At 44.2% G+C, this 238,376-nt stretch overlaps 2 protein-coding genes across 3 annotated transcripts; one reads left to right on the top strand and one right to left on the bottom strand.

Annotated features, from left to right (window-relative positions):
* Nucleotides 1-9,167: 9,167 nt before the first annotated feature.
* Nucleotides 9,168-23,739, top strand: ATP4B (ATPase H+/K+ transporting subunit beta). Its single transcript, XM_040336264.1, has 8 exons — nucleotides 9,168-9,342; nucleotides 10,220-10,348; nucleotides 12,490-12,603; nucleotides 18,770-18,975; nucleotides 19,579-19,635; nucleotides 20,877-20,966; nucleotides 21,050-21,237; nucleotides 23,544-23,739. Exons 1-7 carry the CDS (start codon nucleotides 9,231-9,233, stop codon nucleotides 21,209-21,211), a joined length of 870 nt encoding a protein of 289 aa, XP_040192198.1. The 5' UTR covers nucleotides 9,168-9,230; the 3' UTR covers nucleotides 21,212-21,237; nucleotides 23,544-23,739.
* Nucleotides 23,740-44,654: 20,915 nt separating this feature from the next.
* TFDP1 (transcription factor Dp-1) lies at nucleotides 44,655-199,960 on the bottom strand. 2 transcript variants are annotated; one of them, XM_040336262.1, is made up of 12 exons: nucleotides 199,387-199,960; nucleotides 195,823-195,901; nucleotides 156,492-156,558; nucleotides 127,862-127,956; nucleotides 88,765-88,886; nucleotides 84,927-85,092; nucleotides 82,875-83,021; nucleotides 76,192-76,260; nucleotides 73,286-73,437; nucleotides 65,988-66,154; nucleotides 51,771-51,852; nucleotides 44,655-45,763 (listed from the first exon to the last, which is right to left on the bottom strand). In XM_040336262.1, the coding sequence occupies exons 2-12, from the start codon at nucleotides 195,832-195,834 to the stop codon at nucleotides 45,619-45,621; spliced, it is 1,224 nt and encodes a 407-aa protein (XP_040192196.1). In that variant the 5' UTR covers nucleotides 195,835-195,901; nucleotides 199,387-199,960; the 3' UTR covers nucleotides 44,655-45,618. The 2 variants fall into 2 exon arrangements, with proteins under 2 accessions (XP_040192196.1, XP_040192197.1); XM_040336263.1 differs by lacking the exon at nucleotides 199,387-199,960 and adding an exon at nucleotides 196,267-196,842.
* Between the last annotated feature and the right edge of the window lie 38,416 nt (nucleotides 199,961-238,376).

Here is a 238,376-nt window from a genome sequence, read left to right as displayed (position 1 = left end):
GCAAAAAAGTAATTTTTCTTCATAAATTTGGCCAAAAATGTATACTGCTACATATCTTTGGTAAAAAAAAAATGGTGTATATTATTTAGTCTGGGTGAAAGTTATGGGGTCTACAAGCTATGGTGCCAATTACTGAAAATTTATCAGTTTGATCACACCTGATGTACCGACAGCCTCATTTCTTGAAACCCTAACAAGCCAGTAAAGTACAAATACCCCCCAAATGACCAATTTCTGGAAAGTAGACAGGTGGCACTGGTGGGCAGAGGCGGCACTGATGTGGCACTGCAGTGGCACAGGTGTAACTAATGGGCAAAGGTGGCACTGGCAGCACAGGCGGCACTGGTGGGCACAGGCGGCGCAGGTGGAACTGATGGGCAAAGGTGCCACTGGTGTGGCTCTGGTGGGCACAGGCGGCACTGGTAGGCACAGGCGGCACTGATGTGGCACAGATGAGCACTGATGGGCATAGGCAGCACTGATGGGCACAGGCAGCACTGATTTGGCACTGGTGTGCACTAGTGGGGCACAGATGTGGCAGAGATGTGGCACTATTGGGCACTGCTGGGCACTATTGGGCACTGCTGGGTACTGCTGGGCACTATTGGGGACTGCTGGGTACTGCTGGGCACTTACAGTTTGTCTCTAATTGCTCTCCTCTCACGCTGGATTGGTGTAAGGGGAGGAGAGCGATGAACTGAATGTGACCCGTTTGCTTTGTTTACATTTGTGATCGCACCGTCATTGTACGGCGCGATCACGTGGTAAAGAGCCGCGTTCATTGGCCCTTTACCGCGATCCTTGTAGCTTTGGGTCCCAATGTGGTGCCTATATTTAAAAAGGGAACAAAGTATTTAACAAGTAACTATAGACCTGTTAGTTTAACTTCTATAGTTGGGAAGATACTGGAGAGATTAATAAAAGACCACATAGACATAAAAATAGTTTAATCAACAGACAGCATGGATTTATGAAAGACAGAAGTTGTCAGACAAACCTGATTTCTTTTTATGAAGAGGTAAGTAAAACCTCGGACAAAGGGGTGGCGGTGGACATAGTATACTTGGATTTTGCAAAAGCGTTCGATACAGTTCCCCACACACGGCTCATGTGTAAGGTAAAGTCTACAGGATTGGAAATATCAGTGTGTAAATGGATAGAAAACTGGCTAAGACATAATTCAGAGTGTAGTGGTTAATGATTCTTACTCTGAATGGTCTAAGGTTATCAGTGGTGTACCCCAAGGTTCAGTGTTGAGGCCCTTACTTTTTAATATTTTTATAAATGATATTGGGTCTGGGATCAAAAATAGAATTTTTGCACTTACCGTAAAAACCTTTTCACTGAAGTTCATTAACGGACACAGCACTTAAATCTTGGCCTTAGGGTTATATCGCCACCTTCAAGAGAGGACTAGGCAGAACATGTTAAAAACAGTGAAACTGCACAGGGGGCTATAACCCCTCACACTGCAATCAGCAGCTCAGTTCATCAAAAAGCAGTACAAACAGAAAAAGGAGGGGTGGATGCTATGTCCGTCAATGAACTTCAGAGAAAAGGATTTTAAGCTGAGTATAAAAATCCTATTTTCTCTTTCGTTCATTGACGGACACAGCACTTAAATCTTGACTTTAGGGACATCCCCAAGCAGTGTCAAAAAATGATGGGTGGGAACAGCAAACAAAAAAACTCCACCCATAACAACCAGAGCTCCTCGGAGGAGTTACAACCCTAAACAGCCACCTGCAAAACCTTACGGCGAAGGAAGCATCCGCAGATACACTCACATCAACCTTGTAAAATTTTGAGAAAGTGTGAACGGACGATTAGGTCGCTGCCTTACACACCTGGGAAACGGATGCTTGATGTCGGAAAGCCCAGGAGGCACCAATTGCCCTGGTCGAATGTGCCGTGACAGGAAAGGGAGGCACCCGCCCTTTCAAGGCATAGGCCTGGATCACGATCTGTCTAATTCACCGAGAAATGGTGGCCGACAGGACCAGTTACTGCGAAACTGAGCCGTAGCAGACAGATAGAACCGCAGAGCCCAGACCATGTCCAAATAATGCAAAGCAACCTCTTTGGGATGCGACGGCTGAGGACACAAGGATGGAAGCATTCAGATGAAACGCCAAAACAACCTTAGGAAGAAATGAAGGCTGCGGGCGTAGCACCGCCTTATCCCTGTGGAGGATCAGGTAGGGAGACTTGCAAGACAAGGCCGCCCATTATGGACCACAGGCCAGTTACACAAAAGGTCCACCCTCCTAGCTGCCACTGACCGAGGGGCCCCCCGCAGGATTCACCACCCCAGAGCAGGTACTGCACTGCGCTGTGCTGTCCGCCTTCCCTCATGAGGTGTTCTGTTCAATTCGCGCCATTCCAGAAAGATAGCCAGCGCTAGAGGCAAAAACCAAGCTGAGACTCCAAGAAAATGGCAGCCGGCCACCTCAGTAAGAAAAAACATCTGAGGGCTCTGAAAGGATGGCCGCCGGACTTCCTGTCAAAGGCTACAGGAAGATGGCTGCCGAACTTCCTGACTAAAACCACAGGAAAATGGCCGTTGAATCTTCCTGACTGAAAAAAGAAACACAGGGAAATGGCACCACCACGCTGACCCTCTGCGCGGTGGCCCCCACAATGTGCACATTAGAACACCCCACAACTAAAATTAGGCAACAGCGGACCCCCAACACCCAGTGCAGCCTCCCCGTCGGACACGGACCCCTTCGGCCAGACGCGCAGTGGCCCAAGTATGGGGAGGAGGGGAAGGACAGGGAGAGAAGAGGAGAATGAGAGACCCCCAATTCGACCTCCAAGGGAATTCCTGGCTGCTCCATCCTGCAGAGACAGATGGAACCATACTTACCCCTCCTGTGGGGACTGCTGGACGCTTTCCAGACAGACCCATCACCCAAGCGGTACGGGGTGGCTGTCGGCCGCGGCACACTGTGACATGGACAGCAGTAGCCCGGTCATATGTTTTTCCCCCGGAGCATATAACTCACTGGCCACCCCTGGATCAGACGGTATGTCATGGCCGACCCAGCGTGTAGCTAGGGCCTGCTCACGCTCGATGGCTGGGCTGGGGAGACTACCAGGATCTATATTATCCAGCCTGTCACCTAGCCCGGCTGTTGATAGTGGATCACAGGAATCAAAAATCCAGAAAAAATGAAAAAAAAACTCCAGGACCAATGGCCCCCACTGGGAGCCAGGTCCTTCTCCTATACTAGGCAGAAAAAAACAGAGCTGCTGAATGCAGTGTGAGGGGTTATAGCCAGTAGGACCGCCCACTGCTGTTTTTAACATGTTCTGTGTAGTGCTCTCCTGAAGGTGGCAAAATAACCCTAAGGTCAAGATATAAGTGCTGTGTCTGTCAATGAACGAAAGAGAAAGTAACATTTCTGTCTTTGCAGATGACACCAAGCTATGCAGTGGAATAAGGTCCTTACAGGGTGTCTCCAATTTACAAGCCAACCTCAATGCTCTGTCTAATTGGGCGACTATGTGGCAGATTAGGATTAATGTTGATAAATGTAAAGTTATGCACTTGGAGGCTACGAATATGCATGCATCATACATACTAGGGGGAGTACAACTGGGGGACCTGTAGTAGAGAAGGATCTGGAGGTTTTGATAGATCATAAGCTCAATAATGGCATACAATGCCAAGCTGCAGTTTTCCAAAGCGAGCAAAGTCTTTTCTTGTATTAAGAGAGGTATAGACTTCAGAGAGAGAGAGAGAGATACCATTTTGCCCCTGTTCAAAATTAGTAAGACCTCATCTGGAATAAGCAGTTCAGTTTTGGGCAACAGTTCTCAAAAAGGATATCGGGGAACTTGAGAAAGTGCAGAGAAGGGCAACCAAACTGATAAGAGGCATGGAGGAGCTTAGCTATGAGGAAAGATTAGAGGAACTGAATCTATTCACCCTTGAGAAGAGGAAATTAAGGGGGGATATGATAAACATGTTCAAATATATAAGGGGTACATATAGTGGACTTGGTGTTGAGTTATTCACTTTACAGTCAACACAAAGGACAAGGGGGCACTCTTTACATCTAGAGGAAAAGAGATTTCATCTCCAAATACAGAAAGGTTTCTTCACAGTTATGCCTCGTGCACACGACCGGTTATCCCATCGGAAAAACTGCGATCAGAGCTTTTGGCGTTTTCCTAGCGGGAAAACGTTTGTCTGTATGTTTTTCCGACGGGAAAAAAACGTGAATGCTCAGAATCAAGTATGAGACAAGAGCGCTCGTTCTGGTAACACTAGCGTTCACCCTGGACATAGCACATTTGTTATGCTGTAACGGGCTGAAAAGCGTGAATCGTCTCTCACCAAATTTTTACTAACACGAGGATCAGCAAAAGCAGCCCAAAGCGTGGCGCCGTTGGAATTGAACTTCCCCTTTATAGTGCCGTCGTACTTGTTGTACGTCACCGCGCTTTGGACGGGCGAAATGTGGTCTGACTGTGTGTACGCAAGATAAGCTTGGCCGGAATTCCGTTGGGAAAACCATCGTTTTTTTATCCGACGGGAAAACCGGTCATGTGTACGTGGCATAGGAGCTGTGAAAATGTGGAATAGAGGTGGTTCTGGCCAGCTCAGTAGATTGCTTTAAGAAAGGCCTGGAAACTTCCCTAAATGTACATAATATAACTGGGTACTAACATTTATAGGTAAAGTTGATTCAGGGAAAATCCGATTGCCTCTCGGGGGATCAGGAAGGAATTTTTTCCCCTGCTGTAGCAAATTGGATCATGCTTTGCTGGTTTTTTTTTTGCCTTCCTCCGGATCAACTGTGGGTATAGAATTGGGTATATGAGATTGTATGATTTTTTTTTTTGGTTGAACTGGATGACTTGTGTCTTTTTTCAACCTGACTAACTATGTAACGTAGGGTCAAATGTAATTTTGTTTTTCATTTTTTGCTCTCTATAATATGTAATTTATCTGTTAATGTATGTATATTATGTATCTGTTAATGTTTAACATTGTGCTTGTGCACAGGAAATGTGGTCAGAACCGAGTGTTAAATCTTTTTCACATATTGCTTGTTTCATATCAATCAACTGCATAGTTAGTGCAAAAAATGTACAGTGGCAGAAATCTCAATGACAAATAGCACAAGGACTGAACTGCAACATGTGCCATTGTAATATCTGTACATAGATATTGTAACTTGTAACTTTCAATGGCAGGTGATTTTCAACATTACTACCAGAAGGTCATAGTCCCTTAATAAATATTTTTTTTTTTTTTCCTCTACAGTCATAATTATATTTCCACTTTAAAGGATAGCAAAATCTCATTGACAGCTAAATAAATGTGATAAGATATGCTATGACCCCAAGCAGCTTCATGTAGGCAATGACACCGCTGATCCTTTAAATCCAAGATTACAGTTCTTGACCTCTATCAGATCAAACCCAGGATATGTGAATAACTGGAAATCCCAGGTTGCAGAACAACTCCATTACAAACTACTTAAAGCCAATTAATCTATAGTGTAAACAATACAAACAAGTGTACAGTCTGAAAGGATGAAGTACTAATAATAGAGTAAGCAGTTTGATTATACTGAATCACTTAACTGACAGTGATTTAGTTAAGCCTGTAAGCAGAATCTTTGCAAGTTCTTTCTGTAAGCCAACATTATAGGTATCATGTATAGGTAACATATAATGCTTGTTTTGTTATGTAGTCATTCCAGAAAAACAAACCTTGGCTGATGCAGTACCAACACTCCCCTTCTTTCTAATAATAATAATAAGTGTATTTATTTTAGTTGATTATTCAGCTCTCATTCCCAAGAACAGGAAGACTTTCATGTTTCCTCTTTAGATGTATTGTTTCTGAAAGTGTATGTAAAGCCAAACTTTTTTTCTGTGTTATTGTTTTGGAATGGTCAAGACCAGTGGCGGCTGGTGCTCAATATTTGGGGGGGGGGGGCAGCAAACAAACCTGCCTCCCCTCCCCACAGGAGATGGAGGTCGGCGATAAGTGCCCACCCCAGCGGGTGATGGACAGCGGCAATCAGTGGCCTTACCTTAGAAGGCTTCTCTTCACTCCTCTCGGCTGTAACATGCATTTCTTCTCCTCCCAGCCAAACAGGAAGTGCATCCTGAAACCCGATTGGCCGGAAGTTCTAAGACTCCCTGGCCAATCGGGTCTCTCAGGACCCGCTTCCTGATTGGCTGGGAGGAGAAGCAGGAAGACAATAGCAACTATTGTCACACAACTGGGTGGGCTCAGGCTGCAGTGATCTTTTTTTGAAGCCAATTAGAGCCCTAAGCTTAAGGCTCTAATCATCTGTAAAAAAAAAACATTGAAATCTATGCATCCAGTGCTCTGCATATAGATTAGAGGCCGGGAGCATGGATTAAGGGGGCAGCACCCCCAATGGACAGACCGCCACTGGACAAGACCTCTTAGGCCCCGTACACACGGTCGGACCAAACCGATGAGAATGAACCGAAGTTCAGTTTCATCGGACCAAACCGACCGTGTGTATAGGCTATCGGTCTGTTTTTATTCGGTCCAAAATTTTAAAACATGCTTCAAAACCGAACCGATGGACCGCTGCCCCATCGGACCAAACCGATGGTTAGTACAGAAAAGCATTGGTTCAAAACCCGCGCATGCTCAGAATCAAGTCGACGCATGCTTGGAAGCATTGAACTTCGTTTTATTCAGCACGTCGTGTGTTTGACGTCACCGCGTTCTGACCCGATCGGATTTTGGACTGACGGTGTGTACACATATCAGGCCGTACGGCCACTTCAGAGGTGAACCGATGGTCCACCATATCTGGAAGTACCGAGTATTGTTACTAGCTGTGACAGAGGTGGAGATGGTGAGGTGAGTAAAGGGGGCTTACGAGAAGACACAGTCAGTCTGTCCTGCACCTGACATTATCTACACCCCCATCTTCAATAATCTGCCCCCATCTTCAATAAACCGCCTCTATACCCCCTACATCTTCTATAGTCCCCATAACACACTCCTCTGGCCCAATACACACCGCTCCTCCTGTCAGTCTGTTTCTCTCAGGTTGGATCTCCTGCACGGCCATCTCTTCCCACCCCCTCTGATATATTTGAATATAAACATCCGCCTCATGCGATACGTCATCCAATCTCCATAAGTGGCGCGGCTGAAGGCAGGGTTTTTTTGTTGTTAAACATATAACTCTATTGAGATAATTGTGGCAGAGCAGTGTGACAGGACTCAGATTTTCTGTGATGTGTTGCTGGTCTTGTCCGCTAAGTTAGACTCCCCCAGTGAATAAGCAGAGCTGGCCTTCCCCCCTCACCCATGTGTGGCACCCGGGGCGGAGTTATCACCAGGAAACTGTCTTAGAGAGTATTTACTACACTTTGAATAGATTTGTTTTCATTTCTTGATGTATTTGCAGGACAGTACATGAAGAGAAATCTACATAATGAGACACAGATGGAAAACAAAATGACAGGGTTTTTTACTATTCTCTGCTGTTTTTGGCTTTAGATACAGTTAAATAAATGATTTTAAATGATCACTGTGTAAAACAATACATTAAATTCAAAGTAGAAATTTATAAGTGAGTACCTTCCCTCTGTTCTAAGCTACGTAAGAGCTCGGGGGGGAGAAGCAGCAGAACACTGAAAGGATGTGCAGGGGGAACGTGGCAGGACAAGTCTGATCATTAGAGGAGAGCAGGCTGAGTTCCCAGCACAGCTAGAAAACTGACCACGTTGTGCTATTCTGCTTAGTGCGGTCAGGTTTTACTGGGAAAGCAGAGGGACTGGCAGGAACACCAGGTCTTTCACACAAAGAAAGCAATACAAAGACAACAGGATACTTTCTCATACAAGTACATGGTACACCAGACACATCAGAAATATGAAATGTTTACTTTAAAGAAGGGTTGCTCGTGTGCTTTTGTTCTCTTCTATCTTGGCAATTGTCTTATGCTGTGTACACACGATAGTTTTTTCCGATGAAAAAAGTCTGATGGACTTTTTTCATCGGAAAAACAAATTGTGTGTGGGCCCCATCGGACTTTTTTCCATCGGTGTAAAAAAAATAGAACATGTTTTAAATTTTTCCGATGAAAAAAAAAAACAATAGGAAATTCCGATCGTCCGTGTGGAACTCCATTGGAGAAAAATCGACGCATGCTCAGAAGCATTGAACTTCATTTTTCTCGGCTCGTAGTAGTGTTTTACATCACCACGTTTTGGATGGTCGGAATTTAGTCTGATAGTGTGTAGGCAAGACTGATGAAAGTCAGCCTTATCGGAATTCTGACGAAAATTTCCATCGGATTTTTTTCCATCAGAAATCCGATCGTGTGTATGCGGCATTAGACTTGCCATATCCAGGCTTTCTAGGATCTGTATTATATTCTGAACTGGTGACTAGAAAATGGGTATTATGCATTATAGTTCTGTATATAACACTGGCCATCATAGAATGCCACAAAAATATTAAAATACTAACAGGCACTGGAATCTATAAAATATGAATGGATATGTTTTTTTTTAGTTTGGATTTATAATTTAAAAATGTAAAGAAATTGGCATATTCATTTGTGTATCAATTAGCATAATACACTAGTCACCAAGTGTATTAAATGAAAATCATTAGAACCTAAACATAATTCATCCCTACTGTGGTAAACCACAGAGACTGCTTTTAAGGACTACATTTATGTATCATTATTTCTCTTTGTTTTCCTACACTGATTGAGTCCTATTGTGTGATTGTTTCAAAGAAAAAAAATACAAAACTTGTTACAAATGTTACATTTTGCTTTCTTCAATATAAACTAGCCCTGTGCCTGCTTTTAGCTGGCCAGGGTTAACAAAAGAAAACGTGACTAGAGGTCTCTGCTTTGCTACATAAATTCATATGCACTTATCTTGGTAAATAAACCAATCAAGGTGAACTTTCATGCTGCTCAACAAGTGCAGAATGTGCGTAATGCTACTTCGTGAAGAATGTAGAAGAAAATGGAAGGGCATGTGATAACCACAAACTCTTTGCTACCTGATATCAACAGCCTTATGGAATAGTATGATAACAATGCTAATGCTGGAAGAGTAGCTGAATCTGATTTGACAGCAGAACCAATGACATCTAAAGAACCTTTACAAACTTCTATAAAAGAGAGTGATAGTTTAGCGAGGTGCTGCTTTTTCGCATACTGTATAGAAGGGTTCAATCTTGATCTTCAAAAATGGCCACTTTTAATGAAAAGAAGACATGCAGCCAACGGATGGAAAATTTTAGCCGCTTTCTATGGAATCCTGACACATCAGAATTTATGGGAAGAACGGGAATCAAATGGGGTATATTACTTTTCAGGTTTCTAACTAGCTAATTTTAGCAGAAATATTATTATTATTATTTTTAATTCTTTATCAGTTTTTGGTATACAAAAAATAACACAAAGCGACAAAAACAACAGGCTATTTTTATTCTTATTTTATATTATATGAGCAGATCAGTGTGCTTTGAATGTCTGGGCAATAGAAAATTTTAACATATTTTCCATTCTTTTTATCATCTACATCTCTATTAGGTGGGATAGTGACATACATGTCCTATATAGTATCCTGACCATCATGACTAAAGTAGACAAAAGTTTTTTTTAGGCTAGCATGTGGAAGGATTATTTGGCTGTCTGCATTCTTCTATGGATATATTCTTTAATTTCCTTTCACAACAGGATGTGTCAGGAAATCTCCCAATTGGGTGGAATTCCCATATTAGACAGCCAAACATTTCTCTACACTAAAAGATTCCAATGGCCTCTTGCTCTTATGACAACTCTGTCATTTATCCATTACTTTTTTTTTTTTTTTTTACAGTGATTACCTTCCATTCCACACTCCATTAGAAACCAAGGCAAAACATTTTGTCTTTACATACATTATAAGTTATTGACTTAAGAAATAAATACCTGTTACTGAAGTCTGAGTTTTGTGATTTACATTCACTGAATGGTTCAATGCATCTGTCATTCAGGTAGAGTTTACAAAAAGTGTTATATAACAGTTAACATAAATTGCAAGTTTGTGTGTGGCAATATTGCATGTCCTCATCTGATGAAAAATATTCATTTATACTATGTTGAAAATAATAATTCAAATGATTAGAATCAGTTATTAGCCAAGTTAAGGATCATAAGTTGATAACAACTTTTCTTTTGTATTCTCTTTACAGTGTACATTGTTTCTTACTATATAGCTTTTTACATTGTTATGATTGGAATGTTTGCTCTTTCCATCTACTCCCTAATGAAAACCATCAGCCCTTACGAACCGTTTTATCAGGACCAAATAAAGTCACCAGGTAATTGATCAATCTTAGTCATGCTGTTCATACCAAGTATCCAAAGGTTTTGCTAGTTGTTACACTTCATTGTAGTTTGAAGTTGGTGTGCAGAAGCAATTCTTGCATAATAAATAAGCTATTGAGAGTTAAGGCTATTGCAAGTCACCCAAACTGTCAATTGAATGGTGATATATATATATATATAAAATCATTTGAGGAATTTAACTAGATTTTCTTTAGAGAAATATTTTTTGCATTTTAGATTTCACTTGTGCATGCTTCCAGAGAGTACCTCTAGTCTGCTATCCAGGAACTTTTTTGTGCTGCAAAGTGCCAGTACCATCTACTGGCACCTTCCAGCACTGGTCCTGAATTTGAATGTCAAAATACATGAAAAGAAAGTATGTGCAGTGTATGGTTATGTAATCCCCATGCAGTTCCCAGCTTCTGTTTGGTGTAGGGAGAATGAGTTTTGCAGCATTTTTGCAGTAGAGTTTTTTTAGCATTTGCATTGTTTTAGCAAAACTATACTCCTACAAAAGCTTATGGCTCATAAACACTGATAAATGCTGAATAGCCACGTTATTCAGCATTTAACGTGGATGTAAACCCGATTCATGAAATTTGAGCTGGGAACATATACAGTATCTGTAGTGTTTGCTTATCTCTTCAAAGCACTGTGTCCAGTGGCTGTCTCCTGATAGTATCCTGATAACTTCTTACAAGTTCTCCATCACATGTGATAAAAGAAGCCTGAGTTTTGTGTTGGGGGGATGCTATAAATAAATTAGCAGAGCCCTGAACTATTCAAGCAACAGAGCTGAAAGTCTCCACCTATGAGAAGAGGGGTGTGTGTCTTTCCTCCAATCAGCTGTCTTGGCTGTATGCCCATGCTTCACTGCAGTGCTGAACAGTAAGAGAAAATCTCATAACACGATCTGAACATTCTAAAGAATATATAATGCTGAAGACAGCAGATATGTGTCAATGGACACATAGGATAACATGCTTGAACGTTTACTGGTTGCAGAAAAAAAAACACCTGAAGCCAAAAACAACAGCTTTAAAAATGTCCAGTTTGCATGAGGCTGGCCTTAGGTTGTGTGGGGCCCTAGGATTTCTAATGGCAGCCCTGTGTCTGTGTGAGGCTGTTTGTACAAAATATGTCTGGGATTGAGTACCTGACCGATTCTCAGACAAAAAAAAAAAGAAGCCCTACTGCTACCTGTATCAAGTAATGTTGCTGTATGTCAATACTGTGCATAAGCTCTAAATAAAGACAAAACTGCCTGAAGTCCTAAAAATACTGCTGATTTTCACAAAATGTGCAGATGTCAAATGAAAACCTAAAGGCAGACTGTTGCTTACAGAATAAAGGAAAAATTTCTTAAGAAAAACATGAAAGATGCCATTGCTGACTAATTTTGCAAATGGCAGTTACATCCCAACCTTGTGAGACTTTGGGGGTTATTTACAAAAGGCAAATCCACTTTGCACTGCAAGTGCACTTGGAAGTGCAGTCGATTTAGAGGGGGACATGAAAGAAAAATAAAAAACAGCATTTTAGCTTGCACATGATTGGATGGTAAAATCAGCAGAGCTTCCGCTCATTTCAGATCTACAGCGACTGCAATTCCAAGTGAACCTGCAGTGCACTTGTAGTGAAAAGTGGATTTGCCTTTTGTAAATAACCCCCTTTGTGTCAGAGCCAAAGCAAGAATAACAAACCCAAAACAGGGTCCCCCAAACCCTCTTGTCTTGAATTGCATTTTAACTGTACTGTCTCCCAATATTTAGTAAAGCGCTGTGTTGGCACTATAAATGTCATGTATAACAATAGTTTTTGATCTCCCTGATTTGCATACATGTTGCGGGATAGGGACTATACAAAAGGTCAGTATAACAGACAGCCAACTCATATTTTTAGAGACAGGTGAGCAGCAGTGGTTCCTTTTTCTTTAGGAAAGGTTTACTTTATGTTGAACAAAAACATTAAAATATGTGCTGGCTGTTCATGGCCTTGTTTTTTCCCGAAAAGTATCACAATACTGGCCACTCCCAACCATTACTATTTTTTGTTTGGTTTAGCAAAAAAGAAAGGTGTACCAGCCACCAACAATTCATACATATACATTTAAATGTGTATTTCTTTGTTACAGGTGTGACGATGAGGCCAGATCTATATAGCGATGATGCCTTAGTGTTATATTATAACATGTCCAACAAAGCAACATATGAACCATCTGTGAAGGCTTTGATCCAGTTTCTTCAGCGTATGTAACTTATTTATTAGTACTTTTTCAAAGTAAGGTTTAAGGTTGCATCTGCACAATACTGTGTCACTGTCTGGTAGTGTGCTTCCTATACCTAAACTGGAAAATAAATGTGAAATATTACTCACAGCTATTGATTGAAAACCAACTGTAAATTTAAAGCGGTAGTAAACACAGAAAAAAAAAAACTTCTCCTGCAAAACAATGTTATAATTTGCTTTTATGTATTATGTGAAACTTACCTTAACCTCTTGACCACTGGGCACTTAAACCCCCTTCCTCACCAGACCAATTTTCAGCTTTCGGTGCTCTCACAATTTGAATGACAATAACTCAGTCATACAACATTGTGCCCATCTGAAATTTTTGTCCTTTTTTTCCCACAAATAGAGCTTTCTTTTGGTGGTATTTGATCACCTCTGGGTTTTTTATTTTTTGCGCTATAAAAGAAAAAACACTGAAAATTCTGTAAAAAAAAAAAAAAAAAAAAAAACTTGTTTCTGTCATATTAGCAGGTATTGCGGAGTATTGCAGAGTGTGGGGGGTATTGCAGAGTATGGGGGGTATTGCAGAGTGTGGGGGGTATTGCAGAGTATTGATGGTACTGCAGAGTATTGCACAGGGAGGGATGGATGGATCTGTGACTGCATTTGTCACAGATCCATCCCACAGCAGCTGCTGACACCCCGCGCTCCCCCCCCTCCTCTCACACTGTACCGATCTGTACAGAGAGGAGAGGGAGGAACCGGCGTCATTACATGACGCCGGTTTGTTTACAAGTGATCGCTCCGTCATTTGACGGAGCGATCACGTGGTAAACCGCCGCTATCAGCGGCGATTTACCGCGATCTGTGATGCGCCGGGTCTTCTAGGCCCGGCGCTCACAGATGATTCTGGGAGCGCGCCGCAGGGGGCGCGCGAGTGAAGGATTCTGGGAGGACGTCGTCCCGGAATAACTCAACTGCTCTGTAGACGTCTTTTGTCTATGGAGCGGTTGGGAAGAGGTTAAAACAAAGCCTTCCAGTGGTGCACTGTCACAGCTTCCATCTTCACCTGGTCTTTCTTCCAGGTTTGTGGGCTCCGGTCCTTTGAATGGAGTATCTGCAATGATGTCACTCCCACGCATGCACACAGGAGTCACCGTTTACGGCACAGGGCTCTGAAGGAACGGCACAGGTATGCTGTTCCTTCAGAGCGCATGCGCTGGTGACGTCACCAGTGGCTTTACAAGTAAATATATCCTAAATGGGGCACATTTAGGAGATATTTACAGTACCTGGAGGTAAGCCTTATTATAGGCTTACCTGTTTGTAAAGCATAAACAAAAGGCATTTACTACCATTTTAAAGTGGTTGTAAACCTCAGACATGAAATATGGACAAAGTACATAGCTCTTTCGTATTATTAAGAGCAGTGTCATTTCTGTTTGCTGCTTCATTCCTCTGCTAACAGCATGAATCATTTGTGACAAGTTTTTCTGGTACCAAAAGAAAAACAGGTATAGAGGAGGGTGTGTCTCCTCCTTTCAATAAGCTCTCAGAGCTCTCCTCACTGAGCTTTGCAGTGTGACTTCAGCTTTCTGTCCCCTTTTTTCTAACGGATCAAGCAAGCTTTATAACTCTGGACTTTGAATAGATGTAGAGAAGTGAAGACTGCAAACAAAGAGGTACAACTTATGTAGGAAGATTTGTTTCACCTCTGTGTATCCCCTGAGGCCAATCACTTCATTGGGTATATGTTAAAGGGGTTGTAAACACTGCATAGGGTGAAAAAAGACCTTGCAGTGACCGGCCCCCCAGCTGCCTCGTTTTACTAACCTGAGCCACAAATTTTCCCAGAATAGGGACGCAACATCCCTCGCTCCACAGGGTCCCGGCTCTTGATTGAATAGGTTGATAGCAATGCAGCCATTGGCTCCCGCTGCTGTCAATCAAATCCATTTAACGCGGACGACGGGGGGCAGGGCTATGGTTGCCGAAAGACTCAAGAGCGTGCCTGCAAAGTAACCATCCATGAGAGCGCTTCTCCCAGAGGGTTATCTCATGTGGGGAGGAGCCGCTGAGGGACCCCAGAAGAGAACGATCAGTGCCCAAAACGAGCTGCACAGTGAAGGTAAGTATGACAAGCTTGTTATTTAAAAAAAAAAAAATTACCCTTTACAATCGCTTAAGGTTTACAACCACTTTAAAGGGAACTATAGTTTATTTAATGTTTTGCCGATATACATGTGAAAGAAGTCACTGTAAATTGTGCATCAATGTATGTTAACTAAAGAGTATGTAAACCCAACATTTCATTTTCATGCTATGTGTCTGCTGTACCATGTACTTGTATGAAAAAGTATACTATTCTCTTTGTAGTGCTTCCTTTGTGTGAATTCCCTGGTGTTCCTGCCAGTCCCTTTGCTTTCCTATTAAAACTGACCGCACTGGGCATGAGAGGACAGTGTGGTCAGTTCTCTAGCTGTTCTGAGAACTCGGCCTGCATTCCTCCAATGATCAGACTTGTCCTAACACACCCCCCTGCACAGCCATTCACTAAGAAGATCAGTGTACTGCTCTTTCTCCTCCCTCAGCTCTTATGCAGCTTAGAACAGAGGGAATGTGATCACCTATGAAAAAAAAATTACAACGTTTTTTTTTTATATCTACACACTCAGTTTTGCCTTTCAGTTCTATTTTTAACAGAATGGGATATTTTACAAGGTGAGGGCTTACACGCACTTTAACTAAAAGTCTTGTTTCTGTGTATAGGTTGTAAATATTTGTGTACTGTATTTGCCGGCGTATAAGATGACTCAGCATATAAGATGACCCCCTAATACACTGCAAAAAACTGTGGTTTTATGGTCTACTCACCGTATTAGACGACCCCCCGCCGCCGTGTGCTTTGTAAGGCTGTATGGAATGCCTTTTCAAAACGAAAATGCCGCCGCCGGGTGCTGTATGTAGTCTGTATATGCGCTGCTCAGCCAATCCCGATGCACTGTGTTGATGACAGAGCATGCTAAGCCTACGCGGATTGGCAGAGGTTATTACTCCAATCCAAGCAGGCTTAGCATGCTCTGTCATCAACAGAGTGCATCGGGATTGGCTGAGCGGCGCAGAATACAGAACAGACTTACAGAGCGCCTGGCTGGCTGAAATCGAGTGTGTAGCTGCTATACCCTGCGTATAAGACGACCTCCGGTTTTTGGCTGTGAAATTCCGGTGTAAAAAGTCGTCTTATACGCTGGAAAATACGGTACATATGGCAACAATATTTTATTCTATTTGCTCATTACTCATTGAAAACAATAGATCCTCTGCAGCAATGTTTGACTGATAAAGAGCATGTGATCTATGTGTGTGATAGGAAACAGCAGTTTTTTATTCATGGTATGCAAACACAATTTTTTTTTACATACTGTACACCTTACTAATTAACATAAAGAGTAAACATTAAGGTACAAGCTCTTAGCTTGTAAACGCGAGTCAGGTATAGCAAGGAATTTAAAAGCATGTGCAAAGAAGCTAAAAGTAGGAATTTCGACTTACCTATAAATTCCATATCTTGAAGTACAGTACACAGACTGGATATTCATAGACCCTGGGTTATAGGCTGCTACCTTCAGGTGACTGGACACTGCCAAATAATTTGCTGGGAATGCTCCATGGGTGTTCTCATGTCCCCATCCCACTCTGAGTCCTCAGTTTTTCAGCAAAAAATTGCAAAAATAGGGGACTGGACTTTAAAATGAGGGATTTACATTTTATCTACCAAGCAATAATGGACTTAGAAGTAGGCTGTCCTTTACAGTACCCTGTCTTCAATACAAAGAGGAAGTCCATTTTACAGATTGAGATGTGGCTGTCAGTTAGTCCCTAGAAGCTCTGACCATGTCCAAACAATGGAGGGTCTTGGGTGCAAGACCACTTTATCTGTATGGAGGATTAGGAAAGTCACTAATTAAGAAACACGTCTGACAGGCATGATAGCCACCAAAAAGGCCACTTTGCAGGAGATCATCCACAGGGAGTTCACTAATGGGTCCAAATGAGCTTCTTCAGGACAAAGAGAAAAAAATTGAGATTCTAAGGAAGCACAGCATGCTGTAATGAGGGTCTGATCTGTGAGACATGTTGAATAGAGTCTAACAAGGGAAAGCAAAGTCAAATTATTCTGGAATAGAATGGATAAGGCCGAAGTATATAACCTAAGAGTACTTAAGGCCAAATTCTTGTCAAGTCCTGATTGTAGGAAGGCCAGAATGTGAGGGAGAGGGTAATCTCTAGGGATAAAAAGCTTGTGTTCACACCAAGAAAAAAATGATTTCCAAGTATGATAGAACATTTATCGCTAAGTGGCCTTTCAGGCTCTGAGTAAGGGTGGAAAGACAGTCAGAGATACCCCATGCTCTTTAAGATCTGGGTTTCAATAGTGATGCCATTAAAGCAGGTAGCTGAAAAGCAATATGTTATAGGGGGGCCTAGGGATAGTAGAGATCAGGCCTGTTTGGAAGAGTGGTTGTTCTGGTGGTGGTTGTAAAAGTGTGAGATGTGGTGTGATGCAACACCTGGTCAACCCCAAAGCATGAAAGAATGTTTACCTTCAAGTTTGAAAGTTTAAAAACCTGATAAGCAAATAAATTCAAACACGCTCCCAGCTGATTTCATAAAGCGAATACCAGGGGGTACTTAAATAAGTGCATTTCTAGTAATGAAGGAACTGAATCTCATATTTGCTGTAAAGCTACAGTATCCAAAGATCATGAAGAACCTGTCTAACCTCTTCGTGTTGCTGGTGCTTATATGGGTCCAGGCTTAATATAATGGTGTCTACACAACCAGAGGTGTTTTAGGGGTCTGGAAAACATAGGAATTGACCACGGCCCTGAGCTTAAATAGCACCCTGCAGCTAACTACACTCATTGCAGTCAGTGCCAAGATTAGTGCCTAAGTAGGATCCAGTGCCCAAAGGCACACTACAGGCCTCCAAGGGTACACCAGTCCAGATACACTGCTTCTATTTTTTATAGTAGAAGGCACTAATAAGTTGATTGAAGAATCAAAATGAAAATAAAGGTAAAATAAAGAAAACTGGTAAATCACAGAAAACTCCTCTATACGGGAGAATAGGTCCATCACCTAAGGACACTAGTAAAAAACAAGGACTCACAAAGTGGGGTGTGGTTATAGGTGTATGCCTTGGGTGAGTGTTCAATAAAGCTTTTGCCAGTGTCCAATTACCTGAAGGTAGTAGCCTATGACACGTGGTCTATGAATATCCATCCTGTGTCCTGTACGGTAAGATTAAGATAAGCACCTTTTTATTAACCCTTAAAGTACCCTTCATCCTAAAACTATGCCAAATTTTGCTAAAGCCTGCTCAAATATAGTAAAATGCTTGGTAATGGTTTACTGAATCTGATGCCTTTTGGAGAGCAAAAATATAACCATGTGTTTAGTAGAGCTGCACGATTCTGGCTAAAATGAGAATCACAATTTTGTTTGCTTAGAAGATAGATTATGATTCTCGCGGCATAACATCATCTTTCACATTAAAACAAAACTTTTTTTTATTCATTGAAGTGTATTTTTCCCCCAAAAAATTGCATTTGAAAGACCGCTAGGCAAATACTGCGAGACAGAAAATATTGCAGCAATTGCCATTTTATTCACTAGGCTCTATGCTAAAATATATATAAATGTTTGGGGGTTCCAAGTAGTTTTATAGCAAAAAAAATATTGATTTTAACTTAAGAAACAAGTGTCAGAAAAAGATTTCGACTTTAAGTGGTTAAACTTCCTGCATTTACACACAGAAGTTTGATCTAAGAATGAAGTGTTACAATGTTTCATGTTAAAAACTTGGCAGACTGCCCAGATTTTTTCTTCACACACACATAGAAGTTTATCCCTTTGATCTAAGAAGGTAGCTTTAGTTACAATGCTTCCTGTTAAAAACTTGGCAGACTGCCCGGATATTTTCTTTTGACAGCTGAGTGAGCAGATAAGTCTCTCCACTTATATGAAATAATTGGCAAACTCTGCATTGGAGATCTTCAGGGGGTTTGAATCGAGATCACGATTTTTTAACAATTAATTGTGCAGCTCTAATGTTCAGGGTCATTGTGTGTTTTGTATTTACAGTGTATAATACAAGTTTGACTTTTTTGAATTTACAGCATACAACACAACAAGACAGCAAGAAACGAATAAAAATTGTACTGGTGTCACTGATGTGGCAGCTTTCTTGTCCACTTCTGATCGCTCAAAGCATGCATGTCAGTTTTTGGAATCAGAGCTTGGAGACTGTGCCTATAATCCTGATGATAAAGACCCTTTTGGATTTCAAAAAGGACAGCCATGCATTTTTATAAGAATCAACAGGGTAAGAATTTGAAACATATACTATCAATATTGTGCAATATACAAATGTTCATACTGAGTATACATTTTTAATTTTGTACAGGCAGCAACTAAACTAGTAATTGCCTTCAGATAATGCTTTAAAAATACAGCCAGATCTTTAAAGGGATGGTACAACTCTTTTACAAGCTGACCTCTACATATACAGACATACATCATGATAAACACATCCATGATTTTAAATTCCGAATTCGGACTCTGCAATCTCCCCTTCCCCCAACTGATATGATGACATCAGCACCGTTCTTAGATCATCAGATTCTGAGTGCAGGTTCATTATGCCCTGTACTCACAAGATATTCTTTGTTTTCTGGGTAGAATGACGCTGGGTATTATCTTGTGGTGAAAGGGAAGGAGGGAGGGACAGTGCCAGAGAAAAGGTAAGTATTTTTACTATTTTTTTTTAATTAATGGGGAACCTTCATAAAATAGCCTGTCTTTGCACTTTCATAGACTGTTCACATTAGTCCAAACACAAAATCTGCAAGGGTTCTGAAGTTCAATAATGTTGCAACTTAGCAACAGTAAAACATGTTGTTACATAATCCATTATTTTTCATTTCAGATAGTACATTTTGTACCTCGGAATCACTCAACTCCAACACTTAAGTGCTTACCAAAGGTTTGTACTTTTATGATTTAATTATGTCCACTTGTGCCAAAAAATCAGAGATTGCTTTCTGGCAGCATAGGTAAATTGTATTAGGCTGGGAAAGAATTATTGAAGTATATAAAAGTATAGCAAGAGTTAGCCCTTGTGAGAGGTACCAATTAAACTGCATCTTTTGCCAAAACCTTTTTTTTTTTTTTAAATAGAGTAGGGAAGGACTGGTAACACGATCAAGTTTTTATTGCTTTGTTTTCCCACTAAATAGAGTTACCGTGGTGATTATTTTTAAAGCAATAGAAAATCCAACATTTTTAATTTCAAGGTAAATCCAATGATAGCTGTCTATAAAGCTGCTTTCACACTGAGGCATCTGTGATTTTAACTCCCACTAGCGCCCGAAAAAGGGTTAAAATCGACCGCAAAGCAGCGCATTGCCGGCGGTGCTCCCCATTCATTTCAATGGGCAGGAACAGTGGAAGAACGGATAATACATCGCTCCAAAGATGCTGCTTGCAGGAGTTTTTTTTAACGTCCTGCCAGTGCATCGCCTCGGTGTGAAAGCACTCAGGCTTTCACACAGACTGCAGGGGAGACCTTTTTCAGGCGCTATTTTTAGCGCAAAAGTGCCTGAAAAACGCCTCGGTGTGAAAGGGGTCTAACAGGAATTTCCCTCATCTTCTAGAGATTTCTACTCCTTTTTTGTATCTGTAAAAAAACTGACATCGGTCGTTTCCTTCCTTAAGCACGGTAAACACGGGTCGATTATCGGCCGGTTCAACAGAAACCAGCCGACATTCGTCCCATGTGCAGACCAGCCTATCTGACAGAAGCTGGCTGAACGGCTGGCTTCTGTCGAACAGGCATACTGGAAAACCAGCATCTGATCAGTGCTGGCAGCCAATGGCTGTGAGTGCTGACCAGTGTGTTCTGGTTATGTCAGAACATAATAGCTCAGCGGGGAGATGGTCGTATGAACATTGTATAGTTAGTATAATGAGCTTCTCCCCAGCACCTGTTTTTTTTTTTGGTTCAGCCCGCTGGGTTGAATGAAAAAAAAAATAAAAAAATCTGATAGTGTGTACTAAACAGCTTTACTCTCTTAAAAAGTAAATAAATTATGTTTTGGCTATACCTACACTTTAAATGCCTATTTGCACTGTATACTTAGCCACGCAATTTGTTAAAATTATATTATACAATATTGCTTGCATTTCTTTTTTTTTTTTAATGTTGTGTATACTTTTAAAACACAGACCAAAGAAGAAACCTGGGAGGTAAAATATTATCCAGAGGATGCATCCTTTAACTTGCAGTATTTCCCATACTATGGAAAAAAAGCTCAGGTACCACCTTTCACAACTACATTAATGTCTTTGACTTTCTTTGGCTTGTTGATATTACTACATAAATGTTTGCTCCTTTTCAGCCTACCTACATCAACCCAATGGTGGCAGTGAAGTTGGTGAATGTTCCACACAATAAATTGATTGAAGTCGTGTGTACAGTTCATGCTGATGGAATTATTACAGACAATATCCATGATCCATATGAAGGAAAAGTGACATTCAAACTTAATATACAAGGTTAAAGTACCCTTCGTGATAAGACTGAAAGGTATGATTAAAGTGACAGTTTTTCATAAAGTACGTCATATGAAGGTACACTAAGTGGCGTGAAAATCAAATATTACTGTTTGCTTACCATAACAGCAGAAGATAGGACAAGGTGACAAGTTAATTATCAGTATGTTCAAGTTTAAATCAGCTAGGACTGATGGCATTAAAGGAAACCTGAATTGACAGAAATATATTTTCTCCCACTGAAGACATGTCCTTCTAAAAAAGCTAGTTCCCTGGCTGCCATGCCGATCCTGAGCTATTGACCTAAATCAAGTCTGCAAACCTAAAATTGTGACTTAATTTGCTGCAAGCTTGCTCTGAGTAACTTAGGAACTACTGAAGCTAGAGACAACCAGGCAATTAGCACTTTAAGAAAGAGGTCAGCAATGGAGACTGGAATTTCTCCAAATACAGGCTACCTTTATTCTGTTTTTATCAAAAGATTTAATTAACATTTACAGTGAATCCAGTATGTTTTACACAAGAAAGCCTACAATAGAACAAAAATAAGACAAAAACTAAGATTTGTTTCCAATTAATTTTCTTCTGAGAGCCGTCAGATCATTTCCACCGATGCAATTGTCACCTTGACCTCTAAACTGTATCCCTACATATTCACCAAATAGAAAGAACATCATAAGCAAAATCATTTTTTTTAAAAGGTATTGTCAGTTCAAGTACAAAATATTTAGCATCATTGTGGTTTCATTGCACAAGAATATGCATGAACTGAAAGTCATATTGATTCATATTTGGACAGCAAAGTAGTAATTTCCGGGAGCATTGTACTGCTGTAACTGCTAAATGCTATTTAATTTTTGTTCTTAACTTTATATTAAAGTGGAGTTCCAGGCACAATAAAAAGTACATGGCAAAGTTATCTCCTTTCCTAACCACATTGGCTCACACAGTAATAAAAAATTAAGAATTTTAAATCCTGATATTCTTGTATAAAATTGGGGTCCCATGGTGCTTTGCTTCTGCCATTTGATGTTCAAATTTCATCTTGGTTCGGTAGGATCCTTTCTATCTCAGTATGTCCCATGCATGTGACGTTGTTGCTGTCATTTACTTGTATACTCTCTCTGTCAGAACAGAAGTCTCAGGTTGAGTATTAGGTTGTAAGGCCAGTCTATCTCCTGCCTGAGCTTTAGTGCTAAACTGAAACTCAGTGGTCATATAACAAATGTTCTGTCAGGATTAGATAATAAAATGCTTATTTTTTTACTCCCCCAAAAAGTCCAGATAGTGTCCTTCATTAGATTGCACTATTTAACAACTGAAGATATAAAGGGCACCCATTTAATTTTTTTTTTTCAAATGAAGGGCTAGTGATGCCTTCATGCAAGGTCTGCTTGAGGGCCAGTTCACGCCTGAATCACACAGGAACATAGCCTGTGTTCCTGCAATCTTGGCGCCTGCAATCTTGTCAATAGCAGGGATGTGAACTGCCTATTACAGATTATGGGCTAGATTCAGATAGCCCGGCGTATTTTTATGCTGGCGTAACATATCTCAGATACGTTACGCCGCCGTAACTTAGGGCGCAAGTTCCGTATTCATAAAGAACTTGCGCCCTAAGTTACGACGGCGTAACGTATGTGGTCCGGCGTAAGCCCGCCTAATTCAAATGTGGATGATGTGGGCGTGTTTTAAGCCCGCCTAATTCAAATGTGGATGATGTGGGGGTGTGGCCCCACGTATTTGAAGTTTTTTACGAACGGCGTATGCGCCGTTCGTGAAAGAATCCCAGTGCGCATGCTCGAAATTACGCCGCAAATCGTCAATACTTTAGACATGAACGTAACTTACGTACAGCCCTATTCGCGAACGACTTACGCAAACGACGTAAAATTTTCAAAATTCGACGTGGGAACGTCCATACTTAACATAGGATACCCCTCATCTAGCAGGGGTTACCTTTTCCACCCGGGAAAAAGCCTAACGTAAACGTAAAAAAATGCGCCGGGCGGACGTACGTTTCTGAATCGGCGTATCTACCTAATTTGCATATTCCTCGCGTAAATATACGGAAGCGCCACCTAAAATATGCAGCCTAAGCTACAACGGTGTAAGACACTTACGCCGGTCGGATCTTAGGGAAATCTATGCGTAACTGATTCTATGAAGCAGTCGCATAGATACGACCCCGCAACTCAGAGTTACGACGGCGTATCCGGAGATACGCCGTCGTAACTGGTATCTGAATCCGGGCCTATATGTTTGCGTCATCATGGGCTTATTGTAAAGATACTATTTAGTGGACCATACCGAACTAAAATGTTTTCTCCATTTCCACAGATTCATCCTCCTAAGGAAGAAGAATTTTGCCAACAGTGGTCATCTCTGTGCTCTGGTTTTGCCTGCAACAAAAAATTCGCTCAAATACACTGTCACGTAACAAGTTAGGAGAAAAGGACAATGCAACGATCTACATATTATTTTTAGACATATACTGATATATATGAGATTTAAATAAATGATTATATAAAAATTTCCATTGACAGTTAAATCAAACATTTCTACTCTACACTGCCCGTTGCTTCAGTTTTTAAAAACCAGCCCAGCCTTCTGAAGGCATTTTTTTTTTTTACAGTTAATGCTTACTACTTAGAGAAAAAAATGTGTTTAAAATGTGATTAATACATCTTTATACATTAAATAGGAGGCCCTATATATACTGACAATGTTTTAAGATATGGTCAGCATTGCTAAGCTTAAAGCCTCGTACACACAATCATATTTTCCGACGGGAATTGTGTGATGACAGACTGTTGGCCTAAAATCTGACCGTTTGTGCGCACCATCAGACAATTGTTGTCCAACTTTCCACCAACAAATGTTGGATGGCTGGCTAATAAATTATCCGGACAGCGGTCTGTTGTCAGATTTTCCTATCATATGTACACATATCTGTCACAAAAAAGTCCAAACACGCATGCTCAGAATCAATGCTCACTAAACACAACATTAGCAGAAGGTGCCCAAAGGGTGGCGCTCAGGAGCTGAAATTTCACGTAGTACATCACTACGTTCATGTTTGTTGGCTGACAATTGTGTGCCATTTGTATGCAAGACAATTTAATGGCCAACGCCCTTCAGACAAAAGTCTGACGCTTTGTCTGTAAAAAATCCGATCGTGTGTACGAGGCTTTAGATAAGGGTTTGTTTTGTCTTCTTTCACCTCTGTTACGTATTAACACCTTTATGTGACTTTTTAATACTGACCTTATATGCCGGCATTTTTCTGTTCCACCACACTCAGACTCTGGTTATGCCACATTATTAAATACAGTATACAAATGGGATATTCTCCAAATATAAACTTCTTCTTAATATATGTGTCAACTTACTTGCTTTGTATTACAAAAACAACTTAATTTTTACAGTAAGGAGACTGTTGTGTAAATATGTTCCAGGCTTATTGCCAGCATTGTGGATAAACTGTAATGGCTTAGAGCAAGTTCCCAATTCTATAGATGTCTTGTGTTAACTGCCAAATAATATCCTACACTTAAAGAAGTCTTCTCGACTAATATTTTAAAAAACACAAAGCAATGTAAATGTTTATGGGGTATTTACAAGATCCTTTCAATGTACATAGATTTATTAATACACTATCATGTGTTTAATGTAATAGTATATATATATATATATATATATATATATATATATATATATATATATATATATAAACACTATCGAACCCATTTATTTGCCAGAGTCAGTCTCTCCTGCACTTCATTGTCAGGAAAAACACTCACTAACTTCCTATTCAAAGAGCAGAGGTGAAAATGCTGCTTCATTGGCTAGTGAGCTGTCTAGACTCTAGAGGCAGACAAAGTGTGACACCTGCCTGGCTATGCATTGTGGCAAAAGCGTGCAAATCAGAGTTACAAACCTTTTGACAGGTGTAACACTACATATGTATATTTTATTTATCTAATCAACGTTTGCTTGACAATAGTTTCAACGAGAAATTGTGCTAATAGAATGTTGTGCACCAAATACATAAAAGAAACTCTAAATAATATAACTTAAATAAAAGCATACTTTGTATACCATTAAAAATATATAGCTACTGGTCTTTGTGTTTGCTCATTTGGTGCCAAAAACCCAATTTATAAGACTACATATATTTGTCTAAACTGAAATTGAAGTCTTGAACCTCATGCACAAAGGGCATTAAAAGAAAAAACTACCTGCAAAGCCAGTACCATCGCATGGAAAAAGTGTCTGTAAAAACACGCCGTTTTTAGCAACATTTATCTGCCCGCTTCTATTGTCCTCAACCAAATCCAATTACTACAGCTTAAAAATACTTGTGCGGCTTAAAGGGGTTGTAAAGACAAAAATATTTTCCTCTTAAAGGGGTTGTAAAGACAAAAATATTTTCCTCTTAAAATTAAAGTCTGACAGTAGCTGATAAAGTAAAAAGTAATGTTTTTCATTATAACTAGTTTGATACCTGTTGAAATCGAGCTGATTTATTCACCTCCAGCACTCCTGAATCATTATTCTCACTGACTTCCTGGTTTGCGGTGCGCATTCATTCTTGCTACATCACGGCCTAATGGGAACTACAGTTCCCATAAGGCCGGGTACACACGGACAAACATGTATGGTGAAAGCGGTCCGTCGGACCGTTTCCACCATACATGTCTGCCAGAGGGCTTCTGTACGATGGTTGTACACACCATCGTACAGAAGTCCGCGCGTAAACAATACGCGGGGCGTGTCCGCGGTGTCGCCGCGTCGATGACGCGGTGTCGCCGCGACAATGACGCGGCGACGTGGGCGGCCCGCCTTTAAAATGCTTCCACGCATGCGTCGAAGTCATTCGACGCATGCGAGGGACGGCGGGCGCCTGGACATGTACGGTAGGTCTGTACTGACGACCGTACATGTCCGAGCGGGCTGAATTCCAGCGGACTGTTTTAAAACAAGTCCAGGAATATTTGTCTGCTGGGAAAAGGCCCGGCGGGCAAATGTTTGCTGGAATTCGGCCCGCTCGCGCCCACACACGACCAAACATGTCTGCTGAAACTGGCCTGCGGGCCAGTTTCAGCAGACATGTTTGCTCGTGAGTATGGGGCCTTAGACTTAGCCTCCATGCCTGTGAGGGATAAGAGTGCATCTTCACACAGGGCTGTAGTCATAGGGAGGGGGTGAGCACATTCTGCTTTCCACCATGCAAAACAGCTCAGATGCTGGTGGAAAGCAAGAAGAGGAGAGACAGGAAATGGCATTTTCAAACCTGGATTACTGTATTTTGAAGGTCAAAAGGAAAAACGAAGTAAGTGATATTTAAATGCTCTAGCTTACAGCAATCAATTGATCTAATAAAAAACAAACCTTTAGTGTTCCTTTAACGGTGTATAAAGTTCAGCTGCGTGAGGCATTATAACAGCTGTAAGGCGGCTGCTCCAGATTGCACTGGCCCTGGGTTTTTTGCAGCTTGAAAACGCCTATGCCACTTTCAGCTACTAATAGCCTATGTGTGCATCAACACAAAGAACATAGAGAGCCATTTTTAAGCTGTAAAAATGTCCAGTGTGCATGAGGCCTTATTGTTAGACAACGCACTTTATTCCTCCAGTTTTATTTAATTACCCGGTTTCCTTGTGGCTATACATTCAGCCAGGACTTTTTTTCAGCAGGAGTGCAGGGGAACACAGTTCCGGCACTAGACATGTGCATGACAAAAACAAATAGTTTTGTTTAATTTTTGATTTGTTAATCTAGTTATTTAGTTTAGTTAAATTCATATTCGGAATTCGTATTCAGAATTTCCTTCAAATTTACAGTTTTTTTTTTTATTATTCCAAACTATTGAATCAATACATTTTGAATCAGTCAAATCGAAAACTTTCGATTTTTTTATCAATTATAATGTGGCAAAGTGAACAAACAAAAGAAAAATCATCATATGATTACAATGATTCTTTAAATCCCCTTTGGCTTAACTAAAACAGCATTATTTCTAAACTCTAACAACACACACAGTATTTGATTTCAGCAATATGTGTACAGTTAGAATTCTACTGAAATTCGATATATAAAATTAGATTCTAATTTCAGTCCGAATTTCCAAAATTTGTTTTGTTATTCAGAGCATTCGGTAAAAAAAATGTATACTGTAATTCAGGTATTCGGCTATATCCGAATCTCTGATTAACAAAAATTTGTCGGAATATTTCAGAATGAAACAAAACCGCACATGTCTATCCGACACCTCTAGAACTGAATGTGTGCAATGACAAGGGGTGTTGGAGGGTCTATTGCTGTTGGTGGGGGATCTGTTGTTCCTGGGGGTGGGTCTTAAGTTGCAGAGGGTCAATTGTTGCTGAGAGGAATATACTGTTGAGGGAAGGGTCTAATGTTGCTGGAGGATCTATTGATGCTGGCTGTTGGGAGTCTATTGTTGCTTGGGTGGATCTATTGTCACTGGGGCATCCATTGTTGACTAGATCTATTTTACTTCCTTTCTTGTTATTAAAAAAATCCATACAAAAAATACTTAGCACCACAAAATAATACTGGGTTCTGTAGTCTCTAAAAGGGGTGGAACCAAGAAACGGTGCTCGGAGGTAGGTAGGGGACAGAGTTAAAGGGTGACTTGGAAGAGAGTAGTTCCTGCACCTATTCTCTAAGAAAAAAAGGAATAGTTTTGGCCAGATTTCTAAAGACCAGAAATCTAAATGGAAAATGATACTGTTGTTCCAAGTTCTTTGACATCTAAATGTATTGTCTGCATGGAAGAACAGTTTTAGTTACAATTGAAAAAATGTCCAATACTCTAATAGTAGAACGTTAATAAAATAAAATGTTCTTAGTAAGGAACCTACATTCCACATGAATAATTATGCTATCAAAATTAGTGTGTGCTGTTAATTTCTCCTGTTTCTTTTTGCCAGAGGCTTCCATTTTGTTGAAGCCCAAAGCCCCAGCAGTAAATCATAAAGTGGAACTAAACTCATTGATTTAACTGTTTAAAAACAGTCCTGGAATGGCGAGATCACAGTTGTGTCCTCAACGAAACTGTCAAACTATGAAATGGCTGTTATAACTTTTAGGCCTCATGCACACTTGACGTTATATAAACACCAATAGCTTTAGCTGTACAATGCTGCATTAAAAATTTGTTTTGCCGCATTTTTTAGCATTTGCGTTTATAGCAAAACTATATTTTCTCAAAAACTCGCAAACAGCGCATAGCTGTGTTTTTTATAGTTCGAGCTAGAGTGTTTATACAGTTGAAAAACTCTTCAAAGTAGTTCTGGGTTCTTTTTCCAGCCTGAAAGAGCCACTGCCAAAAAACGCTGATAACAGCCTATGTGTGCATGGCTGTAAAAAAAAATTTAAAAAATGGCTAACGCCCAAAACAGTTGCTGTAAAAATGCCCAATGTGCATGAGGCCCTATTGGTTGAACTAGATGGACTTGTGTCTTTTTTTCAACCAGACTATGTAGCTATAAGGCCACTTTCACACTGAGCGCCTGGAAACTGCCTCTTCTGCTGCTCAGTGTGAAAGCCTGAGTGCTTTCACACTGTGGCGGTGTGCTTGCAGGACAGGAAAAAAGTCCTGCAAGCAGCATCTTTGGGGCATGCAAGAGAACATGGACTGAGGGGGAGATAGAACTGTCTATGCTGGCTCTGTGATGTTCTATGAGAGACACACTCTCCGCTCAGAGCCGTGCTGAGAAGGCAGATGGCACTGATGAGTACTGACAGGCTGCATTTATGAGCACTTATAGGAGGCACTAATAGGCTGCATTGACAGGTGGCACTGATAGGCAGCATTGGTAAGCACTGATAGATACTGATATGCAGCATTGATGAGCAATGATAGATGCTGATAGGCAGTCCCACTTTTGTCTATGAATGAAGCCCCACTGTGTATCGCACTCACCATGGCATTGCCTCGATCACACACAGAAGGTATCTCCTCTCCCGACGTGTATCATGGAACAAACAGGAACTGTAGGTCTGTGTTCGGCAGGTTAGTAAAGAAAAAATATTGCGCTTATTTTGATAGAAAAGCAGCGATCAAAAAGTGTTATACATCCCGTGACCAAGTCCTGTCGTGACGAAACGTAGGGAGGCGGCGTTCTGACGTCACCGCGCATCTTCTACCCGGATACGGGCTGTGTGTCAAGCTGACCGGCTTGTTTTTATGCTCCATGTTTGCGGACTATATGTAAGTGCATTTTCACTTGATTTTACCAATTAAAGAAGGTTTTACGCTATGTGAGTTCCTTCTGTTTTTGCATACCCCTGGATGGTTCATCGGGAGTACTTATCCAACGTAAGGACACAGTTTATCAGGATTTCAGCGCTGTGGCTTCCTATGGGATACTATCCATCCTTGTCTCTTATCACACTATATTTGATCTCTTATAAATTGGAGATCAATTCCATCCGGTAAGAGGCTTTTATAATCTTGGTGGAGGACCTTTTCTTTCAAGCACTTTCTTTTGTGGATTCCGTGTTTCACTCGGGAGATTGTTCATATGAATTTGCCTGTGTGGCGGGACTGATTACCTATTTGAACTTTTCGCTCACTTATTATTTATTGATTATTAATTTAGCACGATCTCTTCCTTTTTTGCGTTTTGCTGTGTTCGGCAGGGCAGTGTGCTCTAGCAAGGTCCCCCCCTAGACGGGCTTGTGTGATAGTAGATGGAACACTGAATCAGTGTTTTGTCTATCACACAAGCAGGTCTAGCACAGCCAAACAAAGACCCAGCTCTCACACACAGCGAGAGATGCCCAGTGTCATACACGCAGGAGAGAGAGGGAGCGCTGCAGTCAGCTATAGTTCAAAGCAGCCTCAGGACAGGCAGCCTACCGGGCTGGGCCAGTCCGGCCCTGGTGATGAGAGAGTGAGAGACTCGGCAGCGCAAAGCAGTTTTAAAAAAAAAATGATTTAAAACAGCCCATGTGACATGATTGTCTGGGGGGGGGGGGGGGATTTCCCTGTTGCCCCCCCCCCCCCCCCTGGATCCGTCGGTGCAGAGGGTGGAGCTTTAGGAAGCAGGATCAGTACTCAACTTTTCTTGAGTATGATTGTGGGGTGGTCTGGCAAGCCAAGCTGTTCTGCTACACCATTGATGACTGCATTTTTGCCACTGTCAGATCAGCTTTACTTTGTTTGGGTGTCACAAAAGGTGTGGTCTAGTTCTCATCGGGGTGATCCTCTATTGTCAGTTTCCTTCTATTGTGGGTTTGCACCTAGCACAGGAGCGAAAATATAAAAAATGGGCATGGAAGGTTCATTGATATGCCGAGGCTGATGCCTTTTAATAAAGACACAGCCGGCAAATCAAAACTTATTGATGTCATTACCCAGGGTAAAAAACAAAAAGCAGCTCCCTCACACTTTTGGGAACTGGCTGCAGTACTTTCTGTGCCTATGCAGGGGTGCTTTGTGAAAAAAAAAAAACCAAAAAAAAAAAACCAAAAAAAAAAAAACCAAAAAAAAAAACAAAAAAAAAACAAACAAAAAAAAAAAAGAATTCGGCCCCTCCCAATTTGGATTTGTGTATCTCTTTTGGGGGGCCTACAAAATGTATGGAGAGTAGTGCTGATTTAATTATGATACCTAGTTTAGCCAAAAAAAATAGCTGCCTGGAAACTGCATTTTGACTGCCAAGATGGTTGTCTTTGGTTATTACTCATGTGTCTGCCTAGGCAGACTTCCTTGCCATTATCTGCTGGTGCCCCACCATGCTCAGCAGCATCCAAAAAAAAAAAAAGGCTTCTGCAGAGCTTTGTTTTATAAGAGCCACGATAAGTGGTACACTGCATTTTTTGCTTTAAACACAAGTGTTTCATTTGCATTGCCCAGCAGTCTGCTGTTCCCTAAAGGGGAAATTGCCACCTGCCAAACTTGGTTCCAAGGCCGACCTTCCCAAGTCAGAAGACACCAGTGAACACCCCAAGGATGTAGCATTCACTAGACTAGCACCCCGTCAGTAGGGAGGCTATAATCTTACAAGAGGAATTTGATTTGGGGTTTTGGATCCCTATTGTGCCATCAAAAGCGACACTGGGGGTTATTTACTAAAGGCAAATCCACTTTACACTACAAGTGCACTTAGACGTGCATTTGCTGTAGATTTGAGGGAAACATGCAAGGAAATACACACAATTTTTGCATATACACAAATGGATAGTAAAATCAGTAGAGCTTCCCCTCAGATCTAAAAGGGACTGCACTTTCAAGTGCACTTGTAATGCAAAGTTGATTTGGGTTTAGTAAATCAACCCCCTATGTCTGCTAATTTAAAAGCATCACTTCAGTTTGAATCAGTAGCAGCTGATGAAACTGAGAAAGAACTGGAATTAGGTCACGACAGGCCCATACGATCTGTCTCCCTACCACGACTTGCGGGTTTCTTCAGTTGGTGTGGTATCCAGAAAAGAACAAGGAAAAATAGGATTTTTGTACTCACCGTAAAATCCCTTTCTCTGAATTCATGGACGGACACAGCATCTTATTCTTGACATTAGGGTATTAGTCTATCAGAAGAGGACTAGGCAGAAAGGCATGTTAAAGTGTTAAACACACATCAGAACTGTACAGTACCACCCTGGGGGCAGTCCCTCTAGGTACAACGCCTCTCCCTGCATGCAGCTCAGTTCATCAAAAAGCAGTACAAACATAGAACAGGAGGGGTGGGTGCTGTGTCCGTCCATGAACTTCGAGAAAGGGATTTTATGGAGAGTAAAAAAATCCTGTTTTCTATTTCGTTCATGGACAGACACAGCATCTTTATCCTTGACATTAGGGACGTCCCCCAAGCAGTGTCAAAAACGAGGGGTGGGCACAGCATATAAAACAAACTACCAACCAGAGCTCCGAAATAGAGGCGCTGGAACCTAAACAGCCACCTGCAGAGCCTTATGGCTGAAGTAAGCATTCGCCGATGCACTCCAATAACCTTGTAAATATTTGGTGAAAGGGAGAACAGGTGACCCGGTCACCGCTTACACACCTAGGAAACAAGATTTGTTGCCCAAGAGGCACCTATTGCCCTGAATGAATGCACTGTGACAGGAAAGGAAGGCACGCACCTGTCAGGGCATAAGCCTGACCGCCTGATCCACTGAAAAACGGGCCCTCCTGAGGGGCAACTACTGACACATAAAGGGGGTCAGACCTCCGAAAAGGAGCCGTAGCAAACAGATACACCCGCAGAGCTCATACCAAGCCCAAGGAAGGCAAGCAACCTCTTGGCATGTGTACATGAACGCCACTCAATCTCCACACAGAGATGTAGGCCCTCAAGTGCAATGGTTAGTCTTCCGGAAGATGACTTCCGTGCAATCAGCATGGTGGAAATTGCCGAAACGGACTACGGTCACTTGGTATCCGACTGTCAACAGCCACGTCACGAAGGCCAGCAACTGAGCAGGATGAAATGTATGACCTAGCAACAGAAGGTACTCTCACATTAGCAGCTGCCAAGGAACATCCGCCACCAGTCGTACTAAGGCAGCGTACCAGGGACACCAAAATCAATCTGAGGCAATTAGACTACTCGGACCCCCTCGGCCTCTACTCTGCGAAGCAGACGAGGAAGAGTATTTGCAAGAGGAAAGCATAACTTAGCAGATATTGTCCGCTCAGGGCGTCCGACGCGACCTTCCAGGGATCGTTGAACTTTGCCACAACCTCAAAATCTTCCGATCTGGCCGAGAAGCCAGGAGATCCCCATCTGGCAATCCCCATCTCTGGTAAAAGAGTCGAAACACCCATGGGTGTAGCGACCCTAGTCCATGGCCCAGCAACTGGCTCAGGGAGTCCGCCAGCTAGAGTTCTACGCCCGGACTGTATGCGGGTGATAGAGCCAGTATATTCCGCTCTGTTCACCACAGGATGTGAGCGACAGAATGCTGCAGCCAAACGACTTGTTCCCCTCGATGGGTGACATATGCCAACGCCGTGGCATTGTCCAATTGGATCCTGACTGAACGCTCCCGCAGCCCCCATGACTGACCGGCAGGTGGGGTTCTTCCCTGTGTCCAGCGACCCTGTGTCATCCAATAAAAGGGAAGCGACTTCCCAGACTAAAAGGCCGGAGCCCTCAGCCACCAGATCAGGGAATCCCCCTGACTAGCCGCTCACCCGGATTTGACCATCCAGGGACAATGGAGACATGTCCCATGTTGACAGGATCTTCGTTTGCAAGACTCGAGTGTGGAACTAAACACACAGTACCACCTGAAAGTGGCTATCATGAAAAACCCCAGGACTCGCATGCAAAAGCGCAGAGACCACCACCAGCGTGACGTTCATCGCTGTACCGCAGCCCGAAGAGTCTGCAACTTGCGAAGGGAGGGAAAAAAATAAAAACTCTCGCCTTTGAGGAGTCCAGATCTAACACAGATATTCCAGCCGTTGAGTCGGCACCGACTACTGGAGGTTCAGTACACTCCCAACGAGTCTGACTAGTGATCGCCTCAACCTCCCTTAATTCTAAGGCGGAAGCTGCTTTCAGACAGAGATCGAGCAAAAAGCCAGCTTGCCCAGTATCGGGGCAAGCACCTTTAAGAAACACCTGGTGCCATCGCCAGGCCAAAAGGGAAAGCAGAGCCACAATCTTGCAGCGCTCATCCAAAACTGCAAACCGCAGAAAACTCAGATGCCTGATGCATAAGGGGACTTCAATAAAGTGCGTCATTGATGTTCAAGGATGGTAGAAACAAAGATCCCCCAGACGGAGTGCAGCGACCACAGAGTGAAATACTGCCATCCTGAACCTTAGTGCTTTAACAAAACTGTTGAGAGTCTTGAGATCCAGGACCAGACCGACACCTCCCTTCTTTAGGACTACAAAACAGATTCCTTGAACATTATTCCGGCGCCGGCACAGGGACTATCACCCTGCGCATCAGCAGGTCCTGCACTGCCCCAAGCAAGGCGGCCCGGCAAGCCAGAAGGGGATGAAGGTTGCAGAAAAAAAAATCAGTTTGGTGGACAAGAAAAAACTCCATCTTGTACCCTGATGAAACCACTTCAAAAGACCCACTGGATGGAAGTAGGGAGTTCCACCGAGCTGCAAACTCACGAGGTCGGGCGGGGGCAAAACCACCATGTCGCTGCAGATGTGCTCACAGGCATGTTTTGCTTGCGAGAAACAGGGATACTTTAAGTCCCTGTCGGCCTGGGAACGCTTACCTGCGGGCCCAGCGGAACTTTTTTTTTGAGTATGTGGGAGCACCGTGCTCTCATCCCAAACGACATTTTCAATGATGCCACTTGGCGAGGCACCAAAAGCCTCTAACCCAGGCAGAGCAAATCCGCCAGAGCCTCCTTGGACGTCTGGTCCGCAGACCCGCAGTTTAGTCAAATCGTGCGGCGTAGCCCCACCGCAGATACTGATGGAACTGGACAACCAGGGAGCTGTATCTAAAGCTGCAATGCAGACAGACATATCCCTTCCACCTGAATCGTGGCAATTCCCTGGACACCGGAGGGTCCCATCGGGGGAGATGTCCTTTTCCAGGAACATTCCTCACGGGATAACAGACAGCAAATGTGATCTTTTTTTTAAACGCGTCGGCCGTTTCCTCTCTCGGCATAAAAAAACTTACCAAATGGCTAGGTAGGGAAAACCTAGCAGTGCGGGCCGGCCTGTGAGACCCAGAAGGGAACAGCGCCTTAATAGATGCCCTCGCCGTATCCTCCAATATTGGGGATCCCGCACCCAGTGAGAAGTGCTCCATAAGCTCCTTTTGTGCGGACCTGGAACACGGAAGAATCAAGGGATCTGATCCGCCCTGTCTGAAAAAGTCCTGGTCCGCATCTTCTGACCTGTCAGAGCAGAGGACATTTGCCACAGCAAACCTGAGTCTGAATCAGAACTTCTCCCAGAAGATGGTGGAGGGGGCGTTTTTACCCCCCTTGAGCCCTCACACTGCTTCCACCCTGGCAACAAGAGTCTCCAGGACCGCCGACATAGTTTGCACAGGCTCCTTCCCCTCCCCCTGTGACTGAGGTGTTCCCCATGTCACCCTCTCTTCTGAGGGGATTACTGCTGTTCGCACCATTTAGGACTATTTGTGACCATTAGAGGCAGAAACTGGGTTGAAAACCACAAAATGGCCGCAAGCCCTGTAAAGCGCGCGGTCCACAAGAAAATGGCCGCTGGTCATCTTTATGGAAAGAAAGAGCGCGGACTACAAGAAAATGGCCACCGCTATTTTCCATTACCCAAAATAGCTGCCGACCATTGAAGAGGGGGGAAACAGACAAAAACATAGCAGCGAACACCCGGCAACCCAAACTGAGGCACACACACAAGGCAGCACACCCCAGCAGAGAGCAGACCCCGGCGGACCCCCAAGTCAGTGCACAGCAAGCCCAGCCACATAGCACATGGGGAGGAGGGGAGAGGACAGGGAGAAAGGAAGGGTGGAAACCCCCTAATCGATCTCCCCAGGAATGCCCAGCCATGTCATCCTGTCGAAGCAGGGGGACTGCTACTTACTCATCCTGCATGGACTCGCTGGAAGCATCCCTAACAGACCCATCTCCCGCGCGGGTGGCTGTCGGCCAGGCACACTGTGACTCTGACATATATCCCAGTCATGTGTGCCCCAGAGCATGTAGCTCATCGGCCGCCCCTGGAGTAACAGGGCATGTCGTGGACGACCCAGCGAGTAGCTAAAGGTCAGCACGCGCTCAATGGCCAAAACTGGGGGGGGGGGGACTACAAGGATCTGATATCCAGCCTGTCAGCAGTAGATCTCAGGAACCAAAAAAATGAAAAAAAATCTCCGGGAACCATGGGCCCAAAAGGGAGCCATGCCCATCTATGCTAGGCAGAAAAAAACTGAGCTGCTGCATGCAGGCCCAATCCTTCTCTGAATCATTTAGATGTTCATCGGCATGACTGTACATGCGCCTTGTCTTGAGGAGGGGGAAATGACGTGTTTGGAGTGAGAAAAATGCTAACTATGAGACTAAGAACACTATCCCTACAGTCAAGCACAGAGGTAGAAACACGATGCTTTGGGGCGGTTTCTTTGCTAAAGGTACAGACCGACTTTGCCTCATTGAGGGTCCAAAGGATAGGGCCTGTATTGTAAAATCTTGGATGATAACCTTCTTTCTCAGCCAGAACACTGAAGATGGGCCGTTCAGCATGACAATGACCCAAAACATACTGCCAAGGCAACAAAGGAGTGTCTCAAGAAGAAGCAAATTAAGGTCATGGAGTAGCCTAGCCAGTCTCCAGACCTTAATCCCATAGTAAGCTTATGGAGGGAGCTGAAATTTTGAGTTGCCAAGCGACAGCCAAGAAACCTTAAGGACTTAAGAGAAGATCTGTAAAGAAGAATGGACCAAAATCTATTTGAGATGAGCACAAACCTGGTCAACTACAAGAAACGTCTTACCTCTGTGCTTGCCAACAAGGTCATGTTTTGCTTGGGGATCAAATACTTACTTTACTCACTGAACTGCAACTCAATTTATAACATTTGTATCATGTGTCTTTTGGTTGATATTCTGTCTCCATAATTTAACCACTTCCGGACCACTATAATATATATAAAAATATCACACATCAGCACAAAAAATGGAAAGCTCTGTTATGGCAGCAGCTATCTACCATAACCCAGGTATCAATCTCTTCAGCGAGTTTACAATAATGGTGGTCTCTGCGGCGGATTCACCTCAAGATCACGGTTATCAGCAGGCCGTGAGAGGGATGCGCCCTCCATCACTTACCGGAGCCATCGCAGCGGCGATCGGGTCCTTGCTGTGGCTGGGTATGGAGACGGGCGAGGGGAAGATGGCTCCAACCCTTCGCTCAATGACCACGGGAGGGAAAATGGCTAATTGGGCCCAATTTGGACATTTTCACTTAGAAGTTACTTGCTTTTGTTGCCAGCAATGGATGTGTGTTATTTTGAGGGGGACAGCAAATTTACACTGTTATACAAGCTGTACACTCACTACTTTACATGGTAGAAAAGTGTAATTTCCTCAGTGTTGTCACATGAAAAGATATACTAAAATATTCACAAAAATGTGAGGGGCGTACTTATGTGAGAGACACACACACAGTGTACACAATAGTTTAGCCTTTCATGTCGATCTTAAACTGACTGGGTAATTTTACAAGTGAAGGATTTACATATAAATAAGACAAAGCAAAGTGCACAAATTTTGGTAAACCATAGCAAAATCAACATTGTCATTGATCTCACTTTGGACCATAATTGACGCCAATGTGCAGTGCTACATATTGAGATGTAAACAAAGATAAAGTTAGTGGAGAGATCTTGCAGATAACTTTGCAAAAGAATACATTTTTCAATTTGATTGGAAATAATAAAAAAAAAAAAAAAATGTATCTAATTAGCACAGCTTTACTGGACTGAGAAAACAAGACTTAAAACTTACCACATCAATACCTTGCGGTTTAATAGCTTAATATTTTACAGTGGTACCTCGGATTGCGAGTAACGCGGTTAACGAGCATTTCGCAATACGAGCACTGTATTTCCTAAAAGTCTAACTCGGTTTGCGAGTGTTGTCTCGCAAAACGAGCAGGATTCAAGCCAACCGGAGTGCAGTACCGCGTTTGGCCTGGAGGTGGGGGGTGCCAGAGCCTAACGATGCCGTTCGAAAACGGCCTAAAGGGCCCGAAGACAGTTTGGCCGACCTTGGAAAGGCTCGTGAGCGGAGTCTTTCCGAGGTCAGCCGAACTGTCCTCGGGCCTTTCCACCCGTTTCCGAGGCTTTCCGGCACCCCCTCACCTCTGGCCGCATGCGGTATTGCATGTCATTGAAGTCAATGCGGAACTAATTATTTTCATTTCCATTGACTTAAATGGGGAAACTCGATTTTATATGCGAGTACTTTGGATTACAAGCATCCAAAGTTTCACTGTACTGGTAATAAACATTACTACATTAACTGCTTGCCGACCAGCCGCCGGAGTTATACAGTGGCAGGTCAGCTCCCCTGCGCGAGAGCCCGTAGCTTTACGTCAGCTCTCGTGCAGGCCACTAGGGGCGCGTGCCCCCCGATTCCCGTGCCCGGCGGGCGGGATCGCCGCCGGTTACACGCGATCGCTTGTTACAGAGCGAGGACCAGGAGCTGTGTGTGTAAACACACAGCTCCCGGTCCTGTCAGGGAGAAAAATGCTGATCTTCTGTTCATACAATGTATGAACAGAAGATCAGTCATTTCCCCATGTCAGTCCACCCCCCTACAGTTAGAACACACCCAGGGAACATACTTAACCCCTTCCCCGCCCCCTAGTGTAAACCCCTTCACTGCCAGTGGCATTTTTATAGTAATCAAATGCATTTTTATAGCACCGATCGCTATAAAAATGCCAATGTCCCAAAAAATTTTCAAAAGTGTCCGCCATAATATCACAGTACCGAGGGGAAAATAAATAAATAAAATAGCTGATCGCCGCCATTACTAGTAAAATTTTTTTTTACAAAATAGGGGGTATTTTTATGGCATTTTTATTAACGCTATAACTTTTGCGCAAACAAAGAAACGCTTATTGCGATTTTTTTTTCCCCCGAAAAATTTGTAGAATACGTATCGGCCTAAACTGAGGAAAAATTTATTTTTTTATATATTTGAGGGATATTCTAGCAAAAAGTAAAAAATATTGAATTTTTTTCAAAATTGTCGCTCTATTTTTGTTTATAGCACAAAAAATAAAAAGCGCAGAGGTGATCAAATACCACCAAAAGAAAGCTCTATTTCTGGGGGAAAACGGACGCCAATTTTGTTTGGGAGCCACGTCGCACGACCGCGCGTCAGTTAAAGCGACGCAGTGCCGGATCGGAAAAAGTGCTCTGGTCTTTGACTAGCAATATGGTCCGGGGGTTAAGTGGTTAATCAAAACTAAAAGGAATGTAACATGTTCTTTTATTAAAAGTGCCAGTGAAAACCAACATCTAGGGTGAGCTCATCTGGTAGGTCAGTGATCTTTAGGAAGATACATGTGCAGATTTCAGTAGGTATGAGGTGATCTTATCCACTTGCATGGTATCAGGCAGGTTTAAGCTGTATCCATAGAACAGTACAGTAGGTAACAATATCTGCTGCACCAAACCTAGCTCCAATTAATTGGAGAAAAATGCAATGTGTTTTACCAAACAGGAAGACATACGATTTATTTAGAGAAGTCCCTGAAACTTTTTTTGTATTTATGCATTTTAACCACTTAAGACCCAGACCAAAATTCAGCTAAAGGACCTTGCCCCTTTTTGCGATTCGGCACTGCGTCGCTTTAACTGACAATTGCGTGGTCATGCGACGTGGTTCCCAAACAAAATTGGCGTCTTTTTTTTCCCACAAATAGAGCTTTCTTTTGGTGGTATTTGATCACCTCTTCGGTTTTTATTTTTTGCGCTATAAAGAAAAATAGGAGCGACAATTTTGAAAAAAAAAAAACAATATTTTTTACTTTTTGCTATAATAAATATCCCCCAAAAATATATAAAAACATTTTTTTTTTTTCAGTTTAGGCCGATACATATTCTTCTACCTATTTTTGGTAAAAAAAAAAAAAATCGCAATAAGCATTTATCGGTTGGTTTGCGCAAAATTTATAGCGTTTACGAAATAGGGGATAGTTTTATTCCATTTTTTTTTTTTACTACTAATGGCGGCGATCAGCGATTTTTTTCGTGACTGCGACATTATGGCGGACACTTCGGACAATTTGACACATTTTTGGGACCATTGTAATTTTCACAGCAAAAAATGCATTTAAAATGCAGTTTATTGTGAAAATGACAGTTGCAGTTTGGGAGTTAACCACAGGGGGCGCTGTTGGGTTTATGTGTGACCTGAAGTGTGTTTACAACTGTAGAGGGGTGTGGCTGTAGGTGTGACGTCATCGATTGTGTCCCCCTATAAAAAGGGATGGCACGATCGATGCTGCCGCCACAGTGAAGAACGGGGAAGCCGTGTTTACACACTGCTCTCCCCGTTCTTTAGCTCCGGGGACCGTTCGCGGGACTCCAGCGGCGTCCGCAGGTCCCGGATCCTTGGGTCGCGTGGGCCCACGGCTGGGTACTAGTACAGGACGTACATGTGCCCAGCCATGCCATTCTGCCGACGTATATGTGCAGGAGGCGGTCCTTAAGTGGTTAATTGTTTAACATAAAGCAACTTCTAGTTTATGCTTAGTAGACCTTTATGCTTTATGGCCTTTGCTGTAAAATTGACGCTTGAGTATATTATACATGACGTTGGCGTACATCAAGATGTATAAAATAGTCACATGCACAACCTATTATCTTAAATGGCTCAAATTAAACTCTTTAAGCTGCAAAAATATCTAGAAAATCACTAAGGACTTTTCTATAGAGCAAATCCTATTTAGGATGTCACATTTCACCTGACTATGAACGGTCCATATAATGTGCATCAAGTCATAGTTTCTACTGGGGTTTAGTGATATACAACAACCTTTTGAAAAAAGCGTTAATGAGCTATTGTAGTGTCAAAATTAAGTTAGAATTGTATGCCTTATATTGCATTTGCAAGTAATACATTTTCCTCATTCAGCCATATTTCTTTTTTTATTTCCTACAATTCAACGGAGCCGTGAAAAGGGTCTTTGATCACATTAATAAAAGAAATGGTGTTCCTAAAATACTTGACATGGTTTATAGTTTTTCCTGGAGAGGTTGACTGAATGAGTTTTACCGTATTCCCATAGCATGACTGGATAAGCATTTCTGTAGTCAAAATACGTGATAGTTCAGGTGTTCTACTGTTAAGCAGAGAGGGACCAGAAAACGATCGCTCGATGATGGGTTTACATGTTGTGACCGATGTTTGCAGTTCCATGATTGATTCCTTTATTTCAATGGTTCGACAGCTATCCTGTCCCAATTGTCCAAGACACAAGACAACTTCCTGTCCTGAGTCACATGGCATGCAATCCATTCTGATTTTTGTTCTAACCCAAATCCTGTAAATACTACTCCAAATTCCTAACAAATCCATATCTACTCTTACATATGCAATAAAGCCTGCATTATTCATCCATAAAGTGGATGTAAATGCAACATTTTAAAGTAGATGTAAATCCTAACTGAAAGGCATTAGGCCAGTGATGGCGAACCTTGGCACTCCAGATGTTTTGGAACTACATTTCCCACAATGTCCATGCACTCTGCAGTGTAGAGGAGCATCATGGGAAATGTAGTTCCAAAACCTCTGGGGTGCCAAGGTTCACCATCACTGCATTAGGCTGCTAAAGCACTGGGCAACAATTGCCTTTTATTTAAAAAATTAAATACGGTCTTTCACCTTTTTATGCTTTGTTGCATCTTACCACTGGTGAACTCCTGCTGCCACTTCCTGCCTACTGCATGCACTCCAGCAACGCCTGCGAGACATTTATCAGGGTAGCTTTTCTGATTGCAACAGCAGTGGACCATGCCTGCAAAATGTGTTACAACAACCACTTGCAGTCTCCATCAGATGCCCACATGACAGAGAAACACAGCATCAAAATTGGGAGACACCGACAGGGCTTTCATGGCAAAAGAGAGAGGAATATAAAAAAAAAAAAAAAAACACAATCACACTCACCTACGTGGATTCAGCATTGGTCTGATTCTGCATCTGCCCCCTGCAGTCTCTAAGACCACTGAATACTCAATTTTTTCATCTTCAGTGAGCAGAGGGGCAGCGAGTCACCGGCCCTCTGCTGTGCCCCTCCTGCCCTCAATGGGGCACTGGGCTGTGGAAGTAGGGGGAATAGCTGGCTCAGCCTCAGCGCATGCTGGGAGGCTGCTGGTTAGGCATCTGAGTGGACATTGAAGTCGGGAACCCTCCAGAGTCTAGGCCAGCCGAGTGAGGTTGGCCAACAGTGGACTTTAGCCCATTGTTGGCTAAATAAGGGCCACAAGAGTGCAGAACTAAGTGCCCACATTAGAAGTATTATTAATGGGGAAGGTAGTGCTGCGCTATGTGTGGAGGATGGGGAGGTGGAAAGGAAGTGAAGGGTGGTCTGACTGTGACAGTACAAACAAAAATGGCTTTAAAAAGAGCCGATCAGTGAGCAGGCTGACAAACTCATAACTATTCTAGACAAAAGTGCAAATAACATAAATTCATACGTTCTTCTTAGTGGAAGGGAATACACAATCAATAAGGTGATGAGAAGTGCAAATAAAGATATACAATCTGTGTCACACAACACCCAATTAGCTCTGCTGGGCTCAGTGATGAGCTAGTGCAAAAAAGTCCATAAAGCAGTAAACTGGTGATAAAGATCGATAAGGCAAAAAACTTTAACACTAACACCAGAGATCTAAATAATAATTGAAAGTCCAAAATAGGGAAGTGATGGTGTGGGTCCGAATCGATAATGTGAAGAAAGCGTGGGTATCCAGTGATCCTTTTAAGGTGACTGAGGATGTCCCCTTACCTTACTGCTGTAAGGTAACAGCATATGACTCCAACCACATATGGTTATCCAAAAGGGCTCTGGTCCAGGGAAACTAGGTCCTCCTTGGAAGTCGCGTCCCAGGATGGCCAATGTCTCGCGCCCAGGGGGATAAAACCACCAATAGTGTGATATTGTTTTAAAACTTTTAATCAACATAAAATTAAAAGCGAGGGTACTCACATGGTTAAAATTAAATCAGGCATATAAAAAAACTCCTGAAGAAGTCACGCTTGTGACGAATACGCGTAAGAGCCTACTGAGAGGTACCGGAGGTGACGTTGGCGAACGATTGCCCCTCTTTTTTATATGCCCGATTTAATTTTAACCATGTGAGTACCCTTGCTTTTAATTTTATGTTGATTAAAAGTTTTAACACAATATCACACTATTGGTGGTTTTATCCCCCTGGGCGCGAGACATTGGCCATCCTGGGACGCGACTTCCAAGGAGGACCTAGTTTCCCTGGACCAGAGCCCTTTTGGATAACCATATGTGGTTGGAGTCATATGCTGTTACCTTACAGCAGTAAGGTAAGGGGACATCCTCAGTCACCTTAAAAGGATCACTGGATACCCACGCTTTCTTCACATTATCGATTCGGACCCACACCATCACTTCCCTATTTTGGACTTTCAATTATTATTTAGATCTCTGGTGTTAGTGTTAAAGTTTTTTGCCTTATCGATCTTTATCACCAGTTTACTGCTTTATGGACTTTTTTGCACTAGCTCATCACTGAGCCCAGCAGAGCTAATTGGGTGTTGTGTGACACAGATTGTATATCTTTATTTGCACTTCTCATCACCTTATTGATTGTGTATTCCCTTCCACTAAGAAGAACGTATGAATTTATGTTATTTGCACTTTTGTCTAGAATAGTTATGAGTTTGTCAGCCTGCTCACTGATCGGCTCTTTTTAAAGCCATTTTTGTTTGTACTGTCACAGTCAGACCACCCTTCACTTCATTTCCACCTCCCCATCCTCCACACATAGCGCAGCACTACCTTCCCCATTAATAATACTTATGGTCTGATACACCTTCCAGTGCCGCAGCTGCACCCCACCCCCCCCTCCCCACCCTCCCTCTGATAGCGCGGTAATACCCACTCTCACACATTAGAAGTATGGCAAAAAGAACTTGGCCCTACTTCTTTATACATCTCAGCAAGACTATTGAAGTACAACCAAAGCTCGTCTGACAGCCACCAGCGATCTGCTCACGGAGCACTGAGATATCAGCCATCAGCTTTGATGGCTCAGTTCTCAGTCTTCGAGCAGGTGGGGTCAGATGCAGATGAATCGATTATGAAAATTATAAAAAAAGATTAGTTGTCGATTAATCGATTAGTTGTTTCAGCCCTAGATGCAGCATCAGACTGATGCATCCACCTAGCCAAGTATAATTCTTAAAAAGAAAAATGTTCCTATACTTCTGTTTTAAAGGAAGAGAAAAAAAGGCCTGAAAGTCTTTCCTTTTCTCAAGGAATGTTGCGTAGGGTTATAGTGAGATAACATACCTAAATGCCTAGGCCCCAAATTGTTTCTGCTTAAAGGGAAGATAAACCAGAGTGAACTTCGATCCTCCCTTTCAATAGTGAACACACAAAAGTGTAGGCCTTTGGTCATGTGGCACGTTGTCCATTCAAGCCAAACTTTTAATATAGCATTATAATATCATTATAGGCTCACTTTAATTACTCTTCGGGTACCCATAATACATACTAAATCTTTAACACCTCAGGTGTGCCATTTTGCAAGAGTGCACATATATACAGGACCATGATCCCAGTCTTGGCTTAGAATTGCAGACGGGCTACTTGATACAGGAAGAAAAGGTGGTCATAGTACAAGGTTACGGTAAGCTGTATTTAATAGGTCCATAGTAGTAGAGAAACTTAAAAGGGGAAATGAAAGAGAATTTCAGTAGATAACACCTTTTTAATGCCCATGCATTGTTTTTGTTTTTTTATTAATAAAACTAACAGTGCCAAGTTAAACAAAATCATTTATAGGTCTCTGTATAGTTAATAAAATTACATAAGTGTATGCACTTTTCAATAAAAAGAATATTGTATTTCAGTAGGCAGCTGTCAGCATATGTGCAGTTTATTTTCTTGTGAATAAGTTCATCTTAAACTACAGCTTGCCTTAAAAATATCATAGAAAATATGACTGCTAAAAACAATTCACAAATCTGGAGAAAAGAAAAATGTTAAAACTATAATTTCAACATTATAATAGATTACAAGGCGTTTAGGAAACAAATACAAAACATTTGCTTCAGAACACATTTAAATGATAATTATGTAAACTATATATAAAAAAAAGGTTTACCTGGAAGAATTCAGGCAAATTATACTATAAGCAATATTTATATACTGTATATAGCAACTTTCAAAACATTTCACAGAACTGCATCGGCATTGCAGAATTTTTTTTTTTGATAGAAAATTTATTTAGTTACCCCAAAATATACAACAGAAATCATAAAAGCTGCAACAGTCCAGTTTCTGAACTTTAGCTCATTTCAGGAGGGAAAAAAAAGGTTCTTTGGACATTGCATGATTTCTTAAAACCATACTTAATCCTACATTATATGTTCTTCAAATAAAAGCCAATTTGTTAAACCCATTTCATTTAGCATGTATGCATAGCATTTTATTTATTACATGGATCATACATCATTAGGAAGTGTCACAGAACCAGGGGCCAAATAAAAAATGTGTTGGAACAAATAAGGGAGCCAGTGAATAAAGTACTATATTCAAACATCCACAGCATAAAAAAAAAAAAAATTGCTTGTTATAACCAATTGCCTCACCATTATGTTTCCGTAGCCGTGATATTAACCAGGTAAGGAAAAAAATAGACATGTTCCTGAAATGATTTGTAACTGGATACCAATTTTACTACATTAGTCGTCGTCATCATTTTCATTAAAGTCATCCTCATCATCATCATCTTCCTCCCCAACATAAGATACAGGCGTTTCCACCCTGGAGCTGCTGTACTGTGATCCATTGGAGCTGGTAGCTTGCATTCCATCTGTTGTCAAATCACTGCAAAAAAAAAAAGGGAAATCAGTATCATAGAAAACACCCTTGAATAGTATTCCCCTCCAACAGCCCACAGAGCCTTCCATGCGCTCTCACCCACAGCATACAGTCAACGAACCCATATTGCCTGGAAAAGGAAGCAGGGCTGCACCTTGGGCAGGCATCATCTTTAAAACCACACTGACAGGAGAGACTATACTATGCAATACCTGCACTTCACTCTCCCAGGGCAGCAAGTCTGAGGACTAATAAAAAGGTAAAATATAGACAGATCATAACTGAACAAAGCTTATTACCTTTTGTAATAAATTGCGTAACCTACAAAATATGAATTTTTGTACTCCTCATACATTTTAGTTTATTTTGGAGTCCATGAAGGTCACAGGAAGTCTAACTTGTGCGTTATACTGTTGCTTTCAGGAGGATTGGGCTTTGGCAAACAGAAAACTATAGGCAAGTGAAGGATAACTCCTAGTACTACCAGTATGCCTCAGTTTTGTAGCAGTCATTCCAAAAGCATGATTGTGTCCCTCAATGAACTCCAAGAAAATAATTTTACAGCAAGTACAAAAATCCTATTTTCCTTTCTCGTTCGTGAGGGACACCAGACGTCTAAACTTTTGGCGCCAGCCGTAGGCATATATGCGGCCCTGTTAAAACAACTTGCCATGTTCTCTGCACGGTATCCAGAGGGGATTGGTAAGTTCCCGATGCATACTTGCAATTAGAAGCATCCCGACGCAACAGCCAATAACAGCGGTCAGATGACCCAAATGCCTGCGCTTCTTTGCTTTTAGAACTTGTGCTAAGGGGTTAGCTTTCGGGACACTGAAAAGCAGTCTAACTGAACGATAGGCAACACAGCAAATGCTAACAGGCTCAGGAAAACAAAAAAAAAATAGGAGCTGCTTGCAGCTCAAAAAGCAGACTAAATGCTAAGGTCAAAATTTCCACCAAGAACAACTTTGAGAATATGATGGCTTTGAAAATTTGGGAAACAGTTGCCAGATGCTGAAAGAAAACACCACAATATCTAGTAGAGTTTGCCTTGACAAGAAAGGTGGATCCTTGAGATTATGCGCATGGATGAAAGTCTGTCTGAACCACCAAGAGATGGTGGAACAAGAAACCGGTGCATTCTTAAGAGTTTCATTCAGGCTGACAAAGTGAACAAAATTTTCCTGAAAGGAGCAATGGCTGAGAGATAGAGACTCAATCCAAATCACATCCAGACAAATGGAGAATAAATTTCCCTTGGAATTAATAAAGTATTCTGAATTTCCCTTTTGTCAACTAGAGCCAAAACGAAGGGATGGAAAAACAATGTCCTGGTTAGGGTGAAGGTCAAACTAACTTAGGCAAGAAAAGTAAAGAAATTTTCCTCAAATTTGGATTTCAAATGGACCACAGGCAGCGATTATAAAAAAAATGACTACAAGTTATATATATACACACACACACATATACACACAAGAATAATATATGGCACATGAGCAAACAAAAATGGGTTGGACAATGATAAAGACAAACACCTGACTGACGAGAGGAGCCACACCATCCCACCCTATGCATAAGAGTATATGAGGACTTGGATTATAGGCCAGACCCGTTCTTTTCTGCATGTGGTCTTTGTGATCCTTGGACAGACAAAAACCGCCATAGTTTGCGTTCAATACTGATGCCACATATCCTTGGATGAATATACCCTCCATGCCTTAAGAGTCCATGCAAATTTGAGACATGCTGCAGCTAAACCTAGTGGCCAAACGCATGCCTTATAAAATGCTCACTTTGACATATGAGAACTATCTCGGTCCATGAAACTCCGGCCGGTGTGTATGTGTGGTTGAACGTCCATTTATTCTCTATTTTCTGAATTAACGTCCACTGGTCAGTGAAACGTTTACATATGGGATTTAAGTCACAGCTTTGGAAGCTTCAAGCCCGTTCAGTCCCTGAAGATCTACACTGTTTTTTTTTTAAATGCGTTGGATGCTCTTTCAGCTGGTTTATTATCTGCCCGCCAACCTTATGCGTTTGTTGGTATGTCTTTTGTCTTTATGTCCAACCCATTTTTTGTTTGATCATGTATTATTCTTACATATATCAATAATTTTTTATTTTTATATTAAAAAAATGCTTTTTTTTATAAATCACTGCCTGTGGTCCATTTAAAACCCCAATTTGAGGAAAATGTCTTTACTATACGTACTCGGGATGGGATCCACAAGCAGCTAGTTGATTAGCTGGGGCAAACCTTTCTTATATTAGGCAAGAAAAGTGCTGAACACGCCATCTCGTCTTGGAGCAAGACCAAAAATAATTCTTTGCAAGATAAGACCATCAGTTCAGTCACTTGCCATGCAGAGGCAACAGCATGAAAGCAACCTTGGGATTAAAAGAGGAGAGCAGAATGTCTCTAATAAGCTCAGAGACTTCTGAATTTGTAAAAGTAAAAAACAGGTTTTGCGTCACAGGGACAGAGGGAATCACATGGGAAACATTCTACACAAATGTCTTAAAGCGGTTGTAAAGTCAGAAGTTTTTTTTTATCTTAATGCATTCTATGAGTACCACAGGAGGGAGGGGCTAGGAGAGTCTAAGACAGATACGGAAAGGAGGAGGATCAGGGCTCCCCTGTGAAAAAAAAATAGGTTTGTTATTTTTAGAGAAAAAAAACCTAGACTTTACAATCAGTTTAAAGGAATTAGGGGCCAATGGTCTCAAACACATTAGAAGGGACAGAAACCTGACCCTTGATAGCGGCAAGAGCCAAATGACAGACCCAGCTGCAGGAAGGAGAGAATTTGTTCCACGGAGAAGCTTTTTAGTTAAAAGCCCCTAGATACACAAGTGAAGTCATCCACACACGATAATAGACCTTGTGGAAAGTGAATTCACAGACTTGGATATGTGTCCCTGGGCTTCAACAGTCATGAAGCAGGGTTCCTCAGGACAGTAGATGGGTATGGTCTTAGCAGAGACCACCGTGCATCTACTGGCTGGAAGACTAGCTAGGTCTATGTATTATATTTTCCTGGGCCAAAGGATCACCAGAACACCCCCCAGTCTTGGTTCTGTGATGCAAATTAAAAGTAGTTTCAGGGGACGAAAGGCATAGATCATAGGTTATGGATCCCATGGAGCCACTAGCATGGGTAGTCAACCTCGGGCCCTCCAGCTGTTTTGAAACTACAAGTCCCATGAGACATTGCAAGACCCTGACAATCACAGGTAAGACTCCTAAAGGCAGAGGCATGATGGAATTTGTAGTTTTGTCACAGCTGGAGTGCCGGGGTTGCTTATCCCTGCACTAGAGCATCCACTGCTTCAGCCAGTGGATCCATGCATATGTATATAAACCTGTCTAGTTTGTTGTTGAACTTGAAGTTTACATGGTGACGAGAAATGCAAGATGCCCAAGACTCCCTCCCCAATCAGGAAAGTGAGGAAGCACCCATACGACAAGGCTCGCTCTGCATTTTTTTATTTATTTTTTTTAAGTGCACTACGCATATGCACCAACAAACTAGTACGCAAAAAAAAAAAAAGCCCTCAAAGCGGAGATTAAAGTATCTCACACGAGTACATCCCTAATATTTTTGTAAATATTTTATATGTTTACAAGTGACAATACTGAAAAAATTTTTACACTTTGCTACAATGTAAAGTAGTGAGTGTACAGCTTGTATAACAGTGTAAATTTGCGGTCCCCTCAAAATAACTCCACATACAGCCATTAATGTCTAAACTGCTGGCAACAAAACTGAGTACACCCCTAAGTGAAAATGTCCAAATTGGGCCCAGTTAACCATTTTGCCTCCCCAATGGCATGTGACTTGTTAGTGTTACAAGGTCTCAGGTGTGAATGGGTGAGCAGGTGTGTTAAATTTGGTGTTATCGCTCTCACTCTCTCATACTGGTCACTGGAAGTTCAACATGGCACCTCATGGCAAAGAACTGAGAATCTGAAAAAAAATAAGATTGTCAAGACCCTGAAACTGAGCTGCAGCACGGTAGCCAAGACCATACAGCGGTTTAACAGGACAGGTTCCACCCAGAACAGGCCTCGCCATGGTCGAACAAAGAAGGCGAGTGCACGTGTCATATCCAGAGGTTGTCTTTGGGCAATAGATGTATGCATTCTGGCAGCATTGCTGCAGGTCTGCCTGTCGGTACTCAGACCATACGCCGCACACTGCATCAAATTGGTCTGCATGGCTGTCATCCCAGAAGGAAGCTTCTTCTAAAGATGATGCACAAGAAAGCCCGCAAACAGTTTGCTGAAGACAAGCAGACTAAGGACATGGATTACTGGAACCATGTCCTGTGGTCTGATGAGACCAAGATAAACGTATTTGGTTCGGATGGTGTCAAGTGTGTGCGGCGGCAACCAGGTGAGGTGTACAAAGACGTGTGTCTTGCCTAGTGTCAAGCATGGTGGTGGAAGCGTCATGGTCTTGGGCTGCATGAGTGCTGCTGGGACTGGGGAATTACAGTTTGAGGGAACCATGAATGCCAACACGTACTGTGACTGACATACTGACGCAGAGGGCCCAATTTGGACATTTTTACTTAGGGGTGTACTCACTTCTGTTGCCAGCGGTTTAGAAATTAATGGCTTGTATTGAGTTCTTTTGAGGGGACAGCAAATTTACACTGCTATAATGTAAAGTATGAGTGTACAGCTTGTATAACAGTGTCATTTGTTTAGTGTCACATAAAAAAAAAAAAAATTATGAAAATGTGAGGATACTGTAAATGCCACAGCCTTCTGCTCTACATGTCCAAGAGGGCCAACAGCAGCAGACCTTACTTAAAAGGGGAGTTCCAGGCTTTTTTTTTTTAATGTTTAATAAAAGTCAGCGGCTACAAAAAGTGTAGCTGCTGGCTTTAAACAGACAGGTAATTTTTCTCCTTCACTGATGTGCGCTGATGAGGCTGAACCGATAGGCGGTGCTGATTTGTGGCACCGATGAGACACTTATGGGTGGCACTGTGGGCACTGGTTGGCACATAAAATGCAGCCGCGGCTTTCTGTGTGAGGGACTGACTTCCCTCTGACAGAAGCCAGTGATCGGCTTCTTTTCCCCTCACGCTGACAAATTACCGTCTTCTGTTTACATCACGTGACCAATCATTGGCTAAACAGCTGATCACGTGGTAAGGGGCCGGGGATCGACTCCTTACTCTGATCAGAGTCTGAGACCCGATAGATCAGAGCACACCGCAGAGCACACCGCACGCGACCCACAGGGACGTGCAGACAGCGCTCACTTGGGAGGATGTTTTTTATCAAATCCATTTGAATAACATGCTTTTGGAGTAAAAATCTATTTAAATATGTTTTTTATTTAGGATACATTAATAATTTAGTTTATCAAGAAAAAAAAAAAAAAAAATCGCTGATCACCGCCATTACCAGATAAATTAAAAATGCCATAAAACTATCCCCTATTTCGTAGACGCAACTTTTGTGTAAACCAATATACGCATATTTACCAAAAATATGTAAAAGTATATATCAGCCTAAACGGAAAAATACATTTTTTTTTAATATTTTTTGGGGGATATTTATTAATCGCAAAGTAAAAATTGTTTTTTTTTTTTCAAAATTGTCGCTCTTTTTTTGTTTATAGCGCAAAAAGATAAAAACCCCAGAGGTGATCAAATACCACCACAAGAAAGCTCCATTTGGGGGGGGGGGGGGGAAGGACGTCAATTTTGTTCGGGTGCAACGTCACACGACCGTGCAATTGTCAGTTAAAGCAACGCAGTGCCGAATCACAAAAAGTGCTCTGGTCAGGAAGGGGGTAAATTCTTCCGGGGCTGAAGTGGTTAGCGGTTATATGCGCCAAACTACAGGTAACAGTTGATTTTTTCCAGGGCTCTGCTCCATGTAGCATGCACTCAATGGAAACAAAATGTAGTCTCACATGGTGGTAAAGAATATGGCTGTGTCAATTTTTATTTATTATTTTTTAATAGAGGGGGGGGGGACACACATTACCTGGCTGAAAATCGGCGTCCATTTGACACCGCACCTGACGTTGAGGAGACATACACACTGCTGATTGATCCCTGAGCCATTTCTGTTGAGGAAAGAAACAAGCATTTAGTACAATGTCCATGGACACAAGGTTTTGCTTACATTGCCATATACTTTGCACAGGAAGTTTTAAAAGTGGAAAAAAAAAAAAAAATGACTAGACGTGTTGGTGATCAAAAACTTTTTTTTCACAGTGCACTAGTAAAAATTGTTGGTTTACCTGCAAAATGTTGCTGCCAAAACAGGAACAGAGAGGGAAATCTCTCCAAAGTGAGGGAATCTATGGGTGTCACCAGAAGCACTTTGACCATTGTAAGATTTTTTTCCCCCCCAGCTCCTGTTCCAGGGATTTTTTTTTACATTAGTGTTCGATAACGGTAAACAGGACAAATAGATGGGTGAATCTCCCGAAAGGGGGCACAGACTGCAATAATAAACTGAAAGGTGTTTTAATCCCTCTCTGCTCTATCCAAAACTAAAAAATAAAATAAAAGTATAAAACCAGAGACTTAAGAAAAGGTCAGCTACAATAAAAGCAATTTTGACTTGTCTGTAAATTCTATATCTTGGTGTACAGGACACAAGCAACTTATTCATACACTATAGGCTCATATTTTCAGATGAATGGACACTAGCAAGCTTTTGAGGACAAGCGCACTACTCCCCTCCATGAGTCCTCAGTTTTGTAGCAAACAATGCAAAGCAACAAAGAGTGGCTTGTACTCTGTAGTCAAATATATGGAATTTATAGGTTATTCAAAATGTCTTTCATCTTAAATCATACAAGACATGGGCAACTTATTCACAAACCAAGGGATGTCCCCAAATGATGGGCAACAACTAAACAAAATGAAACTATGCCTTCAGGCCCAAAAGAGTGCTGCTGCAAGAACTTTGTGGCCGAAATATGCATTTTCACAGGAGATTGGAGAGCCACCTGTTAAAACTTTGAAATAGTATGAACAGACAAATAGGTGGCAGCCTTGCACAGTTGAGCAACAGAGGCTTGTTGTCTTAAGGCCCAGGATACTCTTAGAGAGCTGAACAAGTGGGGATGCAACACACAAACTTTTTTCCGTTCAACCCAGTGTGCTGAATGAAAAAAAAAAAAAAAAAAAAAATTTAACAGCTCGGGAGGAGCCACTGTACTAACTATGCAATATTACAGTGATCTCCCCCGCAGAGCTACTGTGTTCTGACAGGGGAGCACACCAGTTAGTGATCTTAGGTAAGGGCTAAGAGCACTTATCGGGTCATGATTTTTCACCTTAATGCATCCTATGCATTAAGGTGAAAAAACATCCGATGCTTACTGGCCCCCCACACATCAACACACTTGATTTCAGCCCGATTTTCTCGGTTCTTCATTGGATAGATTGATAACAGCGTAGCCAGTGGCTCACACTGCTGTCAATCAAATCCAATGACGTGGGCGTCAGGGCAGAGTCCATTGTTCATGTCTATGGACGCAAGTGCTGGACTCGGGAGCGCGCCCGCAAGGTAACCCCCTTGAGAAAGTGCTTCCGGGGGGGGGTTAGTTGATGCAGTGAGAAGCCGAGACAGCCGGCGACAGAAGACGAGGATCGGGGGCCACTCTGTGCAAAACGAGCTGCACAGCAGAGGCAAGCATGACTTTTTTTTTTTACATCAAACGTTTAGTACAACTTTAAGGATGTAGGCCCTCTCAATCAAATTCCTTATGCACCCTGGAGTTTGAAGCAAGGTGCCCCTTGCGAGGTCCTGAGCAAAGTATAAACAAGGGATCCATTTATCTAAAAGAAGCAGTAGCTTTTAGGTACAAGTTAATGGCTCCAACTATGTTCAAGCAATGTAGCTAGGATTCCTTTGGTTGCTTAGGAGCAGTGTACAAGGATGGCAGAACAATGTACTCATTGGAACAAAGGAGGGTTGTGTAACAACTGTCAGAAATATGAAAAAAGCTTCATACAGGGGGGCCCAACACCGAAACACCTTGAATAAAGCATTTCACAAAGAAGTTTGAGGCCAAAAGCTTATAAAAAAAAATAAAAAAAAAGTATAGATAAAGGCCCCAATACCCTTTTAGAGTGCCAAGAGCCTGATCCTGTTCACAGGTAGGCCAGATTAAAAACTCACATAAAAAAATTCTGGAATTAAATTGACTGATTGCACCACGCAAAGATTTCCAGGTATGATAACAGATCAACATTGAAGGGACACCTGTCGCTTTCAGCAAGGTCAGACTCAGATTTTTTAATTTTCCCTTTAGGACTTGGGTTTCAACAATCATGTCATTAAAGCAAGGGACAGAGAAACATGGTGGAGCCATCTACTAGAAGCCCAAGTAGGTCTGTATATATCAGGTTACTTCTATTCTGTGGAGCAGGTGAGGCAGAATTCTTCGTGGCTGGAACACATCTGAAGCAGAGCTAGAGGATCCCTGGTTCTGGTCACGAACAGAAGTAGGTTGTTAAACCTGGAGGGTAGGACATCAAAATCCAGGAGATCCCTTTTGGCATATCACATTGAACACATCTGGATTAGTAGGGCATTCCTCCCCCCCCCCCCCCGGTCCAAGTGGTGGCAGCTGAGATAATCTGCCTGCCAGTTATTCACTCCTGGGATGTGGACTACAGAAATCGCTTGACAGTAGTTTCTGTTCACGACAATCTGGTTATTTTTCCGTAATACTTACCTGTAAAATCCTTTTCTTTGAGTACATCATAGGACAGAGTCATGCCAATATTCATTACCTGCTGGGTTATACTCCATGTTTTGGGTGAATGGAGACTGGTAGACCAAAGTCTTAAGACAGTAAGTGATCCCCCTATATAACCCCTCCCATACAGGAAATACTTCAGTTTTTTAGCAAGCACTGAATCCTTAAGAAAAGAGGGGAGGGATCTCTGTGCCCCATGATGTATGCAAAGAAAAGGATTTTACAGGCAAGTATGAAAAACAAATCCTATTTATTTTTCATACATCATGGGACACAGTCATGCTAATATTTATTACTTTCTGGGACGTTCCAGAGCAATAGCCTTGAGGGGAGGGAGACACCCTGCCAAACAATAGCAATCTGAAATGTATACGGCAGCCCGCTGTGGCCGAAAGCCGAATCCTCAGCTGCGCGAACAGCCACTTGATAAAATTTTGTGAATGTATGCACTGAAGAACAGGTAGCAACCTTAACCACTTCCATACCAGGTACTTACGCAGCTTCCCGCCCAAGCCAATTTTCAGCTTTCAGCACTGTCGCACTTTGAATGGCAATTGCGCGGTCATGCTACACTGTACCCAAACAAAATTGGCGTCCTTTTTCCCCCACAAATAGAGCTTTCTTTTGGTGGTATTCGATCACCTCTGCGATTTTTTTTTTTTGCGCAACAACTAAAAAAAGGCTGAAAATTTGGAAAAAAAATTACGTTTTTATTTTTTTCTGTTAATTTTTTTGTAAATAAGTTTTCTCTTTCAATTACGGGCACTGATATGGCGGCACTAATGGGCACCGATGAGATGGCACTGATGGACATCGATGAGGTAGTACTGACGGGCACAGATTAGGTGGCACTGATTGGCGGCGCTGGTATGCGACACTGATGGGCACACATAGGCGGCACTGATGGGCACACATAGGCGGCACTGATGGGCACACATAGGCGGCACTGATGGGCACTCATAGGCGGCACAGATGGGCACTCATGGGCGGCACTGATGGCTACTTATGGGTGGCACAGATGGGCACTGATAGGTGGGCACTGGGCATGGATGGGCACTGTGGGGTGGCACTGATGGACACTGGGGTGGCGCTGATGGACACTGGGGTGGCGCTGATGGACACTGGGGTGGCGCTGATGGACACTGGGGTGGCGCTGATGGACACTGGGGTGGCGCTGATGGACACTGGGGTGGCAGCACTGATTTTTGCCAGGTTGCCAGTCAGTGCCCATTTGTGAGCACTGACTGGCATCTTTTTTTTTTTCTTTATGCTTTTTTTTTTTTTTCTGTCATTTTTTTTTTAATTTTTTTCTGTCATTTTTTTTTTTTTTTGCCCACCCTGGTGCTCCAGGGTGGGCATCCCTGGTGGTCCAGTGTGGCGATCCGAGGGGGGGCTGCGCTGATAAACAATCAGCGCTAACCCCCCCTGTCAGGAGAGCCGCCGATCGGCTATCCTCTACTCGCGTCTGTCAGACGCGAGTGAGGAAGAGCCATCGACGGCTCTTCCTGTTTACATCGTGATCAGCCGTGGTTGGACACGGCTGATCACGTGGTAAAGAGTCTCCGCCGGAGGCTCTTTACCGAGATCGGAGATGCAGGGTGTCAGACTGACACCCCGCATCACCGATCGCCGCGATGCGCGCCCCCACGGGCGCGCGCGGCATGAAATCCTGCAGGACGTTCTAGAACGTCCTGTCAGGATTTCATAACCACTTCCCGGACGTAAATCGGCCATAGGCCGGGCGGGAAGTGGTTAAAAATCTGAGCCCCAGATACCTGATGGCGAAAAGCCCAGGAGGTTGCTACAACCCTGGTAGAATGAGCTATCACCCTAAAGGGAGGAGCTTTATGTTTCAGACCATAGGCCTGAATGATCAATTGACAGACCCAAATGGCAAGGAAAGCTGCCTGTCCTTTGTGTCCTTTTGGTTATTTAAAAAAAAGGGAGTCTGATCCTCGGATCTCCACAGATCTAGACAAATGAACCCGGACTGTCCTGACAACGTCAAATGAATGCAGTCGTCTCTTCTGATAAGCGCGGCCGAGAGAAAAAAGGCAAATTAATGTCCCGATGATTTAAATGAAAGGCTCCACTTTTGGCAAAAGGTATGGAACAGGTCGTAACATGAGCCTGTTGTGATGAAAGATTAAGTATGGTTCCCTACATGGGAAAGGGCCACCAACTCCGACACCCTTCTAGCCGAGGCAATGGCCATTAAGAAGGCTAGCTTGCGTGACTGCAAGTCTAATGGAATTTCCTTGATAGGTTCAAATGGTTGTCTCTAACACAAACAAGCACCAAGTTCAAGTCCCAAGGACACATAGCTGACCTAAATGGGGGGAAGCAACCGAGTTGTCCCCTGCATAAAGGTTCGGATCAGTGAATGGGAGGCTAAAGGCCTTTGGAAGAATACCGATAGGGCCGAAACTTGACCTCCGATTGTACTCCAAGCCAATTTTATTTCCACAGCTGACTGTAGAAAAGAGAATTTTCCCAATCACTTATTTCAGAGGATGCAATTTTTTGGCTTCACACCAAGCAATATAAAAAAAAAAAAAAAAAAAAAAAAGTCTTCCAGGCCTCATGATAGCTCTTCCTAATGACAGCTTTTCTAGCATTCACTGGGGAAGACACCACTGATCCTGAGATTCCACAGTCCTTTAACACCCTGGCTTCAATAGCCATGCCGTCAAAATTTAGAGACTGTAAATTGGGGTGGAATATAGGACTTCGAGACAGTAGAATGGGGGCGACATGCAAGCGCCCATGACCCGTCTATTGTCAGTTTCACAATTTTTGGAAACCAGGGCCCTCCGGGACACAAACTGCTGTAGTTTGTTGTTGCACCTGGATGCCAGTAGGTCGACCCCTGGCCATCCCCAACGTTGGCAAATTTCCTGGAACACTCCTGGGTGTAGGGACCATTCCCCCAGGCAGAACTGCTGGCAGCTGAGATAATCTGCCTTCCAGTTCTCTACTCCCAGGATATGGGCTGCTGATAGAAATCGGCACGTGTCCCTCTGTTCAGGCTAGTATGTGTGGTTCACCTCCTTCAGAGCTGGACTCCTCCTAGTACCACTTTGGTGGCGTATATAGGCTACTGCAGTGGCATTGTCGGCATGAACCCTGATAGAGCAGTCCTGAAGCTCCACCGTCCATGACCGTTGGGCCCCAAATTCATGGACATTGATGGGTAGGATCTGCTCTGTCCTTGACCATTCCCTTGAGCCCCTCTAGGGTCTCTCCGCAGCCTGAGAGACTGGCATCTGTAGTCAGTACTCTCCAAGTTACCGGGAGGATCTTCCCTTTCGCAGGTTCTGATCCTGGAACCACCAGTTTAGGCTTAAGCGTGCCAGAGGAGATAAAAACATTGGATAATCCAGGGCTTGTCCTCTCCTGTTCCAAGCAAACAAGATGTCTTGTAGAGCCCTGGAATGGAACTGGGCATAGGGCACCACCTCAAAGGATACCATCCTCCCTAGAAGACTGATATAAAGGCGAATGGAGGGTTGGCTGGTGCCCCTTAACTGACGCACCTGATCCTTCAGGGCACAGGTCCTTGCGGGTGGCAAGAATACTCTTGTTTGGACCGTATCTAGGATCAGACCTAAATACGTTAGACCTTGAGCTGGTTTCAAGCCTGACTTTTAAATATTACTGATCCAGCCTAAGCTTTTAAAATACCGCACTGTGCATCCTAGGCTCTGTTCTAGAGCTTGTAGTGAGTGATCTCCGAGAAGGAGGTCATCCAGATAACCGAGCACCAGAATCCCTTGGACCCTTAAAAGACCCATTACTGGTGCTAGGACCTTTGTGAACACCCAGGGGGCTGTAGCAAGCCCGAAGGGTAGAGCCACGAACTGAAAGCGACGTTCCTCTACTGCAAACCGTAGATACCTCTGATGAGGTTGAACGATAGGTATGTGTAGATACGCACCCTTTACATCGATGGAGGATAGAAAGTCTCCCATTTGAATTTTGGCTACTACTGAGCGCACATCCGAAATCTACTTAATCAGTAGATATTGGTTCAGGGATCTTGGGTCCAAAAATGGGACTTGTGACCCCGTTTGGGGGGTCAGGTTCGCCCTTTCGGATACAGGAACCTGTACAGTCACTTCTTGATGCACTAAATGATGTAGTGCCTGAAGCAATAAGTCTCTTTTTGGAGAACCCGAGGGAGCGCTGGATTTTAACCCCCCCCCCCTCCCCCAACGCCAGCTTGTAACATCGTTCTCCAAATGTCCCCCCCCCCATTGGAGTGGGAGCACCCCCCTAAAAGGAGGGCTTGGTGCTGGTTTTATTCAAATTTTGTACCCAGGGCTTTTTCTGGCCCTGGACTTCTACTAGCGACCTGTTGACAGCGAAACTGCCTTGACGCTGAGATATTTGAGGAAGCAGTCCCTGAAGTTTTAAACGAGGTAAGCCTGGTGCTTTTCTTCACAGGAAGTAGAGAAATCTTTTGGATATATTTGTCCAAATGATCACTGTAACGGACCTATGAACTATTCTGCCTACAGAGGACTGCATGACTTGTTACTGAGCTCAAAGGGTTAATTGTAGAGTGACTTTCACTGCTAAATGCTAATTGAAGCTCTGTTGTGTATTACCAGTTAACAGCCTCCTGCCAGGTGTATGCCAACGTGATGATCTGTGAGTGTGTATTGTTCTAAAGGTTAATTGAATTCTATTGAGAAAGGAATGTGCCCGGCCAGGTCATGTTAAGTGGATCTCGGTGCCGGAACGTCTAGAGACCGATTGATTCAAGGAGATGTCATTATTTCAAAGTATCTGTGTGAAGGGGGGGCGGAGAGTGTCATTGTTCCTGTCACAGTTGTAAGCACATATAAGCTAAGGGAAATGTCCCATTAAATCAGTCTTGTTTGACCCTTCAACACGCAGCCTCGTCTCGTTCTTGATGGGGGACCCTCTCTCTCTCTGGATCTTGGGGATGGAATGATACCGGTTTTACTTGCATATCGCACTTTGCCAGGGAAAAGGACGTCGCCAACGGCTGATACCCTCTCACTAGCCCGGGTAGCCGTTACATTGGTTGGCAGCAGCGGGATGGTCCTTTTATCCAAAGAGCAAGTGCTGAATGGAGTCGCAGTACGCCAGGCTGAAAAGATCCACACTAAAAGATTAGAGAGTCGTGGTAGGAGCGCCAGCAACAGACCACAGAGGGAGCTGATAGCTGACCTGCTGGAGCTGGACGAAATGGATGGATCCATGGAAGGAACTGAGCCCCTTGTACCGGTCAGCGAGGAAGATGTAATTACTGGGATTGTACAGCGGAGATTATCCTTGTATCCAGAAACGTCCGTGGAACTAAACAAACAGGTGTTCCGGGAAGCAAGGGAAGAGATACAAACTAAGAGGGGACAAGAACTGGAACTGGTAAGAGCGAGACAGCCCATTACACATGCAGTTCCTACCCCCCCACCCGCGGCTACAGGAAAAAATACCGTTCACTGCATTTAAAGCTTTTGTAGAAAGTGAGGAGGAAATTGATGGATATTTGGCGGATTTTGAGAGGCAGTGCTCACTACACCAGGTACCACCAGACCAATGGGTCACTATTTTGTCGGGGAAATTGTCGGGCAAAGCCAATGAAGCCTTTCGGGCTCTCGCTCCAGAGGATATTTTACAATATCAGCAAGTTAAAAAGGCGCTGCTAACCCGATATGCCGTAACGCCAGAAGCCTACCGCCGGCGCTTCCGGGAGTCCAAGAAGAAGGCTGTGGACTCCCACATGGAATGGGCCAACCAGTTACAAAGGGTGACATCCCTTTGGGTCCAAGGGTGCAAGGCCAACACCGGGGAGGAAGTATTGCAGCTGTTCCTAATGGAACATTTCTTCCAAGACCTGGCTGCAGACATACAAGACTGGGTACGAGATCGCCGTCCCGCTAACTTAAACGAGGCGGCTCGGCTAGCAGATGAGTACGCGGAGACAAGGAAAGTAAGCCAGGGAACTACGCGGCTGGCTCAGAAGGTAGAACCGCGTACTCCAACCGTCACCCCACGCCCAGAGTTTCGGGCTCCAGTCCCACCACGTCCTCAGGGGCCTAGCAACTACCCCCGGGATTCGCCTAGGGTGACGTGCCATCACTGCAGCGACACGGGACATATTGCTCATTATTGCCCTTTGAGAGCTACAAATAACTGGAGACGCACAACACCCAACACAGAGGTCACTTCATCACGTCCCTCTGCGGCCCACTGCCTGGAGACCGAGGGGGGCCCTGAGGAATGTCTGGGAATTTGGTATGAGGCAGACCCAATACAAGCTGCCTCTCCGGATAACCGTCAGCATCACCGTCAGGAGGTACGGGTGAATGGACAAGTAGCACAAGGCCTAAGAGATTCCGGGACTACTATCACTCTGATTCAAAAACATCTGGTAAAGCCAGAGAACGTGTCCACTCGCACAGTTGCCGTCCGGGTCGCAGGGGGTGCTGTATTTCACGTACCCACCGCCCAGGTGCACTTAGACTGGGGAGCCGGGTCAGGAAAGACCACAGTTGGTATCATGGACAACCTACCTGCCGAGGTGGTGCTGGGCAACGACATTGGCCCTCTGACTTCGGCTTATTTACCTACACCTGCTGCTGCTTGTCCCGTGACCACCCGCGTTGCTGGAATCAACTCGCTTGCTGCTGAGACCCGGGTAAGACTACCTTCCGACATGTACTGTAGATCCGGCACAATATCACAGTCTAAAATGGGAATGTGACAAGTTGGCCAGTGAGAAATCAGAGATGCAACGACACTGTCATGTATTATGAGATGTCCCGTGGCTTGAACATTGAAATGCACAAAAAGGCGGAAATTGTCAAAAGATTAAATGGGATTTGCATCCAGGTGGTGCCGTATCTGTCCCAAGAGCATCAGCAACAGGTTTTGGGAGCCATTGAGAGAGCAAAGCAAGTGACTGTTCCAGAATTGAATTCCATTATTCACCTTCACCATCAGCTACCGACCTGGTAAGCCAATGGGAAGGCCGACGGACTGTCCAGGCAAACTGAACTTTTACCTTAACAGCAGACCGGACATCCCCAAGTTGACCCGAAAAGGATCAATCCGGGTCTGCCGGAGTGTTCCACAAAAGGGGAGTAGTGTAACGGACCTATGAACTATTCTGCCTACAGAGGACTGCATGACTTGTTACTGAGCTCAAAGGGTTAATTGTAGAGTGACTTTCACTGCTAAATGCTAATTGACGCTCTGTTGTGTATTACCAGTTAACAGCCTCCTGCCAGGTGTATGCTAACGTGATGATCTGTGAGTGTGTATTGTTCTAAAGGTTAATTGAATTCTATTGAGAAAGGAATGTGCCCGGCCAGGTCATGTTAAGTGGATCTCGGTGCCGGAACGTCTAGAGACTGATTGATTCAAGGAGATGTCATTATTTCAAAGCATCTGTGTGAAGGGGGGGCGGAGAGTGTCATTGTTCCTGTCACAGTTGTAAGCACATATAAGCTAAGGGAAATGTCCCATTAAATCAGTCTTGTTTGACCCTTCAACACGCAGCCTCGTCTCGTTCTTGATGGGGGGGACCCTCTCTCTCTCTGGATCTTGGGGATGGAATGATACCGGTTTTGCTTGCATATCGCACTTTGCCAGGGAAAAGGACGTCGCCAACGGCTGATACCCTCTCACTAGCCCGGGTAGCCGTTACAATCACCAAATAAACGGTCCCCATGAAAGGGGAAACCTGCCAATAACTTTTCACAAAGAAGCTCAGCTGACTAGTTTTTATTCCACAAAAGCCTGCGCATATGTACATGCAAGAGAGCCAAACGAGAAACCTGCTGAATTGAATCCTTTTAAGGTTTAAACGGCTAAACACAGCGCTTAAGAAATATCGGTCTTATTTTCAGGCAGATCATCCTCCTGGTTAGGCCTATCAGGCCATTTGACCAGATCCTTTACTGACTGGTGGAAACCAATTGCTGCAACAGCTGGCTAAATAGCTGAACTATCTAAAGAAAATTAAGCCTTTAATAATGACACCAATTTCTTGTCAACAGGGTCTTTCAAGCCCTGTGTGGTATTTACCAGACAAGTTAAGTTCTTTCTTAAGGTAGAGACTGCTACATCTACGGCTAGCATGCTCCATTTTTTTTTTTAACAAACTTTTCAGAGAAAAACCTCTTAAGAGGAACAAAATCCTGTCAGGATGTTCCCATCAGCATACACAGCCTGATCCAGCAGGAGGTGTTGGGGGAAAGCCTATGTGGCCTGAATGAGGCCTCAGAAAACCCAAGAGGACCAGGGGGGCTCGTCACCCCTGAGGCAATTTAAAGCCAGAACAAAACATTTCTGCGACAGAGGCAGACATCAACTGGATATCTTTTTGTCCAGATTGCTCGGAAGTAGACTCATCTGCCAGGCCCTCCAGAAAATCCTGAGCTTTTAGCTCTTCCCCATTCTCAAACCATTCCTCCTTCAAACTAGGAGGCTCCAGGGAGGGGGGGGGGGATCTGTCACACTTCTTGCAACCCTGCGGGATGGAGGCAATCCTGCCAGCAATCCTGTGCTTTAACCCGACTAGGGTTAAAGGGTGAAGAAGCAGCGTTGACTGTAGGCACAATCCCAGATAGTTGCATCTGCTCAGAATGCCCCGTAAGCCTCTGGTCCTTCAGGGGATACAACACTAGGGATACGACTAGGTTCATTAGGAACCGACGTCTTAGGTGTGCCCTTCCCTGTAGTATTACTCCCACTACTCGTTTTTGAAGATATTTAATAGCCACAAAAAGCGTACTTGGGTGTAGTATTAAAACACCTCAGAAGTTGGACCCTTTATTAGGACTCACCAAGCCCCTATACAACAATCCTGCTAAGCACCTTAGCCTGCCAAGCAACACTTAGTGACTCACATGACCGGGGCAAGGAAAAAATTAACCGCTGCAAGTGTCTGTTCAGAGCCTGCTTTGGGTCCCACAGCTGCCTTCTGGAAGCACCGCAGGCTTGGCATATACAGTTTAAATAAGCTGGCTGGATTCATCGTGGCCATATAGTCTTTTCTGCCCAAAACCTCTTATCTGCCAGGCTGATCGCTAAATCCTTATTATTACACAAGGAAACGGCTATCATGGCATTATTCGTTTCTAACTTTGATTGTCATCAGGTCAAGACCCCACCCGAGTACCACATCCCTAAAAACCTTAAGTGGGGGGAGCAGGGCACCCAGGGCATTAAAAGGAGGCATTTGGCGCCCAAAGAAGTTCGCCATTTTGGGATTTCAATCTGTTTTCCTTATTCGGATTTGAAATCATACCTTTTGATATTCAATTTTCGGATGAATTTATGCACATCCATGTAGGCCAAATTTATTTGGCCTACGCGGAGGTGCATATTTGAGTCTTGTCTAAACACGAGTTTTTTTGCGTCTGACAATACCGTGTTGATCAAGTTGAATATCCCTGTCCCAACCAAGTCTTTCTCTTTAGATCATATTTGCCGTCCAACCTCTGACTCTTCTCTTTGATGTCCTGACCTCTTGACACCCTGATTGGGCCTGTGAAAACCCCAATGTTGTTGGTTAATCCCATAGCACCCCCAGATAATGGTATTTGAGATGCATACGGGGGACCATTTGCTCTCATAGTCAGAGGGGGCATTTCTACGGTCATACTTTACATCAGGACTCTTCCTGTCCCGTAAAGGAAAGAAACTATTCTGTGTGTTGACATAATCATACTCCTTCTCTCCTCCCATGTAATATGATGGTTCAAAATGGCTAGGCTTAGGTCCATATTTGGGACCATATCCTTGTTCTCGATAATTGGTCTGACCAGGGCCCCAAAAAGATGAAGGACCCCCTCCCCCACCATTAACTTGTTGCCCCTGGGCATGTCCATAAGGTAAACGCCCCTGGTCATACCCGGAATGGGGTTGGGGATTACCTCGCCCCTGCCCTTTCCCTGCATGTTGGCCTGGTCTTTGGGGACAATGTGCTGGACGTGGGGCATGGTTAGATTGAGGATCCCCCTTTATGTTACCTCTTACCCTGTAAAGGGACTGGTATGATACCAGTCTTCCTATCATAGGGGGCCCCCCCCAATGGTCTCCTCCTCCACTGTTGCGTTCCCCCCCTTCCTGAGTCAATATATGTTGTGCTAGCCTCATTGGATTGTTCAGCTAGGATTCTTTTCTGCCAAACAAAAACACCTCCTTGGCAGTCTACTAGGTCCCCATTATACTTTCTTTACCATTTGTTCTCCGTGTTCCTTTTCTAGTAATTTCAAGAAGGACTGATTTCTTGTAATCGTTACGGTAATTTTGACAGACTAAGTTTCTCTTCAATGCCCTTAAATTTCCTCATCCAACCGTAGAAGTTTTTGACACTTCCTCTCTACCAAAAAAATTAAAAACGTAACCCCTGCTTCGTTAAAAATATTTAAACCAGTCTTCAAGCTGTAGTTCTCCGTTTTGAGGGCTGACCTCCCATCTCAGACTATGGACCATATTGTTTTTAATATAGGTTTCCAGATATGCTATATCCCATTGGGTGTGGGTCTCGGAAACATTTACGTATAAGTCTTTTTTGTCCGAATTTACACTTGTGTCTTTTTTGTCTCTCATTTCTGGGTATACGTGTCTGGTTTATGCTTATAAACATTGGAGACAGAGTTATATTGGCTTCTGATGTATATTCTGTTCCATCACTCAACTCCCCTGTGAGCTGGTATTCCCCATATCCTCAGGATAAAGGCCCTGCACACATCTGTTTTTTTTTTTTTTTTTCACTAAATCCAACTATCAAGATACATTTTTAATTATTTTGGTCTATAGACTGGTCATGTACATTTTGAGTTTATATGTATTTCAATTGTTTATAATATCCACTTATATACAACTCATTAGTGCAGCTCCTTTATGATTTTTGTTATTGTGGTATGTATTTTGCCTAGAGCTTGCTGCTTTTTCACTTTAAGTAGCGCGGTTTTTCTCTTATATCTGGTCGTTAAAGCAGCAGATTTCATAGGACATTAGCAAAAATAAAAACATAAAACTAAAAAAAAAAATATATGTATACATTTTTTTTGTCTAGTGGTATTTGTGTGTCCTCAAAGGATGAGAGAAACAATATTTTCATACAGTTAGCATTTTTATTCTCAATTGAACAAGAAACATTTCCTTCAAAGAATTCTTACTCACTTAAATTTAACACTGGCAATGTATCAACATGGTCCTATTGTTGGATGTCAAAAGCAGCTCAACCTACAAATCGAATTATTGGCACAGCCAAGACCTTCAATTTAAATATCTTAAAACACAATAGGAAAAAATGAAAAATGAATGTATTCGCATTCATCTACATCAGAATATAGCACTTATTTTGTCTCAACAAGTGGGCATACATCCTAAAAATATTTCAGGGCTGTTGGGGTTCGTTTTAATATTTTGCACAAGACATACAAAATTAGAATACATTTTTTTTATTAAGCTTAAGAAAAACAAAATCTAACCTGTCACATATGGTTCCAAAGCCTTTGGCACCAAGCTCCGCGCCAACTTCAGATCTTCTGCTGAACAGCTGCCAGTCTCAAGTCCACAAGCCATACCCATACGTTTTAGTACTTCTATATCATCATGTATTTCAAAAGTGTTGTCAAAATTAAAAAGATATTCAAATCTGAAACAATCAAAGTAGTGGTTTGTTAAAAAAAGAAAAAAAAGAAGTGTATAAAACTACATTCTCATATCCTTTAGCTAGTATACATATTAAAAGGCAGTGGACACACCTGAATAAAGACAACAAAGTAGAGAAACAATACATACATTTAAAAAAAAAAAACACCTGTAAAATCCTGTTCTTGGAGTACATTGTAGTACACAGTAAATATTCATAACTACTTAGGTTATTCTGCAATCTATAGGTGAATGGAAACTGGGCAAAAAATAAAAATAAAGGCAGAAATCCCCATCCAGACATAATCCTGCCGAGTTATACCAAGACGCTGTTTTGTAGCAAGAGGGGATGATCTCCATGCTTTATGTTCTCCAAGAATTTTTTTTTAGGTTAAAAAGACAAACTTAAATCATACATCACAAAGGAGTTATTACTTGGGATGGCCCAAAGCACTGAACATGAGGATCAGGCAACACAGCAACAACATGCCCAAAACCAAATCTGGGAAACACCACCACAAAGCCAGCTGCAACACCTATCACCCAAAACTGTTTGCAGAGACTAATGCTGGCCAAACACGCACAGAATTTCAGCTGAAACTAGTTCCTTTTCGGAAATGTCGTTTGCCAATCGTGCCATTAGTGGACCCAACGTTACAGACGATTTTGACCGTGGGCCTGGCTATGATCATGGAAATGATCATGTAAGGAAGTTTATTCTGTCAGTTAGTGGCCAATTCGATTTCGACCGACAAAATTGTTCAGCCTGCAAACAGCCAAAATTCTGTGCGTGTATGGCCAGCATTAGGGTCTTGTCCTGGAGCCCCCTGGACAATTGCGGTCGTGTGACGTGGCTCCCAAACAAAATGACGTCATTTTCCCACAAATAGAGCTTTCTTTTGGTGGTATTTGATCACCTCTGCGATTTTTATTTTTTGCGCAATAAACAAAAAAAAAAAAAAAAAAAACAGTTACTTACTGGTAATGTTATTTTCCGGAGTCTTTCAGGACAGCCACCTGAGAGACCTTGGCTCCTCCCCTCCGTAGGAAACACCGCGCCAGCCTCCTATAAATTTCCTCCTCCCCTGCTGGTCCTCAGTTCTTTCAAGAGCACCTCCAGTTGCTGGGGAGACAATTATATATGATACAAATAGTTAACTATATCACATTTCCTGTAAGGAAATCTTTAATACACATTCGGGTGGGTACCTGGCTGTCCTGAAAGACTCCGGGAAAGAACGTTACCAGTAAGTAACTTCGTTTTTCCCCTAATCATCTTTCAGGACAGCCACCTGAGAGGATAACCAAGCACTTACCCTAGGGCGGGACCACAGCTTGTAAGACCTTGCGTCCAAAGGTCTGATCCTTAGCTGACCAAAGATCCACCCTATAATGTCTTACGAAGGTGGCAAAGCTGGACCATGTCGCCGCTTTACAAATCTGCTCCGGCGTTGCTCCAGCTCTTTCTGCCTGTGAGGCGGCCATTGATCTTGTGGAGTGCGCTCTGATACCTTCTGGGATCTGTATGCCTCCTAACTTGTAAGCCTGTTCAATGGCTTCTCTTAGCCACCTCGCTATGGTGCGCTCTAGTGGCTCTGTGCCCTTTCCTAGCTCCATAATGTAAAATAAATAAGGAATACATCTTCCTTAGTGTCTTAGTTACCTCTAAATAATACAAGACGCATCTCCTGACGTCTAAATTATGAAATGTTACTTCTTGTTCTTTAGAAGGGTTCGGACAAAATGAAGGCAACAACTTCTTGTTCCCTATGGAATCTCTGGATTACTTTTGGCAGGAATCCCGGGTCCATTTTAAAAATGATGCGGTCTGCAAAGATCTGACAAAAGGTTTTTTTTTTGCTGTGGCTATTGCTACCAGAAAGACTGCTTTTAGCATCAGCGTCTTTAGGTTGCAATTCTCTAGTGGTTCAAAGGGGTCCGCTGTCAAAGTTTGCAGCACTAGTGACAGGTCCCACTTTGGAAAGACTGAATTCTGTATAGGTCTTTGTCTGCCCAGGGATCTGAAGAGCCTGATTATCCATCCATGGGTCGGATGCTAATCTTTTTTTTTTTTTTTTTTAAACTGAAAGTGCTGACACTTGACTCTTTAAAGTGCTAAGGCTTAATCCTTTCTCTACACCACTCTGCAGAAACTCTAGGACGGCCACTGAACTCTGTGTTAAAGGCGTTTTCTGTGCACCAATTGTTAAAGCACTTCCACACTTTCTCATAGATTTTACGTGTCTCCACTTTCCTACTTTTTAGCAGAGTCGCGATTAAGCGGCTCGAGAACCCCTTTGCTTTCAGTAGCTGCTCCTCAGATACCATGCGGCCAAGCTCCACCTTTCCACTTGGGGGCAGTATATCGGGCCTCGGGAGAGTAGAACTTCCCGGACTGGCAGTAACCAGGGGGGCTCTATAGCGAGTTCTTTCAGCATAGGGAACCACGGTCTCCTGGGCCAGTGAGGTGCTATGAGAATCAAAGTTGTGTTCTCTATGCAAAGTTTTCTTATTACTGCTGGTATTAACACTGGTGGAGGAAAGGCATAACATTCTGAATGTCCACTTTTGTGCCAACGCATTCACTCCTAGTGCTCCGTCTTCTCATTCCAGAGAAAAGAACGCTCTGACTTTTTTGTTTTCTCTTGATGCAAATAAGTCCACCTGAGGTGTTCCCCATTTTTGCTTAATTTGTTTAAACACATCTTGGTTTAACACCCAGTCGCCTTCTTTCACTTGTCTCCTGCTGAGAAAATCTACTACTCTGTTTAAATCCCCTTTTAGGTGGACTGCTGATAGAGAGTATGTTTTTCTCTCCCCATTTCAGGATTTTCTCTGCTAGTGCACACAGGGTTCCACTTCTTGTTCCACCCTGTTTGTTTATGTAGGCAATGACTGATGCGTTGTCGGACACGATTTGCAAGTGATGTCCTTTTAACTCTTTCTGGAAGGATTGAAGTGCAAGCCCTACTGCTTTCAATTCCTTCCAGTTGGATGATCTCATCCCCTCTTCCTTTTCCCACGCCCCTTGTGTTATCTGGGAGCCTAGATGCGCGCCCCATCCTACGCCACTTGCGTCTGTGGTAAGGGTCTGGGAAATGGGAAGTGTTCACAGCTGACCTTTGGTTACATTCTCTAATGTCCACCACCATAGGGTTATTTTAACCTTTGCTGGTATTAGAACCTGAGTGTCCAAGGACTCCTGCTTGTGATCCTATATCTTTAATAGGAACATTTGCAGTGGTCGAAAATGTAAGGCTGCTCATTGTACTGCTGGGATCGCAGACGTTAGTAACTCCAGTGTTGACATCACCTTTCTGATGGTGCATGGTAGGTTAGCCTGGATTGCACTTATTACTTTTTGGATTTTTTCTATTTTTTCTTTGGGTAGAAATGTTTTTTGCTTGACTGAATCTATTACATATCCCAAGTATGTTATCCGCTGTAGGTTGGATTTTTCCACATTAGCCAACCCAGACTTTTTAGGAAGGTCTGCGTGATCTTGAGGTTCTTTTGTAACCTCTCGGGAGATTCTGCAAACAGGAGCAGATCGTCCAAATAGGCAATGATGGATATGCCTTATGCCCCGTACACACGATCACTTTTTGTCATGAAAGAAAATGACATTTTTCATCATGAAAAAAAACAAAGTTTTTCCAACTTCATCATAAAAAACGACGTTGCCCACACACCATCGTTTTTGAAAAATTATGAACAAAGCGCAGTGACGTACGACGGCACTCTAAAGGGGAAGTTCTATTCGCCTTTGGGCTGCTTTTAGCTGGTTACTTGTTAGTAAAAGACGATTTGCGCTTTTTTGTCTGTTACAGCGTGATGAATGTGCTTACTCCATTATGAATGGTAGTTTTACCTGAACGAGCGCTCCCGTCTCATAACTTGCCCAAATAGCAAGTCCCCTGTAAATGGGATGCCACATAACTTGGCTTTAGACGCGCAGTCCCCCTGCCATGTCTTTAACCATAGGGCCCGTCTTGTGGAGTTGGCTAGTGCGGATGATCTAGCTTCCATCCGTACGAGTTCAGCTGAGGCATCTGCGATATAGGCTATGCCTCGCAGCAGCGTGGGAAAGGAGCATAGGATTTGCTCTTTCGCAGTTCCTTCCTCAATGTGTGCCTGGATCTGATTTAACCAGAACTCCATATTTCTGGCCACCACCGTGAATGCCATAGCTGGCTTTAAACTTCCCAGTGTGGAGTCCCAGGATTTTTTTAATATTGAGTCTATCCTCTTATCCATTGCCTCAGATAAGATGCCCATATCCTCAAAAGCTAAATCTGTATGCCTTAAAACCTGTGAGAAGGCGGCATCTAGCTTTGGAATTTTGTTCCATACTGAGGATGGGTCATCTGAGAATAGAAAATGTCTCTTTAAATCTTTAGAAAAAAAAAGTGTTTTCTTTCTGGCTCTTGCCATTCTTTTTCAATTGCTTCTATTAACACCTCGTGAACTGGGAAATTCTTATTTTCCCGTTTTCCCAATCCCTCATACATCTGGTCATGTAGAGACCGGGGCTTTGTCTCTCTCTGTATACCCAGAGTGGTGTATATGGCTCCCAAGAGGTGATCGACATCTGAGAGTTTGTAACGGGAGGGCTTCCTGGAATCACCTTTCTGAGCCTCCTCCGATTCTTGGGAACAAGACACTGCGCTGTCAGGTTCCTCTTCTACCTCCTCTCTAGGAGTTACTGAAGGGCCTGCACTGGTAGAAGGTCTTAATTCCGGTATTACAACTGCTACCTGTACAGGAGGAGAAGCCGACTGAAGCTGCGGGATTTGAAATCCTTCAAAGGGTTTTAAAAGATTCAAAAGTGTTGGATAACTCTTTAACAGATGATGCTAGCTCATTCCGTTCTGAATTATGTTCTCGTACTAGCTTGCTAATGCAATCACTACAAAAAGCTTTCCTCCATGAATCCCTAAGTGACTTTGCAGGATGGACACTTCCTCTGAGCAGGCCTATCTTCGTCAGTTTTCTGAAAGACATAAGGGAAAAGAATACCCCCATAGTTAGTACCGTAACCACCTTCTGCCCACGGCAGATGCGCAGTGTTTTCATGTGGGCTTGCCTCACTAGGGGCCCCATGAACCACCCTCTGACACTAAGGGCTTTGACTCACCCCCCCCCATTTTTTTCCTTGGGGCGAGGGGTGGTGGGTTTAGGATAGGGGAGATCCACCCTAGGTTCCCCTTACCTTAGGATGGAGCAGTGTCCCTTCCTTCTGCCTCCGACATGTCTGTCACCAGCGCCGTTTCTGCCGTCTCAACAGCAATTGTAGCTCCCTCCAGCCTCTGCCTGACTCGGTTTGTAAAGTTTGCTGCCGGAACCGGAAGCCGTGAACCCGGAAGTGCACACCCCCGTCTGCCGGACAGGACGTCACCCGCCGTCGGCTCCGTGCGGTCCCAATAACCGGCCTGGCTGCGCACTCCTCTCCACTGCGCTCGGTGCTACAAAACAGAGCCCCCCGACCTGCACTCAGGGATGTGAGGGTGGCAATCTTAACCCAGGTTAGTGACCTGGCTTGTCCAAGAGCCCCTGCTCCTATTCCGGACTTGTCTGCCTAAGCCTCCCTTGGCTCTCTTTAGCTGGTTCCTAAAGCGGTTTCCCCTCTGGAGGAAACAAATAACTGAGGACCAGCAGGAGAGGAGGAAATTTATAGGAGGGTGGTGCGGTGTTTCCTACAGAGGAGAGGAGCCAAGGTCTCAGGTGGCTGTCCTGAAAGACGATTAGGGGAAAAGAGCGACAATTTTGCTCTAATAAAATATCCCCAAAAAAATAAAATTTCTTCCACAGTTTAGGCCGATAGGTATACATATATTTTTTTTTTTTTTTACCAAAATCGCAATAAGCGATTGGTTTGCGCAAAAGTTATAGTGCCTACAAAAAAGGAGACGGTTTTATGGCATTTTTATTAATTTTTTCTTACTAGTTATGGCGGCAATCATGGATTTTTATCGGGACTGCGACATTATGGCGGACACTTCACACCATTTTGGGACCATTGTAATTTTTACAGCGATCAGTGCAACAAAAATGCACCGATTACTGTAAAAACGACACTGGCAGTGAAGGGGTTAACCAATAAGTGGCGGTGCAGGGGTTAAGTGTTCCCTAGGAAGCAATTCTTACTGTTTGGGGGCGTGACTACACATGACACGTCACTGATGACCGTTCCAGATCACAGGAACGGTCATCAGCGACAGTGTCACTAGGCAGAATAGGGAAATGCCTTGTTTACAAAGGCATTCCCCTGTTCTGACCTTGCCGACCACAATCGCGGGACTCCCTAGAACATCAAATTCCCGGGACCCGCGGCCGCACGCGCGCATGCCTGATAGGCGGCAGATTTAAAGCGACGTACCTATACGCCAATCTGCCTGCCCGTGCCATTCTGTCAACGTAAATAGTCGTGCGGCGGTCGGCAAGTGGTTAAAATGCACTGCAATTCTGCACTTTACTGCAAAGGCTAGTTATAAATTGGGGTGGTTGCCATCTTTTTGTATAGCTTTTTTACTGGGGGGGGGGGGGGGGGGGACACACACACACATTGGATGCCTTCAGCTGCCATTGTGCTTTTGCATGGGCGTCCAATGTGTTCCTGTGCCTCCCTCCAGGCAAACCTACCCTTAAATTAACATCTGCTACATGAGCTTAAAAACTTTGAGACTCACAAATAGTGTCATGACCACAGTATACAGAGGAGCCTTCACGAGGCACTGAGGCTCACACATATTTGCAACTAAAACCTCTGTTTTTAAACGTGAATTGTTAGATGTCAATTTTTCCTTTGCAGGCTAGCTGGAAATATACTGGAAAACTTTTTATGAAGCTCATCAGCATCTGGCCACACATCTAGTCCCACTAACTACTTTCTGGACTGACCACATTGACTCTTGCTGAGCCCGCCCCTCTAGCATGAAGACAGTGATAAAAATTGAGGATTTTGCTCAAACAGGTTAGGTAAAGTGTTTTTTGTTTACTTTATGAGTCTTGTGCATCAAACTAGATTTGGTACTTTGACTACTTACCGGACTTTTAGGCCGCAAGGCAATGTTACAAAAGTTCTACATAATTTTTTTTTCTCAAAATTATGCTTGCACGAGAAACATTTACTTACTTGTCATTAGAAATGCTACAATCAATCACAGTCTTTTTGCTGGTGTTCACAATAATAAATGGTAAATGTATAACTGAATTGGATGGAGGCGATCTATTTGTTTGCTGCTCTGTTTGACGATTTCTTTGAACTAGATTTTTGAAGGCAATTTGCTGAAATAGAAAAAAAGAAAAGTAATACAAAATATTAGCGTTAATTGATACTCTATAGTTATTTAAGTCTGACAAAATAACTTTAGTTTTGGATGGAGCGGATACAAATTGTAAACTGTTGGATTGTTGCTCCTAGTCAAGAATTCATGTCTCTCCCTTGTCACAGAGACAATGGTTTCACCAGACAGTGGAAGTTCCAAAAGTCAAACTTGCACTTTAAGGAGTCCTAACCCCCTTTTTTTTTGGGGGGGGGGGTGTAAATAGTTTTGATGGGTACTCAGCTCCCACGTCTGCCTGTGCCGCCTAGGTGGCGACTCCTCATCCTGCAATCTTCTGGGACACGTCACAGGTCCCGTAAGATTGCTTGGTCATTAAGGCAGTGCAGCTCGCACTCAGCAAGCTGTCACAGCCGGGTGCCCACAGAGATGCTGGCGCAGAGGCAGGGGAGAGAACCAAGGCTTCAGGCAGCCACATCGATGAACCATGGGACATCAGCTACACTTATTGTAGTTGTCGACTTTTAAATAAACTGAAAAACTAGAGGAACTCTGGTCATAGTAGTAATTAGTAGCTTTTTTTTCTTGTGCATAGCTGCTAGAGATGTTTCCTCACTTCCCATGTGGCGAAACCATCGTCCCTGGGACAGTAAGGCCTTGATCACAAAGGCTTCATCATGAATGAGACACTTGTGTACCGTATGTACAGCAAGCTTTTGCAAAGCCTTAAGTAAGCTTCAGGCAGCTTAAGGACACATCCTAATGGGAGTACTGTCACCCTGGGGTCTGTGTCAATGTGCTTTGGGCCTACGTTGATGGTACCAGTTTAAAACAATTCCGAGATCATTCAGAGTTCTATGAAAGGTGCATCTGACCTGCAGCAGACTGCCTCTAGCTGCATTTTCCCCTGCTTCAACCAGGTTTAACATTCTTAGAGACTTGCATAAAAATACAAATCCCATCGACACAGGCTCTTTAGCAACAGAAAATCTGCTAGCTGTGTTTCAAGTTACACTTTACTTCCAATATGGGGATATTAAACCTAGATCTTAATTGAAATGTAAATTTTCATTTAAATGCTTTAACAAAGCTGTATGAAGCTCAATGACAGGGGTTAAACAAATATGTAGAAAGTCTGCATCTTTAGTAACGAAGTAAGCCATTAAAATGAATCACTTAAACTCCAAAATTAAAAAAGACAGAGGCTTGTTTAAAGTATTTAAGAACCTTAAAGTGGATGTAAACCCACTTTAATAAACTGCCATAGTGCTGAACTATAAGGATATACATGCCTCCAGCATGTATCCTTACCTTTCAAATGTCTCCCCCTTCTCTATTTGTAGCCCTGAAAAACTCCGGATTCAGTGGGCGGGTCTGTTGTGTGGCGCTTGGTGGGCGGAGTCGTGACATCAGCAGACTCCCCACCCACCTCAACATTCCCCTTGGTCAGAGCACACACAGGAAAGGCGGAGCACGTTCTGGGCAAAAGCAGAGGGCGCTCACTCCCCGTCAGTCCTGCACACATATACATGAATGTCCAGTGACAGTCGGGGATGATTGGTGCGGCGGAGACAGCTGTAAGCACCGATCTCCCTGCATGGCTTTTCAGCTGACAGCCACGGGAGGGAGAGAAGGAGAAGTGGCTGATGAAAAGCCATGCAGGAAGATCGGTGCTCACAGCTGTTTCCAGCTGCACCGATCACCCCCGACTGCACCCAGTGTCTTACTTCCCCTCCAGCAGCCATGTTCTCCAACATACCCCCCCCCCATCTCTGACCCCCTCAGTGTCCTTCTCATCTGCCCGCTGTGTCTGTCTTCCTCCTCAACCCCACCTGGTGGGGGATCTGTCAGGATGGAGAGCGGAGAAATGTCCCTTACTTTTCTGAATGGGACAGAGAGCTTTAGTAACCGATTGCTCTGTGTCTTGTGATAACTGAGCAGAGTAACCTGTGTGTTACGCTCCTTCAGTTTATGCATGGAGAGGAGCTGCTTCTGCACGAGATGTAAATCGCCTGTCATTCACAGAACCGGGAAAGAACAGACTAGTATTTCTCTGTCTTTTTTCAGTGCGATAAAAACGGACAAAGAAGGAGGATTGCTCAGAGCTGGAATAACTTTGTGGCAAGACTGGGCACAGATGAAATGAAATCCCATACTGTACAAGTTACAAGCCTTAATTAAAAAAAAATTAAAAATACATTTTGGGTTTACATCCACTAACTATTTACACCAAAAAGACAAATTGTGATAGTGGTTGGATGAATGGGTCCAAAGAAAGTGTACACCAAACATTTGCAAGATGCTCATGCACTAGTAAAGGGTTTCTAAAGCCAAAAATTATATTTAAAATATTGGGAAGACATGGTGTTGATTAAAACCCTTGTCAGATAAAAAGTGCAACATTTTACAGTTGCCCCAGAATAAAATCAGAATGAATATCTACTATTGGGAACAGCCGAGGTTTTTTTTCCTAACAGCAGAATACTAATGTCTTTGGGCACAAGTTACAACATAAGATCTAACAGTATGGAAAAACTAAAAAATGCAAAGCAGCATCTTCCTTTATGTATGACAAAAAATGAAGATGCCACAACTGCTAGGAATTTATTTATTTTTAATGCAAAGAGCCCTCTTTCTTCACATACCATACCTTAGCTAAAAAAAATTGCCAATATAAGAATGTTACATAACTAATAATGCAATACTACTTGGGCACACAGATTTAACGGTTTAGAATTTTTATCAACACCAAGATTACCTGTAGAATAAGTTCCTGTAGCTGAGACTGTTTTTGCTTTATTCGCTCAAGTCTTCGTTGTCTTTCAACCTTAAAAACAATCTCAACTTTAATAGCATAACAGAGTTTAAGATATAGTCACAAAATACACTCATGCACTACTGACTAAACGTGTCAGTCACTTTAACCAGAACAAATACTGCTCACAGGTAGAAAAGTGCAGCAACTTAGAGATGCCAGCACATACATTCTGATCCAGCAAAGTTCAGACACTTCTAGCTTGCACTCCGTCTCCCACTTCATTCCTACCGGCCTATGACTAGGTCTCGGCTTTTATTTACTGAACACGGGAAATATAGCTCACACTATACTTTTGGCACTTGGACAATAGTGGTGCACTTTGCTACAAAGCAGCCACGCTCTTGGCCCCCTCCCCTTTGATGTTCATGCACAGAAAACTTTGTATTTTGCAAATCTGTTCACACATTGCAAAACATTACATGGCTGGGGGGTAGAGGAGCAGAGCAGCTGCAAAGGTCTTTTTGCGCTTTACATGTTAAGGCCCCTTTCACACTTATACGACTTCAAAGTAGTTTCTGCATTATTTTTGTTCTGAAGTCAGATCAAAGTCAGATCCCGTATTAATGGATCCAACTTTGGCATGCAACTTGTGCATGAAGGGGAACTCCACGCCATTTTCTTATTTTTAGAACTGCATGGGTTCCCCCTCATGAGCATACCGGGCCCTTTGGTCTGGTATGGATTTCATGAGGAACCGCCACGCGGAAAAAACGGCATTGGGTTCCCCCCAAAATCCACACCAGACCCCTATCCGAGCACACAGCCCAGGCAGGTCAGGAAAGGGGGTGGGGATGAGTTGAGTGCCACCCTGCGCCCCCCACCCCAAAGCACCTTGCCCCATGTTGAGGACAAGATCTCCTTCCGACAACCCTGGCCGTTGGTTGTCATTGGTTGTCGGGGTATGCGGGCAGGGGGCTTATTGGAATCTGGGAGACCCTTTAATAAGGGGCCCCCCAGATCCCGGACCCCAAACCTATGTGAAAGCGCATGGGGTACATTGTACCCCTACCCATTCACTTGGGGGGAAAAAAGTGTCCATAAAAACAAAAACAAAAAAAAACACACACCAAAAACCTTTGAAAAGTAATTTATTAGGCAGCTCGGGGGGTCTCTTCTGCCTTCTCCCCTTTCCAGTCTTCTGCCGGGTTCTTATGCTCTTTTGCCCGCTCTCTTGCTAGCTCTTGCCCGGTCTTCTTACCTCTTTCGATGTTGACACAAAACGCTTTCCCGCTGTAATGTCGTGTATGCAACGACTTATATAGGCATGGGGCGGGGTCACCTGGTGTTGTCATCTGGCGACCCAGCCCCTTATGACGTCACCAACAGGCATGATGTTGCGGTGACATCAGGGACCTATAAAAAAAAGTTGTTGCGCACCGCACACACGGCATTACAGCGGGAGAGAGCATTGTGTCAACATCGGAAGAAGAGAAGAGGGAGGAAGACAGAAAACCGGGCAAGAGCTAGCAAAAGAGCATAAGAAAACGGCAGAAGACAGCGGGAGTAGAACCGGAGAATGCGGAGAAGAGGCTGGAGAGGGAAGAAGGCGGCGGACGAGGCCGGAGCTGCCTAATCCATTATTTTAAAAACCTTTGTAGCGTGTTTTTTTAATTGCCACTTTTTCCCCAGGTGAATGGGTACAATGTACCCCATGCTCTATCACATAGAGTGGGGGGCCGGGATCTGGGGTCCCCTTATTAAAGGGGCTCTCAGATTCTGATAAGCCTCCCGCAGACCCCAACAACCAATGGTCAGGGTTGTCAGGAAGGGGCCCTTGTCCTCATCAACATGGGGACAAGGTGCCCCAAAGCACCCACCCCCATGTTGAGGGCATGCGGGCTGGAACGGTTCAGGATGGGGGGTGCTCGCTTGTCCCCACCTCCTTTCCTGACCTGCCGGGCTTCGTGCTCGGATATGGGTCTGGTATGGATTTTGGTGGGACCCCCACACCGTTGTTTTTGGCGTAGGGGGTTCCCCTTAAAGTCTATACCAAACCGAAGGGCCTGGTATGCTCATGAAGGGGGAAGCCCTGGCGTTTTTTCTATATTTTTTTTTCAAAATTTTCGTGGAGTTCCCCCTAATTGTTGAAGGATTAAAGTCGTGTCCCTGGTCATTGAAGTCTTACTTCAAGTCTTAAGGGCAAAGTTGGATCCACAGTCTTTTCAAAATTGCAGCCACAAAAATGGCGCGACTTTGGAGTAGCAAAAGTGTGAAAGGAACCTAAAACTCGCCTCACAGAGGTAATAGTAACTAGGAAGGCTAAGTAGAGTAGACAAAGGAATCCGCATTTGGCCTTCATTGTGAAAGGCAAATGCTCTTTAAAAAAAAAATGGTAGGGCGTAGATTTGACCCTTAAAGTGGATGTAAACCCACATTTTTTTTTTTAATGTCACAATGTAGAGTATAAGATTTCCTATCATCTGTGCCCAGTCTTGCCACACAGAGTTAATCCAGCTCTGAGCAATCCTCTTATTGTTCAGTAAAAATTAACAGACTTCCAGATAAAACCCTGTCTAAATACAAAGTCCATTCCTCTCTCCTTGCTTTGAGTGACAGGTTATCTACATATCTAGCTTGGACGTGTTTATCATATATGTTAATCATATGTTATGTTAATCATAATATGAGGTGATCCACAGAATAAAAAATGATAAATCCACCCCTCCCCCACATAACACATCCTGGTAATATACAATGACCTGTGGATCACCTCATATTATGATAAACATAACATAACATATGATAAACATGTCCAAGGTAGATATGTAAATAACCTGTCACTCAAAGCAAGGAGAGAGGAATGGACTTTGTATTTAGACAGGGTTTTACCTGGAAGTGATATCACTGGAATACATTTGTGTTTTAACATTACTGCACTATGAAGCCCCTCTTTGTTTTTTATCCACCATTGGGGGCCATGTACCATCATTGAGAGATGCTGGAATATCGTCAGGCCTGGAAGCGTTTAAGTGCTCAATCCGTGATTGTTTGCTGCTGCAATAGTTACTGGGAGGCTTATGTTACAAGCCAGTTGAGGTGAGAGGTGTGTGAGAACGGAGTCACTTGGAGTGGAGCACCTGTCACTTTGCGGTGGAATACAATTACCAATTCTTTTTCACTTTGCACTTTCTGAACTTTATGAACATTATTATTTATTCTGCATGAGATTGGACTATTATACTGAGGATCACCCCTTTTTGGAATTTGTTGCATGAAGATCCTATGTTTATTCTTTATTGCTATTTTTTGTTTTCCTCATGAATTTTCACTCAATTTGTTAGCACTTCATTCTGATTTTTGATGCACTTAGTGCAAAAATAATCAAATTAATAAATGTGCATAAGTGTAATGTGGTCATTACATATTACTTATTAATTAGTAAGTGCCACAACACCCCCCATTCCTCATAAGTTTCATAACATGAAGCCTGGTGGAGGCAGAGACAAACTGCAGCTTGTGGCCTCTAGATAAAATGTTCTGAACCTAATGGACACAAAGTCCAACACTTTGACTAGTGTGGGCACTCCCTCCAATTACCTCCTTGGTAAAGTTGTCTAGGGATTCACAAAGACATTCCCCATCAAACTGCAAACCTAAGAAGCTTTTCTTGCACTGATACATCAAAGACCAGCATTTGAGCCCAAGTGTCGTTCACACATCTACTAAAGAGGCCCATTCTGGATATTTGGCACAAAATATTTACCAATCCCTTAAATTATAGTAGGGCCAACAGCATTAAATTGGTTGTAAAAAGGTTATTTTTGTTTTACCGTAATGCATTCTCTGCATTAAAGACCTTTCAATCTCAGTTTCCCTCAGCGCCCCCTTAAATACTTACTTGAACCTGACCTTGATCCAGCGTTTTACATGTCTCCATCTTCTCTTCTCTCTCAGAGCAGGCTTGGCAGCAGTTTCCTCCTGCTGCTGTCAATCAAATCCTGAGCAGAGAGTGGGGCTAATATGCAGTGCGTGTCAAAAAACACATCACAGCCTGGGTCACAATCGAGCCTGCACAGTGACCTCGGAGAAGAGGGGGGGCCAACGGGGGACCCCAAAAAATGATCAGTGTTTTGTAATTTTAGAAAAAAAAATAACCTTTACAACCACAACTCCAGTTGTTGGAAGGACAGAAAGATCCCTCTAGGATAGATCTAAAAATCACAAGACATTTTTGGACCAGACAGTTAAGGTCTGGCAGATGGACATGGCAGCAATGGCAGGTTGTAGAGCAGGGCCTGTTAGTGAAACTAAAGTGGTTCTAAACTCTAAGAGCCCATTCACACAGGGGCGACAGCCGCCTGACAAGTCGCCTCCCGCTCTGTTCAATAGAACCGTTCTAATAGGAGCGACGCAAGTCACTCCGACTTAGAAAAGGTTTTTGTACGACTTTGGGGGCGACTTGCATTGACTTCTATACAGAAGTCATTTTGCAAGTCACCTCTGAAGTCGTCTTCAGGTCGCCTTGCCGAGTAGCCCCCAAAGTCGTGCTGCCCCTGTGTGAATGGGCTCTTAAGGTTTTTCAACTTAATGTATCTTTTGCATTAAAGCCTTTATTTTTATTTAAATGACAAACATGTTCTAAAAAAAATAGATAAAAAGTTTGCGCTATTCAATCATGTATATACAAATGTAAAAAATTTGATGATTAGAACAGTCCATAAGTGATATGAAAATAAATCCTGATGTCAATATCCACCACCGTAGTAAACTTAAAATATCAGTGCCTCCAACTGAAAAAGCTTGCTTACCAGCTCCTATTGATCCCTCATTACAATAGATCGTTAGCGCTTGTGGCTTTAGCCCAGCCAAGGCCATTCTCCAGGTCCAGATTGTCTCCCAACAAGATCACCCCTTGGCACCGTATAAAAGATGTAAAGATGTCTCCAAAAACAAAACAAAGTGCTCACTCACAGGATTTTTTACATCACTTGTTGACTGTTATTTATTTTTACGTTTGTATATACCCGATTGAATAACGCAACCTTTATCTATTTTATGTTCACTCACTGTGTATATGTCTCACAGAAGGTTTGCCGCTTACACTTTTCATTCAGAAGATTGTAGCGCTTTTTCAATTTTTTTTTTTTATATAACATGTTATACTTGCCTGCTCTGTGCAATGGTTTTGCACAGAGCAGCCCAGATCCTCCTATTCTCTGGTGCCAAGCTGGTGCGCCTGGCTCCTCCCTCCTGCCAGGTGCTCCCACAGCAAGCAGCTTGATCTTTTGGGGGGGGGACCCCCAAGCAGGCGCACAACACATGGAGCCTTGGCTCGGCCCCGTCCCCTCCTGATTTGTTTACTGTCTTGACAGATGCATGAGTGATTTTGCAGCGATTAACACCCGACAAATGACGGTAAAATCACACAGACAGAATTGCAGGACATCTGTCTCCCAAAAGTTCTTGTACTTTTGGGTGACGGGCGCAACGCGATTCTGTTTGCGCGATTTAACCACGAGTCGTTAGGTGACAACAGCGGTACAATCGCACCGCGATGCTATTGGAATTGACGGGAATCACACATGCGTCACGCGATTAGGCACCATTTCGAATTGCTCAGATGTGAACAGAGTCCAAGTTACTTAGTCATATAGTGGCATAGGGGACTAGCATTTTGTTTATTCACCTGACAGGATCTCTTTAAGGCAAAGTCGGCACTGCAGTTTTACAGAAAACCCTTTGGAATTTAATTCTCCTCCCCTACCTGCTTGTAGTACAAGGGGAGAGCAACTCCTTTCCATTGCAATGCTGCTACAACTTAACCGGTTAACGCCCGCCGCATGTATATATGTATATGTACGTCCACACAATGGCACGTACAGGCATATGGGCGTACATGTACGTCCCCGCCTTTCCGCGGGTCCGAACTGGACCCCCCCATTACATGCGGCGGTCGGTAACCCGCGGGGAGCGATCCGGGACGAGGGCGCGGCTATTCGTTTCTAGCCGTCCCCTCACGATCGCTTCCCCGTGCTTCTCTGTGGTTGATCCCTTTTATAGGGAGACTCGATCGATGACGTCAGACCTACAGCCACACCCCCTACAGTTGTAAACACACACTAGGTGAACCCTAACTCCTTGAGCGCCCCCTGTGGTTAACTCCCAAACTGCAACTGTCATTTTCACAATAAACAATGCAATTTAAATGCATTTTTTGCTGTGAAAATTACAATGGTCCCAAAAATGTGTCGGCCTAAACTGAGGAAAAAATATAATTTATATATATTTTTGGGGGATATTTATTATAGCAATAAGTAAAAAATATTGATTTTTTTCTCTAAATTGACGATCTATTTTTGTTTATAGCGCAAAAAATTAAAACCGCAGAGGTGATCAAATACCACCAAAAGAAAGCTCTATTTGTGGGAAAAAAAGGACGCCAATTTTGTTTGGGAGCCACGTCACACAACCGCGCAATTGTCTGTTAAAGCGACGCAGTGCCGAATCGCAAAACCTGGCCGGGTCCTTTAGCTGCCTAAAGATCTGGGTCTTAAGTGGTTAACACACACACACACACACAAATATATTATATATACAATTATACCCATATTGCAAAAAATAAAACCGCAAAACAGTACTTTACGCCTATAGCAGCTTCACATCAAGTTGTGCACCAAACATACCTCTAAATTCTGACATTCCTGAGCAGAGTTTGTTGGTAGACCAATCCATTTTATTTCTTTTTTTTCTTTAGAAATAATGTTCATTGCCATAAGCACATTTAAGGCATCATAAACACGTCGTCTTATATTCTTCTGGTCATAAGCTTGCTGTAAAATAATGGCGTTTAAAAGTTTATAACACTTAAAGCTTCCTAGTTCCTCCCAAACTGGACATGCAAACATTTTTAAAAGAAAACCTGTTTAGACCCAGTGACATCATTGGGTACGATTCTCTATGCAAGGCTGTCAGATCATACAGTAAGTGATGCGTACAGCAGGCTCAGTATTCCTCTCAAGAGCCCTCGGCTCCGATACAAGCAGTGAGGAAGAGTTAAGCAAATATAGACTTTTTTTTAAGACCCCCTTCACACTGGAGGCGTTTTTTCAGGTGTTATTTAAAAATGGCACCTAAAAAAAAAAAAAAAAAAAAAAAAGACTGCAATCCCAGTGTGAAAGCCAGAGTGCTTTCAAACTGGAACAGTTGTTTCTGGACAGCCGCACTTTGAACAAATTGTAGCCTTTATTAAAAGAAGGACAGCACTACAAGTCATAGTAAAATATTAGCTATGACTAAGCACTAGTTTCAGTGTGAAACGCGTCAGCAGTCGGGTTTTATTTTATTTTGCTGTGACTTGTAGTGCTGTCCTTTTAAAGGCTACAATTTGTTCAGAGTGTGGCTATCCAAAGACAATTTTTGTTCCTGCTTTGCAAGTGCATTGCCTGCACCTGAGTTGTCTGCAGCGGAGGATATTCATCTAGGTTCCCACCTGGAGCGGCTACTCCCTTTTCCCTTGCTCTCAAACTGGGGCGCTGCGCTGGCAAGGCGTCAAAAAAAGTCCTGCCAGCAGCTTCTTTGCAGTGCTTTAAGAGCGGTATACACCGCTTCTAAAGTGCCCCTGCTCATTGAAAAGTGCTGCAAAGACGGCGATAAAGGGCCGAAAGCACTCCAATGGGTAGATGTCAGTGTGGAGAATTGATAATTCATATATTTGCAAGCAGAACTCCCTAGGTAACGCTCATACATTATGCTGAGCCTTCATGATTCAGAGAACTGAAATCCAATGAATAAGATGGGTAAGTCAGCGACATTAAAGAGTAACTCCACCTTTGATGAGAAAAAAACATTTCCCTCTGGGTGATTTATGTACATTGCAAGAATTTTAACAAAATTGGTTCGATTCCTAATTTTTGTTATTCTGAAGAAATCCTGTGCGTTTGTGTCCATGTGGTAAGTGAATCTAATGGGAGTGGTTTCATAATTATCAATCAGCTGCTGCACTTGCAGGGCTCGAATGAGGGAAAACTGCAGGGTCTGCATCTCTTTAGATGTAATTTCCTACTGGGAATATCTAACCAAAAGTGAAAATGTTATTGCAGGGGATGCCTAATATCCGACTTCTAGCTTAGTGCAGACTTCTGGGAAATCAGTGAGCCAATCACACAAGCAGGAAATTATGTTTCTGGGTGCGTTCTGTACACATTCTGTGTACAGAACTCTTCCAGGCTGCAATATTGCATTTACAGAAAATTACTGCAGAGCTGCAGATTGAAAACGGTAAAGGTAATTTTTAATAACATTCCATTACAATATTACTTGTGCCGCAATTGTATATGCTATATTTTTTATTTTCACATTTTTCCATCATGAAAGTGGAGTTACCCTTTAAGGTTGGGGGTAAAGTGATAGATGAGGCTGGACATCCTCCAGCCAGAAAGTCAGGTAAGATCCGATTTTCTGCAGCTTCTAATGCACACTGTGAGAAGCTTACAATGTGTAGTGAAATCTGAGTAAGCAATTTTAGTGTAAAAAAACAGGAGCCTGTACAACTGAAGGCAAGGCTAGAGCTCAGCTTTAATTCAGTAAAAGGATTACAATAATCATGAGAAAACTGGGATATAAAGTTAAGTGGAGAATATGGCAATGAGAAACTGAAAGACTAAAAAAATAGGGGAAACCAGCACAAAGAAAAAAAAAATAATAAGAGACCAAAGAATAGTGAACAGCAAACTCACCGATTCATTTGGCGATATGTGGTTATCGGTGGAACTAAATTCTGCTACCAACTCATCAGCCACTTCATTGTAAGAGGTTGTGCCTTTCTTCTGTACTTTCTCACATACTTTCATTGAAAAATGACGTAAGCCCTTGCCATTTTTCTCTCCTTTTTTGTTCCTTTTGCTAAAAAGGAGACATTAGAAATATAAACTGAAAAATGGCATGCAATGAAGCACATATCAAAAGCATTTAATTTCCAAAAGAACTGTAAAAATGAGGATCCAATTAAACCCCTCAGCAATTCACTCGTATGTCTCCAAACTGGAATAGGAAAAATGCGGTCTGAAGTGAGGGGGGGGGGGGTGTATTTGATCCCCTGCTCATTTTGTTTGTTTGCCCACTAACAAACAAAAAAAAAAAAGTCAGTCTATAATTTTAATGGTAGGTTTATTATTTTAACAGTGAGACAGAATAAAAAAATAAAATACAGAAAAACACATTTCAAAAAAGTTATAACTTAATTTGCATTTTAATGAGTGACATAAGTATTTGACCCCTTCGCAAAACATGACTTGGTGGCAAAACCCTCGTTGACCATCACAGAGGTCAGACATTCCTTGTAGTTGGCCACTAGGTTTGTACACATCTCAGGAGGGATTTTGTCCCACTTCTCTTTGTAGATCCTCTCCAACTCATTAAGATTTTGAGGCTGAGGTTTGGTAACTCGAACCTTCAGATCCCTGCACATATTTCCTATGGGATTAATGTCTGGAGACTGGATAGGCCACTGCAGGACTTTAATGTGCTTCTTCTTGAGCCACTCCTTTGTTGCCTTAGCTGTGTGTTTTGGGTCATTGTCATGCTAAATATCCATCCACGACCCATTTTCAATGTCCAGGCTGAGGGAAGGAGGTTCTCACCCAAGATTTGACAGTGCATCGTCCCTTTGATGCAGTGACGTTCGCCTCTCCCCTTAGCAGAAAAACACCCCCAAAGCATAATGTTTCCACCTCCATGTTTGTCGGTGGGGATGGTGTTCTTGAGGTCATAGGCAGCATTCCTCTTCCTCCAAACATGGCGAGTTGAATTCATGCCAAAGAGCTCGATATTGGTCTCATCTGACCACAACACTTTCACCCAGTTCCCTGAATCATTCAGATGATCATTAGCAAACAGACAGTCGTGTACATGTGCTTTCTTGAACAGGGGTACCTTGCGGGCACTGCAGGATTTAAGCTCTTCACGGTGTAGTGTGTTACCAATTGTTTTCTTGGTGACTATGGTCCCAGCTGCCTAGAATTCATTGACCAGATTCTCCCGTGTAGTTCCCGGGCCGATTCCTCACCGTTCTCATGATCACTGAAACTCCACGAGGTGAGATCTTGGATGGAGCCCCAGACTGAGGGAGATTGACAGTTATTTTGTGTTTCTTCCATTCGCGAATAATTGCACCAACTGTTGTCACCCTCTCACCTAGCTGCTTGGCGATGGTCTTGTAGCCCATTCCAGCCTTGTGTAGGTCTACAATCTTGTCCCCGACAACCTTAGACAGCCCTTCGGTCTTGGCCATGGTGGAGAGATTTGAATCCGATTGCTTCTGTGAACATGTGTCTTCTATACAGGTAACAAGCTGAGATTAGGAGCACTTCCCTTTGAGAGTGTGTTCCTAATCTCAGCTCGTTACCTGTACAGAAGAGAAAACACAGGGGAGACAGAAATCTTGCTGATTGATACGGGAATACTTATTTCAATCATTAAAATGCAAACCAATTTATAACTTTGTTGAAATGAGTTTGGATTTTTTAGTTATTCTCTCACTGTTAAAATCTAAAAAAAAAAAAAATATAGCCTGATCATTCCTTTGTCAGTGGGCAAATGTACAAAATCAGCAGGGGATCAAAAACCTTTTTCCCCTCACTGTATATCCTATACCAAGTATAGGTCAATACCTATACCTGGTAAGAAAAAAAATGTTCCTTCCCTTTGATCGTATCACTGCCATACTACTCCAGAAGCAGACAGATGTAGTACATCATGTCATATTAAACCCTTGGGGAGGGGGGAGAGACTGGAGCAAACAATCTGGAGCAGCTGTGTGCGACAATCTACTAACTTTAACTTGATCAGTTAAGCTTTTAAAAACGAAAAACAGAAGCCAATTGCGTGCCTTCTCCAGTTTTCCTAAAATTCCCCCCCTCATCTGAATGGAATTAAGAGGCACACCGCCATTAACCCTTTTATGCCCAAAGGTCAAAGCCAAAATGGCCCAGCCAAAATTAGCAGATTTCCAACAGCCAGTAAATCTGTTTTTCAAATGAACAAGCTGTCCCACAGATGTAGCAGAGGGTTGAAACAAACCATCTAGTACTGCCGGGGGGTGCTTACAATGGTCAAGCTTTTAGTCATTTATGTAAAACCTCGATCCCAAAAGAAAAAACCCTTTGCTGTACCTGCTTACAAAAGTGTTAACTGGAGCATGGCTTTAATTTGTTAGTGCATCTAATCAGCTAGTACATCCAACACACCCATCCCCCCCAGATTAACAATGTAGCTGGCCATAGGTGTCTGTTGCCCCTTCATCCACTTTGAGGGCCGGTTCACACTGGTGCGCTGTGCGAGATCGCATGTTATCTGCAGTGCAAATCACAATGCAATGTCCGTGCAATGCGATTTCAGCCATACAGATAGTATGGCTGAAATTGCATCGCATTCGGACTAAACTCGCACAGGGTCTTTTTTGGTCCGCACCAGATTCAGATCGCAGGGCTGTTCACACCCATAGGATCCGATTCATGTCTAAACGGAGTTTGCAGTGCTGTATTGACACTCCCCAGCAGTTTGCATATGGCAGTGTGAACTGCCGTGCGGGTCGGGTGTGTTTCGGGAACCCGCAGTGGATTTGCAGGGTTCCCGCATCGCACTAGTGTGAACCCAGATCACCAGGTGAAAACGAAGGCGAGAAAAAAAAAAAGGCTTAAACCACACACACACAGTATCGAAGGATTGGTAAACGACAATGTTAAATTATTGGTATTGGGTTTAGTATTGTTTACACTCCATCATCTGCAAGCTTACATTTTTCAACAGTCTCCAGCTTCCATTGGACATCAGAGCCGACAGTGATCTTATAATTGGGAACCATATCGATTAGTTCCAGATCAGTGGAGATTTGAATCCTCAGCAACAGCTGGGACAGAGTCCCCAATTGTTTCAAATGTCAGCAGGTGGCACAAGAGCAGACCATTTATAAATATTTTTTTCCCCTCTGTTTTTACCTGGTGGTAAAAACAGTGCCAGTGTGGCAAACTGACTTGTAGTTATCAACTAAATAAGTGTGGCGATTAGTCCATTGACACTTCCCCCTGCTCAGCAATTGAACGCCTGTGCAGAGGTATTGAGCCAGGAGCTAGAGAAGAGTTAGCAGGAGCCCGGCAGTGCTTTTGCAATCCACTGTTTGCGAGTGAAATGGCTTTGCGGCTCCTAAAAAAACGCATGCATTTGTTTTTTTTAAGGTGAACTTGGCCTTTAAGGAAGCTTATGCAACAGTAATCCTTTCCATAGAGGAGTCCGTTTAGCAGGTTCAATGAAAAACTAACCCGATTCATACATCCACAAACTGTGCCTTTGTAATCTGACAGCAGGGAGACTCCCCCCAGTGTTGACAGCCTGCAACAATGATCAAGCCAAAAAATGTTTTTTCTTTTTTTAACAGGCTGGTTGGTTGAACAAAAGTCGATCGACTTCTGCTCAACCACAATGCCCATATATAAATTGAAATTTGGTCAGTCTGTTGAATGGGCTGAATTTCAATCAATCAATGTATGGCCAGCTGAAGTCAGCCATGATTTTTCTTACCTGGCAGACCACGGAGAGGAGTCTGTGGCTTGGTTTTGTGATACAAAGTGCGTGCTTGGAGTATGGGGACTTCCTAACAAGATAGTATTTGGCTGAGATTGTCTTTGTGGTGTGCCAATAACCTGCAAAAAGATAATTGGAATAAAGAAAAATCAGGTATATGAAAGCATTAAAACCCACAAATGCAAACAGAATTAAAGAAACCTCAACTGTGTATCTGAAGAATGCAGTACAGGTGTACTACAAAGTAAAATAAATAATTTTATATATATATATATATATATATATATATATATATATATATATATATATATATATATATATATATATATATATATATATATATATATATATATACATACATATACATATACATATACATATACATACAGGGAGTGCAGAATTATTAGGCAAGTTGTATTTGAGGATTAATTTTATTATTGAACAACAACCATGTTCTCAATGAACCCAAAAAACTCATTAATATCAAAGCTGAATATTTTTGGAAGTAGTTTTTAGTTTGTTTTTAGTTTTAGCTATTTTAGGGGGATATCTGTGTGTGCAGTTGACTATTACTGTGCATAATTATTAGGCAACTTAACAAAAAAAAAATATATACCCATTTCAATTATTTATTTTACCAGTGAAACCAATATAACATCTCAACATTCACAAATATACATTTCTGACATTCAAAAACAAAACAAAAACAAATCAGTGACCAATATAGCCACCTTTCTTTGCAAGGACACTCAAAAGCCTGCCATCCATGGATTCTGTCAGTGTTTTGATCTGTTCACCATCAACATTGCGTGCAGCAGCAACCACAGCCTCCCAGACACTGTTCAGAGAGGTGTACTGTTTTCCCTCCTTGTAAATCTCACATTTGATGATGGACCACAGGTTCTCAATGGGGTTCAGATCAGGTGAACAAGGAGGCCATGTCATTAGTTTTTCTTCTTTTATACCCTTTCTTGCCAGCCACGCTGTGGAGTACTTGGACGCGTGTGATGGAGCATTGTCCTGCATGAAAATCATGTTTTTCTTGAAGGATGCAGACTTCTTCCTGTACCACTGCTTGAAGAAGGTGTCTTCCAGAAACTGGCAGTAGGACTGGGAGTTGAGTTTGACTCCATCCTCAACCCGAAAAGGCCCCACAAGCTCATCTTTGATGATACCAGCCCAAACCAGTACTCCACCTCCACCTTGCTGGCGTCTGAGTCGGACTGGAGCTCTCTGCCCTTTACCAATCCAGCCACGGGCCCATCCATCTGGCCCATCAAGACTCACTCTCATTTCATCAGTCCATAAAACCTTAGAAAAATCAGTCTTGAGATATTTCTTGGCCCAGTCTTGACGTTTCAGCTTGTGTGTCTTGTTCAGTGGTGGTCGTCTTTCAGCCTTTCTTACCTTGGCCATGTCTCTGAGTATTGCACACCTTGTGCTTTTGGGCACTCCAGTGATGTTGCAGCTCTGAAATATGGCCAAACTGGTGGCAAGTGGCATCCTGGCAGCTGCACGCTTGACTTTTCTCAGTTCATGTGCAGTTATTTTGCACCTTGGTTTTTCCACACGCTTCTTGCGACCCTGTTGACTATTTTGAATGAAACGCTTGATTGTTCGATGATCACGCTTCAGAAGCTTTGCTATTTTAAGAGTGCTGCATCCCTCTGCAAGATATCTCACTATTTTTTACTTTTCTGAGCCTGTCAAGTCCTTCTTTTGACCCATTTTGCCAAAGGAAAGGAAGTTGACTAATAATTATGCACACCTGATATAGGGTGTTGATGTCATTAGACCACACACCTTCTCATTACAGAGATGCACATCACCTAATATGCTTAATTGGTAGTAGGCTTTCGAGCCTATACAGCTTGGAGTAAGACAACATGCATAAAGAGGATGATGTGGTCAAAATACTCATTTGCCTAATAATTCTGCACTCCCTGTATATATGTATATATATATATGTATATATATATGTATGTATATATATATATATATATATATATATATATATATATATATATATATATATATGTATGTATATATATATAACATTTTTATTTATTTTTTTAAAATAAAAAATCAAACCTTTACAACCACTTTAATACCGCGTATTGCCCCTTTAACATCAATGACAGCTTGAAGTCTTTTGTGGATGAGGCTCTTTATCTAAAGCTGCCCATTCCTCTTGGCAAAAAGCCTCTAGTTCCTGTAAATTCTTGGGCCGTCTTGCATTAACTGCACGTTTAAGATCTCCCCAGAGTGGCTCAATGACATTGAGGTCAGGAGACCAAGATGGACCACTCCAGAACCTTCACTTTATTCTGCTGTAGCCAATGTCAGGTCGACTTGGCCTTGTGTTTTGGATCATTGTCATGTTGGAATGTCCAAGTACGTCCCATGCACAGCTTCCTTGGCTGATGAATGCTAATGTTCCTCCACTATTTTTTGATAACACACTTCAAGTAACTTGCCAAGAATTTTGACCAAATTTCCTGTGCCTTTGTAGCTCACACATCCCTCAAAACATCAGCGATCCACCTCCGTACCTTACATCATAGGCCTTGTTGACTCCTCTCCAAATGTAGAATTTATGGTTGTGGCCAAAAAAGTGAATATACTGCGCTGCTTAAACAAAATAAGACCAGCTGCTAACACGGCTAATAAAGACACATGGAGCTGGAGAAAACAGAAGGAAAAATGTGTAGCGCTACGGTCCAATAAATATGAAATAAATGTTCCTCATAGGAACACGAAAATAGTGACAAAAAAATTCTGTGAAGAAATTCCTGGGTGAAATAAAAGTCCAATATGTATAATAATAAAATAACAAAGTCCTTATGTGTAAAAATCACCATGTGCAGAGATGAAGCAAATCTTGATTAAACTCCAATCATAATTAATTCAATTGTGAGTGATCACCGCCACCAATAGGAACAAATGGAGGCTTACCAGAGCTGGTGGACCTGAAATGACATACGTCAAACAAGTCTAAACAAGCTTGGAGTGCCAGGCAAGGTACACAGAACCAATGGTTGCAATCATCCAGGGCATTTGCTAGAAGTTAGATGTTATCAATCTATGCATAACCATGTATCTGATAACCTTAGGTCCTTTCAACTCAGCAATGAGTCAGATGAATGGAATGAGCAAGCAAAGAGAGTGGCCACATAGTGTAAACCGGTAAAAACTGAATAATTTAATATATACAAAATATCAAGTACACTCACATGTAACCCGAGTATAATATCGCATAGTCTATGGCAGGGCTCAAAATTTCAAGTCCTGAGCTACTAGCCAGGCCTCAAGAGTTACTCGCCACCAGTTGCCCCACCTAATTCATACACTGCCCTGCGCCTAATTGCACCCATAAACACACCCTCGTAGATTATCTCATGGAATGACAATGTTTTATGCAGAATCAAGTTACAAAATTAAATATTGCCAACAACAACTTTAACAAAATGGGACAGGGCACTGGGGGCAGACCAGAGGGACAGGGCACTGGGGGCAGACCAGAGGGACAGGGCACTGGGGGCAGACCAGAGGGACAGGGCACTGGGGGCAGACCAGAGGGACAGGGCACTGGGGGCAGACCAGAGGGACAGGGCACTGGGGGCAGACCAGAGGGACAGGGCACTAGAACTGGGTCTCTTCCCCATTCTCTTGCTGTCTGCTCTGCAACTCCCATCCATCCTCTCTCTCTCTTCCATTCATCTCATCATCAGGAGCCTGTGTGTGCGGCTCCACGCTTGCATGTCCCCACTTCCCCCTTTTATTCAGGCTGGCAGAGAGGAGAGGAGCTGCAGCACAGCGGGAGGGAGTACAATCTCATCGGGACTCTAAGTGTAGGCACAGATTGGAGGGAGATTGGTCATGTAGCCCTGTCATCACTCGTCCCCAGCTTAAATCCACTCGCCAAATGCTAGTAGGCGAGTGGAAATTTTGAGGGCTGGTCTATGGTATGAGGCGGCAGTGGAGACGACCCGACGGCGTTTCGTGTTAATCACACATCATCTGGGGTCACCTTGTTCCTATTGGTGGCGGCGATCACTCACAATTGAATTAATTATAATTGGAGTTTAATCAAGATTTGCTTCATCTCTGCACGTGGTGATTTTTACACATAAGGACTTTGTTATTTTATTATTATACGTATTGGACTTTTAGCAGTGCTTCGTTTACAGCAGTTTCTTCATTTTGGGCTTTTTTTCTTAAAAACACAAATGTGGCAAAACGCAGCATGTAAACACGGCAAAACTGAAGTTTACCATCTGTCGAGGGGTAAAAACAATGCAGATCCGCCCTCCCCCCCAGGTCAAGCTATACTTAACATGCCCGAAAAAAGATCCCAATTACTCTTAACCTTCGAGAGAGAAAAAAAAACTAAAGCAGACGTAGGGTTTCTTTAGGAGACAAACTTTTTATCTGATAACATCGCCAAACTCCAGAACAACCTCTATACCACAGAGCCCATCATGCCTCCAATGACAAATCTAAGTCTAAGGGTAAATTTCCAAACATTGTCCTATACTGATCCAAGACATTATGAATGATAAACATGGCTGATGCATATTTCTAAAAAGGGAGAATCTACAACAAATCCATCACTCTAGCTAACCTATATGCTCGTAATAAATTGCAGGTACACTTCTTCAGTAACACTTTACATCTCCTCACATCCTTTCAAACAGGGATTCTTATTGTAGGAGATTTCAAGCTAGCCCTCAGTCCACCTCAGGATACCACCTCAGGCTCCTCCTCCATAAAACGTACAAAGCCCTCAAAGCTACATCCCAACACTAAAGAATTCACATTTTTCTCGCCACCCTAAAAATTTACTAGGATTGACTACGTCACAAAATGACCTAGCATCCCTTCATAGTGCAACCATATACTATGCTCCTCTCAGACCACAATCCCATCTCAATGACCATAACATTCCCGACAGCTCCTACACGATCAGCAATCTGGAGACTCGACAACTCTCTCCTGAATAACCACTAAACTATGGGGTAGAAAAAAACAAAAAAAACACACACAAGCCTACCACACCATTTCCGCAAAAACAAATCCACCAAAATAACTCTAATGACACAAAGGGCAGCACACAAACGTGTCATCAGGGGGGAACTTATCTCCATAGCCGCACAGCGGAAGAAAGCTAGTACTCCAAAACGCACCCGTTCTCTCGTAAAAAAATAAATAAAAATAATAAGCAATCACCAACGATGCAAACACTAACTGAACTGATACAGGCTAACCATTTACGGACCGCCCGCCGTAGTTATACGTCGATACTTCGAAGAGGAATACCGTTGTTATGGTAGCAGCTAGTTGCCATAACCTCATTATCCTCTTCAAGAGCGGGCGGTCCGCTTTCAGATAAAAGTGGTCTCCGCAGCGGATTCACCAAAACAATCACTTTTATTGGCAGTGGGACAGGGCCCCGCCGCTTACTGAAGCCATCGATAGCAGCGATCAGATCCTACTTGGTCTGTGGCATGGAGACGAGTGAGGGGAAGATGGCCCCCACTCCTCTCCATACCACTGCAGGGCAGATGCGACATCAAAACGTCACTTCTGCCGAAAGCTCTTAAAGGGAAAAAAAAATTAAATGACGTTACCTTTTTTATTGCATTTTAGTGTAAATATGAGATCTGGAGGTCTTTTTGACCCCAGATCTCATATTTAAGAGGACCTGTCATTAATTTTTTCTATTACAAGGGATGTTTACATTCCTTGTAATAGGAATAAAAAGTGACCCAAAATATATATTTTTTTAAAACTGTCAAATGAAAAATAAAAATACATTTTTTTAAGCGTCCTGTAGAGCTTGTACGCAGAAGCGAACGCATACGTGAGCAGCGCCCGCATATGAAAACGGTGTTAAAACCACACACCTGAGGAATCGATGCAAAAGAGAGCAATAATTCTAGCCCTAGACCTCCTCTCTAACTTAAAACATGCAACCTGTAGAATTTTTTAAACTTCGCTTATGGAGTTTAAGGGTAAAAGTTTGTCGCCATTCCATGAGCGGCGCGACTTTAAAGCAAAATAACATCGCCAAACTTGTAAACACCAAATCTCAGAAAAAGGCTTGGTCCTTAAAGCGGGGGTTCACCCTATAAACAAATGTGCGTGAGCTACAGTATGCCTGTCTTGATTTTTTTCGCCCGGTACTCACAGTGCAATCCTCTATAGAAGATTCCGACTCCTAGCGGGGAATGGGCGTTCCTATCCAGACGGAGGATGATTGACGGCCGGCTCTGGCACGTCACGCTTCTCCGGAAATAGCCGAAATAGGCTTGGCTCTTCACGGCGCCTGCGCATAGTCTGTGCGCAGGCGCCGTATAGCGCCGTGAAGAGCCGAGACCTACTCCGGCTGTCTTCGGGGAGCGTGACGTGCCAGAGCCGGCCGTCAATCATCCTCCCTCCTGATAGGAACGCGGGGAGTCGGAATCTTCTATAGAGGATTGCACTGTGAGTACCGGGCGAAAAAAATCAAGACAGGCATACTGTAGCTCGCGCTACTATGCCTAATTTCATGCTAAAATGTTGCTATGGAGGGTGAACCACCACTTTAAGTGGCTAGGGAAGCCCTACTCGAAGAGCTGGGGAAAACGATAAGACGCAAATTCGTGCCGACACAGAGGCAATTCTATGAGTTTGGGAACAAATCTGGGAAAATGCTTGCGAGAGCTCTCCAAATCAACAAAGTGGCATCAGCCATTGACGAACTCAAGGACCCATCAGGAAACTCAATTGTCACATCAGAAGGTATAGCTAATCAATTTATGCAATATTACACCAAACAAGCGTGATATAGACTGTAAGGAAACGATTAACAATTTTTTCATTCAATATGGCCCCACACCTATATCCTCAGAGGCAACAGAACTAGAACACCCAATCTCCTTAAAAGAAACTGAGGCTTTAAAACAGCTAGATAGGCAAAAGCCCCAGTCCTGACAGCTTAACTGTTATCTACTATAAGTCCTTTGCAGAAACTATACTCCCTTTGTTTTTTTTAAGTCATTTAACTCCCTATTCTCCTCCTTGCACTTAAACCAAGACCTTATGGAAGCCCACAACGATGCTACCGAAACCAGGCAACGACAACTATTGTATTAAACTTTCCAAATACAGAAATGTTTCTTCACAGTAAGAGCTGTGAACATGTGGAATAGACTCCCTCCAGAGGTGGTTCTGGCCAGGTCAGTAGATTGCTTTAAGAAAGGTCTGGATTCTTTCCTAAATGTACATAATATAACTGGGTACTAACATTTATAGGTAAAGTTGATCCAGATAAAATCAGATTGCTTCTCGGGGGATCAGGAAGGAATTTTTTTCCCCTGCTGTAGCAAATTGTATCATGCTCTGCTGTTTTTTTTTTTTTGCCTTCCTCTGGATCAACTGTGGGTATAGAATTTGGTATATGAGATTGTACTATATTTATTGTATTATTTATGGTTTAACTAGATCAGTGTTTCTCAATTCCAGTCCTCAAGGCGCACCGACAGGTCATGTTTTCAAGATTTCCTTTAGATGGAACAGCTGCAGTAATTACTAAGGGAGTGAAACTGATCAAATCACCCATGCAAAAAAACAGAAAGCCTGAAAACATGACCCTTTGGTGCGCCTTGAGGACTGGAATTGAGAAACACTGAACTAGATGGACGTGTCTTTTCAACCCGACTAACTATGCAACTATCTCACTTAATGTAGACGTGTATACCACAATCGTTCGTAGAAGGCAAACAATGCAGACCATCGTTCTGTCAAAACAGGAAGAGAGAAATCTTGTCTTCCTGCTAATCAGGAACACAGATGCCTTCTTCATCTAGTGCATTCATCCCCCAAAGAGTTAAAAAGCATTCCCTAGGAGCACACTAAACACTTTGCTTGCCCCTGATGTTAACCCTTCCCTGACAGTTATACAGTGGCAGTGCATTTTTTTTTATCACTGGTCACTGTATTGGTGTCACTGGTGCCCAAAAAGTCATTTATTGTCTGATTTGTCTGCTGCAAAGTCCTGAGAAAAAAAAAAAAACACACGCTGATCGCCGCCATTACTAGTAAAAACAATAAATAAAGTCCATCCATGAATCTAGCCCACAGTTAGTAGATGCTATAACTTTTACACAAACCAATATACGCTTTTTGGGATTATTTTTCCAAAAATATGATTGGCCTAAATAGATGAATACATTTGATCAAGAGGTGAGGTGATCAAATACCAAGAAAGCTTTATTTGTGGGGACATTTTTTTTTTTTTATTTGGGCACAGCGTCTGCACAATTGTCAGTTAAAATAATGCAGTGCCGTTCTGGAAAAAATGGGCAGGTCAGGAAGAGGGTAAAACCTTCCGGCGCTAAAGTGGTTAATAAAAATCTCTCTACAAAAAAAAAAAAAAAACAACAGGGAGGGTAGAAGGGAAATGGAAGGAGAAAAAAAAAGGACAAGAGTAAGAGGAGGGAAGGGGGGTGGACCACATCCAAGCTAGATGCGGTCCCAACAGGACCTGCGTTCAAACATGAGTGTCCATTCCAAACTAGGTAGGGAGTCCTCCGAGCGCAGGAATATTCTGTTACCATTTGAGACACACCCTAGTTAGCTTCGAGGTTACAAATAGGAAATGAAAATACAGGTGTAGACAGGGGAGCGGTCAGGACCATTGACAGTAGGCACTCTGGGTCCGACTCAAGTGTGACACCATGAGGAAATGGATGCTGGAAGGCATGTCGCACCTGCATATATCCTAAAAAAAATCCAATTGGTAAGACTATAAAAGTAGCTTTGAGTTCGGGAAACATACTCAACCTACCCTCCGTCACTAAATGTTTCAGCACCACTATGCTTCTAGAGGCTCACACTGAGGGTCAGGTATACTGTGCATATGAGGGGAGGTTAGGAATACCCCCATATGAGGTGTGTGGGGGGAGAAAGTCTCAGATTTATGATGCCATACTCTAATGTGCAAAACTACAATAGTTTGGCATAGGGCTAGAGTTGTCATCTCTGGAGGGGGCTCTAAACAACCCCCCCCCCCTCGAACACTAAATTACTCAGTGTAGTATATGACCCCATAATTGCCACCTCCAAGGTCACCATTGAATGGTCTCTGGGCTGGGAGAACCACCAGCGAGCCGTCACCAAGACTGTAGCCCAGTAATAATTGTTGGAAATTTGAGAGAGCCGGTCCACCCTGGCCTACTGGTAACACTAGTGTGGATATCGCCAGTCTGGGCAATCTTCCTAGCCTATTAAAGAACGATGCCTGTAGTAAAACTGAGCAGTTTCTAAAAACAAAAAATAAAGAAATTTAGGGAGGAAAATAATTTTTATCAGATTCACCCTGCCAACCGGAGTAAGGAGGGAGCGATTTCCAGCCCGCACACTGCCGTGAGAATAAAGTTAGCAGGTTCAGTTCAAAGTATGTAGTGACTGGCCTGCCTATGAGCATCCCCAGGTATTTAAAACTATTCAACCAGACCAACGGGTTCTGCATAATGGGTTTAGGATATGCAGAGTGCAAAGGGTAAAAAGGTTGTCACAGTTAATCCCAACTCCATAATAAGATCCAAAGTCATCGATTATCTGTATGGCTGCTGGGAGGGAAGAAAAGATATCACTTTAGAGCAGGGATATGCAATTAGCGGACCTCCAGATGTTGCAAAACTACAAATCCCATCATGCCTCTGCCTCTGGGTGTCATGCTCGTGGCTGTCAGAGCCTTGCTATGCCTCATGGGATTTGTAGTTCTGCAACAGCTGGAGGTCCGCTAATTGCATATCCCCGCTTTAGAGGATCGTGTTGTCGGCCTACAAGAATATTTTCTCCTTGACCACCCCCACTTTGATCCCCTTAACCGCAGACTCTGCTCTTATCCGCAAGGTCAAGGGCTACACAGCTAGGGCAAACAACCCCGGGGAGGGAGTGGGCAACCCTGCCTAGTGCCTCTACCCAGCGGGAACGCCATGGAGAGAGCGTTATTAGCTCTCACTCAAGCTCTGTGAAAAGTATACATTAAAAAACGCAGCCATTTGATAAAAACAGGTCCGAACCCAAATTCGGAAGGACAGCCCAGAAGTATACCCATTCCACTGAACCAAAATGCTTTCTCAGCATCAAGGGACACAACTGCCCCTGAGCTGTCCTCCGTTGCAATGTCCACACGTGTCAACAGTCTGGGTTTATGACGAGCAGAGGGACAAAAATATTTGCAGACTGATCAGGATGAATCAAAAGCAGTAATGACAGAGTTCAAGCAGCCGGTTAGAACTTTGGCAAGAGTTTTTTTAAATCCACATTTTAGGAGCGATGTCGATCAGAGGAACACAATTCAGGGTCTTTGCCCGGCTTAGAGAGGACTACCACTGCCTCAGACGGAGGCAAGGCGTCGCCCTCCAAGGCCTTTAGAAGCATCTCACAGTGCGTGGGGAGTAAACCATCAGCATAATGTTTAAAGAAATCCAACGGTAACCCGTCCGGGCCCAGCATCTTCCAGAGACTTGACCACCACACCTGAATCTCATTAAGGGCAAGGGGGCTATCCAATCTCTCCCTGGTTGAGTCTGTAAGACATGGCAGGTCAACCAAAGCTAAATATGTGTGCACCTCCACATACAAAACACCCGAGAGCTATAGAGATCCTGGTAGTAAGAGGCAAACCAGCATTAATCTGCATAGGATCTACGAGGATATCCCCAGTAGGGGGCTGAACGTGAGAACTGGACAAAGGGGAGGAGTACTCCACGACAACCAGGCAACCACTCCTCTCCCCTGTGCAAAGATCATTGGACTCTGATTTAGCAGCTGAATTTTTATAGTGTATATACGGAGAAGGGAGACATCCCGCAAGGCCGCCCTTAGAGTAATACACCAGGGGGATCACGATCCCTAGTGTAAATAGTCTCCAAGGCCGTAGCCTTAGTTTCAGCCTCATGTAGTTCTTTACAGGCTTCACTACACACCTTCCCAATAAGGTCCTGGAAGCTACCCCTCATACAGGCCTTAAATGCATCCAAAGTGACTGGGGGAGAGACAGAGCGATCCTGAGAATTCCAAAAATGTATCATTCTTGCATGGTATATCAACCCTGGAGTTCGATAGCCAGAACCTAGACAAATGCCACAGATCCTCCACTGGAGGGCACGACAGACTGAGCTGAAGGGAAATGTGAGCATGGTCAGATACCCCTGGTGATTATGAAGATAATCTCAGACCCTAGAAAGGACAGACCCACCCAGCGTACACTAAATTAATTCTGTAAAAGTTCTGTATGTGGCAGAATAGCAGGTATACGCCCACAGGTTGGGATGCCTCCACCGCCGGACATCTGAAGTTGGACGCTTCCGCCCAGGATGCCAGTTTTGTGACAGGTGGATGACTGAGAAATTCTGTCCATCCCAGGGTCCGGAACCATATTTAAATCACCAAAGATCATCATATCAGTAGCATACAGCAGGAGGCTAGTTGGTAGCGTAAATGGACTAAGGCTGGAGGGGGGGCAAATACACTCCCACACCATCAACTTTCAGACTATGCTGTAATTCATGCAATTATCACCACGAACCCCCAGGGTCTACATCCATCACCAAAAGGTGGAAGGGTAAAGATTTGCGAGTCAAAATACAAACGCCACAGGTTCTGATCCTGTAACCACCAGCGTAGGGCTTAAGCGTGCCCGAGGAGATAAGAACATTGGATAGTCCAGGGCTTTTCCTCTCCTGTGCCAAGCCAACAAGAGGTCTTGCTGTAGCGGCCTGGAATGGAACTGGGCATAGGACACCACCTCGAATGAGGCTACCATCCTCCCTAGAAGACTAATACAGAGTCGAATGGAGGGTTTTCTGGTGTCCCTTACCCGACGCATCTGAGTCTTCAGGGCACAGATTCTTGCGGGTGGCAAGAATACTCTTGCCTGGACTGTCTGTCTAGGGTTAGACCTAGATATTTTAGACTTTGAGCTGGTCTCAAGTTTGACTTTCGGTATTTATGATCCAACCTAAGCTTTCCAAATACCGCACTGTACATGTTATGCTCTGTTCTAGAGCTTGTAGTGAGTGATCTCCAAGAAGGAGGTCGTCCAGATAACCGAGCACCAGAATCCCTTGTGCCCTTAAAAGACCCAGTACTGGTGCTAGGACCTTTGTGAACACCTGGGGGGCTGTAGCAAGCCCGAAGGTTAGAGCCATGAACTGAAAGTGACGTTCCTCTACTGCAAACCATAGATACCTCTGATGAGGTTGAAAGATAGGTACGTGGGAACCCGAACCCGCCCGTTACATCGATGGAGGCTAGAAAGTCTCCCATCTGGAGTGAGGCTACTACTGAGCCGACAGACTGCATCCGAAAGGACTTAATCCTTAGATACTCGTTTAGGGATCTTAGGCCCAAGATAGGCTTTGTGTCCCCATTTGGTTTGTGAACCGTAAAAAGGTTTGAGGAAAAACCCCACACCCCTTTCAGGTACAGGAACCTTTACAATCACTCCTTGATGCACTAAATGATATAGTGCCTGAAGTAATAAGTATTTTTGGAGGATCCAAAGGAATGTTGGATCTTAAAAACCAGAGGGGGAATTCCAGTTTGTAACCACAGGATATAGTTGGTGACCCGCTCGTCCTGAACTATTGTTCTCCAAATGTCCGCAAAGTGCAGCAGCTTTTCCCCCACCTGATGGAGTGGGGGAGTTTCCTCAAAGGGAGGGCTTGGTGCTGTGTGTTTAGACTTTTGGACACAGGGCTTTTTCTGGCCCTGGCCTTGCCCCTGGCTCTAGTGCTCTGTTGGAGGCAGAATCGCCTTGGTGCCGACTCCCACTTCTAATCAACAGGGTGTTACAAGCCCTGTGCAATATCTACCGGACAAGTTAAGTTCTTGTTTAAAGGAAGAGACTGTTGCAGCTATGGCTGGCATGCTCCATTTCTGTGAACTTTTCATCCACGGAATATAAAAAAAAAGGAAAACCTCTTAGGAGCAAAAATCATGTCAGGAGGTTCCCAACAAGCATACACTGCCTCTTCCAACAGGGGGTAAGCCTGTGTGGCCTCAAGGATCCCAAAGAGGACCAGGGAGGCTCAGTGACCCATGTAAGAGTGACCTTAAAGGCAGAGCGAACCATTTCAGTAAAAGTCAGGATCCAGAGCCTCTGTGAATGAGAAGCAGATACCAGCTGGATATCTTCTTGTCTAAATTGCTCAGAAGCAGACTCATCCGCCAGGCCATCCACAGATTGAGCTTTAGGCTCCCCCCCCCCCCCATTTCTGCTCCAGACGTGGAGGCTCCGGGGAGGGATCTGTCACGCTTCTTGCCACCCTGTGGGATGGTGGCAATCATGCCAGCTAGGGCTGAGAATAGTTCATCCTTAGTGATAAAGGGTGAGGCAGCAGCATTGACTGTAGGCACAATACCATATAGGCGCAGCAGCTCAGATTGCCTAGAAGCCTCTAGTCTTTCAGGGGATAAAACACTAGGGATAGGACTAGGTTCATCAGGAACTAATGGCGACATAGGTGTGCCCTTCCCTGTAGTGTTAGTCCGTCTCCTCTTTTTAAAGGCATTTAACTAGCCACAAAAAAATAAGCTTAGGTGTAGCATTTTAACCACTTCAGCCCTGGAAGAATTGGCTGCCCAATGACCAAACCAATTTTTGCGATTCGGCACTGCGTCGCTTTAACCGACAATTGCAAATTGTGCTACGTTGCATCCCAAACAAAATTCATGTCCTTTGTCCCCACAAATAGAGCTTTCTTTTGGTGGTATTTGATCACCTCTGCGGTTTATATTTTTTGTGCTATAAACCAAAAAAAGAGCGACAAAAAAATAAAAAATAAGTCACAACACTTTTTGCTATATCTATAAATTCTCAGTTTAGGTCCATATGTATGCGCCATTTTTTATTTTTACCAAAAAATAAGAAATCGCAATAAGCGTATATTGGTTTGCGCAAAAGTTATTGCATCTACAAAATAAGGAATAGTTTTATGGCATTTTATAAAAAAAATTTAAAAAAATTTAAACTAGTATTTTTAAGATTTTTATCCTGACTGCGATATTGCAGCAGACACATCGGACACTTGACACTACTTTGGGGCCATTCATACAGCGATCAGTGATATAAAAATGCACCGATTGCTGTGTAAATTACTCTTTGTGATAAGAGGGAACTAGGGAAAATCAGGGGGGTTACAACTTAAAGCGGTTCTCCACCCTAAAGTGGAGTCCCGCTGATCGGAACCCTCCCCCCCTCCGGTGTCACATTTGACACCTTTCAGGGGGGAGGGGGGTGCAGATACCTGTCTAAAGACAGGTATTTGCACCCACTTCTGGCCACACGATACGGGCAAAAGACGGGTTTTTCTGACTTCCCGTCTGTCGCCCGTTGTGTGCTGGGAACACTCGGCTCCCAGCACACAGCGTGTGAGCCAATCGGCGGGCGCAGCGCAACTCGCGCATGCGCCGTAGGGAACCGGGCAGTGAAGCCGCAGCGCTTCACTTCCTGGTTCCCTCAGCGTGGATGGCAGGGGGAGCAGCAGAGAGATGAGCGATCGCTCGTGCTCTGCTGCGATCAGCGCTGGACTCCAGGACAGGCAAGTGTCCTAATATTAAAAGTCAGCAGCTGCAGTATTTGTAGCTGCTGGCTTTTAATATTTTTTCCCCATGGCACATCCGCTTTAACTCCCATTATTTTGTTTGTTTATATTAATACGGTTGTCTTTTTTGTATGGTATCTGTAAAGAACACTTTTTTTTATTTTTATATTAAAGAGAAATGACTGGCAGTGAAGGGGTTCACCACTAGGGGGCGAGGAAGGGGTTAAGTGTGTCCTAGGGAGTGATACCAACTATGAGGGGGCTGGGCTACCAGCGATAGGTCAATGATCACCGCTCCCGATGACAGGGAGCAGTAGATCACCGTCATGTCACTAGGCAGAACAGGGAAATGCCTTGTTTACATAGGCGTCTCCCCATTATGCCGCTCTGACACGATCACGGGACACCGGCGGCCATAGAGTCTGCAGGTGCCACGCGCACAGTCATGGGGCCCGTGCCATTCTGCCGACGTAAATCTACGTTAGGCAAGTGGTTAAAAACACCTCAGAAGGGAGACCCTTTAATAGGGCTCACCAAGCCCCTGTTCGTCAATCCTGCCAAGCACCTTTAGCCTGCCATGCAACACTTGTGACTCACGTAACCCAGGTAATGAGAAATGAACCGCTGCAGGTGTCCGGTTTAGAGCCTGCTCTGTGGCGAACAGCTGTCTTCTGGAAGCACCACGTTTGGCATATACAGCTTAAATAAGCTGGTTGTGCGCCAGGACGTTCTGCCCATGGCGAACGGGCATGGGCGCATTCGCGCATGACGCAAATCTACGTGCTTCCAATAAGGCTACTGAAGCCGCGAATGTGCTGTTGCCGGATCACCATATATAGTCCCTGCTGTAATATCCACCCCCACTGTAATATAGTCCACATCTCCCCAACTGTATAGGAAGGTTAGTGCTTGCTTAGTCTTACCAGAGAAGAACACGAGCAGTTGAGGCAGGGTGATGACGTCAGCACGCCGCTCTAGGCTCACCTAGGCCGCCGCCGGGTGGACCAAGGCAGCCGCTGCTCCGGGAGCTAGGCCAAAGCCTTTCCTATGGCCGAGGCAGCAGCGGAGCTCCGCGGATCATGTGGTGTGCCGATCCGCATAAGTGACCCGTTCAGATGACGGATCCGTTGCACCACTAGTACAGATCAAAAGAATTTTTATCGATCAAAAAATTTTACGTTTAATCAAATAATTATTCTTTAATTTCCACAGCCCTAATATTAATATATATCTATATCTATGTGCGAGTGTGAGATCTAGATAGATATATCTATATTTTTACTCGTCCATGCACAGGGCAGCTTAGAAACGAAGAGCCCAATCTACATCCATTACGGCGGGTTCCTGTCACTTGAGGACCTTCAAGGACTGGTTCAAAAAAGGTAGGGGAGGGAAATAACAATAAGGCACTCACATTGGCCCACATCCGAAATATTGGTTCAAAAAGAGAAGAGTTGTACTACACTAGGTAGCGACATGGCGGACTTTAGAGGGCAATCACAGGGACATTTATCATTATAAAAATAAAGTTTAATTACAAAATGGTACATATACAAATAAATTTCATATTAAAAAATGTTATCCAAAGAGAGAACATAGATACATATTTGAGCAATAGAACGTCTCGCCGACGCGTTTCGCCTTACGGCTTCTTCTGGACGAGTTGTATGGTTTTATAACACGGAAGTATTGCTACTTGTATGTGTCTGAAAGAAAATTGTACACTTATAACATACAGATAACAAAGACATAATCCAATAAAATATTGAGGGCCAGCATGCAATAAAACCAAATATAGTACCAATTGAGTTGGTGGTCATCCGCATCCATCACAAATCATTGGAGTAGTACCACAAATAAGTACGTAAGCTGTTAAAATAAAGAAAAATAACCAGAAACAGAAAAGCAGTGTATACCTAAATGTATATATAGCTCTATATATGTGTGGACATTATGCGCACATATGCGTGCATATTATTAAGCTTGAGCAAGCAAAAAAGGGGGGAGGAGGGGGGGGGCCGATGAAAGACCTACCCGGGTAACGAGGAGGAAAAAACGATCTCCTGATGGTATGGGAAGCCACAATAGTAGTAGGTTCTGAGAGAAAATAGGGGGGCAAATGAATATATCTGTGCATATACTGGGACACAATGAGAATATATAAATAGCAGCCAAAAGGTTGTAAAGAATCAAATATCAAAAATGGCAAATATCAAAAATGGCTAAGGTACCTCAAAAATAGTATAAGAAGGCAACAACCGGGACCAGCAAGGCAGAAGACAGGTGGGAAAGACCTGGAGGGAAAATAGATTCCGTCGCTAGGTGACCACACTGCACTGTCCACAATAAAGGGCAGATCAAAGACTTAGGAACCTGTGTACAGAATAACCAGAGTAACCCATATGCACAGCAGATAGAAATAGCAGATAAACGGAGATAAGGATAAAGTTTTACCTTGCCGCCTACAGAGTAGTGTGTGTCCCGGGGAGGTAGCAGCCTGTGCTCCACGCCGGGAAGACGGCTGGAGCTGGCTTTAAATAGGCCTAAAGATGTGGGCGTATCGCGTCAGAAAGACGCGATGACGTCATCGTCATAGCGCCAAGAGCTGCGGCGCATAAACATCAGAAGATCAGCTGAGGCTGAGTGAGCTATAGCCAATGAGCGTCTCTGCATCAGTGCTGACGCATGCGGCCACGCCTGTCCATCAAAACGATACCCATCAGTTGGGCGTGACTGTAGGCGGGGCGGCATCGATCATAATCATAGATCATGCCGGCCCCCAGGCTGAGATAAAGGTAAAAGAAGCCGCATCAACAAGCCAGCATGAGCAGAAAGATAGATCGGGGCAGAGATATAAAGGATTAATGTTAGTTCAATGGCCCAATAGTGAAAGTCCATCACATCAAAGCAAAGGAATCTCGGCAGAAGTACCCCATTTGTAGTGGCTCAAGCAAACAATATAAATGCAGTGTAGTTAATTGACCACAAGGTGGCAGATAGAGAAGGGGACAAAAAGGCTTGTAACAACCAACACTGGTAACAATTAAGGAATCAGTTGCATGCTGACAGTCAATAGGACTAAAAACAGAAATGTATTCAAATATTACAACAAATAGATATTTATACATTGTATCCAATTCCCTGATCAAAGATACTTGGAATTAAATTAGGTTGTCTCACATCCATATTTATACATATATATACATACATATTGGTTTTCAGAAGAAAGTTTATACAAAAGAAAAAACAGATTTGAAAAATATAAAATAAAAAACACAAACAAAAATATTAAATAATTTCTCCTATATTATTTTAATTCCCTGGTGTATAGATATCCATTTATTCATATATCCATATAAAGGTATCCATATATTCTAGATAAAGATAAAAATCTTACCCCGGCCCAGACCCAGGCCCTGGCTAATCTTAGCCATAGCCCTCACTTGGTGATCAAGCCCTCGGACAAGGGCGGCAATGTCGTGGTGATGAACGAGCTGAACTACCGTAACATGTGCTGGGATATACTCAAGAATAGGGATTGGTATAGACCGGTTCCGGTCGATCTTATCGATAGATTCGACCAGCAATATAATGATACTATTCAAGCGGCCCTCTCCGAGGGCTTGATCACCAAGCCTATGTTCGATGGTATTCAGGTCCCTTACCCTAAAATTCCGACTTTTTACTCACTCCCAAAGACCCACAAAAACCTGCATAATCCACCGGGTCGTCCTATTGTCTCTGGCATAGGCTCTAAAACCGAACGTGCAAGCAAATTTGTAGACGAATATCTTAGACCACACGTCAACACTATGCCCTCCTTCATCCAGGACACTCCCGACCTTTTACGGGCACTAGATGATCTAACTGTACCCTCTGGTTGCCTCCTCGTCTCAATCGACGTGGAAGCTTTGTATTCCTCTATTCCACACTCTAAGGGTTTGGAAACTATTAGGAAATTCCTGACTGAAAGAGGCCCAAAGTCTTGTAAACTCAATGATTTTGTTATTAAACTCTTGGCACATATTCTAACTAAAAATATTTTTTCGTTCGATGGGTCCCACTTCCTCCAGGTACAGGGAGTCGCTATGGGCACATGCTGCGCGCCGTCCTATGCGAACCTGTACCTGGGGGGGTGGGAACGAGAACTTTTTTCTAGTGACAGCTTTTCTGATTTACTACCGTTTATTTTGAGTTGGTACCGTTATATTGATGACATCCTGCTTTTTTGGACGGGATCATCAGAAGGCCTCGATATCTTCATGACCAAACTCGGCCAAAATGATTACAACTTGAAGTTCACGATGAACTCAAGCATAACCGAACTGGCCTTCTTAGATATAACCATTTACATCTCAGAAGATGGCAATGTAAGCACATCTCTATACCGGAAGCCTACGGCTGGTAACACCATCCTCCACGCCAGCAGTGCTCACCCCAAGTCTCTGGTCCAGAGCATTCCGTTTGGACAATATTTACGGCTCAGACGGAATTGCTCAGATAATCAAAAATTTAAATCTGAGGCAGATCTCCTATATATAAGACTGAGAGCGAGGGGATACAGCAAAAAATGCTTGAAAAGAGCGTTTGCTAAAGCTAACGGTAAATCAAGAGGTGATCTTCTATTACGCAGACAAAAACCAACCGACCAGAATACTACTAGAGTAATTACAACATACTCTAACCAACATGTAGAAACACGTGGAATAATACAGAAACACTGGCATCTACTAACATCCGACCAAGTACTAACAAAATACATTGGGCCTAAGCCTGAAATCACTTTCAGACGGGCTAGATCGATTCGTGACCATCTGGTCACGAGTAATTACATCAGATCCAGCGATAAAAAACGTGAGAAGCCCGGTCTCTATAGGTGTGGGGAATGCAACTTTTGTATGTATCTTATAGTGGGCACTGATGCCCAACTCCCAAATGGACAAAGACACACAATCAGGCAACACATCACGTGCCAAACAAAAGGAGTGGTCCATTTAATCCTATGTAAATGTGGCTGTTTTTACGTTGGTAAAACGATAAGACCCTTTTGGAAAAGGATCAAAGACCACACCTATTATGCGATTAATGGCCTATTGAACACCACTATGGGCCATCACATAGCGTTTGGGCATAAGTATGAACCAAATGTGTTCAAATTTACAGCTTTGGAGAGTATTTACGAGGATCCACGAGGGGGTAATTTTGACCAACGTGTTTTACAATGTGAAACTCGTTGGATTCATAGGTTACACGCCAACCAATTTCCAGGCCTCAACGACGCCCTAAGTTTCAAATCCTTTCTGAATATCTAACCACACTATGCACCACTAATTACCACCTTGCCAACCTTTGGTAGGTGGCTAATCTTTGAGCCCCCTAACATGTCCTCCCCAAAAAATGCCCTGTTGACATATCCTTTGCTGAAACATGCCATCTCCATTCCATTCTAGAAATGTACCTATGTATTTAGGAGAATAAGGAATAGGGTCCTGTATCCACACTTGATTCCTAGAATATATGGATACCTTTATATGGATATATGAATACATGGATATCTATACACCAGGGAATTAAAATATAGGAGAAATTATTTAATATTTTTGTTTGTGTTTTTTATTTTATATTTTTCAAATCTGTTTTTTCTTTTGTATAAACTTTCTTCTGAAAACCAATATGTATGTATATATATGTATAAATATGGATGTGAGACAACCTAATTTAATTCCAAGTATCTTTGATCAGGGAATTGGATACAATGTATAAATATCTATTTGTTGTAATATTTGAATACATTTCTGTTTTTAGTCCTATTGACTGTCAGCATGCAACTGATTCCTTAATTGTTACCAGTGTTGGTTGTTACAAGCCTTTTTGTCCCCTTCTCTATCTGCCACCTTGTGGTCAATTAACTACACTGCATTTATATTGTTTGCTTGAGCCACTACAAATGGGGTACTTCTGCCGAGATTCCTTTGCTTTGATGTGATGGACTTTCACTATTGGGCCATTGAACTAACATTAATCCTTTATATCTCTGCCCCGATCTATCTTTCTGCTCATGCTGGCTTGTTGATGCGGCTTCTTTTACCTTTATCTCAGCCTGGGGGCCGGCATGATCTATGATTATGATCGATGCCGCCCCGCCTACAGTCACGCCCAACTGATGGGTATCGTTTTGATGGACAGGCGTGGCCGCATGCGTCAGCACTGATGCAGAGACGCTCATTGGCTATAGCTCACTCAGCCTCAGCTGATCTTCTGATGTTTATGCGCCGCAGCTCTTGGCGCTATGACGATGACGTCATCGCGTCTTTCTGACGCGATACGCCCACATCTTTAGGCCTATTTAAAGCCAGCTCCAGCCGTCTTCCCGGCGTGGAGCACAGGCTGCTACCTCCCCGGGACACACACTACTCTGTAGGCGGCAAGGTAAAACTTTATCCTTATCTCCGTTTATCTGCTATTTCTATCTGCTGTGCATATGGGTTACTCTGGTTATTCTGTACACAGGTTCCTAAGTCTTTGATCTGCCCTTTATTGTGGACAGTGCAGTGTGGTCACCTAGCGACGGAATCTATTTTCCCTCCAGGTCTTTCCCACCTGTCTTCTGCCTTGCTGGTCCCGGTTGTTGCCTTCTTATACTATTTTTGAGGTACCTTAGCCATTTTTGATATTTGCCATTTTTGATATTTGATTCTTTACAACCTTTTGGCTGCTATTTATATATTCTCATTGTGTCCCAGTATATGCACAGATATATTCATTTGCCCCCCTATTTTCTCTCAGAACCTACTACTATTGTGGCTTCCCATACCATCAGGAGATCGTTTTTTCCTCCTCGTTACCCGGGTAGGTCTTTCATCGGCCCCCCCCCCCCCTCCTCCCCCCTTTTTTGCTTGCTCAAGCTTAATAATATGCACGCATATGTGCGCATAATGTCCACACATATATAGAGCTATATATACATTTAGGTATACACTGCTTTTCTGTTTCTGGTTATTTTTCTTTATTTTAACAGCTTACGTACTTATTTGTGGTACTACTCCAATGATTTGTGATGGATGCGGATGACCACCAACTCAATTGGTACTATATTTGGTTTTATTGCATGCTGGCCCTCAATATTTTATTGGATTATGTCTTTATGTTATCTGTATGTTATAAGTGTACAATTTTCTTTCAGACACATACAAGTAGCAATACTTCCGTGTTATAAAACCATACAACTCGTCCAGAAGAAGCCGTAAGGCGAAACGCGTCGGCGAGACGTTCTATTGCTCAAATATGTATCTATGTTCTCTCTTTGGATAACATTTTTTAATATGAAATTTATTTGTATATGTACCATTTTGTAATTAAACTTTATTTTTATAATGATAAATGTCCCTGTGATTGCCCTCTAAAGTCCGCCATGTCGCTACCTAGTGTAGTACAACTCTTCTCTTTTTGAACCTTCAAGGACTGGGTTTCCCTTTTCATGTTTAGGGTCCACTCCCTTGGACCTGTACAGCACCCTGCAGGAATGCCTTAGCGCTGTATTGTCCAGGATTCCACTTTGCAGGGTACAGTGCCTGAAGGTAAAACCTTGCAGGATCTTGAGTCTTCTTTGTGAGGTTCGGATACCATTTATCTAAGCTTATAAGCTTTTATCAAATGGATGCGATCGGTCAATCCCTTGATTTATTTTGGAACTGTTTGTGGGACTAGAGACCTGGAGCTCAGAGAGCTCAAACAAATGTGCCATCCACCTTGTAGACACATGCAATTTAAATCTCTCCTAAAACAGTACACGTTTAGGAGATATTTACACTACCTATGGGTAAGCCTACACATGTCAGCAGAGGAAGTTATTTCAGCTTCAGCCCCAGAAGGATTTGCCCCCTTAATGACAAGACCATTGTTTGCATTACGGCACTGTGTGGCTCCCCCCCCCCCCACAAAATACAGCTTTCTTTTGGTGGCATTTTCTCACCTCTGGTTTTTATTTTTTGCGCTATAAAAAGAGTGACAATGTCTCTTAGGCCAAAATATTTTACATATTTTTGTCAAGTATTTGCACCCACTTCCAGGAGTCCTCTCTGCGGGGATTCTACGGGTAGTGTGTCACTTCTCACCCCCACCCGCTGTGTTCTGGGAAACACTCGGCTCCCAGAACACAACGACCGATTCCCTCACCGAGGATGGCGGTGGGGGCAACAGATAGACGAGTGATTGCTCGTCTTCTGCTGCAGACGTCGCTGGACTCCAGGACAGGCAAGTGTCCGAATATTAAAAGTCAGCAGATGCAGTATTTGTAGCTGCTGGCTTTTAATATTTTTACAGCAGAGATCCGCTTTAAGAAAAAAAAAAAAAGGCATATGTTGATAGGTTTGCCAAAAGTTATTGCGTCTACAAAATAGGGGATATATTTAGGGACTTATTGTTTTTACTAGTAATGGCAATCTGCGACATTGTGGAGGACAAATCTGACCCCAAATTACACTTTCTGGGGACCAGTGACATTACTACAATGATCAGTTCTATAAAAATGCACTAATCAATGTAAAAATTACACTGGCAGAGAAGGGTTTAAACACTAGGGGGCAATCAAGGGGTTAACTGTGTTCCCTCAGTGTATTTTAACTGGGGGGGTGGGCAACCAGGGACATGGCAGATCACTGTTCCCGGTGACTGGCAACAGTAGATCTGACATATCCCATTTCAGAACTGGGAATTGCCTTGTTTACCAAGGCAGTTCCCCGTTCTGCCTCTGTAATAGGCGATCGCTGGCGGACATAAGAGTTTGTCCAACACGCGGGCACGCGTTGCTGCTTGCAACTGCGCCACCCGCCATACAGGATATTTGCATGACCAGATCTGCAAGTGGTTAACTAGTGGCAAAAAAATTGTAAGGAGCTGGGTAGAATTTTTTTCTAAAAGTAACAAATTTCTAAACAAATTTTTAAACATGGAATGTAGTTTTCGTCTCAGAAATTGCATTCATTCAATAGTGGCTTGTTAAAAGAAAAAACAAATTTGAAGCACTCTCAAACATTTGTCAAGTCATTGAATGAATTGAACATTTTTTTTTTTTTTTTTAACCTCCCTGGCGGTCTTCCCGAGACTGACACAGGGTTAGATTTTCTTGCTACTATCGGTAACCCCGTGTCAGTCACGGGCTTGCCTCGCTAGATCCACAGGCACTTTTTACTTACCTTGTCCCTGGATCCAGCGATGCCACCGCGCTGTGTGAGCGAGCGGGACCTCGCTCGATTCACATAGTGCCTCCGTGTGACGCCGATCTCCGTTCCCTGCGACGTTACGACGCACGGGGACGGAGAACGGCGCCAAATTCAAAAACGTAAACAAACACTATACACACAGTATACTGTAATCTTATAGATTACAGTACTGTATGTAAAAAAAACACACCCCCCCTGTCCCTAGTGGTCTGCCCTGTGTCATGCATGTCATTTTATATAATAAAAACCTTTTTTTCTCCCTGCAAACTGTAGATTGTCCATAGCAACCAAAAGTGTCCCTTTATGTCAAAAATAGTTTTAGATCAGCTAAAAAACAGCGATAATAAATTATAATCACTTGCAGAATTGTGCGATAGCGATTTGTGGGGAAATTCGTCATAAAAAAATAAAAGTAATGACAGCGACAATTCTGCAACTGAGCAAATTTCAGTGATTTTGATTTGATTACATTATTGAATAATTTTTATTATAATTATATTATTATTTGTTATAATTATTTATAATTATTTATTATATTATAATTTATCATTTTGTTTTTAAAAAAATGTAATACACGGGATGCCTATTAGAATCTTGTTTGGTCAGATTTAAGTGAGTTATTTCTAAAAATTACAGACCTACAATATAAAACGCCAAATTTCCTTGCAAATAATGGTACCGCTTTTAGCATGTTTTTTCTGAAAGAATCATACCGCCAGGGAGGTTAAACATGTTCAAGCGAAAAACAAAAGTTGTGTATGACCAGCAAAGTGTTCGTCATCCCAGCATTTCATATTCCTGATACAGCATTTGCCTGCTGTATCCGGTTCTCTGTATAGCTTCCTTAAAGCGGAGTTCCGGCCACAATTTCACTTTTTAAATATAAATACCCCTGTAATACACAAGCTTAATGTATTCTACTACAGTTAGTCTGTAAACTAAGGTCAGTTTTGTTAGGTTGTTACAGCATTTAGACACTTTATAAACTAGCATTAGGCCGTGGCCATCTTAAGTGTGGGCATATGAAGCCCTATTACTTCCTGGATTTCAGCTTTGCAGACCTTGCACATGCTCAGTGCTGCACAAGCAGTGTAATAGGTTTCAGGTCAGGTTTCCACAGCAACGGCAGTGTCAGACGAAGTTGCCGCCCCTTATGCAAACCTCTCCTGAAATAACCCATTAAAAGTTGATATGCGGAGGGGATAGGGATTGCCGATCGCTGAAAGTAAATGACATTAAAAGTTAATAAAAAAACAATGACATCGCCCACTAAAAGTTGATAAGCGGGCATGGGGGGGGGGGGATTGCCGATCTCCGAAGTTGATAACCCGGGGGGAGGGGTTGCCGATCACTGAAAGTAAATGGAGAGAAATGACAATCAACCGCCGATCGCCGAATATAAATGACACTGACATTGCCGGACATAAAAAAATACTAACAAATTAGGTGGGGGCGGGTGAGGGTAGATTCGTCTGCCGCCCGCCGATCGCCGGACATAAAAAATACTGAGAGCCGGGGGGACGTCTCCTGCCGATCGGCGCACATAAAAAAAATACTGAGAAGCAAAGTGAAGAAGCTCATTTAAAATACTGAGAAGGTGGGGTGCTGGCAGCTACTGCCGATCGAAGGACCTAAAAAAATTACTGAGACGGGGGGGGGGCAGCGTGTTCCGCGGCTCATTTATAAAATATTGTGAAGCGGGGGGTGATCCGGCGGTGCCGCTAGTGCGGATCATTTAGAAAATATTGAGAAGCGGGGGTGAACAGCGGGGGCCGCGGTTGGATCGCAATTCATTAAAAAAATAAAAATGATTGAAAAATGTATTGAGACGCGGGGGTGGGGGGTGTGATCCGCGAGTGACATTTATTGAATATATTATTGAGAACCGGGGGGGGGCGATCCGTGGGAGCCGCGAGTGACATTTCTTGAATTAGTGAGAAGCGGGGGGGGCGGGGGCGATCCACGGGTGCCGCGAGTGACATTTCTTGAATAAATTAGTGAGAAGCGGGGGGGGCCGCGGGAGCCGCGAGTGACATTTCTTGAATAAATTAGTGAGAAGGGGGGGGGCCGCGGGGGCCGCTTATTGAATACATTTGTGAGAAGGGGGGGTGGCGATCCGCGGGAGCTGCGAATGACATTTCTTGAATAAATTAGTGAGAAGGGGGGGGCGCGAGTGGCATTTATTGAATAAATTTGTGAGAAGCGAGTGACATTTCTTGAATAAATTAGTGAGAAGGGGGGGCTGCGGGAGCCGCGAGTGGCATTTATTGAATAAATTTGTGAGGCGGGGGGGGGGGGGGGGGCGACCCGCGTGAGCCGCGAGTGACATTTCTTAAATAAATTAGTGAGAAGGGGGAGGGGCCGCGGGTGACATTTTTTAACCACTTCCCGACCTCCTCATGTACATATACGTCAGCAGAATGGCACGGACAGGCACATGTACGTACCTGTACGTCCTCTGCTAGACGTGGGTGGGGGGTCCGATCGGGACCCCCCCCCCCCCGATACATGCGGGGGGCGGGTCCGATCCGGGACGACGGCGCGGCTATTTGTTTTTAGCCGCTCCGTCGCGATCACTCCCCGGAGCTGAAGAACGGGGAGAGCCGTGTGTAAACACGGCTTCCCCGTGCTTCACTGTGGCGGCGCATCGATCGGGTGATTCCCTTTATAGGGAAGACCCGATCGATGATGTCATTCCTACAGCCACACCCCCCTACACTAGTAAACACACACAAAGTGAACACTAAATGTTACAGCGCCCCCTGTGTTTAACTCCCAAACTGCAACTGTCATTTTCACAATAAAGAATGCAATTGAAATGCATTTTTTGCTGTGAAAATGACAATGGTCCCAAAAATGTGTCAAAATTGTCCGAAGTGTCCGCCATAATGTCGCAGTCACGAAAAAAAATTGCTGATCGCCGCCATTAGTAGTAAAAAAAAAAAAAAAGCAAAAAAACTATCCCCTATTTTGTAAAACGCTATAAATTTTGCGCAAACCAACCGATAAACGATTATTGCGATTTTTTTTTTACCAAAAATAGGTAGAATACGTATCGGCCTAAACTGAGGAAAAAAAAAATTATATATGTTTTTGGGGGATATTTATTACAGCAAAAAGTAAAAAATATTGAATTTTTTTCAAAATTGTCGCTCTATTTTTGTTTATAGCGCAAAAAAATAAAAACCGCAGAGGTGATCAAATACCACCAAAAGAAAGCTCTATTTGTGGGGAAAAAAGGACGCCAATTTTGTTTGGGAGCCACGTCGCACAACCGCGCAATTGTCTGTTAAAGCGACGCAGTCCCGAACTGTAAAAACCCCTTGGGTCTTTAGGCAGCAATATGGTCCGGGGCTTAAGTGGTTAAATAAATTAGTGAGAAGGGGGGGCCGCGGGAGCCACGAGTGACAATTCTTGAATCAATTCGTAAGAAACGGGGGGGGGGTGATCCGCGGGAGCCGCGTGTGACAATTCTTGAATCAATTAGTGAATCAATTATTGAGTCTCAGAGGGGAGGGGGTGTTACTGCGTGATTAGGAGGGGAGGTGACTCAACAATCCCAGGAGTCTGTGCGGTGTAGGCAGAGGAAAACGACCGCGGATCAGGAAAAAGGCAGATTAGGAAGTCTGCCTAGCAACAACCGTTTTAAGGTATGTAAAACATTTTTTTTTTTTTTTTACTCAGCTAATGACATTTTTTTGAAAGTGCTGATGCAGAGTTTAATTTGAGGGTGGAGCTCCGCTTTAATGTAAAATCCCTGGTGCTCCTGCGAGTCCCTCTGCTTTAAATGATTAAAAAAAAAAAACTGACTGAATGGCTGTTTTGTATCGGTTTGTTTTCAATTGTAGTGAAGTGAAAATTCAAAGAAGCAGAATGAAACTTTTTTTCATTTTTTTTAACAAATGAACTAACAGTGAAGTTGTTTTTTGTTCGGGAGACATTTATCAAGTCAAAACATACATACTGATGAGAATTGTTGTATGATACAATGTTAATACAAAATGGTCTGTTTGAAAACCTTCACACTGACAAAAGTACTTTCCACTGTGCAGAATCAGAAATACTAGGTCCCTGTGCATTTGGGATTCTTGGGTATTGTGGGTAGGACTTTCATTCAGGAAGTAATACAGAAAAAGAACACACACGCACACACACGGAAAAAATAGGATTTTTGTACTCACCGTAAAATCCAGTTCATGGACGGACTCAGCAGCATTGACCTTAGGGTAATATACCTTACTTTTAGGAGAGGCAGAAAAAAACAGCACTTTAAGTGTTAAAGACACTTCTCTCAGTACAGCACCTCCCAGGGGGCGTTTCCCCCAGGTACATCCCACTTTCTGGAAACATCCAGCCCCAGTTCGTAGACAAGCAGTAAAAACAAAGGAGGGGTGGGTGCCGTGTCCGTCCATGAACTCAGAGAAATGGATTTTACGGTGAGTACAAAAATCCTATTTTCTCTTCCGTTCATGGACGGACACAGCAGCATTGACCTTAGGGACGTCCCCAAGCAGTGTCAAAAAATTTTGAGGGGTGGGAAAAAACACAGCAAACCAAGCTTCACCCCAAACAAACCAGAGTTCCTCAACGGAGGAACTTCAACCTTAAACTGCCGCCTGTAAAACCTTGAGGCCAAAGGAGGCATCCAAAGATGCACTCACATCCACCTTGTAAAATTTTGAGAAGGTGTGGATTGATGACCAGGTCACCTGTAAGATGGACACTTGATGGCGGAAAGAGGCACAGATCACCCTGGTCGAATGGGCCGTAACCTGAAAGGGAGGCGCCCGCCCCTTCAGGGCATAGGCCTGGAGCACAACCTTTCTGATCCACCTAGAAATGGTGGCCAGACCTTTCTTAGGACCAGTCACCGACAAGAACAGCGAGTCCGACTTCCGAAACGGAGCCGTAGCAGACAAGTACACCCTTAGAGCCCGAACCACGTCCAAGGAATGCAAAGTGGCCTCCTTCGGGTTTTTCGGCCGAGGACATAAGGATGGCAAATTGATGTCCTCATTAATGTGAAAAGCCGAAACAACCTTTGGAAGGAATGATGGCTGCGGCCGCAGCACCACTTTATCCCCATGGATGACCAAGTAAGGAGCCTTGCAAGACAAGGCCGCCAGTTCAGAAACCCGTCTGACCGAAGTAATTGCCACCAGAAAAAACACCTTCTGGGACAGAGTAAACAAAGGAATCTTCCCGAATGTCCTCAAACGGAGCTTCTTGGAGCACCGAAAGAACTAAATTCAAGTCCCATGGAGGCATTGGAGGACGCACAGGAGGGGCCAAATGCCGGACCCCCTGCACAAATGTACGCACCAAGGAGTGCGACGCCAAGGGTCGCTGAAAGTAGACAGCTAGAGACGAGATCTGACTCTTAACCGTACTTAAGGCGAGAGCCTGATCCACTCCACGCTGTAAAAACAGCAGAATCCGGGACATCACATATGTACAGGGGTGCCACTTCATCTCTTCACACAGAGATGTAGGCCTTCCACGTCTGATGGTAAATCTTTCGTGAAGTGGACTTCCGTGCTCGTAGCATGGTAGAGATCACCGAGCCCGACAGACCTTAGTCCTTCAACACCTGGCTCTCAACAGCCACGCCGTTAAATCCAGCGACTGTAAAGCAGGGTGAAAGATCGGACCCTGCGACAGAAGATCTTCTCTCAGGGGTAGGCACCAAGGGACGTCTGCCACCAGACGCACCAGGTCCGCGTACCAGGGACAGCACGGCCAATCCGGAGCGATCAGCATTGTTGGTATCCCCTCGGCTTCCACCCTGCGCAGCAGGTGAGGAATAAGCTGCAGAGGAGGGAAGGCATATATTAAGCGATAGTGACCCCAAGGCGCCACCAACGCGTCTGACACGTCCGCCCACGGGTCCCTCGACATGGTCACGAATCGTGACACCTTCCGATTGAGACGGGACGCTAGAAGGTCCACGTCTGGAGTGCCCCATTTTTGGCACAGGCTCTGAAACACTTCCGGGTGTAGCGACCATTCACCTTGGTCTAGCTTTTGGAGACTTAGGTAATCGGCTTGCCAGTTCAGCACCCCCGGAATGTACACCGCCGACAGAGCCGGATTGTAACTTTCCGCCCACCGGAGGATGTGCGCGACTTCCGTCGCTGCAGCAGAGCTTCGTGTGCCCCCCTGATGATCGACGTATGCCTTGGCGTTTTCAGACTGGATCCTGACCGGTCGGCCTTGCAGACCTAGAGACCACTTGGAGAGACACAACTTGATCGCTCGGAGCTCACTTTTAAGTCCAGCGCCCCTTGGCTGACTGGACACCCCAGACACCCCCCCCCCAGCCGGAGAGGCTGGCATCCGTCGTGATCACTATCCAATGACACGGCAGAAACGATTTTCCGAGCCGAACTACCGGGGATGTCAGCCACCACACTAGGGAGGACTTGACCAGTCGACTCACCCGAATCTGGTAATCCAGAGACGAAGGAAGTTTGTTCCAACATGACAGAATCTCTTTCTGCAACACTCGAGTGTGGAATTGGGCATACGGAACTGCCTCGAAAGAGGCCACCATCAGACCCAGCACCCTCATGCAAAAGCGAAGCGACGCCCATTTTTGGGTCACCAACCGCTGCACTGCAGATGGCAGAGTCTGCAGTTTTTCCATTGGGAGAAAAACTCTCGCCTCTGAGGAATCCAGGACCAACCCCAGATATTCCAGCCGCTGAGACGGTACCAGTACTGGACTTCTGGATATTCAGCAGCCAACATAATTCTATGAGGGTCCGACAGGTGATAGACACGTCCTCTTCTAACTCTGAGCTTGAGGGAGCTCTCAGAAGAAGGTCGTCCAGGTATCCCACGATAGTGATCCCACGCTGCCGTAGCAGGGCCAGAATCGGGGCGAGCACCTTGGTGAAAACCCTCGGTGCTGAGGCCAGGCCAAACAGGAGGGCCACAAATTGAAAGTGGTCCTACCCGACCGCAAAGCGCAGAAACCTCTGGTGTTTTGGGCATATTGGGATATGCAGGTACGCGTCCTAGATATCCAAGGACGCTAGGAAATCCCCCTGATGGAGCGCTGCTATTACTGAGCGAATCGACTCCATCCTGAATCTTTGCACTTTGACAAAGCAATTGAGGGCCTTGAGGTCCAGGATTGGACGGACACCATCCTTCTTGGGGACAAGAGATTGGAGTAAAACCCCTGAAACCGTTCCGTTGAGGGAACCGGCACAATCACTTCCCTGACCAGCAGATCCTGGACAGCCCCTGACAGATCCTTCAGGCGACCCGGAGGAAGCCGGAGGTTGGAGGGAAAAAATCAGTTTGGTGGACAAGAGAGAAATTCTATCTTGTCCCCCGAGGAAACAACTTTGCAAACCCAACGGTCGGAACGAATCGCCCTCCACCGAGCAGCGAATTCACAAAGCCGCCCCCCCCCCCCCCACCCGAGATGCAGGCGGGGGCAGACTTGTCCGCAGGCTTGTTGGGCTTGCGGAACCAGGTGCGCTTTTGCCCTTCAGTGGACGTCTTCGCACCCTGGAAAAGTTTTTCTGCCGCGCTTGGCGGGTGAAAAAAAACGCTTGGGCTCCAGAGGACATTACAAATCAATTTGTCCACCATTTCAAAAATGTATACAACTTACCTCTCACACACAAAAGACTACTCTCCGAAACGACGGGACATTATTAACAAATTCTTAAAACAACGTCCTTCCCCCTATTTCCCAGGAAGATTCTGAGCACTAAGTCCCTATTAATGCAATAGAAACTGTAAATGCTTTAAAACAACTTAAATCGGGAAAGAGTCCGGGTCCCGATGGCATGATCGTCAGTTACTATAAATCATTTCAAGATATTCTCAACCCACATTTTATTTCTGCGTTTAATAATTTATCATCTTCTTCACATACCCTTAAAGACCTTCTGGAAGCCCATATCACCTATATACCTAAAACAGGCAAAGATAAAACAATATTGTCTAACTATTTACCTATCTCCCTTCTTAATGTAGACCTAAAATTATACGCCAAGATCCTTGCAAATCACCTGCTGCCTCTCATACCCAAATTAATACTATTTGATCAAGTTGGTTTTGTCCCTGGTCGAGAGGCCAGGGATAACACCCTAAAGGCTATAAACATTCACCATTGACTCTGTACCTCTTCCACTAACGGTTTCTTCTTATCCCTTGATGCCGAGAAGGCGTTTGATCGGATGGCCTGGGACTACATGTCTGCAACTTAAAGGGCCTTGGGATTTCCTACACATTTTCTACAATTGGTTCTCAATCTATATTCTTTCCCTACAGCAAGAATTAGAGTCAATGGTCACCTGTCAGACACCTTCCACATGTCAAATGGCACACGCCAGGGCTGCCCCTTATCCCCACTTATTTTCATACTCACGTTAGAACCCCTACTACGAAAAATCAGGGACAACCCAGACATATTTGGCATTACTATCCGAGGCAGACCATTCAAAATCGCTGCATACGCAGATGACATCCTGTTTTTTCTTTCTAAACCCCTAATCGCTATTCCAAACCTACTGCACGATTTCACCTTATTTCATAAACTCTAACTTACAAGTTTATTTTACTAAATCTAAAGCCCTTAATGTCTCTCTCCCAACCAATTTGGTAAATCAATGTAAGGCTAATTTCCCTTTCAGTTGGGAACCCAATTCCCTTACATATTTGGGTATCCAAATCCCCTCTAAAGTGACTGACCTTTATGAGAAAAACGTCACCCCTATTCTCCATAATATTAAAAATGATCATTGGGTAAATTTTTTCTTGGTTTGGCCGAATTGCCATTCTAAAAATGAATATTTTACCACGCTTCTTATATATTATGCAAGCTATCCCAATCAAACTCCCACCGTCGTTTTTCACAACATATAAGAGACTCTGTATGAACTTTATTTGGGCCTCTAAACCTCCTAGAATAGGTTGGGATAGAATGATTCTTCCCAAATTAAAAGGGGGACTCGGCCTTCCAGATATCCGAAAATACCATACAGCCTGCCATATCACCAGGATTATTGACTGGCATTTACACACTCACGCCAAAGACTGGATTGCCATTGAAGAGCTTTCTACACAAATTCCCCTCTCCCACTTGCCATGGATATCTTTCAAATATATTCCTAAGGATTGCCTATCCCATCCACTGATAGGACCTACACTCCTATATTTTAAAAATTCTAATGATTCACTCTACATGTTTCCTTTACTTGGCTCATTAACACCTTTCGATGGTAACCCTGACTTCCAACCCGGATTAATGGGCACTGAAAATAATCCACTGGATCCGAAGCTAACGCTAAGAGCACATCATTTTTTCCAAAACAATTCCATCATATCTTATGACATGTTGTCATCCCTGTTTCCGAATGATAACATTTTCTTTTTCAAATTCTTACAAATACGACATTTTCTACAAAGCAAAAGACCTATCTCACAATGGTACAGGGAACTAACCCGATTTGAAAAATATGTACTGCCACGACCCCTCAAACACACCTAATTTCATAAGTTTATACACTTCCTTTCCGTACCATGTTACAGAGCTACAACAAAATTAATAAAGGTTGGGAGGATGAACTCCAATTACAACTTCTAGAATCAGACTGGGACAATATTTTTACACATATTCATAAGGGATCTGTTAAAATTTCGGCCCAGGAAAATAGCTACAAATTATATTCTAGATGGTATCGTACTCCTGAACGTCTCCATGTCTTTTATCCAACTGTCTCCCCTATGTGTTGGAGATGCAACAACATTCTGGGATCATTACTCCACATTTGGTGGAACTGTGACCTCATTAAGCCTTTCTGGGAGAAGGTACATGAAGCAATTATCCAAATATCGACTTACACATTGGACTTTTCCCCTGCTCAATATCTACTACACCATACATTATTACCTCAATCCACCTATAAAAAATCCTTAGTACAGTACTCCATCTCATTAATGCTGCAAAACAATGCATACCTCTTTTCTGGAAAAAGGCTAATCCTCCTACACTAATTGACTGGATTAACCGCGTACAACAAATTTCTGGAGATGGAGGACTTGATTCACCAAGCCAATGATAACCCGACAAAATATAGATCCACTTGGTCATGTTGGATTCACTTTAGGAATTCATCGAGATTTATGGACTTATTAGGCACTTAATTGTTCCTTGTATTAGCACTTATTACGGATACTTTGAAATTTCTATTCTTCATTGAAATGAAACACCTATAGGGATTGGAACCCCCACACATTCCTCTTACCACTCAGTTTGAGCGCTTGCCTACACGTTTTTCCCTTTGAAATCTTACCCTACCTTTGTTTTAGTTTACCGAGTACTTTTGTTGTATACTGAATACCCGTTTTTTTTTTTACCAAATTTTTATAAGACTTATAAATCAGTCTATATCAGTATATATATCAGTCTTTATCATCTTTTATTTTAACACTTCATTCACGTCAGTATGTTCGGACTAAATTGTCCTGTAATTTCTGATTCATCTGTGCTTTATAATTTCAGGCTATAAATATAGTAATGTACCATCTTCCTATTTGTAATTTATATTTAATTATTTTGAACGTTCTGATTTTTGAATATACAGTCCTGATCAAAAGTTTAAGACCACTTGAAAAATGGCAAAAAATCATATTTTATATTGTTGGATCTTAACAAGGTTCCAAGTAGAGCTTCAACATGCAACAAGAAGAAATGAGTGAGACAAAACATTTGAGCATTCAATTAATTGAAAATAACGATTCAACTGAAACAGGCTGTTTTTCAGCTGATCAAAAGTTTAGGACCACATGCCTTTAAAAGGCCAAATCTGTGCAAAGATGTGGATGCATTGTCATTTTCTGTCAGGTAGCCACACGTTGTGATGGCAAAGGCAAAAAAACTTTCTACGCGCCACAGTGGAGGGGGCGCCATAATGGTCTGGGGTGCTTTTTCCTTCAGTAGAAAAATGGAGCTTCAGGAAGTGCAGGGGCGTCAAACGGCCGCTGGCTATGTCCAGATGTTGCAGAGAGCATTCCTCATGACTGAGGGCCCTCGTCTGTGTGGTAATGACTGGGTTTTTCAACAGGACAAAGCTACAGTACACAATGCCCGCAGGACAAGGGGCTTCTTCCAGGAGAAGAACATCACTCTTTTGGCCCATCCTGCGTGTTTCCCTGATCTAAATCCAATTGAGAACCTTTGGGGATGGATGGCAAGGGAAGTTTGCAAAAATAGACAACAGTTCCAGAGAGTAAATGGCCTTCGTGCGGCTGTCTTCACCACTTGGAGAAATGTTCCCACTCACCTCATGGAAACGCGAGGCATCAAGCATGCCGAAAGAAGTTTTTGAAGTGATCAACAATAACGGCGGAGCTACTCAGTTTGTTCGTTTTCATTAAATTGAATGCTCAAAAAATGTTTTGTCTCACTCTCATTTCTTCTTGTTGCATGTTGAAGCTCTAGTTTGAACCTTGTTAAGATCCAACAATGGATACGGATAATAACATTGTATTTTCTACCATCATACACATCTGTTATCCAAAATTCTCTTTTTATTGTACAACCCCATTTATGTATACATGCATTAATTGTATTGCATTTTACCTTTAATAAAATTTTTGAAAACAAAAAAAAGAAAATATTTAAAGCGGGGGTTCACCCTATCGACGAAAATTTTTTTTTTTTTTTCTTTTACCTTAAAATCAGGCATTGTAGCGCGAGCTACAGTATGCCTGTCCCGAATTTTTTACCCCCGTACTCACCTTGTAGTCGTCCATCGAAGATACCGGGGAATGGGCGTGCCTATGGAGACGGAGGATGATTGACGGCCGGCTCTGGCGCGTCACGCTTCTCCGGAAATAGCCGAAATAGGCTTGGTCTTCACGACGCGTGCGCATAGCCTGTGCGCAGGCGCCGTGAAGAGCCGAGACCTACTCCGGCTGTCTTCGGGGAGAGTGACGTGCCAGGGCCGGCCGTCAATCATCCTCCCTCTCCATAGGCACGCCCATTTCCCGCGGGAGCCGAAATCTACGATGTCCGAGTACAAGGTGAGTACGGGGTTAAAAAAAATCGGGACAGGCATACTGTAGCTCGCGCTACAATGCCTGTCTCGATGGTAAAATGTGTCGGGGGGGGGGGGGTGAACTACCGCTTTAAAAAAGAAAAAACGCTTGGGGGTAGTAAAAGAGGGTCCTTGCTTGAGGCGAGGCTCTTTACCCTTCCCAGATTGCGGGGGCAGAGTGCTCTTACCGCCTGTGGCATCTTTTATGATGTCATCCAGGGACGCCCCAAAAAGCCGTTCACCCTTAAAGGTCAAGTCCACCAGGGACTTCTTAGAGGACTGGTCCGCAGACCAACACTTTAGCCACACAAGGCCGCGCAGTACCACCGCGTAGGCTGAGGCCCTGGAAAGCAAGGGGAGCGTATCCAGGGCCGATTCAGACAAATTTTAGGCCTTGCACCAACTGGTCGGCCAGGTCCACAGAGAGCTCAGAAGCATTCTGCGCCTCCAGCTCCTGCACCAGGAACTTAGCCCGTTCGGTAAGTGTCTGCAACACCAGAGCCCCGGCCAAAACCGGTCTCACCGCCGACCCCACCACTGCGAATATGGAGCGGGCCACAGCCTCAGCTCTCCCATCTGCGGGGTCCTTAAATGCGAAGCCCCTTCCACAGGCAACGTGGTGGCCTTGTTCAGTCTGGACACCGGAGGGTCCATTGACGAAGGAGATACCCTTTTGGAGGAGGATTTCCTGAAAAAGTGGGTAACGGACCGCAAAGTATTTTGGCACTGCAAAAACTTTCTGCGGCCGTTCCCATTCCTTGTATAACAGTTTGACCAGATATGGAACACAAGGAAACACTTTCGCGGGGTGGCATGCGGAACCCAAAAGGGACCGGCATGTCTGATGCCTCCGCCAAATCCTCAAGTTTTTGAGTGTCCCGCACCGCAGTGACAAGAGCTCCAACAAATTCCTTATCATGCTTAGACCCTGAAGCAGAGTCATCCTCACTGTCCGTGTGGGCCAAGTCTGCATCATCTGACATGACAGAACCAGGGCCAGATGCAATAGCAGGGCCTGATTCCGTGTCAGAGACATCCCCAGAAGCAGGCGCAGGGAGGGGGCACTTTTTACCCCCCTTCTGGCCACTTGCCGCTTCAATCCTGGCAACAAACACCTCCAGGACAGCCGCCATAGCATCCATCAAGGCCGCAGGGGCACTAAGGGTTAATTCTGGCATGGTCGGGGCAGAAGCCTCTGGTTCAGACTCCATGCTGACCCACCTGTATATGCCACCTTAGTACTGCAGAAAAAAACAGGACCCAGCGGTCACCCTGACGGCTGTCACAGAGAGCAGGGCACTCACCACCCGAAAACAGGCTGTACTAGTGTGCAGAGCTGAGAGCGATGTCCGTGCTGTGCCGTCCCTCAGGAAGAATGCTGCGGCTTTGCGCCGCTATTCCAGACACTAGTGGCCAAGACTTTTCCAAGATGGCCACCGACATGCAGAAAAAACAGCATGCGGGCTACAGGAAAATGGCCGCCGTACACATATTTAAAACACTAGAAACACACAGCAGACACTGTCCAGCATAACAGCACATAGCACAATAAAAAAAATAACAGCACCCCACAGCAGCACAGCCCCCCCCCCCGGCAGTAACTGAGCCCCCCCTCAGGTAGACCCCCCACCTCACAGCCGCCACCCAGAACGGGGAAGGAGGGAGAGAGGAAAGCAGGGCGTACCCTCAGTCGACCTCCCCAGGAATGCACCAGCCGAAAACACCCTGCCAAGGCAAGGGGATACTACTTACCCATCCTGCGACCACCAGCTGGAGGCATGTCAGACAGACCCAACGTCCGCAGGTAGATACGGCATGGCTGTCGGCCCGGCACACTGACACAGCCATAGAGACCGGTCATATGTGTGCCCTTGTAGCATATAGCTCACCGGCCGCCCCTGGAGCAACGTGGACGGCCTAGCTAAAGGCCGGCACACGCTAGATGGCCAAACATGGGGGGACTACAAGGATCAAGATCCAGCCTGTCACCCAGTCGGCAGTTGATAGTACATTCCACGATCCAAAAAATGCAGGAAAAAAATCTAATAAAAAAAAAAAAAAATCGCAAAAAATCTCCAGAGCACATGGTTTTCAGAAAAGGCCATGTCTTCTAACGCTAGTCTGAAAAAAAACTGGGGCTGGATGTTTCCAGAGAGTGGGAAGGAACCCGGGGGACACGCCCCCTGGGAGGTGCTGTACTGAGAGAAGTGTTTTGAACACTTAAAGTGCTGTTTTTTCTGCCTAGTCTCTCCTAAAAGGAAGGTATATAACCCCAAGGTCAATGCTGCTGTGTCTGTCCATGAACGGAAGAGAAATATATTATACTTTTGAATGTGGTATACTACTAAAAACAAGTATGGAAAAAATGCACACTATAAAAAGTGTAGACTAAAGATAAGGAGTTATTTTCAGCTACCTATCCTTTTGTTCTCCTCCTTAACTGGATAAATGCACCGCTTACCATGACCCTAATAGAGGCTGAGAGAGGATTTTTTTTCATTATCATCTGCTTTAAGTCCAAATGACCTTGTTCAATGTTAATTGTACAAGCCATGGCAACATACAGACTTCAATAAATGTCAGAAGCCACAATCATTTACCTTTAGAACTACGTGCTAATAAAATGAATACATTTAGCTGTTAGTATGACATAAGCACTGCAAAGCACATTATGCAATGGCAAAAAATTATGCACAATTGCTCAATTCCCCCACCAACAGTAAGTGTTGATGGGGAAACCCTCCCGCAGAACTGTTGTATTCTACAGGGAGCCTTTCCTGGTGACAGAATACAGTGGTCACTGCAACTACAAACCCAGGATCAACGTCAGTACAACCAGTCTGCCCACAGATGGATCGAAACTCAGCCGATCCATGCTGATCTGGCTAAGATTCGATCCGTCTATAGTCGTTTTAAGAGACTGTTGGGTAATCCTAATGAGCTTAGAAAAAGTAAGTAAAACTGCAAGACAATGCATTTAAACCATGGCAGCCCAATGGGATGTGCATTCCCAGTGACCCAATGCTGGAGACCACCACATAGAAGTCTATAGGAAGCCAATGAGCAGATGTGGCTAGCACACTGGCAAGCCGTTATAAGCAAAAAAACAGAGGCTTTGATGTAAGTATTGGCAGAGTTGAGGGTGGGTAGTTAAGGTGAATTGGAGAGCGCCAAAAGACCAGTACACTTTTACTTTAAATAGTTTACTTACCACTTGTTGAGAAATGTTCACATTGGACTGTCCAAATGTTTTTGGCAGGAGCTGCTTTCCAACAGATGAATGAACAGCCAGCAGCGACACTACACCTACAAGAGTAAATAATCAATAAGCTATTAGTTCAACTGGCAGAAAATCCCATACAAGCAAAGAGAAAATCTTAGAAGATACAAATGTTCAAGGGTGATCCATGTTCCCCATTTATAGCTGTATTTAAAAAAAAAAAAAAAAAAAAGCAGCTTGAGGGTACACAACTTTGATACTCTTTATAAATCCCACCGGGAAAAAAAAAAATGTAACTCCACTTCTACCTTTTGTTATTCTGAAGAATAAACAGTTTGTCTGCGTCCATGTGCACAGTGAATCTATATAGGAGTGGTTTTACAATTATCAAATCAGCTGATGCATCTGCAGAGTGCCAATGGGGAACATGACAGGACCAGCTTTTCTTAATGAAAGAGGAGATTCAGTATCTTGCTTCTGTCATAAATTGCTCCTTTCTGCCCATCAGCATTTTTTTTATACACCAAGCTGTGCACATGCAGCTCAGTGTACAGTCAAAGCACAGAATTCAACTACGTACCTGCGCTGGCAAAATATGGGAGTTTGAAACACCCTGTGTTCACAATGCTTCCATGAATCCAAGAGATCCCTGCCATTTCATTCCAACAGGCATTAGGGCTCTTTCACATGGCCATTTTGTTCATCCCTTATTGGATGGAAAATACAGTAAATCACTCCTATGGTTTTGCGGATGTAAATGGGAGATCATCCATTTAAATCTGTGTCCGTCCCTTTCTGTTTACATGAATCTGAATGGATGTTGACAGCTTACCGTATATACTCGAGTATAAGCCGAGGCACCTCATTTTAACACAGAAAACGTATTGACTCGAGTATAAGCCTAGGGTGTCCGTGCCTCACTGTGCCAATGAGTAGACTGACGTTTAACATGGGAGTCTATGGAAGTCTATGGAAGGGGTGCCCGGCTTTGAAAAAAACAGACAAACTTTGCACACTTGTAGAGGAAGAGTGGGGCTACATGCGTGCCAAGTCCAGGGGACCTATGGCCAGCCGTTACCGGGTCCCCAAAGTCCAGGAGATCAGGCGCAAAAAGGTGACTCGAGTATAAGCCGAGGGGGGCATTTTCAGCACAAAAAAACTTGGCTTACACTCGAGTATATAAAGGTACATCCATTTTTAAAGCATAACTAAACCCCCCTATTTTTATCAGCCAAGGAAGATCTTGGCCTCTGTCTGATCTTCAACTGCCATGGTGATCAGTCATTTGATGGTGTGACAGTTTGGTTGAGAGCACAAGCAAATATGAGTTCGCAATCTCGGCATACAGGTTTTTTTTCCCCCTAAAACTGTTAAATCGGCGGGTTTAGTGGCACTTTAACGTGGTTGTAAACCCTTACATCATGGGTGCTCAACCTGTGGCCCTCCAGCTGTTATAGAACTACAAGTCCCATGAGGCATTGCAAGGCTGACAGTTACATGATGGGACTTTTAGTTCTGCAACAGCTGGAGGGCCACAGGTTGAGCACCCATGCCTTACATATACCCAGTGAATTAACTGGCCGGAGGTGATACAAAGATGATATTTTTTTCTCTTGGCGTCAGGAGAACTTGTCAGAAGGGACTCATTCTAATAGCAGAAAAACAAAGCAGCTCACAGAAATGACACTTCGACACTTTTCACACTGAGGCCTGCAATAAATAAAAATTATCACTTTTATTGCCGTGAGAAGAAATGTAAACATCCCTTGTGACAGTAATAGGCAGTGACAGGTACTATCGTAAAAGACCTCAAATCCTTTCTTCGCACTTCAAAGCATAAAAAAAAAAAAAAATGACATTGCTTCCAGGTTATCAGACCTGAGACCCGATCAAAGCAGATTCCAGCTTCGTTCAGGACTCCCACCAGCCTGGTGGGAAGGCAGCGGGAGAGGAGGCGTGCCCTCCTGCTGCCTGGGATAATGGCTGAGCGGTTAGTTAGCGGCATTAGTTCTCCCGAGAAAGCCATCACGTGCACTGAGGGCCTGGACATTTAGCGGCGGACCGCAGGTTTCCAACCCCTGCATTATGGCTACCTTCTAATTCAGCAGCACCTATCATTCCTCATTTACAGCGCTACCAGGCATTCGGGCAGAAACTGAAAATGTTACACCTTTAGTTTTTCATAATGATTTATTCAATTCAACTGTGGACAAATTTAATCTGTTCAGGAGTACATCACCAATAATCCCAATTTCATTTATGCCTGTCCAATTGACTGAAAGTGATCACAGTTGAATTTAGAATGTATTGGTCGAGCAACGCACCAACACCTTTGCAGCCATTGAGCTACATGCTGGGTGTTTGGTGTGCTCCTGTACGTTTAAGAAGGGGTGGCTCCCCTTCAGGCCACCTGTCCTCATCTATCCATCAGAATGCATGTGCCTCCATTGTAGGGACACTCAGTTTAGTGTTCACCGTTGAAGAATTTAAAATGTTTTGTGGCCTTACCCTAAATACGGGAGGACATGTTATATTTAGGGGTGCAACGGATCGTCACCGATCCGTGATCCGAACGGGTCACCCCGTTCGGATCGGCACACCACGCGATCCGCAGAGCGCTCCGGGGGCTCGGCCGTAGGAAAGTCCCCAGCTTTGGCCTAGCTCCAGAGCGGCGGCCATCTTGCTCCACTCCACCCCTCAACACAGACAAGCCCGCCCCTCACCGCTATGGCGTACCTTCTCATATCCGCCCCCCTCAACACAGACAATCCCGCCACTCTCAGTTTCCTCCTGTGTACAGGCGGTGACGTCACATTTTCTCCCGCTCTATTCTCTCAGGCGGGTCGCTGTGGTGGACGGGTCGGTGTGTGAATCCGGTGACTGTCTCCCTTCTAGCTGACTTTTATCCGCGGTAATCATTTTGCGGCGTGTTGTGAGTCTTATTACCGACTGTGTGTTAGATTAAGACTTGGAGGATATAGCGCAATGTACCATGGAAAGCCCAGTCTTTACACCACAGAACCTTTCCCTGCCACCGGGGGAGGTGCACGGGGGGGGGGGGGGACGGACTACAGGTCGCATCAGGCATAGAATGTTTAGGTGTTCTGCATTCATTCCAGCTAGAGCCCAAACTTGAATCAGACTTTTTCCATAAATCTTTTTTTTTTTTGCCGATCCGAAAATGATCCGATTCGTGACTCCTGATCCGAGGATCGATCCGATCCGTGAGTTTTTTGATCCGTTGCACCCCTAGTTATATTAGAAGGAGATTCCTTAATTTTAACAAAATTTCCTGTGCCCTCCTGGATGTCACCCCGCACACAACCCAAGATTAGGCCGCTTACAAAATTTTCCCTTAAGTTTTCCCAAGATCAATACTTCCAGGAAACATTATCTGCATTAATGAATCCCTTAATCCATTTTACAGGCAGGCCAGTCAGCCATCAAACAGTATATCCCTGTCAGATACAGGGTGAAGGTATATAAACTTTGTGAGAGGGTCACAGGGCCATTTGTACTACTATAAATTATATGAAAAACCCCAGAGAAAAATGTAACAATACATTTAAGTGTTTGTTCACCAATGCCAGAAGTCTGCCAAGCAAAACAGGTGAGCTGGAAGCTCTGGTGCATGAGGAGAGCTATGATGTAATCGGTATTGCTGAAACTTGGCTTCAATCCTCACATGACTGGGCTATTAATATTCCTGGCTATGCTCTCTTTTGGAAAGACAGGGTAAAAAGGAAAGGTGGAGGGGTCTGTCTCTATGTGAGAAGTGACCTCAAAGCAAGCGTGAAAGAGAACCTGGTTGATGGAGAGTGTGATGAGGCTGAAGCATTATGGGTGGAACTGCATACAGATGTGCGTAGTTCAAAATTAATCATTGGAGTTTGTTATAAACCACCCAATGTTAATGAGGAGGTGGAGACTCAGCTCCTTGCACAGATGGAAAGGGCTGCAAGGTCTGGGACGGTGATAATAATGGGGGTTTTTCACTACCCAGAAATTGACTGGATTAATGGCACTTCTGGGACAGTTAAAGGACAAAAATTTAAAAACCTATTGCAGGACAATTTTATGGTGCAGTTTATTGAGGCTCCAACTAGGAATGATGCTCTGTTGGACCCGATAATCTCAAACCATGCAGAGCTTATTACTAATGTTCAGATAAAGGAACACCTGGGTAGCAGTGATCATAACATGATTTCATTTAATATTAACTATAAGCAAGAAATACATACAGGAAATATTAAAACACTAAATTTTAAGAGAGCAAATTTTCCAAGGATGAGGGCTGCTCTCCAGGACTTGGACTGGGAGGGACTATTGGCACAGCTGAACACAGAACAGAAATGGGAATTCTTCAAAAAGACTGTGGAACCTCACTGCAAAGTATGTTCCCACGGGCAATAAGTTTAAAAGGCTAAAAATAAAACCTATGTGGCTCACGGTCAAAGTTAAAAAAGCTATAAACAATTAGAAAGTAGCTTTTAAAAAATATAAAAATTAAGGAACACTAGTGTTGTTTAAATGTTACAAAGAATATAACAGGATATGCAAAAAGGAAATCAAGGATGCAAAAATTCAAAACGAACGACAGATTGCAAAAGATAGTAGGACAAACCCCAAAAAATTATTTAAATATATTAATAGTAAAAAGGTGAAGTCTGAGCATGTAGGCCCCTTACAAAATAATCTAGAGTGGGTGACTGGGGACAAAGAGAAGGCAAATTTATTAAATGTTTTCTTCAGCTCATTAAAGACAGGAATAGTACCACTGGATTGGCGCAGGGCCAATGTGGTGCCCATATTTAAAAAGGGAACAAAGTCTTTACCAAGTAACTATAGACCTGTTAGTTTAACTTCTATAGTTGGGAAGATACTGGAACGTTTATTAAAAGACCACATGGATGAGTTCTTGCTGGAAAAAAACTATTTAAGCAGCAGACAACATGGATTCATGAAAGACAGAAGTTGTCAGACAAACCTGATTTCCTTTTATGAAGAGGTAAGTAAAACCCTGGACAGAGGCGTGGCTGTGGACGTGATATATTTGGATTTTGCAAAAGCGCTCGATACAGTTCCGCACACACGGCTCATGTGTAAGGTAAGGTCTACAGGATTGGATATATCAGTTTGTAAATGGATAGAAAATTGGCTGAAAGACAGAATTCAGAGAGTCGTGGTTAATGATTCTTACTCTGAATGGTCCAAGGTTATCAGTGGTGTACCCCAAGGTTCAGTGCTGGGACCCTTACTTTTCAATATATTTATAAATGATATTGGGTCTGAGATCAAAAGTAACATTTCTGTCTTTGCAGATGACACCAAGCTATGCAGTGGAATTATGTCCTTGCAGGATGTCTCCAATTTACAAGCCGACCTCAATGCTCTGTCTAATTGGGCGACTAAGTGGCAGATGAGGTTTAATGTAGATAAATGTAAAGTTATGCACTTGGGGGCTAAGAATATGCATGCATCATACATACTAGGGGGAGTACAACTGGGGGGGATCTGTAGTGGAGAAGGATCTGGGGGTTTTAGTTGATCATAAGCTCAATAATGGCATGCAATGCCAAGCTGCCGTTTCCAAAGCGAGCAAAGTCCTTTCTTGTATTAAGAGAGGTATGGACTCCAGAGACAGAGATATAATTTTGCCCCTGTACAAATCATTAGTAAGACCTCATCTGGAATATGCAGTTCAGTTTTGGGCACCAGTTCTCAAAAAGGATATCGGAGAACTGGAGAAAGTGCAGAGAAGGGCAACCAAACTGATAAGAGGCATGGAGGAGCTCAGCTATGAGGAAAGATTAGAGGAACTGAATTTATTCACTCTTGAGAAGAGGAGAATAAGGGGGGATATGATCACCATGTACAAATATATAAGAGGTCCATATAGTGAACTTGGTGTTGAGTTATTCACTTTACGGTCAACACTGAGGACAAGGGGGCACTCTTTACGTCTAGAGGAAAAGAGATTTCACCTCCAAATACGGAAAGGTTTTTTCACAGTAAGAGCTGTGAAAATGTGGAACAGACTCCCTCCAGAGGTGGTTCTGGCCAGCTCAGTAGATTGCTTTAAGAAAGGCCTGGATTCTTTCCTAAATGTACAGAATATAACTGAGTACTAAGATTTGTAGGTAAAGTTGATCCAGGGTAAATCCGATTGCCTCTCGGGGGATCAGGAAGGAATTTTTTCCCCTGCTGTAGCAAATTGGATCATGCTCTGCTGGGGTTTTTTGCCTTCCTCTGGATCAACTGTGGGTATGGAGTTGGGTGTATAGGATTTTACTGTGTTTATTTTGTTTTTTTATTTTTTTGTGGTTGAACTGGATGGACTTGTGTCTTTTTTCAACCTGACTGTAACTATGTAACTATGTAACTATGTAGGACTAGCGAGTTTGCAAAATGAATGATAGCCAGCTGGAGCCCCCTGGGATGCCCAACTTATGTCACCCTTGTTCCATCAGTGATACCATCTGTGTGTAGACAACTTGTATACCACACATTTGCGGAAAACTGTAGCTTGAGGTAACGTCTGAGCAAAATTGCAGGGGATTCCTACAAAGACTGATCATGAATGATGAAGCTGAAAAGGGGAGAATCAGCAAGTTTGCACCATGATAAACTCTTGGCCTTTAAAATTGAAGGATAAGCGGGAAGTACATGTCCTTTTTTCCCCCTCATCTACCAAGACACCTCAGTGGAAATCTAAGGCAATCACAGCCTGGTACAAAAACCTCATCATACACAAATACAATTCATGGGATGTAAAGATTTAAAATGACCCAAATGATGACACTCTACCTAGCAAACAGGTCAATTCACTGGTATAAGAAAAAGCACCCATATCTCTATTCCAACTGAACATTTAATTCTACATCATCTACAGGGTCACAGGAAGACATGACACTGTCCCAAAATACCAAAAAGGTTGCAGTCATTATTTGCCACAAGGTTGCTTTCTCCAATACACAAAATTATATCAGGTGCATATTAGTTCAAACAAAAAGGCCTTACACATGTGGTAATCCAATACCTGAGAGAAGAAGAAAAATGTGTTTTGTGGCATAATTCAAGGTATGTCAAATACGAAAGATCTTAATTGCCAACATTGTGTAAGAAAATACATTTTCATTCTACTTCCATATTTTACAAACAGTTTATTTATTGTTTTCATATTGTGGGCATTTCCATTGTTCTGGTGCTCCAGGGCCTCCAACAATGTGATAGATAGGTCAGGAAATAACACATTTGTACTCCTAGAATGCCTTGGGCCCTCGAAAGTCCAGCGTGATAGATATAAAAAAAAAAAAATCCTCGGTTTAGGCCGATACGTATTCTACATTTTTTTTTTTTTAAGCAAAAATATTGCAATAAGAATTTTATTGATTGGTTTGCGCAAAAGTTATAGCGTCTACAAAATAGGGGATAGTTTTATGGCATTTTTATTATTTTTTTACTACTAAATGGCGGCAATCATCGATTTTTATCTTGACTGCGACATTATGGCAGACACATCGGACACTTTTGACACCCTTTTGGGACCATTGTCATTGATACAGCGATCAGTGCTATAAAAATTATTACTGTAAAAATTGCAGTGAAGGGGTTAACCAGCCGCTGAAAGAGTTAAGAGTGTCCTAGAGATGTGTTCCAACTGAGGAAGGGGGGGCGTGGCTACGTGTGACACCACTAATCACTGCTCCCGGTTACAGGGAGCTGCGACTCACGGTCGGACTCACCGAGCCCACAATGCCGCATCTTAAAGGGCATGTACCTGTATGCCCATTTGCCCAGCCGTGCCATTGTGCCAACGTATATCATCGTGCACTGGTCGGCAAGGGGTTAATATTACACACAGTGGATAGATTATATATATATATATATATATATATATATATATATATATATATATATATATATATATATATTTATTTATTTATATATAAAAAAAAAGTCACACACCCCTGTTAAAATGGCAGGTTCCTGTGATGTCAAAAATTAGAAAAAATAATTTCAGAACTTTTTCCCCCTTTAATGTGACCTATAAGTCTACAACTCAGTTGAACAAATTTTAGGTGGAGGCAAGTACAAATAATAAAAAAAAAATAATAATAAATGGTGCATAAGTGTGCACACCCTTAAAGCGGAGTTCCAGCCGAATTATGACTTAAGATAAAAAATTACCCTAGAATACTCATGCCTTGTGCAATGTAACAAAAAGGTATGCTGTAAAACTATAACAAAAACCTGGGGAATGCCCAGGGAAAAACCAAGCCTACTTACCGACCAGCTTGCAGAAAACCAATTAACCTGTCTACAGTATGTGTTAAAAACAGGGGTTCGGTCCGCACGCATTTGCAAACGCATGCGTGAGCCACAGAGCCGCAATATCTGTGGTCCTAACACTAAACAATGAGCGTCCCCACAGTGGAGGCACATGCATTTTAATGGATAGACAGGGGCAGGTGAACTGAAGGGAAGCCACCCCTCCTTTAAAGGTACAAGAGCACACCAAGCACCCAGCATGCTGTAAAACTATGCCCAGTTTTCCATTTGTGCAGCACAGTTTTGTTACTTTGTCAAGTTTCTGCACAGCATGGTCATCCCCAGTGAGCACCTGAAGTCAGTGTTCTTCCAGGATTCCGTGCATGCCGGCTACCCAGCATGCACCTGCCAATGTCACGCATGTGCAGCGTAGTGAAATCCTGGTCCAGCTTGACATGGCACAGCCATGTCAAGCCGACCAAGATTTTCCATGGATACCAATGGAAAATGTTACAGGAGCAGTGCCATGCCAAGCTGACCAAGATTTCCCAGGAGCCAATGCAAAAGTGGAATGTACAGCGGTGGCGCCTCTAAAAGGAGGAAGTGAAATTAGATATAGGCATAAGTCAGGCAAGTTAACAGGGAAAATAAATAAAAAAGGCCTATTTTAAGGATGCACATTAGTGCTGCATGCTGAGTGAAAAATGTGTGTGGAACTCCTTTTTAAATACTTGAAGCACCTTTTTACAGCACTGTCTTTTTGGGTATGAGTATCAGCATGGCACATGTTGTCTAGGCAATATTTGCCCACACGTCTTGGCAAAAACACTCCAAATCTGTCCGATTGCGAGGGATACCTGTGCACAGCCCTCTTCAGATCACCCCACAGATTTTCAATCAGATTCAGGTCTGGGCTCTGGCTGGGCCATGCCAAAACTTTAATCTTCTGGTGGAGCCATCCCTTTGTTGATTTGGATGCATGTTTTGGGTCATCGTCATGTTGAAAGAAGACGTTCCTCTTCATGTTCAGCTTTCTAGCAGAAGCCTGAAAGTTTTGTGCCAATATTGACTGGTATTTGGAACGGTTCATAATTACACCTTGACTAAGGCCCCTGTCTGTTCCAGCTTTAGAAAAAACAACCCCAAAAGCATGATGCTGCCATCACCATGCTTCACTGTGGGTATGGTGTTTTAGAGATGGGAAGTATTTTGCACCAAACATATCTTTTGGAATTATGGTCAAAAAGTTCAACCTTGGTTTCAGACCATAACACATATTCCCACATGCTTTTGGGAGACTTCAATGTGTTTTTGCAGAATTTATCTAGGCTTGAATGTTTTTCATTGTAAGAAAAGTCTTCAGTTTTGCAACTCTACCCCATATAGCCCAGAAATATGAAGAATATGGGAGATGGTTAGCACATGTACCACACAGACAGCACTTGCCAGATATTCTTGCAGCTCCTTTAATGTTGCTGTAGGCCTCTTGGCAAACTCCCAGACCAATTTTCTTCTCATCTTTTCATTTTGGAGAGACATCCAGTTCTTGGTAATGTCACTGTAGTGCCATAATTTTTGTACCTTCTCCTGACTGATAAACTTTTTCAATAATAAAAAAAAAAAAATGATGAGTTAACAGAGCCATTGGGGCATACCCCGGCTAACTGGTGCACATAGCCATGTGCCTAACAAGATACAACCAACACCACCCAGGCTACAGTTGACAGCATAACCATATGAAATAATGCTTTTTGGGGGACCTTCTTATCCTTCTAGCCATCAGAACTGCACACTAAGAGTAATGAGGTTACGTACCACTCACATATCCCAGCTCCATGTAAAGCCAAGTATATCTGCAGGAAGTTTAACTAGGATTGGTCTACTAAGGTCTGATAGTCTACCGTAGAATCTGAGTCTATCAACAAAAGCCAAACTTTTTCATATTTTTTGGGGCCGCGGCAGGATAAGCATGTTGTGTTATAAAGGGGTATCACAGCATTGACCAACTGCTTCCAAAATGACAAGGTATGGGGACCAGCTGACCTCCATTTGAGAACCATTGTCTTTTTTGCATAAAATAGGATACTTATTTAAAGTGCGTGTTGCTTTAGGGAACGCCAGTGGTTCTACTATCCCAAGGAGACAAAACACTAGCCGTCAGAGGGATAGGAATAGTGGTTAACCCGTGGATGAAGTGTCACCTCTCGCCAACAATCCTGAATCTGTGTGCAATCCCAAAAAATGTGTGAATCCTGCAGGAGTACCAGAGCATCTCCAGCCGCAAGCTGAGGAGGCAGAGTATACTAGATTCAGGCGATGTGGCGTAAAATAAATCCCATGTAAGATATTGAATTAGTTTGTCTCTAGCTGCAATGTTGGGTCTGATCACTACATTATGGGAGCTCACCCAACAGCCTTTAAAGAGCATTACGGAGGGCCTCAAAGGATCCCATATGTGCTCCCTCTAGAATGACTGATGCATTAGTGTCACGCGAGACCAAGAGTGGGCATGAGTGAGCATAGCTGCGAGATAGTATGTGCGAAAGTCTAGGCACGCTAGGTCTCCGTGTCCAGGGCCTACGTAGAACCTTCCAACTGAACCTGGCCGGGTGCGATTGCCAGAGAAAGAAGGCTATTATGGAGTCCAATTGTTGAAATAGAGTCCTTGGTATCCAACCCGAGGGGATCCGCTCGGGTCAGTTCAGCTCAGGCGGGGGGGGGGGGGGGGGGCGGATACACTCTGCTGACACAAGCCGGTGTGTTGTCACATTCGCCCCCCAGTCATCTTATACAGAGGGCTCCGCGTTGCACGCCGGGAACTGTAGTTTCCGGTTCAGCCCTGGGTCAGGACGGGCCGCTCGACTCAGGCGGGGGGGGGGGGGATATCCGCTCTGCTGACACAAGCCTCCTCCCCCAGTCATCTTATACAAAGGGCTCCGCGCTGCACGCCGGGAACTGTAGTTTCCAGTGGAGCCCTGCAGATTCTCTCCTCACCAACATTGTAAGAGTATAGTAGAACAGGTCGATGCTGCTGGAGTTGCATATCTCAGGGGGGTGAACAATAGCAATAATTGCAGGTTTCCCAGCCTGAATTATCAACTATACTCCCACAGTGTGACCAAGTGACCGACTGGCAGGATCATGGACATGAAATTTCCATCTTATATTGCCAAAAGTGGGCAGATTGAGCCACTATCATCTCGTGTCTATGGGCACCCTAAACCAGATCTCAAAATTTCCAGTCGCCTGTTCGCATTTGGCGAGTGGAAATGAGCTGAGGGTGCATGTTCCCGTTTGGGTGGGGGGCTGGCTTCCCCCAGTCAACTATACGGAGGGCCCTGTGTGCTGCACTGCAAGCCGGATAGTGTTTTTTCTAGTTCAGCCCCGTAGATTCTCTTCTTACCGACATGGTGGACAGGAGGCGGCAGAGGAGACACGTGTCCTAGGACAGCAAGGAGGAGGAAGAAGAGTCTGGCATCGAAAGCACGGACTCTGGGAAACAGCCAGGCCTACCAGAGAAGAGAACTGAGGTCGGTGAGAACATCCGAGACAAGTCTGAGTATGCAAGTATGCACAGGCCGAAAGTGTATGGGGATGGTGGGTGCATAAGCTTTTGCCGCATTCAGTTTTGGGTGTTTTATATTTATTATTACTACTAATTTTACAGTGTATGCACATGTTTTGCATGCAGACAAACACATAGCTTGCAGTGTTTGGGATGCCATTAATAAATGGCAACGCAAACGTGATACGGTTTTAGCTCATTTTATAACTGCATGCAAAAATACACAACATTGCGTGCGGTTCCAAAATGCGCAGATGTGAGTGGAGACTTAGGGATGGGATCGTTGTGAACCCAGAAAGAAGGTGTCACTGCCACCCAGGCACCTAGCATAGTGCACCTCTCAACCCTGCAGTCTATCAATTTGCTTAAAGCGGAGTTCCACCCTATTTTTCAACTTATCAGCATTAGTTTTAACACTGCCCCTTTAAATACATTTGGGATGTCTTTTTTTTTCTTTTAAAAACTCACGTTTTTATCCCTGAGTGTCTTATTCCCCCGCCGCGGCGGAATGCCCCCCCCCCCCGCCGCATCCAGCGCTGCTATGCCTCTTGGGATATGTGTGTCATCAATCCCAGGAAGCTGGCCTCAACATCGCAGCCGTGGATGAACATCTCGGGGGGCGGGAGGGAGGGCAGTGCCGCCCATAGAGGTGGTGTCCTTCCTCTTCTCCCTCTCTAACTCCTCCCCTGTCCTAGCACCGCCCCCGTCCGTCCGTCACCCCCCCACCCATCCCCCCCCCCCACCGCCGTCTGTCTCCAGTGCACGGAGATACAGATCATCAGACAGACAGAGCGGATCTCACTCTGTCTGATAGATCTGTATGTGAGAGCACCGAATGTAGTACAGCCCCGCCTCCCTGTACATTGCAACATCGCGCTCTGCACTGTGTGTTACAATTCTAGTGCAGGGAGGCGGGGCTGTACTACGATCAGTGTACTCACATACAGATCCGCTCTGTATGCCTGACCAATGTCACCGCACTGATGGGCACCAATGTCACCGCACTGATGGGCACCAATGTCACCGCACTGATGGGCACCAATGTCACCGCACTGATGGGCACCAATGTCACCGCACTGATGGGCACCAATGTCACCGCACTGATGGGCACCAATGTCACCGCACTGATGGGCACCAATGTCACCGCACTGATGGGCACCAATGTCACCGCACTGATGGGCACCAATGTCACCGCACTGATGGGCACCAATGTCACCGCACTGATGGGCACCAATGTCACCGCACTAATGTCACCGCACTGATGGGCACCAATGTCACCGCACTGATGGGCACTAATGTCACCGCACTGAAGGGCACTAATGTCACCGCACTGATGGGCACTAATGTCACCGCACTGATGGGCACTAATAATGTTGTCACCGCACTGATATCTGTGCCACTGCACAGATAATGAACTGGTGTCACCGCACTAATGGGCACTGATAATGCACTGGTGGGCACTGACATTTGGGTCTGGTTGTGGTTCTGGGGCCGATGCGGGGTGCTGTGCCGGAGACGATGCGGTGGGCAATGTTATGGTGGCAATGTGCTGTGGGAAGAAGGAAGCAGGAGGAACTCAGCACAGCACAGGGATGGTGGGAACCCCTCATAATGGGCACAGCAGGTGTACAGACCCGGGAACTCAGTGCAGGGATGGTGGGAACCCCTCATAATGGGCACAGCTGGTGTACAGACCTGGGAACTCAGTGCAGGGATGGTGGGAACCTCTCATAATGGGCACAGCTGGTGTACAGACCTGGGAACTCAGTGCAGGGATGGTGGGAACCTCTCATAATGGGCACAGCTGGTGTACAGACCCGGGAACTCAGCACAGGGATGGTGGGAACCCCTCATAATGGGCACAGCTGGTGTACAGACCCGGGAACTCAGTGCAGGGATGGTGGGAACCCCTCATAATGGGCACAGCTGGTGTACAGACCCAGGAACTCAGCACAGGGATGGTGGGAACCCCTCATAATGGGCACAGCGGGTGTACAGACCCGGGAACTCAGTGCAGGGATGGTGGGAATCCCTCATGAAGGGTTCCCACCATCCCTGTTCTGTGCTGACTTCCTGTGGCTGTACTCCTGCTGTGCCCATTATGAGGGGTTCCCACCATCCCTGTACTGACTTCCTGTAGCTGTACTCCTGCTGTGCCCATTATGAGCGTACGAATCCGAATTGAGTTTCGGGCACAAAATACGAAATAACGGCTAATAATGCGAAACGGAACTAAACAAAATGAATTTATTGACAGTGCACATGTCTGGTATATGTATACACACCACATATATAACAAGAGATATATATCATCTTATTATGTAGATATATCTGCACAGGAACAAATTTTTTATTATATTTACTGGTTCCTGGAAGGAGGAGGGGAGGAGGGGAGGTTTGCATAGATAAGGGGCGGCAACTTCCTCTGACACTCCCGTTGCTATTGAAACCTGACCTGAAACCTATTACACTGCTTGTACAGCACTGAGCATGTGCGAGGCTGAAATCCAGGAAGTCATACAGTCTGGCTTCATGATGCCCACACTTAAGATGGCCCCAGTCAATTTCTGTTTTAGAAAGTGTCTAAATGCTGTAACAACCCAACAGAATGGACCTTAGTTTACAGACTAACTGTAGTAGAATACATTAAGCTTGTGTATTACAGGGGTTTTCATATTTAAAAAGTTTTTATTTTTAAAATTGTGGCCGGAACTCCGCTTTAACAAGGCTGAAGGTTGAATGAAGGATGGATGGCCGCACTCCAAAAACCGTACAGGTTGTCTTTTATTAAATGAACAGCAAAAGCATTACCAGATCACAGCAACAGAAACAGGGGACAGCCGACGTTTCGCACAAAATCAGTGCTTATTCATGGCCATGAATCTGGTAATGCTTTTGCTGTTCATTTAATAAAAGACAACCTGTACGGTTTTTGGAGTGCGGCCATCCATCCTTCATTCAACCTTCATGCTTGCCTAGTGCACCGCCAGCACCCTTGGAATCCTGTACCAGTGTATGACCATATAGTAGACCCACCTGGAGCGGTGACTTTCTTCTATTCGCTCTGGATTTTGCTTAACAAGGCAGTTACAATGTGTACAGTGCCTAGTAATCAAACGTATTTTATTTATCACAGTCAGAGCAATGAAATATGCTTTAAAGTTGTTAAAGTTAATATTTATTTTTGTAACTTAATTCTGCATAAAATATTTAGCAGTGTCATTTCATGAGATAATTTAGGAGGGCGTGTTTAGGGGCGGAATTGGGGGCAGGGCAGGGTAGGTTTGGGTGGGGCAACTGGTGGCGAGTAACTCTTAAGGCCTGGCTAGTAGCTCAGGACCTTGACATTTTGAGCCCTGCCGTAGGTTATATAGCAAAAAGTACTTTCATTTTAAGATGAATTTTCCCTATGAGTGAAAGTGGGAGATTCGACCAAGCTTTCAACTTTGTTTACACAATTGAAAAAGGGGATAAATTTCGTTTACTAAAATCATTGGAGGAAATATTGACTCCCAGGTATCCGATGGTGTGTGCCCATTGCAAAGGTGAAGCAGGGTCAATTTTATGCCCCCGGATCTATGGGTAGTATAAGGTTTGCTCCAATTGGTCTTTAGGCCAGAGCGGCAAAACGGTCCAGAAACTGAAGCGCCGCAGAGAGCGAGGGGCCAGGGTCCCGCAAAAAGAGGATCAAGTCGTCAGCATATATCGTATTTATCGGCGTATAACACGCACAGGTGTATAACACGCACCCTAACTTTTTGAGGGAATTTTCAGGGGAAAAAAACTTTCCACAGCCCCCTGCGCATAACACGCAGGCACAGTTTACATTCTTTTTTCAGGGTAAAAAGGTGAGTGTTAAAACGCCAAATACAGTAGTTTGGCGACAATTGAACCAACCCGAATCCCAGACACCTCGCTCGACCTCCACAGGGCCTTAGCCAAAGGCTCCATCACCAGGGCAAACAGCGTAGGGGAGAGGGCACCCCTGCCTCGTCCCTCTCTTAATTAGAAAGAGGGGCAAGAGTTTGTCATTCAATTTAATATACACCATTGGTGCCCTATAAAGAAAACCATTCCATTTCCGAAATATAGGACCAAAGCTACCTAAAACCTGCATCACATATGGCCATCTAACGGTGTCGAAAGGCTTCTCGATGTCGAGGGCTACCAAGACTCGAGAGGCAGTTTCGTCTGTTGGGATCTGAAGATGTGAAAAGACACGCCTTATGTTAATGTCTGGAGATTTGCCAGGCATAAAGCCGGTCTGATTTATGTTAACAAGGGACAGCAATACTTTCATAATTCTGTTGGCTAGTACTCTTCCGAGTATCTTAAAGCAGAGTTCAAGCCTTTTTTATGTTAATTAAAAGTCAGCAGCTACAAAAAGTGTAGCTGCTGGCTTTTAATAAAGCAGACACTTACCTGCTCCACTGTCCAGCAACGCGGCCGCCCGGAGCGTCGCTCTTCTCCTGAGCCTTGCCTGCCTCCTAAACCACATCAAGGGAAGTCAACCCTTTGTTTAGTGTCCAATATTCCGAGAGCCTGGGACCCACCATCTCTTGGATTTGAGGCTAGTCTATCCAATGCTGTGCCAACCTCCAATATCCTGGCTCCGGGAAGGTGCAAAGCGTCATGCAGAGCTCCAGTGGGGAGTGGTCTGAAAGACCTGTCGGGAGATAGGTGACCGCCCCCACACGAGACAGTAGAAGCAGTCCCAAACATCAAATCTATGTGGGAACCCGGTCTATGTGTAGCTGAAACATGAGAATAAGTCCTGTCCTTCAGATGCTTCCACCTCCAAATCTCTTGAAGACCAAGAGTGTCTGCCCACACAGCCAAGTCTGGATGTGCAGATCTAAGAGGATTGGGAGGTGTCCATAGTAGAATCTAATCTATCCAATTATAATTTGATGGACCTGTAGGGATGCTAGATTTGTGAGGAGAGAGAACAGAATGGAGGAATCAAACGGAAGAGGGATATACACATTAACCAATGCTCAACGTTGGGCATACAATTCAAGAACCAGAATAATGTATCTACCCCAGGGTCAATACTAACCTGTTCCACCTAGCAAGGAAACGACTTATCCAGCAGAATGGTCAACACCCCTCGCATAGGAGTAGTATGTGAAATGAAAACCTTGTCGAACCCATTCCCTCTTAAGGATTAGAATTTTGCTACCCATTAAATGGGTTTCTTGCAAAAACAAAAAAAAGCTAACAAAAATAGTGAATATAAGGAGCAGAGCAGGCCTATACCGAGTATCATGCTCGAGAGCCATTACCAGATGCAGTCCAGCTGTTAAATCTGTAGCCTGTAGAAGAGAAAAGCGTCCAGCAAAATAAATAAATAAAAAAGAAAACCTGAGCAAGTGTGACCAACTAATAAGTATATGTAACACCCCACTGCTTGACATAACCCCAACTGTCACCAAGGCAGTTTTAACCCAAAACTCGATAATAGAAATCGCCTATGTGAGGCTCAAATTTTTAGGGAAGACCCCAGGCGGTGTCCGGCCTGCAAAAGCAGGCGAGGGGACGTGTATTCCATCACATCCGGTGGGAGACCGGATAGTCCAGAGATGCCTGACGTGGGCACAGTTTTTAAAAGAGGTGGTGTGTTGATTTGTCTTGCTATAACTCCAATTAGCCAAGGTCAAATAAGATCAGGAGTGAGCTGCTCTATTCACCAGCCATGAAAGGGATTTGTTGTAAAACTACAGAAATAACAAGTCAGAAAATGGATGGCCAGCCTACATGTTTCAGGGGGCTTGTATAGAGGACATCCGAGTAGTGCAGCTAGGTGGTCACTAGGAGGAAGGGGGATGTCAGACAGCTGGTTGATTGAGTGCCCCCCCCCCCCCTTGTATGCCACCATTACCGGACAACTGTACTGCTCCACACGTTGCAATAGGCTGAATTGATCAAGCAGCCTTGAAACACGAACTAAAGAACCTTGGAACAAAAACAGCCAGGATTGCAAGATGAAAATTAGGCACAAAGATTACAACAGAGATAGTAGCCAGGCATCTGCCTCATCAGCAGATTCGAAAAACTTCACAGAACCACCAGGTTGAACACGCAGGCGACTTGGGTGCATAAGAAAGGGTGGGATGCTTGCGGGCTGAGGAGAGCAATCTCGATCTCTGAAATTGAGAAACCTCACTAGGAAGGGCCCTTTCCACCAAGTAGGTTGGGGGTACCTCGGTCAGGTTAAGAAGGTTCTTAAAGAAGGCCTCCCTCAAACTCAGCTGGACGGTCCCCCTCTGGAAGGTACAGGACTCTGACATTCTTCCAAAGTCGGTTTTCCGCATCATCAGATTTTGCCAGCAAGGTTAGAACGGTGTGCTGCAATATGTGAAGGGCAGCATCATGTCAGGCAGTGACATCTGTGGTGTCTCAGAGTCTAACCCCGATTTTATCCAAATCTGCCCCGATGAGGTTACATTGCTTAGCCAGGTTGTCAATGCAGACCAGTAAGGGAGTCCTACTCTGTTCTATGGCCACAAGGATAACAGTAGTGTAATTTGCTTGTGGTTGGGTCTGCGGAGGTGGAGAGGTCGTCAGATTTGCTGCCAGCTTCATGTCTGTTAACAGCACTCCAAGTTGAGCAAAGATGGTGCTGGGACACTGGGCAGGCTAAGCGTGCACCTTTTTGGTCGCTGATCTGCTCTTTGAGGGCATGAGCAGGTGACCTGGGGCGTTTCAGGCTGAATTGCAGGAGGTTGGAGATGTCTCTTTAAGAGCCCTTTGTGTACAGTGAGGGAGACCCTCAGGCAGGGCCATGCTGAGCTTTCCCAATGAAGCTTGGATGTTCCCGCAGATCACAGTACCGGAGCAGCAAGGATGCGAGAGGCTCCGTAGGCCTCAAAATGGAGGCGGCCGCGGAAGCGTGGAGCCGGCCGTGGCCTAGATAATGCCCCAATTGGCTGGCCGGGCACAGGAAAAATGTTAAGATAGGCTCACCAGGGAGCACTGAAGGATGGCGAAGGATTGCTGCAGGATAAGCAGAGCTCTTCCAGGACACATCGGACACCTGTGACCACGGACCATATTCCCCCGATATGCCCTTTTCCCTCATTCCAATTGTGAGTAACCACTTGGCTGTGTAATTTGTCTATTTTTATTAAAAGCCCTTTAATACTGCACTTAGATTGGCGCATCCTGTTCTTTTCTTTGTGTACTATTTCCAGAGCGTGCTTTTGATTCTTTGGGATTGCTGCCGCTAAGAGCCTATGGACTTTATTCATGAACTCATTTGAAATAAGGACTATTATTATCACCTATTTATTATTTATCATTATATCACTTCCTTATTAAGATTTATCCCCTTTATATTCATGGGCCACTATTGTCTGCAGTCTGCCTTATCTTGCGCCATCTGACAATTTTTTCCATGTACTCTTCTCTAGCATGTCCGCCTCGGCTTACATCCGGACATGCCCCGCGACAGATATCTTAACCACTAGACAACCAGCCGATGCAGTTATACTGCGGCAGGTTTGCGCACCTGGGCAAATCTGCCATAGGTTTACGTTGGCCGCTTTAAGACCACTAGAGGGCACGAGGCCCGCGATGTTCGCCAGACACCCGCGATCGCTCCTGAGAGATACAGAACAGAGATCAGTCAATGAAAACAGACAGATCTCCGTTCTGTCAGGGGTAAGGAGACACATCTGCTCATACTTAGTATGAACAGCGATATGGCTCCTCCTTCAGGCAGTCCCATCCCCCTGACAGTTAGAATCACTCCATAGGACACACATTTAATCCCTTGATTGCCCCCTAGTGTTAACCCCTTTACTGTATAAATGTCACTGGCAGGAATCAGTGGCTATTTTTAGCACTGATCGCTGTATGTCAGCGGTCCCCAAAATAAACAAAAAACACTTGACAAAAAGATTCTGTCTGTCACAGTCCCGAAAAAAAAAAAAAAAAAAAGTAGATCGCCACCATTACTAGTAGAAAAAAATGCCATAAATATATGCCCCTATTTTGTAGACGCTATAAAATTTGCGCAAACCAATCAATATGCGCTTATTGCGATTTTTTTACCAAAATTATGTAGAATACATATCGGTCTAAACTGAGGAAGAAATTAGTTTTTTTTACATATTTGGGGGAATATTATAGCAAAAAAATATTGCTTTTTTTTCTCCAAAATTGTCGCTTTGTTGACAGCGCAAAGAATAAAAATCGCAAAGGTGATCAAATACCACCAAAAGAAAGCTATTTGTGGGGGGGGGGGGGGGAAGGATGCCAATTTTGTTTGGGTACGTCGCACGACCGCGCAATTATAAGTTACAGCGACCTAGTGGAGTATGGCAAAAAAAAATGGTCTGGTCATTAAGGGGGTAAATCCTTCCAGGGCTGAAGTGGTTGACAATGAGATCCCTGTGACGCTTTGGAAGCTCTCTGCAGACGATATCATTTGCTGTACGATGCGACTAAAAAATGTCAGGAAAGACCTACTAGAACAGCTGAATTTTATTTGGGGTGAATCAGAGGCACTTTAAATGAAGGCAGGTGTGTACTGAATCCTATAAAACAAAGTATCACATATATATATAGAACCGTGGTTCAAATGATAAAACAGCGCTTAAAGTGTTTTGGTGAATAGCCCCAGACAGGAGCTTAAACAGAGAAAAGGGGGTGGTGTGCTAGGTGATCAAAAAACAAGGTGTTAGTGCACCATACACCCCATTAAAGATTCACCAAAAAGATGTGGATAACTCCCCCCCACTGGGGTGCGGGCTTACCACAACCTGGAAAAGGAGATGCGTAGTAATGCTTTTGCTCTCAGACACACCATCCACAGCTCTCAAGGTCTGCAACGGTTATTCTCATTGGGGGTACATATAAGCAAAGAGACACACTAAGATAGTGTAGTATTGCTACAGAAATGACCCCCACAATGATTGGGAAAACAGTCCCCCTGTGTAAATGCCTGTACAGATAAAAGGTAAGGAATGAACATATAAACAAGCCTGAAATCCCTGCTGTCACCGCCGTCCTCTGAGCACCAGGGGCCGCACGAGTGCTTGTAACGCTGGTAAACAGTGGTCAGCTGTGGAACGCAGGAAGGCTTCCGTGTTGCGCCGTTGTAGCCACACCCTGTACTGAATCCTATTTAACATGAGTTAGGATGTGATTGCTTAATTCTGAACAGTTACAGTCCCAGTTATAAGAGGGTATATATGCACACTTATGCAACCACATTTATTTTTTTATTTTTACTTCAACCGCCTAAAAGATTTGCTTTTCAAATCGAGTTGTACGGTTTATAGGTCACATTAAAAAAGGTAGAAGGTGGTCTGAAATTTAGCTTTGTCTAATTTTTTTACAACACAGAAATCTGACATCTTGCCGAATACAGGTTAAGAACCAATTGTTGCAAAAGTTACCTTACGATTCCACGTTGGGCTTTTAGGGCCAGTTCACACCAGATGCTTTTTTTCTGTACAAAATCCATGCACAGTGTTTTCCATGTATTCCAACAGCTCTAGTTCACACCATACAGTCAGTTTCTGCGCTGGAAACTGACTGCATGGTGTGAACTAGAGCCATTGGAATACATGGAAAACACTGTGCATACATTTTTAGTGCAGAAAAAGCGCACTGTACTGCATCAAGTGTGAACTGACCTTAAAAGATTATGCAAGGCCAGACCAGCTCTGGGCAAATAGTTTATTGTCCTTGCAATAGAAGCATAGATTTAAAATTCCATGCCAGACAGACATCCACAACCTTCCGAGGGCCTCAGAGAGCTTGTGATTTTGGCACAACACCTTAACACAACTCGTTAGGAAATAGACCCTAGAAATCAGCTTAAAATAGTTAGGAAATAGACCCTAGAAATCAGCTTAAAATAGTTGTAACTCATGCTAGTTACATCATGTGTGAACTGATAAAGTCAAGCTGGAATGGACTGGAAGTTTTGATTTTTTAATTAAACTTGCCTATACAGCACTGTTCACTTGACCTGCAGGTATGAGGCTGATCACTCTGTACCACAGCTATGCATGGACCTGCTGTGGGCGTGTCTACTGTAAGGACAGTTACGTCAGTACTGGAAGTGACAGCCATCAAGCTTCTGCGTATCCATGGCAAAGTAACAAACAAGACCTGGGAACACACGTCACTTCCTCCTCTCCTCATCTGAGAGCAGGGATGGGCAGCTCAGCTCTGACTACGGAAGATATCTTTAGCGGGATGACGTAAACTGACACTAGTCGCATGGATAGCCGAACCATGCTACTGTGGTCAGTTTACTTGTAGGAGGAGCGCCGCAGGCAGGATAAACCAGATATAAAATACAGACGGGAGAGATCACATATTTAAAGAGACAGTGTAAAGTTTCTTTATTTTTACCTTTAAAAACACTTTAACCACTGCATGCCGATATGCATTGGCACAATGGCAGCAGTGGGCAAATGGGCGTACCTGTATGCCCCCTTTAATTTGCCTGCTGGCGGGCACCGCGTACTCCGTGAAAAATGCCCCGCAAACTCAATGTTTGCCGGCAGCCCGCGATCGCGACACGGAGAGGCAGAATAGGGAGATGTAAACGAGGCATTTCCCTTTCTGCCTAGTGACATAACAGGGATCTACTGCTTCTTGTCATCGGAAGCAGTGATCGCTGTCGTGTCAGTGGTAGCCCATTCCCTCCACAGTTAGAATCACCCCCTAGGACACAAATAACCCCTTGAACGCCCTAGTGTTAAACCCCTTCCCTGCCAGTGTCAATTAGTGCATTTTTTATAGCACTGACAGCTGTCCCAAAACAGTGTCAAAAGTGTCCGATGCATCTGCCATAATGTTGCAGTCGCGATGAAAAAAAAAAAAATCACAGATCGCCGCAATTACTAGTAAATAAAAATGCCATAAATCTATCTCCCATTTTGTAGACGCTATAACTTTTGCACAAACCAATCAATATATGCTTATTGCGATTTTTTTTACCAAAAATATGTAGAAAACATATCGGCCTAAACGGAGTAAAAAAAAAAAAAATAGGATTTTTGTACTCACCGTAAAATCAATTTCTGAGTTCATGAACGGACACAGCAGCCTTTGACCTTAGGGTTATATCCGCTTCCTTCCAGGAGAGTTAGGCAGAAATACAGCACTTAAAATGTTAACAAATTTTCTTCCGTGCAGCTCCTCCCAGGGGCCGTGGTTCCCTGGGTATAACCCACATCCTGCTCTAGCAGCCTCAGTTCGTAACAAGCAGTACAAACAAAGGAGGGGGTGGGTGCTGTGTCCATCCATGAACTCAGAAATAGATTTTACGGTGAGTACAAAAATCCTATTTGCTCTTCCGTTCATGGATGGACACAGCAGCCTTTGACCTTAGGGACGTCCCCAAGCAGTGTCAAAAAAAAATTTGAGGGGTGGGAAAACACAGCAAACCAAGCTTCACCCCAAACAAAACCGGAGTTAACCAACGGAGGAACTTCAACTATTAACTGCCGCCTGTAACACCTTGCGGCCAAAGGAGGCATCAGAACATGCACTCATATCCACCTTGTAAACTTTGAAAAAGTAGGGACCGACGACCAGGTCGCTGCCTTACACACCTGTAACAGAGGCTTGATGCCGGAAAGCCCAAGAGGCACCGATCGCCCTGGTCGAATGCGCAGTAACCCGAAAGGGAGGCGCCCGCCCCTTCAGGGCATAGGCCAGAAGCACAACCTGTCGGATCCACCTAGAAATGGTGGCCGACGATACTGCCAGCCCTTTCTTAGGACCAGCCACCGACACGAACAGCGAGTCCGACTTCCGGAACGGAGCCGATAAGTACACTCGTATGGCCCGAACCACATCCAGGGAATGTAAAGTGGCCTCTTTCGGGTTCTTCGGCTGAGGACATAAAGATGGCAACACAACGTCCTCAATGTGAAAAGCCTAAACAACCTTTGGTAGAAAAGACGGCTGAGGTCGCAGCACCACCTTATCCTCATGGATGATCAAGTAGGGATCCTTGCAGGACAAGGCCGCTAGTTCAGACACACGTCTGATCGAGGTAATTGCTACCAGAAAAAACAACTTTTGGGACAGAGTCAACGAGGGAATCTTTCGGATGTCCTCAAAGGGAGCATTCTGAAGCACTGAAAGGACTAAATTCAAGTCCCATGGGGGTAGTGGGTGGCACACCGGAGGGGCCACATGCCGGACCCCCTGAACAAACATACGCATCAAGGACTGCGCCGCCAAAGGTCGCTGAAAGTAAACAGCCAGAGCCGAAATCTGACTCTTAACCGTACTCAAGGCGAGAGCCTGATCCACTCCCCGCTGTAAAAACAGCAGAATCCGGGACACCACGTATGTACAGGGGTGCCACTTCATCTCTTCACACAGAGATGTAGGCCTTCCACGTACGATGGTAAATCCTCCGTGAAGTAGACTTCCGTGCATGCAGCATGGTAGAGACCACTGAACCCGATAGGCCCCAGTCCTTCAGTACCTGGCTCTCAACAGCCACGCCGTTAAAGCCAGTGACCGTAAAACAGGGTAGAAGATCGGACCCTGCGACAGAAGATCTTCTCTCAGGGGTAGACGCCAGGGGGCGTCTGCCACCAGACGCACCAGGTCCGTGTACCAGAAGCGTCGCGGCCAGTCTGGGGCGATCAGGAATGTTGGAATCCCCTCGGCTTCCACTCTGCGCAGCAGGTGTGGAAGTAGCTTCAGAGGGAAGGCGTAGATTAGGCGATAGAAGCCCCAAGGAGCCACCAACTCTGACGCGTCCACCCACGGGTCCTTCGACCTGGCCACGAACCGTGGCACCTTCTGATTGAGACGGGACGCTAGAAGGTCCACGACTGGAGCGCCCCATTTTTGGCACAGACTCCGAAACACCTCCGGGTGAAGTGACCATTCCCCTTGGTCCAATGTTCGGCAACTTAGATAGTCGGCTCGCCAATTCAGCACCCCCGGAATGTACATCGCCGACAGAGCTGGAACGTAGGTCTCGGCCCATCGCTGCAGCCGAGCTCCGTGTGCCCCCTGATGAATGACGTATGCCACCGCCGTGGGGTTGTCAGACTGGATTCTGATCGGTCAGCCCTGCAGACCCAGAGACCATGTGGAGAGACACAACTTGATCGCTCGGAAGCACATTGATATGAAGGCGGGACTCCTCCTGAGTCCAGCGCCCCTGGGCTGACTGGGCACCCCAGACACCCCCCCAGCCGGAGAGGCTGGCATCTGTCATGATCACTGTTCAGTGACACGGCAGGAACAATTTTTCGGTCCGTAGTACCAGAGATGTAAGCCACCATCAGACCCAGCACTGACATGCAAAAGTGAAGCGACGCCCATATTGGGTCGCCAACCGCTGCACCGGAAAAACTCTTGCCTCTGAGGAATCCAGGACCAACCCCAGACCTTCCAGCCGCTGAGACGGTACCAGTACCGACTTCTGGATACTCAGCAGTCAACCGAATTCTCGGAGGGTCTGAAAAGTGATAGACACATCATCGTCTACCCTATCCAAGCTTGAGGAAGCTCTCAGAAGAAGGTCGTCCAGGTATCCCACGATAGCGATACCACACCGCCGCAGCAGGGCCAGAATCGGGGCGAGCACCTCGGTGAAAAACAAAAACCCTGGTGCCGAAGCTAGGCCGAACGGGAGGGTCACAATAGAAACTGGTCCTCCCCGACCGCAAAAAAACTTAGCAGGGATGCTAAGAAATCCCCCTGATGGAGCGCTGCCGTTACTGAGTGTATCGAATCCATTCTGAATTTTTGCGCTTTGACAAAGCAATTAAGGGCCCTGAGGTCCAGGACTGGACGGACCCCGTCCCCCTTGGGGACTTACAAACAGATTGGAGTAAAAACCCCTGAAACCGTTCCGTTGAGGGGACCGGTACAACCACCCCCCTGTCCAGCAAATCCTGGACAGCTCCTGACAGGTCCTTCAGGCGATCCGGAAGAAGCCGGAGGTTGGAGGGAAAAAATCTGTTTGGTGGACAAGAGAGAAACTCTTGTACCCCGAGGAAACTACTTCGCAGACCCAACGGTCGGAAAGAAGAGACCTCCACCGAGCCGCGAACTCGCGGAGCCGGCCCCCCACCCGAGATTGTTCCCACAAATAGAGCTTTGTTTTGGTGGTATTTGATCACCTTTTTTTTTTTTTTATTATTATTATTTATATATTAAAAAAAAAAAAAAAAGCTGGGCGGAAAGTGGTTAACCACTTGCCCACCGGGTTAATTTTGGCACTTCTCTCCTTCATGTAAACATCACAATTTTTTTTGCTAGAAAACGAATTAGAACCCCCAAACATTATATATTTGTTTTAAGCAGACACCCTAGGGAATAAAATGGCGGTCATTGCAACTTTTTTTTCCTTGCACGGTATTTGCGCAATAATTTTTCAAACGCCTTTTTTTGGGGAAAAAAACGGTTTCATGAATTAAAAAACACAGTAAAGTTAGCCCAATTTTTTTATATAATGTGAAAGATTATGTTACGCCAAGTAAATAGATACCCAACATGTTACGCTTTAAAATTGCGCACATTCATGGAATGGCGCCAAACTTCAGTACTTAAAAATCTCCATAGGTGAACGCTTTAACATTTTTTACAGGTTACTATTTGAGTTTGACAGTAGGTCTAGTGCTAGAATTGTTGCACACGCTCTAACGCACGCAACGATACCTCACATGTGGGGTTTGAACAGTGTTTACATATGTGGGCGGGACCTGCATGCGTGTTCGCTCCTGCACGCGAGATAACGAGGACAGGGGCGTTTTGAAAAAAAAAATTATTTTTATTGTACTTAATTTTTTTTATTTTTACACTTTAAAAAAAAAAAAATGTGTTATCACTTTTATTCCTATTACAAGGAATGTAAACATCCCTTGTAATAGGAATCAGTGTGACCGGTCCTTTTTATGGAGAGATGTGGGGTCAATAAGACCCCACATCTCTCCTCCAGGCTTACAAGCATGAAATCGGTGAAAAAAGAATCACCGATCACATGCAGACAGCCGCGATGGCAGCTTTGTTTACTTCCGGGTACCGGGCGTGACGTCATAACGTCGCGCCCGGTCCTCCGACGGTAATAGAGACGACTGTGACCATCTGGTCACCAGTCATCTCTATGGTTCTGCAGCGGACGCCGACCGATTCGCTCTCCGGGCCCCCGATGGCACAGGAGAGCCTGGAGAAGCACCGGATGGCGGCGGGAAGGGGGGCGTCCCCTCCCGCTGCCTATAAGAACGATCAAGCGGCGGAACCACCGCTTTGATCGTTCTTATGGTGCAGAGAATCGGCGGCTGAAGACGGGGATATCTGAATGATGCCTGTAGCTGCAGGCATCGTTGAGATATCACCGCTCAAAGTGGAGGACGTCCTTGGTGGTAAAGAGGTTAAAGAGGAACTGCAGTCTGCTCACATAATTTGTAATAAAAACATCTTTGCCTTTCTGAAGCTTCTCTCCAACCACTTTGCATATTTTATATATATACTGCAATTCTGTACTTGCCAAATATACTGCAGAAATCTCCCTACACGAGTCTGGGATCAACCATTTTAACTGTGGCCAGCTGAAGATGCTTCCTGAATTTCTAGTTTAAAAGCTTAGAAGAGCCGACACTTCTGGAAATTAAGTCTTGAATCTTAGGCTTCATTTCCACTGACGTTTTTACAGCCACTTTTCTGAGCGTTTTTTACAGCTTAAAAAAGCCTGTCCATGTTCTTCTATGGCATCATGCCCACATAGGCGTTTTTGAGCTGCAAATGGCATAGGCGTTTTTGAGCTGTAAAGAAAACGCATGACCAGGGCGTTCTGAAGCTCCAGAGTAGAGCTGTAAAAACGCCAGACATGCAAAAACGCTACCGCTGCGTTTTTGAGCTTTTTTTTTACAAAATAAACATGGACAGGCGTTTTTAAGCTGTAAAAAAGGCTAACAAGTGGCTGTAAAAACGCCAGTGGAAATGAAGCCTTATTCATTTTACGACCATGAAAAAAGAGTTAAAGGCCAACGCGTTTCGGCAGAGCCTTGTTCAAACACGTTACCCCTTTACCTTTTTTACATGGTCGTATTAAAATAAAGATTCAAGACTTAATTTCCAGAACCGACGGTTTCTATGCTTTTAAACCAGCGATTTAGTTTTGGATGCAGGAAGGACCTGGATTGGGTGTGCCACTAATTACCTCATGTCCGGCTTCACTGTTCAGAGCGGTGTATCTGTGCTGCACGTGTTAGATTAACTTCCTGGATTTACACAGAGACACACACACACACACACACACACACACACACACACACACCCCACCACAGCTCTCATTGGCCCTCTTATGACTCAGCCACCCCTCGTTCCTGGCAAACTCTCAGGAGAGAGTGCATGAAGTCATAATCCTAGGCTTTTTACCAGACAAGAAAAAAAGTTTGGGCTGTATAAGTCATTTACTGGCAGAAAAAAAAATAAAAAAAAGTGTTTGACTATCCAAAGTTAAAACAAGGGCAGAAGATTTAATAGATAAAGTTGGAAAAAAAAATACTGGAGGTCCACTAGCTTTAAACTCCAACAACATGCAGTTTTGTCAGAATGGAAATCTCTGCACATTAGATATGCACATAAACAGCTCCCTTTGTGTAACCTATCAGTCCCAGTAAAAGGCCACACAAAACATTTTATTAAACCATATTGCTTATCAGGTTTACCATTTTCGCTGAGTAGAGTCAGGGAGTGTCAATACTTTAAGTAACAGAAGAACAATTTGGTTGTACAGGTAAAGCTTACAGCCAGAAATCCACAACAATTTAGTAATTTTACCTTTTGCTGGGCTGAGATTCTGATCAACAAATACTTTGAGCTCTCCATTTGCTTCAATTAAACCAGCCTGAAAAAAAAAAAATACAAAAAATTATAAACAAAACATCTACGCAAAACTAGTTAAACAAAAAGGAGGAGAATAGCAAAGACAAGCTGCTGCTGCACAATGAAACCATGTCTTCTGCAGTCACACATACGCGTTAGAGAAACTAAGGCAGCTGAAATATCTACAATCCAAAACAAACTCATATCATGTGTGACTTTACTTTTTATTGTCAGAAATCATTCACATTTGTATTTAGAAGAATAAAAAAATGTTAAATAAAACTTTATCTTAATGCTGCACAAGTGTCAGCTTTCCCCAACAATTATATTCAACACATTAACTATGAACAAGGTTAAAGTCTGATGGAGAAACAGTGCCCCTCAGTGGTCAATTTCTAATAAAGAACCTGCTTAACATATACGCTAAGGCTTCCTTATACGGGACATTTTCAAACCTCTAAATCAGGCGTGTCCAAAGTCCGGCTCGCGTTCCAGTTTAATGTGGCCCCCCTGGTACTTTGTATATAGATCTAGATATATATCTTTTGTGGCCCCCCAGGGCATCGATCAGCCTGCACCAGTGGCAATGGTGAGGCTGCAGATAGATAGGCACTGGCCCTTAATTTGCTTCACAGTTCTTTATTTAAAATAATAAAAAAACAATCCTGAAACTTCCTTCTTAAAGTGAAGGTTTGTCTTATACGCCAATAAATACGGTATATCCAAATAACACGCCCAAACTCATCCTTGGTCTTGAGCGGGGTTCAGGGATTCGTTGGGGCCACAAAAGAGAGATAGATAGAGATAGATAGAGAGATAGATAGATCTCCAAATAACACGCCCAAGCTAATCTCTTCACCACACACAGCCACAAAGGCAAGAGAATTCTTGTTGGGCAGTGTATTAGTGCTCGGAGGAACACACTTGGACCGAATTTTATTGGTTCAAAGAATGTCAGGCAAAATGGTCGGCCCTCGTGCATGTTCACTTAATCAAATCTGGCCATCTTTGAAAAAAGTTTGGACACCCCTGGCTTAGGCTTATGCTTAGGCCTCATCAAATAGACTGCTGCTGGTAAATGGATGTTTATGAACAGTTGGGCGTTTTTTTTTCCAACTGGTCCTGAACTCTCCTCTATGGGCCAACCATTTTGCCTGACATTCTTTGAACCATTAAAATTACGCAATACACTGCACAATAAGAATTCTCTAGCCTTGGTAGTTGTGTGTGGGGAAGAGTCTAAGGATGAGCTTGGGATACCCCGTATTTATCGTCATAATACGCACCTTTACTTTAAGAGGGAGGTTTCAGGGAAAAAATTTTAATTACATTTTAAATTAGGAACTGTGGGGAAAAATAAGGGTCAGTGCCCATCAATGCAGCCTAATCAGTGCCCATTTGCAGCCTCACCATTGACATGAATGCAGCCTGATCGATGCCCATCTGCAGCCTCAGAGGGGAAGGGAGGGGGCGGTACGAGCACCAACAGATTACATACAGGCGAATCTCCCGTTTACTCTGTGGCCTCTTTAATATAAAGTCCCACCTCCTACGGTAGAACAGTCGTCCAATGCCAGCCCAGGATCTGGAACTTCCTATTAGAGGCCGCCGAGTAAACAGGATATTCTCCTTAATGCAATCTGATGGCACTCATTCCGCCCCCTTCCTATCCCCTCCGAGGCTGCCAGAACGATAAATACGGTCTATATCTTTTGTGAATCATTTGGGGGCCACAAAAGATATATAGAGCAAAATTACCAGTGGGGAAGCATTAAACTGGAACACTAGCCGGACTTTGGACATGCCTTCTCTAGGGAGAACAAGGCAGCATTTGTACCTTAATGCTGGGAATACATTAAAGTAAAACACATTTTACTTAAAGGAGTTCTCTGACCTAAAACTTTTAACCCCCGCTGTGCCCGTGCTGTAAAAATATACAAAATAAACTCACTTACCTGCCTACGATCCCCTGTTGTTCCGATATCGCCGTCCCGTTCTCCGGTCCCGGGCCCCTTCCGCTTCCTGTGTGTCGGTGACTCATAGTGCGCTCAGCCTATGAGTCACCGACACACAGGAAGCGGAAGAGACCGGGACCGGAGAACGGGAGGGCGATATCGGAACGGGGGATCGTAGGCAGGTAAGTGAAAGTTTATTTTGTATATTTTTACAGCCCGGGCACAGCGGGGGTTAAAAGTTTTAGGTCAGAGAACTCCTTTAAGAAATCACTTTAAATAGTCTTATTGGTTTATTTGGACACCAATCTTATCTGGAATTAGGAGCGAATACCTTGCTTTAAACAGAAGCAAACAAGTAGAGCTTCCCCTTTTGAATGGAGCTCCGCTTTAATTTCTAAATCAGTGATAGGGATATTGCCAGAAACCGCCCCCTATCAGAAGACAACACAGAAGGGACAATTGCTGTGCTAACTTTGCTTGCGTTAGTACAGAGATCTGGGACAAAGCATTTAAAAAGGGGTTGTAAAGATTTTTTTTTTATTGTTTTTTTCAAACCTGTCATACTTGCCTCCTCTGTGCAGGGGTTTTGCACAGATGGGCTCCAATCATCCTCTCCTTAATACATAGAATGCATTAATGTGAAAAAACTTGAGGGTCTGGGGGTGTCATTAACTTTGGCATGCCCAGCGGTTCGCATAAGGCAGTGTGAACTGCCTGTGAGTCAGGTGCGATGCAGGAACCCGCAGTGGATTTGCAGGGTTCCTGCATTGCACAAGAAGCAGCCAACACCGGTACAAGAAAGTTTCAATTTACCTCTTCCATTTGGCAATTTATAATGCCAATGTCATCCATCGTTCAGTCCATAGAAAGATCCGGATCCTTATATTAGCATGATATTGTCACAGGCCTTGTGTATTAAGGGGGCCCTCCAGCAGAAACCTTTGCTCTGATGCAGTGTGCTGCCCCAATAGGGGCATAGAATATGAGATGCATAGCCTCAGTTAATATTAGCATTGTTATATAGATTAGAGTTTATATAGTGTGGTTTGCCTACTATTTTCTCAAAACTAAATCTATGTTATCCTATGCTGCCATCTAGTGGCCTTTGTTGCAATGCACATGTTTATGTGATTCTTTGAGTTACCACATATTTTCACTGTATGTATGCCCCTCCCTGCTTCCTGTGTGGAGTACTTCCTGTGTCATCTCTTCAGCCAGCAAGCCACATGTAGAAGGACACTCATGTACTCTGCTCAGTGGGTAGGAAAGGCATCATCTTTTGACCGCACAATACTATCACCATTCATCTGCTGTTCCTGTTATCTGCTGTAACCCCTGAAGTTTAAAGAATAAACACCTCTTTTGAATGAATCGGTATTGACGAGTTCAGCTGTCTGACAAGGATTGTCCGCAGTGAGTATATCTGCTTATACAGGCCAGGCATAGAGGTCTCAGCAAGGGATATATCGCTATCACAACAACCGGAGTCAGAATAGTCAAAAGATGCATAGAATTCTTACAGCATGCTGGGTATATGTGTGTGCCTAATCTGCAATCAAGCTCAGTGCCAGCCGCCATCTTGTGAAAAGCACATGGTCGCACAAGCTTACTGCTCTTCATGTGAATGTTGAAAGCGGTTTCTCTAATTGAACTGTGTTACTCCACCTGTCTAAGCTGCTGTTCGTCTTCTTAAAGAGACAGTACCATTTTTTACAAAACCGTGAGAAATGTCTAGACAAGGCTCTGAACACTCTTTTACGGCTGAACCAACGCAGATTCATCATGCCTCTGAACCCGCAGACGTACAGGGAGCAGACTCTGCAGATATTGCTGAACAGAGTGTAAGACCCAAGCGTACAATAAAACCAATACAGAAACTCAGAGAAAACTATGAATACACTAGAGATAAGTTCTCCAGCAAGCTATCGGACTTCTGGGACAGAACTTCACACTGCATGTCAGTTTTGCCACACTTTAATGATCAACCGGCTGAACTAGGAGATTCTATAGTTCGCCTATCTGCTGCGTATGAACACTACCAACGGCTGTCTGCAAAATACACTGCTTTCTTGCAAGACTGTAATATAGAGGACTCTTCAGCAGAACTGACCAAGACTGATGCACTGAACCAACAAAGGGATCTCTTAGTGCAAAATGCTCAGTGTAAGGCAGAACTCCGCATTGCTCAACTGCAAGAGACCAGATCTCACAGATCAACATCAACCAAGCACACTGCACGTTCTTCTAGATCCTCTCGCTCCAGAAGTTCAACATTAAGCGACAAGCTAATAGAGGCCCGCGCTGATGCTGAATCCAAAAAAGCGCAAAGCTCCCTTGCTAAGAAAGAAGCAGAGATGAAGGCCCAAAGCAAAGCTCTTGAAGCAGAGATGGAAGCCCAAAGCAAAGCTCTTGAAGCCCAGAGCAAAGCTCTTGAAGCAGAGATGGAAGCCCAAAGCAAAGCTCTTGAAGCCCAGAGCAAAACTCGCCAAGCAGAGATGGAAGCCCAAAGCAAAGCTCTTGAAGCCCAGAGAAAAACTCGCCAAGCAGAGATGGAAGCCCAAATAAAGATTCTGCAAATAGAGAAACAGGAAGCAGGTGCGCTAGCAAGGCTGAAAGTCCTTGAACAAGCAATGGGTCAAAGTACTAATTCAGACTGTCTTATCCCAGCAGAACTGGAAGACCCAATTGATCGCACCAGTGATTATGTGCTAAAGCATAATGTTTACAAAGATACAGAGTCATCTCCTGTACCTCCTACTAACAACACTGTTCTGACTCTCAACTCAGGGACCTCCCAGCTCCAAATGCCTGAGTCTCCTCAAGTCCACAACGCAAGAGCATCTACGCAGCAAACCACATCAACTCCTGCCATCAACAAGGTGACTTCCAGCTACAAGCCGCAGCTCCAGCCACAGCCAGCAGAAGCCTTAAAGACTACACCAAAGTTAAGCGCTCATGCAACATCATTTCATCCTGGTAAACCTCACCCTTCTTCACCAGAGAACTTTCACACCCAAGGGGTTCCACAGATTACTTTGGCACCAAAGAGTGAGAGATCAGACTTGAATGACTTAGCCAGCTATATGGCGCGCCGTGAGCTCATTATCACCAGCCTCTCAAGGTTTGATGACTGTCCAGAGAGCTACAGGGCCTGGAGATCAACCTTCAAGGCTGCTATTGCTAATTTCAACCTTACTAGCAAGGACGAACTTGATTTGCTCATAAGGTGGCTGGGGCCAGAATCTGCAAATCGTGTTAAAAGACTGAGGACAGTACATGTTGACCACCCAGATGCAGGTCTTGTTGCCACATGGGCAAGACTTGAGCAAGCCTATGGTAGCTCAGAAGCCATAGAAAGTGCTCTATTCAAGAGACTGCAAAACTTCCCAAAAATAGGGAACAAAGACTATCGCAAGCTCCAAGATCTAAGTGACCTCCTCATGGAGTTAGAGTTGGCAAAGACAGACCCACGTCTACCTGGTCTAAGCTTCCTGGACACTGCTCATGGTGTCAATCCAGTGGTGTCTAAACTGCCATACGGCCTGCAGGAGAGATGGGCGCAGCAGGGCTCAAGGTACAAAAGAGACTATAACGTATCCTTTCCTCCATTCTCATATTTTTGCAGGTTCATCAGTGAACAAGCCTGGATGAGAAATGATCTCAGCTTCAGTGAACCCAACTTGCCTGCTTCATCACCATCTCCAAGGTATGACAACACAGCAGCTAAACACAGAGACTTTCATAGAGCAATATCTGTTAAAAGGACAGACATCTCACCACCCGTATCCTCTCATGCATACCAGAGTGATTCGGGTGATAAAGATAAAGATCCTAATCGTCAGTGCCCTATTCACAAGAAGCCTCACCCTCTTAAGAAATGCCGAGAGCTGAGAGCAAAGACTTTACAAGAGCGCAGGGAGATTCTCCAGAAACTTGGAGTATGCTACAGGTGCTGTGCTTCTTATAGTCATTTTGCCAAGGACTGTAAAGTTGTCATCAAGTGCACAGAATGCAGCAGCGAAAGACATGTGACAGCTATGCATCCTACCCCACTTACAGACAGCCCACAGCAGCTACCTACCTCCACCCCTCTCTCAAATCATGGCGGGGAGCAACGAAGCCACGCTCTAGCCCAGGAGAATGTTTCTTCTTCATGCACAGAAGTCTGTGGAGAAGGTTTAGATCACAAGTGCTGTGCCAAGATATGCCTTGTTAAGGTATACCCAGAGGGTCAACCTGAAAAAGCTGCCAGGATGTATGCCATAATAGATGAACAGAGCAACAGATCCCTGGTCAAGCCTAAATTCTTTGAGATCTTTGGCATTGAGGGTCATGCCACACCGTATACTCTCAGAACCTGTTCTGGTCGCGTAGAGACTTTCGGCAGAAGGGTCGATGGGTTCATGGTGTCTCATATCGAAGGGAAAGAGGGCATACTCCTACCAACATTAGTCGAGTGTGACCAGATACCAGACGAAAGAGAAGAGATTCCTACTCCAGAGGCTGCATATCACCATCCTCACTTAAGGCACCTTGCTAATGAGATTCCCGCAATGGACATGAATGCTGAAATCTTAGTCTTGCTAGGAAGAGACATTCTTAGAGTACATAAGGTACGTGAGCAGTGTGATGGACCTGAGGATGCCCCTTATGCACAAAGACTTGATCTAGGCTGGGTAATAGTGGGCGATGTATGCTTGGATAGAATATGTACATCATCTGAGATCCACTCCTTCAAAACTTACATGTTAGGAAATGGACGCGCATCCCACTTCAAAGAGTGCCCTCACCATTATGAAATAAAGGAGAAGCCTCTTGATATCATCCAAGTACCTGATGTCACTCCTATCATTTGTGATGACAACCTAGGTACCACAGTGTTTTGTACCACAAGTGACGACAACAAAATAGCCTTGTCAGTTGAAGACAGAGAGTTCATCAAAATAATGGACAAAGAATTCTTCAAGGTTGAGTCTAACAGCTGGGTTGCACCATTGCCTCTTCGTGCTGCAAAGGTCAAACTGCCAAACAATCGGGAACAGGCTTTATCCAGATTCAACTCACTTCAACGAACATTAAAGAACAGGCCTGAAATGAAGGACCATTTCATTACCTTTATGAAGAGGATCTTTGACAATGAGCATGCTGAGCCAGCTCCACCTCTTCAAATACACGATGAGTGCTGGTACCTACCCTTCTTCGGAGTGTACCATCCACGTAAGCCAAAACAAATTAGGGTAGTGTTCGACTCCAGTGCCAAGCATCAGGGCGTATCCCTGAACGATATTCTTCTCACTGGTCCTAACCTTACCAACAACCTTGTAGGTGTACTCATGAGGTTCAGAAGAGAGCCAGTTGCCATAACTGTGGACATTGAACAAATGTTTCATTGCTTTATTGTACGAGAAGACCATAGGAACTTCCTAAGGTTTCTGTGGCACCGTGACAACAACATGAACAATGAGATGATTGAATACCGCATGAAGGTTCATGTTTTCGGAAATAGCCCCTCACCTGCCGTCGCAACATACGGTTTACGAAGGACTGCTCTTGATGGAGAACAGGAGTATGGCGCAGATGCTCGACATTTCGTCGAGAGAGATTTCTATGTGGACGATGGACTTAAATCTTTACCTACAGCGGAAGAAGCCATAGACCTGCTCCAAAGGACACAAGTTATGCTTTCTGAGGCTAACCTCAGACTACACAAGATTGCCTCAAACAGTGTTGCTGTTATGAAAGCCTTTCAACCTGGCGATCATGCTACAGGGTTTAAAGACTTAAATCTGGGGATGGACATGCCACCTGTGCAAAGAAGTTTGGGCCTACGGTGGGACTTAAAGGACAGCTTCGGATTTCAAGTCAGCTCTGCAGACAAACCATTTACCAGGCGTGGAGTTCTGTCAGTGGTGAACAGCCTATACTATCCAATGGGATTTGTGGCTCCCATCACCATACAAGGTAAATCCATACTTAGACAGCTCTCAGAGACTATCAAAGATTGGGATGCCCCACTACCAATAGACAAACTTTCAAGGTGGGAGTCCTGGAAACAGTCGTTACATGCCTTAGATGGAATCCGTATACCACGCTGCTACACTCCGACTTCCCTTGCCACCAGTCGGAGGAAAGAGCTGCACATCTTCTCAGATGCATCTACTGAGGCCATAGCAGCTGTTGCCTACCTCAAGGTAAGGGATTCAGCTAATCTAACCCATGTAGGGTTTCTGTTTGGGAAAGCTAAGTTAGCACCCAAGCCTGAACACACAATTCCTAGGCTTGAACTTTGTGGGACTGTGCTAGCTGTAGAGATTGCAGATTTCATACTGCGTGAGCTAGACATTCAGATAGATGACATCAAATTCTACACAGACAGCAAGGTCGTTCTGGGCTACATATACAACCAGACTAAACGTTTCTATGTCTATGTCAGCAACCGTGTAGAAAGAATAAGAAAATCATCTAAACCTGAACAATGGCATTATGTTCCATCTGAAATTAATCCTGCAGATCATGGCACCAGGCCAGTGTCTGCGAGTGCCTTTGTAAATTCTTCTTGGTTAACAGGTCCTGAATTCTTGTTGGCTGATCCAGAAGAAACCACGGCTGACGTCTTCAGTCTTCTAGAACCCGACAAAGATCCAGAGGTTCGTCCTGAAGTTAAAACCCTTGTCACCAGAACTGAACAAAGACGTGCCTTGGGCTGTCAACGCTTTGAACGTTTCTCCAAGTGGACAAGGCTGGTACGCACCACCGCAAGGTTAGTTCATATTGCACACTGCTTTCACACGAAGCTCACAGATGCTCACTGTCAAGGTTGGCACATGTGCCAAAAGCTTCTTTCTGCAAAAGACATTGCTGAAGCTGAACTGATCGTAATACGCAGTGTACAACAGGATGTCTTTGGCTCAGAAATCAGACGTATCCGTGACAAGGGGGACATTCCAAAAAACAGTCCAATTGCTAACCTGAACCCATTCATTGACAATGATGGCACGTTAAGGGTTGGTGGACGCCTAAACAAGGCTAAGTTCAGTGAGCAAGAACAGAATCCTCTCATTATACCTGCTCGCCATCACATCACCACTTTGCTCATACGGCACTACCATGAAATGGTGAAACACCAAGGTAGACACTTCACAGAGGGAGCCATAAGAGTCGCAGGCCTTTGGATTATAGGGACTGTAAAGACTTTCATCAGACCTATCACGGAACTCATTTTGCTCTTGCCGTTTGGAGGCTGAACTTACTTGGGTATGCTGTTGGATTCTACCTGCAACTTCGAGAAGGAAGTATCTGGAACTTTAGTTGTCACAACTTGAAGCCTTATATTATAGTTGTTGTATTATATGCATGTTCTCCATTATGTCTTTCAGGTTTTCAAGACATCAAGCAAATTGCGCTGTTTATTTGCATAACTACCGTTGTATTATGTAAATAGTGGCATTATCATGCCAGACGGGGAGTGTGCTGCCCCAATAGGGGCATAGAATATGAGATGCATAGCCTCAGTTAATATTAGCATTGTTATATAGATTAGAGTTTATATAGTGTGGTTTGCCTACTATTTTCTCAAAACTAAATCTATGTGTTATCCTATGCTGCCATCTAGTGGCCTTTGTTGCAATGCACATGTTTATGTGATTCTTTGAGTTGGCACATATTTTCACTGTATGTATGCCCCTCCCTGCTTCCTGTGTGGAGTACTTCCTGTGTCATCTCTTCAGCCAGCAAGCCACATGTAGAAGGACACTCATGTACTCTGCTCAGTGGGTAGGAAAGGCATCATCTTTTGACCGCACAATACTATCACCATTCATCTGCTGTTCCTGTTATCTGCTGTAACCCCTGAAGTTTAAAGAATTAACACCTATTTTGAATGAATCGGTATTGACGAGTTCAGCTGTCTGACAAGGATTGTCCGCAGTGAGTATATCTGCTTATACAGGCCAGGCATAGAGGTCTCAGCAAGGGATATATCGCTATCACAACAATCGGAGTCAGAATATGCAGTGAACAACCCGCATTAAAGACATTTCCCAGATATTATGCCTTCCACAGAAACAGACCAAAAACCCCTCAAAAAAATATGTCAGTTATGCACAAGAGGGAGTAAGACGTGACCCCCATTGTCCCCCCTAACCAGGATTTTCATAGACTGCTTCCATCTTTACCTTACTTCACTACGAAATTAGTGAAGTATAGTGAACCTATTTTTGACAACCTGTAATTTTCCCGTATCCAATGTCCTCTGTGCTGACCATTTGACTTCATACTGACCGTGTCTTCCACCTGGATCTCAGCCTAATATTTAACCATGTTTTTTGTCCTGCCACTAGTACTGGGATTAAAAAAAAAAAAAAAAAAAACACACACGGGGGCTCGCATATGTGAGGGGCCCCACAGTACTGTTTTTTACTGGAGATAAGGTTTTGATGTTCTCCAGGTTTTGCAATTCCCAAATCAGAGTCTGCAGTCCAGAGGCTTTGAAAAAACAAAGGGTGGGCTAAAGCCTCCACTCTGTCTAGGTCTTGCTTGACATCCATGTCTGCTGCTTGGACCAATCCTTTTGCTATTTATTGACCACAACTCTTCCTTCTGCTGTACTGATCCTGGCCTATTATGGACCATGTTCCTGCCTGCCAACTAGGCTAATTCTTTGGTATTGCTGACCATTCCTCTGCCTGTACCAATCTTTTGCCTGTTTGCCGACTCTGCCTGGCCCAACTGCATGACCCACCGACTATGTTACCCTGAGACACCAGTCCTACCAATCCGCTGTGGACAACTGGACTACCAAAACCACAGTCATCTTTTGTTTACCCAACGTTCAGGCTCCTGTACTTCCTGGTCAGTGAGCACAACATTGTGCTATTAGCTCAGTTACGTACCAGAATGTTAGGCCTGCTTAGCTTTTAGGAACAGGGACTGCTGTAGGTGAAACTACAGTATGCATATAGTCACTGACCACTCGTAGAGAGGCAATCAATACAGAATAGGGCTGTTACGGATTAAAATGTTCATGTTCGATAAATCTGTTAAAAAAAAAAACGATCAACCAATTTTAATTATAAGCGCACATACATTTTACGTACCACCACCATATAGAGTCCCCACTGTAATATCCAGACATCTCCCCCACTGTATAGGAAGATTAGTGCTTGCTTAGTCTTACCAGAGAAGCCGGCTAAACACGAGCAGTTGAGGCCGGGTGATGACGTCAGCGCACCGCTCTAGGCTCACCTAAGCCACCGCCGGGTGGACCAAGATGGGCGCCGCTCCGGGAGCTAGGCCAAAGCCTTTCCTATGGCCGAGGCAGCAGCGGAGCTCCGCGGATGACGTGGTGTGCCGATCCGCATATGGTGACCTGTTCGGATCACGGATCATTTTATGATCCATTGCACCACTAGTACCGATCAAAAGAATTTTGATCGATCAAAAAAATGGATTAATCGAGGAATTAATCTTTCATTTCCACAGCCCTAATACAGAACATGGTTTTCTATACACTGTTGGATGGTTTCTGCGTTACACAGGTTGCAATGCTAATTACATAATCGGTCCAAACATTGAAAGTCTTACACATGTGGAATCTCCATACCCAAGAGGAATAGCAGAGCACATTTTGGGGTGTCATTTTAAGTACCGGTATGTCCATGCTGTTAAAAAAAAAAAATCTTAATTGTCAGTCTTTTTTGGTTTATAGTGCAAAAAATTTAAACCGCAGAGGTGATAAAATACCACCAAAAAGCTCTATTTGTGGGGGGAGGAAAATTACATGAATTTTTTATTTGTGTACAGTGTTGCATGACTGTTAAATTGTTAATGGAAGCAGACAGGCCGGCTTGGAAGCAAGCCTGCATGAGCACACTCACACAAAGTGGCTTTCTATGGAGGGCACGTGCTGTAGAGGAGGAGCCCGGAGCTCCAGCAGGGGACCCAGGAAAAGGTGGATGAGAGGATGTTCTGTGCAAAACCATTGCCCCAATGTATTTTTCACAGGCAGTCTTTTTTGAAAATGTTTATTTTTCTTCTTTTATAAATGAGGAGAAAACAAAGTTTTTTTTTTTTTTTGTTTGTTTTCTCCTCATTTATAAAAAGAAAAATAAAAACTTAAAAAAAAAGACCGATTGCCTGTGAAAAATACATTGGGGCAATGGTTTTGCACAGAACATCCTCTCATCCACCTTTTCTTGGGTCCCCTGCTGGAGCTCCGGGCTCCTCCTCTACATCACGTGCCCTCCATAGAAAGCCACTTTGTGTGGGTGTGCTCATGCAGGCTTGCTTCCAAGCCGGCCTGTCTGCTTCCATTAACAATTTAACAGTCATGCAACACTGTACACAAAAAAAATTCATGTAATTTTCCTCCCCCTCAAATAGAGCTTTTTGGTGGTATTCCATCACCTCTGCGGTTTTTATTTTTTTGCACTATAAACCAAAAAAGACTGACAATTAAGATTTTTTTTTTTAATATAAAACAAAAAAATAAAAATATCTACCAAAAATAAAAGCGTATATTGACTGGTTTGCCCAAAAGTTATAGTGTCTACAAAATGAGAAAATTATATACATACACATATACATACTGGAATTTTTCTAAAAAAGTCATACTAGTAATGGTGGCAATCAGCAACTTCTAGCGGGAAAGCAATACTGCGGTGGACAGACACTAGCTGACACTTTTGCCACTGTGGTAACCAGTAACACTAATGAAGTGATCAGTGCTAAAAATTTGCACTGTCACTGGCTGTGAAGGGGTTAAACATTTAGGCGTTCAAAGGGTTAATTGTGCCTAACCAGTGTTTTAGTGTAACTGTGTTCTGCGTTTACTATGGAAAATCCATCACTTTCCCCCTGTCAGAACTCTGCATTGTTTACATGGGTAGAGCTCCCTCCTGTGTCTCTGCCCGACAAATCATCAGGTGTCGGCGGACACCCATTGCCCGGCATCGGATGATCAGCTTCTGCTGTGAACAATCACAGCAGAAGCAACCTGAGCACACACCCCCTAGGCGGATGTGCAGAATCATGTCATATATATATATATATACACATACACACACACACACACACACACACACACACACACACACACACGAAACAGAAGAATTTGAGGCAGCTCACAACTTTAGATCAGTGCCGAGTTCTCCAAGATGTTTTGAAAAACCTACCTGCCGAGTTTCTTCAAACACTGTGCAAGTATACCTTAAAAGAACTGAGGAATCAATGCTGTTTTGAAGGAAAGGGGTGGATCTCGCCAAATATTGATTTGGATATCTCTTCATTTACTTTCCATTTTGTCAATTGATAAAAATAAAACTATTAACACTTATTTCTGAAAGCATTCCTAACTTAACCACTTGGCGTCCGCGCTATAGCCAAATGCCAGCGCAGACCTGAATTGCTGGGAGGCAGTCAATAGATGTCCTCCCCTTTGCACGTTCCCTGGCGCCCGCTGTGATCATGGAGTCACTGAAACTCGGGGGATCACAAATCCGAGTAAGGGGCTGGTCCCAGGCCCCTTACCACGTGATCCTGTCAGCCAATTACGTGATGTAAACAAAAGCTTGGTAATCTTTTTCTCCTCATGCTGATGGCTTTTGTGTAAGGGACATCGGTCCAGAGTGGAAGAGGCACATCCGCCTCACCAGTACCCCCTGCCAGTGACCACCAGTGCCACCTATCAATGCCAATCAGTGCCACCTAGCAGTGCTGCCCAGTCTCACCTACCAGTGAGGATCAGTGCCCATCATTGCCACCTACCAATGCCCATGACTGCCAATTCTCAATGCCCACCAGTGCTACTTAGCAGTGTACATCAATGAGGGAGAAAAATTACCCGTTTGCAAAATGTAAATATCTAAAACTGTTTAGTATAAAATAAAATAAATACTAAACGAAAAATAAAGACAGCAGAGGTAATCAAACACCACCAAAAGAAAGCTCTATTTGTGGGAAAAGAAAGATACAAATTTCATTTGGGTACAGTGTTTTATGACCGCACAATTTTCATTCAAAAAGTGAAAGCGGTGAAAATTGGTCTGGGCAGGAGGGGGGTTTAAGTGCCCAGTAAGCAAGTGGTTAAAGCATTTTTTCACACCTGGCTAAGACTTGCCTACTGTACTTACTACAGACTTGTATATCCTTTGTTGCCATTTAGGAATATTTTTGAGCCTGGAGTTCAGCTTTAATGTAGACCTTTCACAATAATTCTTTACTCAACACATTACACAGAAAAGCGATGGCAGGAAAAGGGGTCCATCAAGTTTGCATTTTTTAGACATATGATTATACCAAGCATGTTTTAATTCACGTATGCATACACAAGTGCTTATATGCAAGGGCACACAAAACTCAGAAAATCAACCCTGTCCTTAACTAGCTCACACTGTAAAGGATTGCATTATTGCCAAACTAGGCCAGACAATCCTTTCACATTAGGCTTTGTTGTTTGATAGAGCAAGTCTAATTCTTATATACTGGCTGCAGAAAACTATCCATTTATGCTGCACCTCCATGACTACAATCCCCAGTGCAAAGTGAGTCAACGGTATGAGCACCTTGGGAGGAACACTCCTGCTAAAATGTATTTATTACTGCTATAGCTAGCTGTATACCATAATAGTGCATTACACAGATTTACTTTTTGAAAGCTGAACAGCAAGCAGAACACGCCAAGTGATGTAGATATGTACTCATTAAATTTGCACTTATTTTTTTATTAAACCTTCTCGCGCCTGCCATATAGGGAAAGGATGGCGGTAGGGCCCACTCTCGTTCTGGGGCCACGTCATATGTCCCCCCAGTGTCACCGCTCACAACGATCTTGGTAAAGAGCCGATGATGTGGCTGTTTACCCATGCGAGATCGGCTGTGTCCAATCACAGCCGATCACATGTAAATGCAGGAGTGCCATATATCGGTTCTCCCTGCCTCACACTGACAGTGTGAGGCGATCAGCGGCAACTCCTTGCAGGGTAGTCTGTACAGGTAATCAGGGCACTGATCAGTGTTCTGATTACAGTGAAGCCCCAACAGTGATGCTAGTCAGTGCGGCATATTAGTGCACAACAGTGAAGGAGAAAAATGTATTTACAAGCTTCTGATAAAATTATATATATATATATATATATATATATATATATATATATATATATATATATATATATAATGAAAAACTAGTGCAAAATATTTTGCAAAGAGAAAAATTAAATGGAATACCACCAAAAGAAAGCTCCATTTGTGTGGGAGAAAAAAAAAATTCTCATTTGGGTACATCGTTGCATGACCACACAACTTTCATTCAAAGTATGACAGCGCTGAAAACTGTAAATTGGCCTGGGCAGGGAGGTGGTGAAAGTGCCCAGTATCTAAGCAGTTAGACCATGCTAGCATAAACACTAGAGTTGAATCGGCATCTTGCGATTCCCTGTACAGCAACACTTAAAAGAGACATGGGCAGCATCAAGCAAATTAGATGTGTCACAGTATATGTGTGCTGACCAAGAACATGACAAGAGGGGAGTAACACAGCAAGGAGAGAGTTGAGCTCATCAGTGTGCTGCTGCTACTTACTGTAACTGTCCAATCAGCAGGCTACAGCAGACACGTGACCCGTTTTACTTAACGACAGCAAGCAAATATCAGGTTAACAGCCTGGCTCAGCTGTCTGACTGGGCACTGAAAATCTCGGGGCCAGCTGATTAGCAATACAAACCCTTCCAAGAGATAAAACCTCACCAATATCTATGTCACTTGTTTCCAACTGTACTGTAATGTCAGTATGTAAAATGTAAGCAGACGATCAAGGTTCTTCATATGTTGAAGCCAATAAAAAGGCAAGGAGATAAAAAAAAAAAAAGGGACAGACTACATGTTAAAAAAAACTTGGTAACTTTACTCAATAATACAGAAAATCATTTTTGGTTAAGCAGGATTGGTTAGTTACTCTGTAAAAAGCTAGTAATCATAGGAACCAACCGTAGACGTCAGTTGTGCTTTAGCCCTTAAAGGGCTACATGTTATACCTACCTCCACTGTGCAGTTCGTTTTTCACAGAGTGGCCCTGATCCTGGTCTTCTGGGGTCCCTCGGTGGCAGTCTTGGCTCCTCCCCACAAGCGCTAACCCCCTTCATGGGAAGCCCTCTCCCAAAGGGGTTAGCTTGCGGGCGCGGCACCATTGGATGCGATTGACAGCAGCATGAGCCAATGGCTGCGCTGCCATCAATCTCCAATGACGAGCCGCCTCAAGCAAGGGGAAACCATCGCAGGAACGAGCCCAGGCGTTTCGTGGCTTAGGCAAGTAAAATTGGGCCACGGCCCCCCCCCCCCCCCCAGAGTGCAAGCTGTTTTTTCATCTTAATGCACAGGATGCATTAAGGTGAAAAAACACAAAGCTTTACAACCCCTTTAAGCTGGTTTTGCCGCCTGCGGAGGATCGGGGTATTCTGTGCAATACCATTCCACATAGCAGGTACAGTGCCTTAAAGTATTCATTCCACATGTTGTCACGATACAACCAAAAACATAAGGGCCAGTTCACACCACACTCCGTTCCCTACAGTTGTGTGCATTTTTCTGCACTAAAAATGTATGCACAGTATTTTCCATGTATCCCAATGGCTCTAGTTCACACCATGCAGTCAGTTTCCGGTAGGGGTGCAACGGATCGTCATTGATCCGTGATCCGAACCGAAAAATATTGATCCGAACCGCACACACGTGATCCGAGGATTGTTTTCTAAAAAAAAAAATAATAATTTGCGCATGTTCAGTTCACACACAGCGTGGTCATGGCGAACGGAGGAGCTTGAATGCCCCGCGTCATTTAAATCCCCTGTATGGGAGCATTTTGGCTTCCCTGTCAAATATAATGATGCAGGAAAGAGGTTAGTGGATAAAACCGTGACGGTGTGTAGGCACTGTGGCACAAGAATGCCATATGACAGTGGGAACACATCAAGTATTGTCACTAGGGGTGCAACTGATCCGTACAGATCAGCACCTTCGGGTCGGGACACACGGCGATCCACGGGCCTCCCGGTCCATAGGAAAGGCCGTGGCTTCGGCCTAGCTATCGAAGCGGCGGCCATCGAGGTCCACCCGGCGCGGGGGATGCAGGCTGCTCCTCGGAAGTTTGTGGGCACTTGAGCTCAATATGTCATTGACTCCTAACAGCCCAGCGATGAGCTCCATGCTGCACCTTGAGAAATCCACACGGGGAGCCGCTGCTGCCGCCGCACCGGGCGTCCTGCTGCTTGCCAGAGAAGAGAGAGGAGGCGATCGGGGGGATCTGTATGGACTGAGCACGTAGGGGGGATTTTCACTAGACACTCAGCCCGCCGATCAATGACACTAAAGGGATCTAATGATTTGGATAGTTCAGGTCACAGTAGGGAACTGGTGACACCACTTTCGTACATGGGGCTGCGACTTCCACTTGGCTGCACATATAAGTATTGCGAGATGCAGTTATTTCAACACAAAACAGAGCTTATACGCTTAAATACAGTATTTGTAAATCTGACGGACTGTTTAAATGTGAAAATCAGAGGTGTTCTGTCACATTAGCAATAAACAGTCCGTCGGATTTCCAAACACTGTATTTAAGCACATAAGCTCCGTTTTGTGTTGAGAAGAACTGTGAAATCTAAAACTCTGGTGGGTGTAACAAGATTTGTCGTTTTTTTTTTTGCTGATCCGAAAATGATCCGATCCGTGACTCCTGATCCGAGGATCGATCCGATCCGTGAGTTTTTTGATCCGTTGCACCCCTAGTTTCCGGTGCAGAAAATGACCGGAAACTGACTGCATGGTGCCAACTAGAGCCATTGAAATACATGGAAAAACACGGTGCAAGCATTTTGTGCAGAAAAAAAGCACCCGGAACTGCGTCTGGTGTGAACTGGCCCTAAAATTTATTTTATGCGATAGACCAAACACAAACTGCCACATTATTTGTTAAGTGAAAGGAAAATGATTTTCACTTTTGTTTTTGTTTTTAGATCTGAAAAAAGTGTGGTGTGTATTTGTATTCAGACCCTTTACTCGGATACCCCCAACTAAAATCTAGTGGAACCAATTGCCTTCAGAAGTCACCCAATTAGTAAATAGAGTCCACCTGTGTGTAATTTAATCTCAGTATTAAATTACTTAGTTTGTTCACGAACCTTAGTGAACAGTGTCATGAAGGCCAAGGAACACGCAAGACAAAGTTGTGAAGAAGCTTAAAGTGGATGTAAACCCTCTCCTATAACCAGTGAAGTGAACAGCCTCAGATGATACACGGGGATGAAACAAATCTCCCTACATAAGTTTTAAATGTATATCTGCTGTCTTTAGCTTTCTACATTTAGAAATAGGACATTGTGTTAGAAATCTTTCTTCCTGTTTTAGCTGTGGGAGGGAAGTCTGGGCATGCGCTGTGTGAGCCGATTGGAGGAAAGGCACACACCCTTCATCACATAGGCAGAGGAACAAACACTTGCAGAGCTGTGCTGTGAATAGACCAGATCTCCACTTATCCATCTCCAAGTTCCTTCCCCGCCACAAATTTCCAGCTGCTTTAATCACCTTTGAGAACTTGTCAGAAGTTATCATGCTGATAACAGGAACAGTAGAGCAGAAAGACACAGGACTTAGGCTCCATGTACACAGGACATTTTTACAACTGCTCCTAAATGATTAAACTTGACAGATAGTAACCCACGTTTAAAACATCAGTTTTGCGGCATTTGCATTTAGAAGTGTTAAAAAAAAAAAAAAAGAAGCCTATAAACGAATCACTTCTAAACGCGGGTTACCGCATTTATTTATTTATTAAAATTCTTCATGGTACAAAAAGTACAGAAAACGCAGTCAGTTACCCGTAGGCCTCGATGCGCCTAGAACAATACAACCACAACCAAAACAAACACATCAGCCAGCAGAACAGTTCAAAATTTAAAAGAGATTAGCAGACTAAAAAAACTATAAAAACCTATGTAATACCATAGGCTTGACTGAAAAGCTCAGTTTTTAAAAGCTTTCGGAACTTAAGGAGATCATTCTCAAGCCTTAACTTTAGAGGCAGGGAGTTCCAAAACTGGGCTTCCTGAACCGCACACGTCCTCCCTCCGCATTTTTTCTTTAGAAATTTAAGAATCACCACAATCTCCAAATTAGCCAACCTTAAGGTACGGTTAGGCACATACTTTGTGAATTTTTCCTGCAGGTACATTGGCCCCTTGCCATGGGTAGCCTTGTGCACCAAACATCCAGTCTTAAACAGCACCCGTTTCTTCACGGGTAGCCAATGCAAGGCTCTCAAAGACGGAGTGATATGGTCACAACAACCCACACCCGTAAGTAGTCTCGCAGCGGCATTCTGGATAAGCTGTAGTTTGTGCAGGATGTTATTGGGTAAACCCAGGTACAAGGCATTGCAGAAATCTAATCGACTTCCGATAATGGCATTAACCATGGAGATCTTATGCGAATCCTCAATGAAGCGAAAAGTCGACCTCAGGAGTTTCAAGTGGTTGTGGCAAGAACTCACCACCTGGTTTACCTGTGATCGCAGCGTCAAGAGTTATCTGTGCCCCCCCCCCCCCCCCGGGCAGAGAAAAATAAATCTGGGTGTCATCAGCATAGACATGGAAGGATAGGTTGTGGCAGCGGATGATATACAGCAATGGCCTTATGTATATGTTAAACAGGAGCGGCGATAAAGCCGATCCTTGAGGAACTCCACAGGACAGGGAACTATCAGACGAGCAGTGCAGTCCCAGCCTTACTCTCTGAACCCTGTCCTGCAGGAATGAGGTCATCCATGCCAATGCTGTACCATCAATGCCTGCCACTGTCCCTAATCTATCAAGCAGTCTAGAATGGTCGATGGTGTCGAATGCTGATGACAGGTCCAGAAGTATCAGGGCCGAAGCCTCATTTCTGTCCAGGGCCCAGAGTAGGTCATTCTGGACTTTGGTCAATGCGGTTTCAGGACCTCTTCCTGGTCGGAATCCAGACTGGAGATCATCAAAAATGTCACACTGCGGCTCGTTCTATGATTTTAGCCAAAAACGGTAAGGTGGAAATGGGTCGATTATTGCTCAACACGGAGCGTGCCAGTTAGCTTTCTTCAGCAGGGGAATAACCACAGCCTGCTTCAGAATACCCGGCACTGTACCGGTGGCAAAGTACTCACAATGTCAGCTATAAAAAGGGGCCAATGTCTCTGCGACGTCCTTCACCAGTTGCGCAATGCATGGGTCTAGTGAGGAGGACGAGGCTATAAGAGATTTGAGGATGCTCATAATATCTAAAGTAGAGAGACATCCACAAAATTAGAGAATCTTGTACCTTCGTAGATGGGACACGATTCCTTAATATCTACTACTTTGATATTGTTCCTGATGATTTCTATCTTTTCTTTAAAATAATTTGATAAAATATTACAACACTCAGGTGAAGCTTCTTCTTCCAGGTGTCTACATGCTGGGTTAGCTAAAGTTTTCGCAACTCTAAAGAGTTCAGATGCTGCATTTTTAGCATTAGCAATTTTTCCAGAGAAAAACTGCTTTTTGGCAGTTTTTATCCCCAATTTATAACTCCTCAGGGCTGCGGTATATACCTCCTTGGAGGCGGGAGCTGGATTTTTTTCTCCACGCCTTCTCCGCACTTCCATTTTAGACTTCTGGTCACCTGGTTGAACCAGAGGGGATTATTATTTGCTTGCCTAATGCAATGATTTCTCTTTAGGGGGGCTAAATAATCGAGCGCTTTTGTAATAGCCGTATTGAAAAAATAGATTGTCAACTGAGACCTTAGTTGACTCGAAAGAAGCCTTATCAATATTCAACAGGAAGTGTTTACTAAAAGCCTCAATAGATATTTTAGAGAGATTTCTCGAAAATTTTGGAATACTATTCCTATTAGGAACATGAGGTGACTAAGAAATTTATGACTGTGATCAAATAATATAAATTTGTGGTCACTCCATATAATCTCTTTCGGGGGGTGTACTTTCTCTATACATCCTGACTGGAAAAGCCAGTCCAGGGTGTGACTCGCTTTATGGGTAGCTCCTATAACATCTTGGCTATAGCCAATGGAGTTTGCAAACGCAATCAACTGCTGGGCTTCCGAATTATTTACATCGTCAGCCCAGCAATTGAAATCTCCCAAGACAATAGATTGGGTATATCGCAGAGATTGGGTTGTTAGGAGTTCGCACATCTCCTCGCCAAACCTGACTTTGGCGTTAGGAGGATGATAAATCACTGACATTCCTATAGTTACTTCAGGGTAAAATTGCACTGTAGGAAAAGTGTCTCCATGGAAGCATAGGCATCCTGCGTGCAAGTTTTAATAATTTTTAACTTCGCCTTGAATATGCAAGCAGTTCCTCCACCTCTCACCGAGCTACGGTCACAGGATAGTAGATTCAACCCAGGCGGGACCAATTCGTCCAGCCTGGGGGGGGGGGGGGGAGCAGGAGAGAACCATGTTTCCGTGATTACCAAGTAATCTAAGTCATACTCTAATAGGATGTCATAGATGACTGTCGCATTTTTCACCGCAGAGCGCGCGTTAAGAAGTCCTCCTTTTATTGTGGAGTTGATTTGCTAGGGTTTTTTCACCTATCAAGATATCTTCATTAGCAACTTTTGGTGCGGTCATGAATTTCTCGGCAGCAGGATTAAGCAGATTACACTTATTCAATTTCATCAAAGCTCTAGAGGGAACATCTCCTCCCATATTAAAAGCTTCCAATTGGACAGGAGAGTACACCGTTCTACTCTGACTATGAGAAACATAGTGGATGGTTGGTGCCATAACATCCAACCTACCATTAGTTTCCCATGTAAAAACTGAACCCAATTTTTTTGCTTTCAAAGAAACGCTGTTAAAACGCAACTGCCTAAAAACGGCAATAAACTAGACTGTGTATATGGTCACATAGAACAACATTGATGAGGGGTCTTAGGGCTTTGGAGAGAAGAGATAAGTAAAAACACTACAGATATATGTGCTCAGGTCAGATTTCATGATTGGGTTACACACTTTAAAAGCTTGGGATTTTTTTTTTTAGAACCCAACCTTACTTTTAACATCTCATAGAGCACTGTTCAATCATTCGAAAATGGAAAGATTATGACACAACTGCAAACCTACCAAGACATGGATATCCACCTAAACTGACAGGCAGGGCAAGCAGACCATTAAGCAGCCAAAAAGGACAACAATTAGTCACGCACTCCACAAATCTGGCCTTTATGGAAGTGTGTCAAGAAGAAAGCCATGAGAAGCCCTGTTTGAAGTTTGCGAGAAGCCGTGTGGGAAACCGCACATGTAGAAAAAGGCGCTCTGGTCTTATTAGACCAAAAATTAAAGTGGATGTAAACTTTCCTATCGTGGTTCAGTCAAGTAAGCTTCCATCTTGACCTCTGTTTAAGCCACAACTGCCATGATGCTGCACATGTGATAAGTTATGAAACCAGCCATGGAATGGTTTGACAGTTTGGTTGAGAGCACAACCAATGGGAGTGTTACATTTCCAGCACGTGCCAGAAATGTGACCGTTTTTTGAAATTGTTAAATGGATGGGTTTACTTCAGCTTTAACTTTTGGCCTAAAAGCATAATGCCATCTGTGGCAGAAAACCAACACTGCACATTACCTAGAACACACAATCCCCACTGTGAAACAACTTGGTGGTAGCATGTTGCAGGGATGCTTTTCTTCAGCAGGGACAAGGAAGCTAGTTAGTTGATGGGAAGATGGATGGAGCCAAATTCAGGGCAATCTTAGAAGAAAACCTGTAAGAGTCTGCAAAAGACTTGGGGCGGAGGTTCACCTTCCAGCAGAACAATGAGCTTAAACATACAGCCAGATCTACAATGGAATGGTTTGGATCAAAACATATGCATGTGTTAGAATGGCCCAGTCAAAGTCCAGACCTAAATCCAACTGAGACTTGAAAATTGTTGTTCACAAACGCTCTCCATCCAATACAACAGAGCTTAAAAAAAGGGGTTGTAAAGATTCGTATTTTTTCACCTTAATGCATCCTATGGTCCATCACATAAAATCCCAATAAAAAACATTTATGTTTTTGGTTGCAATATGAATCAGCGCATGTGCATCAGGCTTTAGTGCATTTACTGCAAGTATAGAATTTTTTTTAAATCCTGTCGAAAATTGTGTCCTTACAAAGTCTTGTGCACTGAAGTAACATTGTTTAAGATTTCGGTTATCAGCATACCCGTTATCAAAACAAGTCCCACTCCCTTCGCTCTATTGAGGGACTAGAGATGAGCAGAGGGAAAAAAGGTGATTGCAGTGCAAATCAAGCTGCTGCTCTATAAAATCGGACAGCGAGTTGACTAGTAAGCTGCAATATAATCTAAAATTTGTTTTTGGGTTTAGATATTTTTAAATACCTGTAGTCTACATTGACTTGATTCTAGCCTTTTATCATTTCCCTACAGCAGCACTATGAGCCAATTAGGTGTGCTGCATTCAAAGAAACTGAAAATGACAATATAACACAGGGCTGTGGAGTCGGTAGATAAATGTTCCGACTCCTCAGTTTTATGTACTTCCGACTCCTCTGTATTAATATGTATTTTATACATTCCTTGAGGGAAAGAAACGCAACCTACCACAGGACTACTGGCTGGGAAGCAGACAGTCTACTGTATTGCACAGTTTAAGCAAAAGACAAACACAATGAAAACAATCAAGTGACTGGATAGTAGCAGCAGGCATAAACATCAGGAACAGGATCTTTACCAGTTCAAAAATACAAACCACATTATTTGGTTGTTTTAGAACAAAAACAAAGCTTATCTATAATGAACCAAAAACCAAATCTGCAAAACCTAGAAATGGTTTATATTAATCTTGAAATGTAGTTCTAGGCTTAGCAAATGCAAATCAATTCAATGTAGAGTTCTAAAGAAGAGAATTGTCTCTGCCAGATCCTCTTTCATAGAGGCTCTTAAGTCAGACTTTATTATTTTTAGGGCTGAAAATAATCTTTCGACACTGACTTGGGTGGGTGGCATTGCAGTAACTATTCTGGCCACATCACTAACGATCTCTGGATAAACAAGGATGGCTTCTTCAACAGTAAGTTTTGATGAGCGATCATACTTTTCAACTTCTTTTAGTGCTTTATAAAACTCCTGTTGGAATTTTTTTATTTGGACACTTACTGGTTCTCTAACATGCGTTCCCTGTAAAAGCAGAACACAACACTATGGAAAGTATAAGTATTGCCGCTCCTAATTGTGCGTTGCGTGCCATATCGTGAAGCACATGAAAAGCATGCTTCTTCACGGTCACTTAACGTGTTCGTTTTGCGGTTACGTGAGGCACTGCATGCATTGGTCTTTATTCTTACATTAGAGAAGTCATTAATTATAACTTTTTGTGAATTGGGACATTTAAACTTGCTTTTTTTTTTTTTTTATTCCAATCTAAATTTAGTAGGAGTCGGAGTCGGTGCATTGTTTGCCGACTCCAGGTACCCAAAATTTCCCCCGACTCCACAGCCCTGATATAACATTCTACTAGGCCAAAAAGTATTCGGAGGTCATGGAGCTGACCAAGCTGTGACGTTGAACTTCAGCAAAGTCAGGGCACCAGCCTGACCGTCATGTGCCAGATTCATGTAGATCAAAAAAAATAAAATAAAAAATACTTTGGGAGGCAAAAAAGCTTATATACAATGCAACAATGGATTTAGCTGTTGGTGCACTGTTCAATTTTTAACAGAATGAAATGTATAAAGAGGTCATGTCTTAGTGTAATAGACCTGGTCATGTTAATTTTGCCGATTTCAGCTCAATGTTGAAAACCCAACTTGCCTTTATAAACATTCTTCTCCCTAGCCATAGCCTTAGCAAGTGCCATCTGTAAAAAGTCTGGGGATAATCAAATATGGCCAAGTCTAGAAAAAAGTGTTATACAGAAACTCTGCCATGTATAAATTGTTCTATCAAGCTTAACCATTTGCCTACTGAGCACTTTCACCCACTTCATGCCCAATTGTGCGATCATGCAACACTGTACCCAAATTAAATTTTATTTCACACAGCTTTTTTTTTTTGGTATTTAATCACCACTGGGTTTTTTGTTTGTTTTTTTCCCCTGTTTAACCACTTCCATACCAGGTACTTACGCAGCTTCCCGCCCAAGCCAATTTTCAGCTTTTAGCACTGTCGCACTTTGAATGGCAATTGCGCGGTCATGCTACACTGTACCCAAACAAAATTGGCGTCCTTTTTTCCCCACAAATAGAGCTTTCTTTTGGTGGATTCACCTCTGCGATTTTTTTTTTTGCGCAACAACTAAAAAAAGGCTGAAAATTTGGAAAAAAAAATTACGTTTTTATTTTTTTCTGTTAATTTTTTTGTAAATAAGTTTTCTCTTTCAATTACGGGCACTGATATGGCGGCACTAATGGGCACCGATGAGATGGCACTGATGGACATCGATGAGGTAGTACTGACGGGCACTGATTGGCGGCACTCATGGGCGGCACAGATGGGCACTCATGGGCGGCACAGATGGGCACTCATGGGCGGCACAGATGGGCACTCATGGGCGGCACAGATGGGCACTCATGGGCGGCACAGATGGGCACTCATGGGCGGCACAGATGGGCACTCATGGGCGGCACAGATGGGCACTCATGGGCGGCACAGATGGGCACTCATGGGCGGCGCAGATGGGCACTCATGGGCGGCGCAGATGGGCACTCATGGGCGGCGCAGATGGGCACTCATGGGCGGCGCAGATGGGCACTCATGGGCGGCGCTGATGGACACTGGGGTGGCGCTGATGGACACTGGGGTGGCGCTGATGGACACTGGGGTGGCGCTGATGGACACTGGGGTGGCGCTGATGGACACTGGGGTGGCGCTGATGGACACTGGGGTGGCGCTGATGGACACTGGGGTGGCGCTGATGGACACTGGGGTGGCGCTGATGGACACTGGGGTGGCAGCACTGATTTTTGCCAGGTTTCCAGTCAGTGCCCATGTGGGCACTGACTGGCATCTTTTTTTTTTCTTTATGCTTTTTTTTTTTTTTTTCTGTCATTTTTTTTTTTTTGCCCACCCTGGTGCTCCAGGGTGGGCATCCCTGGTGGTCCAGTGTGGCGATCCGAGGGGGGGCTGCGCTGATAAACAATCAGCGCTAACCCCCCCTGTCAGGAGAGCCGCCGATCGGCTATCCTCTACTCGCGTCTGTCAGACGCGAGGAGGAAGAGCCATCGACGGCTCTTCCTGTTTACATCGTGATCAGCCGTGGTTGGACACGGCTGATCACGTGGTAAAGAGTCTCCGCCGGAGGCTCTTTACCGAGATCGGAGATGCAGGGTGTCAGACTGACACCCCGCATCACCGATCGCCGCGATGCGCGCCCCCACGGGCGGGCGCGGCATGAAATCCTGCAGGACGTTCTGGAACGTCCTGTCAGGATTTCATAACCACTTCCCGGACGTAAATCGGCCATAGGCCGGGCGGGAAGTGGTTAAACAAAAAAGATTACGTTTTCATAGTTGTTTTTAGGCAACAGGTAATTTTTCTTTTTTAGAGTCGGTTCACACTGCAGCGGCACGACTTCGGGGGCAACTCTGCAAGTCGTCCTGAGGACGACTTCAGAGGCGATTTGCAAAATGACTTCTGTATAGAAGTCAATGCAGGTCGCCCCAAAGTCGTACAGGAACCTTTTTCTAAGTCAGAGAGACTTGCGTCACTCCAATTAGAACGGTTCCATTGCATTCAATGGGACGCGACTCGTCAGGCGGCATTGGTGGGCACTGATCATCAGGACACTGATGATCAGCGTCGCTGTCCCTTTACCACATGCTGGTTATCAGCTTTCCTTACGTGGTCAGCGTGAGGAAAGAAAAGCTGATAACCGGCTTGTGTTCACATGCGTAATCTGCTGTCATTGAACACAGCTGATCACGTTGTAAAGGGGCACTGTGAGCGGCTGATCGGACTCTGCGAGCGCACTCATAGAAAGACCTCAATAGACGCCCTTCCCAGAAAAGCCCCTGCTGTAGTCATCATTCTACTATAGCGTGGGTGGGAAGGGGTTAAAATTGGCAAATTACAGACTTTAATAGGGCAACACAACCAACTATAGCACAAGAAGAAAAAAAAACAGCTACTGTCAGAGACAGAAATAGAAAAGCTCAAACACATATCAAACCATACAAACCAGTGTAAACAGAGCATGGTTTACTTACAATACATTAGAATAATATACAAAAATATAGAAAGAGTAAAAAAAAAAAAAAAAAAGAAGAAGAAGAGTACATAATTGTGTATTTGTAGATTCCAGTCAACCAGGAAGGCTTGAACTTGCAGATACAAAAGAGAAGGAAGGAAGATTGTGAAAGAACACACACACAAAAAGAATGTACTTGACACTTTGGTCAATTCACGAACATTTACCACACAAGATATTTGTGTTTTAGACAATATATTGTATAGAATATGCAAAGTGTCAATTTATTACAGGTAAAAACACAGCAAATGCAGTAGTTACCTGTGGTAAAGACAAAAAAAAAAAATAAAAAAAAAATAAGTTAAACCCATCTTGTAATCTAGCCACTCACTATTCATCTAATGCAGTGGTCTCCAAACTGCGGCCCGGAAACCAGATGTGGCCCTTTGCTTGATTTCATCCAGCCCTTGGGGTGCTTTTTTATTCATTGGCACCAATGATGGGACAGAATTCCTCCCAATGAAGTCCTCCCCTCATGTAGCCATAACACACAGTGCAAATATTTGCGAATACTCCCGACCGCTCTCCTACTCCAATGTACAGGCAACAGGGGGAGGGGCTGAGCTCTCGCTGATGTCAGCCAGGGAGGTCACATAACTGCTGTGCTGGCTGCTCAGCCTCTTCCACTGTAGCCCTTAGATAGGGGTGGAGGTGCAGCCGGGAGTCACGTGAGAGGCCTGAAGAGCTCTGCAAAAAAGTAGAGGCTTCGTTTTCCAAAAATATTTACAATGTGTTAAAGCAGGGCTGGCAGTCAGTTTTTTTTTATATTTACTTTATAACAAATAGCAGCAGGAGGGAGGCGAAGATGGCTCACAGACACAGGAGCCGACAGGCAGGGAGGGGAGAGGAAAGAGGAGAGATGCAGATTACAGAGGCATGTAAACAGACCACAGTGTCAGGGCTCAGCAGCCATTATAAACCGTGGTCAGTTTGGTGGAGTGAGGGCAGCATCAGGCAGGTATTTCAGGTGTTACCAATTTACACTGCACAAGCACTGTGCTGTAGAACATGCTTTAAGTGCTTCTGGACCACCCATATACTGCGGCAGGGCAGCCCGGCTGCACAAAACAACATACCTGTATGTTGTTTCCTCCCAAGGGTCTGGGGCGCACGCCGCAGGTGACCCACCTTCCAATTGGATACAGCGTGAACCAATCATTCAATGGAGAGGTAGAACGGCTGTCTGCCTATGAAAACAAGGCAGACAGGGGAGGAGGAGGGGAGGGAGAGAGGAACACAGATGTCTCTCTTCCTTCAGTGAGACCATCCACCACACAGTTTAGAAATCACTCCCTAGCAGCACACCTAACCCTTTGATCACCCCTAGTGTTAACACCTTCCCTGCCAATGTCATTTATACAGTGACTGCTTTTTTTGGCATTTAACACTGTATTGGTGTCACTGATCTCCAAAAAGTGTCACTTGGTGTCCAATTTGTTTGCCGCAATAATCGAAATCCCGCAAAAAAAAAAAAGCCACACACAGATAGCCAGCATTAATAGTAAAAAATAAAAATGCCAAAAAATCTATCCCATAGTTTGTAGATGTGACAACTTTTGCGCAAACCAATTTTTTTTTTTTTTTTTAACCAAAAATACATATTGGCCTAAACTGATAATGAAATGTACTGGATGTGTTTTATAGCAGAAATAAAAACCACAGAGGTGATCAAGTACTAGTAAATAAAGCGCTATTTGTATGAAAAAATACAAATTTTGTTTGGGTACAGCATTGCACGACCGCACAATTGTCAGTTAAAGCAACAGTGCTGTATCTCAAAAAATGGCCTGGGCATTAAGGGGGTAAAAACCTTTCAGGGGGCTTTTGTTTATATAGGAGGGTTAAAGTGTTTGTAACCCTAAAAAGACAAACTACCCTGTAGAAGGAATATACTTCTACATACCCATTATACTTACCAATTCTCAGAGCACTCCAGTCCGATCATGTACCGGTAATTAGTTTGCAGCAGCGACACCAGAGGAGAGGTGGGACAGTTGAAAACGGATGCCACATAGTAAGCCTATGGATGACATAAAAACCAAAGCATTCCATCCCTTGTCTGCACTCTTCCCTCACCCCTGAAGCCGGCCACTGGGGAATCATGTTTTTTAGAACCACTCGGACTAGGTAATTATAAGAATATTCCTTTTACAGGGTAGTTAGAATGGGGTGGGAGCCATTATAGGCTTCGTTAGAGCTTGAAAAGCCACTTTAAGGAAGCACAGCTTGAGAGTAACCATGCGGTTTGTAGTCCTTTTGAAATCAAAATGAAAACAAAGAAATTAGCACAAAAGTTGCAAAGCATGTAGATTGCCAAGGAAGTTGTGGAAAGAGGTGGCCAGCATTCAGGCAGCAGTCACAACCTGAAAGGGGATTTTTGAAGGAAACGTATATAGGATTGTCAAAAATAACTCATTTGTATTGCCATTAACCCTCTCACTGCCAGGTCCGTACGGACCTAAAAAGTGCCCGCAGGTGGCAAAGTCTGTACGGACCCAATTTTTCCCTCTCCTATAAGCTTTTGTGAAAACGCCCCCCCCCCCCCCCTCGTTTCTCCACCTCCCACTGCTTACTTTCACCTTAAACCACACACACTCCTTTTCTATTCTTCATCCCCCTTCTCCCCCCAGCACTGATAACACCAGGCAAAGGGGACCCCTGCAGCTACCTTTGAAAACCTGCATCCCTCCACTGCTGCTCCAGCTGGCTTCAGGTGCTGCATGGGGTTTGGGAGGGGGATCCAGATGTGTTCCCCCCCGCAAGTTACATCACCCCCAGTACCGGCCCCTGCACCCCGAGTCCATGCCTGCTCCAGTGGCATCCCTTCTTCTCCTTCTGCAGCCTGCAGATGCTGGCTGCATTGATCTCCAGCAATCTGACAGGCTGTAGATCAGTGCATGTGGGGGTGAAGTTGGGGATTGGGGGGCTTAGTAAACATGTGTTTACCAAGCGCCCCCCTGTAGTACAGTGGATATAGGCAGCAATCGCTCCTATATCCACTGAAAGCTGATCTATAGTAATTGCGAGTGTTACTATGCATCAGACTGTCATTTTATGAAGGAATGAGAAATCTCTATACAGATTCCCAATTTATTCAAGCAAAGATCTGCAGAGAAAAAGGGACCGTCTTTAAAAAAAATAAAAGATATGGGTGTCGGTTTAGACCTCCGAGAGAATATATATATATATATATATATATATATATATATATATATATATATATATATATATATATATATATATATATATATATACATATACATATACATATACACATATACATATACACATATACATATACATATACATATACATATACATATATATATACACACACACACACACACACACCAGGTCTTTATTAAGTAACTACAGTTTTAACTTTTACATTTGCTTGGAATTTTGTAAATTTTGCCATGTATTAATGATTTTAGTGTATTGTTAATGAAAATATTTTTTGATAAACATTTGTGCAAATACTGCGGGGCCTAAAAAAAAAATTAGCAGCACCTTTTTATTCAAGAGGTCATATGGTCATACTAGTTTTTTAACAGAATCATTACACTATTCTGTCTGTCTATTCTACCTTGCAGACATTAATTTTAGGCAAAAAAAGTGTTTTCCTTTACAAGGAAAGTGTGTGCAAGTGTAAAAATGGAGCACAGGGCCTGGCAGCAAAAGGGTTAAAATGCTTATGTTATAAAATGAAAGTGTATTCTATGACTAGATTTTCCCTTTAACAAGTTTAAGTTAAACGATGCAGCATAGTAGCTCCAACATTAAATAGCCAGCCTACTGGAATGTATTGCAAATACACACCTGCTTCTGAAACCACTGCCACTTCCTGGACTACTTGTCACAATAGCCCTGGTCAAACTATGTGATAATTCTGAATAGCATTGACCAAGGAAATCTCCAGACTTCTTTATTAGAATCAATAGGCAGAAGTTTAAATTGCCAGGGTAGCGAGAATACACCATGCATGGCTTTATCAACCAGAAGCATAGCATGCAAACTGAACTGCTTAAAGCAGGGGTTCACCCAAAGAAATAAAATTCTAACATTACATTGAGCCGAGTTGTGATGACGACATTATGCTGACCTTTTTAATTTTATTGCCGTACATACCGTTTTATCTATTTTCACTGCGACTTCCGGGTATGTAATCTGCGGGACTGGGCGTTCCTATTCACATGCTAATTGATTGGCATGCTTCCGACCGGCACATACAGCGTGTCACAAGTTGCCAAAAGAAGCCGGACTGCGAGTCAGCTCTATACGGCGCCTGCGCACCGACGTTCGGCTTCTTTTGGCAACTCGTGACACGCTGTATGCGCCGTTCGGACGCATGTCAATCAATTAGCATGTGAATAGGAACGCCCAGTCCCGCAGATTACATACCCAGAAGCCGCGGTGAAAATATAGATAAAACGTTATGTACGGCAATAGAATTAAAAAGGTCAGCATAAGGTCATTATCACAACTCGGCTCAATGTAATGTTAGTAATTTTTTTTTTGGGAGAACCCCCCGCTTTAACATGGAAGAAAAAAATAATAATCATGGGCCAAACCGAAAATTCTTTACAGGCAGAACGGTCCATACCTTTGGCATTCAGATGTGTTCAAATGGTCTGGAAATGCAGCAAAAGGAATTAAACACGCAAGCATTGTTTTTGCAATGCAACAGACCACAATATGTTATGTTGCAGTGCACATAAGTTCCCTTTGTGTGTTGGTGCGCCATCGAAAACAAAATGGCACCACTGATGCAGAGAATTGCAAGAATCTGCTCAACAGGGCTCTGACAGCAACAGAAATCTGATATTGGATCTAACCCACTCACCATTCTATGCAAAAAAAAAAAACACACATTTAAAATAAAAATGCAGATTTCGTGATAATTTACTGCAAGCTAAGTGATGTCAGGGCTATCAAGAAATTCACCTCATCTCAAACAACTGCACAAGAGGAGAACTTTTTCTGCAATATTGACCTTCAATGCAGAGATTTCCCAGCATCTTTCTACCACTAGATGTCTCTTATGACCAGCATCATTCCCACTGAGCCTGGGTTGCTCTAAATCTAGACCCACCCCCAGTCTGACTGGGCAGTGAAAGGAGAAGCAGCACAGTAATGAGCTCACCTCTGTCACTCTTTTCTTATATCAGCACTTGAACCCACTGGCTCTTTCCTCTCACTACAGCCTTGCCAGACAGGGACTGCAAGAGGCCGATACCAGGTTGAATTTAGGTATTTACAATGATTGCATACATTTTAATTACCGTAATGGATTACAAAGCTGCATTCATTTGTGTAGAGTTCAGCCTAAAACCCGAGGGACCTTGGCAAGACATCCTGGTCACCAAGGCTTTTGTCAGTCTCCATGTCACAGACACCTCAGAGATTTATATGCTCCTTCATATTACATATGGTTGCAGTGGTGACACACAAACACACACCAAGCAATTTAAAACAACTTTCAATTACAAAAACAATCACATACACCAACAGAACTCACCACCAACAAAATATATTGAAACCATGGTGGATTAAAAAAAAAATTATATATATATATATATATAATCTATCAATCAGATTTTTCTTAAATATGATTTTTTTTATAAAATGGTGTTTGAGTTAAACAATCTAAATATAGTTTACTATTTAATATACAATAATTTTGTTTATTCAGCATGAAATGGGGCTTGGTTATGTAGCATGAGGCTGTATATTCAGCAATATTTACATTTTTGCCAAACTCATTTGATGAATCCAAGCTCTGCAAATGCACACAACTTATGATTGAATCGGTTCTGATATTACGGTTTTACTAACCAGGCAGCTTATTTTAATAGAATCTTTAATATTTGCAAACAAAATTAAGGTTTCCCAACTACCAGCAGGAATCCTTACATTTAAAGAGCACCTGTCATTTCAGATTCATCATGGTAGCGCCCGTTAGTGGTCATCCACTGACCAGCCGCCGCTATGTCCCTCACCTTGTTTGTCACTGCCACAGCCTTCCCATTAAAGTGAATAGTCTGTCGGGGAGTCAACAGCAGGTCAGAGATGACAGTTGCTCTTTAAAAATTATGGTTTAAATCTACCCCGATTGAAACTTGTTAAGGGTGCATTCACACCACGATTTTATCATCCTACTTGTTCTCACGATTCTTAGGGTGCATTCACACCACGATTTTGTCATCCTACTTTTACTCACGATTTTAGGTTTTAAATCGTCCAAATCTGTATGGCAAAACGTATCCATTCACTGCCATTCATTAATTTAGGTCCCCAAGTGCATACGATTTGATACGATTTAAAATCGTATCAAAAAACGTGTTTGACCAAGTTTTTTGGTCCGGATTTGAAGTTGTATTGAAATCGTGTCCGATTTTGTGTTAAAATCGTGTCCGTTTTTTTTTTTCTATTGTGGTCAATCTAAATCGGATGACTGATCCGATTACATACGATTTTGTCAGATACGATTCCATCCGATTTAACGGTCCGTTTATCGGATGTTAAAATCGTGATGTGAACCTAGCCTTAGTTTTGAAATCGTACAAATCTGTATGGCAAAACGTATCCATTCACTTCCATTCATTAATGTAGGTCCCCAAGTGCATCCGATTTGATCCGCATCAGATTTGATACGATTTAAAAATCGCATCAAAAATCATGTTTGACCACGATTTTTGGTCCGGATTTGAAATCGTATTAACCGATTTTTTTTATATTGTGGTCAATCTAAAATCGTAATAAATCGGATGACTGTGCGTTTTTAGCCGATAAATCGTACCCGATTTTTTATTACGCATGCGCACTAGACACTGGAACGAGCTAGAAACTTCAAGAATCTTCTTTTTCCCAGAAAGCCAGACATTTAAAATCAGGAACCAATTTTTTAGTGAAAATTTTTGACATACGATTACATACGATTTTGTCATATACGATTACATCCGATTTAACGGTCCGATTATCGGATGTAAAAATCGTGATGTGAACCTAGCCTAAGCAATTTTCAGTTTCAATCTGATTCCACAACCTACTTTACATCTACCAACCTCCATGTAGTGCAATCTGTTGTCCAATTGGACACAACTGGGAGTAGATTGTTTAGGTAGGCTCCACATTAGAAAATTTGGGTAAATCTAAAAGGAAACTGCACAGAAATTGTACAACCAGGATGTAAGGTGTGTTAACCCTTCTACAATCTATTAATTTAGTAATTTAAAAAGTTTGCTGAAAGTAAAAAGGTCTGAAAAAGATTGATACGGTTTCCTACTGTAGTTGTTGTTCCCTTGGAGCTTAAATGTGGCACACACACATCACTTGCTTGTACAATCTCCATTCAACAACTACCGGTATGTATTGAAAGAGCTTATCTAAACAAAAAAGTCAAAGCTGTCCAATTCTCTCAATTGTTCCAGTGTAACCAAAACTGGCCATACACTGTTGAGCTAGTAGGCTAAACAAAACAAAAAAACGAAAAGAAAAAAAAAATGTGTAATATATAATAATCTGTATTATTTTTTTCCATCCACACAACCAAGGTGGATGGAGGAAATCTTCCCCCATTTGGTTTGGGGCATTCAATTCTGATAGTTGCACCTCCCTTTGTCAGAATATACTAAAATCGGTAGCTGAGGCGCCCCCAGGCCATCATATGACGTCCTTGACTTTGTGGGGGTATATTTGAATGATGCCTGCAGCTACAGGCATCATTCAGATATCTGCATTTTCAGCCGGCGATTCCCTACACCATAAGAATGATAATGGCTGTTCCGCCACTTGATCGTTCTTACGGGAGGCAAGAAGGGACGTCCCCCACCTCCAGCGCTTCTACCCACTCACCGCCGAAATCAGCGAGTCGGAGAACGGATCTGCCGGCCCCAGATGTTGAGGATAGAGATTTATGGCGGACCAGATGGTCGCGGAGGCCGGGCGCGATGTTATGATGTCACACCCGGTCTCTGCATTTATATAAAAAAAAACGTGCCGCCTCGGCTGAGATCGGTTTATTTTTTTTATTTCATTCTTCCCAGCCTAGGTGAGATGTGGGATCTTGACACCATATTTCACTGTAAAGAGGACCTGTCATGTTTATTCCTATTACAAGGGATGTATACATTCCTTGTAATAGGAATAAAAGTGATAAAAAAAAAAAAAAATTTGAAGTGCCAAAGTAAAAAAAAGAAAGTTTAATTAAATAGTACCCCTGTCCCCGTGCGCAGAAGCGAACGCATAGGGCAAATCCCGCCCACATATGCAAATGGTGTTCATACCACACATGTGAGGAGTCACCGCGAACATTAGAGCGAGAGCAATAATACTAGCCCTAGACCTCCCCTGTAACTCAAAACATGCAACTAGTAAAAAAAATAGCGCCATTCCATGAGCATGTGCAATTTTGAAGCGTGACATGTTAGGTATCTACCGTATTTATCTTCGTATAGCGCGCCCCGGCGTATAGCGTGCACCCCCCAACCTGGAAGGGAAATTTCCTGAAAAAAAAAAAAAAAAAAATACACCTCGTCGGGGTCTTGCCCGGCGTCTATCGGTGGCCTGGTCCGGTGTCCGTCTGCGGCCCTGGTGGTGTCCTCCGCGCTGTTTCCGAGTCGATCCCCGCGCTGTGTTTGAACGCCGCCGCCGACATATACCGAGCGCAGTACACTCGGGCACGCTCGGCTTCTATCGCATAAAGGCTAGGAGGCGGCACAGGGCGTGACCGCGAGGGGAGCCGAGCCTGGCCGAGTGTACTGTGCTCAGTATATGTCGGCGGCGGTCAAACAGCGCGGGAATCAGTATATATATATATATATATATACTGATTCCCGCGCTGTTTGACCGCCGCCGACATATACTGAGCACAGTACACTCGGCCAGGCTCGGCTCCCCTCGCGGTCACGCCCTGTGCCGCCTCCTAGCCTTTATGCGATAGAAGCCGAGCGTGCCCGAGTGTACTGCGCTCGGTATATGTCGGCGGCGGCGTTCAAACACAGCGCGGGGATCGACTCGGAAACAGCGCGGAGGACACCACCAGGGCCGCAGACGGACACCGGACCAGGCCACCGATAGACGCCGGGCAAGACCCCGACGAGGTGTATTTTTTTTTTTTTTTTTTTCAGGAAATTTCCCTTCCAGGTTGGGGGGTGCACGCTATACGCCGGGGCGCGCTATACGAAGATAAATACGGTAGATACCTAACATGTCACGCTTCAAAATTGCACATGCTCATGGAATGGCGCTATTTTTTTTACTAGTTGCATGTTTTGAGTTACAGGGGAGGTCTAGGGCTAGTATTATTGCTCTCGCTCTAATGTTCGCGGTGACTCCTCACATGTGTGGTATGAACACCATTTGCATATGTGGGCGGGATTTGCCCTATGCGTTCGCTTCTGCGCACGGGGACAGGGGTACTATTTAATTAAACTTTCTTTTTTTTAGTCCAAACACTTGGGTGCAGGCACTGCAATAGTATGCAAAAATGTATAAGAAAGAACCGGGACGGCCGCACTCCAAAAATAAAAATGTGTTCCTTTTAATAAAAACTGGTCACAACATGGATGTCACAGCAAAAAATCAGGAAAAAGGCTAATGCGTTTCACACTCGCATACAGTGCTTATTCATAGTTTACGCAACTTCATCTTTTTACATTATGCAAAAAAATTGGGCCAACTTTACTTTTTAATTTTTTTTTTTCCAAAAAAACACATTTTAAAAATGACTGCTCAAATACCGTGCGAGATTAAAAGTTGTAATGACCGCCATTGAATTCTCTAGGGTCTCTGCTAAAAAAAAAAAAAAAGTTTGGGGTTCTATGTAATTTTCTAGCAAAATAAATGATTTTACATGTAGGATACTTGCCTAGGTGGATGAGCATCAGACCGATGCTCCATCTGTCCCCCACCGTCTCTGCACTGAGAACCGAGCCACCGAACACCGCCAATGGCTCGGTTCTTACAAATCCCTGAGAGGAAATCTGTTGACTGTCAGTGAGCTTCTTGCTTCTCCACGCTCATTTGAGTGCTGAGCAGTGGAGGAGCGGGAGAGGCTGTCTCAGCAGCTCGCTGAGACTGCCATCAATAAGGGCAGCTAGCGGATCCCGACTTGAAGTTTATATAGGTATCCAAAACGTGTTAAGTGCTGGCTACCCTCCCCCCAAAAATAAAAAAATAAAGATATTTAGAACTCTTATTTTGATAGAAATTTCCTAATCTACTTCAACAGCATTTTGACTAGTTCATGTACAACAGTATCTGACAAACGAAAGTACACCCCTCACATTTTTGTAAAAATTGTATATTTTGATGTGACAACACTGAAGAAATGACACTTTGCTACAAGTAGTGAGTTTACAGCTTGTATAATAGTATAAATTTGCTGTCCCACTCAAAGGAGCTTACACAGATATTAATGTCTAAACAGCTGGCAACAAGTGAGTACACCCCTAAGTGAACATTTCCAAATTGGGCCCAAAGTGTTAATATTTTGTGTGGCCACCAATATTTTCCAGCACTGCCTTAACCCTCTTGGGCATGGAGTTCATCAGAGCTTTACAGGTTGCCACTGGAGTCATCTTCCACTCCTCCATGAGGACATCACAGATCTGGTGGATGTTAGAGACCTTGCGCTCCTCCACCTTCCGTTTGAGGATGCCCCACAAATGCTCAATAGGGTTTAGGTCTGGAGACATGCTTGGCCAGTCCATCACCTTTACCCTCAGCTTCTTTAGCAAAAGCGGTGGTCGTCTTAGAAGCGTGTTTGAAATACTGCCCTGCGGCCCAGGTTCAGAATTTGGGATCATGCTCTGCTTCAGTATGTCACAGTACATGTTGGCATGTATGGTTCCCTCAATGATCTGTAGCTCCCCAGTGCCAGCAGAGCTCATGCAGCCCCAGACCATGACACTGCCACCACCACGTTTTACTGTAGGCAAGACACACTTGTCTCTGTACTACTCAGCGGGTTGCCTCCACACACACACCATCTGAACCAAATAATTTTATCTTGGTCTCATCAGACCAGAGGACATGGTCCCAATAATCCATGTCCTTAGTCTGCTTGTCTTCAAACGGTTTGCAGGCTTTCTGGTGCATCATCTTTAGAAAAGGCTTCCTTCTAGAACGACAACCGTGCAGACCAATTTAATTCAGTGTTTGGCATATGGTCTGAGCACTGACAGGCTGACTCCCCACCCCTTCAACCTCTGCAGCAATGCTGGCAGCACTCATATGTCCATTTCCCAAAGACAACCTCTGAATATGAAGCTGAGCACGTGGACTCCACGTCTTTGGTTGACCATGGCGAGGCCTGTTCTGAGTGGAACCTGTCCTGTTAAACTGCTGTATGGTCTTGGCCACCGTGCTGTAGCTCAGTTTCAGGGTCTTGGCAATCTTTTTAAAGCCTAGGCCATCTTTATGTAGAGCAACAATTTTGTTTGCAGATCCTCAGAGTTCTTTGCCACGAAGTGCCATGATGAACTTCCAGTGACTAGCAAGAGTGAGAGCGATAACACCAAATCTAACACACCTACTTCCCCATTCACTCCTGAGACCTTGTAACGCCAACGAGTCACATGACACCAGGGAGGGAAAATGGCTAATTGGGCCCAATTTGGACATTTTCACTTAGGGGTGTATTCACTTGTTGCCAGTGGTTTAGATATTAATCGATGTGTTATTTTGAGAGGTATACAAGCTGTACACTTACTACTTTACATTGTAGCAAAGTGTAATTTCTTCAGTGTTGTCACATGAAAAGACGTAATAAAATTTACAAAAATGTGAGGGGTGTACTCACTTGTTTAAATCTCTATGTACCTGAAGTCCAGCTTGGACGGTTGCATCAGTCACAGAAACCTACACTCAAGTATTATATTTTTCGAATACATAAGCCATTCCTAGTGCCTACAGAGCGTAAACAACAGTTTATTAGCCAAATTCACATAAAGAAAACTTCAAAAAGTAAAGCTTCAGCTCATTAGACAGTCACATCAATTTCAGGGAATAAAGTTAAGCAACGCCAACATTTTTTAACTCACATCTTTTGCCATGATACCAGATAAGTGAAATTAGATGAACAGGGCCCAACAAGCAGGAACGCCACCCAAGGTGAATGCTCTGTTAAAACAGAAAAAGATAAAATATTCTTAGTATCAAATAAGAGCAGACAAAAAGGGGAGTGCAACAATTTCCTATCCTAACATTAACTTAATTTATCTTTCATTAACTATCCAGAGAAATTAAAAAAAAATATTTAATAAAAAATAAACACACACACACACACACACACATCATGCGTTCTATCCATTATGCTCAACCCTTAAAATATTTAGCAAAAAGCAGGTTGTAAACAGTGTAAGTTGCACTACAAGTACAGACAAAATTACAGTGTTGATAAGAAAGAAAAATTATTTTATATGAGCAGTTTAGCAACAGAATATGTAAGGAGTACAAAAATACAATATATACAATCTATAACATACCTACACAGGCACAAAACTGCAATTAAGAATATGAAAACAGTGCATGGGCCAAAGTGCAGTACCCTCAGCAACCCAGGCAGTATTCATCCTTTGCTTTTGTATAGAATATGTCTAAGGTGCTCCTTACTCTGGAACCGACAACATAACCGTACTTCCTTAGGTGATTCAAAAACTGAGGTGGCCTTTGATGGATATTATGAAAGCTGCATCCTCTGTTCTTAAGCCCCTAGCTGACAATCTAAGTTCCACAGAAGAACCGTGAGGCCTCGGGGAAGCCACACAGTAATACCTGGCAATATGCGCCAAAGACAAACGAGAAGGGAGTTTACGACTGAAATCTAGAAAAACGCGATACAAGTTTAGGCAGTAAGACGAGTCTTATTCATTTGATACTAAGGATATAAAACTAAAAGATGCCATCTTGCAAAGTGAAAGTCTGGCATGCTGTTACACCTCACTTCATGTAGCCTTTTCTGTGACACTTGGGGGAGTCACTCCAGGTCAGGGGGATTGTATATCCGTTTCTCTCCCCTCCCTTCCACCTCCAAAATAAGTCGAGAAGCACACAGAGACCTTGCAGGAAAGGATCATGCATGTATCTGGGAGGGAGAACGGTGTCTCATGGAAAAACACAACGCACATGTGCAGCAGCCTGCCATGCACACAGGGGAGGGTGGGGGAGCCAAGCCTCAATCCCATCCGACCCCATGTAAAACTTCTCAATCCCCTGCAGATGTGTCCTAGTGTAATTCTGGGGCAAGGACTCCCTTCTTCCCCCTCTTCTCCACAGCAGTATAGACTACCACCCAGAAAAAGGAAGGGGAGGCCTAAGAACTAGAGCCAAAAGGAAACTAAGCAAAGTAGGGCTTTACAGCCAGCAGGCCCTAAATAGTGGCAGCCACTCAGTATGCATAAACATGTCTGCCATTAGCAGATGGGGAAGGCATGGCTTTTATAAAAAAAAAAAAATTGGGGCAATTAAGATTTGGAATTAGAGGCACAGCTGACCCTTCAAATTAATATATGACCAGATCAGCTTGGACCAGATAATCCTATATATAACCAGCTAATCCTATATACGACGCACATAAGGGACCATCTGGTCCTATATATGACCACATCAGCTTGCACCAGATGATCCTATACATTGGACCACATCAGCTTGCACCAGGTGATCAGCTTGCACCAGATGATCCTATACATTGGACCACATCAGCTTGCACCAGATGATCCTATACATTGGACCACATCAGCTTGCACCAGATGATCCTATATACTGCAGGGGTCTCCAAACTGTGGCCCGAGGGCCAGATGTGCTACTTTGGTAGTCTTTATCCGGCCCTTGGGGCACTATTCCTTCCACTGATATAAGGAACTATTACTCCCACTGACACCAACAATGGCGCATTATTCTATGATACCAATGATGGTATACTATTCCTCCTATTGACCACCAAGGATGAGCTCCGGCGTGTTCCCAAAGAACACGTGCAGAGCCCGCCAGGAAGTGTGCACGGCGCTGTGCTAATCACAGCCAGGGAGACATTGTCCTGATGCTCGGCTGCAGGGATCGTGAAATGTCTCCCTGGCTGTTATTAGCGCAGCGCTGTTCACACTTCCTGGCGGGCTCTGCACGTGTTCTATGCGAACACGCCAGAGCTCATCCTTATTGACCACCAACCCTGAGGCCATATTTATTCTCAGTGATGATGGGCCTGACATTTTCTGCCCCTGTTGGCCACAATCCAGCCCCCCTAAAGGCTGAAGGGAAATAAACTGGCCCTTTGTTTGAAAAAGTTTGGCGACCCCTGCTCTATAGGACCACGTCAACGTGCACCAGATGACCCTAGTCTATAGGACCGCGTCAGCGTGCACCAGATGACCCTAGTCTATAGGACCGCGTCAGCGTGCACCAGATGACCCTAGTCTATAGGACCGCGTCAGCGTGCACCAGATGACCCTAGTCTATAGGACCGCGTCAGCGTGCACCAGATGACCCTAGGCTATAGGACCGCGTCAGCGTGCACCAGATGACCCTAGGCTATAGGACCGCGTCAGCGTGCACCAGATGACCCTAGGCTATAGGACCGCGTCAGCGTGCACCAGATGACCCTAGGCTATAGGACCGCGTCAGCGTGCACCAGATGACCCTAGTCTATAGGACCGCGTCAGCGTGCACCAGATGACCCTAGTCTATAGGACCGCGTCAGCGTGCACCAGATGACCCTAGTCTATAGGACCGCGTCAGCGTGCACCAGATGACCCTAGTCTATAGGACCGCGTCAGCGTGCACCAGATGACCCTAGTCTATAGGACCGCGTCAGCGTGCACCAGATGACCCTAGTCTATAGGACCGCGTCAGCGTGCACCAGATGACCCTAGTCTATAGGACCGCGTCAGCGTGCACCAGATGACCCTAGTCTATAGGACCGCGTCAGCGTGCACCAGATGACCCTAGTCTATAGGACCGCGTCAGCGTGCACCAGATGACCCTAGTCTATAGGACCGCGTCAGCGTGCACCAGATTACCCTAGTTTATAGGACCGCGTCAGCGTGCACCAGATGACCCTAGTCTATAGGACCGCGTCAGCGTGCACCAGATGACCCTAGTCTATAGGACCGCGTCAGCTTGCACCAGTTGACCCTAGTCTATAGGACCACGTCAGCTTGCACCAGTTGACCCTTATATATGCTCATACCAGATGATCCAAGACACATATGATCAGATCTTCTTGCACCAAATGATGTAAGACTTGTACATATATGATCAGACCAGTGATCATATGGAAAGGAGGGTATAGCAGGCAACCAGAAGCCTGTTCCTCCCCAGATTTGACATGACAGGACTTAGGAAAGACAAGTCCTGTGTGAGTAGGTGTAAGCAGGCAGCCATTTTCCCCGCCAGCTGTCCGGTGCCATGCTGTGTCCCTGGCTCAGGCCTGTACGGGTACACATGAGCTGTCATCATCCAGCAGGCCCCACTATAAGCAAGGAGCTGTGGAGGGCCCCGGGCCTAGCACTTGCACCCACCGGAGCTCCAGCAGGGAGGTGGAGTAAACAAAAGGCCCCGGCCGCCTAGAATTACACGTAGCCCCGGCTTTTCCCGTACAGGACACCAACCTCCTCCTCCAGCTCGTCCCGTGCGGCTGTAATGTGTCCACACTTCCGTCAGCACGGCGGCGTTCATGTGAGGGGGGGGGGGGACGGGAAGGCGAGGAAGGGCCGGAGACGGCGGTAGGTGAACGGCTTGTCAAGGGGGTCTCCCCAGAAGGAATGCGGGCTGTCACGGGGTGCGAGGGGCAGGAGCGGGCAGGGCCAGGCTCCGGGGGTGCAGCATTCTCAATGGCGGGAGCTCGCCCACTTCTTATCGCACCGTCAGGGCTTATCCCCCCTCTCTGTGTTTCTCCCTCTCTCCGGCTTATGACTACCCCTCGCCGCCTGTGGCTCCCGCGAACCCTACACGCGGTGTCCGCGCACACTGCCGCGAGAAGGCGCGCTAAGCTTGGAAAGGCGGGGGGTGTGTTCGCGGTTCTCCGGACGCTCGTCTCTCTAGGGCCGCGTACTAGTATGGTCCGTCCCAGGCCCTTCTCCTCTTCCTCCTCTCGCTGTATCCTCCCTTCCCGTCACCTCAAACAAAAAACCGAGCTTGGCGGCGTCTGGACGACCCGCGCGCTCATTGGCTGCCAGCTGTTTCGCGTCAGCCAGCGTAACTCCGCCCCACGCCGGCTCCGGTGGCCAATTCTCCATTCTGTTTGGGTGGAATCGTAGGGAGTCGTGACGACACGGCCAGTTCCGCGTCCTCCGGGCGCTGATTGGCAGTGAGCCACATCAGTGAAAGGGATCGGGGCGTGACTAAGAAATCTCGTGCACGAATGTTTGACGTAACCAACTGCCTGTATTATTTACCTGGATATGGTTGTAGGGAACCTCTTCCAGGCTGCAGGGGGCGGATTGCTTGTTCGATAGAGGTTTTTATGACACATGTGTTACTATTGTGATATTTACTAAAACTGCAGCAGCTAAACACAGAGACCAATCAGCTTCCTGCCTCAGCTTGTTCTTTAACTATTAGAGCTCCAGAAGATTTTACCTCCTACATGACCAGGCCATTATCTGCTATTCAGCACTGCACTAATTTAACCACTTTAAGACCAGGCCTATTTTTCAAACTTGTTGTTAAAATCAGTTTGTTTTTTTTCTTACTAGAAAATTACATAGAACCCCCAAACATTTTATATATATATATATATATATATATACATACACATTCAGACACCTTATGCTCTAGACCAGTGGTCTCCAAACTGTGGCCCGGGGTTCAGATGCGGCCCTTTGCTTGCTTTTATGTGGCCCTTGGGGCACTATTTCATCCACTGATGCCAACAATGGGACATTATTCCTTTGACTGACATGAATAAAGGGGCACAATGCCTCCCAATGATTGGACACAATTTCTCCCAACGACACTAACAATGGAGTGCATCAACACAAATGATGGGACACTATTCCTCCCAATGACACCTATGATGGAGAACAATTTTGCCCATTGACACTAACAATGGGGCCCAATAACTCCAATGATGGGACACAATTTCTCCCAACGACACTAACAATGGAGTGCATCAACACAAATGATGGGACACTATTCCTCCCAATGACACCTATGATGGAGAACAATTTTGCCCATTGACACTAACAATGGGGCCCAATAACTCCAATGATGGGACATAATTCTCCCAACGACACGAACAATGGGTTCCAACAACACAATTGATGGGACACTATTCCTCCCAATGACACCTATGATGGAGAACAATTTTGCCCATTGACACTAACAATGAGGTCCAATGATGGGGCATAATTCTCCCAATGACACCATCAATGGCCACAATCCAGCCCCCCTAAACTCTGAAGGACAGTAAACTGGCCCCTTGTTTAGAAAGTTTGGAGACCCCTGCTCTAGACTAAAGAATAAAATGGCGATCGTTGCGATACTTTATGCCACTCCGTATTTGCGCAGCGGTCTTACAAACACCTTTTGTTTGGGAAAAAATACTTATTTGAATTAAAAAAAATAAGGAAACCGTAAAGTTAGCCCAATTTTTTTTTTATATTGTGTAAGATAATGTTACAGCGAGTAAATTGATACCCAACATGTCACGCTTCAAAATTGCGCACACTTGTGGAATGGCGACAAACTTAGAAATCTCAGATGCTTAAAAATTTCTACAGGTGAGGTTACCAGTTTTGAGTTACAGTTGTAGAATTTTTGCTCTCGCTCGAACGATCGCGGCAATACCTCAACTGTGTGGTTTGAACACCGTTTTACATAAGCTGGCGCGACTTATGTATGCGCTTGCTTATGCGCGCGAGCAGGGCGGAATGGACCGCTTTAAAAAAGTTTTTTCCTTTATCTTTTTTATCTTACTTTTTATTTTTACACTGTGCCTTTAAAAAAAAAAATTGGATCACTTTTATTCATATTACTGTACAAGGTATGTAAACATCCCTTGTAATAGAAAAAAAAAAGCATGACAGGACCTCTTTAATGTGAGATCTGGGTCAAAAAGACCTTAGCTCTCATATTTACACTAAAATGCAATTTTTTTTATTTATTTTTTCAATATTTCCCCCCCCCCCCCCCCTTTAAGGCTGTTCGGTGGAAGTGACGTTTAGGCCCCATGCACACGAGAAGCAAATGCAAACACATGTAAACTCAAGTTTTCAAAGGCAAAAACCGGCGTTTAAAATGCCAGTTTTTGCTGCGAATTTCGCAGCGTTTTACCGCGTTTGCGGCTATCAGCGTTCATAACAAAGACATTGTAGACCCTCCCAAAGCTTTTAAACGCAAAACCGTTTGCGTCTGAACCCAAAATTTTGCGTCTGAAAAAACGAGCCTAAACCCAACTGCTTTAAAACGCAAAAAAAACGTGAATGTGTGCTTGGACACATAGGATAATATTAAATGTGTTCAGGGGCAGTTGAAAAAAATGCCCAAATGCCTCTGAACTCGAGTTTACCAGCGTCTCGTGTGCATGGGGCCTTAACGTCGCTTCTGTCATACAATGTAATTGAGTCGAGCGGGGACTACCATTCCCTTACTAGACTCACAGCCTCTGAGGGGAAAGGATCGCCTCGTCTCCGCTGCTACTGGCGACTCCGGTAAGTGACAGGAGGGGGGCAGGCATCTCTCCCGCCGCCGATAAAAGTAATCTTGCAGCGAATCTGCCATGGAGACCACTTTTAACTTAAAGAGGACCACCTGCCATGTCAGAAAATACCAGGGTGATGGTAGCTATCTGCTGCCATAACCTCGGCATTATACATCAAAGTACCGACGTAAAGCTACGGCGGTTTGCGGGAACTGGTAGCAAACCGCACAATTTTAACCCCGCAAGGTAAAGGCATAATGTGCTTAGAACAAAGCCCTCCTGCAGCGCGCTGTCACTGCTGAGAGGGCTCCCATCTTCACCCACTCTTCCTTCCGGGTTCACGGACACTCGCAGTTTGATTGGCCACGCCGCAATGATGTAACGGACCACAGCATGGGGCTCTGAAGGGACGGCACTAGTATGCCATCTCTTCAGAGTGCATGTGTTGGTGACATCACCAGCTGCATGCAGTGTGAATATCTCCTAAACGGTACAAGTTTAGGAGATATTCATGGTGCCTACAGGTAAGCCTTATTATAGGTGCAAAAATAGACCTTCCTTCCTCTTTAATTGGCAACGCTGTACCCCAATTATATTATGTATCACTTTATTCACACAAATGGAGCTTTCTTTTTGTGGTATTTGATCACCGCTGGGTTTTTTATTTTTTGCGATATCAATGAAAAAGACAGAGAATTTTAAAAAAATATATATAATTTACGCCAAAATGTATTCTACTACATGTCATTGGTTAACCACCTCAATACCAGGCACTTTCACCCCCTTCCTGCCCACCCAATTTTTCAGCTTTCAGCATTGTCACACTTTGAATGACAATTGCACGGTCATCCAACACTGTACCCAAATTAAATATTTATAATTTTTTCCCACAGATGGAGCTTTTTTTTGGTGGTATTTGATCACCTCTGCCATTTTTATTTATTGCGCTATAAACAAAAGAAGAGTGACAAGTTTGAAAAAAAACACAATATTTTTTACTTTTTGCTATAATAAATATCCCAATAATAAAAAAAAAAAATTCCTTCGTCATGGCCGAAATTGTTGGCACCCCAGACATTTTTCCAGAAAATCAGGTATTTCCTGACAGACTCCATGGCAGCCTACGTCTGGGTTAATCCCGCCTCTCATACCTCATAGGACCCTACTCCCATAAAGCTTTACTTCTCCCAATAGACTGTGTTCCTTTTTTGTCCTCCTCCTAGGACCTAGGTTGTTTTTACCTTAAAGAAGCGTGTCCCTCGGTCCAAAAGTCCTGGTGGTTATACATATAGGCCCGGATTCAGAAACAAGATACGACGGCGTAACTCCTGATACGCCGTCGTATCTCTGAGATCCGACGGTCGGATCTATGCGACTGATTCATAAGAATCAGTTACGCATAGATCTCCCCTAGATCCGACAGGTGTAAGTGACTTACACCGTCGGATCTTAGGCTGCAATCTCCCGCCGGCCGCTATGTGGCACTTCCATTTGTATACGCGACGAATATGCAAATGAGGAGATCCGCCGATTCAGAAACGAACGCCCATCACTTTTTTTTTACGTTGTTTGCGTTCGGCTTTTTCCGGCGGAAAGTTACCCCTGCTATAGCAGGGGTAAGTGCGGTGTATCCTATGTTAAGTATGGCCGTCGTCCCCACGCCGAGTTTTGAATTTTTACGTTGTTTGCGTAAGTCGGTCGCGAATACGGATGGACGTAATTTACGTTCACGCCGAAACCAGCGACGTCATTGGGAGCAATGCACGCCGGGAAAATTTGCGGACGATGCATGCGCATTTAAATCGGCGCGGGGACGCGCCTGATTTAAATACTACACTCCCCCTAGCCGGGGAATTACGATCCGCCGGCGCAAGTTTCGAAGTAAGTGCTTTCTGAATACTGCACTAGCCTCTCAAATTTGCACTGGCGGATCGTAAATCAGATAGATTACGCGGATCTATCTGAATCTAGCCCACAGAGTGCTTCTGTTATGACTCTGAAGTCCAAAAAATCTTTGCTATTAGCAAGATGGACATCCGCAGTGTCTGTAGTGTTTTTATGGAGCTTACTAACCTGCCACTGGCAGGCAAGCAGTAACTTGGCCGTATATCCTGGCTATTAGCAGGAGGCCCCATTTCCAAGTGACCCAGACCACACAGTATGGGCAGCGCTGGCCCCTAGCTCAAGGCGGGATCGTGGGACTCCGTGGTGTTAATGTATACTAAACTTACTTGATGGCAGCAAGTTTATGTATGTTGTCTGTCGTTTTCCTGTTGTAGCCATGGCCGCTGGAGCGCATTGCGTTCCAGCCTCGCCGCCTTCAGATGGTGTTGCGCATGAGCCGGTCTCGTTTTTCGAACAAGGCTTGGTTGCGCACGCGCAGTCCAGTTGGCCGTGATCGCACATGCGCGCGAGGCCTGCGGGGGTGACGCCGGACACAGCGCAGGCGCGTGATGCGCACGGCCGAGCACAGTGACGTCATCGCGGGGCGGCAAGTTTAAATAGCTGTCAGGTACAGCTATTTGATGTCACAGTCCTGAAGCATTGCATACTAGGTGCTATTCTTCTGTCCTAAGGTAAGAGCCAGTGCTGGATCACTGCCTTGTTTTTTTTCTCATATATGATTGTGCTGATCTTCAATGCCTTACCCTTATCATTGGTCTGTTTCAGTATTGTGTGCTTCCCTGCCATGGATGCGTCACCGCCCCCGTGGCCAAACCTTACGCTGCAGGTAGGATGAAATTTATTTTCCCTCTGCCTGTTTTCTATGGGTTTTGGCCAGTCTAAAATAGTATTTTATTCCCTTTTGTTCTCAGCCCCTCTAGTAGCTAGATTCAGGTAGGGGCGCGCAACTTTAAGGCGGCGTATCGTATTTAAGTACTGTATTCACAAAGTACTTGCCTCCTAACTTACGGCGGCGTAGCGTAAATGCGGCGGGCGCAAGCGTGCCTAATTCAAAATAGGCTGAGGGGGCGTGTTTTATGATAATTTGCTTTGACCTGACGTGATTGACTTTTTTTTGGAACGGCGCATGCGCCGTCGCCTACATTTCCCAGTGTGCATTGCGGCTAAGTACGCCGCACGGTCCTATTGATTTCAACATGGACGTAAATGACGTAAATCCCTATTCACGGACGACTTACACAAACAACGTAAAATTTTGGAATTTCGAAGCGGGAACGGCGGCCATACTTTAACATTACTATTCCAACTATTTGATGGAATAACTTTAGGCCTGATAAAGCGTTACGTAAACGGCGTATCTGTACTGCGTCGGCCGGGCGTACGTTCGTAAATAGGCGTATCTAGTGATTTACATATTCTACGCCGACCACAATGGAAGCGCCACCTAGCGGCCAGCCTAAACATTGCACCCTAAGATAGGACGGCGCAAGCCGTCCTATCTTAGATAGGTTTTAAGTGTATCTCTGTTTGAGAATACACTTAAACTTAGGTCGGCGCAGATTCCGAGTTAGGTCGGCGTATCTACTGATACGCCGACCTAACTCTATGTGAATCTAGCTATAGGTCTGTTTCTCAGTCGTTAGCATGTGAAGATAATGTTGAAACTCGGTCTCAGCATCATCAATCAAATTCTAGAAGCTCTAGGTCATCGTCTAAACATCATAGAGATGGATCTAGATCCACATCGGGTCACCAATTCTCACCGCCATTCCAGTCACTCTGGAAGTAAATCCTGTTGGGGATGTAGAGCTCAGGTCCCAGAAGGAAAATCCTTCTGTGAGCCATGTTATTCCCATGCTGTAAGGGAAAGAGGAGGTGAAGCCCTGGTCAGAAGAGTGGTCCAAGAATCTTTAATTTGGCTCTGATTCCATCCAAGCAGTTGTCCCTCCTGTTGAACCATCCCCAGTCCTTGTGCAGGACAGCCCTGAGGTTCCAGGGCCCTCTCAGCTTAACCGCTCCCCAAGTATGTCCTCAGATAGCGAGGAGGAAAGTGTTAACTATGCGATAGGCTTTGATTTTTCTCTGGTCCCAATCTTGGTAAAAGCAGTTAAGGACGCTTTAAATTGGGAAGATCCAGTAGAAGCACCTTCCAAGCAAAGGAAGTACTTCAAGCAGTTTAAGAAAGACCGCCCTAACTTTCCCCTTCTTGGTGAGCTTGGAGAAGTTATTACAGAGGCATGGTCTGGCTCGGATAAGAAAAATTCTTTACTATCTAAAATAGCTAAAATGTACCCATTCAAGAGTGATGGGGTGAGGCATTTAGAGTCAGCCCCTCTAGTTGATGCAGCCTTGATGAGACTGGTAAGACATGTCACTCTCCCTCTGGAAGACACCGTTTCCTTCAAGGATGGTCTGGAGAGAAAAATAGACAGGGATCTAAAACGTATTTACATTACAGCAGGCATAGCTTGTAAACCAGCCTTAGCTCTCGCAGCCCTGTCAAAAGCAATGCAGGCCTGGACAGGTGAGATGGATTCTGTGTTGTCCTGCGTCTCTGAAGACTTAGCCAGAAGCATTCCAGTCCAAGAACTAAAGATGGCATCAGTTTTTTTGGGTGAGGCCTCCCTTGACCTTATTCTCTTAGTGGCTCGGGTCATGCTCTCCTCCGTTACGGCCAAACATGCCCTGTGGCTACGCCCTTGGGTGGCTGACTCTGCCTCTAAACAGGCATGGTGCAAGATACCCTTTTTGGGTTCTTCCCTCTTCTGGAATAAAAATTGGACAGCGCCATTTCCCGGGCCACAGGGGGTAAGTCAGGGTTCCTTCCCAAGGATCGTCGTCCGTATGGACAAAGGAAATTTTTTCCCAGGCAGGATCAAGATCGGGCAAGAGAGGCTCGTCGGTACAGACCTGGGCGTGATTTCAGGAAGAACTGGAGAAGAAACCAGTCCTCTGGTCAGAAACCTGCTAAAAGCCCTTCCTCTGGCGGACGTGAGGCCCCTAAGTCCTTTTGATGTACAGCCGGCCCAGACGGAAAGAGTCGGGGCTCGTCTCTTCCAATTCCGGCATGTCTGGGCAGCCTCGATAAAAGATTTTTGGCCCGTCAAGACAATATCTACAAGTCATTCTTGGACATTCGTCAATCCACCTATTCTTCAGTTCATTCCCACAACCATGCCCTGTTCAGAGGAGAAAAGCCAAGTCCCCCTGTCATACACAAGCTCCCTTGTGGCTCAAAGTGCCGCTATACACGTCCCAACGGACGAGAGGTTCCAAGGGATGTATTCACCTCTTTTTCTGGTTCTAAAAAAGTCAGGTTCCTGGAGACCAGTGATAGATCTTACACATCTAAACACCTTTATCAAGAAAGAGAAATTCAAAATGGAGTCGCTTCTCACGATCCGTCAAGCAGTTCAGCCAGGCGACTGGCTTGTGGCCATAGACCTGAAAGACGCCTACTTTCATGTTCCTATAGCGGTGGAGTTCCAAAAGTATCTTCGGTTTGTGGTAGGCAGTATTTACCTCCAGTTTACTTGTCTCCCGTTCGGGCTCACAACATCACCACGGGTGTTCTCGAAGCTCTTACTGGCCGTGGTAGCCTTAATCAAAACCAGAGGCATTCGTCTTCACCACTACTTGGACGACCTGTTGCTGCTTTCACAAAGCAAGGAGCAACTGTTGACACACCGGGACCTGGTCATATCCACTCTGACCGAGTTTGGTTGGCTACTAAACAAAGAGAAGAGTCACCTAGAACCGACATTTTTCTCGGTGCCCAATTCAACACAACTCAGAGTACCATCTCATTGCCCCTGGAGAAAATCCCAGTGGTTCAGGACAGGATCCGTTGCGCTCTAGAATCTCCTTTTCTGAAAGCCTCGCAATGCCTGAACATAATAGGCACCATGGTCTCCACAGCTCCTATGGTGAGATGGGCACAGTGGAAGATGCGACCCTTCCAGAAGGGTTTTCTCCAGCAGTGGGATCCAAGATCACGAGACCAAATGATTCGAATCACATATGCAGGAAAGTCTTCCTTGATGGCTACTATGGAAAAACCTCCTCAATTGCCATTCTCTAGCTCCTGTTTCCTGGATCACAATCACATTGGATGCCAGCAACACAGGTTGGGGGGCTCTCTGCCTGAAGGAAGTAGCCCAAGGGAAGTGGGACTTTCCGTCCCAGAAGGTTATATCCAATGTCCTGGAACTTTGCGCAGCCTTTTGTTCCCTACAAGCCTTCCTTCACCTAATAAAAGGGTCCTCAGTCCTCCTAAGGATGAACAATGCGTCAGCAGTATCGTACATCAAGAGACAGGGTGGCACTCGCAGTCTGTCTCTATTGAAGGAGGTAAATCCAATCATGTCCTGGGCACAGACATACTTGAAGGATTTGACAGCTGTATATCTCCCCGGAGCTCAGAATCTACAGGCAGATTTCCTCTCGAGAACATCTCTCGACAACGAGTGGTCTCTCCACAACAAGGTTTTCAGTTGGATCCTGTCACTGGATTTTTCACCAGAAGTAGATCTATTTGCATCCCCATGCAACTTCAAGCTGGAGAAGTATTACACCAGATGCTGCTGTCCCCAGGCCTTTGGGGTAGACGCCTTAACGTATCAGTGGAGGTTCTGCAGGGCTTATGCCTTCCCTCCAGTCCCGGTCATCCTCCGGTTTCTATCGAGACTCAGGTGGGAGGAGGCCGAGGTAGTGGCGATAATTCCATACTGGCCCAACAGGCCATGGTTTCCGTTACTGTTCCAACTGATCTTCCGGAATCCAGTTCTGCTCCCATCCAGACCAGATCTCCTATTGCAAGGATCGACCCCTCATCCATGTCCAACCCATCTGCATTTGATGGCCTGATTCTTGAAAGGGGAAGGCTGGAAGCATTAGGGTGTCCAAGCGGAGCCATCTCTACTTGATTAAATGCTAGGAGACCAAGTACCAACAGAATCTACCAAAGAATATGGTCAAAATTCTCAGACTACACCTCTTCTTCTATGGATGGTTCCCCTAGTGATCCCAGAATTCAAGATATTCTAGGTTTCTTCAGACGGGTCTTGATCTACCTTTATCCGTTAGCCCATTAAGAGTCCAAGTTTCAGCTATCTCTGCATTCACAGGGATATCCTGGGCTACTCACATTCTTGTTAGACAATTCTTCAAGGGAGCTATGAGACAGACCTCTAAGGAAACCGAGATTCTCCAAGTGGGATCTCCCTCTAGTCTTGGATTTTTTCTCAGACTTTCAAAACTCAGACCAACAATCAATCAAGGATCTTTCCCTCAATGTAGTCTTCCTCGTAGCCATAACATCAGCTAAGAGGGTTTCAGAAATTGGCTCATTAGGATGTAAAGAACCTTTCCTTACGTTCTTTCCAGATCGTGTTGTCTAGATCCCTATGCTAGGTTCTAAACGAAAAGTGTCATCGGTCTTTCACGAGAACCAGGAGATCGTCCTTCCCACCTTTCGGTCTTCTGAGGACTCTGATGCTCATCCTTTGGATGTCGAGAAAGTATTGAAGCAGTATCTGGAAGCTACAGCATCTTTTCGCCAATCCGATCACCTATTTGTTTCCGTTCACGGAAAGAACAAGGGAATGCGTGCCTCTAGAACCATTGCAGCATGGATTGTACAGGCCATCCAAGGGGCTTATAAAGCGAAAGGTTTGGCTCCTCCTGGAGCGGTAACCGCCCATTCTTCTCGGAGCGTGGCCACGTCGTGGGCGGCTGCCCAGCACGTTTCTCCAGAAGAAATCTGCAAAGCGGCCTCTTGGTCGTCGTTAAATACATTTATGACGGACTACTGCGTAGAACCGGCTTCTTTATTGTCGGTTAATTTTGGTTTACATGTTCTATCTGTTGACAATGTCAATTAAATCTTTTTCTTTGGGAAAAAGGTGGAAATAAGGGCCGTCTAATTGAGCCACCCCCACTGCGCGTAACTGGAGAATATAAGTGAAAATATAGTGATATTGATAATATAAATAAATAAATTAATAAATAAATATATGTGAGCTGCTGCTCTAAAAGTTAAACAATCAAAATGTAATATGCAAATACAGTGCTACCTGATGTTAAAAAAGGTATCAAATGTGATATTAAGCAGCGCTCAAGAGAATAAAATAAAAAAAACACACATATAATATTGCTAGACTATTAAGTGAAAAATAATGAGTGATCCACCCTCTATGTGAAACAATATATCAGTGTCAAAAAATAGGTGTCAATAATACACCCAAAATAACAGGTTGGCAAAAAAAAATCCATAAACTGATTGTGTGAACGTAAATGAAGTTCATAAATGGAGAACAGAAGAAGTCCCTTCACGATCTTCAGACAGTGCTTTCACCACACCACAGTGACTGCGTGATTCCACCACCCATCAGAATGCAAACTCACCACAATAAATGGCCTGACACTCTCGTGTTAAGGCACACAGGCTTTTTAACTGAACCACTCAGTTTAATTGATGGAACTCCCTCTTTGGAAACTGGAGCACTCAGTTAAATAAATGGAGATCCGTTGGAAAAAGGAAAAACTCCAAGATGACAGCCACATGTATAATGAAGAGAGAGAGCACAATAGTGTGATATTGCAACACAACTTTTAATAAAAACACTAAAAATCTCCCAATAGATGCACTCACAAAAATGACTCTTGTCATAAGCAGTGATTAAATCCAAACATCACACGGTGTAAACACAAACGAAAATTTTCCTCCAGGTGAACCAGTGGTCACGGCGGACCAACAAATAGCCCAGGTTTACTCACAGCCCTATGAAGGTGTACTGGAGTCGCTCTTCAGATGACTATATTGGTGACAGATGGACCGTTCCACGCCCGACCAGTTCAGTTTAAGGTATGCGGTTGTAACTTAGTACCCACGCCCCGACATGTTTCATCATACTGATTTAATCATGGGGATGCTTACCAGATGTCACATGCCGCTATATGTAGCTGCCAAGTTCCCCCCCTCACTTGCACATTGGTGCACGCCTTCCGTTCATTACAAGCATCAGCTGTGTGGACAAACGTCCCACTCAGCTGTGCTGGCATGCAAGTGTGCAGCTCTGACCAAACAGAGCAGCATAATCATGTGTGCGAGGTGGAGGCCCCCAGTGGTGACGTTGGTGTACTACACCTAATCACACTGCCTGTATTCAATGAGGTGTCCATCACCAGTGGTCAAACTGGTGTATGACACCCATTCCCACTGCCTATATTCAATACAGTGTCTAACCCCAGTGGTGAAACTGGTGTATGACACCCATTCCCACTGCCTATATTCGATACAGTGTCTAACCCCAGTGGTGAAACTGGTGTATGACACCCATCAAGCATAGAGTGTACTGCAAACTGAAAGAAGGGGGATATCCCTCTAAGAAATAACTAACAGCCATGGGGCTTCCTGTCTGGGTTTCATGCCCAATACAGGGAGGTAGAGGCTATCATCAAGAATCACTGGCACATCCTGGGGAAGGACAGACACTTTGCCGAAATACTTCCGAGTCAACCACGATTCATCTATAGGAGGGCTCCTAATTTCGGCGACAAGGTGGTCCGCAAGATTCTAGATCCCCCAGATCAGCAGGCCCTCAGAATAGATTTCAAGGGGTTCTACTCGTGCAGGAAATGCATTTGTTGCAGAACTGTGCAGATAAGCAATAGAGGAAAACAACAGGTCACGAGCAGTGATGGGAAGATTTTCTCTATTAAAGAATTTATCACCTGCAACTCTCCACCAACGTCACCACTGGGGGCCTCCACCTCGCACACATGATTATGCTGCTCTGTTTGGTCAGAGCTGCACACTTGCATGCCAGCACAGCTGAGTGGGACGTTTGTCCACACAGCTGATGCTTGTAATGAACGGAAGGCGTGCACCAATGTGCAAGTGAGGGGGGGAACTTGGCAGCTACATATAGCGGCATGTGACATCTGGTAAGCATCCCCATGATTAAATCAGTATGATGAAACATGTCGGGGCGTGGGTACTAAGTTACAACCGCATACCTTAAACTGAACTGGTCGGGCGTGGAACGGCCCATCTGTCACCAATATAGTCATCTGAAGAGCGACTCCAGTACACCTTCATAGGGCTGTGAGTAAACCTGGGCTATTTGTTGGTCCGCCGTGACCACTGGTTCACCTGGAGGAAAATTTTCGTTTGTGTTTACACCGTGTGATGTTTGGATTTAATCACTGCTTATGACAAGAGTCATTTTTGTGAGTGCATCTATTGGGAGATTTTTAGTGTTTTTATTAAAAGTTGTGTTGCAATATCACACTATTGTGCTCTCTCTCTTCATTATACATGTGGCTGTCATCTTGGAGTTTTTCCTTTTTCCAACGGATCTCCATTTATTTAACTGAGTGCTCCAGTTTCCAAAGAGGGAGTTCCATCAATTAAACTGAGTGGTTCAGTTAAAAAGCCTGTGTGCCTTAACACGAGAGTGTCAGGCCATTTATTGTGGTGAGTTTGCATTCTGATGGGTGGTGGAATCACGCAGTCACTGTGGTGTGGTGAAAGCACTGTCTGAAGATCGTGAAGGGACTTCTTCTGTTCTCCATTTATGAACTTCATTTACGTTCACACAATCAGTTTATGGATTTTTTTTTTTGCCAACCTGTTATTTTGGGTGTATTATTGACACCTATTTTTTGACACTGATATATTGTTTCACATAGAGGGTGGATCACTCATTATTTTTCACTTAATAGTCTAGCAATATTATATGTGTGTTTTTTTATTTTATTCTCTTGAGCGCTGCTTAATATCACATTTGATACCTTTTTTAACATCAGGTAGCACTGTATTTGCATATTACATTTAAATCTTTTTCTTTAACCAGCAATTGCCCACCCGGGTGTGTATGGCTAGTTATTTCCCACACGTAGGCTGTCATGGAGTCTGTCAGGAAAAAGGAAAATGTATATGAAATACTTACCGTAATTTTCCTTTCCTGATGGACTCCATGGCAGCAGGAGTTCCCTCCCTTTGCTGGAGTAGGCTATATTACGGAACACATCTATTGGGAGAAGCAAAGCTTTATGGGAGTAGGGTCCTATGAGGTATGAGAGGCGGGATTAACCCACAAGTAGGCTGCCATGGAGTCCATCAGGAAAGGAAAATTACGGTAAGTATTTCATATAAATTTTCCTTTTTCTCACAGAAAAGTATTGCAGTAATACACGTTTTGCTGTACACATGTTTATTCCCTTTGTGTGTATTGGAACAAAACAAAAAAGGAGAGGAAAAAAAAGAAAATTGGACATAATGTCACACAAAACTCCAAAAATGGGCTGGTCAAAATTCTTGGCACCCTTAGCTTAATATTTGGTTGCACACCCTTTGGAAAAAATAACTGAAATCAGTCGCTTCCTATAACCATCAATAAGCTTCTTACACCTCTCACCCAGAATTTTGGACCACTCTTCCTTTGCAAACTGCTCCAGGTCTCTTATTGGAAGGGTGCCTTTTCCCAACAGCAATTTTAAGATCTCTCCACAGGTGTTCAATGGGATTTAGATCTGGACTCGTTGCTGGCCACTTTAGAACTCTCCAGTGCTTTGTTGCCATCCATTTCTGGGTGCTTTTTGACCTATGTTTGGGGTCATTGTCTTGCTGGAAGACCCAAGATCTCAGACGCAAATCCAGCTTTCTGACACTGGGCTCTACTGTGCGACCCAAAATCCTTTGGTAATCCTCAGATTTTATGATGCCTTGCACACATTCAAGGCACCCAGTGCCAGAGACAGCAAAACATCCCCAAAACATCATTGAACCTCCACCATATTTCACTGTAGGTACTATGTTCTTTTCTTTGTAGGCCTCATTCCATTTTCGGTAAACAGTAGAATGATGTGCTTTACCAAAAAGCTCTATCTTGGTCTCATCTGTCCACAAGACGTTTTCCCAGAAGGATTTTGGCTTACTCAAGTACATTTTGGCAAACGGTAGTCTTGCTTGTTTATGTCTCTGTGTCAGCAGTGGGGTCCTCCTGGGTCTCCTGCCATAGCGTTTAATTTCATTTAAATGTCGACGGATAGTTCACGCTGACACTGAGGCTCCCTGAGCCTGCAGGACAGCTTGACTTTTTTTGGAACTTGTTTGGGGCTGCTTATCCACCATCCGGACTATCCTGCGTTGGAACCTTTCATAAATTTTTCTCTTCTGTCCACGCCCAGAGAGACTAGCTACAGTGCCATGGGTTGCAAAGTTCTTGATAATGTTGCGCACTGTGGACAAAGGCAAATCTAGATCTCTGGAGATGGAATTATAACCTTGAGATTGTTGATATTTTTCCACAATTTTGGTTCTCAAGTCCTCAGACAGTTCTCTTCTCCTCTTTCTGTTGTCCATGCTTAGTGTGGCACACACAGACACACAATGCAAAGAGAAAAGTGAACTTCTCTCCTTTTTATCTGCTTTCAGGTGTGATTTTTATATTGCCCACACCTGTTACATGCCCCAGGTGAGTTTAAAGGAGCATCACATGCTTGAAACAATCTTATTTATCCACAATTTTGAAAGGGTGCCAAGAATTTTGACCAGCCCATTTTTGGAGTTTTGTGTGACATTGTGTCCAATTCGTTTTTTTTCCCTCCCTTTTTTTATTTTGTTCCAATACACACAAAGGGAATAAACATGTGTCTAGCAAAACATGTGTTACTGCAATACTTTTCTGTGGAAAATACTTAATTTTCTGTAAAAATTTCTGGGGTGCCAACAATTTCGGCCATGACTGTATATATTCTACATATTTTTGGTAAAAAAAATAGCAATAAGCGTTTTTTTAACTACTAATGGCAACGATCTACGATCTTTTATCATGACTGCGATATTGCGGTGGACATATCGGACACTTTTGACACTATTTCGGGACCATTCACATTTATACAGCGACCAGTGCTATTACTGTATAAACGTGACTGGCATGGGAGGGGTTAGCACTAGGGGGGGATAAAGTGGTTAAATGTGTTATCTAGGGAGTGATTCTAACTGTAGGGGGTGGGACTCACAAGGGGAGGAGACCGATCGGTGTTCCTCTGTACAAGGAACACACCATTGGTCTCCTCTCACCTGACATGACGTGGATCTGTGTGTTTACACACACAGAGCCACAGTCCTGCTCTGTTACTGGGTAATCGCGGCCTCTGGGCATGTGCATCGGATCCCCAGTGACACGGCGGGCGCGCCCCCCTAGTGGGCTAGGAAGGCGAGGACGCCCACCCAGAACAAGAGCCGCACCACCCAGCTGTCATTTGACGGCCAGCAGGCGGGAAGTGGTTAAGAAAAAAAATCTCAATAAGTTTATATTATTTGGCTACTGTGAAACTGGTAACCTGTAGAAATGTTTAAACATCTGAGAATTTTAAGGGTCAAAGTTTGTCACCATTCCACGAGTGGGCGCAATTTTGAAGCGTGACATGTTGGGTATCTATTTACTCAGCCTAACATTATCTTTCACAATATAAAAAAAAGAAGAATTGGGCTAATTTTACTGTTTACCCACTTAAGCCCCAGACCATTTTGTTGCTAAATGACCGTGCCACTTTTGCGATTCGGCACTGTATAGCTTTAACTGACAATTGCGCGCTCGTGAAACATGGCTTCCAAACAATTTTTTTGCGCTATAAACAAAAATAGAGCGACAATTCTGAAAAAAATGCAATATTTTTTTACTTTTTGCTATAATAAATATCCCCAAAAAAAAATAAAAACCTTTTTTTTTCCTCAGTTTAGGCCGATACGTATTCTTCTACATATTTTTGGTAAAAAAAAAAAAAGAAAAATCGCAATAAGCGTTTATTGAACGGTTTGTGCAAAAGTTATAGCATCTACAAAATAAGGGATAGTTTTATGGCATTTTTATTAATAGTTTTTTTTAACTAGTAATGGCGGCGATCACGATTTTTATCGTGACACTGACATTATGGTGGACACATCGGACACTTTTGACACATTTTTGGGAATATTATCATTTTTACAACGATCAGTGCTATAAAAATGCACTGATTACTATGAAAATGACACTGGCAGTAAAGGGGTTAACCACTAGGTGGCACTGTAGGGGTTAAGTGTGCCCTAGTGAGTGATTCTTACTGTAGGGGGGATGGGCTACATGTGATGGGTAAAGTAATAACACTTTATAGTCTATAGTCTAGATAAAATTTATAGTCTAGATAAAAAATAATGACAGAGGTATAGGCACATACAATGATAAAAATTTGTAAAATAGAATGTCAAATATAAAATTGTATATTTAAAACAACAAGTCCATAATGTGAGTCCTGTGATGGAATGATTAAGTCAACACACTTGTCACACTGTAAGTAAGTTGCAAAGGGTACACCCCAGAGCAGGTGGCGAGTCACTGATGGTAAAGTTTACTCACAGTACCTCAGATGGATGGACAGATGGCATCAAAAGGGACTCGAAGGACAGCAGGCCAATGGAGAAACGCCTCAGCAGGGGACCCCCAGTGCTGCCTCGATGCAATAGATGGATGAATGCACCGCTTTAATAGGAGAACCCAGGTGTCTGGAGGGAGCAAGTGGAAGTACTCCTCGGCGGGGAAAACTCCACACCGCCGTGGTGTCTAGGAAGGTAAGACGTGATGGATGATGGGTGAACCCAGGTGACAGGGAAGAGCCAATGGAGATGCACCTCGACAGGGAATCCCAAGCACCGCCGCGATGATGACAAGCGGGCAAGCCTAGACACAGGCTGCTGACGTATCGACAAAAGCTGCTTCAGAAGGTCAGGTGGTCGGTGAGTCACATGCCAGGTCACGGAGGGAGGAAGATGCGGTATCTGGACTCCGACTTCCAGGGATCACGTGACAACTATAAGCCAATCATAGATGCAAACAGTGAAAGTCCTTTGACAAAGCGTCTGTGACGCGAAACATGTCAGTCACGGCCCTGTTCAACATTTGATTTATATATTTATTTCAACATCCACCTGCAGTCCTGCTTTGCACACTTTTTTTTTTGCAAAACTTTTTTTGGTTTTCTTAGGTCAGGTAACTGTGGTTGGTGAACCCCCCTTCTCTGGTATCATCCAGGACTAATTGTGGCCAAGTCCTGGGTGATAGTCCTGTACTTTCTACCAGAAGGGTTCCCTATTTCTGAAGTTACTTGCCTACCTGGTGGTGTGAGTGGTGGCAACTCCCGTTGTTTATTTACCCAGCTCTGGCTGTGTGGAACTGTGTCCTCCTCGTGCTTCGCCAAGGTGTACCAAGATGGCGTCGGAGGACTTCCAGTGATGCGGCAAGATGGCGCCGGAAGTCACGAACGCACTTCCGAGCGCCGTTCGTTTGCTTAAAAGAAAGCATGGTGTGATACACTGAGGACATGCTGCCTGGGGAACATTCTGCTGAACGCCAGACAGGCGCATTTAGCAGGACAACAGCAGCCTATCTCTCCGGCCGATCTCGGCTCGCCTGATGGAGCTTGAGGACAGGTCTGAGGATGGAGCACCCGCTCGGATTGAACCAGCGGCAGCTTCCGGGTCCCATACTGCCCCCAAGGTAAGCCCTTGTCTGTGGATAGCTTCTACAGCAGGGGACTTTTTTGTATGGACCTTTTTTTGTTTATGGTTCTTGTTTCTGCTTTTTTCTAGGCCAAACCGGTAAAGAAGAAATGTGGAAACGGTAAGGCCAGGCTTTATGATAGTTATAAGAAACAATTTTCTCTTTCGTTCATAGACGGACACAGCCTTCATTGACCTTAGGGTTATGCTTCTTCCTACCAGGAGATTTAGGCAGAATTCTACAGCACTTAAGGTGTTAAAAACTTTCCTTCATGCCGCTCCTCCCAGGGGGCGTGGCTCCCCCAGGCATAACCCACACCCTGCTCTAGCAGCCTCAGTTTGTTTTCTGCCTAACGACAGGAGGTCAGGCTCTCTCTGGAGTTCCTGGACTCTGGAGTTTTTTTCTTGCGATTTTTCTTGCTTTTATTATTTTGTTCCTGCGTTTTTGAATCCTGTGATTCTTCTATCAACAGCCGACTGGGTGACAGGCTAGGTCCTCGACCCTTGTAGTCCCCCCAGGTTCGGCCTTCGAGCGTGTGCCGGCCCTCAGCTCAGCTTTGGGACGTCGACAGGCCCCGTTGCTCCAGGGGCGGCCGGGGAACTTCGGTTCTAGGGCGCACATATGACCGGTCTCTATGGCCTTGTCACAGTGTGTCTGGCCGACAGCCATGCCATTCGCGGACGTTGGTTCTGTCTGGGATACCTCCAGCCGGGTAGTCGCAGGACGGGTAAGTAGTGGCCTCTTACTCGGGTAAGTGGTCTGGCTGGAATTTTTCCCTTGGGAGGTCGACTGAGGGTTTTTTCCCTGCTTTCCTCTCTCCCTTATTCCTCTCCCTCCTTCCCCCTTGGGGTGACGGCTGTGCGGGTTTTTTTTTTCTGGTGCTCATGTTCACTGGACCCGTGGTATGGCGGGGGCTGTTTGTGTTACTGCAGAGGACTGTGGTGTACTTTTCTGGGCATTAGCTGTGTGCTGTGTGGTGATTTTTGTGGCTGACAGTTTGAGGTACACTGTCTTTTTAAATCTGCGCCACAGCGGCCATTTTGCCGGAGCCGCGATTGCATTGTTCAGCGGCCATTTTCTTGTGGCCAGCGCTGTTTTCAGCTCTAGTTTGGCCTCTTGTGGCGGTTTCGACGGGGAAAAAGACCGCAAATCCGTCTGAGGGGACAGACGCAGCGCTGCAGCTCCACCAGCACAGCTTGTCCTTCACGGACCAAGCTATACAGCACAGCTTGTCCTTCACAGTCCGCGCTATACCGGGAGGGTGGTGAGTCCCAGAGGCCCCCATACTGTTCTGGCAGCCAGGAGGTGACCTGTGGGGATTTTTTTTTCCTGTTTTAGCAGTGGGGGTGTCGCGGCAGCTGCACTATGGAGCCTGGATCAGGCCCCTCATTCCTAACAATGCCGGAGTTAACCCTTAACGCCCCTTCCCCTGCCACATCTGTTGAGGCAATGTCGGCTGTCCTGGAGTCTTTTCTCACCAGGTTTGAAGCAGCCAGTGCTCGGTTGGGGGGTAAAAAGCGCCCCCCCTCCCGGAACCTGCTTCTGGGGATGTCTCTGACACAGGATCAGATCATGCTATTGTTGCTTCTGGTTCTGTAATGTCGGAAGATGCGGGCTTAACCCACATGGACAGCGAGGATGACTCTGCTGCGGAGTCTGCTGACAAGGAATTTGTTGGAGCTCTTATTACAGCGGTGCGTGAGACTCTACATATTGAGGATGCGGCGGAGACGCCAGCGGTGTCAGTCCCTTTTGGGTTCCGCAAACCACCGCGTGCCGCTAAAGTATTCCCCTGTGTTCCTTATTTGGACAATATGTTATATAAGGAATGGGATACGCCGCAAAAAGCTTTTACTGTTCCTAAGAGCTTTGCTACCCGTTACCCCCTTGAGGAGGACTTCTTAAAAAAGTGTCTCTCCCCTCCGTCAGTGGACTTTCCTGTGTCCAGACTGAGCAAGGCTACTACGTTGCCTGTGGAGGGGGCTCCTGCATTCAAGGACCCCGCTGATAGGAGAGTGGAGGCCGTGGGCCGCTCCCTATTCTCGGTAGTGGGTTCGGCGGTGAGGCCGGCTCTGGCCGGGACCCTGGTGGCGCAAACCCTGACTGAAAGAGCTAAGCTCCTGCTGCGGGAGCTGGAGGTCCAAGGTGCTTCCGAGTCCTCTAGGGACCTGGCTGAACAATTGCTTCAGGGCCAAAAATTTCTCTACGAGGCGAACATGGATATGTTGCCTTTGCTTTCCAGGGCTTCCGTCTACGCAGTGGTTCTGCGCCGCCTTTTGTGGCTAAAATGCTGGTCGGCTGACCAGTCCTCAAAAAAGGCCTTGGTGGATTTGCCCTTTAAGGGCGAACGGCTTTTTGGGGCGTCCCTGGATGACATCATAAAGGATGCCACGGGGGGTAAGAGCACGTTGCTCCCGCAGTCTGGGAAGGGTAAGGAACCTCGCCGCAAGCCAGGTCCTACTTTTACTACTCCTAAGCGTTTTTTTCGTGCGCCCAGCACGACAGGAAAAGGTCCGCAAGGTTCTAGAGCCCCTGCTGCAGGGCGAAAAAGCGCCCCTGGTTCAACAAACCCAACAAGCCTGTGGATAAACCTGCTTCCGCATGAATGTCTGCCCCCGCCCGGGTCTCGGGTGGGGGACGGCTTCACAAATTTGCGGATCGGTGGAAGTCTCTTCTATCCGACCGTTGGGTTTGCGAGGTGGTTGCCTCGGGGTACAAGATAGAGTTTCTTTCTTGCCCCCCAAACAGATTTTTTCCCTCCAACCTCCAGCTTCCTCCGGATCGTCGGCTAGCCCTGTCCGGGGCTGTCCAGGATCTTCTGGACAGGGGGGTGGTTGTGCCGGTTCCCTCGCAGGAACGGTTTCAGGGGATCTACTCCAATCTGTTCGTGGTCCCCAAGAAGGAAGGGGTTCACCCTATCCTGGACCAAAAGGCCCTCAACTCCTTTGTCAAAGTGCAAAGATTCAGGATGGAGTCGGTCCGATCGATCATAGCGGCCCTCCACCAGGGGGACTTCATGGCGTCCTTGGACATCATGGACGCATACCTGCATGTTCCCATTTGCTCAAGACACCAGAGGTATCTGCGCTTTGCGATCGGAGAGGACCACTTTCAGTTTGTGGCCCTCCCGTTCGGTCTGGCTTCGGCACCACGGGTTTTCACCAAGGTGCTCGCCCCGATCCTGGCCTTGCTGAGGCAGCGAGGGATCGCTACCGTGGGATACCTGGACGACCTTCTCCTGAGAGCTTCTTCAGGCTCAGAGTTAGAGGAGGACGTGTCCATCACGTGTCGGACTCTCCAAGAATTCGGCTGGATTCTGAATCTAAAAAAGTCAGTGTTGCTTCTGTCCCAGAGACTAGAACACCTGGGTCTGGTTTTGGATTCGGGGGAGGCAAGAGTGTTCCTCCCATCGGAAAATCTGGAGACCCTGCATTCTGCAGTGAGACAGTTGTCGACCCAGAAGTGGTCATCTCTTCGCTTCTGCATGAGGGTTCTGGGTCTGATGGTAGCCTCCGTCGTGACCTCCCCAGTAGGTAATACCTCAGGGAGTCTAAGGCCCATTTAATGGCGAGACACTCCTTTTCTACAATGGCATAATTTTTCGTGTTTGTTCAGCTTCCGGCTCAGATATACCACTGGGTGCTCCTCCCCGTCCCTGTTCTGTGACAGTACGGCCCCTAGGCCCACCTCAGAGGCGTCCGTCTGTACAACAAACTCCTGGCTAAAGTGCGGGGTTACTAGTAAGGGTAACATACAAAGAGCCTGTTTTAAACTCTGAAATGCCTCCTCAGCTTCGGGATTCCACTTGACCATGACCGACCCCCTACCCTTCGTCAGGTCAGTCAAGGGGGCGGAAAAACTGGGTATAAACTGCCTGTAATACCCCGTAATGCCCAGGAAGGCCCTCACTTGTTTTTTATTGACTGGTTGGGGCCATTTTTGAATTGCCTCAACCTTATTGGTCTGCGGCTTGACCACTCCCCCGCCAAAAATGTACCCAAGGTATTTAGCCTCCTCCAGGCCTATGGCACATTTTTTGGGGTTGGCCGTGAGACCTGTTTCCCTAAGGGAATCTACCACCGTTTGTACACGGAGCAAGTGCGTTTCCCAGTCTGGGCTATGGATGACCACATCGTCTAAGTACGCCGCTGCATACGAGTGATGTGGTCTCAAAATTTGATCCATCATTCGCTGGAATGATGCAGGGGCTCTGTGCAGACCAAACGGCATCCGCTTATACTAAAACAAACCCTCAGGGGTGGAAAAGGCAGTCTTCTCCTTGGCCGATTCAGTAAGCGGTATCTGCCAATAACCTTTCGTTAGGTCTAGGGTCGTTATGTAGCGAGCCTGTCCCAACCTGTCCACAAGTTCGTCGACCCGGGGCATCGGGTAGGCGTCAAACTTGGACACACAGTTAAGTTTTCTAAAGTCATTACAAAACCTGATACTGCCATCAGGTTTTGGGACCAGCACTATGGGACTTGACCACTCACTGTGGGACTCCTCGATCACATCCAACTCCAACATATTTTTTATTTCCTCCGCAACCGCCTCTCGCCGGGCCTCTGGAATTCTATACGGTTTTACATTTACCCGAACCCCTGGTTCCGTCACTATGTCATGTTGGAACGTGTTGGTCAGTCCGGGAAAGGGGGAGAAAAAGTCTCTATTTTTCTGCAGGAATGCCCTAACGTCAGTTTGTTGTGCTACGGACAGGGAATCCGTGAGGGGGACGTCAGGTGTCACGGGTATCCGGTCTGTTGGAGGCGGGGACGTGGCCAGTAAAGTCTCTCGGTCCTTCCAGGTCTTTAAGAGATTCACATGGTAAATTCGGTGTGGTTTCCTTTTCCCTGGCTGGTAGACTTTGTAGTTTACCTCCCCCACCCTTTCGACAACCTCGAAGGGACCCTGCCACTTTGCTTGAAACTTACTTTCTACCGTGGGAACCAGTAGCAACACTCTGTCCCCCGGGCTGAAAGAACGGACCTTGGCACCCCGGTTATAGACCCTCCTCCGGGCCTCCTGGGCTCACTCCATATGTTCCCGTACCAGGGGCAGGACAGCTGTGATTCGATCCTGCATCAAAGAGACGTGCTCTATGACGCTCCTATATGGGCTGACCTCCCCTTCCCACGTTTCTTTGGCCACATCTAGCAGGCCCCTGGGATGCCTACCATACAAGAGCTCAAAGGGGGAATAGCCTGCGGGACCTCTCGTATGGCAAACATGAGATATGGTAGCAAAAAATCCCAGTTTCTCCCATCTTTGTCGATCACCTTTTTCAGCATACTCTTCAATGTTTTATTAAATCTTTCGACCAGACCATCTGTTTGGGGGTGGTAGACAGAAGTGCGGAGATGGGAGATTTTGTACAACCTACACAACTCCTTGGTAACCCTCGACATAAAAGGTGTGCCCTGATCGGTCAAGATCTCCTTTGGGATCCCCACTCGACTAAATACCTGGACCAATTCCGTGGCAATAGCCTTAGCGGAGGTGTTACACAAGGGTATGGCCTCAGGATAGCGAGTCGCATAGTCCAGGATCACCAAAATATGCTGGTGACCTCGGGCTGATTTCACGACCAGCCCCACCAGGTCGATGACAATCCTCTCAAAGGGGACCTCGATTATTGGTAGAGGAACAAGGGGGCTGTGAAAATGGGATGACGGTGCTGACAGTTGGCACTCGGGGCACGATTCGCAGTACTCCTTGACCTCTGCATGCAAACCGGGCCAGAAAAATCTTTGAGCGATTCTCTCCCTGTTTTTTTCGACCCCGAGATGTCCCCCCATTACATGACTATGAGCCAGGTCTAGCACTACCCTGCAAAAGGGTTTGGGAACCAGTAGCTGTTCTACCTCTTCATGTTTTATCACTCGATATAACAAATTGTTTTTAATTGCCATGTAGGGGAAGGACACCACCCAATTAGGATCCACCGGTTCCCCATCCAACATCTTAACATTTTCCCTGGCTCTCGCAGCTGCTCGGTACAGAAATCCTCTCTCCTGACTTCCAGGTCTGCTACCACATTTTGGCTACTCTCCATGTCAGGGTCAGATGGGACATCCTGTTGATTACCCTCAGGCTGGGTGCTAGCTTCCCAGTCCTCCGGTTCCCCGGCCATTGCAGGGAAAGGAAGAGGATCTCCGGCTTCCTCGATCCCACCAAAACGGGTCTGGTGAGAGTTCCTGTGTTTCCCCAGCAGGGGGAGCTCCATCTACGAGCCTCCCTTGGCTCTCCCATAACTTCCAAAAATGGGGAAAATCTCTCCCCACTAAAGCTTCATGGAGCAGTGAGGGTACCACCCCCACTGAATGTGTTACACTGCCCCAGGGGGTATCAACCTCAACCACCGCTGTCTGGTAGTCCCGAGTGTCCCCATGGATGCAAATTACCCCAATACTACTGGGGTGTAGTTTTGTGGGGTCTACACAAGCACTCCTGACTAGGGTCACCACACTACCAGAGTCTAGTAGGGCTGTGAGAGGCTTGCCATCCACTGAAATAACACACATCTGTTTTTCAAGGCGACTCTGACCTACCGCAACACATGCGACCTGTGCAAACAGAGAGATGCGTCTCTTTCTATCATCATAATCACATTGCATAGGTTCATTATTTAGAGGGCAGTCTGCAGCAATATGGCCTAATGCATGGCAACGAAAACACTGTATTTGCCCTACCCCCAGTCCTCTTAACGGTCCAAAAAACCTTCCTGGCTTCTTTGGCCAGTCTCCAGGTCTAGGACCTACAGTCTCATCTGCTGTAACAACAGTTTTATCCACTTTCCCCAAGCTCTTGAACCCCGGAACAGTCTTACCCGAACCGTTGGGAGATCTTGCACCCCTAGACACAGCGAAGTGGGGCGTAGGTGGGTTTACCAAGTCCTCGGTAGCACTGTGCCTCTCCACTAGGTCCACCATTTGGGCTGCAGTGCTGGGGTCCCCCTGTTCGACCCACTTCCTCAGGGCAGCAGGAAGCGCACGCAGGTACCGGTCCATTACCACACGCTCCACAATCTGAGGGCTGGTCAGAGTCTCTGTCTGCAACCACTTCCTAGTGAGGTGGACCAGGTCAAACATTTGTGACCGGGGTGGCTTGTTGCTGGAGTAGGACCACTGATGCATGCGCTGGGCCCGGACGGCCATGGTGACACCCAAGCGTGCGAGTATCTCTGTCTTTAGGATCTCATAGTCCTGGGCCTTATCTTTTTCTAGGTCAAAATAGGCCTTTTGGGTTCTCCTATTAGGAATGGGGCCAATAGTCCCGCCCGCTGCTCTTTTGGCCATCCTTCGCGGACAGCGACTCTCTCGAAAGTCGCCATGTACGCCTCAACATCATCCGCCGGTGTCATCTTTTGCAGGTGGTAGGAGGCACGTACTATCTTTGGTTCCGCTGACACCGGAGGTGCGGACCCCTTTTTCAATTCCACCAGAGCTTCGGCGAACTGTCGGTTCATCTCCTGCTGGGCAACCTGTTGTGCTGCAGCAGCCTCTGCGACCTGTCGGTTCATCTCCTGCTGGGAAACCTGTTGTGCTGCAGCAGCCTCTGCGACTTGGCGGTTGGTTTCTCGCTGAGCCGCATTGGCCTGTAGCAGGGCCCTTAAAATTTCCTCCATTTTCAGAAAAGTGCCCGCTGAATCCACCACGTGTGAGGGATTAGCTCATGGGGATCACCTTTTCTGAAACACAGTCCGCAAGCAGGCACTTTCTTTTAAGTCTGGCGGATGCCAGATTTTATTTGTAAAAATGGTTTGCAGGTAAAAATAAACAAAACAGTAAATTAAATCCTTGCCGTCCGGCGCTAAACGAAACAAACAGGATCTCCTCTCTATACAGTGCGGGGCTGGTCCCCATCACCCACAAAATAACAATAAAGCAAACCTTTTCTTGCAGTTACTTTCCATAGAGCCCCTCACACTCAGGTTCCCGCCTGAGTCTCCAAAAATCCCAGCACACTATTGTGCTCTTTTCCTGGTCTTTTAAAGTCCACCTGACTCTGAACTCCAGTGGACCCAAACATCAGGACCGTATTCCTAGCCAGCCCCAGAGGCTGTGAAACCCCGACCGGATTCCGGTTCACTCCCTCATAATGGAACAAATGCGAGGTGAAATGTACCTATTGTCATGTATCGCACCTCGCATACCATCACAAAGCGTATAGTGATTGGTTTGCGCCAAAGTTATAGTGGCTACAAAATAGGGGATAGAATTCTGACTTTTTTTTTTATTATTTTTTTTTTTATACTAGTAATGGCGGTTATCTGCAATTTTTGTCAGGACTGCGATGTTGCGGCGGATTTTTGGGACCATTCACATTTATACAGCGATCAGTGCTATAAATATACACCGATTACTATATAAATGTGACTGGCAGGGAAGGGGTTAACACTAGGAGGCGAGGAAGGGGTTAAATGTGTACCCTGGGAGTGATTCTTACTGAGGGAGTGTTGGTCTCCTTTCCCTGACAGGACGTGGATCTCTGTGTTTACACATAGAGATCCACGTCCCTGCTCTGTCACTGCTGATCATGGCACCCGGCGGACATGGCGGCCGCCAGGCACGCGCATCAGCATCTTAGTGATGCACCCCCCAGTGGCTGGAGGACCCAAGGCCCGTAAAAAGACGGCCTCCCGGCATTGTAGAACCACCTTGTGGCTGTCTTTTTACAATGGCCCGGGTCTGAAGAAGTTAAAAATTATACAACAAATCTATGTGGCTGACTTACATAATAGACTGGATATTTCATAGTGAGAATAACTTTGGAATAAACTCTAGGACCAGATCGTTAATGCAACCTCAACATTTTCCAATGTCTTCATGAACCCCATCTTCCTCTGTTGATCTGGTAGGAGGCCTAGTAGTCAAACCACTGAGAGAAGGTCAAATGGACTATTTCAGTACACCAACTGTGGCGTAACATTCCCATCCCAGTCAATAGCTCCACTCTTTTGAACTGCACAACTCCTTCAAGCAACTCCACAGCCTGGGCTTTACCACAGTGGGGCCTCTCGCACTTTAAAACTCTTTTGAGTGCAATCCGCTACATGAAAAATATATTAATTACAGGGATATTAAGTAGTGGAGGTGTATGAATTATATTTTGAGAATAGAGATATTGTTAAGTGTCACTTTAAGGCCACTTCTGAGAAAACTGCACCACTGTCACATAGTTGATGATCATGACAATATGCCATTAAAATAATAATAATATTTGTCCCCAACACAAACAAGGTGACAGGATTCCATTACTCAGGTACAAATACAGGCATTCAAAGTGCTTTTAGCTAAACTAGATAATTAGTATGCACATCCACTGGAATGAGACCTGTGGGTGGAAATAATACCTGCAAACACATTCATGAAACAGGAATTGCTGGTTCAACTCTTTTATCCAGCAAAAAAACTCCCCTGCAACTGCACGTTTCAGCAGCTTCAAAACAAAATAATACCTGAAATGAAGTATTTTTTTTTTTTGTAAAATATTTTGTTTCTTTGTACTTCTGAAAGAAAATGGGGGCATTTACTGGGCACCGAATTTTCTCATAAAGCACATGTTTTTTTTCTACAGAGATACTGTATAATAAACTTACACAAAGTAGCCATGACAATTTGGTTTCAGTCATTTTTCTTAAAGTGGTAGGTAGTAAACTCCCCACCTAAAATTTCAAGGAAGGAAGTGTATCATTTCACTTTAAACCATTGTGCCACAGATTGAAACCATATTGCATGTTTCTTACATGTATTTTCCTTCCTTAGTCCCAAGCTCCTTTCCAGGTACAGCCGCCACCATACTGACTGCATGTCCGATGCGATCATAACTTCCACCCGTTTTCCATCTCCCAGTTTGCAATCTCGCGCATGCGCAGTACTTAGTAAACCAAGCCTTGTTTTCATTGCTGGATTACTATGACAACCAATTCATGGGACTCGGAGCTGACCTGCTTTTGTATTATGACATATTCGGGGGATACTAATGTATGGGAACAGATGATCACGGGATCTCGGAGCTGCTGCTGAAAAAGGGAAATAATGTAGCCCCGGCATGTAAACACAGACTTTACGGCATGAAGAGTGTGCCGGAAAAATGTAACCAAGTGCACATGCGCCAATAACGTCATTGCAAAGAAAAGGACGGGTTACACAGAAAAAAAACAAAGTAAGAAGCATTCTACACAAAGCAACAAATTCACTACTTTAGAATGCTTGATATGGCAGAAGTAGGGCAGGATAGGTTTACTACCGTTTTAACCACTTGGCTCCCAAACAAAATTGGCATCCTTTTTTTCCCATAAATAGAGCTTTCTTTTGATGGTATTTGATCACTTCTGCGGTTTTTATTTTTTGCGTTATAAACAAAAATAGAGCAACAACGTTGAAAAAAAAGCAATATAATTTACTTTTTGCTATAATAAATATCCCCCAAAAACTTTTTTTTTCCACAGTTTAGGCCGATATGTATTCTACATATTTTTGGTAAAAAATAAATAAAAAATCCCAATAAGCGTTTATTGATTGGTTTGCACAAAAGTTATACCATCTACAAAATAGGGGATAGTTTTATGGCATTTTTATTAATATATTTTTTTTTTACTTGTTATGGCGGCAATCAGCGATTTTTATTGCGACTGCAACATTATGGCGGACACATTTTTGGGATCATTGTCATTTATACAATGATCAGCGCTATAAAAATGCAGCGATTACTGTGTAAATGTGACTGGCAGTGAAGGGGTTAACCAGTAGGGGGCGGGGAAGGGGGTTAAGTGTGTCCTAGGGAGTGATTCTAACTGTTAGGGGGCGCTGTCACATCACTGATCGCTGCTCCCGATGAGAGGGAACAGACGGTCAGTGACAGTGTCACTAGGCAGAATGGGGAGATGCCTGTTTACACTTGCCTCTCCCCGTTCTGCAGCTCTGTGAACCAATCGCGGGACACCGGCGGACATCAAGTCCGCGGGTCCCGCGGGCACGGGCAAGGAGCTTGCGGCAGGGGCGTGTGCCCGAACGGTGGGAATTTCAAAGTGATGTAAATATACGATACTTTGCCCAGCCGTGCCAACGTATATGTACAGGAGCCGGTTAAACATAACGGTCCGGATTCACAAAGCATCTCGAGATATGCCGCGTAAGTCTATCTATGCGCCGTTGTATCTGTGCGCCGTGCCCACAATCTGAGATACGCCTAAAAATAGGCTTCCTACGACCGACATAACTTGCCTACGCTGTCGTATCGTGGGCACATATTTACGCTCCCATTGATTTTCTATGCACATATGCAAATGAGGGAGATACGCCGATTCACAAACGTAGTTGCGCCCGGCGCAATATATACGCGGTTTGCGTAAGTCGCAAGTCCGGCGTAAAGTTATTCCCCATATAGGGGGCTCAACTCATGCAAAGGTATGGACCAGGGAACACAAGCCGTCATATCTTTTGTCGTTTACGTTGTACGTGAATATGACTAGGCGTAGGTTACGTTCACGTCGTGGGCAGTGATTACACATATCTTAGGCAGTTGTTTCTACGTGATTCTGAGCATGCGCACTGGGATGCAGCCATGGGACGGCGCATGCGCCGTTCATTTTAAGTACTTCTATGACGCTTGGCCCATCATTTGCATGGGGTCACGTCTCCTTAGCATGGCTCACGCCCACTTCCACCTACGCTGGCTTACGCCGAGGAAACCCAGCGTATCTTTAACAGCGAGTGGGAGCAAGTGCTTTGTGAATCCAGTGCTTGCCTCTCTGCGCTGCGCCGGCGTAGCGTAAAAGAGATACGCTACGGCGGCATTAAATATGCGCCGATGTATGTGAATCCGGGCCAACATTTTTAGTGCTTTTTGTTATCAGGCAATAACTGGTTGCTAATCAGTAAACACCCTCCTGGGGCAGAGCAGGAACACGTCACATAGCTGGTGAGCATTGTTATGAAATAAGATGCTAAAAATTCCCTTTTCTCAGCCCCTTAATCTCTGGTGATTTCCAACTTAACAACAAAGCGAACAAGGTAAAATGCGAAGAATTGTATTTCCAATAGGGTCAAGAAAGGGAGAAAGTTTTGAGCACTATCATGGTAATAGGAATAACAGTAAGGATAATCTATGATTTTCTGTACCAATTTTTGAATGTATTTCTTCAATACTAGCTGAAGAGATAAACTCTTATGACTATAAACATCTTGAGGACACAGAAATTCAATTGTAACAAGCCTAGTGTCTGTTTCTCCTTAATGTCTGAGTATGCTTTCCCTTTCAGGGCAATTTCGTCAACCTTTATCCGCTTTTCATCTGTCCTACATTTGTGGCCATTTAGGGCATTTTACCTCTGTTCTTCTGCATTAGAGCAGGTGTGGTAATGTGTGTTGTGTTAAGGCAGTCCAATTATTTGAATGGGCTAACACACCAAAAAACAAGCCTGTACGATTTCTTGTAATGTAGAACACTACAATGCACAGTAGTATGTTACAGTGAGCTCCAAAACACACCTGTTAACAAGGTACCATCCAGGATGGATAAAATCCAATGCACACTTTACCAGCCAGGGCTGGAGCATTCTTCTAAGGATCCCCTACACTAACCATCTTTTTGCCTCAAAATGTTTCCTGTATTGGGATTAGGACCTTCATGATCTGATATTCTGATCTGACCTGTACTATCTTTACTTCCGCAAGCCATTTACCATTAGCTGGCAATGTGGCATGCTCCTATTTGTATATACACTGATGCTGTACCAGCTGTCCTGTGTGCCTGCACTGTATTCATTTCCTGCATTGTCACAGATTCTACCTCATCAAGTTCCTTTCAGAAGTTCCCAAAAGCCCCTAGATAAGGGAAGCTGTCCACTGCTAGTCATCATACATGATATAGCTTGTAGCTAGTCTGTGTTAAAATTTATATATATATATATATATATATATATATATATATATATATATATATATATATATATATATATATATATATATATATTCCCTGAGGAAGGAGAGTTGTCTCTCTGAAAGTCGGGTGCAATCCAAAAAATCATGTCCTATATTGCTACTTGCATTTGGTTGTAACTCTTTTATTGTACTGTACACATTCCATATATACGTAACCATATTTTATTCTGTGTTTGTTTTGTACATTTATAATAAAATACATTTTTTCAAGATTCGGTAAAAAACTTTTGTGCCTTTAAAGTCCAGTCAAGGGATCTCTTTTTCTTGATTTAAGATGTAGGAGAGAAGTCAGAACTGGCCTGGGTGGTAAGTGGTTATTTACCATAAGTAATATACAAACAATTATTATATTTTTTTTAAGGTAGTTTACTATATTTTCAAAAACTGTACTCAAGCAGGTGGCTTAACAGAGTTAGGTTATAACTTCAAACCAGTAATTTCACAGTAAATAGATAAATAATAAACTATGTTAACATAAAGCATTATAATATATGATTTAGCTTGATTAAAACAGTACCTTTTCAGCAGCTCCCTAAAGGAGTTGTAAATAAAACATTTTTTTATGCTGAAATGACTTTTTACAGGGTATAGAGCAGAAATGGGCAAACTACGGCCCGCGGGGGGCGACATTCCGTGCCTCCTCCTAATTTTAATTTCCCGTGTCACCGATGTCTGGCCGCCATGTTTTAGTGTCCGGCGCCCTGTGATTGGGCATATGGGTGTCATGTGAGGCGTGGGGCTGGAAGTCCCGCCTCCGCACATGACTGCCATACGCCCAATCACAGCGCGCCGGGAAACTCTGAACATGGCGGCGGGAGACAGGCACTGGAAGTGTGAGCCGCCGTGGCCGCTGTCTTCCCCTCCGCTCTGGTACAGCGCTGTGTGAAGGTGGGAGCATGGAGGGAGTTGCAGCGTCGGAGGTCAGTGCCATTACCGGGTGCTATAGCCTGTCAATTGTGTATATGTGCTGGCTGCGTGCCCCCCTCCAGTACTGCCGCCGCCCCCCCTCCTGACCCCTCACCTTCAATCCCGGGATCCGCTGCCCCATCTGCGGCCCGGGACCGGCTCGGGAGGGTGTCAGAAGGTAACATGGGAGGGAGACCAGCATCTTCCTCCTTGCTGATCTCCCTCCAGGCTGTGAATGCAGAAGTGATGTGTATTACATCCGCATTCACCTGTCAGTCATCTGGCTGCTATAGCCAGAGAGAAGAAGCAGATCTGTGCTTCATCAGCTTCTTTTGGGGTCCCCAGGTGACATTAGGAGTCCTAGAGACCCCTAATGTCTCCATAAAGAGGACCTGTCATTTTTAACCTTTACTATTATATAGGGGAATTTGTAATAGCAATGACATCAAGTGTAAAAAAACATAAAAAGTAAAAAAAAAAAAAGTAAATAAATAAATAAACAGTTTTAAAAACAAACAAAGTTTTAAAAAAAAAAGCCCCAAAATGTTTAAGTCCCCCACCCCCACGTTTACGCACATATTAACGTGGATGTTTATATAAGGGGGGGCAGAAAAAAAAATTCCGCCCTGGGCGCCCATAACTCTGGTTACGCCACTGCCGAGACCAGGCCTCGGGGCGGCAGTGCTGCAGGGGCGGCACGGCCGGCGCCGCTCCTGTGGCGACTTTGCGGCTTTTGCGGCCACCCCCCTGCATTTACATAGCCAGGCGCGCGGTCCATCTACTCTTGGTCCGGCCCCCGGGTTCAATATATGAACCCATTGCGGCCCTTGAGTAAAAAAGTTTGCCCACCCCTGGTATAGAGACATAATAGTTAACTGATTCCTTTTAAAAACAATTAAAAATAGATAAAAATCAATCAAATAATGTACCCATAGTTTCTATTTTCGTTTTTGCATGTTGTTTCCTGCCTCTCTGCTGTACAGAGCATACAGAGCCACAGAGCCATACAGGGCATTGATGGTTTGGAAAACGAAACCGGGGTTTTAGACACACAGTAATCACACCTTCTTGAAGTTAGTGACCACAGAGAGAAAGCTCTCAGCACTGTGGTTATCAGGAATCAGACAACCAGGAAGTGTGGAGATCAGAGAAGAATTACAGCAACTTGAGAGCAATTTTTATTGTATTTAAGCTGTCCGCGCTGTATGTAGCTTCTGACAGGCTGCACAAGGAGCCCCGTATCTCAGGAACCGTAGGTCCTAGGAGCCCCAAATTTTGACCAGTGGTGGGGTAGGTCTATACGACCCCCGAAACGCTGTCATTTTTTTCTTGTTTTTTTTGGCAAATGGGTCTATCTTAACAACTTAAGCCCCGGACCATTTTGTAGCTAAAGGACCAGGCCCCTTTTTGCGATTTGGCTCTGCGTCGCTTTAACTGACAATTGTGCAGTTGTGCGACGTGGCTCCCAAACAAAAATATCCTTTTTTTCCCACAAATAGAGCTTTCTTTTGGGGGTATTTGATCACCTCTGCAGTTTTTATATTTTGCGCTATAAACGAAAATAGAGCGACAATTAAAAAAAAATTCAATATTTTTTACTTTTTGCTATAATAAATATCCCCCAAAATATATAAAAAAACGTTTTTTTTCCTCAGTTTAGGCCAATACGTATTCTTCTACATATTTTTGGTAAAAAAAAAAATCGCAATAAGCGTTTATTGATTGGTTTGCGCAAAAGATATAGCGTCTACAAAATAGGGGAGGGCTTTATGACATTTTTATTAATATATATATTTTTTTAACTAGTTATGGCGGAGATCAGCAATTTTTATCGTGACTGCGTCAAGGCGGACACTTTTGACACTATTTTGGGGCCATTGTAATTTTTACAGCGAAAAGTGCTATAAAAATGCACCGATTACTGTGAAAATGACTCTGGCAGTGGAGGGGTTAACCTGTAGGGGGCGCTGAAAGGGTTAAGTGTTTCCTAGGGAGTGATTACTACTGTGTGGGGGCGTGGCTTGGCGTGTGACGTCACTGATAGTCGTTCCCTATGACAGGGCACAGACGATCAGTGGCAGTCACACTAGAAAGAACCGGGAAAGGTTTGTTTACACTTACCCCTCCCCGCTCTTCAGCTCTGTGACCCGATCTCAGGACACCGGCGGCGATCGGGTCCGCGGGTCCCGCAGGCACGGTCACGGAGCACAGGAACATTTCCCCCGTCTCCAAAATCAGAAGCAACACTGTGCCAACCATTTTTGACACCAGCTTATAGTTTAGCAAGTATAATTGTATACATATTTCACAGATAAATATAATCCTGTGTCAGTGTGCAGACTAAAATTCCAGGCACAGGGATCTTAAACACGCTGAAAATGACTGTAAATCCCTCGATAAGTAAGATTCAGACAGATTTACACCATGTACACTATGTGCTGCTGCTGTTGGTGCTTGCTTTACAAAATGTCCCTATGTGCAGAAAAGGACATTTGCTTTGGGGGTGGGGATGAAACAGCAGCTGCCACATCTAATCCATTGACCAGCTGTAATGCAGGGTGAAACAGCATTGATGTCTAACCTGAACATAGCTGTCATTTAAAAAAAATGCAAAAATGCCCCAACCTAATAAGCATTAAAACTACTTTATTCGCTTGGAAACACATTCTCTCAAAAACCAGACATGTAGAGAAAAAGGCTAAATTACATCTTCCCACAGAAGTCATTAATTATTGCAGAATCAGATTCTCTGTAAACGAGTGGATCAGTAATGGATATAATCTATACCAGAACCTACCCCCTAATGTTAAGAACATCATCGAGACTAAGATTGGTAAGTGTGCCCGACTGAAAGATTTCTCTCCCAGTAATTTGATCGAAATCCCTATGAACCTTTGGGAGTTCCTCTCTCCTCAGAAAAATGAGAAAAAGAAAGGTATATCTTTCTTCTACGAATTCTTATCCTCCCAACTCTTTACCAAAAACACAAATATGCTGAAATGGGAAAAGGATCTGGACCAAATTTTTTCCCCGACTCAGTGGATTAAAGCATTTCAAACAATAAGTAAGTCATCCTCTTGCATTGAACACTGGGATAATGCCCAAAAAATAATTAATAGATGGTACTTAACACCATACAAGTTATCCAAAATTTATCCAACAGCATCCGACATCTGTTGGAAATGTAACGAGCAAACGGGAAACCTCCTGCACACGCTTTGGAGTTGCAAGACTCTAAAAAGTTTTTGGAACTCTATCTCATCCTTTATCGCCAATCTTACGGGCAACCTTACCAAGCTTACTCCTACTAACGCATTATTAGGTATAGATCTAGACAAATACCCCACTTTGTATAGGACTATTGTCTTACATATTTTGATAGCCTCAAGAATTACAGTGGCCTCTCTATGGAAATCCGCAGATGCCCCAAACCTACCAATGGTCATCACCAGATTAAACACCCAAGCTCAATTAGAACTATTATTAGCCTATAAGAATGATTCTATAATCCCCTATCGTAGAAAATGGAAAATGTGGTTAACCCACCCGAAAGCTTCCAAATATTTAAAAGATTCCTTACTTTAATAATCTTCCTATAGTCTGAAGAATAACAGTATAAAATACTGAATCTTTGGTATAGATAATGACTAACGGCAGCCTTTATTTCAGTTTTCTCCATCCCTTCCCCCCCTCCTTTATTTGTCTTTACTTTAGCTGTATAGGTGTACCACTGATCATCTTGGTGACCTCCCAGTCCTACAGTTTGTACCCAATTGGGGTAGACTGGCCTAGGTCGCTGAGTACCGTATTCTTTTTCTGTTAAATGTTTGCCTGTACATGATGATTTATACTACTCAAGTTGTATATTGAATGCAACTATCTCAAGTGTTGTAAATTGATAAACCCAATAAAAATGTATTGATAAAAAAAAAAAAAAAAAAAAAAAAATGCAAAATAAATGCAGCATTAGGGTCTGAGATTCTTAATCTGAACACCAAAAAAAGGTTCCAAAGTAAGTAGTAAACACAACACACAAAGATCCAGGCTATCAACACAGCCATGAACATAAAGCAGCTAGGAGGGATCAAGCTACTGTATAAGAGACCGAGCCAGCTTTACTTGTAGTCATTTCAGCATTACAGCCATTGCAATGTTCTTTTGTAATAGCTGGCACTAAGGTTGGCCACTTGTAAAAAGATTTGGGATTCGCTCTATCTACACCTTATAGTTTTGTGTAGCGCATAGGTGTGCGCAGCCTGTTGCATTAGGGTGTGCACATGAAAGCTCAAAAACACGGTACAGAACTCTCACTGTGTTCATTCAGAAAGTGAATGGGCCAGTAAATGACATTACCCCTTCCCCCACTCATCCTGAAATATCATCTATGTATGCCCACTGCAGTATCCAATGGAAGATGTAGGAAGCCAGACATGCTGTGGGAGGGGACACCGGGCAGCAGGGGGAATCTGCACTGCAGGGAGTGATTAGGGTGTGCCTGGGCATACCTGGCACACCCTGTGCGCACGCCTATGGTGTAGCGCCATGTTATTATAACACATTATTAAGCTTTCTGACTGAATCAGAGAAAATTTTACTGAACATTTACGATGAACACTGAAAAGTGGCCAAAATATGCACCATTATCCGCTCTTATTTTCATGGCATTTGTTTTAACCACTTCAGCCCCGGACCATATCGCTGGTCAAAGACCAGGCCACTTTTTGCGATTCGGCACTGCGTCGATTTAACTGACAATTGCACGATCGTGCGACGTGGCTCCCAAACAAAATTGGTGTCCTTTTTTCCCCACAAATAGAGCTTTCTTTTAGTGGTATTTGATCACCTCTGAAGTTTTTATTTTTTGCGCTATAAACAAAAATAGAGCGACAATTTCGAGAAAAAAAAACAATATTTCCTACTTTTTGCTATAATAAGTATGCCCCAAAAAAATATAATATATATATATATATATATATTTCCTCAGGTTTTTGTAGATACATATTCTACATATTTTTGGTAAAAAAAAAACAAAAAAAACAATACCTTATCTACCCTTATCCTCCTAATTAAATTTAAACTTTTTCTACTCTTCCTATCTCTTAATGAATCCCTCTCTAGTATCCTCATGGCTATGTCTTAGGTATTCCATGTTATATATCTCTTCTATTTTGTCAAACCACTCTCTGAGTTTTGAGCTTTCTACTTCTTTCAAATTTCCTCGGTATCAAGTTTTTTTTCTACGTTCACGTTCATTTTTTCTACGTACAATCATTGAGTTTCTATATATTCTTTTATCGGGGATATCTAACCCATGAAATAGACACATTCATGGTTCCTCAGGTAGATCCATGTTAGTAATTTCCTTTATACAACTCAGTATTTCATGTCTACACCCTTGTATTTTAGTGGTGGTCTATCTCTCAATCTCTTCCATATCTCTGCCTCATCTTCATATAGCTGACATATCACGGGGTATGTCTGCATTTAAATACGGAGGTTTCCTAATCTTATGCACTCGCCCTATTTTGAGTTCTCGCTCTTCTATGTCCAGTAGAGGGTTAAATATTTCCTTCAAAGTTTTTTCCAGCTCTTCCCTTCTCTGTTCTGGAAGCGCTCTTATCCTTAGATTCTGGCATCTTCCTTGGGTTTTCTTGATTTTCTATTCTGTATATTATTTCCCTCCGGCTGGTTTGTAAAGTTTTTAGTTCTTGTATTCCTGAAGCTTGCTTTTCATTCTTGTCCTCCGTTTCCTCCACCCTTTTCAGCAGTTGGCCCAAGTAAGCTCGCACTGTTCTTAAAATAATTTTCTAATCTTTTTTCTAGTTTTTCAAACATCTATTTCATTTCTGATTTGGTTGGCAATTGAGTGTAGGTACTTTGTTCTCTTGCACCTGCTTTGCTGTCCATCCTGGCGTCTGCTTTTGTTTTTTCATGTGTTTCTCCTCTTTTTCGCAGACTTTTTCTTCTTTTCTTTAGTCGCTGCTTGTTTTTCAGGAACAGGGCTTTTTGGTTTTCCCTCTTTTGTTAAATACTTTTGGATCGTGCTAGTGTTCAAGCTTTCCCTTGGGGTTTTAGGCTCGGTTCCTTTTGTAGTTCTACTTCTCATTCTAGAATTTTTATAGGTAAAAAAAAAAAAAAAAAAAAAGGAAGATGCAGAGTTTTCACAGTCAGCAGGATTTGCCAATACAACTGCAGGGTTTTCCCATTCAACAGAGTTTCACAGTCAATTTTCCAGGCATCAACAGATTTCATGTGGAGCAGTATTATCTGTTTACTCGCCTCTCCCTTATAGGTATTCCTATCAGGGGGTACACTGGGACAGACAAGAGGATGCGCATTCAGAATTGTGACAGTTAACAGGGTTTCACCATCCATTACCAGTTCATAGGCAGGTGCAGGATTTTCCCATTCAACAGGGTTTCACAGTCAATCACCCGGGCATAGGCAGATTCCGTGCAAAGTATATTTAGGGATGTTTACTTACTGCTTACAGTCCGTTTGTTTACTCGCCTCTTCTTTATAGGCATTTCCTATCTGGGGGTCATACTGTAACAGATAACAGGGTGTACATGCAAGATTTTTACCGTTAGCAGGGTTTTGCAAAAGCAAATGCAGGATTTTCACATTCAACAGGATTTCACCATCAATTACCGACTCAT

Source organism: Rana temporaria, chromosome 2 (genome assembly GCF_905171775.1).
Source record: "Rana temporaria chromosome 2, aRanTem1.1, whole genome shotgun sequence".
NCBI classification, from domain to species: domain Eukaryota; kingdom Metazoa; phylum Chordata; class Amphibia; order Anura; family Ranidae; genus Rana; species Rana temporaria.
The sequence above is the reverse complement of the archived record's forward strand: the minus strand, read 5'-3'. Positions and strand labels throughout refer to the sequence as shown.

Excerpts from the sequence above, each read along its gene's own strand:
- ATP4B (XM_040336264.1), top strand. The coding sequence starts at position 9,231 with ATGGCCACTTTTAATGAAAAGAAGACATGCAGCCAACGGATGGAAAAT. Across the intron at positions 10,349-12,489 it reads GGACCAAATAAAGTCACCAG|GTGTGACGATGAGGCCAGAT; the intron begins GTAATTGATCAA and ends TCTTTGTTACAG. Across the intron at positions 19,636-20,876 it reads CACTTAAGTGCTTACCAAAG|ACCAAAGAAGAAACCTGGGA; the intron begins GTTTGTACTTTT and ends TTTAAAACACAG.
- TFDP1 (XM_040336262.1), bottom strand. Across the intron at positions 83,022-84,926 it reads ACATATCGCCAAATGAATCG|CAAGCTTATGACCAGAAGAA; the intron begins GTGAGTTTGCTG and ends ATTATTTTACAG. Across the intron at positions 76,261-82,874 it reads AGGAATGTCAGAATTTAGAG|GTTGAAAGACAACGAAGACT; the intron begins GTATGTTTGGTG and ends ATTGTTTTTAAG.